General features: G+C 42.6%; 7 protein-coding genes and 1 long non-coding RNA gene across 21 annotated transcripts; 4 read left to right on the forward strand and 4 right to left on the reverse strand.

The window, feature by feature from the left end:
- Positions 1–7246: 7246 nt before the first annotated feature.
- On the reverse strand, positions 7247–64468 carry LOC142947779 (copine-8-like). 2 transcript variants are annotated; one of them, XM_076089598.1, is made up of 20 exons: positions 64257–64468; positions 50024–50064; positions 44231–44277; positions 42868–42971; positions 36810–36849; positions 32756–32832; positions 27213–27276; positions 24948–25051; positions 23985–24089; positions 22926–22967; positions 21949–22024; positions 19294–19350; positions 18867–18928; positions 18543–18589; positions 16548–16729; positions 12911–13038; positions 10232–10334; positions 9076–9133; positions 8330–8403; positions 7247–7459 (listed from the first exon to the last, which is right to left on the reverse strand). In XM_076089598.1, exons 1-20 carry the CDS (start codon positions 64337–64339, stop codon positions 7247–7249), a joined length of 1707 nt encoding a protein of 568 aa, XP_075945713.1. In that variant the 5' UTR covers positions 64340–64468. The 2 variants fall into 2 exon arrangements, with proteins under 2 accessions (XP_075945713.1, XP_075945712.1); XM_076089597.1 differs by lacking the exons at positions 7247–7459; positions 8330–8403 and having other exon boundaries at positions 8449–9133.
- An 8476-nt stretch (positions 64469–72944) lies between these two features.
- On the reverse strand, positions 72945–111005 carry kif21a (kinesin family member 21A). Of its 9 annotated transcripts, XM_076089609.1 has the most exons (37): positions 110676–110999; positions 96076–96298; positions 94289–94471; positions 93689–93829; positions 93186–93317; positions 92934–93104; positions 92165–92280; positions 91510–91705; positions 91232–91421; positions 91019–91085; positions 90598–90786; positions 90163–90234; positions 89203–89290; positions 89003–89111; positions 87859–88047; positions 87084–87283; positions 86576–86683; positions 86390–86458; positions 86127–86260; positions 85632–85776; positions 84987–85181; positions 84720–84821; positions 84066–84231; positions 83425–83445; positions 82616–82673; positions 82080–82134; positions 81789–81991; positions 81069–81188; positions 80152–80283; positions 78977–79051; positions 78005–78141; positions 77257–77431; positions 76724–76888; positions 76064–76181; positions 75648–75818; positions 75226–75425; positions 72945–74935 (listed from the first exon to the last, which is right to left on the reverse strand). In XM_076089609.1, exons 1-37 carry the CDS (start codon positions 110717–110719, stop codon positions 74845–74847), a joined length of 4950 nt encoding a protein of 1649 aa, XP_075945724.1. In that variant the 5' UTR covers positions 110720–110999; the 3' UTR covers positions 72945–74844. The 9 variants fall into 9 exon arrangements, 8 of the variants coding, with proteins under 8 accessions (XP_075945724.1, XP_075945718.1, XP_075945717.1 ...); XM_076089603.1 differs by lacking the exons at positions 78977–79051; positions 80152–80283 and having other exon boundaries at positions 81069–81176; positions 110676–110998; XM_076089602.1 differs by lacking the exons at positions 78977–79051; positions 80152–80283 and having other exon boundaries at positions 110676–110998.
- LOC142947786 (uncharacterized) lies at positions 110544–114650 on the forward strand. Its single transcript, XR_012953424.1, has 2 exons — positions 110544–110993; positions 112211–114650. It is a non-coding gene; the product is annotated as an uncharacterized LOC142947786 (long non-coding RNA).
- On the reverse strand, positions 114646–122628 carry LOC142947785 (proton myo-inositol cotransporter-like). Of its 5 annotated transcripts, XR_012953423.1 has the most exons (12): positions 122485–122628; positions 121183–121646; positions 120469–120628; positions 119541–119749; positions 119343–119451; positions 119069–119232; positions 118633–118747; positions 117960–118085; positions 117600–117718; positions 116675–116827; positions 115391–116385; positions 114646–115300 (listed from the first exon to the last, which is right to left on the reverse strand). XR_012953423.1 is itself a non-coding variant. In XM_076089613.1 (11 exons), exons 2-11 carry the CDS (start codon positions 121607–121609, stop codon positions 116162–116164), a joined length of 1806 nt encoding a protein of 601 aa, XP_075945728.1. In that variant the 5' UTR covers positions 121610–121643; positions 122485–122628; the 3' UTR covers positions 114646–116161. The 5 variants fall into 5 exon arrangements, 4 of the variants coding, with proteins under 4 accessions (XP_075945728.1, XP_075945726.1, XP_075945730.1 ...); XM_076089613.1 differs by having other exon boundaries at positions 114646–116385; positions 121183–121643; XM_076089611.1 differs by having other exon boundaries at positions 114646–116385.
- A 965-nt stretch (positions 122629–123593) lies between these two features.
- lrrk2 (leucine-rich repeat kinase 2) lies at positions 123594–150779 on the forward strand. Its single transcript, XM_076089601.1, has 51 exons — positions 123594–124252; positions 125307–125392; positions 126502–126611; positions 127379–127467; positions 127808–127942; positions 128197–128331; positions 129931–130062; positions 130481–130600; positions 131360–131520; positions 131612–131691; positions 131815–131921; positions 132143–132272; positions 132519–132643; positions 133375–133502; positions 134101–134245; positions 134533–134672; positions 134919–135047; positions 135358–135528; positions 135897–136161; positions 136276–136464; positions 136751–136866; positions 137307–137379; positions 137735–137931; positions 138016–138266; positions 139337–139485; positions 139987–140080; positions 140170–140356; positions 140445–140626; positions 140775–140998; positions 141232–141359; positions 141684–141902; positions 141992–142193; positions 142391–142479; positions 142959–143146; positions 143280–143434; positions 143547–143690; positions 143807–143998; positions 144475–144621; positions 144771–144883; positions 145010–145200; positions 145367–145527; positions 145756–145926; positions 146284–146384; positions 146540–146749; positions 147093–147286; positions 147469–147541; positions 147637–147827; positions 148062–148214; positions 148709–148911; positions 149568–149636; positions 149725–150779. Exons 1-51 carry the CDS (start codon positions 124039–124041, stop codon positions 149847–149849), a joined length of 7683 nt encoding a protein of 2560 aa, XP_075945716.1. The 5' UTR covers positions 123594–124038; the 3' UTR covers positions 149850–150779.
- Positions 150780–150928: 149 nt separating this feature from the next.
- slc6a15 (solute carrier family 6 member 15) lies at positions 150929–170768 on the reverse strand. Its single transcript, XM_076089610.1, has 12 exons — positions 170612–170768; positions 168416–168933; positions 163352–163509; positions 162502–162628; positions 162210–162391; positions 157922–158032; positions 156199–156440; positions 155259–155457; positions 154921–155113; positions 153961–154120; positions 153471–153633; positions 150929–151998 (listed from the first exon to the last, which is right to left on the reverse strand). Exons 2-12 carry the CDS (start codon positions 168717–168719, stop codon positions 151615–151617), a joined length of 2223 nt encoding a protein of 740 aa, XP_075945725.1. The 5' UTR covers positions 168720–168933; positions 170612–170768; the 3' UTR covers positions 150929–151614.
- A 22011-nt stretch (positions 170769–192779) lies between these two features.
- On the forward strand, positions 192780–224127 carry lrriq1 (leucine-rich repeats and IQ motif containing 1). Its single transcript, XM_076089999.1, has 20 exons — positions 192780–194115; positions 194510–194662; positions 194841–194991; positions 195440–195633; positions 197349–197476; positions 198727–198800; positions 199221–199314; positions 203213–203392; positions 206121–206531; positions 207506–207704; positions 209242–209367; positions 209991–210080; positions 210970–211103; positions 211755–211826; positions 211933–212021; positions 212960–213058; positions 218577–218691; positions 220229–220289; positions 220844–220964; positions 223994–224127. The coding sequence occupies exons 1-20, from the start codon at positions 192790–192792 to the stop codon at positions 224125–224127; spliced, it is 3951 nt and encodes a 1316-aa protein (XP_075946114.1). The 5' UTR covers positions 192780–192789.
- A 5524-nt stretch (positions 224128–229651) lies between these two features.
- Positions 229652–235676, forward strand: alx1 (ALX homeobox 1). Its single transcript, XM_076090000.1, has 4 exons — positions 229652–230888; positions 231244–231548; positions 231922–232050; positions 235335–235676. Exons 1-4 carry the CDS (start codon positions 230699–230701, stop codon positions 235674–235676), a joined length of 966 nt encoding a protein of 321 aa, XP_075946115.1. The 5' UTR covers positions 229652–230698.
- The last annotated feature ends 43215 nt before the right edge of the window (positions 235677–278891 follow it).

Consider the following 278891-nt stretch of genomic DNA (forward strand, 5'->3'; position numbering starts at 1 on the left):
CTCCACAAAGTAGTAAATAATGAAGCAGAGATCCCATGAAATGTGAGCGTACAAAGAATGTCATCGTCATATAATGTAAAAGGTGAAAGGCCTTCGAGGGATCGTTCAAGTGTGAACTCCAGACGGCTCGATGTGAGTGAGACACCTCCCGATATGCGACAGCACCTCCACCCACGTCTGACTGCTTCATGAACTCAAACCAAAAAATCCATGGGAGTTTAAATGCAGACCCGTTTTTATTAGTTGCTAAAACATTGAGATTTCGTACATACAAAGTTTTCACCAACAGTCAAGAAATACTTTTAAACTGAAGCCAGTTTACTCCCCTGCATGTTGTTGCTCTCTACAGCAGCCGGAGGTAATTAAATGCTTTACCTGGCAGAGTTTATTACGTGTGCCTTCCTGTTATTCAAATCAAATCAAAAGCACGCACTAGTGATGTGCACCAGTTTGTTCTTCAGAGAACCTGAAAGTAGTATTAAAAACACAGCTTTTACACACCTCCTCCATTACTGTGTATGTAGTGTGTTGCAATGGTGCGTGGAGAGGAACTTTGACCTGTGTTTGGTATTTATTATTTTGGTCTTTTTGTATAAAATAATAACCAGCCTTATCTACCGAGGCGGCAAAAGAAGACGCTAGATTTTTTCCTCGAAATTCAGGCAAAAGGGAGGCTGATTTCTCAGCCAGGTTTGGAGGAGTGTTTGGAATAGGACAGCCTGTCACCCCGTCATAATGCAGTAGATATTGAGATGCTCACTTTAAAAGGTGCAATGGTGTGAAGTACATCTATTCCAGTGCGCTGGCGCTGTTTGAACCGATTTTACTGGCATCGTCATCCAGGACAGGTGTCTATCAACACGGAGAGCATCTCTGAGAAGAGGATTTTTGTTGGTAAACGCACTAAAATGTTAAAGAGAGGCACCAAAAAAATCCTTATTGGCCAAAAATGGGTTTTAGTTGAGGGTCTTTTTTATAGTGTCTTGACATTCTGAGGATCCAGTGATCAACCAAAAACAACACAAAAAAGTTTGATATGAATATTTATTTAAAGACTTCAATTCTTACAGAAATAGTCATTTTAAATCAATCTTTCGTGGCTTTCATATTTCCTATTAGAACAGTAAAACCTGTGCTGTCTTACAATAACCCCAAGAACTGATATTTAGTACATATTATTCATCGATGGACAAATCGTTTTTGATTAGTGTAATCACAAGGATCATGCAGAAGCCGTGAATCACTTTTTTTGAGGGCTGATGAAAACTGGATTCATGAATTTGGGGGTTTCAGTTTATGATGAAATCCAGATCGGTAGTAACTTTAAAGACGGCTGTTTATAGCTGGGCAACATTATTCTCAGCTCAACGATTCTGTGTCTTTGTTGAGAGCGAGACAGCCCAGTTTTTGTGTTTTTCCCGTTCGGATCACTCTCCCTCTTATTCACATCACTTCAACCACTGGGTTTGAGAGAACAATGCTGTGACATGACGTCTGATGAGTGGCTGTGCATCAGCATACCAAAAAAAAAAAGTCTTCAAAAGAAACATCTGAAGGCATTGCACAATTTCAAAATTGACGAGTGAGACTTTTAAGGCAAAAAAAGTTGTCTAAAATAACACGTAACGATGTCATATTACAATTATTTTTGAAACCCACTGATGCATCTCTGTTAGAAAAGAAATCTACGCATGCAAACTTAATGCATGCTATTAAAAAATAATAAAAACATCAGAGTAAAACAGGATATTCATCACGAGCATTCAATTAAACCACTTTGTTAATATCGTACAGGTACAGTAAACCACTTTCATGTTGAACGCGTGAAGGTTACGTGGGCCCGTTCGTGTGGCCCGGCATGCTGACACGACGCCGCCTCGGCAGAGTGACACGGATGCAACGATGAGCGGTGGGAGGCAGCGAGGTGTAAGCCGACTTCATTAAAGCTTGTTTGTCCACCGATGGCACAGGGTTGTTGTTGTTTTTCCCCGCCTTGTAGTCTCCTACACAATAAATGCTTTTGATTGTCACTCCTACGCTGACGCAGAGGAACAGTGATTTCACACATCGCAGCCGCACGTGACAAAAAACAAACCCTCATGGGTTTATGTTAAGACTCCCAACTCCACCGGGCTTCTGTGCAAACTGTATGTTCTATTCCTCGTGCTGAGGGAAAGAGAAGCTGTACATGCTGTCACATATTCATACTGCACAGCAGAGAATAATATCGGTCCTCTGGTCGTATGATGTGGCTGAGCTTCTCAATCCCTTATGGGGCCGATCTTTTTGTAATTGTTTTTTCGAATCAAAAAATCAATTGACCGTTTGTTAAACCTCTACCCGGATCAGTGATTGTCCAAAACCAAAAAGTGTGTAAAATGTAGAAATGTGTAGATGGTTTGTCTATTGGTTCTGCTATCGTTAACTTGTCTAGTTCACCAGCTGACAGCTGACAGTAGCAATCGATCACTATCATCAACTAACTTCATTAGGTTTTGGGGTCACAAGTTACGATTACATTTGAGGAAGTTCACGCTCAAACAACTCCAACAATGTTCCTCGAGATAACGACACATCTCTAGGATGAGGACGGATTTTAAACGTTATTCTTGTTAAATTGATGAAATTATACTGTTTGAAGTACGTAAGCTTAGCAGCCAAACACGGGTGTGTTAGAACCAAATAACTGATTCTACACTTTTCCTTATCTTAGTATCTTATTAGCGTTAACTAGCTCTACACCGCAATACAAGAAAAATACTGTTTCTTTATTTTCATGTTGAGTAAATTTAACTTTTAACTGTTCGCTTTAGTCTTCTGACGGTATATCATGGCTGTCAGCCTGACATTGCATATTCAAGACCATATAACTTTAGCTTAATTCGCTACAGGTAAAGCTAATTAGCACCTACAGCTGATGATAGCTTCTAGAGACAGCTGTCAAAATCGATGGTTAGCAGGAAAAAATGAAAAGCTTGACAGCCTAAAGGAGGATGAAGATTAGCGGTCAACCGGTTTCAATATCATTAAACGTCGTTATCTCGGGTTAAGGATGTTGTGTTTTCGGTCACATTTGGCGACGTGACAAGTGTTTCAACTGTTTTTTCATGCTGCACTTTGTACAAACAATCTTAAACATCTGGATCCAGATCCAGATTTTAGAGTTCTGAACAGTTTCTATTATCAAAAGAAAAAACTTTTAGCTTGTAAGGGATTGCACAGTCTTGGCGAGAATTTTGGTTTCAAAATAATCCGTTTGGAGTTGCCTCCAAGAACTTGAAACAGAATACAACGTCACATCCTGGACCTAAAAATGTGGTCACAGGACATAAGAAGTTGAGAGACTCTGCTTTTAAAGCTGTTAATACTCACGCTGTAAATGTCACGTTTGTGAAACCACTGTTTCTCTGAGAAAACAAGCACGAAAAAAACCCTTAATCTTCACTCAACCCTGGCCTTGTTATGTAAGTGTCATGCATGTTTCATATACAAATACATGTACTGGATGTACAGCGTATACGAGAGTGTGGGTGTGAGATGAAGTTGACATCGTGTCGTGATATATAAATGAAAGGCCCTGCCTTGTGTTTCAGGAGGAGAGTCACAGAACGTTCCTGCCTGATCTGGTCTGATCCGGCTCAGTCTGATGCTGCTCCAGTCCAATACCAGACCTGAGACCAGTGCTACATTGTGCAATCCGCCATCAAACAACAACACTGAAGAGTACAAAATCTACCAGACCACCCGTCCCCACACTGAGGGACCCTATTCAGTCAAACTGAACAACCAGCTTTTTCAGAATGAGTTTCGGGCCAACGTTGAGACACTACACTTAAAGGGATAGTTCGTATTGTTTGAAGTAGGGTTGTATTAGGTGCTTATCCAAAGTCGGCGTATCAAATACAGTAGATGCCGGTCGTCACGGCCCCAGTTTGGAGAAACAGGCGGTAAAGCGATGCACTGCTGTGAATGGAGGGCAGCAGCAAAATGTATTTTAGACACCTTTAATAAAAACAATACAGTGTAAACCGCTCATGGAGAAAACAGTGATCAACCGCTTTATATGAATCGAAAAGCTTGGGACAGAATCAAACCTGTGCAAATGTTAAATAATTTGCTTTTAGTTATCAATTCATCCACTTACAACGTTCGTTTTGGGTCTTTTTTTCATACATGGGACATTTTTTTTAAAACTATGACGCCAATTGTGTTATTGTGTGACACAATGACTTAATAACACACAGAAGCCAGCAGCTAAAATGACTGATTTTGTCAATGGAGTCTTTGAAGAGAGCATATATAACGGCTTCAGTTCTCCGTCATAAAGGGCTGTCTTCGTGCATGGAAAGTAATCTAGTTATAATTTTAGATTTTTTAAGTGGCTAAACTACATTGTTGCTTCTTCCCCCGTCCACAGCGGTACATTTCTTTGCTCCTGTGCTGGTCCTCTCGTCTGTTTCTCTAAACTGCGGGCGCGTCGTTCGCCTCGTACAGCCCCACTTCAAAACATCTGAAACTTTCCCTTTAACAATGTGTCAGATTTGGCAGGTAAATGTTGCTACGTGGTGTACTTGATCACCGGGTCTACTGTTAAACATTATTATCCAACCATTAGCTTATAAAAAATACAGGCCTGTCGTTCATGATTTAAATATGAATAACTTATGTATAAACATGAATAAGGCCTGTTAGTCATGATTTAAATATGATTACAGGCCTCAGTATAAAATGTAATACTTATATCAGCAGTCAAGAAGCAGCATTACATATACAGTATATTGTCCAATACACAAAAAAGGCAAAAATTTGTACAGTGTATAAATATCTGAGAAATGTTTTACAAGCAGTTTATAAGTAGATATATTTATGAAGCATCATCAGCCAAGAAGAATAAGATGATTTTGAGGCGTAAGTTTAGAAAAATGATGTAAACCTTCTCTCACATTGATTCCTTAACTGAATAGGGCCCTAAAAAGTTTGCAGTAAAGAGAGTCAAATGTATGATCGCTGTTCTTCACACATTTAGTTAAAAAGGGGCCTCTGATTACGGTGGTTTTCTGGCAGGAAATGGTTTGTGCTTTTCTTAAAGTCACACTGTAAAGTTTTCATGTACACGTTAATGGGCAAAACAGCAGCAAGGTTGCGTTTGAGTTTCGCCCCAAAACTTGGCTAAAAGTGGCAGTGCAAGGACCTGTTTTGGATTTGAGTATTTCCCCCGTTTATAAAGGATAACTTCCCCCAAACAACTAGGTTTTGAATGTCAAACACTCAACACCTGTAGACTCTGGAACGTTTGCGGTCTGCTCTCTTGCAGAAGACATTTACAATGGATTCTAGTGGAGGTTAAAAAACGTCAAATATACTGTTTTGCAGCCAAACTACATAATGTAGCTCCACTTGACGGACGTAAACAGCTTCCATTTGTTGATAACATAGTTAGCTGTGTTGAACTTTTATCTTTTTTCCCCCGCCATGAACTGGGTCGATATTATCCTCATAATCAGACTACATGTGTTTTCACTTTATCATTAAATAAACGTTGCTGAACAGTGATTGGTACTGTAGATGGAAGTTTGTGGCATTAAGTCTTCCCGACTAAACCAGTGAGAAGAGCACCGACAAAACAAAAACAGAAATCTCAGAAAGCCGTTGTGGAAACAGGGACACAAGAATCCATTATAAGTGTTGTGAATCTAAGCTGAGAGCAGCTGATGTCATCCCAGAAGTATTCAGAGTCATCCTTCAAGCCTTCAGGAGGAGAGTTTGATACTGAAAACATTGTTTTGTTTTCTGGTGACTGTTCCTTTAAGGAGGTGATTAGCGACATGCTACTGAACTAAACCGTCGGGGATTATAACAGATTTTAGTTGCAACATTGTTGGACAACATGGAACTACAACAGAAACAACTCAGTCAAAGTTCCTACTTTGATCCATAAGGGTCGCTGCTAAAATAAAAGCATCTTTGCATTTTGGTTGGTCGGCTAACTGTTTCCTGTGCACATATTCACAGTGTGTTGCTAACACAAAGGTGTGAGTCACCTGATCTCACAGCTACCGAAGTGCTTTAATTCTCAACCTACAGTTTGGCAAATATTTCATGATGTGAGAAAAAAAACTGGGAACCCTACAGACTGACACGCCGACATGTTATTTAAAACACCTTCTTTTTTTTTGGCAATACTAAACAAAGTGAGAGGTAGAGAGACGTAAAAAAAAAACTTCTGAAGAACAATGTTGTTCCATGGAAATAAAAAGAAGACGTAACTTAACACACAGTCAGGTTCGGTAGTAAGAAGTGTGTTTTTGACTTCTGGGCTTGGAGATCCATTTCCAGAGCCCACGGTGGACACGGTGCCCGTGAATGCTATCTGACTAAAGAGTAAGGCTGCTTCAAGTACCTGCTGCATTTGATTTGACCCGACTTCCCAGGGAGCACAGCTTCCATCTGAGTCAAGACCGGTGGACGGAGCAGAAGTGTGGGAAGATATCAGGCGACGGGTTTGTTCTTAATGGAACATGGCAGTGGTGGTGATGGTGAGGGGGGGGGGGGGGGGGTGTTGTGTGTGAGGGACAAAGCCCTGAGTGCAGGACAACAGTGCATGCTTCTCTTAAAACTAGCACATGCTCCATTTATGAAAAAAAACTAAAACATACACACTCTGTAATGAAGAATGTGGCACCAGGGCCTAAAACGCTTTTGTACAAAGTCACAACTTCCAGTTTCTGCGGCCGAAAAATAGGAATCTGAAAGGTTTTCACATTGATTGGTATAAATTTCCTCCTGAAAAAAATGCGCCAGTCCAGTCCTCAATTTTGTAAACATTTGAATATTGAGAGACATGATTTTGTGAAAGATAGAGGAAGTGGAAATAGAAATAGCAGATGATCAATCAGTGTTTCAATCTGACAGCTTCATGTGGTCTGTTTCCTGTCCCGTCCATGCGTCCTGGTGGAGGTAGATCTCGGACCCTTCCCCACCACGACCCTTTAAAACCCCCAACCTTCATCCGCTACGGAAAAAAGGTCCCTTCCTCTAAAAAGTGGAAGCGTCCCACTCGGGGTTATCCGCATCATGGCCCTCGGCTCACGGTCAAACGTTCCCGACAGAGAGAGAGAGAGAGCGGGCGAGGTCCGCCGTGTGCTCAAAAGCTTCCAGTGAAGAGTAGGAAGAAGAAGAAGCAGATAGATGAGAGTAGAGACCAGCAGGGTCGGCCGGCCCGGCGTCGAAAGCGAGGCCTCCGCCTTTAGATTCGGCTTACCCGTCTGCAGAGGAGCGGGTGGAGAGCCGGTGGAGGACAGGGGGTGTAAGGAGGAGGCAAGGGGCCAGGTTTGATCCCTCGGGTCCTCATGTAGGACAGGAACTGGTCCGGGATTTCGGCGAGCACCTCCTTAGCCAGGCGAGCCATGCTGAGGATGTGGTTCCCCCGTCGGTCAATGTAATCTCTGAAAGGAACGAACTGTGGAGAGGAGAGGAAAGGAAACGAGGTGAGGAGAGGAAAACCATGAGAGGAGATAAGGGAAGGAGAGAAAACAGAGTGAGGAGAGGAGAGGAAAAAAGAGGAGGACAAAAGGAGACAAGAAGCATAAGGTGAGGCAGAGAGAGGAAAAAAGAAGAGCAAACAAGGAAAGGAGAGAAAACAGAGTGAGGAGAGGAAAAAAGATGAGGAGAGAACAGGAAACAAGGTGAGGAGAGGAAACAAGGAGAGGAGATAAGGAGACAATAGGACACAAGGTGAGGAGAGGAGAGGAAAAAAGATGAGGAGAGGAGGGGAGGAAACAAGGTGAGGAGAGGAAACAAGCAGAGGAGAGGAAACAGGAAGTGGAGAGGAGAGGAAACCAGAGCAGAGATAATTAAAGGAGGGGAAACAAGATAAGAAGAGGAGAAGAAACCAGGAGGAGACAAGGCGAGGAGAGGAGAGAAGAGGAAACAAGGAGTGGAGAGAAGATAAAACAAGGAAAGGTGAGGAGAGGAGAAGCAACAAGGATATGTGGGGACAGGATAGGAAATGAGGAAAAGAGGAGAGTAGAGGAAACAGAGAGAGGAGAGGAGACAAAGAGTCAGAGGAGGAGAGGATATAGTTGGATAGAATTTCAGAAAAGTGAGTGAAAAGGACACAGAGGAGAAGGTTGGATGTGGTTCAGCGGAGCGAGACAGCGGGAGGAATATAGAAACATGGCCGACTGAGAACAAGAGCACAGCAGAGGGTCAAGCACGTTGACCTTTTTCCCATTAATCATAAATCCCACATTTCTCTGAAGACTTTCTGCTGAGCTCACAGCCTCACAGCCTCTCGGCCGTGCGTCTTCTCTGTGAAAACACTCCGTACCTGAACGATGTCCCTCTCGGCGTATCGTCCTTGGGATGAGATCCTCTCCTCGTCCCCGTCCAGCTCGATCATTTCTGGGGAGGGAAAGCACATCGGGGGGGGGGGGGGGGGGGACTCGATCCACGCCGAGCAAACACGACACGCACTTTAGTGTGTTTTAATCCGCCGGAGCCATTACCGTGCCACTGGGTTACATTTCCTCGGAGTGTTGGTAATGCCAAACGTGGCATGAGTACACAGGGCTGTGCACCACCAACCATGTGCACCACGGGGAACGTCATGCACACTGACTTCATGAGCGTGACAGGAGTCAAAGTTTTTTGTTTTTTTTATACAGAGGAACTGCTCCGTGAATTGTAAACACGACAAAAACAGGAGCGAGGTGAGAGAAACATGGCCGTCGTCAGATGAGAAAAAGACTTCCACTTAACCTCAGGGTCAGAGAAGGAGGAGGAAGGAAGAAGAGGAGGAGGAGGAGGAGGAGGAGGAGGAGGAGGAAGGAAGAAGAAGAGGAGGAAGGAAATTAAGGGGAAGGAGAACGAGAGGAGAGAAGAAAAGAAGAGCCGCACAAGGAAGGGCTGAGCCATGTGGGAGGCGAGATAGGAAGTAGAATGAAGTCAAAGGATTACTGCATGCAAATAAACACACATGCATGTAGAGCACACACACACACGCACACACATGCGCACACACACACACACACACACACACACACACACACACACACACGTGATCACTCTGCTTACCGTCAAATTCCGCTGGTCCGACCCCGACTATTATAATTGACATGGGCAGAGACGCAGCCTGTTACGGGTGGAAGGAGACACAAAAAGGGCTCATCAAAGGCGGGAGGGAAGGAAGCCGCGTTCTTTGTTTTCACCACTCGCTATCTGAAACGCCGCAGGCTGTCGGTGAAATGCCCCTGCCAATTACTGACTGTAAGCTAACAGGCCCATAAATAAAGGAAGCTCAATGGCAGAATTCAACGCCATTGTTAACACAGTCCAAATCCATCTGGCCTCTGAAGCCGGTTTCATAAAGCCTCTCGTCCGGACGGAGTTTTTTTCTCATTTCATGCATCTACAACTTTGTCTAAATCTCCCAAAGCTTCACGGCTTCAGAAATGACTTCCATTTACATCTTCCTCTGCCCCTGAGCTGCAGCCGAACATCCGCCCGGCGCCGCAATAATGTTTATTAAATCCTAGCCGAGTGGGACGACAGAGTACAGTTCAAGTGATGAATGAATGTTTTAGTGTTTCATAACTTCCCCTGGTTATTAGATGAACGCCCCCCAAATTGCTTGAGATATGAATGGGGCATGGATCCTCTGTGGGCCAGTAAATAATTACTCCTGAATCTTACTTTACAATAACATTACATCACATGGAGGCGTGGGGGAGGGCTGTGTGATGAAGGGCCACGAGAGCACTGAGGCTCCAAATATATGAAAAAAATCGTTACACATCACGTCTGATCACTCTAATTAGAAAGCATAGTTATTAGAGCTGAACGTAGCGGGGGGGTGACCGGGTCGACCCCTCACTCCCCTTATTAGTGAAGATGAGCGAAAGGGAGAGAGGGAGGCACTAAAAAGTGAAGGACAGCTTTTCATTTCCTCCCTCTCATACGGTATGTGCGTTGGTGTTTTAGACTCCATTAGAGGCTTAATCACAGCTGGACCTCCGGGGCTCCTCACACGCTTTACAGTGAATTAACGGAGGAGATATGAGCACACGGTACACGGACTGCTGCTGCACGTGAAGCCGTGATATGCATTCGTTAAAACCATGTCAAAAAAATAAATAATAAAAAATGCTTTTGCAACTCGAAGTCTTACCAATAAGAGCTTGGACAATACAAACATACCGTACATAGATTGAGTCTAAATCTGGTACTGTACATTGACTATGGACTCCTTCGTCTGCGCCATGTCCGTGATCACGCCGTCAGAGATGATGAGCAGGATGAAGTACTGTGAGCCGTCCGTCACTGCTGACGCGTACCTGGCATGAAGAGAGAGAGAGAGGGGGGGGGGGGAGGGGGCTGGGTGTCAACGGTCAAATAGGCACAATTAGAGAGCAGAGGCTCTTCTTTTAGCATTATATTCAAATTAAAGGGGATATAGACTTCTCTTTTTTGCTAACATCGTCCTCTTTATTCATTTAGGAAAGGGCACTCTGTTGATTCAACACATCACGACCAATTAACTGTTGGCACCGAGTACAACTCAACCTTTGAAACTTAGTATAATGTCTTCTGTGTCTCTGGAGGAGCTTTTTTTTAAAGTCTGAGAAGACTCTGAAGATGTTGTCCCAGGAGGAACAGAAAGCCTGAGTTAATAACTGCAGGCACAGAGTTTACAGACACGCAAGGAGGGTATATGGGAAAAAAGGGTTGCATTATGGGAAGTGTAGGATCCGGTGTTTGACACAAACTCTGGAGTACAAGTGAGGACATCATTCTTTATTTCTGTCTGTGTCACTCAAGTCCGCCAACTTTATGGAGGTACGAAATGAACTCGCTGGAGTTTACGCCCGTCTCAAACCACCGTCATTGCTGCTGCAGTTTAGATATTAGAGAGTGTCCCATGTGAGGATATTACCCCTCAGAGATCACTAAAACATTGGGGACAAAATGGTCCAATTACTGCGGAAGAGTATTGGAAAAATGATTTTGAGATTAAAGTCTAAATGTCAAGTATACAGTCAAACTTTCAGTTTTAGTGCCAAACTTAAGAGAAAATAATTCAGAGGAGGAAGATTTATTTCATTTCTTGATTAAGTCGAGTTAAAAAACCTGTTCAGGTAGAAAGTAAAAATGTTGAGAAAGAAATCGAAATACTGTTTGAGAATGAAGTCGAATAACTGTCGAACTACTAGTATACTGAAATTTCGACTTCATTCTCAAAATTAAAAATACATTTCTATTTCATTTTTGTCCTCATGCCTGACCTTAATACTCTTTAATAAATCACAGTGTCGGTGCTGTGTCATGTAACATGTCAAATTTGTGATAATTAAGATTTTTGGTATTAAGTACATAGCCATGTGTGTGTGTGTGTCTTTTGATGTTAAATAATCAAGAGCTGTTTTTATAACCTTTATTTAAACAGGATGTATTAACGAGTGAATCATGATTCTTTGGTCTATTTTTCAGCTCTGAACTAACACTTACAGCAGTTTTATGTTACATATAAACCAGAGTTGAATGTTTGAAGGGACGTCACAGGACAATGTTTTGAGAGTGCATGTTAAATAACACAATCAGACAAATAGGAATCTGACGTGACTTGGTGTCACTTTTTTTCTTTTAGTGATGTCTTCCTGGCTTTTAGTCAAACGCTCCAGAGAAGTGAGCGCTGAACAATGCAGCTATTCTCAGGTCGAGTGGGCGGACGGAGAAGGAGAGCGAGAGAGATGGGATTTGAAAAAGCCAGAGATGAAAGGTAGGAAAAGCGCTTGTTACAGTCAGTCTCGAGGATCATGACACGAGATCCTGTGATAGTGAACGTCAGCTGGAGGCCGGAAAATTCTCAACACGTCACTCTTTATCAGGGCTTATCAGTGTAAACGGAGAAAGTGCTTCTAAAAGTTGAAGGTAGTATCTACCAGAAGTGTCTATTATTTGTTTTAAATATTTAAAACAGTGGAAGAGCGGCTTATTTTTATTCGTTGCTCCAATAAAAATGTAACTGCACTCTAAGGCCCACGTGTCTCTTGCTAATGGACTTTTTTAATAGTGAAGCTCTGGTTTCTACTTGTGCCTACGAGGATTCATTAATTGTTTATTTGTGAAGAGGTGGGAGGTGAGACATTTACTGTTACTCACAGCACCATCTCTTCTACTGGGTATTTTCTGGTTTCCTTGGTGCCTGGTCCTGCAACTTAAGGCAGCAGATCAATCATCCTGCAGACTGCTCACCCTCTAAAACACTGTCGTGTCCAAACCACCACTGAAAAACAGTGAACGTGTTGTGTGGTGATTGGATCGCTCAAATCCCCGTGGAGAGTTTAGTCAGAACTCTGGGCTCAGTTCCTTTATTTAAAACGCTGTATGGTGTATTTAACTTGAGATGATGGGATACACAGAATACAACAATATAGGAATATCTATAGAGATACGTACTATTCCTTTAATAAACATATTGCTTTACAGCTCTTATTAGTGTCTCATTGTTCTAACTCACATGCTGCCTCTATAAACATTAACATAGGAAAGAAAATGAAATGAACATAATAATAATGATAGTCACTATTTCTACTCTCTCTCCACGCTGTTAGCGAGCTGGTCTTATTGTGCTTTGTTGCTAGGCAGGATTCAGATGGCCTCTTTAAACCGCAGTGTGTAGTGATTCCTCTTGAAGAGACAGAGTTATTAGCACATTTATTTTAATCCCACTCCCTTTGTGTCACGGATGGCTGTCCAGCAGCCCCCACCACACACACCACACACACACACGACTGAGATTCCACCAAAGACGATTTGATCTTACATGGATTTCCTCGGTAGAACTGTAAATGAAGCGGTGGCATTGTACTCCCATGTTCCTGGTGGATGGCTGTGATTATAGTGGACCTACCTGGCCACGTGGTTAATAACGGGGGAGAAGTGGGTGGGTCCGTAGAGACGCACAGATTTCAGACTCTGGTAATAGGCCTCCATCACCCCCTCGATACCGCTGCAGTACGGGTTCTGTGGATTGCCATTCTGCACAAAACCAGAAAGACAAAACAAAAACCGTAAATGAGTGCAGTAGAGGATAACTGAACTGTAGATGAATGCAGGAGACCTTGGGCTGTCCCGATTTTTTGAGTTACTTTTGTGGTAAACTTGTTCCGACTTTGACAAGATAGCTGAGAGGAGCCATAACTCTTTATGACTTTGTCCTCATGGCGGCTCGTGCGTGACTAAACTAGCGGGACGACACCGTGCTGCTTTTGATGTGTGGAGTCACTTTCCTTCTACCAGTACTGTAATAAAACACATCAATTTAAGACAATGGAGACTACAAATGCCACTAATCATTCTGTTTTTCGTATAATTTAAAAATTAAGATATTTCATCTGCAAAGTGTCCTTGGACGTTCTTCGTACCCCATGATGTGACATAAATTCATGACGGCTATGTTAAGGTATGTATATTCATGGCGGATGTGTCAGCTTTGTCTATTAATCCCTGTGTCAGTAGAAGCTCTGTTGAATCAGGGATAATATTTCCATCAAATGTCTTTTTGCAGCTGCTGCAACACAATTGTGCCGAGTCAGGAGAGCTTTTGGTCTTTATTAATCTCACTTTGTACTTTTTTCTTATGTATCGAGGCATGAGGCATGAGGCATGAGGTTGTCTATGAGTTTGATTGCACTTTAATGTCATTTCTGGAACTCTAAAATAGCAAAAATGTACAAAGGTTACTCATTTGTTTTTCTTCTTCAGGATGATGCTGTTCTCCTGCTTTAGGTGTTCTCTACACGCCACCGGCTAACAGTTAGTTTACATACAGCGAGTCACCATCATTGATTTAATGTCAGCCAGCTAATGTGTTGAAAAATGTGTCAAATATATTCAAGGGCAATTAGAATAACTCGCTTACATCCCGTCTCTGTGGGACCGACTGTACGTGCATTTTAACGCTATGCATCAAAGTTAACATGAAATTGAATATAGTTTGTTTTGATATTCAGAGACAGTGTGGCTGAAAGGAATAATAACAACACCATCACGCTGAAGGAGGAGGAGGGGAACAAAAAGTATTTGTATATTTTATATCCCTTCATGGGGAAAAAGGCTGATATGGAATTACATTTTTTTTTCAAAACAGGCATGGCTTTGCTGCAAATTGCAGCATAACAGGATTACATGAATACTCAGAGACATCAAAATTGGCCACCCGAGGGCCAAAATATCAATAATATTCCAACACTATCAAAACATCTTACCTGGTATATGAGGCACTAGAGGGTCGCGGGCCTTAAGGACGTTAAATCCAATCTCACATCTAACACATTACTGTGGGGAAATGTCGGGAGTTTAATTCTCCTTTTACAGTGTTTTGGTAGAGAATATCCTGAGGCGAGACATTTCACAGTTTTAACGCTGATTGAGGAACGGATACCAGCAGAGGCCTTTTCGGTAACAGCCATCGTGGTGGGATACAATTAGTGTTTTAACAGAGGTTACAAGAGGACAAAACATGGGGCTGATTTGTCTTAGTTTGTCTCGCAGAAGCTCATCCACTGGCTTCAATCCTTGTTTTAAATGGTCACTTTGGTATTTTTCAACCTGGACCATATTATCCATGTTTAACATGTTTCATGGACCATAACTTTTAATATTGGTCCAGTATTTAGCGAGAGCACTGCAGAGTTCAGCCGCGAAACATATTGTGATGTAATCGCTCGGAGCAACTCCTCGTCATCAATGTACGTCCACGAAAAGTGTTTGTTTGTGCGACTGACAGGCTCAGATTGTTATTTCAAGTGTCTGACAACATTATGGAAAGGACCTTAAAGAGAAAGAAAAAGGTTTTCTTTCCCTTTTTCATTTGATCCGGTCTGCGTGTTTGCTCGGAGAAGTCTCTTTCCAAAATCTCTCTCTCGAACTCTCACTCCAGTTTCTACCGTCTCGGCAACACAATAAAAAAACGAGCGGAAAAGTTAAGAAAAATGATGTGTTCTTTCTCTGTAGGGTCCCTTCTGTCGGTGGCAAAGACAAGCACTTTTAGTGGACGTACATTGGCGATTACATTGCAGACCGTTTGGCTGCTGCCATCTGCACACCAGCGCTCTCCCTCAATACTGGACCAATTAAATAAAAATGATCCGCATTAGTCAATTAGACACAGAAACATGTTACCCTTGAAGATGTTGAACCAAAGTTGTTGCAGTTCTTGTCCCTCTGCAGCCTCAGTATTAAAATGGATGTCTGGCTGACTGGGTTTAAAATATCCAAAAGAAACTCTCAAAGAAGCAAACAATACATTATTTAAGCTACCCATATGTTTTGTGCTTTTTTTTTTTTAATGATCTCAGTATGAAACCATCTTGACTCTCATTCTGCTTGGTTGCCCATGAGCACGAACAGCGCACTTGAGAATCCTTTGCTTTGTAAATGGAGCTTGCATAATCCCGTCGCAGTCAGTGGTGGCTTTCTCCCACTGCGGCTGCACAGCTGCAGCCGTCCTCTTTAAGAGTTGACTGAGTTAAATCCTTAATGGTTAGATTAATGCATATGCGCCTGGTTTTCGACGTTTGGCGCCATCGGGGAGGCTGTTACCCAACGCTGAGCAGCTGTAATGGCTGTAAACGCCTCTGGAGCAAACATCTGGAAGTGACAGTAGACCAGAGAGAGGATTATGGGTGGCTGAGGAGTGGTCAGGACGTCTAGAGCCCCGAAGTGCTTGACATTGGCAGAGTGATGTAGACAGACGGATGGATGGATGGATGGATGGATGGACGGACGGATAAAACGATGCATGGTTTAATATTGAGAGTGGCTGAACAGAGAACACAGCTAATCCAGATCCCTAATGCATACTGTGCGCATGATTTCCATATGTTAGAATAATCAAAAGATTGTCATACCGTGCTATAATTTCCATAAAGAAATTAAACTGTCTCTGTCACTTCAGTAAGACTTAAACTGACATTTTTTACATAATAGATAGATTTGGTGTATTTACAGCCAAAACTAACCCGCTCATCTGGCTTCCATCACCGCAGTGTGCGCAGGCTGGTTGGCTGAATTTTGGCAATGTGTTGAACAGAAGCATTCACACCCGCCAATAAACTGTCGCCTGTAATCGGACATGTGTGTATAATAGTGCCTGGTTGCATGCTCTGTGTTTTCTGTGTACTTTTAGCGGGTTTTTTTCACATTGTTCTAGTTCTAGTACATGCGCAAGTTGCATGAGCTCTCACTGAGACGGACAAGCGTGTTTATATACTACAAGTCCTAATCTTAATGTTTGAAATTGGCACCACACATTTCACATGAGCCCTATGGCTTTATGTCACGAAGAAATACTATTGAATTGATTGCCATGAAATTTCGTACAGAAATTAATTTTTCTGACAAAATAAATCCAAATAACTTCGATAATCCTTTGACTTTTCTTTTAGTAAACACGGCAAGTCAAAGTTTTCAATTATCCATTCACAAGGTGTGAACCTACAGTATACTCGGATGATGGAAATGATGGGAGAAGGTTGTTTCCTCACCAGGGCAAACTCGTGCGAGACCCGCCCGTCTGGGGGAAGCTTGGCGCCGAAGCCGAGTGCAGGAAACATCTTGTCGCTGTCGTAGTCCTGGATGATCTCTCCGACGGCCCGCAGCGCCATGGCGTAGTCGTTGAGGTGGTATGGGCTCATGTAGTGGAGCGAGGTGGGCTGGGACGGGTTGCCTGGGACCCGAATGGTTCAACACAATAACACACACATCAGCATCAAACTGTAATTATGCCTGCTGCCCCCTGGGCCGTGACACATATTAAAATATAAATAAATAAAATATAAATAAGGGAGTGGGTGGAAGGGGGTTCAAATGCAGAGTTTAGTTATAGTTACACAAACATTTCTCCAAGGCACAGCTGCACTGGCGGCTGAAAATGATCTCGAATGGTTGCCTCAAACCACAGCGGGTAGTGTGAAGAAGAGGAACCACAATTTATTCTGCATAGCTGAGTTACATGAAACCGCTGCTGCAGTTTAGCGACTACACAAATAAGATGATGAGCAACAGTGACCTGCTGACCACCCAAGAACTTCTATCCCACCGTCAGAAGTGAATGAAATCAGTCAACGTGATATTACTGTGATACTGAAATGATGCAGGATCAAGAACTCTTTCTTCTCCATTAGCAAGAAGAAGAATCTTTAAATCCAAACTACAAACAAGGAATGGTAAAAATGGTCAAAACAAAAGTCTGTCTTGTCTCATTTTTTTGGGAAATAACAACAAATAAAGATAAATACATGAGAGTAAATCCAATAACTGTAACCACAATAATGACATTAAAGGATAAGGTGTCTGAACCCATTCTTCCATTCGGTCTTCAGTTCTTTCTGAAGACCGAATAAATGTTTTTATCTAACGAATTATTCTGCTTCAATCCATATTTGTTGGCGTTAAGCCTTTCAAAAACACCATAAACTACATTCATACGACCACAATAATCCTCGTTTTTATGGCGATGATGATGTCATATGATGACAGACATTCGAGGCTTCATTCGAAAAGTAAAACAATGACATTTGGTTCCACAAGAGCTCCCGTGTTCATCATAATGAAGGAACATGTGCAACGGTGTGGCTACTAAATGTGGTCTAAATAGTTTTCTGAACAACAATGGAGCTCAATAGCACAGAGGAATAAGATTTATCATGTTTAGGTTACAAAGATAATATTTGTTATAGGATATAAATTCATTGTGTTTTTTTTGTTTGATATTCTTATTCTATAATGATGAGGCCTTGTCTTTTAATACGAATATGAATGAATGTGTACGAGCTTGTTGGATGCAATATTATAAAAGAAAGAAAGAATCTGTTATATTCTGACACAACATATTAGTCGTTTTGAAAAAAATTCTGCATATTGCCAACAAAAAACAGAAATAATATAATTATATGCATAATATCAGTTATTTCAGCCATTCTCAAGGATGTGGAAAACTGATTTGATGGCAGTAAAGAAAGCCACCCATTCCTCCTGTGACATAATAATGTGTCCAAAATTGTATTACATATATTAACTTAGTACATTATGTCTCACGAAAATGAGAACATCACTCATCAGTGACAAAGTCTCCTGCGCTGGATTGCTCGTTGTGTTTGTTTGTCATTAAATTGTTGTCAATGACAAATGTACAGCAGTCTAACTGAGGGGCTTCATGAACACCCAATTGGAAATGTAATTTGAAAGATGTGGGAGTAATGAGTTTCCCTCTACACCGAGGAGCAAATTGTACGAGTTGTGTTTAAAGAAAACTTCAAAATGAGCTCTTCAGAAGTTGCAAGTAATAGATAATGTTCACATAACTTTCCAACTTTTCAGCTGTTTTGCCTTTTTTTCTTTTTGGTCATTAGAATAAGCCAATTAAAACTGACTGATAAGGAATCACTAAAGAGTTCACATCAAATAAAGATTGGAGTATTAACCACCAAAGTACACTTAAGGGACTTCATTGATAACGGCAAAAGCTTTCAAACACTTACCATTTGATGCCGTGAAATCAATTGCCACTGTGAAGTTAATCTGAGTCCTACAAGAGAAAACAAATCACATGAGGGGTAACGGGGAACCATCAATCATGCTAGATTATACCACAGCATGTTTCAAAGCACGCAGCAGCGAGCAATTAAGCAGCGGGTTATCGGCAGCTGTCACTCCTAATATTGGAGCTGTGATAAAAAAAAAAGAACGCGGTGCGGTAATCCTCTCGGTGTGCAGAGTGAAGTCTACTCAACATTGAAAGTGTCTGTGGGTTCAATGATGAGAGTGATGCTGGTGCCTCATCTCCTCATTTATTGTGAACTCACCCGCCTCGGATGTAGTCCAGGAAGGAGAGCTCAGTGTCCACGAGGCAGGACAGGAGGGTGACCTGCCAGTCAGGAAACAGACAATAATCATGTGTTCACTGTGAACAGTGTCTGTTCATGTAGCACCATGTAATGGGCATCATTTTTGACATTTTGTGCTGGTAAAGATAGGTTCAACATGCGGTCATGCGGACCAAACCTGATCTTGCTTAAAATTTAAATTTCTCAGTGGTGCGTTGTTAGGATGAAAGACAATGAGGCATAAATGTTTAAATAAAGCCAAATAGCTGCTGTGACAGGTATTTCAGTTAAAACCTGAACCCACATAGGTTAAAAATACATCTACAAATGAATCATCATGAACTATTAATGGTAATCTGGAGCGTGGGTATAAAGTGAAACACATCAATGAAAGCTGTCGACTCACCGATCCTGAGTTTTGGTACTTTTTCTTCTTCTTTCCTTTTTTCTTTGGATTGAGAACCTGTGGAGAAAACAGAAGCTTTTATACAACTTTGTTTAATTTCCGTGTTCACATTGTTTGAGTTCACTAGCCACTGCTTCCAAAAGAAGTCAGAATAAATGTATCAGAAGCTTTGAACATCTCTGTGAAAGAGAAGGGAACGTCCCTACTCGTCTCTATGGATCATTTTATTCTTTATACTGTGAGTCCTGGTCACAGGGATATTGTTTTTAGGGCGGCACGATTTGGGCCTGACTGACAAGTCTTTTCGTCCTACAACTTTAACCCTTTCACGGTTTGTTTACAGTTAATTTAAAAGGTAGTTGTAACCTTTTTGGTCGCCTAAAAATGTTTCCTTCGGTTGTACTTAGCTCCACCCTCTCGTCTCACTTCTGGTTGCAAAAGAAACAAGATGGCGACGGACAAAAAGCTGAACTCGAGGCTTCAAAACGGCAGTCCGCTTCTTACATAAAGTCCACGGTGGAACGACGTGATAACTCCCCAAAAGTAAAACCAAAACATCTCAATAGCGGTTGAAATGGTGGTTGAAAGTTACTTTTGGAAGCCAAAAATCGTGATCACAATTAAAATATGATTAATTGTGCAGCCCAAATTGTTTGTTCTATTTCAAGCTATTGCACTCTTTTCTCACTCGACATGAGTGCTCCACTGAGGCTTCTTGCACTTTGCCTAAATTTGAAGTTACCAGAGCAAAATTAGCTGGGCGATGTCTCAGGACTCTCCTTTCTCCTCCGACTGTCTGCACCTCAGACGTATGAAAAGGTCGACAGACGGAAAAAAAAACACTTCATGGAGATTAAAACGAAATGAACGTTTAAGAGTCAAGAAGAGGTGGAAGGAGTCTGGATAAAATCCAGCTGAATTGAAAGGTGACACGAGCGTGACGATGTTGATATCACATGTTGCGTCACACATGTGGAGGCAGAAGGCCCGGCTCCTCCTGCTCCTCTGCGCTAAGTGATTCAGGTTGTGCTTCATAAGCACCTCTCACTGAATCTTGACCTTCAGTGAGTAATGGTTTGCTCACATGCAGCTGGTGTGGAAGTTAATCGGACCGGGTCAGTGAACCGCACTGAGCTTTAGAAGAAGACACAGAAGACGGTCTTTTGAGGAACTGCTGCTGGCGTGTATTCAACTCAAGGGCACAGCATCCTGTGAATAATCACACGAGTCGATGTAGAACTGCTGATGTGTTACTCCATGTCAGTGTGTACCGACTGGAAATATAGACCGGAACGGCAGGTTGAACAAGCAAGCCTGCATTTCTGCATTTTACTACTGTATTTTATTTTTTTTATGTTTCAATGAATGTCCTTAATTGTTTTTAAATCTCCTTTTCTTTTGCCTCATGTTTTGATGCTTTTAATGGTTTTATGTGAAGCACTTTGAATTACCGTGTTGTTGAAATGTGCTTTACAAATAAACTTGCCTTGCCTTCAGAATCAATATAAAAACTGCAGATTAAGTATGAGGTAGGGGGGACAGAGCACTAGCTCATCTTGAGGAAGGATCTGGAATAAGTTGGCCGTGCTCAAGCACTAAATTAATGTTGAATCAGTCAATTTTGAATAACCAGGTCAAGGTAATGTGACATGGTTGATTTCAACAAGCAAAGTATGAGTCCATGCATGCATTTGTCCAGTTTTAGTCAAGATACATGCTGTTCACATCCGCCTCGAGAGACACAAGGCAAGAGGAGAATTTATGTTCACATTATAGTGGAAAACAAAATCAATTTCTTTCCTGTCGGCTCCTCCGTTACGTTGTATGTCTTTGGGGTATTTTTCTGACCTTGGTCCTGTGCTCATGTGCAGTATGTGTGGGCAGCACTACGACAAACGCTCAAAACTTTGAACACAAGCTGAGCTGACCTTTGTGAGCTCAGCCTGGTGCCGTATGGTAGCACTTGTGCTGGAGGGAACCCACGCTGAGGACATTTTCCCCACCGGGTTAACAAACCAGTGTTACAGATAACCTGTATACCCGACGATTTACAAGAGCGCCTGTCCACCGCCTGCAACTTGAGGTGAAGTCTGACTCCTGCTACTCTGCTGCTGCACGGAGCAACTTTCACTGTGTAATTGTGGCGTCTCTCCTCCGACTTAAGAGTTTTTTTGTATTTGATGGTCGCGGGCGCTGATACGCAAAAAATTAAAAAACTGGGTTTTGTTTCTATTAAAAATATAAAGCCCAAACACTGTGTAACACCGACTACAGCGGCAAGCCTCTTGTGCTGTAACTTAACATTGAGGAGAGTTTAATGTATGTTTTTTAATCTTCCAGACCAAGATGATAATAAATGATCATATATTAACATGGCTACGGCTGAGCTGGTGGCTAGCAGCTAACAGTGCTAACAATGGCAGATGTAATCGTTGTAATGAGTGCAGAGCAGAGTGCCGATCCCCCGAGTTAACTACTTTTCCTCACTGGCTAACTACTCCATGTCCCTGGTCCTCACTTAGTCAAAGGGCTGGCTGAGGGTTAAGACTTGGTTTTATGGTTATGCTTTGTATGAGGTAAGGGAAAGGACAAGAGGATAATAAATCCTCACTCGTATGGAAGTACAAGTGTGTGTGTATGTGTGAAGAGCATCACCTCATAGATGTGGAACTGTGACTGGCTTCTGGACATTTCTCTGTAGCTGGTGCTGAAGTCGCCAATAAAGTCATGGCTGTAAATAAGAAAAAGAAAAGAAACACACATACAGTCAAATTTCATCCCAACTGAAAAAAACAACATGTTCTGTATTATAATGAGAAGCACTGTAGAGAATAAAAATAAAAGCCCATAATAACAAGAATCAAAGAACCCATAATAACAGTAAAAATGTTTGCTGGAGATTCAGATTAGATTCAGTTCTCTGTGTATTGATTCATCTAATGTGTGTTCACAATATCAACGCACAGGAGGAATCCATATCACGAACAAGCTCCTTGGATACCGGAGGCGTGCAGCAACCAATTTCCTAATTTCATGGAGATAATCAGCACGGTTGGAATCAGGGGCCAGAAATATGTTTAAAAAACGCCCTTGAAGTGTCAGAAAAACTGTGAAATTAGCTCAAAGACGAGGCGAACTGTGCTCCTGAACACTGGGAATGCACTTGCTTCAAAAGATAAACAGTTAGTCTGTCAAGAGACCGTTCAAGCAGTATTAATAGTTAATGTGTATCTAAAGCAGTAGGGAGTGTTGTCACATGAAGAGCTCTGCAGGGACCTTGTTCTACAGTATCTGCTCTGAAGAGGCTGCATCAGGACAAACATATTGGAGAGAGACTTTAATCCAAAATGCCGCTCCGTACTTTGAATATATGCTTTTGTATTTTTGGCAGTTTTTTTTCTGTCATCAGGCGAAACATCGTTATGTCTTAGAATGGCAATGTAGGATTATAAAGAAATAATAAAGTAATTACTACATACTCTGCTCCAGGGCCTTGTTGCAAATATATGTTGTGTTTATTCCACAGCGGGAGGCAATAAAGTGATGCCACTGTTCAGATGGACGGAGCATCGTAACATACAGAGCAGTACGTTAAGTGTAACGGGACAAAAGAAAGAGATTGTTCCGCTCACCCTCCGTCTCTGTCCCAGTCGTACACCTCCACCTTAATGCTCCTGCAGGGAAAGAGAAGAGGGACGAGGGGAAGGGGAGGAGAATCCCATTAAAAAACGAATTAGCGCCACTGATTTACAGCCTTTCTGCTTAAAAAGATGGTAGCTGGTCCGTGGAAGGCTTGGGGGGCAGAAAGTGGACAAGCCTACATAACGCAGAGAGGGTATTTATCAGTATACCCTGGTGTAGCTCCGGCAAATAAAAAAAGAATTATGAAAAGATAGAAAATAAATAAGAAGTAGGAAGCGCTCCACCCCCGAGGCTGCCTAGTCCTCCGAATCTGTATTGGAATGAAATAACCAACGAGTCTTATGACGCTGTTAGTGAAGGTATCGATGGAAATATGACCTGCGAGTGTTTATGGCATCAGAGGAATGAAGCCGGGTGTTAGATCACAGAGATGCTTAGGTCAAAAATACTGTAACTCAAACTTCGGCTGACGTGAGGCATCCATGTTTGTCCCTGTTAATATGGGCTCTGTGCTCTTTCAGGGTAAAAATTAGGAACCGAGCGGAATCGGTTGAGCTGAAACAAGCTAAATTTCTATATCAACAGAAAAACAGATTTCTGTTGATGAAGCGTAATATTAGCTAAATTTAGCAACCTAAAACCTTGTTACAAACACAGGACGGTGCTACTCTCAGCGTGCTTTTTAATAGTAGTTAACTACTTTAACTTTTCACTGCTAGATTGAAGCACCACGTCACCTGAGCCAGTTTGTCCTACTTAAAGGTGTCAGCACTTGTTAGTGTAACATTTGGAAATGTTGAGTAGCTGAAGGAAGTAAACACCGTAGGTCTGATCTTTTCAGCAGTGTACTCTTTATCTAACAGGTGGAACGCTTGGTATGCAACATTACATTTCTACAGAAATAGTGAAACAAAGAAGTTCTGCTAGTTCTAGTTGTATGTCAAGTATAGGTCAAGTATTTATAAATCAAACCCTCTTTTTCTTGTATTTATTCTAGAGAAGTCTTTGAGTCTAGCTGTAAACATGGTCAGTGGGTTCATCTACTGTACCTGTCGTAGTCTCCGTTACACAGCGCCCTGACAGGAATTTTAAAAGCCTGCCACACGGGATCCAGAGTGTTCTTCACCACCTCTGTTTTGTGGCAGATGGTGTACCTGAGAGAGAAACACACAGAGCTGTTAACAGAGGACACATTTGCCTTAAAAGTCCAACTGAAATCACATTAAAGGATTCCTTTTTGTAGTCAAAAATTATGTATTGTTAAAGTTTCTTATCATTAAAAGGACAAAAAATGGTATTTGGGTAAATATCAGAAAAGCTCCTTTTCGTATCAGATGGCTGGTTTCCATCTCCATCTTAACAGTGCAGATATGTATGCTGCACCACACAAAAACTACTTTAAGGTTAAACAAAACAACCCTGTGTGCACCTCCTCTCTCTGTTACTTCACGAGGCCCGGTCTTTGGCTGAAATAACAGCTTCCTGTTCTTTTCTGTGCGACACCTCGTCCGGCTCTTTGTAACCGCAACATTTAGGCTGCATCAGTAAATACCCAGCTGCACAAAAAGAGAATGTGTGTCTCCACCAAGACTCTGAAGTCGACTTGAATAAAAAGCCTCTGCGGGGCAAAGAGAGTGCGACCTCCACACACGTTTTTCACTTAACTCCATCTTATCCGTCCTTTCCTCCCTTTACGTTCCTCTTTGTCAACACTGTCCTATTATCTCTGCTCATCCCTCTTTCTGCTGCTTTGTCCCGTTAACGTCTGGACGGGGAAAGTCTCGGCATACAGCACCGAGGATTATGTAACATCACATAGGCAGTTTAGACCCTATAATATCCTCTGTATGGGAGCTTTTTGGAGCATGATAAATCACTCTCAGAGTCTCTATGCATTTCAGGCATGTTTACTTGCTGTGCGTGTGTGTGTGTGTAAAACTGAGATAGCTGCTTTTGTTAATTCAGCAAATTGACATCCACAAATACCACGGGGGAGCTGCTTGTCAACTTACGATCCGTCTTCGTTGCTGCGGTAGAAGACGAGAAAGGGATCAGATTTTCCGAAGAAGTCCTTCTTATCCAGCTTGTTGCCACAGAACTGCAGCAGCACCGACTCCTGGAACGGAGGGAAGTCACCAAAATCGTGATGGTCCCAATGTGACCAATCGCTATCAAGACATGTAACATCAGACACTGTTGTTTACATTCAGTTAGAGACACATGTTGGGAATAATTCTGATTTAAAAAGTCAATTTGATCCTTCTGATTTTTGTATTATCACGTAAATGTAGGACTGGCCCAATATTTCAATATCACAGTACATATATCAATGAAAGTGATACATAAGGTATTTGTATACATTTTGAACCCACTTTCGTTCTGGGAGCTGATATTAAAATGTAATCTTCACCTGCCTTAAAACAGAGATTAGAAGATTAAATCAAGATTTTCAGGCTTAATTTTACCCTCGGACACTTGCAAATTATTACCATGATATCATCTTGAATATATCATTAATGATGTGCAGGGGTTGTAAGTTATTTATTACAATGAATTTCCCTGAGTTCTAGTTTTTAATTTTCCTTTGTTTCCCAGGATGACGGTGAGATGACCAAAAAAACGAGATGTGATCAACTTCTCTGATTGCTGCAATGCATTCTGGGATGTTGTGTGTTGCCAGGAGAGAAACGGGCGTCTCTACGGGGGTTTTCTCTCTCTTTCTCTCTCTTTCTCTCGTCATATTTTGTTGCACAATGGGGGCTCTTTGATTTGAAGGAAGTGCGCCAAAACGACACGACATTCACCGTTTGATGTTTTCATCAGAGAGAATAAATTATAAATCATCTATCACGCTTCACTAGCGATGTCTTGTAGTGAAGTGATGCATCTGCAGGTGGCAGAAACACCAACAAACTAGAGACCATCTTATGATGGGATGGAACTAGCTGCGACGCCAAATCGGGCCAAGGGGGTAAAGTGGGGGAGCCAATGGCCCCGTTCCAACTTCCCACCTCCCTAATTCCTGCGCCCTTGCTCGGACCACACCCATCTTCAAGTTCAACCTTCATTTTTCTAACAACTGCACATCTGTAAAGCGTCGCGAATGCATCTTGCACGGTTGCGGCGCTATCGCGGTCAGAATAATCTGTCCACAGACACACAGACTCACCAGCGTCACAGCTGGAAACGACAGAACACGACCAGAATGGAGGGGAAGGCTGAACAGTGTCCAAATGTTTAAGATTAGTTTTCTTTTCTTTTGAAATAGAGATTCAAATAGACACAGTCACAGTCTGGCTCATCACAAAGTTCAACTAAAGACGTGGCAACAGTCTGCTTTATCTTTCATTTAAATCCAGTCCTCTGAAACTGGTTTAAAACTAGCAGCAAGAACAAAAGTGTTGTTTGTTTCTTTTGTCTCCAGAGGGAACATAAATGAAAACCATACTTTCTCTTTGCAAACGTAACTACAAACCTGTTAAAGTGAACGTAACTTATTAAAATCCAGCACAGTGTCTGCTCTGTGATGATGCTTAATGTTTCCTCTGGCTGGTAGTAGTACAGTGGTACTGTTAGGAAATAATGCCTTTGGTGCATTCTTAAAGCAATGAGTGCTAAAAGGCATAGAAGGACAGTGTTAACATCTATAATAATATATATATATTTATTGTTTTACACTCAGCAGTCTAACATACAGCTCTGACATAGCCCTGGTTTCATCCTTTTTTTCTCCCTGTTGAAGGAGATATTTGGGGGAGTTCTTCCTGTTCCGATGTGCGGGTCCCGGGACAGAGGACGTCGTATGCTGTACAGACTGTAAAGCCCTCTGAGGAAAATTTGTGATTCGTGATTTCGGGCTTTACAAATACATTGAATTGGTATGAATTGAAAAATAAGATGTAGGTTATAATGTTCAGATTTAGTTGATTCCACTAGTTTGTGGTGTTTTTAAATTGTTACCGATATAAATGAGATAAAGGTGGAATTTATTGCAACAGTGTTATATAACCTTTAGCTCCGTGTCCCGAATTAATTCTGTACCTTTGTGTCTGTATTCATGTACGAGTTATGTTTGTATAAAGCAAATAATCGACCCAACGTGTGTCTCCTAGTAATTCAGAGTTTGTATTTGAAACTGTGTGGAGTAGCCGATGGGTCAGACGTGTCACTTTAAATGATGTAAAAACCAGACGCTTGGTCTAATTGGAGGAAAGTATCTGAAAAGTCTAAACGTTTGACTTCAAATGAATCGCCAGGGGAACCGAACAGACTCTTACCCTGCAGTTGCTCAGCTCTTCTGCTCTCACTACGATGGTGCCACATTTCTTCCCCGGGATCCCGCTAGAAGAAAAGAGATAAAAACAACATATTCCCTTTACGTCCAAGTAGCCAAAGGCCTCAAACAACGTCTGTGTGACAGGTAGGACAATGGCTTGAAACCACGGAGTTAATAATGTTCAAACAACGAATTAAATATAATATATAGAAACTACATTGTATTATAGTTCATTTTGAACTTTTGCATGTGATGTTTTATGTTTTTGTTTCTTCCATCTTCTTTTCATCTCAATCTAAAAACACAACTATGTGCACTATATAACCGCATCGTGCTTCATGAACACTGAAAGAGGGGAACTCTGACCCGTAGTGAGCTTTACTGCACATACTGAACGTAGTGGTTTGTTGATTCACAAGGTCCCACTTCAATACGATTTGATTCTGGATATTTCAGGTACAACACCAATATTACTTGGATATGAAAGAGATTCTCAGAGATCTAATGCTGCACATTTTACAAGGAACTCTCTAACCTGGTGCATTATTAATACAAATGAAAATACATATATATATTATCCTTATTAAGAATTGAGCCTAGAGCTGGCCCCTTTACTTTACGCCCCTGTGCCGAAATGCAAAGAGCAGACGAAAAAACCCAGCTTACGCTTTGATGTTTAGCAGTGCGACTGTGTGAAAAGGGACAAAGTCGGGTTTATGTTTACATATTACGTCGTTGGTATAAGAGCAGCGTAATGTGTGCACAGAGCAGCTGTCACACATCCACGGGAAGAGGCATAAACCTGAGATCAATCTTTCAATGACTCGATATCGGATCATTCAAAGGATCAATTTGAATCAACTGTATAAACCGTTAATGTAGAAGCACTTTGCTTGAGTTTGAACTGGATTTTGTTGTACCGATGGAGTTGAATATTCTCAATCCACCCTTATAAATAATGTCTTTCTCTACATGCAGCATTTCCACCAATCAAAAATAGTTTCAGGCAAACAGAAGCTCTATGAGAATGTCAGATTATTCTGCTGTTAAAATGTCAATTAAATGTTCAAACCGAACAAAACTCTATCAGCTGAGCCCCCTGCAGAGCTGGAATCAAATTCCTCTTCTTCTGAATGTCTCTCACATTTATTTGCCTGATTGTCTTTATAAATATTAATATATGCAGAATCAACACCTTCAAAAAAAGAACATCTACATAACGTAACCACAGCCGGTGACATTTCAGCTGCGATGTTTGTTTACGTCCTGAGCTGGCGAAGCGTAACATTGAGCCAATAAAGCCGAGGGAGACTGACCACTAAAAATAGACCCAATGAATGCCACAGACTGCGGGCCTGATGCAGAGCGAGAGGAAGTGGGAGAGATAATTTAATTTGGCTAAGGACTGTCCAGGACAATAACAGACGTGGAGAGAAACCGACGGCAAATTGAAGCGAGGCTTTGATACTCCCAGCCCCCCCCCCCCCCCCCCCCCCCTCCCCCTCCCCCTCCCCCGTCACCTGAGACGGACCGCCGTCCCTTTGATGCACGGGGGAAGTATTAAGTGAAATGAATTCACTGTACGAGCAGAGAGATTGCTCTGCGAGCGGGCGGATGGGGAAAATGGAGACGTGTAGAGAGAGAGGGAACAAGAAAGAGATGGACAGAGGAGAGGAAGAACTGGAGTCTCCAGAAAGATGGAGAGAACGAGAGGCTGTTGAGAGAGAGAGAGAGAGGCACATAAATGGGATTTTAGACTGCGATAACCTTGTGTGCTGATAATCCATACCTCACATATTAAAGCAGATATAGCTGTTCCCCTAGAATGAAAAGGCAGCATGTTATCATCCTCAAAATTGTATTTAATAACCAAAATGGTTATTTATTTTTGTTTATTGTCGGGTTTTCTTTGACTGATATTTTGGAAAGTGTACATACTAATTTTATGTTTGATATGTTAACCTGCCTGTCTTTATGTATATTACTACTATCCACAGTTTTTTCTGTGCCACTGTCCTGGATGAACATGAAAAGCAGCAGTTTTTTGCTGTATCGTGACTACTGCCTCAGTCCGTGTGTCCGGTGAGCGGTTGGTTATTCAGGCCTGTCGTGGTGGAATAGCTGTCAACACTGTGTACAATACTCTGAGTGCAGCCTCCCCGGTTCGATTCCCGTCCAGAAACCATTGTTGCACATCATTTACCGTCTTCCTCCCCCTTATTTCCTGTCACCTTTCTACTGTACACTTTCAAATCCAGGTAAGAAATGCCGCAAAAACTTAATTAAAATGTCAGCATTGAAATCCAAAGCAGGCAGTCGTGTGTTCTTCATGAAATGAGACAGAAAGTTAAGCTGATTACAGTCCAACTCTTGATTTCGCATAATTATTTAAATATTCTCAACTTTTCAGCGCCAGGCTGCGATATTAACACTCTGAATGTTAAATACAGCTTCTTTAATAATAAACTGTGTGGAAGAGATTATTTTATGTGTGAGGCAACACCATTCTTAACTTAAACATTGCTTTCCTAACTTTGTCAAACTAAATGTAACAAATAAATACATAGATACACATTTACTTAATTGTTATTGATTATTAAAATAATAAATCGCACACCAACGACTTGGTAAAATATCCTCAAAATGAACAGGAATTGCAATTCAAGTTTATATCTTAGTTAAAAATAGTATAACTCCATTGTCAACTATATCTGATCCAGCTACTTGAGTATATTTTATTAAGTAATTAATTGAATCTGAAACACTTATATCATATGAAACATATATCGGAATATCAGTATGGGTGCATCGCTAGCTGAAAGAAATAGGAAAAGGTTTAACAAATGCCCTCACCGTGGTAAGAGTGTATTTTAAATTCCTAAATTTACATCTGGATACGATCCACCAAAGAGCTGACAGGGTTCTCTGATACTTTGGTTACTGAGCGTGACACAAAAACAGAGTTAATGACAGACTTCTGTGACTCAGGATGTGAAATGCTCTCAGAGTCACTGAGGCTCATTTCGATGCTAAACGTGACATAATCTAACAATGACACGGCTGTGTGTGTTTGGAGCGTATTATCGTCATCTCAGTCCTCTTTGTTGCTCTTTATTGTCGTGATCCGCCTCCACTCGACCGAGCAGAAGTGTGATGCTTCTGACTTGAGATGTGTTTCTTTGTGTTTCACTCAGCGGCAGTTTGAGTACACACACACACACACACACACACACACACACACACACACACACACACACACACACACACACACACACACATACACACACACACACACACACACACACACACAACACAAAAAGTTGCACAAAGTTACAAACAAGCATCATAGAATAACAAAGAATATCTAAAAATATCTTCACATATCAGAAAAAAGAGGCTAAAACAGACTGGATGAATGCAGGCCGAGGTGATTACGTAACACGGCGACAGAAACACATTCTTACATCATGTTTGTTGTGTGTCATTCTTCAGAGCACCAATTCAGCTGCAGCCGCTCATTGATTCTGCCACACACACACACACGCGCACACGCACACGCACACGCACACACACACACACACGCACACGCACACACTGACAGACAGACAAACATGAATATAGACGCCAGTAGTCTCTCTCTCTCTCTCTGTCTTTCACACACGCACACACAAGAATTATCTGTTTATTTCTTTTTGAGAACTTGGTCCATGTCTTTGAGATTAAAATGTCTCCCCTCAGTATGTATGTTTGTTGTGAATGACCTGCAATAAGTTTAGAGATTAAGAGTGATGATTTCTTAAATCAGGTCGTATTCTTTACAAAAAGTAAAAGCATTATTATGCTTGACTGGTGTATGGTATAGTATTTGTGCACTTTTTTACTTGGTAACATGATATGCAATACATACTTGCAATCAATTAATATACACAGTTCATACGACTACCAACATTTATACTTGTGTTCAAGCCCTCAAGATTTAATCCTGTCTTTTGATTAAACATAATATAGTACAAAGCTATCAAAACGATTAAAAACAGGTTTTGTACCAACAAACGTCTCCCTGAGAGAATAAGTAAAGCCAACTGAGACTCTGATCCAGCCCTTGGTGCCAACTTTCAGTACTTTGTAGTTTTTGATTCTTTACTTCAGTGCTGAGAAATACTTGATATCTGATTCTCACCCAAGGGTTCGACAGTGAGGGTTGCCAGGTTGCAATTGGCAACCTATTTTAGTCTTTGGTTGGGAACAGTGGTAACCACTTTTTAACATATAATAACCAATAAGGAGTAGAGACGGTTGGAAAGCCTTGGAAGCTGAATGGTTACCGCTCATGCAACGTGAACGCAGCGTCCCTGGTTTGAGTCCAACTGTGGGACCTTTATTGTGAGTCCTCTCTCTCTCGGGACAGAAAAACTTGCACCCCAAATTGGATACATTTATAATACTTGTTGCATTAGAGCTATTTCAATAATGCTGTTCCAGTCAGGACCGGGACCAGACAACACTGTGCGTTTACTCGCGTTTGCACAAACATCTGTTTTAGAGACAATGGCGACCAAATTGAGCTGTTTGACTGTTTTTTGTTTTTTTTGTTCGGTTACTGTCATAAAGCTTTTATTCTTTTATGCCACATTTTCATTATTAAGCTAACAAAAAGCTGCATAGTATGTTAATTACTCAAAATACAAGGCAAACATATTTTCAGTTTCGGCAACCAAAAGCTGTTCCTGGATGCCGGCCCGGCAACCGCTATTAAAAGTTGGCGTTGAGCCGTGCGCCCTTACAAAGTAGAGAGTAAGTATGAATCCTGTATTTCTGTGATAACATGCTGACCTCTGTTTATGCCAAATAAACCGACACATGAAAAATATTTCTGGGATTTTGTTTTGTCAATAAAAGTTAGTTTGTATCAGAGAGTTATTGGAAACTCAAGAAGACTTCCTGAGCACTGGAGGAAGTTTTCAGGGAAACACCAAACCACACATCCGTGATATAGCTCATGAACTGGCTACAGGTTTTATTTTGTTTGACTGGAGAGCAGAAATCAGACGTGTACTCAGATAAAAAAATGCCCCTGATTATTTCTTTATGCTTCAGCTGTGGCTTCGGTTCAGTTTAGGCTTCTTGAGAAAGCGAGCCGGGAGCTCATGGCTGACATCTTCCCTTTGGGCGAACTGTCCCTTTTCACCACTCGCTGTTCACCATCTCGGCGTGTTTACGGCCTGTCATTAGGCCCGCTGCTGTTTAACTATTCATCTCATTTGGCTGATGGAGACAGCGTACGCTTTCATCAACATCTTGGCTCGTTTTCATGATGGCCCTGCTCCGCTTCACTTCAAAGACAAACCGTGGCAAGTGATCTTAAAATAACATGCTGATTTTCAATTCATGCCACTGAATGGACCAGAATGTAAAATCTGAACCTGAGCCAAAAAACAGCTTTTTACAGGCACCCAATGATAGCGGAGTAATGCAATTTCAATTATGAATAACGCGTCTGTTTGTTTGTTTGTTGGTGCATGTTGTGTGCATGATTCTACTTACATCAAAGGCTTTTCCAGGCGGCTCCCCAGGGAGCCGACTATCTCGCCCAGCGTACAGAACGCCTGGCCCAGGAAGTCCTGCACGTGTGAAAAACATACGAGTAAGCAGACGCTAAAGGAAACATGTTGTGGTGGAAAAGCAGAGAGAAATCTTCTTCATTCAGCATACGAGTTTGATCCAAACGCACCACGCTACACCATACTACACCATGCTACACCACGCTAACACACAAACCGCTTAAAGAAAGTTTATAGTGTTTCAGATTTAAGTCATTACTTATTTTCAGAATAAAGGTGTATTGGCTCTCATTTCTATTTCATTCCAGCAGTTTGATTTCAAATGCAGTTACTCGATTAATCAATTAGTTGATCAAAAGACACAAAATCAGCAACTATTTTGACATTTTATTAATCATTTCAGTCAACATTCTCTGGTTCGGATGTGATGATTTTAATCTTTTCTTTGTCATGTTTGACAGTAAACTCAGTATTCTTGTTTGTCATCTTAGGCTGTGAGAAATCATAATGGACTTATTTTACAATTTTTGGACATTTTATTCAATAAATGGTTTGTTGATTAGTTGAGAATTTAATCAGCGGATTAACCTGTATTAAAAATAATCGTTAGTTGCTCTCCTGCCAGCTTTCACCAAAATATCTTTGTTAATCAGGACAAACAAGAGTGAGCCAGTCACGGGATCCGACTGAACTGTTCAGTAAGAAAAGAAAGAAGCTAAACTATATTTTCTCAATGTCTGTACATGTACGCGCACCATAGAGGCAAACAGGACACAACAAAAGAAGGCTTTGATTTGCAGCTACTCAGCTTGTAAAGTATTTCAAGTTGTTCCTTGGCTGAATTTAATGTTTGTCTGGTAAAAAATTCATATTTTTAGCCTCATTTTAGTTTTTCCATTTATATTTTACACATTGACGGCTCAGCCTGGCATGCAGAGGATCCCGTGTCCTTGTTGATCACTGTAGGGTGACCACGAGGGAGGATTTGGGTTTTGGGGAGGAGGAGCCGCTGGCCAACAAGAAGAGCAAAGAGCAGAGAGACGGGAGGGGGGGCATACAAAGTCTGTTTACAGGCAAGGAGGGATTGTTCATTGAGGCCTCCGTATTGAGGCCTCCCCTATTAGATTGTGTGTGCGTGAGTTAGCGTGCATGTTCCTGTGTGTGTGTGTGTGCGTGTAAAAGTGCTTGACAGATGAGCCGCGTCGAGTCCGGCGGGCAGAAAGCTGCTCCAAAGATCTTTGCCGGTGCTGAGCATAATTCTCCCCCAGCCGAGGTCTTGAGACAAAAAGAGATGACAAAAAGCTCTGGCCTCTGCATACGAAATGTGCTGCTAGCTTGAGAAACCCCGCCGCAGATATCTGAGGCCAGAGGCTGAGGCGCCTCAGATTAACAGGCTCAGTGGTGGCAGGGGAGGAAAAAAAAAAAAGTTTCGGAGGGTTTCTCCCAGGAAAAGAGATCACAGCTGAATCACACAAGTCCTACAGTCCTTCTGGAAGTCTCCTCTGCTCGTTAGGCATCTAATAGTTATATCTTACATGTGTACATGTGGACATACTGTATACATATCATATCTATGTCCATGGAGAGAAACTACTCTATTTACAAACATTTACAATGTAATCAAGACCAACAGTCATAAAAGACACAACCATAAGAATAATACCGGTGTTGACAACATTCTGCTGGAATGTGTCCTAAAACTCAAGAAGTAGTATTTTTGCACTTCGGGCTCCCTCGTTTCAGAGTCAGTGGGCTTTCTGAATGGGTTTTTCACACCATTCATGAATTTTGAAGATTTAACGTGTCATTAAAAAGGTTGGTTACTAACAAGTTGCTAAATGAGACTACAAAACATCATCACTAGAACACGAGTCTGCCTTTAGCTTAGTGGAGGTGACGGGAAGTCGTGTGACCGTGGTGGAGTTTGTTTCAAGGCAAACGTTAGCTTTTTATTTCTTTAGATTACATTTACGCTCCAAAAATAAGAAAAGTAATGTCTTGGGTTCAAGTCTGGTGAAGTCATATTTGCCCCACTACTGTGAACAGTCTAATTAAGATGGAAATGTCACACAAAAGGTTATTTTAGTTGCTTTTCTAGCAACACTACATTCAATACGGGAGATAAAATTTTGCAGTAAAATCCTGGCAGTTTCCAAATAGTCGTGAGGGAGCAAGCAGGCAGTTAACTTAATTACTGCCTGCAAACAAAGAAGCTACTTCCCTGCCTGGATTCATTTGCTAATCATCAAGTTTAGAATAATGAATAAATACTTTGAAATGAGATTACTGTTTGTGAGAAGGATAATGCGGTATTCTACCGCCGAAACAAACAGGAGTCTAATAAAGGATTGTGCAGGGTGCTGTGACGAGCGTCTGTCAGAATGAAAAAGCAACATCCACTTCATCTGCTAGCACACAGGAGACACGGCCCTTAATTCGATTTTATTCGCTGTATGCTCCGTCTCTGCACAACTTCCCCTGCAGCCATATCTGCACAAGGTATGCAAACCATATGGCACGGGGAAAACATCTGCTGTGTTGGGAAGGAGTCATCCTCAGAAGTTGCCAAGAGAGATACTGTACTCGTGTGCAATTCTTTTTCTTCTTCTATTTTCCGTTATTTAAAGCGACTGGGGATGGACTGCGCACGGACAATGGAGCCGTCACTGCGTGCCAGATCTCCAATCCCACACATCCACAGCGACGACAGGAGGCATCCAAGCGTCCTCAGCCTTCATGCTGAGAGTGAGTCGCTACGCTCACATTGCTCAGCGCTCTCAGTGGAAGGCCCGCGGGCACGCTGGGGCTGGGGAAAGAAGCACTGCCTCCAGTTGGCAATGAGTATAAAGCCGGGTAATAGGAAGAGAGCTGGGGGGGGCGGAGATGGAGCCCAGGTTTTAGGCCAGAACTAGAGCAGTGTGCTGCAGCCGGAGCTTCTGTTTGAAATGAGAGCAGAGGATGGAGCTGAAAGGGCGGGGAAATCGGAGGTTGCAGGTTTTGAATCAAGAAGCAGGTCGAGCTTGAAGAAATGCTGATGAATGGTGTTTGGAGCTGGTCACGCCGAGTCGCGTCACTACAAAAAACTCCTCGGTAAAGCCAGTCGGCCGCAACAAAACGTGGTGCTGCTGAGCATGAGATACTAACTAGTCCTAAAACATCTACCTGCCTCAAAACAGGAACGAAGTGGTAAAGTAGTAAAGCCCGCCTCTTGCTCGATTCAATTGGCCGCATGGTCCAAGTGTGACGTTGATGTGGTGTGTGACTCTGTGCGTGAGGCTGAAAAAATGTAGAATATTTTGAATACCTGTCTAAAATGTCTAAATACCGCTGGAGGAGCGCATGTCCGATGCACTGTACCGCAGGACAACAATGGTTTTGCTGGCGACGCGTTTGTAGCGACGGGTCTCAGTGCGATCGGCCCCTTTGGGAGTAACTTGAACCTGCAATCCATCATCGGAGGCGGCTCGAGGGCGTGCAGGGTGTTTGCTAAACTGCACTCTCATGAGAAAGAGCATAAGCAGGAACCAAGCATCTGATATGATCTCATCGCTTTATTAAAGCCTATCAGCTGACACTTGTCGCTGATATTTATGTGTTTTTTATCTGATTTGTAATCACGTGCAGATCTGCAATGTCCGTAATTTGTGTGTATGTGCGAGTAGTTCTACTTCTGACAGCTTGTCTATAAATAAACCAATAAACCCTCCACTTATCTAGTTATGGTAACTAATTTGTATCTGTAATTGTGTTTCATTCTGAGCCTCGATCTTCATATATTATTGTTTTGCACTAAACATTGCGAACAAACAGAAAAAGCAAGCCGATCAGAAACATTGCACAGAGACAGACAGAAACCCTCTGAATGTCTTTGGATCAGAAATATCTCTTCTGTGGGAGAGATTAAATGGCTCTCTCACCTCTGAGACTCTGATTCATATGCGGCTGCCATTGTACTGGAAGGGTAAACAGTTGGCTGTATATTATCTCCATGAATGCGCAGCTGATTGTTGAACAGCTGAGGTGAAGGAGACACTCACGTGTTTAGAGAGGTTGTCGCTCTTGCAGTCTAAATCATACCTGCAGAGAGGAGAAGAGAAGGTTTGAGCAGCAGGTTGCGAAAAAACACAAATTAGCATTCAGTGACAAAAGCTTCTCGACGTCATCGTCAACATTAACGCGAGGCACTCGCCCCGCTAATCACTGCTCAGGTTTAAAGTAGGCTCGTGATCAAGGCACCAACAGCTTTAGTGATCCGATTTCATGCATAAGGGCACAACAATATGAGTGGCCTCAGTATCGTTAAAGGTGAACATCTGAAAAAGCTTTATGGAGCACATTTTAACATTATAAATATTAGTGTTTTAGGAGCAGTTGAATAAAAGATACAAAAAGATATAAGATCATCAATCATTGAAGAGATGTATCACAGTATAAACTCACCAGGCAAACACATTGTTTTTCATGCACTGACCATTTCTGAGATTTTAGATTATTTTGCTTCTAAATCTCTTTACAGACTAGCGGGAAGAAAACGTCCAAAATACACATTTAGGTGTTTGAATTAAAGAGTTAGCATTAGATAATGTCTCATTTGCATATATAAATACAAATTTTCAGAAAATGTGTAATACAAAAAAGACTGTGGAATGGCGATGACGATCTAGTTAAATATATTACACGATATATTAAATATATTACACTATCCACCTGTAGTGTCTCACCTGAAGCTTGAATTAAACACGGTCAGAAATGACTGTAAACGGTATGTATGTGTGTGTGTGTGTGGATGTGTGTGTGTGTATGGATGTGTGTGTGTATGTGTGTATGGATGTATGGATGGATGTAGTAGCTATGTAGCACTACTTGTCAGTCCTGTGGTGAGAAGACTGTGTTCCCTTTGAAGCATACAACGCTTTCTTTAGTTGTCTAACAAGCTTATAGTCGACAAGTTGAATAAATAGATATTTTTCTGAAAAGTAATGGCAGATATATGACTCCCACCTGACAACAAAGCAGCGCTTATAAACATACTTATGCATAAGGGTTCAACTATCACAGCGCCTCTCCGCCTGACATACTTCTGTCCATCTTTTACAGGAGCATTCATTCAAAACCAGAAGTCACATCATGCAAACCATGTCAACCACTCGCATCTCCCGAGAGCAATTTATCCAGCTCTATTCACTTCCTGTCAACCTCACCTTCACCGTATCAGGTGTGTGACCATATCTGTGTGTGTGTGGAGAGTGTGTGCAGCAGAGTGTGTATAAGGGAGAGCCAGAGCGCTTCTTTCTACAGACAGCATGTCATGTACGATAAGGTGCCCGCAGACAAAACTATGAGACGGTCTTTGGGGGGGGGGGGGGGCAGTGATGTTATACTAATGTAATTCCATAAGAGCAACAAAACACGCTGCCGTTACACAACACGCCGGAGGCAAAATGCACAGGTGCGCTTCATGTTATATTCGTTCTTTGCCTCTGTCGCTCCCAAATGTTCATAAATGATTCATGTAATGTTACTTAATTATGAGAAACCCAGAGAGAGAGAGAGAGAGAGAGAGAGAGAGAGAGAGAGACAGACAGACAGACAGAGAGACAGAGAGAGAGAGAGACAGAGACAGAGAGAGAGAGGACGTCAAGTTAATTTTATTTCTATAGCAGTTTCACATATCCCAAATTTGCCTCAAGGGGCTTTACGATCTGTATCCGACACCCTGTTTCATTTCAAACCCGTGATTCGGAGAAGAACCCCCCCCCCCCCCAAAAAAAAGTAAGAAACCTCAGGAGGAGCAACAGAGGAGGGATCCCTCTCTCTGGACGTCGTATAAAAACGACAGCACTGACTATCAATAGGACCAAGTAATGGACTGTAAACGTATTTGAAGAAGGTGATGATTTGGCTGCACATGTTCACCCCCCCACCAGACACACACACACACACACACACACACACACGCACACACACACACACACACACAAGAGAGAGAGTGTGCAGGAGTGCACGCCTCACGGCGCCTCGTGAGTGCACATTTGCTGTGTGTGACTGAGTTTGTGTTTATGTGGATGACATCACTCTGCATCGGCACTGGGCCAGACAGGATTTCTCTTGCGGGGGGGGGGGGGGTTGGGGCTGCTGCTCAGAGCTGAACTGAGCAATGATGACTAATGACGGCACACAAACAAATGGGGCCGCCGAGGCAGGCGAACAACAGAGGACAGCGCGCTGACACTTGAGCTCCGTCTCCTAACAGCTTTATAAAAAGCCCTGATAAAGCCCGTCATACCGACTGATACAAGGTGCAATATATTAGCACATATTCTGTGCTGTAAGTGGTCCTGACAGGTTATCCTGAAACTGGTATTTCACCAACAATACTGCTGTTAAAGGAAGGGAATAACACACTTCCACATTTTAGGCCATGTCGCTGTTTCTTTTAGAAAATCCACTTATTGTTGCCTCGGACAAAACCTGCTCACGCCAAATGATGGTCGTGCAAATAATAGTAAACAATGGTCAGATTTTCAACAATTCAAATGATAAATTAACCATTTGTTGCTTGAAATGCATTTATATCTACATTGGTGTCTGTATTGGGTTTAGATTTCACTGTTTATTGGTAATTAAATCCGGGTTCTATTTGTGGCGTTATTATCATTATTACGGAAAGAAACAAAAATGTGCTTTTCAGCAGAGTTTGACTGCGGTACAGAAATTTGTCATCAATTCCAAAGTATTCTGTGATTCCAACTGGCTTAAAGATTAAATGAATAAAATATATATACATAAAAACACAAGCTACTCTTATGCAATGAAGCCTTTCCTGCATCCTAGAATAAAATGCAACGTTACTGCAGTACAAGTAACTCTATAGTTCATACTATATATTCATATTTATAGCATGAACTGATTGTGAGGTACTTTTACTGCAGCCTAAAATAAAACGCATTTTATTCTTCACAGCATTAGAGTGGCTTCTTCTACTACATGAAATCCTTTCAGTGTAGTGAGTCTTCTGACCACATTCAGTGCTAGCTCCAGTCAACCGTATTGTAGACACTATATATGAATACATAACCATACATACATAACCTGCAACATTCATTTTGTTCCCAAAAAATTGACATAAGAATTTTTCTTGATCAATTCAAGGTTCTCGTGAAAATCAAATTGCTTCAAATACAGACAAGATTCTTGATTACCAATAATCAGGACGAAATATCATCAAGCAAGTGAAATAAACACATTTATTACAGCTAAATTCTTCTTTTTTTTACTTTTGGGAGTGTAATTCACGTCATATTTTTTTAGAAGTCTGACCACACTTGATTAGAGAACTGTCCACCCGCAGGGCTTCCTATGGCTTCAGTGAGCCTCTCGAGTCTCAATTCAAAAAAGAAAAAAAGGAAAGAGTCACTGAACATGGCCGGCAGTGAGACGGGGGGGGGGACGGGGGGGGTTAACAGGATTTCCAGGCACGGATAGCAGCAGAGGATGCAAAGTGTGTCGTGGCTTTGGGGTCTTCTGGCTAAAGAGAGCATGGGATGGTTCAGCGGCAGCTATGCTGGCGGTTTGCGGGGAGCTGTCTTGCTGTGTGGACGTCCTGGAGGGATGAGGAGCGCTGAGTGGGAGTGAGGGAGGTGGAGGTAATGAAGGGCTGCAGGGAGCTGCAGGAGCTGCAGTGAAAAAAGACTTCCAGACCTCATGACAGAGGCTGAGGAAAGCAGGGGTAACCACTGGTTCTGTAATGAGCGTACTGCATGTGTGTTGCAGCACAACATGAGTAGCAAACGGGAAATGTGTGTCTGTGTGTGTGTGTGTGCGCAAGTGTTTTGGAGATTTTTTCTTTTTCTGAAGGCAGACAAGAGGGGGGACAAGCAACGTCCTCACTGCGAGGGACTGTAGTGCCATCAGCCCAGCAGGAAGTACCGGGGCCTGATGCTCACCCACTCACAACGAGCCCTACAGGGAGTCGGCCAGGCCGCCCGCCCGCACACACACACACACACACACACACACACACACACACACACACACACACACACACACACACACACACACACACACACACACACACACACACACACACACATACACACACACACTCCTCCATCCCCTCTGCCCACTACTTGTCAGCTTTAAACATCTTGGACGATATGCTCTGGAAAGAGTCTGCATTACATTTGTCGAGCACAGGAATATACATTCAGATGATTAAACACACACAATGAAAACGGACACACACACACACACATAAGGAAGCCATACGCACACACACGCACACACACACACAAAACTAACATATTATACCAAACATCACACCAATAATTCATATTTGTCTTGCCAAGCACACAATAAATTTAACAGGCTTTACTTACATACGCTGAATTGGAAACACACACACACACACACACACAGGCCTTATGGTAAAAGTCAACACAAACATGTGCTCAGATTCATACACACACACACACACACACACACACACATCCACACAACCCACGTAAATAACCCTCCACATACTTGAACCCACATGTTTACATGCCTAAAGGTACACACAGACCTTATCTCACAGAGGCTGTATACACAACTTAAATACAATGCACTGCTCGTCTCTCACACACACACACACACACACACACACACACACACACACACACACACACACACACACACACACACACACACACACACACACACACACACACACGCAACAGCTAGCGTCTCTCCTTGACCTTCCCCGTGGCCTCCTACAGCTAAGCAGCATGTGGCCCTTCTGACAGGCCAACAAGTAAACAAACAAAAGAGACGTTCCATATTTCAGGAGCTATCACGGGGGAAAAACTGGGAAAAAGCGTGAGGCTGGAACACAATAGAGGAAAAATACATATTATCATAATTACTTGGACAGCTCAACTTTTAGGGTTACATGAGGAAATATATGACTGCTTTACATTTTAACAGCAGCGTGATTCAAAATGCAGGTGTATCTGATGTAGACGAAACAGCATGAAGATATTATATTAAAAGCTTAAATTAATAAGTTTCTGTCCGTCTCAACAAATGTTGACACCTAACGAACAAATCAGGACAATTTTCACCATTCAATCAAAAGCACGACTCACTCACTACCTTCCCAAAAAGTCTGATAACAGATCCCGACAATTTAGCAACCAGCTAGAAGTTAAAAGTACAAAATTCCTCTCTGGGATATAGTGGACTAGAAGTATAAAGTTATAAGTACAGTACTTGAGTAAATGTACTTGGATACATTCCACCACTGCTAGAAGCACAACATTGTCTAGCATCTTAATTTTTCACTCAAACTGCACCAGATTGATGGATTTAACTTTAAAACGTAGAACATTTTCTTGCAGGGGAGCGTTCCCCCGGATCCCCCCGATAGGGTCTGAGGTCCAAAAACCATAGTCTCACAGAATCCTGTGGGAAACACTGCCCAGTGCTTTAGGCAGTCAATTAAAATTGTATGATCGACTGTGTCAAAAGCCGCACTTAGGTCTAAAAGGATTAAGGCCGAGCAATCTCCTGCATCTGCTGCTGAAAGGAGGTCGTTTGTTCCTTTCATGTGGACCTTTTCCTGCACTGCATAGAATCGTGAACACGATTCAGACTCATAACAAAAACAATGTCGAGTATTAAAAACATATAAAAATACAATACAATTGACAGAATTCAGGGTCTTGATCACTTACAATAAATTGATTTCATGCAATTGTGTGCTTGAAGATTCCACTGAAACCTGTCTTTCCAAAGGATGCTGAGGTGAAATACTGAAGATGGATTATAATCGTCACACAATGCCGAGTGTATAATCCACTGTGGGCACATGGCCCTATTTTGTCTCAAAGCATTGTACGAATTCAAATGGAAATGCCAGTGGAAAAGAAAAAGAGTGAAAACTTAGTCTTTTATTTAAGAGGGAGAAGACTTCTACATCTCCCTCCGCGCAGACCATGAATATTTCAGTCTTAGCTCAACTTTGCTCCACACAGAGAAGCGCCCACGCTTGCACAACACACACAAATACACACACACACACACACACCAACACACATAAGTCAATTGTCAACTCACAGGTCAAAGCGTAGATTCTGCCTCTCCTCGAAGAAATAGTCCAGGATGAATTTGCGGACAAAGTCAGGGTTGAGGGTGTTATCTATGACTTCCGTCCTGCCGAACTGGAAGACAAAATGAGACAGGTGACGTCTGATTACTGAGACTCATTCATCAAACGACACACCAGCAAAACACCGGACCAGAAACATAAAAAGTACTAGTCCTGTAATTAATAATTAGAGTTGAAAATTCCATTGTTGTTGACAAAGAATTCTTCAAAAAAAACACTTAAGGAACGTGCCAATATGTAACATGTTAAATGCTAAATTTGCAATACAATGCTTGAGTTCACCTGAAGCTGATAATTCACGCTGGTGAAAGTTGAGTCAAGTCTTCAAAAATAAGTGCCGAGGTCAAGCTGGGTCAAAAATGTCCAAAACTTGCCGCTGTATACGGGATAAACCATTTTGATTCAGGCAACAACATGACCTTTCCCCCGGTGCCGCCCTCAGGACAGACTTTACAGTAAAGCCTCATTAGAATAACTTTCTCTCCATTTATCATCCAGCCAATGATTCTCTCTAGAACAAATGACAGCTTTACAGAGCTGATATGGTGAGAGATAGTCACGTGATCATCTGGTTTGTAAACTTCAGTGACTGGTGCTGGTTAAGCATGCCAATCGTAATAAACCAAAATGGACCCATGGAGAAATTAGCTTACGGTTGCATCGATTTTTCAAATAAAAAATGTTTTCACAGAATTCGCAACATGCGTGCTGCCATTTGCAATGCGAAAAACACTTTCTCTCGTTGATTTCGGCATATTTCGCTCGTTAAACCAAAGCTTGTGACCCTGTAGTACTCGCAACGTCTCATCTTCTGTGAAATGCGAAGCTGCCGCAATTTGCAATCTGCATGTAAGTAGTGCTTGAAAAGCACTTTGGTGAAAGGGGCCCCTGATCTGAAAGAGACCCAGACAGTAATTACACCTGCTCCAAAAAAGCAATCATCCCAAACTAAGAGAGAACGCCGACACAATAAATATGATTTGGACGACTCGGGTCCCGAGTTTCACTTACTAGTTCACAGGGCGTTCACTTAAATCTGGTTTTGTCACACAAACATTTTAACATGAATGACACAGCAACACTGGTGAAAACAACAAAAAGAGTGGGCTGTGATGAATTCAAACCAACACATTGGTCCAATAGGCTGAACCTGAGCATTTCTGAGGGCAAAAAGAAAAACCAGCATTACTTGCCGAGGTCTTATCACTTATCAGATACTGTAAACTGGCTCACAGGCCAGCCTTCAAAAGCTCCTTGGAAGCTTTCACTGGTTATAAATTATTCCCCCACCACCCCACCCCGTGTACTCACCTCTCTCCATTCCCTGTTGGCTATTCCTTGAGTGTACAGCACACAAACTGTTGAATTAGAAACAGAGGAGGGGAGAGAAACAAGAGAAGGTTAAGACCGATCGAAGAGTATTTAACAACGCTGAGGAGTCAGCTGAGATGCTGTTCTGTCCCCGGACCCCAACATGAGAGGAAAACTCCCTAATTAAATGTCAGTAGAACTTTGCCTTGCAGCATGATGATATTTCAGAGAGGAATAGAGGAGGGGGGGGGGGGGGGGTAGTGAGTGTCTGTGTGGGTGGAGGAAAGTTCTCCCTATTGACATTCGAGCGTCTCCGTCCGAGGGAGTCTTGGAGTGTTTTTTGATTCCGGACCGCTAGTGAAAACACGGCGAGGCAATCAGCTGGCACTAAAATAACATTTCATTTGCATTCTAGCAGCCTTCACTGTATTCACACACACACACACACACACACACACACACACACACACACACACACACACACACACACACACACACACACAGTCACATGGCAGCGACTCACAACTCTGAGAACCCCAAAGGACCAGACACTTGGAAATCTGTTTTTACTGGTAAAATGCATCGGGATGGTGCTGACGTTAGAAATGCACAAATATGATTATATTATATTTAAAATCCTTTTAAATTGCAATAAAACAAATTTCTTTGACTGCCCGCAACCCATCTTTAAACACAGGCCCCATCTTGACAACTTTGCCGTGTCATCACTATTCATATCAATACAACCAATGGTTTTAAACATACTTACAAGTCAAAGTCCTGTGTTCAAAATGTTACTTAAGTAAAGGTACAAAAGTACTGACATCAAAATATACAAAAGTAAAAGCATACTAAATAATATCTCTACGGCCTATAACACATGATTATAATTACTGATTCATTAATGTATTCATCACTTTATTGTTGAAGCTTGTAAAGGTGGAGCTACTTTATATAATGAATAATTAGGCTACGTACTACTTAATAATACATCAATCTGAATCTGCACAGTAGTAATAGTAACTAATACTGTCCAATAAATCTAGTGTGGGTAAAAGTAGAAGATCACCCTCTGAGATGTAGTGGACTAGAATGTTCTTCATACGTAGATCCAGCCTTTTTTAAATATCGCTCTCAAAGTGCACCAGATTGACGGATTTAACTTCAAATGTACAACATGTTCTTCCCGGGGAGCATATGCCCCCGTGCCCCCCCCTAGAAGGTCTGAGGACCACCCACCATAGCATCAATAAATGCTGTGAGAAACACTGAGTCATCGATTTACAAATAGTGGGAGCAATCCAAACCAGCTGGATACATTTGAATTGAAGCTGGTAGTAGAGACTTTTTAAAAACACTGATATCTGGACTCACAAACGGCTCTGTTATGTATGGTTAGTGTGTTAACTTCTGTAATCTGAGCCCCATCCTGTTTGGAATCATCTCTAAAAACACTCCTCATGAGGAGGACAGAGCAGCCCGTTTCCAACCCATTCCACTTGAGCAATAATGATCGCTAACTCTAAAAGGCCACAACAGCAACCTCTGTGTGTCCTTGTCCTATCTGGTCGCACGACAGCACTAAAAAAGAAAAAGGAAAAAACAACAACCGGCGTTAGTCTGCTGTGTTGAGAGCTAAGTAACCACTGAGATGCTCACACACCAGGCACTATGTACCATCATGCATTGCGTTGAAGAAAAAAACAAAAACAATGTGTGCAGAACATCACAACACAAACTGGCCACAAATTACTTATTCATTTCTGAACAAAGGCTTATTGCCCCCACATTGACTCCTTGCATTCCTACCTTTCACAATAAAAGCCCAAGACATATACAGGACGTTGCATTGGGGCAACTTAAACTCAAACACAGATAATGTAGCTTACAACAAGTAAGTCTGTATCTGTAACGGATGGTCCACCAGCGACGCTGATCTGGCAATGTTTAAATTGTAAGATAGCAGTGATGCAATTAACGGTGAAGAGAAAATGACCCAAGTGTGTCTGAAAATAGTTTTTTTTCTTCTTCTTCATGTTGGCGATGAGCTCGCTACATAATCCTCGACATAGAAGTCCCGAGATAGGGAGTAGGGGCTAGTGAATGAGTGAGTGATTTTGGACACAGCCCAAGTGTCATTTAACAAGACACTGATTTCATGCCTGTCACACATAACGGATAGGAGTCTGAACAAGGACTGCAGATGGAAAAGAAGTAGCTGTGCTACAAAGCATCGCCCACTTGAGACTGAATCCCAAACTGTCTTGTGCTATCACAAAGAAGTGAGAATTCTTCTCCTCCTCTTTGCTGTGGCCGTTGCTCATTCTTCTCCCTTCCTACTAGTGGTCGTGTCCCGGTGTGTTTACACGGTTGTCATTTTACTGGTATCAATAAAAGCCTTGTCAGAGGCAGACGCAGGGAGGAGGAAGGGAAGAAGAAAAGCTGCCTGGCAACCTCGCGGTGTGACAATAAGACGGCAGGAAGTTGCTGCGCCCGGCCGAAGAAATAGTCCGAAAGATAACACCTCAAAAAATACAACATGTTATTTTAAGACCTTTCATGCGAGGTTAGTTACTCGCTACTTTGAGGGTTGCGTCTCTAAAGAGACTTATTATATTACAGGATACTATAGCCAGTGAGAAGGGAATCAGCTTGGATTTCAAATAAACTGTCCACATAAGTGGGGTTGAGCAATAAATGGACCCTGTTGAAAACAAGACTGCATATCTAGATTATAGTTTCATGAACTTTACAATATTGCAAAGAGTGAAGTAAAAAAGCGTGTTTGTAAATTAACAGAATGTTACTTCTACACTTTGATGCTGTTCAAAACTTCAGTTTGTGTAAAAATGTTTAAAAAAGGATTAACTTAGACAAGCTTTAGGGAAGAAGATCATTAAAGCCAAAAGGTGAAACTATTTAAATGTAGCATAAAAACTCTAAAATCAGGGTCCTAGAAAAAACACGTGAGGCAATCAGACGCTCTAAAAAAAGAACTTGAGTTGATCTTGTGACATCTGATTATGAAGGAGACAACTTCCTCCGAGGCGACATGCATTATCATTAATTACAGCATTAATTAATTGTAAATTTATGCCTGAGTTAATGTATGAGCTACCACCTACTGATGAAATGACATGACTGATGTAATCATGGATTCATTAACAGTTGTGACTGTGAGTGAAAATCATCCTATCTGATGAATTACAGGGTTTATTTCCTCCCCGAAAAACTGACATTTCCATCTTTTAGAGTGAAGCTCCTGCTGAGCCCACATAAGTTATACTATTAATAACATTTTGGGGGTTTTTTCCGACTCACGGTCGTGTCGAGAAAAATAAATGTCACTGTTTTTGAGTGCAAACACAAAAAAAACCAAACAAAAAGGTCCTAATTACCCTGCGTCTGGTGCTCAAACTGTTGCCGTGTTTTGGCAGACCGTCAGTCTGGATGAATGTTGGATGATGTATATGTTGCATTGTGGGTGGTGTGCAGCGAGCCGGGGCTCAGCTGGATGAATATGCGGTCGTCCTTTAATCTCACAATGAAGCATCGGACGACACATGTGGTCTCTGCATTATTGTGCGATACATCAATCACATGCCCGACAAATAGTGATGCAACCACGCCATCTGTACCGGCGCACTTTCAAGTCTTCAATTCATCGGGGCTGATGATGATGATGTTGATGTTGATGTTGATGGGGGGGGCAGGGGGTGCTTGACAACAGCACCGCCATCACCGCTTCTGTTTCCAGTGTAGGAGATACAGACGGTGCAATGTTCCTGTCTTCTAAATGCCCTTTTCCAATCTGCTGAAGCACACTGATCAAAGCACATTCTTGCAGCGGCTAAAGTACACACACACACACACACACACACACAAAAAAAAACACACAAAACACTGGATTGTTGCCCAGCTTTATAAGCTAATATGAATATGGTGCGTGAGCCTGCCTGGGGCCCTGAATGTGTGCACTTTTTGTGTATGTGTGTGTGTGTGTGTGTGGGGGGCTCTGCTGAGGCGGTCTAATGCTGTGTGACTGGGGCCAGTGCTGTCAGCAGAGCAGAGACATGGACGCAGCACAAGTGCCTCCTTGCATAAATGTTGGGGGCGGGCAGGGATGCTCATCCTCCTCTCCCACCGTCTGACACTTAAAGGTCCAGTCCGCGATTCTAGCGGAGCTCATCAATTATGGGTTCACGCACAGCGGGCCAACACTAAACAAACTCCATTTGGGTTCACTGTACAGCGCCCAGGTGGCAAAGTGCTATGTGTTTTTGGGGGATGAAGCAAGGTGATGCTGAAAAAAACAAATGCATGGTTACCAAACCCCAGATGAAAAAATAAAGATACGTGTATTTAAACTTCATCTTTTCCTCATAACTCAGAGTATTTTCCTCCCTTGGTGTTTTTTATTTATAGAGGGCTTTTAACAGACGGGACTGTCACAGTCTGTTACAGAAAACAAAGCTGGCACGACAGATGAAAACAGCAAGGAACTACTTTAAGCTTGCGTGTGCACATGTGCCCGTGTACGAGAGAATCGATCTATTCTCAGCATTTAGTCAGGCTGGGTTCTTACCTTTCACAATAAAAGCACTGGGCATATACATTCACTCAGAGCATTTTTCTAGAAGGAAACTCAATAAAAGAGCTGACAGTAGTTTAATCTATACAACCATTGACCTCAGGATCACGGTCGTTGGTCCTCTGCCTGTTTTACAGGGCTGGGTATAAGGTATGGGGATATTGAAATATTAATATTGAAAAACAAGGTGTACGAAATTTTCATCCGAAAACAAAGCTGAAGATAGAGACGCTTGTTATAAACGTCTATCTAGCTGTGTGTGTGTCCCACTGGCTAGCTTTATGCCACTGCACTGCACAGCGTGACATGACTGTGTGCAGAGCCGTGTGCAGGTCGGCAATACCGGCTGTATTGGTTGTAGCTGCTGCTGCTGCTGGGGAAGTGGTCCAATGACACGTTTAAATAAGTCGAAATCGAACACTTGCGGAGAAACAGCAAACTGTCATTTTCTTTCCAAATCAGGGCGCTAAAAGTATCGATTGCAGGTAAAGTCTGGCTGGAGAAGTGTCTGTACTATTTAGTACTGGGTTATGTCTTTTGATACCTAAAAGGGCGAGTACCAAAACCTTGCCCTACTATTTTATGACCTCCCTTGGCGGTGAAGGTGGAGCCTGTCTTATTCCTTCCCTGTTGTTAGAAAAAGGTTTTGTGGAATTAAAACGGGATTTGACAGCTTTCCATACGAGGTGCCATGTCTGCTTTCCAAACTCTTGTGTTTACATATTGACTAAAGACAAAACTCCGTTTGCACGTTTACAAGGAAAAGACATCTTCAATCCAACACTTTATGTTTCTCTATCAAAGCAAATTACTGTTGGATTGCAGACTGAGCCTTTAAAAACCACTGGACCAGTTGCCAAATTGAACCCCTGCTGTCAGGGGAGTGAGGAGTGGGTATGTGTGTGTGTGTGTGTGTGTGTGTGTGTGTGTCCTTTAATCTGTAGGAGGAAAGTGGCTGGTTTGTGTGTGAGGATGATCTGGTTACCCTCACTCACACTGGGAGAGAGAACAGTGACGAATACAACCCCTGACATATGCAAATGTCCACTGATTCACACAGGCGAGGTAGAACGTGTGTGTGTGTGTGTCTTTCCATGTGTAGTGCATCATGCAAGCCACTGTCTACATGTGGTGGATGTTTGTCTGTAGTATTTAATATGTGTGTGTGTGTGTGTGTGTGTGTGTGTGTGTGACAAACTTACTTGGATCAGATTTGGAGAACGTGTCTCTGTCCAGCAGGTTTCTGAAAAACAAAAACAAAACAGAGAGACACATTGGCATCAAAAATAAATGCACACATCTCTCCCACTTCAACAAAGACTGGAACGTTATCACATTATTACATTCTCGCCTAATTAGCTGCGGCTACTGTCCCCGACAGCTTGTTTAACCATATCCTCTGACTTGATTAACAAAAGCCATTTCATCCCGTCACTGAGGCAGAAACATTAAACAGACTGCAACATTGAGCTTAAAGTGGGGCCCCATTTATATTTCAAAAATACCGAGAAAAAGCCGGACACGGGACATATTTTTCCCTATTTCGCGCTCCCTGGGTGCCAAAAACAACAGTGGAGGCCAGCATCAAATTTACATGACACTCCAGTCTTTGCTCTTTGCACGGGGAGGGATAAATGCACTGAAGAGTCCCATCGCAGAGCAGATGCTCGGCACCACTGAGGTACTCCGCGGTTAAACAGCTCTGAAAGAATGAAATATGCACACGAGGAAGACAAGTCACAGCTGCCAGGGAGCAGAGAAGAAACACCGAGGGGCAGCTCGGGCTCAGGGAGGGGAAACCCGGCCTGTTGCGTCAGTGGTGGGCCTTTGTGCTTTAACTCAGTTGCCTACAGTGTCCTGGTCTCAGGGGTAGGTGGCAAGGGGGACAGGGACGGGGCGGAGAAGTCCCAAAGAAGCCGATGTGAACCCTTCACTCGTCTCGCTCAGCTTGTACTGCTGCCAAATCTTACATTAAAACCCCATAAAGCTTTCATAGAGCTAACCCAGAAAGACTAAATAATACCAGCGCCATCTGCAAGTCCGGCGGGACGCGTTACCCCAAAATCTACTGTTGTGGAGCAGCGGAAAAGGATTTTAAACCACCATGAAAAGGTAGCACAGGCAAAATGTGTCTTAAATGGCATTTTAAATGAGACACAATAATGGGAAACACCTTAAAGTTAAATAGTACTTCACGAATTTAGGGATTCCCAAAGTCTTTGCAAAAGACGAAACAAAAGAAAAGAAGACATTTCCTTACTGATGAAACGGAACCGCACATGTCCTCCCTTTTACGTCCCTGTACGCTTCTTTCTACAAAAAACAAGGACACTACACTACCCATGATGCAAATGAATTATGTATTTTCCGCAGGACATTTCTGCGCACGACGCTCTGGCTAACAGAGACGTTGAAGTGATGATGATGTTTGTGCGAAGATTTCTTGCAAACACTTCCATTGCTTCACGCAGATGTCAGGTGATCAAAAAAGCAAAAAGCAAAGTGTGAAGATAAATGCAGAAACATCTCAAGTTTGCAGTTTCACAACAAGCCCAGTCATCCAAAAGAGTTAGAAATGAGTTACGAGAATCATTCATATGACCATTTTCAGATCTTCCAATCTGATCTGAAATCAGATCCTTTGTACACCCGGACTTCCTCCCCAAGGAGGTTGTGATGCGCTGTAATAATTTCATGCTACTTTCAGCAACACTCATAATTTACACGGCCACAAAAAGTCCTCGTCAAGTAAACATGAACACGTTTGAACAAAATGTTGTTGTCATGGCACGAGTGTAAGTTGACCTTACGTGATAGCCACAAACAAACTTTATTGCAGCCACTTTTCCACGGCTGCAGAGAGTTCCCAGGCTTTTGATTATTAATCGGGATGATCCTGAGCATCATTTTAAGTGGCAGCGATCGCAGCAGCGTGACTGCGTCCATATTGTGCTCTGCTGACAGAGAAAGACAGAGAGAGAGAGAGAGAGAGAGAGAGAGAGGCTCCCGCTATCATGCTTGCTGCGGGGCGAGCGTTCTGTCGCCCGTCCCGTCCTGTCTGACAGGCAGCGAGTGTCTTGGAGCCGTTGCTGGCTAGTGATGTATCTAGATCAGGCGCTCGTGTTGTGCTGATCCCAGTGTGGCCCAGATGGTAAAACGCCACGCTCGACTGCCTCGCTGTCAGGGCACGCCCACCGGCTTTTCCCCGGCTCTGAGACCTTAAATAAATGATAATAAGCGATGGAATCGTGGGCCTAGTCACATAGCGGCTGTGTTTGTGACTGGCGGAAAGTCTGAGGGATTGTGCGGGAGTGAGAAGTGGGCGACTTCACCTGCCAAGTGTGATGAATGTCCGATAAGAAATATCACGGTACTCTGTCGGCTCCCAGAGGGTTTACGAGTGGAGGCAGGCGACAAGAGATGAAGAAGAAAAAACAGTGCAAGGAGTGTATGGAAGACAGGACGCGTTTGTTTGTGAGCGAGTGTTAGCAGAAGTGCACACACGTGTATGGATATGGTAACCTCCCTCTGATTCATGTGCACCCTCGGGCTTCCACCTGGCCCCGATAGAGACGGACTCTTTAAAAAGCCCTTTCCACCGCGGGCAGCCCTGGAAACAACCCGGGCGGTCCGAGCAGAGTGCCTCGTCGTGCATCAAACATTTACGAGCGCGGTTCCTCCTCGACACCAGAATTACATTTGCACAGTTACATCACAGGCACCTAAGCATGGCAGCTGGCGCTTTAAATACCTGTATGTGAGGAAGAAGAGCGGGGGGGGGGGAGCCAGAGTAATTCAGATGTGTTCTTGTAAAAAAAAAAACATTGCTGCAACCAGACGTTAAAAAGGTTCATTTTTAATGGTGGTTTGTTAATTATTAATATATATATTTTATAGCAAATATCCTCGAAGAATGATAAAATAGTATTTTGGCTTGAAATACCCTGAGCTTCAAACCTGCACTCTTAATCATTCAAACTGCTTCTTCATCAGATAATGATGAGATAAAATATAATGTGAAATAAGTTTGACTAAACTGACAAAAAATGTAGTTTTGGCTGGACCTGATTGATTATTTAAAATAATCACATATGACACAGGACTAAGACTGAATTATAAACGTCTGAAAAAATTAATAGCGAAAACTCTTCGACAAGATAAAAATGACTAAAATGTGACTCAGATTAATAAGCATTTTCATCTCAAAACGAAAGTAGCTGCCCAAATCAACACTAACGCCCAACACGGATTCCTTAACTCATACCGAATAGAATGTTTTTCATTTCAAAAGCAGCCATGTGGTTCTCCCCCACCACCTAACCCGATCATAGACCTGTAGCGAGGATGAGCATAGCCTCAAACATGTGAAACAGCCATCAACACTTTCCAGCAACAATTTTTCCACCGTTCAGCTTCCTCCAACCAGCCCGACACATCCTATGAGGTGGATGTGAGTGCCTACATTTTTAGCCCAGGCGGCCCCGGTGGGATTGGAGGCATTAACCCTGGCAGTGTTAGTGCCAGCCCTCCGCTCAGCAGACTCCACGGGAGAGCAAGCAGCCAGGAAACCTTCTCAGGGAGGAAACCTCTCCGCCGTCTTGCTTCTTAAAGTCAGAGCGCTCCGGATGGCAGCGTGGGCGGTCACTTCCCATTGCGTAAGCTGAGTCCACTGATTTGACATTCAGCCCTGCGGCCGATGTGCAGGTTTGTTTACCGTTAGTGCAGTGACGGTTGTCTGTGGAGCTATAGACCAATAAAGAGCTCCTCTACTCCTCAGTAATGAACAGGGCAAGCTGGTCGTGCTGGGAGGATCGCACCAGATCAATCGGGTCAATTGAGTCTGAAGGAAACTCTGAGCTGTTCCGATCAATCCGCCTTTGTAGCACATGAGACACTCTCTTAAGTCCCAACGATTTTCTCAGCTTCTCAGTGTGTGTTTGTATGAGAGCTTCAGTGAACTAAAGGAATCCAACGTCAATGAGACAAAGTCACAACATCAGCGATGTAAATCTGAGAACTACCGTGGAATAATGGCCGTTTGGAGCCACTTTGGACGAACAGACTTCTACAACGCCACTGTGGGAGCAAAACTTCTTCAGTGCAACATTTAATTGCTGTTGTACGACAACACGTTTTCCTCCATCCCTACCAATGGGCATCAGCCTTCTCGCTCCATTGGGACCACCAGCATTTAAGATTCAGATATGAGCTTTCAGGCACCATAGTGCTATTTAGAAATAAAAATCCATTCAATTATTTTCCTGACAGTCATCAAAACAACCCCAGTACGCTCCTTCTTCTGTATTCCCATGGAATCAGGCAAAGCAGACGTATTGTAATTGACGAGAAGCAGGACAGTGCAAAGTTAACAATATGTAAACTCGTCGTAACGTTGCAACCTAACGTTGTTCACGTTTCCAGTAGAATATTAAGAGAAAGCTGCATTGTATAGCTACATGACCAGGTGCTGTGGACATGAATATATTCTATACTAGTGGAAGAAGTGCTCAGATATTTTACTAAAGCAATACTTCAGAGTAAAAATACTCTCATACGAGTAAAACTCCTGCATTCAAACTCTGACTTAACTAAAAGTGCAAAAGGTTAAAACATTCTTCCAGCAGTTGAAGCAGAAGTACTTATTATGTAGAATGAGTAATTTCAGAATTATATATTACTGCTGGATTATAATTAGTGATGCATTAATATGTATCATCTTTCATTCATGTAGCTAAAGGTGGAGCTAATTTAGTTTACTTTAATACTGCTGTTTAGCTTAACCTATATAATAAAACATCATGATTTATTATTTTCTATTACAAATCTAAATCTGCAAAATAACGAACCAAAGCTATCGAATAAATGCAGTGTGGTAAAAAGTACAATATTTACCTCCAAAATGTGGTGAGTAGTAGTATAAAGTAGTGTGAAATGGAAACAATCAAGTACAAGTACCTCAACATTTTACTTCAGTACAGTACCTGAGTACATGTACTTAGTTACGTTGCACCACTGATCAACATTTCTCATTATATAAGAATAGAGAGCAACTGCAACCACTGTGAATGCACATTTTCTAACCTCACTTCCTTGTACAGACCATACAACTGTAAAGTATGTAAATGAGTGTGTTATGCTTTGATGTACAACTTTCTCAGAAAGTCTCCAATTTGTGGATTCTGTTCAGTTTGAAGCACAATAACCACATCCCATATCGTGCAGAGTAGAAAGGCAAACGATGGCGGCAGAGGAACGGACGGAGCAGGAGGTAAGCTGCTGTGTGATGCCATGGAGCCACGTCAGCTCTCCGAGGTCACCAGGTGACACTACGGTGGCTGGCTGGGGTCTTAATTAGGCCAAATGACTCCTTCAATAAGTCATTAATGCAGCCACTCAGCAGGACCCCCCGCTGGGCCTCCTGCGGTTCGGTCTCTCCACATGAGACCGCCTTGATCTGCTGGTTTTATGCTCTTTGCTCCATTACATCTAAATGGTGGAGGATGTAAAAACCTAACACACTTTAGGTGGCAGAGCTACAAGGTGAAGCAACACAGGGAAGGAAAAGGTTTTTACTTTGATTCATTGAGGCCGTGTTTGAACTTGAAATTGGACTTAGTTTTAGTTGTCAACAGATCTACCGGGTAATTAATAACAACAAATGGAGCCGGGTGGAAATGTATGAAATAATAGCTGAAAATTAAAGACAAAGAGTAATAAATCAATAGGAAAAGTGATAAATTACATAAACAAACTGCTGCTGGAGGAATGTTTTGCTCCTAATTATAACAGTGTACACAGCCACAGAGCGCCTCGCTACTCTGAATTTACTCTCTCTAAGCACCAGACGAATCATTTTATTTGTATATGATAAAGCAGAGAATTGTTCCTGTAGATTACACTCGTGTCCGTTACATTAACCTTCCTTGTGCTCTGGGTTAAAGTCAGACTGTGTGTCTTATTCCACGTTGTAATAAGTTAGTTTTGATTGTGATAAGATGATAGTTTAATAATGAACTTTATCTCCTGATGCAGAACTCCTACGATCACTTCGCCATTATTACCTCCTAACACAGACTGCTACCTATCGACACCTACCACTCAGATAGGAGACACAGTTCCTATATTTTGGGGGCTTTGGGGGAATGTAAACAGGAAGTACGGTGCATATAGTTAGCTGTGGGCTACAACCCCAATTATTTGGCAAATAATTGGCAAATAAAATGCCACCATTAAAAGCATGCCGGAGCAGCTATTATAGATAGTAGATAGCTATCACTGGAATACTGTGATAGTGAAGAAAGCTTAAAAACCTCATAATTCTCAGGCGAGTTCTGGAGTTATAACGAGCTCCTTTTTAAAGAAGCATTAGCAACTGTGACATCTGAGATAATAATATCCAAGGGAAGTGCAAGTCACACGGAATCAAATCTAAAAATATCTACATTATGTCTGCATGTTCAGAATGTTGACGCAAATTGCAACAATCGGGCGCCAAGTGTTTTAAATGATTGCCTCAGTGAGCTACTGCTGGTCTGTTGAGTGCTGTTACTGTAAGTGGGCTAAATTACAATAACTCACTCTCTTTTAAACACCAGCATGCACCTTTCCATCACCTCAGCAGCATCTCTGCCAGAATGTAGCACCACACAGCAGCTATCAGAGAGACAGAATCCACAAAGTGAGCGCCGACAGCTGATGGCTGGTTTCAGAAGAATTAAAAGTGTAGAAGACCAAACAACGCATTCCTCAGTCTGGACAATCCATCAGATGCTCCGCAGACCTTTGGCTCTGTGGCAGGTTTGCGATCAAGTAACTTGCATTCACAACACAGCAAATCTTTACAACATCTGCTTTCCCTGCAGCAGCCACAAGATTAAAGCAAGTGTTGTTGTATTTTTGGGGGTGAAATAATGTTGCAGAGCACAATAACTAAGCACATACGCTCTCAATCAATGCTGAAAATAATCCTTAGTTGCAGCCCTACTTTAAGTATTTTCCTTTACCATTCAACATTATTTGACTATTTCCTCATCGTGTTCTAATGTCTGTTAAAGCTGCTTCACATTGCAGCGAACATCAGAAACATGCACGTCTGTGCTCCAACAAGTCTGTCTGTCTCTCTCTGTTTACCTTCCTCGTGGAGAGCACAACATCGGCTGTGACACATCGACCGGCCTCTCAGCGGGTCGCCGGCCGGCCTCAATGCGGCCACATCGCAGCACGTCAATTCTTCGACGTGACGCACTTTCTACCTTTTGTGCCCAAAAGGTCACGGCTATCTCGCCGCTGTGGACCGGTCAGATCAGGTGACGGCCACATCGGCGTGAACGCGGTCAACTTGCGTGCACAGACCTTCTCCGAAGGGAACGGCCCGTCTGCAGCTCCGGAGGCCCGTCTGCAGCTCTATGAGGCCCGTCTGCAGCTCTATGAGGCCTGTCTGCAGCTCTGGAGGCCCGTCTGCAGCTCTATGAGGCCCGTCTGCAGCTCCGGAGGCCCGTCTGCAGCTCTATGAGGCCTGTCTGCAGCACTGGAGGCCTGTCTGCAGCTCTATGAGGCCTGTCTGCAGCTCTGGAGGCCCGTCTGCAGCACTGGAGGCCTGTCTGCAGCTCTGGAGGCCCGTCTGCAGCACTGGAGGCCTGTCTGCAGCTCTAAAGTCTGCATTGAACAAATCAACAACTGGATGTGCCAGAATTTTCTTCAATTAAACAAAGACAAAACAGAAGTAATTGTTTTTGGTACCAAGGACGAACGATTGAAAATCACCGCTCAGCTTCAATCACTGATGTTAAAACCCACAAACCAAGCCAGAAATCTGGGTGTAGTTATGGATTCAGACCTCAACCTGAACAGCCATATCAAGACAATTACAAAATCAGCCTCCTATCACCTGAAGAATACATCAAGGACTAGAGGACTTATGTCTCAACAGGATTTGGAAAAACTTGTCCATGCATTTATCTTCAGCAGACTGGACTACTGTAACGGTGTTTTTACAGGTCTCTGTAAAAAGTCTGTCAGAAAGCTGCAGCTCGAGTCCTCACTAAGACCAGGAGGGTGGATCACATCACTCCAGTTCTGAGGTCTTTGCACTGGCTTCCTGTCAAACAAAGGATTGACTTTAAAATCCTGCTGTTGGTTTATAAAGCACTGAATGGTTTAGGGCCAAAATACATCTCTGATCTGCTGCTACCTTATGAACCATCCCGACACCTTAGGTCGTCTGGGACCGGTCTACTTCCTGTTCCCAGAGTCAGAACTAAACATGGAGAAGCAGCGTTCAGTTTCTCTGCTCCACACATCTGGAACAAAGTCCCAGAAAGCTGCAGGTCTGCTGAGACCCTCAGCTCCTTTAAATCAAGATTGAAGACTTTTCTGTTTGCTGCCTTTAATTGAACCAGCTTCAATTAATATATTGATCAATTTCCTGCATTTCTGCATTTTACTACTGTATTTTATTTCTTACACTGTTTTTTAATGTTTTAATGACTGTTTTTAATGTTTCAATGAATGTTCTTAATTGTTTTTACATCTCCTTTTCTTTTGCCTTATGTTTTGATGCTTTTAATGGTTTTATGTGAAGCACTTTGAATTACCTTGTTGTTGAAATGTGCTATACAAATAAACTTGCCTTGCCTTGCCTTAAAGGCCCGTCTGCAGCACTGGAGGCCCGTCTGCAGATCTAAAGGCCTCTCTGCAGCTCTGGAGGCCTGTCTGCAGCTTTAGAGGTCAGTCTGCAGCTCTAGAGGCCTGCCTGCAGCTCTGGAGGCCTGTCTGCAGCTTTAGAGGTCAGTCTGCAGCTCTGGAGACCCGTCTGCAGCTCTAGAGGCCCGTCTGGCTCGCTGCTTACTATCTGTGTACAAAAACTAAACGCCATCTGTGTGTGTGTGTGTGTGTCATCGAGGCCTTTGTGATCAGAAATGATAGGCGCTCATCAGTCAAACTGCTGTTGCAGCAGACTGGGGGGATTTGCTTCTCACACAATGTTGGACTTGAGTTAATCAATCTGTCAGTTGTTGTGCTCGACTACACGCATGACGAGTGCGGGCCACGGTTTGGATTTATTGAGCGAAGGGGGGCTTTTCACTGAAGGATGGGATCCATCTAGTCTGAATGCTTCAGCAGCTTCGCCGACATGCGGAGACACCGAAGTGGGAAAATCACACCACCCACCCGCTCAGCACTGGTGAATTTTTGTGTTGGTGAGGGTGCTTTGACATGGGCTTTGTATGAGGTACGTATTACATGTCCGTATTACATGTCCGTATTACAGTATTACAAGTATTACAATACTTATACTGTATTACCTACAGCAGATGGGGGCTTTGGAGATGCAGACAGGTAATATGACACGGGAGCAAAGCAACGTGCTGCTATGGACGGGGACGTCAGCAAAATGTATTCTAGCAACCAAAAAGAAAGGACCATCAAAAATACTAATAATATTGGTGAAGCCTGATCTTTATCTGCAACTGTGCAAAAACACCACTTAAAACAAGATGCATAGACATGCAAAAAACAGCTTTTAAATGTTGACTTATAATTTGAATGTCAACATTATGAATGTAGCTTTGAAGCTTCAAACTATTCAGTACAGCTGGAGAAGAAGAGCTTCATATTCTGTTCACTGATTAGGAGGGAACTCCGTTTACTGTTTGTCGCTGTCCACTGACGGGGGGGTGCTGAATCCAGCTGCATAGAGTGGTGCAAGGACGACATACTAACCCAGAAGTTAGCATCGCACTGGGTCCCTCGAGGAAAAGACAATGGGATATTCCCATTGTCAAAAATGACAACTGTAACTGTAACTAAAATAATCATTAGTCACAGCTCTGACGCAGATTGTTTGATTTGTTACTTCATGCCTGGCTCGAAAAGCATCGTTTCTCTGCCCTCTGACTGAAGGTTTCAACTCTGTTGCATCTCACACCACAACACTGATGTCACGATGTACTGACACACCCTGGAGTACACTCCTACATCACTGCTGGAGTGGAGCGGTGATGGAGTGGTTGCACTTCCATAAAGTTGAGCTACACGTTGGCCTGTCACAATAACTACTTCTGTTGGACGCTTTATTGTCACAGAAATGATTCCAATAAACGTTATTATTGTTATTTTAAGTTTCATGCTACTGACAGCATAATATAATAATAATGGAAGTACAAACTTTAATAGAGCAATGGAACGTTTTATTCAGAATATTCAGACTTGGGAATTGAAAGTATTGAAATATCCTGAATGAATGAAATAAAGCCACACAACCAAAACAATAGATACAATGGGTACTTGGGTAAATATTAAACATTTGGCTCAGGGATTCCTCAACAGGCAATACCCTGCCAATCCGTTTCTCAATGGTTAGAATCTTTATTAAAAATGCAAATCAACAACCTATTAGCTACAAGTTAGATATAAGTAACAACAACACTTCTATCTCATTCGGCTTCGGAAACCCCAGATGTTCCCACACTGGAGTTGTGGACAATAAGTCGATAACATAAAAAATGATTGAGATCGTCTCCATATATTGTCCAATAAGTCCATATCGTAATTATTCTGACAGGCCTATGTACGCACAGGGACAGATTACAAAGAGGAACGTACAACTCGTCTTTTAGACCCGAACTATGGCTCCAAACATTCTAAATACTACATTTCCTCCACACCTCCAGTGTGTAGCGTGGGGTTTCTGTTACACACAAGTAGCCTCGAAACATAGAAAACAATATTTTCTCAATATATTGTCTCAACCCCAGAGGTGTTGAGACATCTCTTCACTGACATTCCTGCCGCCAACTCAATACAATGCATGAGACTTGTCACTCAAGAAAGACTACTCTGCAGACCTGCCTGGGAAACACTTGGAGGTACTTTTGCTATAGAAATAGTACCTATCCAGAGTAATGAGGACATAGTGTTGGGTAAGTAGACACTGTATAAAAACTGTTGCTTGTAGACTGCAAATAACAAACCACGGCTGCTCGAACACTTATAGTGGAAACTAGTTTGCTCCTCTCTTTCGTGAGCGGTGACTTTAATATTGTTCTATCACAGGTCACTGTAAGCTGTGCTAAAACCTCTCTCCATACGGACACACACTCTCCTAAGAGCTGAGACACAAGTAATGGCCTGTGACTCACAACTCCTTTAATGCAACCATTAAAGAAATGTCGCTCCAGTTTGTCACTGCACGCCCCTTCCATCCATTTTCTATAATTCCTCCTATTCATGGCCACGTGCAGCAGACCTTATACATTGTGTTTGAATAAGAACAGCACTTGATGATTCATAACTCTTAACAGTAGAGCTTTTCTCTCATGGAGGGAGAATTCATACATGTCTCCTCTTCCTAGTATGTATTATCTGGATGTGCGTGCTTTTGTAAACTTGTTTTCATGGTGCCATCATTTCAAAAGAACAATTATTTTTTGTCCAGATGGTGGCTTCATCCTTTTGGAAGGAAACATCTTCCCGGGCTCTGATCTCAGAAATGGCTGAGGTCATTACGAGGCTGACTTCTTCTGTCGAGTCATTATCGGGCTTTTATCTTTGACCGACATGAAACAACAACAACAGCTCGGTCTCCCGCAGCAGCTGGCTGCTTTCAGGTCAGTCAAAGCACAATTCAGTCCAAAGTCTTTGTTCTTCAGCTCATTATTTGTCTCATGAAAGATTTACAGGAGTTAGTTTTACAGTAAAAGAATATCTTAAAAAAAGCACAACTTATTCCAAACCTACGGACGTTCATAGAATATATATTGATATCATACTGTGTTTTCAGTATTACTGTATATTAGTGATAGTTTGGGGGTGACTGGTGCTTTAAGAAATGAAACTAAGTCGATTCATCGATTTGTCAATAGACTGAAAATTAAGAAGCAACAATGTTGATTTTTGATTAATTGTTGGACTTATGTATTTGACAAACATTAGCTGGTTCCAACTTTTCATATATGAGAATTTGCAGCTTTTCTTTGTTTGATACAACTAAATCATTGTTGATCAGACAAAACAACAATTTAATTTTGAATCAAATAATCCAGAATATAATCGATAGAACAATCATTAGTTGCAACTTGAAATGCTTTTTTACACACAAGAAACTTGAAACTGATCACTAGTAGTGTGGATGGTTTGATGTATCCATCAGTCTGCTGATTCATTCACTGATGCTTTGGTTAAAACACCATTAAAAACCATTTTAAAAAGCTATTACAAATTCACAAAGTGAAAGTTGAGGTGCTCAAATAGATGATTTTGTCCAGCCAACAGTCAAAATCCCCAAAAGATATTCAGGTTTTATTTCCAAAAAACTCAATTTCAGTCTCAGCTTTTAAGCCAACGTTGACAAGAAGACTTAAAGTGCTCAAAATACTCAAACTCCATCTTCTGAAGATCAAGAGTGAGACTGAAAGCTTCAGAACAGCTATGATACAAAACTATGATACAAAACTATGATACAAAACTATGATACAAAACTATGATACAACACTATGATACAACACTATGATACAACACTATGATACAAAACTATGATACAACACTATGATACAACACTATGATACAACACTATGATACAAAACTATGATACAACACTATGATACAACACTATGATACAACACTATGATACAACACTATGATACAAAACTATGATACAACACTATGATACAACACTATGATACAACACTATGATACAACACTATGATACAACACTATGATACAACACTATGATACAACACTATGATACAACACTATGATACAAAACTATGATACAACACTATGATACAACACTATGATACAACACTATGATACAACACTATGATACAAAACTATGATACAAAACTATGATACAACACTATGATACAACACTATGATACAACACTATGATACAAAACTATGATACAACACTATGATACAACACTATGATACAAAACTATGATACAACACTATGATACAACACTATGATACAACACTATGATACAACACTATGATACAACACTATGATACAAAACTATGATACAACACTATGATACAACACTATGATACAACACTATGATACAACACTATGATACAACACTATGATACAACACTATGATACAACACTATGATACAACACTATGATACAACACTATGATACAAAACTATGATACAACACTATGATACAACACTATGATACAACACTATGATACAACACTATGATACAACACTATGATACAAAACTATGATACAACACTATGATACAACACTATGATACAACACTATGATACAACACTATGATACAAAACTATGATACAAAACTATGATACAACACTATGATACAACACTATGATACAACACTATGATACAACACTATGATACAACAGATATGATACAAAACTATGATAAAAACTATGATACAAAACTATGAAAAATCAAATATCTTTCCTTGGTTTGTCTCACCAAAAGTCAATTTATATATGTTACCTTCTGCTTTAGGAAAACTGTGGTGGGCATTCATTCCTACTTTCTGGCATTTTATTGATCACGAGTTAATCCTAAATCTGTACGCTTGTGGTGGATGAACCTTACCGAGACACTTTGTGTTGGTTTGTACCGTAATTTGTATCACAAATTGCAAATCCTCAAATTTGAGCAAGCTGCAACCTTTGGTGTTTCTGATTGAAAAGTGACAATTAATCAATTATCAAAACAGCTATTGATTCATTTTCTGTGGTTCAATTTGAAGTGTCTCAGCTCTCAGACAGACAGATAGATAGATAGATAGATAGAGAGATATTAGGATGAATAAAATAGCCTACATAAACTGGGATTAGGGGTGAATACAGTGGGTGAGTTGCAGCATCCAAAAAATACTCCCTTCCTCCCCCCAACCTCTTCAACAGTACAACCCTCTACTGTCAGAGCTACAGTAAGAGAGGAGAGGACGGTGCTTCAGTAGTAAAACTGCATCAATCCCAACCAAACACATGCTTCATCCAGTCTGCATGCACAAATAGAACACAATAAGTGTGTGTTTTGGAGGAATATTACATCATTACCAGGCACTAAAAGGAACATACATTCCCACAGTATGTTCATGTAGCGTTATATTAAAACAGCAGCAGAAAAGACATGTCAACTCTGAGCCCCATCTGGCGATCATCTGAAGGGAAACTGCTGCCAACAGACACTTCAAACTCTCCATTTAAGTGAATTATAATTCCACTTCCACTACTAAAGAGAGAACTGACCCTTAAAAGGATGCACGCGGCTCAAATCTAGTTATAACAGCAATAAAAGACGATCGCGAATGGAGTTGCTGGTTTACTCTCCACGACATTCACCCATCGTGGTGACCCGACAGTGAAGTGTGTGTCAAATATCCAAACTATTGAACGTTTCCACACATAAAAAACATGCTTTTAATATCTGTAACAGCAGCAGTTTTGTACTCACCTGCAAGACACCGTGAGCTCAACTTTGGTGGCTGGTATCGCGGCGGTGAAAGGGTCCGCGTCCCCGATACACGCCATATTCATCAAGCTGCTGCTTGGTCGATCACAAACCGCCCCGTATCCAGCGCCTTAACGGCGGCATGAGAGGAGCCGAGAGAAGAGGGGAAATGGGGGGGAAAAAGATAGCCTTGCAAGGAGAAGACAATAAGCCGTTTGTTTCAGGAAGAGAGAGAGAGAGTGCGAGAGAGAAAGAGATACGCGGATGCGGAGGAGCTGCAGCGCGCCGGTGTCGCGTCTCTGTGCGCCTCGATGCTCCGGAGGAGAGAGGACGGTGTGAAGGGGAGGACACACACACACACACACACACACACACACACACACACACACACACACACACACACACATATACACTTTAACACAAACACACGCACACACACACACAACATGCACACGTTAACACACTTACAAATTAACAAATACACGCACACACATACACACAAACATATATTAACATACACAAAGGCTACACACACACGCACACTTAAACATGGACACATTAACACACTTACAAATTAACAAACACACACGCACACACACATTAACATACACAGTGGCTACACTCTCACATTCGCACACACACAACCATACATACACACACACACCTACATTAACATACACAGTGGCTACGCACAAAGTGGGAGTGTACAGTATTTACCCAATTCTTTATAGCTTGACAAATATTCCTCCTTTATCTTCAGAAAGATAATTACAATTAGGGACAGTTTTAACGTTAGTTTAGACTATTTAACGCGGGTACGTATAGTTTAGTTTAATAGGGTTGGGCTGTGGAATTATGAGTTTAAATCCAATTTAAAACGCATAAATGTCAGCTAACGCTAAACACCGGACAGACAGGCTAACGTAACGTTGTTCTGCCGATATTTTTTAGACTCCTCTTCCAATTATCTGGATGATAAAAAAAAATGTGTCCGTTACGCACCAAAAATATTTTAAACCAGTTTCCTAAATCTTTTTGGCCATCTTTGTTTACCGTTAACTAGATTGGGAAACTAGGGATGGGTTGCACCAAAGTTGTTTTTAGCTCGATAGGATACCGATACTTTTCATTGCAATTTTAACAATACAGATAACTAACACTTTCTTTCAAAATAACTGTACGCTTAAACACGTTTTGCGTTTTACAAGATGGACTAAATTACATGACTCTACTTTGACAACACACTCATCAATGCTGGTGTTGATATTGACATTTCTTACCAAATTCTTTAAAAAAAAAGATATTTCATGGTTGAAAATGTCTCTAAACGCCATCTGGTTTAAATAAACCCAATCTTGCAAGGCTAATTCTGAGATAAGAGTTTTTGCATAACCGTAGTGTAGCATTACAATCACAGCACAGAACAAGCCGGTTCTCTACTTTCTGTGTACTGGAAATCAACCTATCAGCACATTACAAAACCTGCTGTATCAGCATTAATGGTTACCTGGCAGTAGCAATGTGCTTTCCTGCGCTGTGAGTGTGTCTTGACCATGAAATAAACAAACTGTTTCCATCTTATGTCTCAGCAATTTCATTATTTTTTTCTACATGCATGCTAGTCGTGCTCACGTGTATGTGCAAATAAGTAAATTAACGGCATTTAACATTATTATTAACATGATAATGTCCGTTACTTTGGTCACGTATTTTGAAAGTACTTACCGGAAGTGGTAGTGTGTTGTCCCGTCTTCATTGACGCTGTCTTTATGAATTGAGTGTGTTGCAGTTCCTCACTCTGACCACTAGAGGGCATAATGAACACTCTTGACCATGAAATAAACAAACTGTTTCCATCTTATGTCTCAGTAATTTCATTATTTTTTTGTTTTTCTCTACATGCCTGCTAGTCGTGCTCACGTGTATGTGCAAATAAGTAAATTAATTTAACATTATTATTAACATGATAATTTCCGTTACTTTGCTCACTGTATTTTGAAAGTACTTACCGGAACCGGAAGTGGTAGTGTGTTGTCCCGTCTTCATTGACGCTGTCTTTATGAATTTAGTGTGTTGCAGTTCCTCACTCTGACCACTAGAGGGCAACATGAACACTCTTGTGTAGACGAAGCATTAAGTTGTTTAGCCGGCTAGGTAGCTAGCTAACGTTAGCTTGCCATATTTTAATGCTAACATTATACTTGTTACAATAAAGAATGAACTGAAAGGTGTGCTGGTGGCCACCATCTAATTCAGTGCCCCATACCACATATTGCTATTTTCCAAGCTACCGTAGCCGTCATGTTTGTCGAAGCTGCATAATTTTCCAAAAATAATGCAGTGGATAGACTCATGCTGAGACATGGGGGGTGTAGTTACACTTAAATGTAAGTCAATGTATGCGTGTGCAGGTTTTCTCTGCCAATTAAGAAAAACAACTTACAGGAAGCGTTGCAGAAGAGACCTTCAGACCTTCAGACAGCTGAGAAGAGACTGTATTTAAAGTTCAATAAAGTAGACTTTAGCAAAACAACCGCAATAGATCTGCAAGTGGTTGATAAGGCTGTTGATCAATAAACTCATTAATTACTTGGCTGGGAGCTGAGATTCAAACATTGTAAAGTTCACATTCAGGACTGTTTTGGAGCAACAACTTCCTACTTTGCTTCTTCTTTTGATGTAAATCAGACTTTGTTATTTGTGTCTGGTGATTCAGTGGGATGTGAGGGGTTGTTGTTATTAAATGATCTTTCCCAGCAGCAGGTCGACAATTACTGCTCGAAAAAAATGAGCCGCTTTGTTATTTAATTACTTGTTTGCACTAATGTTATGAGCTCCTCTAATCATATGGATGAGGTTGAATTATCCAGAAGCTAATTTACCTCACAGCCGTTCTTTCAAATATTAAAGTAACTGAGATGCATAAAGGCAAATAAAACAGAAAGTTGGCTTTACTATCTAAATATTACACATTATCGTTTCCAGGGGAGCCAACTGAGTTATCTTTATGGGTGGGAGAAAACACAATTATCTGTGTATGGATTATAAATGCAATGTAATAAAACTAACAGTGGGACTTAAATATCGTAATATAAGTTCAGGAACAATGTTAATTTCGAAATAATTAAAGATGACAGCGAAAACATCTAGCTGACAGGTAATTAACTAAACATAAAGCAAAAGTTAAAATGGATAAATTGTGTCACACATGGATTATTACTATACCTGCAACATACTTTGTTCTCTGCCTCCTTCAAACGACAGGTAAGAAGGTGTGTCACTGGAGCTGAGGCCGGTGTCAGAGCCAGATGACAAAGACCACCTGTGGAGCAAAGCAAACTCAATTAACCAGCCCAGCATGAAAATGAGGGCTAAATATAGGACCGCGTGTGTCAGCTCCAATTAGTCTGAAGAAATAGACAGAGGGTTCACTCTGCAGGTCAGACACCTGTTGGATCTGCCAGATGAAGAGCCGTGTGTTTTTCTGTGGAGGTGATGTTGTTCTCACTGACGTGCCTAAATGTAGCTTCTCAGCATCCTGTTAGCGTCCTGCAGAGCAGTGGTTCCCTACTTTTTTTTGTCTCAATGAAGCAGTTGCATATGTCACTCAGTGACGTGCCCATCTCTGATTGTTTTATTTTAATATTCTTTTATATATCTCTGAGAGGTAAAACAATCAGGTATTACCCCAAAACCAAGAGGCTGCAGCCATGCGAGCATCTCTGTGGGGCTCCACTGGCAGAAGGGTGCTTTAAGCTAAATGCTATGTCATCATGCTAACATGCAGATGTTTAGCAGGTATAATGTTTTCCACTGTTTACCATCTTAGTTTAGTGTGTTAGCATGGTAATGTTTGCTAATCAGACTTAATCACAAAGTACAGCTGAGGACTTCCTGTCCTGGAAAGTGAAGTCAATGCTGAAGTGCCTTAAACCTGCATTCTCTCTAATGTCCACCAGGGGGCGACTCCTCTGGTTGTATAGAAGTCTATGAGAAAATGACTCTACTTCTCTCTTGATTTATTACATTACATTACATTACATTACAGTCATTTAGCAGACGCTTTTATCCAAAGCGACTTACAATTCAATCAGACTTCTACGCCGTAGGCACAGCTACGGGAGCAATTTTGGGGTTATGTGTCTTGCTCAAGGACACATCGACATGAGACTAGCAGAGCCGGAGCCAGGGATCGAATTTTACCTCAATAAACATGAGTTTATGGTCTCAATCTGTAGTTTCAAGTCTTCTAAACCAAAGTATAATATAAAAGCAAGAACATAAAAGTCATGATAAAAGTAATACATGTAATTCTTTACATGATTTTATGGCATGTCTTATTAATTGCTGTATGACTATTCATTTACCATCAGGATTTATTTTTGTTATTTGATAGTAATTTAGGAATGCATCATCTAATCTTCTTCACATTTTTGTGAATAAAATATAACGGCATGGTACTTTTTAACATTCTTGTATTTTGATTGATAGCGTAGTGGTAAAGGTGCTCAATGCCGAAAAGAGAACATATAATTTGCCTCCACACATCTTTCCACTTGGCTAAAATGATGCCATGTTACACCACAGCCCCCTAATCTCTACCTGAATTCAGCACCTGGCAATTTGTACAACATCAAGACGCCCACAAGATGATCTGACTCCCATCTTCCTCGAAGACATTATGGGGAAGAAATGAACAAGAAATTAAATTTTGTGTGTTCTCATGGTGTCTCTGTGGCTGCATCTTTTCCCTCTTTGAGACTTTTATTCAGGTAAAACAGACAAAATGAGCATAGAGACGGTTGCTTGCAAAAATTTAAATATCTGCTCATTCTGCTTCATGCCAGGAATACAGAAGACATTTGAAATCATAATCAAGTGCGAAAAAAAACAACCAACCTCTCAGCTTCACACATTTAATGACTTGTTTTTGCCGTCGTTGAAGACAAGTACACTGTGTTCTGGATTAGGTCTGTTGGGAATTTAAGAAAGTTAATACAACCACTTTTTATTTGTGATTGTAGAAAACAGCCACAGCTGTATTGGCTCTATGAAATATATATAAATAGTGGATATTGTATGATAAGATAATGTGAATGCAGTAGACTGAAATATCTCAACAACCTCGGTCACTAATCCTTTGAGATATCTCAACATCTTCTAGATGGATTGGCTGACATTTTTGGATGGATTGCCATGAATTTTGTCTCAGATGTCTTATGTTCATGTACATCTCAAGATCATTTCTTGTGACTTAAATTTTCCTGAATCGTTATTGACATTCCCGTCAGCCTCAGCTGTACTTTGTGTTTAAGGCTAATTAACAAATGTTAGCATGCTAACACGCTAAACTAGGGTAGTTAACAGTGGCGGCTGAATAAAGCTAAATATCAGCATGTTAGCATTGACATTATGAGCATGTTAGCATGCTGACATAACTAAATAACTTGGGGGTAATAACAGATCATTTTACCTCTTAGGCCTCTAAACAATATCCAAACATACTGACATACTGTATGCAATGTGTATGTGACATATATGTGATGAGAGGTCATAATAATAAAGAAAAAGGGGGAACCACTGCAACAGGATGCTGAGAAGCTACATTGCGATCGCCTCGGAGGACTGGAAAATGCTCATCAGTGAAACCCACAGCACCTCTCAGAAAACACATTGCTCTGTATTTGTCAAATCTAACAGGTGTTTGACCTTTATTTAACCAGCAAAGGGCCTCGCTGAGATTAAAAAAAACATGCCGACACCAGCATTTAGCTGGAGTACACCCTCACAGAGCAGCTTGCATGGCTGCAGAGAGCCTGAGGTTACACAATGGGTCTAAATCATCTCAGCCTTTATTCAATACAAGTAGAATACGAGCTTCCTGCAGCAGCTGAGGGAGCGATCCAGATGAAGTGGTGAGGTGAATTAGAGAGGGCTTTGTCCGACTCCTTGGTAGCTGCTTCACAAATGAGCTAATATTTCATCAGCTCTTTATTGGGCAACTGCTTGTACTCCAAGATAAATTTGAATTCTTTGGAGATCCATTTTGACTATAACAATCAAGATTACATTTTGATTGAGGCAGTATTTAAAAGAATCCTTGGAAACGTTATGAATTTCTTCCGGGATGGCAGGAATATCTTTTTCTCTAAAGATTCATTCTTTAATATCTGAATCTGAAGGTTGAGTTGAGCAAGTACTTTAATTAACATGCTTGCATGACTTGATTGTGGGTTTAATCCCTTAAATTGTAAAGTAGTTTTTGCTTTTAAGCTGCGAGTGTATCTGGACTGACAGATTTGTATTATATTCGTGCCTCAGTGACACAAATAGATTTCAAATGATCAGAGTGTGAAGCTGCTCTGACGGCTTCTAATGGCTCCCTCCTCAATCTCCCGTTCTCTTAATTTGCCAGAAAGATACACATTCTGCAGAGTTTCTCTAAAACACATTCAGGTCCTCAGCCCTGCTCGACCCGCCGGTGGATCCATTATTTCAGGCCCACGTGGTGCAGCTGCTCAAACTTTATTTTAAACTCTCATTAAGATCCCAAACTAAATATATCAAGCCACAGTGTGATGAACAGTGCGTTAAGTTTGATTTGATCAAATCATAACTGTCAAAATAAAGTATAGTATATTATTTACATCTGCCACTAACATTTATTTTCATTATCAATTAATCTGCTGATTATTTTCCTCAATAGATAAATTCATTGTTTGGTCCCCAAAACATCAGAAATCACGAGAGCACGAGGTGACCTCATCAAATGTCTTGTTTTGGCCAAAAGATATTCAGCTTATTGTAACGCCGGACAAGAAAAAGCATCAAATACTCACATTTGTAAAAACTCAAATGTTAAAATATTTGAAAGTTTTCTACACTGATGTTTCTATGATATGTTGATTTTAGTGCTGATTAAAGGGCACATCGACTTTAATGAAGCTTCCGTGTGAAAGGAACCCACCCTCAGTAGAAAGAAGAAGGAATCACCTGGTGTGATGTGACATAGATCCGTATGAAAGGGTCTTTCAAGTGTACTTCTTGCTGAGGCAGGTCAGAATCCGTCTCTGAGGGGGCGGAGATCTGCTCAGCGGAGAGCAGCAGGGCCCCGAGTGAAAAAGAAAAAAAGTGCACATCTCTGCATCTTGAGAAACAGCTGGTTGTGCTGTTTTTAAATGAGGATTAATGGACTTGCATCAAAGAGAGAGAGAGAGAGATGGAGGGAGAGAGAGAGAGAGAGAGAGAGAGAGAGAGAGAGAGAGAGAGAGAGAGAGAGAGAGAGAGAGAGAGAGAGAGAGAGAGAGAGATGGAGGGAGAGAGAGAGAGAGAGAGAGAGAGAGAGAGAGAGGCCACTGACCAGCATGAGCAGCATGTGATGGCTTTGTTTAACAAGTCTGTGTGCAGCGGGAGGTGATGCAAAGACTTCATTACAGCTGCTGTCTGTCGACTCCTGGAGCAAAGTGAAAGCTTCTGCCGGGTCTTCTGGGTCCATTCCAACCCCGACATTACCTCGTCATCATCCACACAACACACACACACACACACACACACACACACACACACTCCCATCAGGTGGCCGGTGATTGGTGCTGCCTGTCAGACAATCCTGCAGATTTATGACGGCAGACCCTGATGGCCGCCTCCGAGTCCCTCATTCGGCGTCTGAACTAAGTCTCGGTATGAGCGTTCCTTGCTGGATTGTCGCAGCATCACATCTGTGTGGTTAAGACGCGTAACATTGTTGTTCCATTCCGTCATTTTTTTGAACTGTTTGTCTTTAAGAACACTGCGATCATCTGTCTATAGATGTCAGGGAAGCCAGCTAACTGGATTACCAATGGGGCAAAGTCTCCAGGTACCAGACCCTCAGGGGCCCCAGACCCTCAGGGAACCTAACAGCTCGTTATTCTTGATGTCATTGGTTAAATATACAGCACTAACGACACGGTCATTGCACGGTCATCGCAGTGAATCAGTTGATCTAAGCTGCTTCTCTTGTGAGCCCGATGACTAAAGTGTCAGTGGAAGTATTTTTGGACATCGACAGCTCTGAGGATTACTGGTCAGTCCTGAAGGTGCTGCTGCTGCTGCCATCTTGTGGTCCTCGCTTCAAACACGTGAAAGCAAACACGGGTTTCCTCACATAAACCACAGCCAGCTGTGGGAGATTAAGAGCAGGAGATTCAGAGAGAAACAGGAATGAGGAGCTCCCTCTCAACAGCAGTGTTGGACGTTGGACGTGTGTGTGTGTGTGTGTGTGTGTGTGTGTGTGTGTGTGTGTGTGCACGCGCACATAAACGCTCATCAATGAAGTCAAAGAAAGCTGTAATAATATAGATTTATAACTAGTTATTACTGTTAACCCACTGTATATCAATAAGCACTTAAATGTGTCTATAGCGTGTTATAAACCATTTGTATACCGCTTATAAAGGCTTAATAGGGGGACTTGAAGTAACGTGTTACCACAATAAGAGACGTGTTACCACAATAAGAGCTTAAGATTGTCTAAAAATCAAGAAAATCCAACAGGCAGACAAGGAACTGAGGAACTACTTTTCTGAGATATATTTGTAAAATTAAAATAAAAGAAACTACATTTTACAGTAGACATTAGAATAAGTAACCTACAGATAAATTAATAATTATTTAAATGAGTGACAGAACCAAGAAGAAACACAGAGCTGGTTGTTTTTGCCAGATGGCGTTTATTGTCACCGAGGCATCTGACATTAGAATCGCTACAGAGTCCGCCATTAGGGAACGGCTACTAAAACTCCAGAGTGGGAACGTCCAGGATATGTGGAACGGGGACAGCATGACAAACAAAAGAAAGACAAAATAATAATTAAACTAGCCGTAGGCCACGAAACACAATCTGCCACCTCACTGGAGGAGAAGCTCCGTCCGAAGCTTTAAAGCTCGGCAGGCTTCCCGCCAAACTCTGGTCCTCTCTGGCTCTCGTGTGGTCCCACAAAACTAACATTCAGTCACACTTCCTTTCTTTAAATACATTGTTTACATACATTAGATTTGTACTCGAGTAATGCCAACGACTTGCTGGTTCACCGAACATTCAGAAGTGACGGTTAAATCGGCGGAGAGACCAGGAAGTCTCCAGGAAGGCCCCACGAGGATCACAACCCGGAGTCCATGACATGAAGCCCTCTTGTGGGGTTGACAGAGGAAGGCGAGCGCACGACTTTAAGACGACGACTCGGCAGTGAAGATTCAGGGAGCGAACGTACGCTTTTACATGCGGTGACACGTGAACGACAAGTGAAGCACATCCTCTAAACGCTGAACCGGCTCACATTCACGAAACATTAAGTGCATCTCAAAGACCAACTGTGTCGGGTTTTAACAAGTGCTCAATAGTAAAGGATTAGTTTGACACGTATTCGCTTTTCGCCAGCGTTACATGAGAAGATCAATACATCTGCAGCTAGTTAGCTTAGCATAAAGACTGGAAGAAAGAGAGGGGGGGGGGGGGGGGGGCCTAGTCTGGCTCCGACTGAAGATAACAAAATATACCAAATAAGTTTTGTTTGTTTCAGGGGAGACACTCGAGGCAAAAACTGTTTTTCATGCAATGATCAATTTTGAGATCTTCTTTAATTAGTTTCTTCCTTCAGACTAATGGAAAGAAAACATCCAAAATACACATTTAAGTTTATATTTTACTACATTGTCTATTTGCGGCTGTAGATTTATACTAAAGTCACCAAAAGTGAGAATTAGATAAGGCCTCATTTGCATATTTAAACATAACATTTCAGAATAGTAATAAATTGTATTTTTTTACCTTTTGGTTTTTTCGTACAGATTAAACGATCAAGATATAACGTGATTAATTAGTGAGCTCTGGAGGAGCTGGAAGTTGTGTTGTTGTCCCCCCCCCCTCCCCCTTTACAGTCTTTATGCTAAGCTAAGCTAACCAGCAAAAGAACCCTCCAAACAATTGTTTTTCCACAAAAAGTCGAACATTGCTTTACAGTGAAGCCGTTACTGTACAGTGCAGGAGAGCAAAGACGACGAGTTCACATCATTTTGGCCGCTGATCTTGAACAGCTGCAGAAATTGAGGCACGCAGAAGAGGAAGTTAAGGGGAACAATGATTTGTCTTTTTTCACATACAGTAAAGCCACTTTTGTTATTGGGGGGGGGGGGGGGGGGGCTTTGAGTTCAGAGAAACAATCCAAGCTGGAGACCTGGGTTGGGAAGACCAGCTACCAACCCGTTAGCTCGACGTCCTGTTTTTTCTTTCCCTAGCAGAGCTGCAGAGATATTATCAATTAGTGCGTTTGTCGTGTTCTACTCTTAATTAAACGTCTTCAGCGCGAAAGAGAAAAAGATGAGCTCAATCTGCAAAGAGCCATTAACGATGCAGTGAATTAAAACCGATTAGCACGACCCTCTGACGCACAGAGAGTCGGAGAAAAGCGTGATTGTGGTTCCTTCTGTTGAGATGAGACTACGTTCCTGTTGGCTCAGTCATAAAGGTTACATTGCAGGTGAAGGTATGTGTCTTTAGGAGCAGTGCAGGGCAGCAGCATCAAAAGAGGCCGTTAGTGTCCTTCCACAGCGTTCAGTTACTGGCCACCTCGTCCGCATTGTCAGCCGCCTCTAAAGTGCTGTCCAGTCCACCGCGAGCACGCCAGATCTTCACAGTCCGGTCACTGGAAGACAGGAACGTGGAACAAGTGAGAAAGAACAAAGAAATAAAAGGATATTATTAGGGGGTGTCCCCAACTAAGAATTTACAGAGTCTAATCTGATTGGTTAAGTCCTGCCTATCGTCTTTATGTTGTTTTTTCCTCTGTTCAAGCTTTATGTATCGATGGAAAAAATTGTAAAAACAACAGCGGCAGTCCCTTAAAGAAGCAGCACCAGAGTCTCTAAACGCGTTCTCAATCTAACTGAAGGCCATAGAAAGTGTGTGCGTTAGCGTGGCTGCGGAGAGACTCACTCGGAGGCGGTGAACAGGTGGCTGCTGTTGGTGGAGATGCCGTTGATGGGGCTCTCGTGGCCCTTCAGCTCCCCCAGAGTCCCCAGCGTGTCCGTGTGCCACAGCTTGAGCACCCCTCCTCTGCAGCCGCTCAGCAGGGCCGGGGACCCGGGGACGACACCCAGCGCACAAACCCAGTCCCGGTGGGCGTTGGGGACTTGCTGTTGGAGGGAAGGATCGAGGGTTTTTTAACAGTCATGAAGGATCTACTGTCATCTGTAAATGATGTTGAAAAGTAACTTTTGAATTGAAAAACATATCTGTAGTTAAAGCACTTTAAATTCCCTTGTTGATGAGACACAAATAAACCTACAAAGGAATCTATCAAATCAAACCAGATATTTTACTGCTTCCCCTCCTCATCGGTCTCCTCGCTCCAGTACCTGCAGCAGGTCTTTGCGGTCCAGGTCCCACTTCTTGATGCCGTTGTCTCGAGAGCCGCTGAATAAAATGTCGCCCTGGACCACCAGCGACTCGATGCCGTCGTAATGGGGAGGTTCAAAGTTGTGTGTGGGGCCGATGCTCCCCAGGGAGCCCTCAGTCACGTCGAACAGCTGCAACAGCCAGAAGAACGCTGAATGTTAACCGGTGTGTGTTTACAGCCACAGCAGCTGTGTGGTTTCTCTGCATCTTATTATACTCAAGGTAGTCACGCTAGGTTACTCTCATGATGGAGCTTTGTGTATTTTATTCCTTTATTCTTTGGCTTTCTTAGACGGGAGCTCAAGATAAACATTAGGATCAAGTGCCAGGTGTAAGTCCAGGACATGACGAGGAGATGGGAACACTGGGAACACACCTTGATGTAGTGGTCCTTGGACCCGGTGATCACCAGGTCTTGGTTGTTTACAGACTGATCCACCGTCAGACACATCACGGGGCCGAGGTGACCGGTAAGTTTCCCCGTGGATGCAAATCTGACACAGAGAAGAAAAAAAAAAATGAATTAATTTAAAATAGTCTTTACAGCACAAAGGCAAACAAAGATTGTCAATAAAGTTTGGAACATTCAATCTTGGTGCCTGTTGATTTAAAGTTATTTTCAATCATCCAGGCCGCTGATTTAATAACATGTTGTTCTTTCTCAGAGGAACAATTCATCAAAACCTGTGCGAGCTGGCTGCAAGTGATGGATGACAGCTTTGGATTGGACGCCTATCAGGTTTCACATTGAATCAGGGAGAAGGCCGTGAATTAACTCACGATGTGCGTTATTAAAAATGGTAATAATATTGATGAATCTTTCCTGGGCTGACAGGACTTTGATTATGATGTGTTAGAGGCAAATCTTAATGACGGTCCATCCAACAGTCGAGAAGATATTTCACTAATAGATCACAGCGTTAAAGCAGACTGCCATCCCCAAACACACAAAAACACTACATTCACTTGTCAAAAGCCCACATGATCGATATGCAGAACACTGTCTGAGGTATTTAAATTTAGCCGCTCTGTTTACCTTCTGAGATCCCAGACTCTCACCGAGTTCCCGGCGGCGGCGTACAGAACCATCCCGTTGGGGTTGAGAGCGATCTGGTTGATCTGGTTCTCTCCTGCTGGGATGGTGACCGTCCGGCTGGTGTTTGACGGACAGACGTCCCCAACATTGACCTGACCAGAGGACCTGGAGACGCATGGAAGACGCATGGATGACTCTGCAGAGGCATTCCCACACTCACCGAGGCATTATGTGTGGAAGGTTTGGTTTAGACGTGACATTAGTCAGGTTGTTGTTTACTTGTGATCTTGTCACAAGTTGCTGTGAATCTCAGTACAGATTCACAGAACAGATGTGAAGCTGAGGCAATACTGCAATGTTTAAATTTACATTCAGGAATCATCTTCCTCTAAGATAATTCAAGGCCTAATATAACTGACAGTAATGCATAATTCATGATGTCAAGTTCTACAAATGAATGAAGAGTAACACTTTGTTTTTTTATTTCAGTCTCAACATAAGAGGAAAAGGCATTTTCACACCGTCACACTCACGTCAGCATTCGGATGCACTTGGCCGAGTCGCGGATGTCCCAGACTTTGATGTAGGAGGTGGAGACGGTGAAGACCAAACTGGAGCTGTAGCGGACCGACACCACGTTGTTGGGGTGACCGGCCAGGGACATTATCTCCTGACCCGTCACCAGATTCCACACCTTACAGGTCCGGTCTGCAGGATGCAGATGGAGTCACAAGTGTTGAGAAGATAAAAGCAATAATCAACGCGTTTGAACATTATGCAGAAGAGGTTAGAGAACAAAGATGGCTTGTAAAATACGTCCGCTATTAGATATTGATAGTAGTACTTGAACAAAGGATAGAAAATTGCATAATTCGATACTGGAGCAAAAGAGTGCAGCTCTGACAAGACTGACAGGAAATGTAATTTGCAGCGAGGCCTAAAACACAACATCTCAATGACAACAAAACTAAATGGAAGTGAGAAAGAGCAGCTACTTTATCTGTGGATAAATGACAACTTCAATCTAGGTGATTGCCAATATATTCACCTCCATTTATCATCGTAAAAATCTCCTCCACCGTGAGAGTTACACTGTGTGTACAATGTCACTTCACTCCGTCACCTCATTTCTCCACACACTGTGCATAACAGCATGTCAGAAGCGTGAGAAATTAGCCGTAAGAAGCAGAGACACGTGAGGAATACTGATGAGACGGAGAGGAATTATGGGTGAAGAGGTGAAGGGAGGATGGAGGGAGAAAGGGATTGTGGGAGTTTAACCTTTGGATCCCGTGAAGAGGAGGTCATCGGTGCAGTCTACGCAGAGAACGGCTTTACTGTGTCCCTCGGCCACGTGGACGCACTGCAACGTCGCCGACCGGCTGCTTTTAGTGGGAGGCACCGGGTAGATCACGCCCCTGGAAAACACACACACACACACACACACACACACACACACCTCTATCAAACTCTGTCCAACAATCTGAGCGCAGCAGAAATCACACCCACACAACCAGAGTCATGCCCAGCGTGCAGCTCGTGAATGATTAGCACGATGCTGCGAATCAAAAACAGAAAAGAGAAGACAGGAACAGTCCACAGAAAAATGAGGAGACAGATGTGAACAGCTGTGCCGAAGAAAGGAGCTTCTTGTTTCCAGCCTATAATGGATTAAAACAAAAGACAGACGATGACTGGAAACCAGCGGTGTCAGATCGTCGGGGACCGCAAGTTCAATAGCGTCACAGACGCCCAGATCGATCTCTAACTGGCTGGCCGTGTTGACTGATTGCCGTCTGATAGGGTGACTGTACGATCTCCAACAGTGGTCGCCATCAGTGTCAGTGGAGCGGCATGATGAGCTGATGGTGTACCGCAAAGCCAGACGTCGATATTCAGGAGTTTTGAATAAATGAGGTTTAAAAATGCCTGCTGTGTGCAGAATAATGAAAATAAAAGGGCTCATGAAAAGAGAGGATTATTAAAGGGTTTAGTAGCAGTAATACGCTTAACAAGATGACACAGTTTGGGTTCATTGTAATTATCTATTGATCCAACAAAGGACTTACATTCATTAACTGCTCATGTCTGGTTAATCTAGTGTTTGGGGAGGTTCCGGTTAAACGTCGGTCTGATGAAAAGAAATCCACACCGTGTGAGTCTGTGGTTCAGTTTTCATCTTTTTGCCCCGTACACCCAGAAGTGACATTTTAGTGAGTTGTGTGGCAGATAAAACATAAGATGAGGTTGTACTTGGGTGGAGCAGAGAGAGGAGGGGAAACCGAGCGGAGGAAGTGGTTGGAGGACAGGTGGAGGTATCCGTTCGCCCTGGAGGGGAAGAGAGCATCCGATAGCCTGAGACCCGATTGGCTACTGAACTAAACACCTTTTACTTCCTGTTCTTATCTAAGTTACGTAATCATTCTGTATTGGATTAAGACCAGAGTGAACTTCTGTACTCATGAATGGGAAAGTATTTTAAACACAATAATACTTTAACGTTACCCTAATGGTAGACAACGACCATAAAGGACGATACTGGTGGTGCAGCATGTCGTAGCTGTAACATCCTCTACCTTCCATGTTTCCACTGCTTTCAGGTCGAACCAGGAAAGTTTGCTGAAAGTTGAACCTTCTGTTATTGTCACATCGAGTTGAATCCACAGTAATCTAATCTACCAGAAAAGAAGTCCCACAATGACAACTACAGTTCCCTGAAAGTCAAACGCAGCACTACTTATTGAGTCAACATTTAGTTAAGAGCTGAATCTGACTTCTTGACGGTATTTCTGCTGAAGAAATGTACAATTTCTGCAAAAAGCAACTCTTAAAATTTGCAGTAGCTACAAACCAAGTAGTAACGGTACTCTGGTTGTGTAGACATGGACGCCTTCTGGCAGCCGACTCTTAAACACTTCAATTTACCAATAAGGAAGACAATTCTTACATTACCATTCAACACGTTAACTCACCAAAACAAGATGTTTACTATGATGAGTAACCGTCACCAGCAAGTCTGTGAAATGATTTCCCATTACATTCAACACAACTGAGACCATAATGGCTACATGGAAGGTTGAAAACAAATCTCCCATCCTACAGAGTGCACTGCTAAATGATCCAAACACCATGCGATACCACCAGTATGTCTCCGATGGTTTTAGGACACTTTGTCTTTGACGTCAACATAACAATCATAACGAGAGCAACACAGCCTTGAGGAAGCTTGTTCTTGTATTACTTCACTGCAACATTTCACTCCCAAGTCTAAATGTGCGCCTCACGTTTACATTAGCAGGAGAAGTCTACAGTAAAGTGTGAAATAAGGCGGCAGTGTGGAGTGCAATGCTCTGGCTCGTCCCTAGCATCTTAAGCTACCTCTAACCTCCGGCTGGCTCGTGTTGATTTGACTCGTCTCTGGTTCTTACTTATCCTGCAGGGCGTTTGCAGAACGCCCCAGATACCCGGCCACGCGGCTAAACGCGGCGAGGTGGTTACTGGGACGAGCGGTGGGGGAGCGAGGAAGCGGCTGGCTCTTCATCAGGATCCGGATGCCCGAGCTGTGGAGGAGGAAGAAGACAGTAGGGCTGCCAATGAAGCTGCAGCATAATTAAAGTGTGTGGCGCTAAGCTGTTTACACACTACTGGCAGGAGTGTGGGAGGACGGCGCGGAGACAGAAGGGAGACGCATATGCTGCATTCACGTCGTATGGGAGCAACTGTCGGGACAGCTGGACAGGAAAGAGTTCCCGTGTTCAGACTCGTCTGAGGAAGACATTACTGAGGTTTATTATATCTCGATATATTAAGATATTGTCCAGTCATGACAGTTCCTGCCTCACCAGAGCTGCACAAATAACACTTATTTGTACATTTTACAGCAGAAGTTATCAAAAGTTATTTTATATTTTAAAGCAGTAGCCTCGTTTCAGGGAGAAGCATGAAGTCAAATTCAAGTCAACTTAATCTACAAACACTAAAACACACTATTTCAGTCTTCTCACTCAGAATAACCTCCTGATCAGACAAAGAGAGAAAAGACGGTGATTTCCTGAATAAATTAAAACGCGTATCACACGTAGATCGGCAGCAGAAGAGGTTGATTAGCAAGCTGAACAGTGAATTTGAGTCAAAGAGAAATCCAAGTTGCGTCGGAACGATGTGACTTTAAATTCAGCGTAGAACTTGGCAGGTCAAAGGTTATCACACCAGGCGAGGAGCATATTTGATACCGCATGCTTCTTCAAAGAAGGAAACCGAGCAGGAGGAGCATTAGTAGAGCTGAAGTGAAGTTATTTTGCTTTTCCCGGGCCTTGCAGCCACAACGCCGGCAACCAGCTCTTACTGTTTCATCTCCTTGAGCTTTGCCCTGTCGGCCGCTGCCTTGTCGTAGGTCTTCCTGCGAGAGAGCGGGGAAGGCTCCGGAGCTCGCTTCTCCAGCCCTGACGAGGTTCTGCAGCCAGAACTGATCGTTTCAGTACCATTAAGGTTATCCACAGACGACACAAAGACAGTATACAAAAAAAAAAAACAATGATAAAGGATGTGAAAACAACATATAAATGATGAAAACAATGACGAGATGAGCATGCAGCACACAGAAACACATGTTACCTGAGATTTAAAGTCCCACAACACAGGGGGGGTTTCTTCGCCAAGCTCATGTTTAACTGTGGTGATTTTGTGCTCCGCTAAAACATATTTCTATTACTTTACTTGCTGTCAGCCAAAGCTTTTTATTTTTTATATACAAGTCAATGTGCACTTATGTTTGAAACATGGCTTTTCACAAACCACTTAAAGCAATCCGTTAGTATTTTTGCTGAGAAAGGTAGTTTCCGCAGGGCACTGTAATAAATAAGCCATACGAATGTTATTATTGGCTCCTCTCGACATGCTTCTACCTCAGGTTGGGGGAGGTATGGCCATTTGATGTAAGGATGCTCATAAATAATGTGAAGGAAAAATGAACTGAAGCAGAGGATGTAGCGGCAACATCAAACATGCAGGAAGGAAGGAAGTAGTAATTATTGTGTTAGCGACAGAGTGCCGGGCCTGGACTTACATGCTGCCCATTTTAGAGGAAAAGCCGGGGGAGAGAGCTGTGTAGTCCCTGACTGATGAGCCTGACGAGTCCACGTCTCCGCCCCCGTCCGGCGTCTCAGCCAACGGCAGCAACGGGCCGGAGAAGTCCGCGGTGGACGCGTCGGGGGCGGAGTCACTGTTTGCGTACAGCAACTCCATCTGAGTGGTGGTCCTCCTACGAGCCTGCAGGTGAGAACACAATGAAGACGGGATGCAATTGGTGGGAAATACTGGTGCACGCAGAGAACGAGGCACGGACACATCGTTATACCTTATTTCTTGTTTTGGTCTCTCCGCAGAGTTTCATGAGATCTGACGTCAAGGAGCTGACGGGAGTACAAGAGTTTCATACGAGTCAATAAAGATTGGTAGAAACACACAATACATTACATAAAATATAAACTTCTCATATAAACATCATACTGCATAAAGAAAACACATACGGTCACATTTATATTTATTTATTTAGTTTATTGAGAAACAGCTTTATATGTTTACTGTTCATTTAATCAGTTATTCTTGTTTTGTTTTCTTATCTCTTAAATGTTTAAAAAAAATTCCATCTCATCTAAAATAGTGTAAAATGAATGCGTTCAAATAAACACGACGTAAATGCAAAATAAAAATGTAACATAACAAAGTAAAAGATAACATTAACAGTTAAACAAAATAAAATTACGCAACATAAACATTCAGAGGAACACAACACATATGTCATAACTCCACACAACACAAACTTAACATAATGTAACACAGCATAATACTAACAAGTCATGAGATACATAATTATGATGAACATGAACTTACTTCCCCTCTGCAGAAGGGCTCTGAGCAGACTCATCACTGCTGCTATCGTCTCCATTTTCTGTCAAATGAGATCAATGAATAATATTAAAGTTTGGAGGAAACCCTCCGGGCTGATGAGACCGAGATGTCCGCTTATGACTTTCTAAAACGGTCCTCAGCTGAAACACTTTTCCTACGCCTTAATAATTCATCATTTTGCTCTCTTTCACTAAAGGGTGAGGCCATTTTTGTTTTACTTTAAATATAAAAAGCTGCTCAAAATGGGTGTAGAGAGGATGAACAAGGGGAGCAGATGAGGGCGATGTCAGCGTGGCGCCATGCTGTTTTATCAATAAACAGACACTTGGTCCTCACTGAGCTGAATCGGGGTCAGATGGATGGAATGAGGGGTCAGAGGTCAGAGAGCGGCCGGAGGGGGGGGGGGGGGGGGTGTTATTGAGAGAGATGTGTGGGCGAGTTGGGGCGAAGACAACAAGGTGGAGGAGTGAGGGGAATCATTAGTCCGCTGCTCCCGGGGTCGGCTGACCTACAGAGCTACAACATCCACGCTGAGTGGCCTCCTGTGGAAGGGTCTCATGTCAGCAGGGCGCTAAAGCACGGAGGCTGTAGCACATGGTGAGCTAGGAAGAGGAAGAGTGGATCCAGACGAGGGGAAGGGAAGGGAAGAGGTCAGCAGACAAGATGGAGGGAAGCCTTGGTTGCATTGCACCTCATGCACCTGTTCCATTTCGTTAGTTTGTAAAAGTGCAAAAGGGGAAGGAACCATGCGTTCATAACACAGATTAGGAGTCCAATATGGTTTCACTTACCAGCCGGGACGTTACCTAGCTCTGCAAAAACATAAGACAACAAAAGGAAAATGTGGGGGAACAGGAAAAAAAGGCAATGCAGAAAATCAAAAACACTGTCCCCCGAAACTCTAAGAGAAAACAAACAAAAGAAAATAAAGTGCAGCTACTGTAAACAGAGCATCTGGCTGAACAGAGGCTGGAACAAATACTTAAAAAGACAACAAACAACTCTGTAACCTATCAAATGTGACCACTGTTAGGAATTTGTCTCATAGCAATATGATCTTCATAGCAGACGTTAAAAGTGGATTTACGTACCAGAGTTACAGTAACTAGACCAGCTTCTATTCAGCAGAAGGCAACAGGCAAGAGCGTGTCAATAAACCCCATCATGCAACTGAACAATAACCCAGTCGACCTCCTGAAAGGCCAAATGATTTGAAACAGACATGTTTAGTGACAAATCAACATATTTTAACAGAATTGATTCGTGGAAGAGAAACATCTTCTCAGAATAAAATCTGCATCGCTGTTGTACTTGAGATAATATTAAGGACACTTCCAGGAGGTGGGTCTGGGTTAAACCAATGGGGGGGGGGGGGGGGGGTGGTCTGGTCTGTTTTCAAACTCAACCCGAATAAAACAAACGGCGTCGTCACCTTGCAGCGCGTTCCCCAGCAGCGCGTCCAGCTCCGGGTTGAACTCGGCCTTCTCCTTCAGCATGTGAAAGAGCAGCTGGTTCTGTGTGGCGCTGGTGATCTCCGTCTGCTTCAGCCGGCCCTCCATCACCTTCACCTGGGACTCCTTCTGGGCTGCCTGGAGACCCTGAAGAGGTCAGAACGGAGACATGATCGTACACGTCGAATTTCAGCCACATCGAGCAAGACTGCAGTTAAGAGTTACGCTCGGATTGTTTCACAGTTTACGTCATGCGATGGCTGGGGAGTTCCCAGAATGCATCTGTGCCAATGTGGAACAGACTTTTAAAACTGCATGCAAACAAAGGCCTGCTCCAACGTGATTGGTCGATACTACTCCGACTACAAACCAGAACAATTCTGATTGAAATCTTGTCCTGTTTCCTTCATACGAATGCAGAATCTGTTCATAGAGATTAAATGGTGAATATCAATCTGAAGCTGATTCATTTCGCTGGAGTAAAAATGTTAGAAAAACGCACAAATAAAACCACTTCACCTTCTTCTTTATAATCGAAAATGTACTTTATTGGCATAAATTTAGCAAAATTTGAATATCTATCCGGGACCATGTGTAATAAATGACATCATTATGATGTAAGTCTATGCCGGTACCTTGTTGATGGCCATCGACATGAAGTGATCCAACAGAAAGCGAGCTTCCGTCAGCGTACAGGAACTAACCACAGCAGAAATATCCACCGTGTCGCCTTCCTCCTGGAAAAAAAGAAATAGCGTTTTTTTATACAACTTCTCTGAAACTCATGAGGACAAAGAACTCTTTATGTCCCACTTGAGCTGTTCAGATCTAGTCAGTACACGATGAGATAAAGCTCATTCCCGCTCTCCATCTATTTAACCAGCCAGCAGATCCTCTCTCACCTTGGCTTCCTCCATCTGCATGATGTTGGCCTGACAGTCTGCGATGCTGTCATTGATGTAGTCAATGTTGGCCGTCAAAGCGTCCACTTCCTCGTTAAGAGGAATCGCTGCCTTCTCTGCCTCGGGCCCCTCCCTGAACAGACGGTCCCTCTTCCTGATGACCTTCTCTTTACGCTTGGTCAGCTCCTCTCGTTGCTGGGAACACAAAACACACGCTGACCTCAGATTTCAGTCCATGGAGTTATTGAAATGTTGCAGAAGTGCAGGGAACAGGAAAAAGATACGGTCTTTGGTTCATGTAGTTAATTTGAAAAGATTTTAGCCCAGGTTTTTATTTTTGTTTGCCATCGTGCAACAACAAGATGATGTGGCAGTACTTCAAGCCTCCTCTGAGGTCAGAATCTGACATTTGAATTTTCCCCAAAACAAACAAAACCCTCAGTTTGGCTGAACAGCATTAATATGAAACAAACAAGCCTTTCACAGAGATCTGCCAGACAGTCTTAAGACACCTCTTAAGCACTCAGGGTGTTACCCCTTTTCTCCGCCTGCCTTTTCCTGCTGATCTCAGGTCTGAAGCTGATAACAGTGTAGTGGATAAATCAAGACACCTCCCAGTACAACAACGTACTGCCGTAGCTTTACCTTGAGGAGGCGGTTCATGTCGGCCTCCATGTTGGAGATGGTCATCCTCTGCATGATGACGTCCGTGATGCGGCGCTCCAGAGACTGCCATTTATTGCGCGCGATTCTGGTGGAGTAAATACCTACTGTGCGCCTGTAAGAAGACCTGCGCACACACACACACACACACACGCACACACACGCACACACACAGCATCGGTCAATAATGGATTAAACACATCGATGATGTAAATCAGCTCATAAACATGCTCCAGGTGCAGATTTTATGTATTCAAATCCAACATAATAAATGTCTAAACAGCCATGTGCAAAGAGGATTTGACATTCTAGGATGACTTATGATGGTGCAGGTGTTAAGTGCCTCACTTCCATGTGCGGTTATTTATTGCTGCGAGGATAACACCTGGCCTATTTTGGTTTATGAAAAAGCATCTATATTTAGTAGCCTTTCTCACTTGCCTCTCTGGAAACGTGTGCGCACACACACAGACTCACCGAGTGCCGTTGGGAGCAGCGTTGCCGGAGGAGTACAAGCGTCCAGATGGAGTTCTGTAGGTGGAGTCCTGCACCGGCTCCTTCCTGGCGACCTTACCTGAGGTGGGCCTGGCCTGCCTCCTCAGAGCCGTCACCTTACGCACGTGGCAAACAGAAACGTGAGTGAACACTAAGAAGCGTGCGTTCCTGCATCCGTGATGAATCACAAGGGTATCCGCATAGATTATGTAAAAAGGTGGCAATCCAATTGTGATGCTGCTCACCTCCTCGGTCTTCCTCCTCAGAATGAGCTCCTGCTGCCGTTTCTGAGCCTCCAGTAACTTTAGTTGGTGCTGTAATACAAGGAGAGCGTCAGCCACAGTTAGATGAGGAAAACTGGAACTGTTGGCTCAGATTAAGATGTAAGTTTAAAAAGAAAAAGGATGCAGAGGACTCCCCCCATCGCTGACCTCTTGCTTGCGCTGGTCTTTCTTTAACGACGCTATTTCTCGGTTTCTGCGAGACTCGTTCATCCTGTTCTTCTCCTGCTGCTCCTTCATCTGCTTCATGAGGCGGACCTGGAACAACCACATCCAAATATATGAAACGTTCATACTATACATACACAAATATTGTTAAAGTGAGTCAATATTGTGGAGATGCTGATTTCTTAAATCCTCCCTCTTTCTTCTCCAACGAGTCTGGCCTGCTGTACGTTTTCATTTCATTTAAGTCACAGGAAAGATATCCGAGAGTCACACAGCAGAAGAGACATTATTAATTGAGTAAATCATGTGTACATGTCTCTGATGCCACTCAAACTTGATTCATAAGTGCTACATAAACTGTTATTCTAATCATAATAGAAGTATTTCCTTCCAAACAAACTCAACTCTAGAATTAAATCACTATCAGAAAACAGACAGCAGGCAGAGAGACCTCACATTACAGTATTATCACCACTGTAACCAATCGCACCTTCGTCTTCTTCATTTCCCCCACGTCCACCTGGAGCTTCCTCATCTGTTTCTCGTACTGCGATTGGTTCTTCAGCAGGCGGGCGTGCTCCTTTTGCGCCGACTGGAGCTTCTGGAGCTCCTTGTTCATGACGCTCAGCTTCTTCTCGTATTCAGCTTTGATCTTGCGCGACTTGTCGTCCGTGCCGGTTTCGACCGTGTCTGAAAAGCGTGCAACACAAACATCGTGGAAAACCGATCTTCCTGAAACAGACGTTGACAGAACTTTTATTTGGAAGAGTTTCTTTCGCTGCGTATACAAACATATTTTCAGTAATGGTTTACAGTCAGAAACCTTGAACTTCAGCTGTCAAAGAGTCTCTTTTGTGTGCTTTTTTTTTCTTCTTTTTAATAAGATGAGCTGAAAAGTCCTCCATGCTTTTAAAACCTCCATGCAACAATGCTTTGATCCATTAGTGCTGATAAATATAAATGTAACTGTCATCGTCTGAGAGCTTTCACTTTAAAGGATTCTCTGAAGTACATCAGCGTTCTGCAGTGTTTGTTTTTTTTATTACTAAAGATAAAAACTGAGATAAAACAAGGCTGAGATATAAATTCTTCCAAATGGAAGTAGGACAGGCGAGAACTTAAATTGACTTTGCTTTAAGTCTGAAATAAACTCATCAAAAGGCAGCGACGTTAAAAGCCGATCCCACGTGGTGGCGGGTGTGGATAAAGGATGTACAGTGCATCGGTGCGGTTCTCTTCCCACTCAGCGATACGTGGCGTCTTACTCATGTTTTGAAGGACCCGGTCCCTCTCCAGCTGGGTGTCTCTGATCTTGCACTGCAGCATCATCAGCTTCTGTTCGTACTGCTGCTTGAGCGTGTGCAGACGCCGCTGGCTGTTCTCCAGCTCGTCGATCAGCTTCTGCTTGATGGCGATCTCGCAGGTGACGTTGGCCAGATCGGCCTGGAAGTTCTCTGTTTGGGGAGACACACCGTCGGATCACGTATTCACATCCTCAGCGATGTTACAGTCATGAATCCACAGTATCTATTGATTGACAGCACATTCCTCTTTTAACTCACTTAAAGGAAACGTTTCTCTTTTGTCTAAAAATAACTAAGTCAAAGTATGCTATCAACATAACAGTTAATTCAAAGTGTTTACAACTTTATATTAAGAGCCTTGACTCAAGAGTCAGTGTAGAGCTTTACCGAATAGTTCCAAGCTTCAATCATAACGTTGGAATTTGAATTAAACATTCGAATGCTCTGCAGCCTTTTTTTTGTTTTTTGCATATCTATTCATTTTGTTTAAACCTGATATTTCTGCACAGTTGCAGATTAAGATCAGGCTTCACTAATATAATTACTATTATACTATTTGTAGAAGTAGATACCAGTGGTGGCTGCGTAGGATTGTTTCCGACTGGTGTTTTTAAGTCCAAAAGTCAAAATTTGCTGAGAATAGACAGATGTAATCTTTTCCAGGTTTTTATCTAATGAAATATTCTGCTTCAACCCAAATTTGTTGGAGTTTAGCCTTTCAAAAACAAGATTATCAGTGCAGTAAAAATCACAACAGTTTAGTCTCCTGCTTGCCAAACACAAAGGGAGGCGTGCCCCTGTATTAAGGAGGCGGTCTAGCAGCAATCTAACAGCACCATAAATACATTTATATAACCAGTCTAACTCATCACAACATCATAAAATAAAATACGACGACAGACTTTCGAAGCTTCATTTGAAAACCATCGCTCTCTGGTTTTTACTCAGCAGTGTTCTTCAATCTTTAGTGCATCGAGGGTGAAATTATAAGTGTTCAGCTCTAAACTCCCAAACACACGATGTACAGAGAAACCGGTCCGTCAGTGATGGAACAGCTCCCCCTTGTGGACAATCAGAGGCCTCTCAACGCGAGACGTACTCGTACCTTTTTCATCTGTCTCCGAGTCTGAATCATCTGAACTCTCCTCCACGTCCATCTCCTCTTCATCCTCCTCCTCTTCCTCTTCCTCGTGGTCGCTGCCTTCCTGGACCTCCTGCAGGATGACATGCTGTCGTTTTAATATCTGAAGCCACTATTCAATGTATTTCAGTGTAAAGATGAAAACGACAGGCGGTCAATCGTACGATTTCTGCTTCCTCGTGGACTCGCTCCGTAGTTTCCTTCTCTGTGCCCTTCTCCTGCTCGTTGTCAGGAACTTCCTCCTTGTTGGCACTGAAAGGTTCAGACACGGTGGAGAGTCAGAGACGTTATCCTCTGAGACGGAGGTGCACATGGTCCACCTCAAATAAGAGGCATATTTCTAACCAAACATCTGCAGTTAATAAAGACCTTGTTTCATTGTATTTTTTAGTTGGCAGGGCAGATGTTTTGTTATTTAGATAACTGTCTTTTTGACAAACAAACTCTTTTATTAACTTCACAACTGTGCAGCAATAAAGCTGGTGACCTTACTGTGACTATGAACAGACAGGATGCTTCTCTGTTTTCATCACCTTGTTTGTGGAAAAGACTGTTTTTTTGCAACAAAAAAAAAGCAAATAATTGTGAGTTGAGTCCATGAAGCAGATCTGTTGAATAAATATTTAACTGGATAAGCTGACCAAAATGAAAATAAAGAAACACAAACACGGGAAAAGGATGAGAGGTATTTAAGGCTCATCAACAGTCTTTCATAAGCGACAAAAGATTGGCTACATATTCTGCCTGCATGCTCAACCTTTCAACTAATCTTTTGGAAGTTATAAACCTTCAATACTAATAATCTGATGAACTAAAGTGTTCTGAGTCTTAATCTTGTGTTGAAAATCTTGAAAACAGACACTTCCTCGGTATTTAAAACCTATGATAAAGTCAGTAACATAAAAAGATGAAAAAGGAAGCAGGGATGCAGCGTGACGGGTCAAAGAATGAGCTGAAGGGTTCACACAGAAGATCCAAAGAGCTCACTATATAGTAAAAATAATAATAATAATATTGAAGGGAAGTGCGCTGATGGTAGCGAGTCTCACTCCAGGTGCAAAATAATGAAAAAGTCAAATAAAACGCTGACTCGGGGGAAGCAGAGGGTGGAAGCTCTGACAAACCTGGCGTCATCAACCTCTTCCACCTCCTCCTCCCTTTCCTCCCTCTCTCGCTCCTCCAACAGGTGCTGGAGTCTTCGGGGGAGGGTGAAGGGTGAAGGGGTCAAAGGAGAGAATGAAGCGAGAGATGAACGAAGGAAGAGAGAATGGAGGGAAGAAGGATCAGAGGAAGCTTTTATCCCCGTTACAGCGCCCAACAACACAACGCTGATCAACCTGGAGCCTCTCATCAGTCTCTGAAGAGCTCCTGGATTTCTCACCAGGAGTTACTCCTTGCAGTGAAAACATTAAGTGTATCAATATTAATCTACATTACAAACATTAAATGTGTGTGTTATGAATTGCTTCATGTTATATCCGTTTGAGACTTATTCGTCAATCACATACCAGCCGATCCCGGACCTACTTGTGTCTATTTTGGTCTCCGGTATTTGTTACCTTTTCTTTTTCTTCCTCTCTCGTTTCTTCAGTTTCTCCAGGTCTTTCTTGGCGAGCTCGATGATGTCAGACGTCTCCTTCTCGGGGGCCAGCAGCGCCGGCGCTCCGTACAACGACTGACGGTTGGAGGCTCGAGACAGATTCTTCCTCAAGTTCTCGTTCACAGCTTCGCTCTCCAGGAGTTTGGCTCTGATGAAAGAACAATGCACACGTATGACCCAGAGTTTGAAAACGTTCCATGTTTTCTAATTTGTCTGTATTATGTGCAACAAATGTTAAAGGAAGAACCCCAAAGCAAATCCCAAACCTTCTTTCACTGTTAAACGTCTCTCCTTTCTGACTTTAAGAGTCCAAAAACACTGAAGAAGTGTGATGCATCTTGGGTTTACAGGGCTAAATATTTCTCCAGTCAGTTGTTTACCTGAGCTCTTCAATCTCTTTGATGTAACCCTGAATCATGTTTCCGATTTCTTCAGACGCACCTTCACCTGGAAGAGAATCGAGACACGACGAGTTAAATGGCTTTTCTCACTAAAGGTGCAGATCCGGTGTTCACTATGGCCTCACAGATGAGCAGAATGAAGCCAGAGAGACGAGGATAAAAGAAAGGAAACACAAAGAACAAAGGACCCACCTGCCCTGGCGAGGACCTGGTTGGCCTGGTCACTGAGCAGCTGGGTGAGCCGCGCCCTCTGAGCGTCGATGGTCTCCTGCATGGCCTTCACCCTCACCCTCAGGTTGCTGTTCTCCGTCTGCAGCATGGAGTTCTCGTGGAACATGTCGCTGAAGCTCTCCACGCCGTCCTCCCCCGACAGGCGTTTACCCTGCAGGAGGCGAATCAGAGGTTCAGCTCGTTTTTGACGTGAAATATTCCCCCTCTAGTTACAATTTCTGTTTTTAAACTCCTCTTACCGTCTTGTACTCCATCAGCTCGATCTGCAGGCGAGCGATCTCCGTCCTCAGAACGCTGATCTGCTGGCTGGCCTTGTCCTGGTTCACCATCACCTTGTTCTTGATGTTGCGAGCTCGGTTGGCGTACTTCAGCGAGTTCAGCGTCTCCATGAAGTCCCGGTCGGACGGGCTGATGCAGGCGATCATCACCGTTTGGCTGACACAAGAGTTATAAATGTTTGGAAGTACCAGCAATATTATTTTGACTTCAGTGCAACGCTAAAGAATTTAAACTATATTAAAAAGGTTAGAATATTCCTCCCCTTCCTCTCAGATGGATGTAAATAAATAGTTGGCATGCAATGCCGTCAAATATTGAAGATACCTTTTATGCTCCTTTATTCTGCAATTCATTTTTGCATGAACACGTGGCTGTGTTTTCTTCCCCTATAGCAGAATGATAATGTGTGGAGCCAGATCTTTCTTTAGCGCTGACACAGTGTCGTGTGCTGGATGAAAGAATATAACCATGACAAGTTGTGGAGTTTAATTCCTATTTGCTTTGATGAAAGAAAGAAGTTTGTTTTTTTTAAACCTTTGACCACCGAGACTTCTCAGGGTCCACATAGACACGGTTGGTACTTGAGGATAAAGGGGACGTCAGCTGACCACCCACCTGTTTCCTCCTAACGAGTCCTGCAGCAGTCGGGTGAGTTTGGAGTCTCTGTAAGGCACATGAGAGGAGCGCTTGCTGCGGTCACCCAGAGCACTGATTACATTCCCCAGAGCGAGCTGCAGCGACACAGAGGAGACACGAGTTTCAACGGGATGCAGCAGTTTATTCCATGACTGTTGGTTTCTGTCAATAACTAAAGGAGCTTGTTCGTTAAGTTAAGACTCAAAAGTTATCACTCTGCTTTTCAACTCATTTGGGCCTGAAGGGGATCAGTTGTACGATGTAAACGAGACAAAGATCCACCATCGAACTTCAAACTCTCTCCACCTAGAAAATGCATGTTAAAATACTCCAATAAAGCAAAAATAGAGGGAGTGACAGGTTCACAGCACATAATATCCTAAAAAATGAATTGAAATACTTAAAATGAGTCCAAAGAACATTCACACTGCAGCTGAAGTTTCATTTATTCTTTCATTGCTGCACTCAACGTATCTAAATGCATTGTTATTGATATTGTTGTGCATGTTAAATAGGAGAGATAATGTTAAAGATGTTGTATGTAGGAAATCATGCCACTAATGATAACATGATGGTCTGTGTGTTTGTCCTTCCTCTGTGCAGTATTTCTCTTGCTGCGTAGGTGATGAATGGTGAGATTCAGCCACTAGATGGCAGTCACACTCTAGTATCTCAGCAGTTTCTCTGCATCACTGAGTGACTTTACAAATCCTGCTGGAGTGATGCAGAGGAGGGAGAAGCGGCTCACCAGTCCACAGTTGATGGAGATGCCCTCTTTGGCTCGATCGCCCGTCGCTCCGGTTCTCTTCAGCCTCTCGGATCCGGCAAGATCCACAAAGTGAAACTTGGCTGTCAGCGTCTCGTACTCGTCTATCTCGGAGTTTCCGTTGGACACTCTGTTGTCACTCTCACCTTCTTGCTGAGTGACAAACAAACACAGTTAAATACGGCAGCAGCAAGTCCTGTCAAACGTTCGAATGATGCCGGAGACCGTACGAACATTGTCGGAGGCACAGATGCGAACTTGGCACAGGTGGATGGTGAAGATGGCGTGGGATCGAGAGCTCTGGACGTTCATCTGAGTGCTGGCTGTGGTGCGAGACAGAGCCCCGAGCTTCAGGCACTGCATCATCTGACCGGGCCGAGAGAAGAGCGTTAAATATTAGCAAGCAAACTCACTTTGATACAGCTGTGGGAAAAACAACAACAACAACAAACACTCTCTGGCAGTTATGAAAGTAAACACCAGAGAAGGAATGAATATTAAATGAGTAATAAGGCTGAGCTGCATTAATAAACCCTTGTTTTAGTCATTAATAATGGGGCTGTTACAATGAGCCAGATGTTTCACACACACACACACACACACACACACACACACACACACACACACACACACACACACACACACACACACACACACACACACACACACACACACACACACACACACACACACACACACACACACACACACACACACACACACACACACACACACACCTCGGCCTCGGAGGACACGGTCCGCGTGGTCACTCCCACTGTGTAGATTCCCCCGGTGGCGTCCTCGTGGATCTTGATGTGAGATTTCTGCTTCGTGTCTCGTGTGGAGTCAAACAGGTCCAGAACTTCCTCATTATAAAGCTACAGGAAACCGAAACACACACACACACAAAAAAAAACTTATTTTAACCTGGCAGATACATCACTTTAAATCAACATCAGAACATCCGAAGGTTTCAAATTCAGAATTTCTTGGACCTTCTTAATATCTTCTCCATCACCAGAGGAAAATCCGCCCCTGTTGACTAACATGTTTAGAGTAGTGCTACAAAAAAGTGTTTGTCCGAGAGCTTATATTTAATCAAGGCAAATAAATCTAGCTAGTTTAAGATAAACCCCCCACAACACCTCCTGACCCCCAGATGACAGCTGCTGCAGTTCAATCGTCAGTGTGTATCTCTTGAAACGACGGAGCGCTGGTGTCAAAGCCGGTTAGACGAGCAGTGTCAACAATAAGAGCCTGACCCCCGACATCTCTGTAAAGCTGCTAGTGAGAGAAACATTACTTCTTGTTGGTTTTATTTATTTACGGTCGTGTACCTCGAGGAACTGGGCGTTGATCTTGAACTCGGGGGCGGGGAGTCCCTGCTCCTGGGCGGCCTGTCGGCGCTGCTCGATGCCCCTGTAGAGGTGGTGCACGGCGCGCGGGATGATACCCAGCTCCTCTTCCACGAAGTTTACGTCGAAGCCCGTCCCCATGGTGTACGTCTTCCCTGAACCCGTCTGGAGCGGCAGGAGAAGAAAACGACGTCATACAAGAGAACAAAGAAATATTCAGATTATTTTACTTTCATCCCAAGAAGGGCGGTTCATCCGGCAGGAAGCATGTCAGAGGCAACAGATGCTGGTTAGTGAAGTGTATGACTGTGCCTTTGACTTAAAGACACTTCAGTCTTTTTACTGGTCTTACATCATGAACAGACTGGTCACTTTCTAGCAGTGGTTTTAATATTTAATCTATTTTGTTTGGCTTGTTTTTATTTTACAGTTTGTCGTAGAAATAAACAATGAAACTTAACAACCTACTACAATGATAACGAAAATACATTTTGTAGAGCTGTCCTAGACCGAATTCATTATGTTGACTAACACGATACGATTTAGTTAAATAATGAATTATTCGATTTAAACTACAGCTCATAAAATCACACAGAATCACCTCTTTACTGTAAATCTCGTGCTTACCAGAGATAAATGTCTTTAAAGTAAAGTAAGTCATTCAGCATTAAAAATCTAATCGGCTGAGAATTCTTAGTCGACCGAGACCTGTTTTATTGGTCTTGGTGATTAATCTAATCTAAAGGGGGGGGGGGCGCGCTGCACTATAATCTCGTCTTGATGTTTGATTGCGATTTCTATTTGATTTCAAGCTACTAAAACAAAAGTATGTGGACACCTGAACATCACACCCAATTGTTGACATGTGATTTGATAACCATTAATCTGCTGCTGTGACGTCCTCCACTCTTTCCACCAGATGTTGGAACCTGGATGCAGAGGTTTTGCTCCCATTAAGCCACAAGAGCATCGGTCCGGCTCACAGTCGGCCTTCCAGTTCATCCCAAATGTGTCGGGTGAGGTTGATGTTTAGGGCTCTGAGCATCTCTGACATCAGCTCATTGTGTGGAACTGGGGTTTATACATAAAGTGTTTCCAGTCAAGAAAAAAAGGTGACTTGACGTCCGTCTCTTTGTTCATGAAGGATGTCGTCTCAATCTGCTCATTTTAATCCATTGTTTGAAGAGCAAAGGAAAAGTGCAATGTTTTTAACGTATTCTTCATGTTTAAGAGCAGTGAATAGACATGCTAACATTTAGCATGCCATGTTTAGCATTACAAACACCACATACCAAAGCCCCTTTGAGAGGACAGATATTTAGCTTTCTACTCTCGCTGTCGTCCGTTTATATCTGAAACCCAAACCGGGGCGACCGAGTTGTGACGCGGCCGAGTGGGTCGCTCTAAATCTAGATGAGTCCCTCTAAAGCCACAGAGGCAAACGGGTCTGATCCAGGACAGAAGGTGCACACGGTACGCTTCAGAAGTAGGCCAGCAGTTACTGGGGAGATATGGGTTAATATGGACACACATTAAACATGCATGGCTCTCTAAAAGTGTGTGTGTGTGTGTGTGTGTGTGTGTGCTTCACTGGGTGAGGTGCTTTGAGGCCCTAACTTGCATATGTTAATAAGTGCATTTCCCTAAATGTCTAATTCCTTTATAACTATGGTTGGACAAACACAAGGCCTCCTTCCACCCGAACATCAACTCTCTCCACACACACACGATTCAGCCCTGCAGCTGTGACAGCGAGGACAGACACTCGCCTGTCCGTATGCAAAGACGGTGGCGTTGTAGCCCTCGAAGCAGCCCTCGATCAGCTTCTCCGTGCAGCTGGAGTAGATGGCCTCCTGCTGGGAGTCCATGTCGAACATGTAGTCGTAGGTGAAGGACTTGTCTTTCCCCAGGATCACCTGAGGCTCCCCGGGCATCACGTATGTACAGATGTGACATCCCTCTATCTTCTCCCTGGCCAGCTGAGGACGAATCCTACAGAAAATAAACAAAGTCAGAGAGATGAGAGCCTGGAAGGAGGCTGTGGGGATCAAACCTGTGAATAACAATCTTTCACAACGCGATCATGGAGCCGCTTCGCTTTAAACCGGAGACAGAGCTGGTTCACACATGGTAACTACTGCGCTGCATTGGTGTAATTGTTGACAACCACATGAAATAAACCCCCCGTTGAGATGGAAATACTGAAACTGGTATTTGGAAGTCCATGTTCTTTTTCTCCGTCCTAAATCACGGGAACATACTGAACTCATTTTTTGTAATTGCAAACATTTTCATCTGCTCCAGATGTGTGGTTTTTGTACAAGATGACAGCAGGGTCAACATCCTAATCTGACCCAATACTTTGTCCTATAAAACCTGCCAGCTGGGTCAATATGTACTAAAGCAGTGAGTCTGTCTGTCTGTCAAAGCTGAAATGCTGAGTGACTGAACTCTGGCAGGGATTAACTGGTTTAATGTGTGTGAGAGTGAGTGAGTGAGTGAGAGAGTGAGTGAGAGAGAAAGAGACGTGTGTGTGGCAGTGAAAGTGAGCATTTCATTATTTGGTGAAAGAAAGATGGTGTAACAAACATTAAAACAAACACACACACACACACAAAAGAATCACCACAAAATGATCCCGTCTTGACCGTGTAAGAAAAGGATTTTGAGACATACAGGTTGAAAATAACCTTCCAAAATTTGGTACAACTCAAAATAAGCCTGACAGCTTATAAAGTTGTGTTAATTTGAAATAGACTATTTCTTTTGCACATGGGGGAGACGCTCAGTGTTCTTACACTCAAAGACATTTATTGAATCAGTACATCGAATCATGTCTCGTCCCCTTCAGGCGTTCCTCGGAGTGAGAGCTGGTTGCAGATGATGAGAAGCTGAGAACTCATTTTCTAGAAAGGTCTGTCGGGACCGAAGCGTTAGTTTGATGTGCCGACTCAATAAAGAGCGGTGTGCAGGAATCTACTCCTGAGCAAAGACACAGAGCTGCTCTACTTTTAACCTCACGCTTCACTAAACATAAAACTGTAATGTCGTGGTTATCAATCCTGAACCTCAATCACTACAACTCAACAACCTTTAGGTTTTGGAAAAACATCGTAGTTAGGTTTAAAATGACTACGTACAGTTAGGTTCAGGTAACAAAACGAAGGTAAGCAACACAACCAGCTGAACCAACCAAAAGCTGCAACCCGTCCCCCATAAGTGCTCTTTTTGGATATTAAATACTACTGTACTTGCTCCGACTGTTGCTTCGTCATGTGGATGCATTTACTTTGTGTGACCGCCACGAAAAAAGATCAGACTTGACTTTCCATTGGCATCATTTTCATCCTGAGCGACACGGAAAAAAGAAGACGATTCGAACAAACTCTCGTCGCGGGTTCAGCTCACTGGAAGAGAAAGCACCTGACAGCGGGCCCAGTTCGGTCCTGTGTGGATAAGGGCCTCATTGTGCCTCTGAGTTCAGGGGGGGGGAACAATGCAGTGAGGGGAGCACAGAGCGGCCATTGTGTGTCCGTCTGTGGGACACTGGATCCCGACGCTGACACCGACGCCTCGGCAGCGGGATTACACGGCTGGACGGAGGCGAGGGAGGAGAGGTAACGTCCGCAAACTGATCTTTGTTCTTCCTCCGGCTGCTTTTGGTGAAGCACAGTCCTTCCTTCATTTTCAGGCTGACACTTGACCCAGGGATGAAGCAGGGATGTCCCAATCGTCTCCTTTCTTAATTATTCATGATGATAATCTGGTTATTGACACAACAGGGTTTCCCACTGAAACAAAGACCAACTCTGCGAACATGAAAATAAATACACTTTTAATAAGAGATAAAACATCAACTTTCAAGCGTCATTTAAGCAGCAACTTTCATATATTCAATTCTATGGCTCTTTACTCTGATCACTGATGTTTCATCTCTGCTAAATGTCATTCAGACCTTTCTGTGGCTCTTAAGTGTGCTCAGTACAACCAACCAGCCTTCAGCTGTTTGGATCATGTGATACTCAAACGTCACACATCCTCAGAAAACAAACAAAGACACAAACATGCTCTTTAATCCGTCTCGTGTTCTATTGTTGTAATTCACAATAAACGTGAAACGTGAGAAAATCAATTAGCTTTCGTGACAAATTCACCGTGCTCAGCTAATTACATGTTTCTGTGGATTGTCAGAGTGTTTTAGAAATCCAATCCTTTCCAGTAACCACTGGGGGGGGGGGCTTTGTTTCAGACAGTTTAGCTCACTAATTGGGTGTGTAATGCTGTTTCTCTGCCACAGTGCTTTCACACACGAGAATCTGATGGCATTTCCCAAATGTACTCTCTTTTCATGTGCATGTAAACAATGAGACTTCTTGTTGTACCTTCAGGATTCTGGTTCTCATCAATGCAAACATCAATATTAGTTACAAATTGTAGCAGTTTGCAGGATACAATGTATCACAATGTATTTACAATGACATCTGAGGCTCCGTTTGGGTTCTGGTCCGTCTATAAACACGATTTAAAACACAGAAGTTACAGATGCTTTGCTTTATTTCTGCTTTTCTAAAACTCACAGCTCGTCTCTGAGCCGCTGCCGTTCAGCTGTGAACACCGGAGCACGTCTAAACCTGTCAACAACACACCGCCGTCAAACATCTTCCTCACTGCACCAATAAATCATTAAGAGCATCGCACATCACTGAGAGGGAGTAAAGCGAGAGAGTGAGCGAGAGAGAAAGAGAGAGAGAGAGAGAGAGAGAGAAAGAGCGAGAGAGCGAGAGAGAGATTTCTGAGAAAATAAAGCAGTAGTTGTTCAGGTTGGACAGAGAGAGAAAGAGAACCTGGCTCCTGCTGAAGATGAAGATGAGGGAGGAACCTTTGCTCATGCACACTCAGCCAAAAAAAAAAAAGCCACGCACACAAGAGCTGAAGCTCCACTCCCAGCGGTGGAGGTTTGCTGAGAGCAGCAGAGCGGCTGTTTGGGGATGATGTCACCTGCCACGGTGACATCATCACCTGCCCGCTCAGCTTTAGGCATGACGTTTCACTGTCCTTCACAGGAGGTGAGACAGGCAGGCCTGTGTGAGGGGCAGCGAGACAGAACAAGAGAAGAAGAAGTTTATTTATTGGTTTATTTGAACGGGACAGTGCACATTAATAAAAACATTTCTGCAAATGTGCCAGAGTTAGCCAAAAGGCTATTTTTCATCTGTAGTCCCAAAGTGTGCGTCTCTTTGTCTCGCACTCGGCTCGCTGCCAGAGGCTGAAGGTCAGCTTCTACGAGCCTCCTTGTGAAGGTAAAGAGAGGCAGTGGGGGTGCGGTAGCTCTGTCACATGTTTACCTTTCACGCACTGCAGGACATTTGTTTTTAACAAGACATCGTGCGACAGAAGGGTGAGGTTTCCCTTTTCAGTTTACGACGTGAGGACAATTCACAACTGGAAAGGCAAGTTCTTAATTACAGAAGCATGTACTTAATTATCTTTGCAGTTATTTGTCTTAATCTCCCCGTCAATCACTGTCCTAGAGAAGGTCCTCAAGGACTAAGGTGAGACCAGTGAAGTATTTAAGTAAGAAAATACTACTAAACTCAGGTGTGTAAGGCTCACTGTGCTCACTGTATAAAACAGGTTAGTCACGTTTTGCTCAAAATTGCTTTCTGAAGCAAAGGTTTGCCAAATACTTCACCTTTAAAAAGTTATCTTTAAAAGCAAGCCCTGATTCCAGCATGTAGGTAATAATGATCCTTTTTAAATTCACAAAAGATCATTTCCCAGGTCTTATTTCCAAGAGTACGGTCTGAAGCTGCTTCTTTAAACACTTCTTCCTAATTTATAATTCATATAAGTATGGCAGACCCTTCCATACAGGTCTGGATATCACAATCTTTTATAAGGGAGCTGGAACTATATCTGGACTTCACAGAACCGTGACAGATTTACAGCATGTGAGGCGCCTCACTGTGCAGAAGCACGACATTATCATGGAAAGATGGATAATAATATGCAGTCACTTTGATCACCACTCTGCAGTTTAGGCTACAACCTCAAATACTCAGAATCTCTGTGGCTTTTGGTGGAGGCTGTTAAGCTGCCTTGCGGTACAATAAGAAGGTTACATTTTTAGTGTCAGAAACCCGGCTAGAGGAGGTCGGTTTCGGCCACACAGGACCACCTACAGCTCCAGACAGAGCTCAGAGCACCGGCGTCGTCTGTAAACTGAACACCGCAGACTAGCTGCAAAAAGGAACCACAAGCACATGCAATCTGTGCCGCAGTCCGAAAATAAAACCCATCAGTCACCGATAAAAGCTTTAACTTCATATCTGTGATTTAATATTTCCTTACAATGGACCAATATGTCTGTGCGGCACAGAGACGCTCTGCGTGACATATGGGGACCGGTAATGGAAGCGGAGAATTAAAGTCATAATCCGACCCCGGCGGGGTATAAAGCCGGCCCGGAGGAGGATGCCAGGAGGAGGCGGGGCCTCAGAGAGAGACGGACAGGCTCAGCATCCTGTCGCCCGTCAGAGACGTGAGGATAACTCACCGACGACCCAACGTCTCCTTCTCCGAGCCTCTCCGCCCTCGTCTCCTTCTCCAAGCCTCTCCGTCCTCGTGACTTGAAGCTCGAGCGCCAAAGAGGGTTCATCATATAATTATTCTTTACCCAGAGGGATCATTTCACCTCTTTTCAAGTGTAACCACTTAGCCAGGCTGGTTGTACACTCTGTTAATTGCAATAAGCTGGCCAAGTCAGTCTGGGTTAAAAAAATGTAACATTTAGAGGATTTGAAATATGTATTAGCCTTAAAGCGGAGTAAAGAGCCTTGGGTCAAGTGCAAAGATTGTCTGTGCTGTGTTAAATAAAGTATTTAAATAGTATAGAAAACAGCTATTTCTATGCTAGGAATAAGGCATTTCTTTATGGAAGCTGACAAATATGTAGATTTTTTGCCCAAAATGAGTTGTGAAAGTATTTGTACAACATACAAAACCCTCAATCACAACCCCGTCTCCTTTGAAACACGTGGTTAACTTTGTAGATGGAAACAGAATATCGGTCAAATAAATCCTTGAGTGCAAAACTGCAGTATTTCTCAATGTGTTTATCCTGCAAGTACAAACAGTATCAACTCAGCTTTGAGAGGAAAATGGAGCGTCATATGGAAGACATGAATGTTGACTTGTAAAGTGTTTATTTAAGATTTGACTTGCTGTCAAGGACCTGAGACACAAAACAAACTCCAACACGCACGACATATTTGGCTCTTATACAGTCTCTTACCCAACACTAAAACATGTTTTTATTCATCACTGTATGATTCAAACAAGGTATTGTTTTGCTTCTAATACCATATTAGTGCCAGGATCCAAAAAATGTCCATGAAGTGTTACGATGTTATTTAACAAGCAAAGCGGTGACCACAGCTCTCTTCAGCTCAGTCATATATATTTGTTTTAATCTCCATAGACAGTAACTACAGAGAACAAATTCATCACATATTTGCACACGAGGCCAGAGCTTGCATAAACACGACGCCCGCCCAGGCCTGTGTTTGATGATCTGCACAGCGCTGCCCTGCTGCTGCTGACGTGACGCTTATTGGTTCATCTTGCTCTGATAAAGCGCTGGATGTGCTTAAATATCCAACTGATCCTGGAGCTCGGGAGCCTTTTTGGAAAATGTGAAAACGAGGCCGCGCCAAGTCGCTGTGGCACACCGATAGCGGCTTTACTGCTTCCTGCGAGTCAAAGGTCAGGGAGCAGGCCGGCCCATTATTACTAGGGGCCGGGCAGAGGAGAGGAAGGTTAGGAAACAGGAGGCGAGGGATCATCTGTAGCTGTCCACATGGAGAGGGAAAACTGGAGGAGGAGGGGGGGGGGGGGGGCTTTTAGTGGCATTTTTTCAAAACATCTTTTGGTGGTCATGTCTAATTCTGGATTATAGATAATGCCAAAAAAACTACTTCTGTTTATTCCGGTTCACTGTGCTGAATCTTAAAATACTGAGGAGGAAATAGGAACGACAGCTGATTAAAATGTCAGCGCAACCATAATTTAATGTGTGATTATACCTGTTTTGGTCAGAAACATAATTAAAAGGTTTATTTCTTTTATTTACAAAATACTGGCTGTCAAACTACAAATGAGCCAAAATTTAAATTAAAGTTTGTCACTTGCAACTTCACACACAAATCACACTATTACTCTGCAGTTTGCTTATAAGAGACCCACAATCCCCTCAGTGCTTTTCTCCACCTGTTCACACCCGCCACAACAAATCTGACTGAAGCGTAAAATGTCCCAGAGTTCATTGCAAACCACACCTCAGAAAAGACTTTTTTGCACAGACGGTGCAGCATCGATGGTTTAAAGCCTCTTTTTGTAGCCCGGTTGATGCTCTTTATTTGTAGACACATCAGTGTGCTGTTAATGATGCATCCTTTTCAGGAGTGGAAACACACACGTTGAAACTAATATGAAAGGTGTTTAATTAAATTTGGCTCCTCTGCGCTATATGAATATGAAATATATATATATATATATATATATATATATATATATATATATATATATATATATATATATATATATAAATAAATATAAATGACACTGCAGTCTGGGTTGCATGTGTGGACTTTGCAGAGTCAGTTGTGGACTGCAGTGTCATTCAACCATGTGATGTTGACACAGGAGTCCCCTCTCTGTGTCAACCACAGGACACAAAAACTATAGCCCCGAGTGTGTGTGTGTGTGTGTGTGCAGGACACGTCAGCCAGCCGCCGTCTGCAGCTTTCAAGGCAGCCAGAGAGCAGATAACAGGTTATGTAAACACATCAGTGGAGGTCGAGCGGAAGTCGGTCGGCTCCACGCGGTTCACCGTTTACTTCTCCGTCAGATGAACAGCTGTTATTTCCTCTCAGTTATTTGCTGGTCGGTGGCCAATCGACACTAAAACGTTTAATAAAAGCACCACCCACGCCGAGCGCTCACACCTGCAGCTAAATTCAAATCCTGAACACCTCATGAATATGCAGTATGCAGATGCAGACAGCTGTTACATGCTGTCAGCAGGTGGTGAGGCGGGTTATTTGCATACAGCACTCTACAGCACGGTTTAATCCACGCCTGTATTGTAGGTGCGAGACAGGAAGCTGTCTCACAACCTCGCTGTGCATAAAGGTGTGAGCAGTGCGAGTAGCGTGTGAACATGCATCACATCTATTTTATTACATTTCAACAAAGTGCCAATGTAGCTAATTTCTCCAAGTTTCACCAAAAATTGAGCCATTGGTATGAATCAAAGATTAGCACTGAAATAATTTAATGAAAAAGTCATCCATAACAAATGTGTAAATTGAGGAATCATTTAAAATGAAATGCAAAGTATTTGTTGTTTCCAGTTTCTTTACTTTTCTTTGTTTCACATCGTGGTTAATTGAATATCTTTGGGGTTCGACTGTTAATTGGACTTCACATTGGACAGTGAGTAGAGCCGGTATATCTTCACATCCAACTGTGAATTAAGGGTTTTATTTTAACCAAACCAGAGTTGGTGAATGTTGGAAAGACTGGTGAGTTTTATTGTTTGTTTCTGTCGCATTTGAGTCAACGGTGTCTATCTCCCAACTGAAGCTAGGGTGGGAACACAATACCTGCCCGAATAGATCGGCCGGTTACTAAACATATCACTCAACTCTAATACAACCGCCATTAGGCCAATTGTTGATAAACTGGCTTAAGGATGCATCATCTCAATCAGGCCAGATATCACCTCTAATATCACATTTAATGCTCCGTCTCCGTTCGCTGCAGCCTCCTCACATAAATAACAAGGTGGCAGCTCACTATGCAAACAGAGCTATTCCTGACGTTCTGCTGGCAGTTTGATGATGGAAGTTAAGTTACATCCACATCCTATTTGTGACACCGGATCCACATTTAGACCCTCGGTCGTTTTCAGCCGAGCCCCTTAACTGGACAGATCTGTATGGGGAGGAGAACGCCGAGTTGTGTTGGAGTGAAAACCGGAGGAAGAATAATGACAACGAAAAAGTTGAGCATGAGGCAGACAAAAGGCAGCAGTGCAGAGAACAACATATTTGCATGGGTGTGGTGTACACGGAAGCTTCTCTATAATTACATCCAATTTATTCCTGCAATGACCAGCTCGTTTCCTAAGTAGTCCACTCTGACGGGGGAGGAGAGGGAATCCATTCCTTGTCATGAACGTGTCCACATGTGGTGCGTGCGGGTCTGCATCGCTGCAGATGCGTCTGGCAGAAATGCGCCGACTCCTTAAGAGGCTGCGATATAGATAACTGAGGTCTCGCTGCGGCCGGTCGACGGTCTATTTTTGGGCCAAGTTGAGTTTAAGTGTAGGCTATGCTTAGCGTCCGCTTGGAATGGAAAAGCCCGCTGTCTAGAAAAGAGGGTCATGGCGGCCAAACACTGGAAATGTATCTGGGTTTCACTCAAATTACCGCATCACAGTCTGACAAAAGTCAGTAACTGAAAATAATTTGAATATGTGATCATTGAGTCATGCAGCAGGGACTCTGTACTAAAAGTATGTAGTCTTACTTCCTTGTCGGGCTACAAGTATGATTCATTTCCTTATTAAAAGTTTCCCCACAAGATGTCTTCAAACTAGTTTGTTTGTCTAACAGTCTTAACGCCAAATGGTCTTCAATTTAAAAATATTTAAAACAGAAACAAGTAGCAAAGCATCACATTTGTGAAGCTGGAGCCAGAAAACACTCAAGAATCTTTAATTGCTAACTTATTCTGATGATTGACTAATCACCTCACTATATAATTAATCATTTACCTCATTGCATTAAGTAGAAATGATGATAGATATTCACTGGTAACAGCTTCTCAAATGGGAAAATGTGCTGTTTTTTTTTATCATTTTAAATTGGATATCTTTATGTTTGACAGTTGTAAAAGGACATTTGTCTCCATTTTATAATAAACAAGGACTATGTTTACTGCTGAAGTTCATAAGCATATCAGCTGATGGCTTGATTACAGGATGAAGAGAGCACCTGTAATATCAATACAATGACATTATAATGTCCGTCAGTCTGAGTGCACTCTTTATAGTGCCATAAAAACAAAGTGATGTACGGTCAGTTTATCTTTCTCTTTAATGAGCCGAGTCTATTCAGAGCTCCAGCTCCTTCAACTAGTGCTGCAGGCAAAGTAGGTGTTATTCATAGCTTCCGTCTGGGTAACTTGGCTAACACGTTAACACTTTGGCTAACACGGGAGATGTGGACCGCCTCTCTCCTGACTTGAAAGACAAGCAACATGTGGAGTAGTACGGCTCCATGCGAGCTCCACCTCGGGCTGTTTCTCCAACAAAAGAATGTGGATCGCAGCACGAGGATGCAGACAACACAAGTCACGGACAAAGAATAAGCCAGACTCCAGAGGAAAATCCATAATTATTGAATATAGTCACGTTACACCCGAAGCAGCATTTTCCATGATGAATCTCATTATGCAGTTTGGACTGGCGACATTTAACCATACAACAGTAAAATGTTTAGAAGAACTGTATCATTCTGTCTCCACGCTTTGAGGAATCTCTTTTTACCACCTGCAGTTTAGGGCTGCAAGTTTATGTTCATTATCAATTCATCCAGGGCTCCAGACTGCAACCATGTCAGGCTGCTCTCATCCACCATTCACAGCAATACCTATGAAAAAGAATGCAGCGTAATTCATAGAAATGCCACGAAACTGCCAAATCATAGGAAAACGAGCAAAGAATAAGGAGCAACTTCTCGTAGGATATCATACAAAAAGTTGCACGAGGATACGTTGACCATTTAGTCGCCGCTTGCAACCACTTTAGGAGACAGTGCTCCTAAATTTTAGAACTCGGAGAACCAGTGCGACTTGCAGACATGCCCCCCAGTTGTTTCTTTAAGTCATCATCGTATATCATGGGAAGGTGGGAGTCAGTGTGTGTGTGTGTGTGTCCTGTCACCTGGGTGTGGGTTTGCAGTGACGCTAATTGCATTAATTAGTACTTGCAAAGTAGTGAGAGTGCACAGGAACCACAATGAATATCCATTCATTAATAGGCTACCAATTGACAGTTTGATCAGTTATTATAGCAGCTTTATAGAAGAAGTCCATAAGACTTGAGCCCACTATGAATTATTTGGTGTCTATGTTTGAAGAAAGCACTATTTCTCTTTAAGCAGAACTTCACTTTATAACTGTTCCTTTAAAATAAAGCACATTGTTATTTCAATCGCTCTGTAAATTGTCAGAAAACTGCTTGCTTTGCCTCATCTACAGAGACTCCATTTAAATATCGCACAGGACAAAGAAAAGCAGCAAATCCTCACATTTGAGAAGCTGAAACTCAGTAATGTTCTGGATTTGTGTCTTGAAAAACAACTTCAGCTATTAAATTATCAAAAGCATTTCTGATTAATTTAGGTTCCATCTGGTTCCATCATCATTCCACTTCCAAAACCATCACACGGTTCAATACATATTCACCTGCAAATTTACAATTTACTGTAATGCAGAAAATGCGTTTTTTTTAAATATCATCATATTCAGCAATTCTGGGATGGACCCCTCTGAGTTCTATGCAGTAATATACTGTACGTATATCATTCAGCTCAGACTGAATGAGGCTTTATGAAACACTTACTGTGTGTATCGTGTTTCATATGAACCGGCAGAATACACATTGCCCTCTTTTTACCATCAGCAGGTGTTTAAAGCTTAAAGAAGTAGAACTGTAACACGACACAAGGGTGTGAATTCTACACTGGACTTATAGTTACAACAATGTGAGGAACAGCTAGAGACCATCACACACACACACACACACACACACACACACACACTCTCTCTCTAACTCCCCACAGACTGGCTTGGCTCAGTGGATGTGAACAAAGCTGGAGGTCTGGAGAGGCTTTGGACCCGTCGGGGTCTTTTGTGTTTGCATGGTGATGCCATGGGTAACGAAAACACGTATCCGAGCTCCCACTGGTCCTCCGCCAGTCCTGGTCCTGCCCCTTGTTGCTCGGAATCTCAGCTCACACAAGCATCCGACTCTTACGCTCCGTCAGGATTTAGCTGGTTATTTTCCCACAAAAACCACGTCTGTTTGCTTTAAATTTAAGACTCAACGCATGTAGTGTTTGAGGAGACCTGTTCCTTTCCCCGTGTTTTAACGATCATTCTGCACCCCACTTGTCTTCAGTCGAGAGGCCCCTCTCCTCTGTTTGCGCTGTAAACCCCCACAGCTATTGTCAGCTGTTGTCTCTTGTCACCCCCCCCCCCCCCCCCCCACCCATCCTCACTGCAGGTCATCAAGTAATAGCAGATATCGGCTCTAATCGTGCAGCTCATTTTAACAAGCTTTTCCTACCACAGTTAACCCCGTCTCCACGTCTCCATACTACAACCTGAGGATTAAGACTGAGCCACTTATACCAGTTGCCGCATGCCTCCGTGTCATTACATTAAAGTAGGCCTGTGACCTAAGCCTTAAGAGGTTTAGAGACCCATTTCATTTCATTATCATCATTGTGACGGCCTTCAGCTGAGCATCGAAATCAAGTCCTCACACGGGGGGAGAAGAATAAAAGGTAAGAGACCTGATGCGATGTGATTTTCCAATACACTTCATGTTATTGAGCAGCTAATGAGCTTGGCAGCGGCAGCCAACACTGAGTTGTTACAGCAGATATAAACAGGCTCCCTCTCGCTTTGATCCGCACGGCTCGTCCGTCACCACCTTGTCAACAAATGACGGCTGCTTTATGTTGGTGCTACTGCAGAAATACGCCCCAGCAGGCAGGTTCAACAAGTCCTCACTTTCCACCTGAGCCCTTCCCCTCAATGCACACCAACCCATTTAAGACCAACTGTGACGTCTCGCGCTGTGCAAACACGTCCACTACGGTACGATCTATAAGCAGCCGCGCTGTGTTCCAGCGCTCGCCCCTCTCCGTGCATGGCTAAACACATACTGTGGACGCAAATACGACACTGAAGAGCAAATGTTTTGAGCTTGGAGCTCCTTTGTGGGAGTCTGAAAGAACAGGACGGCCTCTGTTGAGATAAGCTTGGGTCTTAAACCGATTGACCGACCTCCAAGTGGACCCCCTCGCTCCATTAACGACCCTGCTTAGGGCGCTACGCAATCTGGGATCAAGACTTATGGTTTAAGGTTCACATTGAAAAATCGCCGGACTCCAAGATAAGCTCGACATTCTTCCCATTACATGAACGTTTTCAGGTATTTTGTTGACACACACACACTTACTCCTGCGTAGCGAGGAGTGAGCATACCCAAATATGTTGGGTTTATAAGCAGCGGAGCGGATTGAACCGTCACGCCCTGTGTGAACTGGTTGAGCACGTGTACGGTGAGACTTGTCAACAGTCATCGTGACAAACTATTTTGCCAGTTTGGTAGCAGTTTAAAAACATGTCCCTGCAAACTCACTACTAGAGCTGGGTGTCAAAGAGGAGAAAAAAGCTGTGCAAACACCATTAAACTGAGTTTTACAGGCATCATTACATCCTGAAAGCCTCAGAATTGTAGATTATTAGTGGAGTCATGAAGCCTTTTAATGAGAAAGAAGAAGTGTTTTTATGAGAAATGTAGTGCGCTAAAATCAGGTCTGTAATTTAAGATTTCTGGAACCAGAACACAAAAACATCCACCTCTTACTGGATGGATGCTGTCCACATGTTCACTGCAATGTGCACGCTCATAGGAAAGACTCTTTTTAGAAAGTGAAAGTCTTTTTGAACACATATACTTATGCACAGTATTTTTTTGTTAGTGGCCATAATTCATTTAGCAATTTACCTTCACAGAAAGCATCCCGTCTCAGATTTAGGGTGAGGAACCAGCTTTTGTGTCAGTTATGTTGCTTCACAGACATGAAATCTGAGACATTAGAATGTGATAAACCAGCTCTATAGTCAGTTTTGAGGCCATAGCCATGCTATGTTGCCGAAACTGAAAATATGGTTGGCAGTTATACCTCAGCTCAATGCAACATAAAAGAATAAAAGCTTCATTACAGTCACCAAACAAAACTCTTTGTGGTTACTTTACAGAATTTGAATCTCGAATGTTATCAGTTAACATGTTCACCATTAATTTCCTGAAATACGAAACAGCAGTAGTGCAGCTGTTGTAATGTTCTTCACAGATCCCTCAAAATGAAACCAGCAGGTTCACTCCCTTTCAAAATGTAAAATGTAACCACCACATCAGCTGGAGATTGAGACAGAGGACAATGACAAAAGCAGCACGTGTGCACCTTCAGTAGTTGCCGTAGCTCAGTGCTAATGCTAGTTAATGGTGTGCTAACGTATTCTGCTAATGATAGCTGCACAGGTTTTTAACGTAGGTGGGAAAATGGGAAATCAGGAAGCTCTGGACAAACATGCTCCACACACACGATGATGATGATGATGATGATGATGATGATGATGATGATGAAGCTCTTTTATGAACAAGTGCATGTGAGGGTGATCATTAAAGACACAAAAGGGGCAAATCCAGGCATGGACAGGCTGGGAAAAAAACAGATACAGATGAAAGAGACGAGGATGAATTTAAAAACACAGCCATTATTTATCATTTCATAATGGTCTCTGGATGGCCTTGAGTGAGGGAGACAGGGGGGGGAGAGAGAGACAGAGGGGGAGAATGGTTTCCCATCATACCACTGTCACTGTGCCACCTCACCAGCTGGGTTGGGAGCGGCCTACTTCATCACAATGGCACATTAAGTGGATGCACTTGAGAGGAAAAGAAGCCTCTTCAAGCAAACAGGTCTGAATAGATAGTCACAGGCGTGGATCAGTAGAGCTATAATCTAAACAAAGAGCAAAGACTCAGTGTCCTTTCCTTGAAAGCTGGCTGTCAGTTAAAGCTCTTCTTTCATCGATTAACTGTCTGTCTGCAGGAGGCTTTGAGGAGAGACACAGCCCGTCTCTCCCTCTGATAGCTCAGCCCTAATAGATGATATCATCCCTCCTCGTGCATGCACACAGTGTGCTAGAGATGGACCCGTGTGTGTGTGTAGCTGTGCAATGGGTGTGAAAGCACACTGTGGCCAATCCAAAAATCTGTCATAAGAAGCTAGTAGAAAGCAATCAAGAGGTGCCCGGCTGGACCTGGGTCACGAGATAGCGCGTGTATGTGTGTGCGCGCGCAGATGCTGCCGTCGACGTGCAGGTGTTTGCAAGGCCTGCGGCACCGACTGACAGGTGGCACCGGGCGCAATTAAAGCCCCCTGCTACGCATGTAGCCCTCCTGATGGAAACATGGAGAGAGAAATGGTTGGTGACTTACCTCAGCGCCACACGGACTGAGCTTTCATCCTGCCCTGAAGTCATGACTCCTTGTTACACGATAGTCGACGGGAAAAGAGAACAAAAACAAACTGTTCTGCTTTGGGCAGAAGAGCGAGAGAAGAGAAAACGAGTGCGCACTCTCGAGCAAACGGAGCGGCTCACTTCGACTTCAGCGCCGCCATTTCTTAAACAAACACCAACAATTATCTTAACGGCGTGTTTAACCGTGATATATCAGCGGTGTGGTCTACGTGCGCCGCATCGCGGATGCTCCAGCTGGAGCCCACATGCAGACTGACGCCGCTGTAGCTGCTAGGTGAGCCACTGCACGTGCACACGCACGCTGGCGTGCATATAGAACGCACACACACACAAACACATGCACGCGGTCACTCACGCGCCGCCGTGCTTCGCAACAAGTTTGACGCACCGGGGAGGGAGCCGCAATGCGTCGGCAAGCCACGCCCTCTCCGGGGCTGCGAGATCACGTCATGACAAGGGTGTGAAACACATGTAGAAAAGTCAGAAATAAAAGTTTAATTTTGTTAAGATTTCAAAAGAAAAAAATATGTGTATATATAATATATATGAACAGTTAATTGTTCACTTTATAAATTCCCTCAAAAGAAAAAAAAGAATTGATTAATAATTGTTTAAATTCAAATTAAAGTGTCTAAAACACCTGTAGACATACTGCCAAATGCAACATCAAGTTTTGTTTAATTTCTATTTATTTGTTTTACGTTTTTTATTTTAATTTAGTATGATTCTCATTTTTTGTATTTTCCTTTATTATGGTATTGACATGTGATCAAGCTGTGATGTCAGATTTAATTTTTCCTACTTTAAGGTATATTTAAAAATAAATGTGCCAACAAAATATTTCTAACAATTTGTTTTTTGTTAATCTAACATAATTAAAGGTTGTGGTGTTTTAAGTTTTGTTTTTATGAATTAACTAGTCTTATTTGTTTAAACATGGCATAAAGACACACAAACACATACTGACAAAAATTAAGAAAAACAATGAATTTATGAATTGGTTACTCGCACTGAGTAACCAAACGAGAATAAGAAAACATATCAAAATGTATGCAAAGTTACATTTATTAAGCCAGGTTATTATTATATATTTAGTATGTTTATACATTAAATACTAAGTGTGATCATCAGACATCTCAGGACTGATTAGTGATCAGTGAACATACTTTTCTTTCTTCCTTCTAAATCAGTAGACTACTCATGCCCTGTGGAATCTGTTTATTTATTATTCATTTATTATTATTTAAGTCATTATTAAAGTCATTATTTGTGATTATGCATTGAAAAAAAAGGGTATTTCTTCTCCATGAATCTTCATTATATTACAGTATGAAATAGGCAGATATAGAGAGATGTTTATAATGAGTCTGTGTATTAAACCCACATGAAACATGAAACAGTGCTTTGTAATCTACATGCTGGTGAAAGACTTACCTGCAGGTTAGTGCAGTCTGAAGTAACAGTCTGTATTCACTTCTGACTCACTTAAAGGAACTTTTAGTGCCACCCTGAGGACCTGAACCATCATGGTACCATGTGAGGCCCGAGCAGAGATCTGAAGACGATTAAGTGACGGGACAGTAACTACGTCAAGGACATAAAGGATTTCTTACGTGCTGACACAGAATGTCTTTGTGATCACAGACAGGAATTAAAGGGCGCATTAAAGGCAAGGCAAGTTTGTAGCACATTTCAACAACAAGGCAAACAAACTAGACTTATTTGTTTAATAAACATGACATAAAGACACACAAACACATACTGACAAAAATTAAGAAAGATAAATTAGGCCAACTAGCACTGAGTAGCCAAAGGAGAGTAAGAAAACATATTATCAAAATGTACTGTGCTGTGATATAGCTAAAATTATCTGTATTTTACACTCAATCTAACCTGAACATATTGTCACACCTACCAGGATGGAACTGTAAGCAACAATCTAAAATAGATGACTTTTCTTTTTTAAATATACTGGTCAAGGACTTAGAAATATAGTCAAATAAAAGCAATTTGACTTTTATATATAGATAGATACTGTGATATTTATACCTCCACAACATATTTATGTGAGCTCACAATTATCTCTTTGAGTACATCATGTGCTATTTACATCACATATCTTCATCATGTAGTTGTGTTTACATGTTTAAAACACGTAAAATATTGCTTACAAACAAGAAAAATAACTAAGCCACAGCACGCCAGGGTTACATATTAAACGTTTGGTTTGTGTGTGAAAGCCTCCGGCACTCCACCCGTCCACTTCTTGCTGGGCAGTAACACCATAAACACAAGGAGTCCCGTTACAAGCCTATCACGTTACCGTTACCGGGGGAAGACACGGAGAAACAGCAGGCTCACTGGTGACTGAACACGTGTCAGTGCATATTATAGTGAAGCCAAGCACTGCATGCTGACACTTGAAATCAGTTTGAAAACAAAATTTGTTTAACAGAGTTTAACCCAAATAATGACTGTTTACAAAGTCTCCATGTGGTCAGAAACACAACCCCAGTGTGAGCTATTTATCAGCTTGTTACTCGATAACGTGTTGAAGGTGTTGGCCCAGGTCAAGTCATACAAACACTCATATGGTTTGTCTAATTAGTGGGCCGAGTTCATTGTCTGGAACCTTAAAATAACATTTAAAGGGCCGGTTCACCCAAATTATTTACAAGAAAATGTAATTAAACTCTGTTGGTATCTTGCCATGCACATAGTTTTGCTTCCGAGATTCCTCCACGGTTCAATGGAGAAAATAGCCGACATAGTAGAAGTAGGCTCCACAAGATAAACAGCACTTCGTTACAAAAACGAGAGTAAATGTTATAACTTCCACCCCTGGGAACCTGGGACCTTGCAGGGATTCTGGGAACAACTGAAGGTGGAGTGCCGGACGCAGAGAAAGCAGTTGTGGAATATTTGAAGGAGATATGAATATATCAAAGAATATTGTGTTCGCTTGTTTTGTTCTTTCATTATTAATACCATCATTTAATATGTTATTCAGTGATATAAAGTGATCCAGGGACTAAATATCATACACTTACTCTGTAGTAGATACTGAACTACTTCACCCTTATTCACCCGCCCGCGCTCTCAGGTCTAACATGTTACCTAGCTAGCTAGCAAGCCAAGTTAACGGTAGTGTTGGTGATGTACATTGAGCGAGATGAGAGATTTAGTTCACTGAGCGGTTTCACACAAAACTAAACGATACCACTACAAATCTATGACAAACTGCGACTCTCTTGACATGTAAAATTATCTTTAAAATTGACAAATTGTACATTTACGATACATATTTTTTCCCCGAGTTAAGGTCCCATGGGAGACAGCGGAAAGGGGAGAACTTTGCCTTCCTATATGACAGAGCTGATGACAGCTAGCTACGGTAGCTTAGGAAATGGTGATATTGGGGCAATGAATTTGATTCATTTATAACGTTAGCTAGCAAACTATCCAGCTGCTGAATGAGCTGAGCTGTGTAATGCTACACAGCGGTTTCCGTTAAAGTAAAAACTATACACTATGGGGAGAAGCGAAGATGGGGGTTTGATTAGACGTCAACGTTCTTTTATTTCATGACTTAGATTAGTCCCAAACGGTCGATATCAATGACAATATTAGCATTAATGTGTTTCATCACAGTACAGGCCCATAACTTAGTTTATAGCTTAGAAAACAAGTTTAAGTGTGCTCTTTAAATTTAAATGTTGTGTTCAGGTGGTAGCAGAAATCTCAGAGATCGGTATCTCAAAACTAAGGCAAAAGAAAAAATTTTTTTATTTATTTACGGCTAAAACTTGATTACTCTGAAATGTCCTTTTGAGTCAATACACACACTCATATACAGCACATCTACCCACACCTTAATGTTAACAGTGTGTCAAATGGTGACGTTTTGCATAATAAATACTGTCACAATGTATGTATGTGTATTTATTTCCAAAGATCACATTGATGAACAAAACAAAATTACAGACGAGGAATGTAACTGTACAGTACATACAGCATGAACGTTTCTTATACACAAAATTTTAATCACCACACCTCGTTATTATTAAGTTAAACAGATTTATTGGTTTTCCTTCTCAACACAAACATCCCTGCCCTCCACCTGTTGTACAAAATACTTTTTCCCTTTTTAATTTCTCCCACATGCTGGTAATTAATAAGATTCACATGAATAGTAGTCAGGTGATCTCACTGCTATCATAACAAATATGACAAAGGATTATGGATCAGTAACCACAAAATGATGTACTTAGAAATATTGGACATTTTCTGTTCCCATATGAAGGTCTTTGTGCCATTTCCAAATGTTTCACTCATCAGAATCAGTTTAAACATCTCCAGATGTCTGTAGATTACTAGAAACATTACTAGTTCTTGAGTGCAACATTTTTAAAAACACAGATGCACTTTAACAAAATCAAGACTGTACCTAAAAACGTTTAATAAGGAATCTCATCCATTTTTATATTTTTTAAAATGCAAATTGGCATATATCAAAGTGTCTCTGTGCAAACAGGATGCTGTGAACAAAGCTGCTCTGTATAATGTGGTTCATTATCTGAGCTGTGAAAAAAAAAAGAGATTGAACATTAAAAAAAGGCATATTAAGCATAGCAGGGAAAGGTATTAGTAGCAGATGGATGCAGTACTTACAGTTATATAGGCTATGGCGCTGTCTGACTCCACCACTCCGTAGTTTGCCGGGCTGACGTCTGCACCTTGCTAGAATTTTTAATAGATTTGAGCAACCCGTTTTAGCAAGCGCACATAAAAAAATATTTTTAAAAAAGACAAAAAAGCCACATTTTTTGTTTAAAAAAAAAAGTGCAATCCCTTCCACTGTGCAAACAGCAATAACCCACGATCAACAGTTGAGTTTTACACCAGCACACATTAAAAGATTAAACCCATGTTAGCGGGAGTAATGTGTTTAGGAAGAGTTCTACTCAACGTACAGATAAGGCAGACATCAATGATAGTGTTTGTCTCTTATTCGCCACCTTGTGGATGCGATACCTTCACAAATTCAAAACCACAGATCATCGAGGCTACAATACAAACACATTCTCGCTGGTTAACACATTTTGAAGTCCGAAATCACTCACAAAAGACGGATGCTCGGACTTGAAGTCATGCAAAGAGCTCTTTACTGGAAATCTAAAATACTACCAGCTGGGAAAACAAAAGCCATTTCCCAAAGTTCATGTCCTTAAAATACAGATGATCAGTGTGTTAATCGAGGACTTTTCCATAAGAGTGCCATAGTCTGTAACCAACTCCCAGGTGAGACAAAGATGATGAGCAAGGGGAGAGTCATAGCCAATCACCGGAGAGCTCAGGCAGCCCCCTAAAGACACCACGGTTACCTTTTCCTCCCCGCATCAGGAAGCCGAGGCACCAAGAGGAAAGAGAGAAAAGAAATCTTTAATCTACATCTGAGGCGTCGTTGTCAGAGGGGAGGTAGTTGCTGCCGTTTACCCGGGTGTATTGGACCTGGTTGCGAGTAGATGAGGAGGCTCCACAGGAGCAGAGCGGACCGGTGAACAGGTTCTCCACGTCCTCCAGCTGCAGGCCCTGGGTCTCAGGGAGGCAGCCCAGGACGAAGAGGAGCCCCAACGCCACCAGGCCCGAGTACATGAAGAACGCTCCTGGAGGAGAGATTGAAGCTTTGTTTATGTTTGCCCGAGTTTTACCGGCAAAACGCCAAAAACAAACCCCTCACAATGCCCCGGAGGAATTGTGATCAACTTTAAACTCATGTTCATGGACTACTTTATTGCCTTCATACAAATCCTGTAAAGAAAGAAAATATCTCATTGCAGTCCAAGAAGAACCCTGTCAATTATAATGAGATTTAAAGCCAAATGGCAGACAATGATCTACCATTATATTCGTACAATCACGATCAATATCATGACGATATAACAGTGTATTTACCGTAATACGTCAGATACTGAGCGACGTGGAGGAAGGTCAGGGACACCAGGACGTTGAAGATCCAGTTGACCCCGGCTGAACAGGCATTGCCAGTGCTGCGGGCCCAAAGCGGGTAGATCTCAGAGTTCACCGTCCACGGCATGGTACCCATACCTAACACACAGAGACGTTCTCATCACCAGGACCGGATGCACCACATGGAGGGTTTACTACTTTAGCTTTTGGTCGCTGGAAACAAATTTTTCATCACTTTATATTCTGAGTAATAAAGAGACTATGCAGTTATATGTCAGCTTAATAATGAAAATGTGACATGTTGCTTTATAAATTTCCATTTTTGTTTTCAAGTTCATCTGGTTCTTTCACTTGAATAAATTTGCACATTTGTTTGTGATGTTGACGGGTTCCTCGAAGTTTTTACCCCAAAATCAAACAACCTTATTTGCTACGACATTGTCTCTAAAACAGACAGACTAACAGCAAAATTTAAAAACCACAACAAATGTATTTTTAAAATATGTATTTTGTGGTGCATGTTTTGCGGTTTGCTGTCGCTACTTCTAAATGTTAAAAAGCGGTTGCCGCTGTCAGCAACAAAAGGCCAAGAATTGGTTGCCAATCTCTCAAAAAGGTTGCCTTTTGCCATGTTTAGGGTGCAGTATTAAAAAGCATTGCCTCTATCTGGCAACTGTTTCCTGTATCAGCCAAAAGGGCTTGTGTCACGCTCGGTGAAAGTTGTGAGATATTTCTGTGGTTGTCTTGAGTTAAAAACATGGTGCATAAATTTAATTTCTTTCTTTCTTTCTTTTTTTTGGGGGGGGGGGGGAATATGTAAACTAGCTCAGAACAATCAGAGATGTTTCATATGTCATAGAAAGATTCAAAGGAGACAGCTGGATACGAGATGAGAGAAGTGGTTTCAGACCCGGAGCGAAGAAGGCGAGGTAGAGGATGAGGCCCATCAGGACGAGCCAGGAGTACGATGTCGGACAGTAGTTGTAGGCCCACATCGGGCTCTTAGTTTCCTCCGTCTGGTTGAAACACCTGGATGAAAGAAAACATTGCAAGAAACTGAAACCAGCATTTGCATGTCTTTGCTTCTAATAAATGCTACTTTTGCTACCATTTCATGTGTGAAGCAATCTAAGCGCAGATCACAGGTGCTTTTACTGTGGGTATATTTTAAAGACACATTTTAAACATATGATGACCACACGGGTGTCTCACATCCACACAGAAAAACAAAACAAAACAAAAAAAAAAAAAAAAAAATCGGCCTCCTGACCTTCCCCAGGCGGCGTGATCTGTGGACGCTTGACTGACGGGAACGCAGGAGGAGTCGAACACTCTGCTGCTGTTTTCACGATAACAGAATCCACAGTCTGGATCCAACATGCAGAACTCACAGGACCTGGAGGACAGAGCCGAATGTAAGGAACCTCTGAGACAACACGGAGCAACGGACGAGCACACAAAAACCACTCTGCCAGCAGCGATGACTTCACTAGTGATGAGATAGTGAAGCTTTAACAACGTCCACAGACGCAGGAAGAACAGAAGGATCTTTGGTCGAATCATCACAGAAATGAACACAAAGTTCACCTCCAGGAGTCAAATTTAGCTAAATATAAGTGCCGTATATGCGTATTAATCTTATCGATGGCTCCAAAGGATTTTTGGATATTTCAATATTTGTGAAACAGAAACAGGACTCATGAAGAGATGGAAATATACTTTTTTTTTTTTTTTTACACTCCCACTGGAGATTTTATAGTCCGTACAGGAACTCTTTAGAAAAAGTGTTTAAACCTACTTTTCTTCAAGAGATAAATATTTAACAATCAAATCAAAAGGATATTGGACTGGCAATATTTGCCTACACATCGCAGTTGTCAATAAGAAAAACTACAAACTAACGTCTCAGAATTAGAGGTAATGATTAAAACGTGTTTTCTTACCCGTATAGTCGGCAGGTTGAGTTTTGAGCGTCGAACGGGTGGAGGGTGGTGGGCGGAGAAAACTGGGCCGAGAGCAAGAACCCGACGGCCAAAACGGTCAGACTCAGACCGGTACCTGCATCAGAAAAAAACATTAAATAAAGCTCTGAGAAAGAATAAATCATGAATAAAGAAATAAATCCTGCAAGAGACTTCAGCACAAGACTACAACTAAAACCTAGAGAAAGATAACTAAATGCTAAATATCAGTAACTAAATGCTAAATATAACTAGCTAAATATCAAATTACTGCCAGCTAGAATTGTTCCGTTTCAAAATGATTCTATTCCGTTGTGATTGATACACTACTTGTGTTTTATTCGACGAATCACTGGGTAATAAACTATTCTGAAATTTAAATAAATCAACTAATTACTGTAGAACTGAAGACACAAACCTAAGAGACTGCCCAGGGTCAGCTTCCTGCGGCCCACGCGCTCCACCAGCCAGACTCCAACCAGGGTGAACACAAAGTTGGTGGCAGAAGTTGCAGCAGTCAACCAGATCGCCCGTTTAACATCCCGCACCCCAGCCATCTGCAGAATGGTTGCACTGTAGTACCTGGATATGAGTTAAAAAAGAAGCTGTTACATTGGTGGCTGATGTGATCAGGCAGAAGGGAGATCGTCATCATTATGCGTGAGCCGATACAAGACGAGGAGACGACCTACATGACGGTGTTTATCCCAGCCAGCTGCTGAAACATCTGGAGGCCGCAGCCAACGATGAGAGCCCTTCGAGTCGGACCGTGGTTAAAGATCCGCAAAATAACAAGGCCTCCTAAAGAGCAAACAGACAAAAAAAAAAAAATCTATAAAGGAATATTGAATCAATGTGCCTTTTATTTCTTTTTTACAGATCTCTTTCACCTCCACCCGGCTCTTTCTCCTCTTCCTCGATGCAGGTTCTGATGGAGTCGTACTCCTCGTCAACATTCCGGCCTCCTCTGATCCGGCTGAGAGCTTGGCGGGCCTCTTGGCTCCGGCCCTTTAAGAGAAGCCAACGGGGGCTCTCCGGCAGGAAGAGGAAGCCCACGAACTGCAGCACTGCCGGGACAACGGACAAACCCAGCATGTACCTACAGTATGGGGGAGAACGAGATGTTAGTGGTGCTAAACAAATAATCTCAAGTCTGGGTCTGAAGACTCAATGTCAAGCTGCTTCATCATTGTATAAACCTCAATCATGAATAGAGGCAGCAAAGACACACAGATGTGTTCAGAGCACAAATATTCATTGAAGTTTTTTAGGTTCACAGTTGCCTTTTTAAAGCCCAGTCCATGTATGATCCTCTGTTCGCTCCGCCTGGGTACTGTACTGGGTAAAACTTTGATAGCTATGAAGAGGTCATCAGCCAAAATTACTTTTTTGGGGGGATTTAAAGAAGTGTGACCAAGATATGTCATGATTGAAAATTAAACTAGTCAGTGCCCTCTGGTGGGCAAACTATGCAACTGAAGTCTTGATACCTGAAACGATTTATAGACATGTTTTATGTTATTCTATTCACTTGTTTTGTTGTATCTAAGTTTTTTTTATTTTATTCTGTTTCATTGCTTCTTTTAATCACTTATTTTATAGTATTTAGGTTGTATAACTGTATTCTATTTTACTGTTTCTTCATTAATCCAGTCTATACTTCACACTGTTTTACCACCATTACTGTTATAATAGCTTTAAATTATATTCTATTAATCAATCACAAAGACAGAGGTAGGGTAAACCAAACTAAAGCAGAGGTCTGACATGTAAAGCCACTAGCAGAGGAGACAGCGTGGCGGTAGAACCGATGCTCACCTCCAGCCGTCATGGCTCATGTAGCTGAAGGCTCCATCGATCACACTCGCAATGAACTGGCCGCCGGTGATGAAGAGGGAGTTGATGGTGACCAGCTGACCTCTCTTGTGAGGGGGGGAAACTTCAGCGATGTATACAGGAACTGTCATAGAGGCAATGCCTGATGGGAAAAAAACAAACAAGAAAAGGGTTTCGTTTTAACGAACGCAGCAACACTTTCCACACTTTATACTATCCTTTAAATGCAAATACAAGCAAACACTGGAAAAGCAGGTCAGGTGGGGTGAGGGGAGAAGTTGCTTGTGTACTTGTTGTTATTGAATATGCAGCATTTTAGCATCAAACATTCATACCAGTCGAAACGTTTGATTATTATGAGTGTGAAGGACTTCTCCATGGATTATTTGACTTATCTGTAAACCGCTGAAGAGAGACACTGTTGCTACATCAGTAGCAACAATTAAAGCACAAACATGGCTGTAGTGGGGACGGGCGGGTGGCAAACTTTGCAGAAGATTGTTCTCTGGTCTGTGTCTGACTTTTGCAGCCAAACCAAGAAGTAACAAGAGTATTTTTTTACAATGTACTACTGCTACTGGTCTGAATACTTCTTGTGAATGTGTGGAACTGTATCAATGTGAAACAAGGTGTTTCTAATCCCCTCACTTCACCTGGATAGATAAGACTTTATGGATCAAAATTACACAAACTCACCTATGCCCAAACCAACTGTGACTCTGCCCACGAGAAGAACCACCTTGTCCGGGGCTAAGCTCAAGATGACGCCCCCGACGGCGAAGATGAAGCTGGCCAACAGGATGCAGACCCTGCGCCCCAGCCACCCGTTCAAGGAGCCTCCGCTCAGGGCCGAGAGCGCCGCGGCCCCGACGGTGCTGGAGACCAGCAGCTCCTGCCACAGAGTGTTCAGGTTCATCTCCTCCTTCAGGAGCAGCATCGCCCCAGAGACCACCCCGGTGTCATACCCGAAGAGAAACCCCCCCAGGGCAGAGAAGAACGCCAACACATAGACGAACCCCGGCGTGGAGGCATCTTGGTCCGGGAGATCCCCACCAGCGGCAGATGGAGACCCAATGAGACTCTGCTCTCCATCATCCACTGCTTTCTGTCTCCGGCTGCCCATAGAGATCTTGTGCCTCAGACTGTCTTCATCGTGGCTGCTGGACGTAAGGAAGAGACCAGGAGTTCATTCAATAAAATAAAAAAACATCCTCAAAACGTAGCAGAGTTGAGGAAAAAGCGAGTTAATTATGCTGCATCATGTTCAATACCAGACGTCCCAATAATCACCAACTGACATTTGCTTCAGGTCCAGCTCGAGAGGAGAAACAGGGAAGAAGCTAGCACGTCGACATTTTAACGGCTAACAGTTAACGTTAAGTTACTTGCTAACGACATTTCCCCATAAGCTCCTGTGAGTCTCTGTTCTGTTATTACAGAAGATTTCAGTGTCGTGTCATGTTAAATGGCCTAAAACTGCCTTCAAACGACACTTTACCAGCGACAGTGCTACCGCTGTGATCCGTGGGCGGCCATGTTTAATGTTTACATCACGTGACTCACTCACGTGACTGCCCTCTCAGCATAAAAAGAACAAACTCCTCTAAAAACAACGACTTGTAATGTAAAAATTACCGCGATTATTCATAAATAACATTAATCATCTGCATTCCAAATCATTAATATGTATTTGGAAAGTATGTCTTTTGAATATCCAACTTATTACTTATTTAATTTAGGAATAAACTGACACTGTCTCAAGAACACAGCGCCAAACTAACAAACAAGCTCAAACCGCTGTCAGACATCCAATAAAAGCCCAAAATATTTGCACATAAACAGAATCGTTCGTCAAGGAACAGCTGACAGGTAGGCAAGAGCTACACTTAACTAGTCGGCAGATTAAATATAAAACGACAACATCACACATGTTAAAAAGTAAAATAAACAAATGTTATATGTGCAACATAAACTCAACAATACGTCTGAAGTGTGTACCTGTGAAAAGCTTATTCTGGAGCACCGCAGCAGGAGTTCTTGTTGTCCAATTCAACAACAGGGAAGTTGGCCCCGGATCACATGATGGGGTTGCAGGAAAGGAGGATCCTGAATGGGCGTGTTCGAACACGCCCATTTAATATAATATATATAAATACTGAATAGATAGCTCACCTGTTGCTCCTCACATCGATGACGACCTTCAGTATTGCTGGAAATAGATATTTAAAGCTAGTATGTACTGTCACAACTTATTTTCATAACAGCTGTTTCGCCTTTAAAGCCTGAACAATGACAATTTGGGTTTTATTTAGCAAGTTAAGGGCATAATTCACCTCTTATTTTTAATTATTAGATCAGGTCAGCTGTTTGTATTTTTGTTATTTTATTATAGGCAAATTATTAATTAATTTATGTTTGACTTTTATCCCCAAATAGAATTTTTTCAGTCAAGCCAATTCCAATTTTTGACAAATGCAAGAGGCCTTCATTACAGAGAAAATGTTAAGCAACAGCAAATAAATGTGAAGTGACGTAATAAAATACATAACATTTACAATATGAAAAATAAAAATATAATTCATTGTTTTTATTTAAATATAATCAATAAAAACAAAACGTTTTCATTCCCTATGTTTTATTGTTTTTATTATTATTATAATTTTTTAGACAATAGTTTAAAGCTGATTTAGGCACGTGGTAATATCACTTTAAAAAAACAATTAAAAAGAAGGACCCGTCACACTGACAGTGTAAATACCGTAAACACACTACTAGATGCGCAGTGGTGGCGACAGAACCGACAGAAACAAAAGTTTAGATTTTGTTAAATGAATCGCAATTTTGTGTGAAGTGCTTCACACCGAATTTAGATACATATTGCAATATGTTGTACGCAGTTTTCATATTAGCCATACGGGCTACGTACCGTTGCCCAATCGCAAACAAACATTACAATGCGGATTATTTTTAACTGAGTACTTTCGCGAATCTGCGCCAAATCTATATGTCACACTGCTCGGTAAAAATCCGCAAATCTGACATCAGACACCGGGTGGGAGGAAGCAGACTCGACTCGGGTCATCCCCTTAAAAGTGTGGCTGTCAATCACAGCCAACGTTATTTGATGCGGTGATTTAATCAACGTAGAAACTTTACCGGGAGTGAAACGTGATTCTCCGCCACCACCCTCCCGGTGCTGCGCGCGGTGTTTACTTCCAGTTTCTTCCTCAACAAACGGGAAGTTTGTGGTTTTCCCCCGTTGACCGTGAGTCATATGATGTGACTGTAAGGAAGGAGGAACACAGCAGAGGAAACCGCGGTTTTTTAGTTTGTTTTACTACAACAGAAAGCCCTCAAAGAGGAACACGTCGGGGAAAGTTAGCCGAGGACGGTGATGTCAACGTGTGAACCGAAACTCACACCGACAGCTTCTCTGATCGTGACAGCTACTTGGAGCCGAATTGTAGCTTATGTAATATGATGTAACTAATATTCAGTAACGTGATATCGTGATATGAGTGGCACTTCGCCCGTTTTTCGCCCCCTCGTGCCATGCTTGTTTCCGAGGGAGAGGGCACTGCTGAAAACCTGAATGCGCGTCAGCTGGTTAAACGGTATTTCACACAGACCATGGAGACTAAAGAGGAGCAGGAAGAGCGGCTGAAGAAGCTGCTGGTGAGGCTCAAAATCCTGCAGGAAGACCGGCAGCTGTGCACGCTGATTCAGATCATCCGGGATCTGCTTTTCCTGGCGCACAGCGACAATGGTAGGAAACCAACATGCGTTGTTTCTGCACGTGCGTCATGCTGCTGCACATAAAACACGATGTCCTTCGGTCATGTTGTTTTTAATTGGTGGGGACAAGTAAAGACTGACTGACTGACTGACATTTCAGGGTCCATAGAGGCAAATACATAAAAAGACAGACACAAACAATAAAATATATGATGTTGGAGAGTGTCTTTTACAGCACAGTGTCATATTTTATAAGTTGATCATGTGTGTTGTAGGTAAAATCATAATCTGTAAGGTAACTAGTAGTTGTGAAGGAGAGGAAGGTACAATAGTTTCTCCTTAAATGTGGTGGAGTGGGTTTAAAAAGATGGAGGAAATGGAAATACTCAAAGTGAAGCACAAGTACCTCAGAAATGTACTTCTACCACAGAGTGACTATGTTTGGTCCTAAGAGAGTTTTACTTGTCAGTTTGGCATTCTTATACATACACAGATCATGAGTTAAAGTATTTTTATTAGACTTGTACTATTTCCTTTTTCTGCAGATGTGTTCTCAGGGGCCTTACTTCACACTATACTACTACACATCATTGTATTGAATAGCTTCCAGATAAAGATGTGACACATACTGCAGGATGCATTGCTGTAGTTGGTGTCGGTGATTTAATCCAACAGAGCAACATCTGGTTCTTAATATTAAGATGGTACCACTTAATTTATCATAATGCATACTTTACTTGTTGCTGCTACGTACACTTTTTTTGGATACTATTGATGTATTTTATATATAAAAAGCCAAGTATTCTCCAATTTCAGCTTCTCATTCGTAGAGATCTTCTGTTTGGTGTGAGCAGTTTTAGCCAATAGTTTCATATTGTGTTAATGTTTTATTTGAATATTTCCTCTATCACTGTCTCTGTCTCTCCTGCACAGACTAATCAATTTAATTTTTGAACAAAAGACAACTAAACTCACACTTGTCATGTAATCCTTGTTGTTTTTATCGAGCCTTGCTCTATGGTTTTAAAGACAGAAATGAGTGCATTCAAAGCTAACTTGTCACTTTTCTTTAATATCTGTTGCAGCAGCCGAACTGTTTGAGCACAAAGATGTCCATACCGCCCTCGTGGTGGTGCTGTCGTCCTACATTGGCAGCGGAGAAGTCCAACAGGTACCGCGGGACACCAGAAAGTTCTCTCTCTCTCTCTCTGTGTGTGTGTGTGTGTGTGTGTGTGTGTGTGTGTGTGTGTGTGTGTGTGTGTGTGTGTGTGTGTGTGTGTGTGTGTGTGTGTGTGTGTGTGTGTGTGTGTGTGTGTGTGTGTGTGTGTGTGTGTGTGTGTGTGTGTGTGTGTGTGTGTGTGTGTGTGTGTGTGTGTGTGTGTGTGTGTGTGTGTGTGTGTGGTTTAAAGTCACCCACAGCTGACCCGATCTACCGTGTTTATGGCGTCTCGTGACTGCAGCTTATCAGAGGTCTGATAGCAGCGTAACACAAAGGGAAAGTCAGACTGTGAGTCGGTCAGTCGTAACAAACTCCTTTGATCAATAAAACATAATCTGGAAAACGATTTCCACATTCTCCCGTGTTCCTGAAGCTGAGCATGAACTACTAGTCCGTCTACCAGAGCACACTGCCAATTGAAAGGGCCAATCAATGGTCAGGATCATATCGGTGTTTATGGACCTGAGTATTTTAAACGCTGTCACGTCGCATGGTAGCACATGCAGGTCGGATGACATCACTTCACGTTGCATTCTACCCGACACGTTAACGGTTGAGCAACGTTAAACTGGTTAGTCCGTTGTTTCTTTGCCGACATCTGCAGGTGTGTTTACATTGTTCTGTGATCAATTTGTCATCATTTCTAAGCTCGTAAGAGATGGTTTCATGAAGAAGTTACAGCCATAGACTTCCACAGAGAAGAACATATTAGTGTATGGCTCGCTCTCCGTCTGTCATAACGGCTAGATGATCACTGGAAAAGTCCTGAAAAAGATCTCTAGAAGAGGAGATATAACACTGGAGATACGGACGAGGCCTTGTTGCTGCTGCAACGGAGTCAAACTAGTTTTGTTAGATTTCTTGAGGTCATCAGCTGGAAAATTGCTCGAGCATCTTGCACAATGTCAAACAGACAATGTGCAGGTAAAGGTGGACTTCCTCAAGCAGAAATGTCTTTTTTCCTTCATGTATCTTTTTCTTTATTCTTTATATTTTGATGGTTTGACTTGCTGAATCACCTCCATCTTCAGCGTGTGACGGTGTGATCTTCTCTGCTGCAGGTGGGCTGGTCACTGCTGTGTCGGCTGATTGAAATATGCCCTCGTACGCTGGACCAGCTGACCAGACCTCTGCAGGCAGCCAAGGACTGGGAGGTACTGGGAGTGCACCAGTGAGTAAAGACATCCGCCTGGAGCCGCACTTTGTGTTGAGCGCTGATCAACAAAAGTTAGCATGCTAACGCGTTACATTTTAGATGGTCAACATAGTAAACGTCACACCTGCTGAACATCAGCAGGTTAGCATGTTAGCATTTCTGATGTTAGCATTTAGCTCAAAGCAAAGCACCATTTAAGTTATAGTTTAAATGGTGCATGTTATCACAGAACTAGACTCACATCCTGATGTGCAAAGTAATTGTCCCATAAAGTTAATTACCTCACATTTCATATTTATGTTTACATTAAATAAATGTTCGTATTGTTGTAACAATTGTAGCCTTTAATCTGATATGAAAGGCTAATGTACATTCTGTTTGTTTTACATCCGTTTTTAATAGAGTTTTGCTTTCAGAAGTTCCAGGTTGAAATTATACTAAAGTCACTTTTTACTTTTCACTTCCTGTTTATTTTTCTGTGCTCATAGTTTCACACAATTTCTTTCCAAATGGCCTTTTCAGTTAATTTGTTTTGCCGTATAACATGTTGTTTGTTTTCCACCAAGCTGCATGGTTTCCTTCAGTTCTTAATGCTCAGACAAAAAGATGATCTGCAGACCCGTAAACCAGCATTTAGTTTAAAATGTGCAGAATATTAACGTACTTTCTTTAAAGCTTGCTGAAGTTAGGCCCTCGCATGCAGTCGGTAAAATGATTTAGCAGTCTTTGTCTTGGCTGCAGCCTCTGGTTCATTCTTTGTCTTGTCTCGATGTGTTTTCCAGGCAGATCCTGAAGGTGCTCTGTCAGTACGGCACAGACTGCAAAGTCACCATGGTCGGACTGCGAGCCCTGGCTCTCCTGCTCAGATCAGGTACGCCACGACACAGGAGATGAGCTAAAGCCCAGATCAAAGGATGTAGAGATTCTACGGCTGGCTGGAATATTGATTGATGTCATCAAATCAGTATAAAAGGAAACTACATGATTCACAAAGCCCTTTAGGAGGAAAGAAGAGGACACATGTAAATAAATAAACTAGTCAATTAATCGTCAAAAGAACTGCAGTCAACGTGTAATTATCTTTGCATCTTAGAGCAACATTTTCATCTCCCCTTTAAAATCGTGATCTGAAGATTCGCAGCTGCTTCTGTTCCCCATTAAGGCATCAGACTTGTTTTTTTTTAATGCTTCTTTAATTCCTGACTGTGTAGACCTGGTTCCTCTGCTGGTGCTGGAGGAGGAGGAGGATGTGTTTGGCCTGGTGGTGCAGGGGATGAAGAAGTTTCCTGCCAGTGAAGAGGTGCAGCTCCAGGGCTGTGCAGCCCTGCAGGTCCTGTTGGAGAGAGGTGAGCGCACACATGCAGTAGTGTGTGGAGCCTTGGTTTTTATACAGCGGGTCGTCCTTTAACCACACGGTTGGCGGTTCGATCCCCCGGTTCACTGACATGCTTGTTAAGGGAGGGGGTCAGCAGAGGGGGTGTTCAGTTGGATGCAATCTCCAACCTCCCTACTAGATGCCACTAAATCCTTCTCTCTACTCCTGTAACATAGTTGTACATGCTTGCAGTACAGTAGCTGAATGTATTTCGTGTGTTTCCAGTTAGTGACGACCACCTGGTGGAGTTTGTGGAGAACCAGGATCATGTTGTGGTTCTGGCGGCTGTGCAGAGGTTCCCGGACAACCCCGAGCTGCTCCTGCAGGCCATGAAGGTGATGCTCCCGCTGGCTTGTCCCGGTAAGACCTCAGGGCACCCCGATGATTATGATGATGGTGATCATCAGTGATGTCTGAGAGGGAAGAGAAGAACTGAAGCACTAACTTTATAGCTTTAAAGGGCTGAAGGGTCAGTGGATAGATTCAGTTTAGGAAGGTGAGCTGTAAATGTTCAGTTGATGTGAACATATCGATCATGAAGGAAGAACACAAAAACATTCACAATTCACACAGTCTATTTCTAAATTCGCCACAAGACCATGACGTCCCTGTAACGCTTCTTTAAAGAGCCTTGATGTTAATTAGACGCCAGTGTTGTGCTTTAGGGGAGAGTGGTGTTTGTTGAAAAGAGTCAAATCTTCATGGAACTTCCCTCATGGTGAAGAACACAACAAACTATGTATCTGCTATTCAAATACATCTTTTGAAAGAAGAAAATATTCCTCTGTCCCACACTGCAAACTCGTTTTTTTTTTTTAAGGAGGCACAAGTTAAAAGGTTCAGACAAATACTGCACATTTAGTTTTGTTTTTGTTGTAGCATTTTAACGTAAACGCATAACGTTATCAAGCATTTTTAATAAGGATACTTTCATTTGGTTGTCAAAGGCTAAAATACTGAGAAGAATATTTGATATTCTTCAAATAAAGTTGTTGTTAGTTCTCTCTCTCTCGAGGAGTTCTGTTCACGCTGTCTCTTAATATCTCAAACATACAGTACTGATGTCCTTTCTCTACTGCAATATCTTACCTGTCAGATATCATATTGTCTGATACAAATATATCGGTATAACCTAAAATATCTAAGAGATGTTCTGATCCCAGCATCAGAAATGCCTCTGATACAAACTAAAATGCTCGATCGGTTATCGGCCAGAACACGAGTCTTGTATCAGCAATATTTCACGCTGGAAAATCTGTCAAACTAGAAAATGAAAACAAGTTCAACAGCATTTATTTTGTATTCGTTCATGTTTTATAAAGGTTTAATCTGAACTAATCAGATTTTGAAGTGCGAAAGTTCTGTTTTATCTTGTGCAAAAATAAGCTTGATCACTTATCAGTATGTTTGATTGCAATGGATAATGTATTCAGAAACATTCTAAACGTGATGATGACTGTAGTGGGAGTCTTAAATGGTTTATATTATATAGTATGTTTTCCATTTGTATTAAAGTCTTTTCACACAACAGACTAAACATCCCAGACACACAGGCCACATATAGTCGATGACGTATTACTTTATTTTAGACGTTGCTCTTCACTGAAATGTAATTAGCTTGGAGGAGTTCTGCATGAAAAGTGGAGCTGGACATGAAAACAGATATGACAGAGTTTTAGTCATGAACCATTTTTTCCACTTTAATCTGTTTGTCACAGATGTTCTGTTTATCACGGTCATGGGGGATTCCAGGCTGTGTGGAGATGCAACTCTGTCATTAGGGAAAGAGATTTGTTTGCTTTTTTCTGTTTATTCAACTGTAGCCTGATTCTTATTTTACATGTTGTGACACGTGCATCCATTTTTATTCAAATGTTATAACATGAAGGTTGTAATCTTGATTGCCAGACAAACGAGAGACCGTGTAGCCGTTTGAGTTGATCATCTGTTCTCCTCCAGGCAGTAACGTGGAGGTGTTGATGTCGGGAGGCGCTCGCTGCTACAGCGTGATCATCGCCGCCACGGACGCCTTCCCCGAGGCGGAGGAGCTGCAGGAGACGGCCTGCTGCCTCTTCAGGAGGTTTACGTCAGGTCAGATCCAAGGATCCAGTCTTTATGAAACTTATTCATATTAATGTTTAACTCTCATTTTGATAACCCTCTCCCTCCTCCAACAACAGCATTTTCTATTTACACACACAATTAGCTGAGTACTTGTTCTTTAGGGGATGAAATATGTTTAGGCGTCCTAGTTCTCCAATGTAAAATGTATTGTAGTCATTAGTCTGTCAATGAATGACTTTGGAGTTTCTCCTCGCTTGTTGACAGTCCGATAACAGATAACACTGTTTGCGAAGTCGACGATTCTCCGCTTTCACTACACCAGCGTTTGGATTGATTCCTCCCGATAAAGTGATGTGTTTGCCAGTTGACAGATTGAGACTGAAGGGGTCAACGGAGGCGTCGGTGTAATCCAGGGTGCGCTTATTGTTTTGTGTCTTTCTTGCAGAGAGTTACTACAACATCCTGGTACTGAACGGCGTCCAGAGGGTCGCGGTGAGAGCCTGCCAGGCCTTCCCGCACAACGCCACGCTGCAAGCCGCCGCTCTCTCCTGTCTGGCTGACCTCAGTGAGGAAGCACGCTCGCACAATGCTGTGTTTAAAATCGTTTACTTATCTCCACACAGATGGATTAGCGACGGAGAGGAACTGAATTGGTACTCTTATCAATACTGCTTATCGGTTCATTTTGATTCATTTGTGAGGAAAAAGGAAGACACTTAATTAATAAAATAATCAACATTGCTTTATTATTCTTGTGTAAACAAATAGTCCTCCTTGTGCAAATTCCTCAGTTTTTTGGGATGGACACTCACCAAATTCTGCGATTACTTCCATTTGTTCTGCATTGGGTTAATCACAGGGCATTAGATTAGCTTTGGAAAGACACTATTGCCTATTATGTTCCTGATTGGACTCGGTTTACTCTGGACTCGGTCTTGACTGGACCTGGTCTTGGATTTAACTTGGAATCCAGTGAATTAGTCTTGACTACAGCCCTGTCTGTAGGTCTTGAAAACTTTAAAAAAACATTTAATTTGGTTGCCTCAACAAAGGCTTTAGTAGGTATTAATAATAGGCCGTTACATTAGCTATAACACTTTTGGGCTGTCTGGTGGTGATATCTATATATAGAAATATCTATATATAGAAATAACTACACGGGAGCCTGGATGGACTGGATTAGCCGTGCAGGAGGCTGTTTAATCCGTTTATGTGGAGTTTTAGTCCATCAGACCTGTAATAACACATGTAGCTGGCTTCATCCATTCATTGGTTGGATTAGATCTTGTACAGTAGTTACACCACGCTCTCTCCGTCTTTCCAGCTGCAACCATCGTGCAGAGCAAAGCGGTGGCCGAGCAGGGTCTGGAGGAGGGAGAGGAGGAGGAGAACAGGGGCCGGGAGGAGGTGGAGGACATGGGCCTGGGCTGGATGGAGGCCTGCTGCACGGCGCTGGAGCTCCACGCTGCCGAGCCAAACGTTCAGGTCAGTGTCCAGTTCTTTTGGCCCTTCGAGCTCCAGACAATACTTGCAGTGGGATAATTCTGACCTGTGTGAATCACTTCCGCCGCCTCAGGAAGCTGCAAGCTGGGCCATTCACAATCTGTTACTGCACGGAGCTGCTGTGGACCGTTCACAGGAGGAGCGGGATCAGAGGTACCCACTGAAAACAATGAGATATCACACATGCATCTCCTACAGATGTGGTGTTACCTCTGTCAGCACATATGCCAGGTTGTTAAAGATTAGAATATCTGGATGTTGTGTGGTTGTTTCCAGGACTCCTGTTCACAGACAGTTAATGGTGGCCATGCTGCTCCACTCCTCCTCTCCCAGAGTGTTTCAAGCTGCTACCAGTGCCATCGCCACTCTGCTCACACACAACGGTGAGCCTTCAACAGTACACACTGAAGCAGCTGTAATCGCTCTTTTTAACCTAACGATGTATCGAGTGACGGAGCTTTAGGGCGAGTTTCAAACATTGTTCAGCTGTCCGACCCTCGACTTTACTGTTTTAGTCCAGTCTGGCCGTCCTCATTGTCTGCGTTACTATTCACATAAAACCAGTTTTGTTGGCTCGTACCGATGTGCTCTGCTCCGTGTGCAGGTGAGATGCGGTCTCTGCTGCTGTCCAGCGGGCTCCACGTCAACCTGGTGGAGATGATGAAGAGACACTCGACCTCGGCTGAAGTCTCCATCAGCGCCTGTAAACTGCTCAGCCTGCTCTTTCAGGGAAGGTGGGCACAAACACATTTGTTTCCATTCTGTGACGTCCTTGTTGGTTTCAGAAAATCATGTAAATATAGAAAAAGGGGAAGTCTGCATGAGAAAGAAAGGAACCGATCATCAGCATTTGTGAATATGACTTCTGCTTTCTGATTCTCAAAATATTAATGAAAACATCACGCAACAACATTTTCTCAAACGCTCTAAAACAATGATGTTCATGCTTAATTCTGGAATCTGTCTCTCTGTGTCTGTAGGACAGCCAGTCTGGATGAGTTGAACATGGCCATGAGTCAGATCCTCAGCGCCATGAAGGTGCACAACTTCCAGCCAGAGGTTCAGCTGGAGGCTCTGCAGGCCAGCCTGGTCTTCCTCTGCCCAGGTAGCGTAGAAGTGCTTTCCGTCGTGTTTTTGCACGGCCCAGATCAAATGTCTGCACACTGATCTTTTCAGGAGTCGGTTATCTGTTGCTCCGAGGTGGCTATTTCTACTGATGCTAAAGTTCATCTCTCGAGTTTTACCACGTCAGTCTCAACTCGTTTCCAGAAACACAAGCTCTGACAAACTCACTTTACACTACGTGTCCAGCACCAAACATCAAACGCACAACGTTTCTCTGGATTAGTTGGAGACCAAAACGGAGAAAAAGTATTGGACTTGGAGTCAACAGGTGTACAGAAGCAAAAGTCCAAATTAAAGCTAAATGCTGCTCCTCAATAACATGGAAGTACAGTCAGTTTATGCTACACTCTAGTTCTAGTCTTTCAATCTGTTGTGGCACTCTGCAGCCCCTTACTTGGCCACAAATCTATTTTAACCGCTGTAATAATCGGCATTAAATTGCAATTGAGGCGATCCGTTGTGCAGATGTTCTGGGCTCTGAACGTTCCAGCTACATTGCTCAGTTATAATATTGTGTGAACAATAATGAAATTAATCTGTTTCAGTGTAGCAGCTTGTTTTATTTTTAATTCTCTTAATGAGGTCGTACTGTACTCTTCCTCTGCTCCCAGCGCTGCACTCGTTACACTGCTAATTAGATTATGTGAGTGATAACAGAGCGGCTGTGTCTGCATGTTTTCACTCGTTGCCTCGGTGTGTTTGAATCCCCAGACAGGAGTTTAAGGGAGCACGGCGTCTCGGTCGCAGACCCCGACATGGCCGACGTGTCGCTGAAGGTCCTGAAAAACCAGTGTGTGTTGGAAGGAGCTCACACCCTCTACCTGGAGGTTCTCAACAGGGTACGAATACGCAGACCGATCCCCAAAATGTCTCTCGAATTCTTAGTCTTTCCAGCATGGTATATCCGGGTTTTCCGTCCCATTCTCGTGATCGTGATATCTAAAGAAAAGCCTGGAGGGAACGTCTTCAAATCTGGCACAATTGTCCACCTGAACTCAAGGATGAAGTGGTTTTATTTTGGTGGTCATAGGTCACTTCCAAAACACATTTGTGGCCCTAACTCAGGAATTTGAGGCTTTCAGGGGGTCTCAAGGGTCAATCTTTTTAAACACTGTGCAAGGTGGTAAATGTAGTTTGTCCTTGAAGGCTTTTTAAAATAGATCTGGCCTGATATGATTTCATAAAAAGACCCAGATATAACAAACAAACAAACAGGGTAGAGCTTAAAGAAACCCCCGAGTGGGGTTTTGTTATGCAGTACAAGTTCATCCATTCATTGTAGAAATTACACGGAAGCTTTTCCTGCAACCAGAACATCGTAGAGGGTGTAATTACATTTTCCAAAAATAATTTGCCAGTTGACCGACTGAATGAATAAAGATGAGGTTTCTTTGGTATCCCAGCGTTCCACTGAGTGCTCTTTGTGTCTGTGTGCAGTTCATCAGCAGCTCCGTCATCCAGAGGTGCGGTCTGAAGGTGCTGTCCGCTCTGGCCGACTGCTCCGGTGCAGTGGACTTGCTCTGCCAGCAGGGCGCGATAGACACGGTGCTGCATACGCTACAGATGTTCCCACGGGAACGAGGTACAGTCAACAATTGTCTCATTCGATTTTTGCTAGTTTTGAGTGTTGAATTGGGGAGGAAAAGTCAGCAAACAGGACAGCGTAGTGTTGCCTCTATCGTGATATTTTGGGGACCTGTGGGTAATGACTTGTTTCACAGTAAAAGTGGCGTCTCCTTTATTTAAAAGTCTACACAAACTTGAACTTGGTTGGATAGAGGAAGTAGCCACATCCCCACATATGACCATATAAAACATTGTGATTTCATATTAAAGATGGCTAATCGTGCGTTCACTAACGTCCTCCAGAGATACACTACTGGGGGTTCACCCTGCTCACCTACCTCGTGTCCAAGAAGAAGCTGTCGAGGATGATCGTACCCGTTCTGGCCTCCGTTGTGGTCGCCTCGCTCATCCAGTACAGAGACGACTCCGAGATGCTCCTGAAGGTGATCTTTACACACAGTAGTGGTCAATATTTGTTCTCATTTGTGTTTTTACCGCTTTATCGTCAGACCGACGGGCAACTAACTTCTCAGAACACGGGAGTTGCTGGTCTTTGCTGGTTTGTTTGTGTTATTGTGTGACTTTGGTGTTTTTAAAGGGTTAGTTTGGATTCACCATAATGCTTTCTGGAATATACTGTTGATTAAAATGTATTTGGCTTGACTTCTCTCTGGTCGTTTGTCCCGCAGTGTTTTCAGGTGGCTTTGAGGATGCTGGACGCCTGTTCAGGAGCTGCTGCTGAACTGCAGAGAGAAGACTTTGACAGGCAGATCTTCCAGCAGCTCAGAGAGGAGACTCCGGACCAGAGCAACTATGCTGTGAGTTAGACGGTTAGACGCGACAGAACCACAATGTGCTCAAAATACAAATCTATAGATAAAGTACATTTATAGAAAATGTAGGGAGGCGTAGGTTTAAATATGAGGAGCTTCAGTCTCAGTCGCACACACTGTTGACACACTGGCTCTACTGTACTACACACAGGAACGTACAGTACAGAAGGGCCGTGCACGACATACCAGACATGCTTGAATGAGACTGGACACTGTAACCTTTAATTTGATAAACTGATTTGTGCGGGAGCTCGTTTAACTTTCTCTCCCCCCCTCCCCTCCCTCCCCTGTGAAGCTGCGTAAGTCGGTGTACCTGGCTCTGTCTAAGATGTGGTGCGACTCCCAGCTGCACTACGGCATGCTGGAGAAGGCCTGCGAGGACGGAGACGCCACGCTGGCCGAGTGTCTCATCGAGCTGGGCGCTGACATCAACGGGAAGACCAAAGCAGAGTCTCTCATCTACCAGGTCAGAGGTTACGAAACCTCACGAGTAAACCAAACTGGGTCATGTGGAAGTTGTTGAGGGAAGTTATTCCTTTCACTCCTGACCGCCTGTGTTCTTTTTAGCATATTATTAAAAAAAAAAATAGGTTTTTTTAATGATGTAGGCGGCTCTTTGGATGTAGGTGTTGGTTGGTCCACAACTTAGTCCCAGACTGAAATGTCTAAAACATTGAATGGATCGCCATGAAACTTGGTACACACATTTATGTTCCCATCATGACAAATAACACTTCGGTTTTGATACTCCGCCCTACGAATAGATAGATTAATTAACAATTCGTATAACCATCAGTCCACTCTCAACCCTCACCCCTCTGCCGTCTTCTCCAGGTGTGCGAGCGAGGCGGACCCCTCGAGCTGGTGGAGCTCCTCCTCAGCCGAGGCGCCCACGAGCAGCACCTGCGCAGGGCTCTGGCTGTGAGCGTGAAGCGCGGCGAGGGGCCCACGGTCATCCAGCTGCTGGGCCGCCTGGGCCTGGACCTCAACAACAGCGCCCTCTGCCTCGGGGGCTTCAGGCTGGGCCGCCTGGACGCTGCCTGGCTCAGCCCCCTGCTGGCGGAAAGAGGCCAAGCGTTCAGTCTCCGTTACACCAACAGTGAGGACGAGTTCACGCTTTTCTCTTTAGAGGAGGATTCTCTGGTGTTTCCTAGACTCGACGGTTGAGTTGCAGCCCTTTCTTGATTTCTGTGCCCTGTGCTCTGTCTTTAAGGTAAAGGCGTGAGTTTGGCGAGGTACATTCAGTCATGCCAGAGGTCCAAGAGCCTCGGTGCTCCTCCTAGATCTCTGGGCGACCCGTGTCTGACTTCTGACTACATTTCCGACGAGAGTGACGACTCCAGCTTCAGCTTGGTCTCCATGGACGACAGTTTAGTTTTCAACGACGACATGGAGAGTGACGGTAAAGTGCTTAGACGTCAGACATCTCCGCCACATTGTGGACAAACGGGGGGTTAAAGTAATAACTTCTACATGAATTATTACAATCCAACACAGGCAGTGAAAGTCTTCTTGAGGTGGAACTTTATTAGATTTAAACGTCTGACTCTCAGTTAAATGTTCAACATCTCTCCAGCTTTAGAAGTAGACATTGTTGTGCATGCTTTATCAATAGAGCAATAATAATAAATATTTTTTAGTTTATTTTTAAATATATGATGATGATCTCCTGCTTTTCCTCTCTGTAGGAAGCGACTCGCTGTTGGGCGTTCTGTCTCCAGAGCCGCACAATAAATCCACAGAGGAGTTGAGGGGGGGGTCCTTCAAAGGAAAGCAGGGGCGCCGCAGACATGCCAGTGGAGAGGTAACGAAACCCTCTTCATACACATCTTGTGTGAGAACATTGGATCTCATGCAGGAACTTTTTTGGTTTTCTTATCTTGACTTTCTCTGACGTCAGATTCCGCAAACTGCTAACTTTAGATAACTTTAAAGTGTAAATGACCAGCGTTAACGTGATGAATGCCACCTGTACGTTCATGAGATTTGTAGTTTAGCATATTTACCCGATAATACCGAGGCTACGCGTCTTGATAAATATGTCCTATATTGAAGTCCTGCTTGCTGAGATCCATAAAGGAAATTGATCATTTTCATTTGTTTCTTGCATGAGGCCAGATGTTTTCATTGTTATAATTAACATAAAACATCCTTTCCTTGCAGTCCTTAGTGTCTTAGTAATAGATCTGTAAATCTGACCCAGATGCACTTCTCTCCCCTCACTGTTGGTTTTTTCTTTTCCAGAGTGGTCAAACTGAGAGTGAACACAGTGAGCATGTGCAGAGGAGATATGGAAGGACTGGCTCAGGTCAAAAAGGTTTAGTTCAACTTCATTCTCCTTCTGTCAAACACAGCTGCAGGAATGATGACCTAGTGTTGATTTACTTTAAGTACAGTAGTTTAGTTAAGAAAATATAAAATAAACTCACAAGATGAACTATTCTTTATAGAAGAAAGAACAACAACAAATCTCTTCCTCACAGCATGTAAACAATGAATCTAGCTACAGTTTAACAGGATGCTTTGACCCTACTAACAGACAGAGTTGATGCCGGACGTTTGTTATTGTCTTTCAACACACCAAACCTCTTCCTCCACACGTCATTCTGCAGATGAGAAAAGCTCTCGTCTTGTTGAATCAGTTCGTAGCTAATGATTTGTCGCCTCCCCAGTGTTCGGCTCTGGTGAGAGCTCGGCCGCTCCGTCCAAGGAGAGAGAGCGGATCCTCCTGCTGGACCTGTCGGGTAACGAGCTGGACTCTCTGTCCTGTCTGATGGACGACGGCTTCGTCCAGCAGCAGCTGGGGCATCTCCTCCGCCTGGACCTGAGCCACAACAGTCTGCTGGAGTTCCCCTCAGCTCTTTGCCAGGTATCTGATCAATGCCGGATCATCAATGCATCACAAGATAAAAAAGGAAACAGACACTGAAGCGTGTTTTTCTTTTTCTCGCAGAGCCTGAGGAGTCTGACTCGACTGGACCTGCAGGGCAACCAGCTGTGCTCGCTGCCGGCGGAGCTGCTGTCGTTGCTCTCGCTGAGCACGCTCAACGTCTCTCGCAACTGTGTGGGACCCCTGCTGACCTTCGACCCCGCCGTCACCTGCCCATCGCTGCGGCAGCTCAATCTGTCTTTCAACAAAATCACCGCGTTCCCTCACGAGCTGGGCCGCGCCACGGACCGGCTGGAGGAGCTGGTCCTGGAAGGGTGAGCTGCTGGGGGAGAGGCCGGTTAACCATGACTGGACGATGTATTGTCCCGGAAATAGTTGTTTTATGCCGCTGATAAAAGGATAATATGATTACATAATAATGCAAGAACACCCTTTTAAAGAGCAGTGAACTTAAATCTTAAAGTCCCAGTCAAACGGATGTTTTAACGTATTAAGATTCTGTACTGTGTAATATTTGAGGGATTTAAATCACATCTTTGCTTCGGATTGGACCGCTCGAAAGTGGGCGTTGCAGATTGATTGATTGATAGATCGATGTTGCGATATGATTGGATGAGTTTGGTCGAAACTAGCTTACCTCGGCACACAATTAATACAATTAAAATAAAACCACACAATCAAAACAAAGATAAAAATCTACTCTCATGCTTTGTTAACAAAATTGCAGCTAAACTCTTGTATCAGGGGTAAAGAGAGTCACTCATTCCTCAACAGAGACTCATTCACTCCTTAACAAGCAATATCCTGCCAATCACGTTCTCAATGTTTGGACCTTTGTTAACGAACTTTAAGTTGCATATAAGTTACAACAACAACACTCGTTTGGCTGAAACCCAAAATGTTCCCGTACCGGAGCCGTGGACGATAAGTCAATAATGTAAACATTATTGAGGTCATGTCCACATAGTGTACGATGATCAGATACAGTAACTTATATATTGTATATATTAGGGAATTAAAGAGTTCTTTCATACTTTAACACGGCCGTGTGACACAATAGTACAGCGTTAATACGACAGCTGCTGTGCTGCACATTCATCTTTGTTGTAAATGTTTGATTTTATGTAAATCATGGGACACGTGTGCAGGATATTTGATGTCAAGTTAGTGCAGTCGTTCATAAGAAATGTCCGAGCTCAACACCAAAGTCTCCCCAAACTCATTTTTTGAAGACGGTAAACGTTTTTCACAAATGGGATTAAAATCATAATAATTAGCTTCTTATTCCTGCATACTTATAATTTTAATGTGCTGAATAACCTGTAATCCATATGTCTAATTGCAGAATATTGAAGACTGTTATTTCCCTTCTTTCTCTTTCCAGGAACAGTTTAACTGAGCTCTGCCTGCCTCTGTGTCTGCCGGAGATCAAGCTGCTCGACGTGAGCAAGAACAGTGTGGAGACTGTTTCTCCAGACTTCCTGACCGGCTGCCCCAAGCTGGAAACGTTCAGTGCCTCCATGAACAAAATCTGTGAGTACTATCAACTATTTAATAAATACAAAAAATTTAACAGCATTGGGTGTTATTTCTCTGCCTTCCGTGTAATCTATAATGCGCTCGAGCAACATGTGACCCCGAGTGAGATCACTGGTGTGTGGACAGACCAAGCAGACGCACAGGTTTAGAGAATATTTAAGCAACCGATGTCCCTCCAAAACACTTCAGAATCAGTCGGGAGGCATAGCTTTAAAGGCATTCTGGATTTTTGAAAATCTGCAGGTTCACCAGAAACTCCTTCAGGGGAAAAAAGAGCTTTTATCAAAATTGACAGTCAGCGATATCGGAGATTGGCTTCAGAGGCCACTTGATCGGTTTGAGAAATGAATCCATACAATCTGACTTATTCAGCGTTGAATTCTAGGTTTTGTTTTTTTTTCTCCAAAAATAAATATACGTTTTGTGACAAACGGTTGTTCCACATTCTTCTTTTGTGATGTGGAGACACAGAAACATCTTCACTGTCTTCTCCAGGTTCTCTGTCACATCTCTCGTCCAAGATCACAACGCTGAAACTAGCAAACAACAGCTTCACCGACGTTCCTGAGGCCATACTTAATCTCCCAAAGTAAGTCCGACAGTTTTCACATTTCCACATTTCACGCATCCCTCTCCTTGTAGTACTATCGCTTAATTCTCATCCTTCCATGTGTGCAGCTTGCGATCAGTGGACATGAGAACCAACTGCATTGCTGCTCTGCCCGGCCCGGGACTCTGGGAGTCCAGCAACCTCAGAGAGCTGATGTTCAGCCACAACGCCATCAAGGTTCTGGATCTGAGCGGGCCGATCCACAAGTGGACCAGACTGGAGAAACTCCACCTGAGTGACAACAAGCTCGCTCAGGTAAAGAAGTGTCTCAAATGAATGCTGTGAAAAGCACAGTGTATATGTGTATTTTGGTGTAAATGACGATTGTGTCGTCTGTGGTCAGATCCCCCAACAGATCGGCCAGTTGGAAGGACTCACCTCGCTGGACGTGAGCCGTAACGCTAACGTGCGGTCCTTCCCCGATGAGATGGGGAAACTGGGCAGACTGTGGGACCTCCCGCTGGACGGCCTTCGACTCCAGCTGGACCTCAAACTCATCGGCAGCAAGACCAAAGACATCGTCAGGTCAGCGGCTTCACGAACCTGAGCTGTCGTTTGTGACGACACCAAGAATGAAAACCACATTTCAAATCCCATATTTACAGTTTATGATGACTCAGTCTTGAATATATCGAGGAAGAAGTAAAGCTCACGATAACTACTTTTCTCCCAGGTTCCTGCAGCAGCGGCTGAAGAAGGCGGTGCCGTACTACCGCATGAAGCTCATCGTGGTGGGGAACGCCGGCAGCGGGAAGACCTCCCTGATCCAGCAGCTGATGAAGCTGAAGCGCTCCCAGTTGAACTCCAAGCTGGCCTCCGTCGGCATCGACGTCCGGGACTGGGCCATCAGGGAGCGGGACAAGAAGAGAATGGTGCTGAACGTCTGGGACTTCTCAGGTTAGTCAACATATATAGTTAGAAGGTTTTATTTTACATACACAGCAAGTTCCTGGAGAAACAGTCTCAGCATTAATTAGATTTGTATGAAACTTCGTGAATCAGTTGTTCACAAGGCCAGGAAAAACCTTTGGGGGAAATGTTGTAAGACACTGACAGTCACACATTTGATAGAGTATGTGGGGGTCCTATTCAGCTGATTTAGTTTCACTCCCTGCGTCTTTACCACACAGGAGGAGAGGAGTTCAGCGGCTCTCACCCGCACTTCCTGACCTCCAGAGCTCTCTACCTCGTGGTGTACAACCTCAGCAAAGGAGCCAGTCAGGTGGACGAGCTCAAGCCCTGGCTCTTCAACATCAAAGTGAGTCACAGAGATGTTCTCATGAGTAACTGTTGAGATCAATATCGAAATGAATATATTAATTCTGCTGAGAAGAATAAGAGACTAAAGGCTTCAACGATATCAAGCAAGGAATTCTCTTAACTTTACCACTTTAATCTTGGACATTCTTAGTCGTCCCCCCCTCTTTATCTACAGTGGGCCTACTATGGTTTTGTAGAAAACAGTTTCCCATCATTGGCAGACTTAATTCACTTGTTTTTAAGATAAACAGTGCTTTGGAGAAAGTAAATCCATGTGTCGATGTTTCTTCCCTCTGCTGTAAAACGCTCCTCTTCTCTCCAGGCCGTGGCTCCTCTGTCCCCGGTCATCCTGGTGGGAACCCACACGGATGTGAGCGATGAGCTGCAGCTTCAGGCCTGCCTGACCAAGATCAGGGAGGAGCTGCTGAACCACCAGGGCTTCCCCGCCATCAGGGACTACCACATGGTCTCAGTCTGCGAGGACTCGGACGCCATGGCCAAGCTGCGCAAGGCCATCGCCAGGGAAGCCACCAACTTTAAGGTAAAAGTACACACCGAACACATCAAACTTTTCTCCTTTTATCTAGCTCTGCTCTGTCCTCACCTCCCCGTCTCCTCCCGCTTCCACAGATCCAGGGCCAGCCCGTGATGGGCCAGCTGGTTCCAGACAGCTACGTGGAGCTGGAGCGCCGGGTTCTGCAGGAGAGAACCAGGGTTCCCCCGGAGTTCCCCGTTCTCCGGCACCGGGAGCTGCTGCAGCTCATCCAGGAGAGTCAGCTGCAGCTGGAGGAGGCGGAGCTGCCCCACGCCGTCCACTTCCTCAGTGAAGCCGGTGAGTCGGGGGATCAGGTCTGCTGCATTCAGCGTCACACAGGCCTTAATATTACCTTGATATACTTTTTAAATTAGTCCCAATTCAACATATCAATCAGCTCTCCATCTTAGCATCAGCACTTCAAGACAAAACCTCAAGTCAACAATCTATCTGACCAAGCCTGATTGTTTTCGTCTCCTCCTCTGTCACTGAAGGGGTTTTACTGCACTTTGATGATCCTGCTCTTCAGCTCCAAGAGCTCTACTTTATCGACCCACAGTGGCTGTGCAACATCATCTCCCAGGTAGCTTCACCCGAACACACAGAGACGATCAGACATGCTTCAGGCCGCCTGAGCTGATTCTGCTTCAACAACAACACAAAACAAAACAAACCTGTTCTCACTTTTACTTTGGTGGATTTTCTTTCTAGTTGTTGTCATGTCTACAAGAGATTGTTGAGATTAAGCTGCATTTAATCCATACTGTGCATGCTCAGACGATGTGCGTCAGGTCCAAGCAGACATCAGCTGTTCCTAAATCAAGTCAGAAGTAGAGTCATTTCTCATAGACTTCTATACAATCAGATAGTCTGAGGAGTCGCCCCCTGATGGCCATTAGAGAGAATGCAGGTTCACTTCACTTTTCAGAACCGGAGGTTGCCGCCTGGTCAGCGGCCACATAAAAGCCCGTCTATTGACACTCGTGTTCAGGTACATCACTTAAAGAATGTGTCGTATCTGTCGGGTGCACAAATGCAGCTGCTGTCTGTTCGTTTGTGTAGAAACTGACGTTGAAGAGCTGTGGCTTCTGGGAGCATCCTAAAGGAGTTGTTCAGCGCTCAGTGGTGGAAAAGTTTCTGTTTGAGACCAAATGTTTCCCCAAGAGCCACCTGACGCAGTTCTTCAAGCTGCTGGAGAAGTTTCAGATCGCTCTACCCTTCGGCGAGGACCAGCTGCTGGTGCCTAGCAGGTATGTTGTTTTTTAAATGAGCAGCTACAGATGTAGGAGTTTTACGGGATTGTGCCATCGTAGAGAGACCAAATCATTTGGCAGATCACCATATTTCTGCGCCTCGAACCTCTCGTCTCTTCCTTCTTTACAGTTTGTCCAAACACAGACCGGTGATCGAGCTGCCTCACTGCGAGAACTCCGAGGTGATTGTCCGTCTGTACGAGATGCCGTACTTCCCCATGGATTACTGGTCTCGCCAGATCAGCCGCCTGCTGGAGGTCTCTTCTTACCTGCTTTGTGGAAGAGGTAAACTGAACGCAGAGTAGACACAGTCCCTTTCTCATGAGAGGGTGCTGCTCTGCAGATGCAAATGCATAAAAAGAGTTTTACAAAAATGATCTCGCTGTGTGTTCTCCAGGAAAAGCGGTGCGACCAAACCGGATCTACTGGAGGAGAGGCGTGTACCTGAGCTGGTCCCCGGAGGCCTACTGTCTGGTGGAGGCTTCCTCAGAGGAGAACCCCTCCAGCTTCGTCAGGATAACAGTGCCCTCTTCACGCAAAGGTGAGGTTGTTTTTAAAGATGTGTGTGTGTGTGTGTGTAATATATATATATTGTGTTATCGGCTAGATATCTTTGAGAGGGCGGGACTTAACCGTTGTGGTTCTTCCCCCCCCCAGGCCGGGTGCTGCTGGGTCAGGTGGTGGACCACATCGACTCCCTGCTGGAGGAGTGGTTTCCCGGCCTGCTGAACACAGACATGCACGGCAGCGGCGAGGCTCTGCTGAAGAAGTGGGCTCTGTACAGCTTTGAGGACGGGCAGGAGTGGAGCAAGATTCTGCTCGAGGACCTCTTCACCTGCTTTGACAATGGTACGTAAACCGCACAAAAAAAACAACAACACTTTTCCTCTGTGGTGACCAATCAAGTCACCGGCAATCCAGAGCAGGTCAACCCGGCCCTTTGGGAACAAAATGTGTTTTTCGGCGTGCTGGCGCTTGGAGGTAATCGGCCATTAAGTGACACCGCCGCACAACCCTGCTCCTGAAATTGGGTGACCATATTTTCAAACCCCCAAACCGGGCGTGACGTGTGGTGCCTTGTTTATGTTTTTATATTGAGTTGGGGTAATAATGAGTGGGACAGAACATGATAAACGTCTCTGTAGGCACTTAAAATAAGACTCGGGACAACCAGCTTGAAACCGGGACGTCTGGTCACCGTAGTATGGAACACACTGTTTGGTTATAAGTGCTCAGAACAGAAGAACGTCGCTTTAATCGTCCCTCGTGAATGCTTCCAGTTATCTCAAATCTGTTATGTTGAATGATTTCATTATCAATCATAGATTTTCTGCTGGTGAACCCGGAGGACCCCCGCTGCACACTCCCCATCTCTCAGATCGCTCCTGACTTGGTGCTGAGTGACCAGCCTGCAGGAACAATACTGGACGGTGGAGAGCTGCACGTAGACATGTCCATAGAGAACCGCCTGGGTACGCCACACCAAACTGTTTCTGTTTCTTTCTTTTTTTTTTTTAAACCTACTTATTAAAATTGAAACTTTTGAGGATCGACGTATCTTTTTTTTCTTCAATGTCTTGTTAAATGAAACCCATAAATACGTTATTTTTCTCTTCTACAGGGGACGGAGGCTTTGGGACGGTCTATCGAAGTGTCTACAAAAACGAAGAAGTGGCCGTGAAAATATTCAACAAGCATGCATCTGAGCTTTATATCTACAGACTCCTCAGACAGGTACCACTGACTAGAAACGAGAAACCAAAAAACTCCCTGTGGTTTCTGTGTCCTGGACAACACGTACAGTAGACAGCAGCTCACTTCCTCTTGCCTCACTTCTTTTCCTCCTCCGTTTGTCTCCAGGAGCTGGTGGTGTTGGGTCGCCTCCGTCACCCCAGCCTGGTGGGTCTGCTGGCGGCCGGCTCGTCTCCTCCGGTCCTGGTGATGGAGCTGGCTCTGAGAGGCTCGCTGGACTCCCTGTTTGAACACGAGCACAGCAGCCTCAACAGGAAGCTCCAGCACAGAATCGCCCTGCAGGTGGCCGACGGACTCAGGTACTCGGTCTGACTTTAATTCACTAGAATTAATTTCATTGATTATAATATGTTATAAGTATGTTTATAATGCATTACAGTCATGGGCGTCACAGAAAAAGTTACCAATATTAAAAAAATAATTAAAATAAAAATCCTCGGGTCGCTGTTCAATCTGTGTGATCAGGTTCCTTCACTCGGCCATGATCATCTATCGGGACCTCAAGCCCCACAACGTCCTTCTGTTCAACCTGAAGACCGACTCCGAGATCATCGCCAAGATCACCGACTACGGCATCGCTCAGTACTGCTGCAGCATGGGAGTGAGGAGCTCCGAGGGCACGCCAGGTAGATGCCTCCTCAGACTTCAAACACTCCTATTGTATTGACCAGGGGTGGGGGGAAAACTGGAAACGGCATCGTATCGCCATATGTTGTGTGGCAATATCGTGGGTAAAGTCAGCGGGATTAGCAGGAAGTTGGTCAAAACAAAGATGACAAATACTCACCTGAGGAGCTGCAGGTCAGTGTCATCCTGTTGTTTATTTTGAAAATGTCTTCCTCTACATGTGGCAGGTTTCCGAGCACCGGAGGTGGCCCGAGGCAACGTGATCTACAACCAGCAGGCCGACGTGTTCTCCTTCGGCCTGCTGCTCTACGACCTCCTGACCTGCGGCGAGCGGATCTCTGACGGCATGAAGTTCCCCAGCGAGTTCGACGAGGTCGCGGTGCAGGGGAAACTGCCAGGTAACGATTGAAGAGTTTAATTTAGAGAGTCGTGCATTGTGTTGATGTTGTTTATTATTATTATTATTATTATTTTTAGCACAAAAGGAAGTGATAAAAGCAAAAGTACATAATAACAACAAACGCATAAATTGTGCAGTAGAGGTAACAAACCCTGAACGGTTTGAATGTTTGCTGCTCCCGTTTATTAAATACTTTCTTGTATTTTATACTTGTCTTGTTCTATTTTAGCTAGCTTTTATTCTCTGTTTTTAATTTTATTTAAATGTCCTTTTGTAATGTGTTTCTTTTGCACTTTGTGTTTTGATGTTTCATATAAAGCGCAGTATAAATAAACTTGCGTTGCCTTGAACACAGACCCAGTGAAACACTACGGCTGCTCACCGTGGCCGGGCTTCCAGGCTCTGATGAAGGACTGTTTGAGGGAAAGCCCTCAGGGTCGACCCACCTCTGCTCAGGTGAGGACCTGACCACCGTGTCAGCATCGTAGGGACGAGCTGTGGTGGTGCTATTAAAAGAAAAAGATTGTGGCCAACAAAGTGGCTTTAATTCGATGTCGGAGCCCATTCAACACACAGTGAACAGGTGTTTGTGTCTTCTGTAATGTGTGCAGGTGTTTGACAGGCTGAATTCAGGGGAGATGTACCTGATGAGGGAGCTGGTGGTTCCCCGGGTGTTCAACGCAGAGTGCCTCGCGGTGAGCGCCTGCAGCGCCGACGGCCCCCCGAACAGCCACCGAGCCTGGGTGGGTGGAGGCAGCAGCGCCCAGAGACTCGGCTCCATCACAGCTGTGGACCTGGAAGACGGCACCGTCACGACGCAGGTACCAACACAGCGCCGTTATCCTCGGGACTGAATGTTTCCTTGATCTCACACGTTCGGGTTGATTTTCGGTGAAACGGGGTGTATTGTACCAGCTTTTTTTAATATTCACCTTCTCTGGTGTTCATAGTTCATATCATGTCCTAAAGGGTAACTTCTGTATTGTTCAACCCTTTCTTCCCATGTTTTTGTGTCTTAAGTAATGGGGACAACAGTTTTTGACAGTTTATTTTGACAGTTTTTTCTTACTGACTGCGTTTTTTTATTGTCGCAGTCTTGCCTTTCCTATAAATCAAACCCACCTCATACTTCCTGTTTACGAGGTGTCCCTCTCGCTCCTGCAGAATATAGACACCAGTCCCGTCTTGTGTCTCGTGACCGTCCAAATCCCGAGCGAGGCGTGTGATTGGCTGGTGGCCGGCACCCAGTCTGGCTCCTTGGTGGTCGTCAGCACTCGCAACGCGTTTACGTGGCACCGCCTGCAGAGTGTCACGGACGCCGTCACCTCGCTGTATTTCCACGTGCACCCTCGTCGCACGTAAGATTTCAATATTAAATCGTGTGAATTAAAATATCATTTCTGTTTCAAAAGTTAACATTTTCTGTAAATCTTATAGAAGATCTGCAAATGACGATCTACAGTTTCCTCACATGCGATTCTGTGAAGATCATTCTGCTGAATCTACAACCTCTTTCAAAATGGCCCTTCTGTCTTTTCAGCCAAAGAAAGAATTACTTGCTGGTTGGGACGGCTGATGGAGTTCTCACTGTTTACGAGGACTCTGTTCTCGAGGTAAATATCATCAAAGATCAAAGTGTGTTCGAGTCCCACCTGGTCCTCCGTGTACGCTGCTGTCTCTGATGCTCTTCCTGTTCTCCTCCCTCCAGCAGGAGAACGGGCAGCCGGTCAAAACGCTCACGGTGGGAAATGTCAACACGCCCGTCGTGTGCCTGGGCCAGTCGTCGCATTCGCTGGACAGCAGGTCCGTGTGGGCCGGCTGCGGCACCAAGATCCTCTCCTTCACCGCTGACTACGACGTCTGCAAGAGCATCGACACGAGACCCAGCCTGGTCCTGCAGTGAGTTCACGGCACGAAGTCAGAAGTTTAGCAGGAGAGCTCAGACTGTTGATCTCGACGGGACTGAAGAATGAGCCTGAATGATAGTCACACGAAAAATACTTTTCTATCATAAATCTGTCCTTTCCTAACAATTGTGTTTGATAAGAAGTATCAAAGAAAAAAAGAGAATTAGGATTAGATTTGCGTGAAGTTAAAAGTCTAAATCAGTCATCATGTCTTCATGTTATTCAGGCAGCAGCGGTCGCTGGGAGGTGAAGCGTACGTGTCCCGACTGGTTGTGGATAAATACGTTTACCTGAGCAAAGCCGGGACGACAAGCGTGGAGGTTTGGGACAAGAGGGGCGAGAGGATGGTGGACTGCATCAACTGTGCTCAGATCATCAGGTACGAACGCACATGTATTCATTATGTATTTTTTATCATGGCTCGCTGCTCTATTTCATTTTACTTTGTTGTTTTTAGTGTTTCTTGAAAACCAGACGGGCATGAATGTCGTCACAGCACAAAGGAAGTGATGTAACAGCCTCTATGGCTCGTAGAAAACAAAGGAACATTTCCACTCATACAGTTCACCTCAGCATTTCCTTTTGATTGTTTCATCAAGACATTTCTCCTGCTACTGAGATGAATGAGGAGGAATCTTCCTTTGTTTTTATGGTAATGTGGATCCTTCAGATCAATTTGAGATGTGACTCTGGTCTGCATGTTTCTTGTTGTATCATAAGTGGGTCATGCGTTGTGGGCCTCTCACTGGTCTGGTCTTGACTCGGTCTGGGTTTAGGTCTTGACTACTACACTAGTGTCAGCAGAGGTCGATAAGCCGCAGGTTCATACGACAAACGTCCTCTCAACAGCTGTGTGCCCTCCTCTCCCTGCAGACAGGACAGCGAGGTGGAGCTGCCCGCCGAGGCGACTCCCTCCTGGGCCAGAGTGAAGGCCCTGCTGGTGCAGAGCGCTGCAGCCCTCTGGATCGGCACTAGAGGGGGCCACCTGCTGCTGCTGGAGCTCTCCAAACACCAGACGCTGCAGGTCATCAGGCCCTGCTGCGACTCCATCCGCTGCATGGCCTCGGCACTCATGGGTGAGTGTTTTATCCGTTTATTTAAAGGTCCCGTATTGTAAAAAGTTAGATTTTCATGTGCATCTAAGTGCTGTGTAAATACTGTGAAAGTATTAATTATTATAGTTACAATAGTTATTGTGTATAACTATTTTGTTAGGGATTCAACTAATACAATCCTTAACCTTATGATTGACTTAATTAGCATAAGTGTTCATGTTTTATGCCTCTAGAGAACTTCAGATTTTGGGGGGAAATGTGTTTCCTGCACACACACTCATTCACCATTTAATTTGCATTTAATTTGCATTTTGTTCTACTTTCTCCTGCGTTTGTAAAGAAGCAGCAGACGTGTTTCTTTTATTGAAGTCTTTGAGCCTCGAGTTAATTAAAGCGGTACATAATGCCGCAGTGGAAACGCTTCGAGAGAAGGAAAATGAATGAATGAGTGAGAATATAAAAGGAAGTTAAAGTAAAAATAATACCACAGCTGGGTTTTTCTATTGTCTTCTTTCATAATGAGTCATGGTCTGTCAGCACTGATGTGTGAAACAACACCGCATGCTGCTCACACTTTGCCTCCATATTGAATTCAATATGTCTTGCTCCCCCCCCCCCCCCCCGTTCGCTGAGTCTTGTCAATAGTGACGACAGATCTTTTTCTTTTTCACGACTAGAAACACTGAACTGTAAGAACGTGGTGCTGGTTCTGGGCAGAAGATTCCCACAAGATGCAAATCAGTTTGGTGAGTCTGTCGGTTCATTGCTCGTGCGCTCTGTGTGTTCTCTGCGTTGGGTCTAAAAGTGTGAGTTTTTTATATTTCCTGCTCTCAGACCAGGAGTCGGTGCTGATGGTGTGGAGCAGCACGCTGCCGATGGAGGTCAAAGACCTGAACAAACACTGCGAGAAAAGAGAGCAGATAGCGGCCAAGATGAGAGAGCAGCTCCATCATGACTGAGCCCCACACGTGTGTTAGTGTGTTTTATTCACCCTGCAACCTGCGTTTCAATCGGTGTCTGTTTTTTATTTAATTTAAAGTTACTGTGAGGAACTCTATTTGATTCTGACGCCTCTATATGACCTACTTAAGTAAACAAGACCATCAGCAAGAAGATTGGCTGTTTCTATGTCGTTTTTCTTAATGCTTGTCATCGATGCCACCGGGTCAGAGTAACATCTGATTCTCAGTAATGCTGGACCCGCTGGATGGAGGAGAGTCACGGAAGAACCAGAACCAGGACTGAGCGGGGCAGACTGTCAGACCCTGCTGCAGTAAAATGAGTTCCTAAAGGGACTCTGGTGCTCAGAGACACTACCGCTTTTGTACATTGCAATGAATCAATCAAAGGTCTCTTTTTAAAGATGCACACTTATGAAATGATTTGCCGTGTTTCACAAGACAACCTTTGTAATTTGTGCAGAGAGACATTTCTCTAAAAGGGACACAGATGGACTGATTCGCGTTGTTATCAGCGCAGATGTTCAGGAAGACCTCCTGATGAAAAGAGACGCTTGTTTACCCGCAGTATGCTTTAAAAAAAACAAAACAAGGAACGAAAGCCAAAGGAAAAAAAGCCTCTAAAAGTGTACATGTGATTATTTATTCTCATGTCTGTGTATCTGTGAGCTCGTTAGTCAACAGGACACGGGACGTCTCAAATGGATTTGTACAAAGTTTTTATGTCATGTTACTGAAAGTTGCTGTTTGTGATGAAGTCAAACACTATTGTGTGTACTGTGATGGCTCTCTGTTAATGTAAATGAACACGGAAGTAAAAAGACTTCAATTAAGTTTTTTGTTATTTGATTTATGCATTTTATAAATGCATATTACTGATTTTTTTTTTTTTCTTCTGCTTCTCTGTTCTTTTAAAAGTGAATTTCTTTACATTTTGTGTTAGCGGTTGGATATTTCATGTGTGATATTGCATCACTTGTGTCATTTACATTGAGATATATTTCTGAGGATATGTACTGAGGCTGAACTGTCATTCAAAGAGACAAAGGACAGACACAAATAATCACATTATTTCAGTGTATGGATCATATTTGATCTTTAATTTTTGACGGGGAAAAAAAAAAAAAGACATCGCAATTGAAGCCATTTCATGGAAAACATTATGTACAAGGAGGACTCTGTCCTCACAGACATCGACAGCAACATTAGTAAAAAACAAAGACACGAGAGTTAAGGATTTGAAGTGCTTCTGAACCTTGAAAAAACATGGTTATCCAAACTATCGAGATAAATATATTTATATTTTACAGAATACCTTAAATATACAACGTCCGTTATGTATTCTCAAAGCTGGCTTCATCTACACTGCCCACAGACACGGGTGCGGTCCCAAACATCACCCCCTGACCCCCCCCCCTTGCTCCTTTTGCAGACTCTTTGCTGTTTCAAGTAGGCCTGGTGGAGCGTCCACCTTATTGCTCACAACTATCCTGACGACTCTCTCCGGTAGCAGAGGAGGGAGCAAAAGGCCGTTAGGGAGCAGGAGATGGAGAGGAGTTTGAGACACAACCAACCAAGCAAGTAGGTGACAAGGATTTTCTTTTCTTTATTTTTAAAGGTGGACAGTCATGTAAGGTTCAGAGACGACAAATAAGAGCAGCTACGATATCTACAGAGAATATACAGTACAAGTGAAATATACATGTATGATACCAACTAAACGCACACAGAGGGGTGGAGGGGGAGGAGTGACCAGCCGGTCAGTCTATAAGTCCGACTCGGGCATGTCCGGCATGTCGGCCATCAAGTAACCGATACCGTAGCGGCCGTTGGGTGCGGTGTCCGCATCGGGGCCGCCGCCGCCGCCGCTCTGCTTGCGGTAGATGCTGTTGCCGGGCATCGGCGACGGCGCCTCGCTGGGCGACTTGCCCTGGATCAGGCTGGTGTCGTCGTCCTCCCCCGGCCGGGCGGCCTCCTTGATGATGCGGCCCTTCTTGTAGGAGACGGTGGAGATGCCGCTGGCGCCGTCGTCGATGATGTTGAAGTAGCGCAGGCAGAAGACCACGGGCACGGGCAGGATGGCCATCACTATCAGGGAGATGCAGACCGCGGTGCCCCACGGAGGGAAGTTCACCTTCTGCTCTTTGGCCTGGAGGGAAACAAAGAACGGCAAGTTGGTGGAATGTCATTTTTTGAGTTACATATTGATAGATATTTAGGTTTTAAATTACCGGAATAACGGTGTTTACTTCAAGAAAATTGAAATAAAGGTGGTCAAACTGTTTTGTTTTATTTGGTTGTGTATAAGAAGTGGACGTAGTCATCGTGACGTCACCCATTGGTTTGTGGACTGACGTTTTGATGTCCAGACGCCATACATGGCTCTGGTGGAGACATCCCCTGCTTTATGGTCTGTTTGACTCTAAATGGACCATCATTTACTAAATGAACATCATGCTTTATTGAAGAAGACTTGAAACTAGAGATTGAGACCATAAACTCATGTTTACAATGTTTACTGAGGTAATAAATCAAGAGAGAAGTAGAGTCATTTTCTCACAGACTTCTATACAATCAGGAGTCGCCCCCTGGTGGACACTACAGAGAATGCAGGTTTTTAGACACTTCCCCATCGGCTTCACTCTGCAGAACCGGAGGTTGCCGCCTAATTTGGACAAAATTCATCTTGTAATAATTTTATTGAGGAGACTTAAACAACAGCCACATTTATCAAACAGAGTGGTGCAGGAATTAGTCCTAAAATCATAAAAGTGGTGTTCATTTGTGAAGATTATCTTGCTGAACAAAACGCGTCGGTATCATAAACTTTTGCCACAGACATTATTTTCTGCAATAATCCAGAATGGAGTAGAAACATCCCATTGGCTTTTAGTGGAGGGAACCAGTGCGATGGTAACGTCCAGGTTCCCTGCAGCAGTTTAGCCTCTTGGTCGCCAAAAGATAATATTAGTTGTTTATTGAGGAAAAACACGAAAGCATTTACTAGATTCAGCTTCTCAAATGTGACGATGTAGCTTTCTCTGTATTCATATCACTGTAGATTGTATATCTTAATATTTTTATTCAAAAAAAAAATTGTATTAATCAAAAATAAAGAATGAAAATGAAAGATATTATGAGTTGCACCCCTGCTCTCACCAACTCTACTTCCGGTGTCTGGTTGATTGCATTAAGAGTCTGCACAAACAAACTGACGACCAATCGGTGTGTTCACTCGGGTCTCACAGTGAGGCTCAGTTCAGCTGCAGGTGAACCTTAATTAGCTGCTTTGGTGAGCTGAAGAGTTTTAGCCTCACTGGACAAATGTGAGTCCATTCAGGGGACACTTTGTCCCACTTGGCCTCCGCTCTCGTTTCCCCTTGATGTGATCAAACATGTCTCCGGAGCAGACGGCGCATCCTGTTAATTGTCCGACGGTTAAAGGACGCCTGAACATGTGAAAACTTTGCCCCCCATTTCTAGCCACTCCCTCACTTACTTTGAACCCTTTTTCTTTCTTCTTTTTACTCGTTCCAGGTTTTTGTTGAAAGCTTCCACCCTCATTGAACCCCCCCCCCCCCCCGTCCCAGGAGAGACGAGCCGGAGACGTCGACGACTCACCTCTTCCTGTATCCAGGCACTGTAGCTGGGCGGCGTCATGGACAGCTGGATGAAGCTGACGGCCAGGAGGACCAGCAGCAGGATGGGTGTGATGTACTTCCACATGTAGTAGTAGAACCGGTACGGCGTGAAGCCCAGCATGTCCTTCAGGTCTTCAAAGAACCTGAGGGGGGAAACGGAGGGACGCAGCAGGAGGTGAGATCACATGTCTGTGACAAAGAATTCACAATAGTTTCATATGTCTGCTTTATGAATCTGATGGCCTTCACATGCTGTTTCTATGGCTCCTTTTAAAAACATTCTGTGGATCACGGAATAAATAAACATTTAATCACATAAATACTTATTGCGACGCCCCTATTCCAAATAATTTATCTCCAACTATGACAGCTTTTAAAACAATAACTTTATTGATATTTATGTGCGACAAAAGATGAGTAATTCATAAACCGGTCGACAAAGATGCAGGCGGCGATGTCGGCGTTCTTACTTATCGATCCCGTAGACCCAGGCGACCGCCACGTTCTCCAGTACGACCACGATGAGCAGAGGCAGGGTGGCCGAGTAGTCGTCGAACATGGTCACGAAGTAGTTCCCTGAGCGCTGAACGAACAGGAGGCCGATGGAGAAGGCCAACACGCAGCATCCCACTGCGGGAGAGGAAAGCATCATGCGTTATAGTGAGTAGTAATACGTCTCACTAAACAACCACACGCAATGGAGGGAATGTCAGGGTTCCAACTCTGTATTATTGAGGAACACATGCATCCGCGTGAGGAATAAAAACAGAAGGTGTGAAGAGATAACGTGAGCTGAAATGGAGTGTGTTTAAGTAGAGCAGGACCCATTTAACGCGCTTTGAGTTAATAGAGCAGTGAGACGGCCCACATCTGTTCACTGAAGTGTGAAGCAGCCGCTGAGCCGTCACTGATCAAACCTGGTATGTTGTTGGCGAAACTAAAACAGGAAGAAGATAGTGCTTTTGTTTCCCTCCCGGTAGCTATCGATAGCTGTCTCTAGTCACCACAGAGCATCAATGTGAGGTCTTTGCAGTTACTATCCTTAGTAGTGTAACTGGCTGATGGTGGCAAAATAACGGGGTAACTGTGGAAAAATGTGTTGTTGGTATTTGCTCGACTCTGAGGAAACGGAAAGCGATCCGGTGGTTGAAAAGTTGTCTGTTTTCACTTAGTTAGAGAGAGTATTTCCTGTTTGAGTTGCTTCAGACTCCACAGACATCCAGGGATTAAACTAAGCTGACCTTAAACTTCAACATACTACAAGTCTGCATCCGCCGTGTTTTGGAAGATTTTCCTGCCATGACCACCGTTATATATCCTGCACCCACGACATTCAGTAGTCAAATGAACCTGACATCACAGAATGATTTAAAATGTGTTCGTCATCCCTGCACGAGTTAAAGGAGAGGTACTCGGGAGGTCTCTCTAACCTGTGAGGAATTCCTTGCGGACTTTGAAGGTGTCGATCAGCGGAGTGAGGATGCCCTCGATGGTGCCGAACATGCTGCCCAGGCCGAGGTTGACCAGCATGAGGAAGAACATGACGGACCAGAAGGGCGAGCCCGGGAAGTGGGTCATGGCCTCTGTGAAGGCAATGAAGGCCAAGCCTGTGCCTTGGACCGCCTGTTAAGAGAGGAGAGAAGAAGAAGAAGAGGTTGGACATATTTCTAATTCCCCTATTTTGTCAGTATAATGAAAACTCACATTAAAACCCTCTCAGCTGTTCAGCCGGCATAATCTATAAGTTAATATTTGGGCCTATTTGTACCTTATTGAGCTCCTCCTCGATGCTGCAGGACTCCAGGCCCAGCTTGACATACTGGCCTTCCTTCACCCCTTCGATGATCGAGATCATCTGATGGTAGTCCTCAGCACTGACTTGGCTAACGTTAGTGAGGTTGATGTGCTGAGGGATCAGGCTTCTATCAATGTCGCTCCCCAACAACCCCACAATCTTGTTAGTGTTTCTGGGAAAAACAAACAAAAAACAAACAGTTGTAAGTTATTGATAGTAAAGCAATAGTTGGTTACTGTTGCTCTGTCATTTTCCTTTTCAGTTACTACGCTATGATTGGGCAGTTAATGGTCGGGGGCGGGCTTTAGCGAATGCAACAGTCCACCTCTGCTGCTACACCGTCCTCAATGACCCGCCCTACTCTGCCTCTGATTGGCTAACCACCCACACTCCTCATGCCTAAAGCTAACCAATCCAGTCAATGAAGGCAACGAGTAGCAGCCAATCGGAGGCAGAGGAGGGCGGGTCATGCCTTTGTCAGAGCTACAATGGAGCCCACACTGTCACTAATCACTAATTGCACTTGAATGAATAGTATCACCTTTTTGGTAAAGAGAAGCGGACAGAAGGGTCTACAGCAAATGTATTTTTAAGGAATTAAGGATTATTAGGGAACAACACTGTTCCTGTAAAGCTGGGTAGGTCGTTGTTCACTGTTACAATCAAAAGCAGCATGTGTAGACATTCAGGTTACCTTCAGTAGCTAGCACAGCTAACGCTAGTTAATGATGTGCTAACGTACTGCTAATATTAGCTTCCCCCCCCAAACTGTTCCCTTCTCTGCTTCTTCAACGTCTGAAAAGTAAAGACTTCACCATTTAACTGTGAGTTACATTCACACCTGAACTTCTGCAGGAAATGCAGTTGCAGTCTATAAATACCTTAAATGTGAGAGGAGGCTCGTGCTACTCACAGTGCGACACACTTGCCGATCATTATGTTGGCTTTGAAGCCCAGCACCGCAAACACCACCAGGGTGGCCAGCACGGAGGTGAAGAAATTGATAAAAGACACCAAGACGGCGTCGAAGTGGCAGTTGTTGTCCCGCTTGTTGTAGCTGGAGAAGGCGATGACGCCGCCGAAGCCGAGGCCCAGGGCGAAGAAGACCTGCGTGGCCGCCTCTCGCCACACCTTGGCCTCCAACATGATCTCCAACTGAAAGAACAACACAGGCAGATTTGGCTTTAGTTTGGTAACATGGTCTATATTTAAGGTTCTCACTGAAGGACTTCACCTTAAGTCCTAAAGGAGGACTTTTTTTTAAAATGTTTGCAGATAATTACATCAAAAACAAAACAAACATTGTCAGGACTTTTTATCTATTTATAGCTGAGAGAAGCAAAGTAATAAAATGCTGATGCAGCGAACTTCCCCTGAAGTGTGAAGGTTTACTTCTTCATCGTTGACATGTGGATGAAAGTACAGAAAAAGCAAGTAAGTGGACCTTGAGTTGACATTAAATAAATATGTTTTATATCATTCTAAATGTAATATTTTTAGGTTTGAGACTATTGGTCGGATAAGTTGACTCAGTGATGCTATTTTATGACACTTTACAATTTAAATTAACGACGTAAACAATTCATAACTGCAGCCCTGCACATGAATATACAGTTGTAAAATCCATGCAGTAATTGTTTGTTACTGGTGGCTGGATGTTATGCCGTCACTAATGTTGTGTGTGTGGGTGGGTTAGCATACGTTTTACATATTTTTATTATATATATTTTTTATTATGCTTCATGCTCAAGTCCCGGAGTGTCATGTGCTTCACCTGACTGCTGGGGACGACAAAGCTGAAATTTGAAAAGTATTATTTTGGTCCAATAAGGGCAACAATAATTAACATATTAGCATTTATATCCGTTTGTGTTTTGCAGACACTCGATGCATCGTCTTGCCAAATGACAGCTGCCATCTTGACAGTTTCCACGTCGACGTTTTCTGCAATGACGCTCTCGAGCTGTTCTGAGAACTGAGCAGAAAACACACGGGACTCTGATGTTCAGTGACGGTGGCGTTTGAAGTGGCAAGATGTCAGCCGAGGAGACGGACAGACAGACACAGCAAGACTCTCCGGCTGGTGTCGTTACAGAAAGCCTCAGTAACTCCTGTTTCCATGACGACATGATTTCACAGCCTGGCGCTGCCATTGGCCGAGGAGCCGGCCAATCACGGTGCAGATTTAGGTTTTTGGGTTCAGACACTTTTTTTTTTTTTTTTTCTGTAAAGTAGTGAGTGGATTCAGTTCAGCAGTGGCTCAATAAGCTTTTCTGTATATTCCTGGTCAGTGTTAAGTATAAGATAACTGTAGTGTTTCTACATTTAGTAATGCTGAGAGGATCTATTGACATTTTGATAATTTCTAAAGCAAAAGTGACAAACTCAAATGTTTGTTTTGAAGCTTTTCTTTGTCATAAATGATCATAAACTTATTATCTTCAGGTTTGGACTGTTGGTCAAACAAAACAAGATATTTGGGCTTTAGCAACATATCATTTTTCACTTTTTCCTGATAATTTACAGACAAAACAGTTGGCAGCTTGATCGATAATGAAAATAATAGTTTTCCCTTGGTGGTTTCATTCCAAACTGCACCATTTGCTCTGAATTGACGCAGTTGAAACGGGCGTTACCTTGGGTGTGAACATGTGTCGAATCCCGTCCACGGAGCCCTTCAGCAGCAGAGCGCGGACCAGGAAGCAGATCAACACCACGTACGGGAACAGGGAGCTGAAGTACATCACCTGTAAGCAAACAAAACCTGTTCAAACGCCTGCAGTCGGACCTGTACTCCAATAAAACTCACTCTGCATATCTCTAAGACGTGGCACGCATTAGGAGCGATGCATAATTTAAACACTAAACTAGTGTTTAGGTAAGAAGGACAAAATGTTCAGAAATCCAACTTTTGTTGAAGCCAATGAACTAGTTTGAAGAGAAGTCCGATTATGTTTTACTCACTCAAGTATGTCTCGTTCAGTGCCAATTATTACTGCTTTCTAGAATACTGAGGAGCGTAAAAACAAATCTTGGCTCTGAGATGATAACTGCTGTTCAGTTCTTGTGAGAAAAGAACCCCACTTGACAGACGTTCAGAGTGTGTGTCGACAGAAGACTGTAATAATAAATGTAGTGTGATCTTATTGCCCGTGTTGATCCTGATAACGTGACAGGAACATTAAAATGTGCAGAAAAGAGAGAGAAAGTACTGTTTTTCTTTACTTTGTTTCTCATTAATCTTGAGTTCATTTTTTCTTTTGTGTATTTTTGACAGTGACGATGCATATTTAGGAAGTGGTGCCTTAATGTACCATCTACGTTGTTAAACCGCTAGATCGCTGCAGGAATGAGTCCTAAAAACCTGAAACGAGTCAGAATTCTTTGCTCTTCCGGTTCCCTCGTCTCAAAGTCGATGGCTTGTTTGAACAGGTTTTTCGTTAGATGCCTGAAATGAAGTCTGTGGTTAACTCAAGCTTAAGAGATTTTAACTTTTTACGATACAAAACGCTTCAGTAAATACCCCTCTTGTGAATTTTGAAGCTTTTAAGTGTCTTTAAGAAAAGTGGTTGCTAACAAGTTGCATCTCTGGAACACTATTCGGCCTTTAGCTCAGTGGTGGAGACATGAAGTCATGTGACCGCGGTGTAGTTTGTTCATAGCCTCATACGTTAGTGTCCTATTGCTGAGTGCACTCGCGCTTCAAAAATCATAAAAGTGGTGTTTATTTGTGTAGATTTTCTGAACAACAGAAGTATCAGAAGTATCTGCAATGTGATGCTAACTTCATGGTTAGTGAGAAACGTCCTCCCTGCAGCACTCTGTATACCAGCAGGGTCTGTGCCTGTGCAAGACCCTTTGTGCAATTATAGTGCCAATTAGACAGTGGGCCTCTTTTCTCTTTTCTCTCTCTCGCTGCACTGTGACACGTGGTTTTACAGGACTGAAGAGTGGGTGTGGGTGAATGAGATGGTTTGGGCTTGAGTCATGAGCACGGTTAGGGATTCAGAGACCTCGGGTCTCTTGCATGGTGGTCCATGTGTAGCCCCGAACGGAGACTGACTAACGTCTCGTCGGGATTCCTTTAGATATTTTAAAGTTCAGTCAAGGTTTGTGAAGTTTAACGATTTTCCTCCCAGTGCTTGGAGGCAAAGAGATTCTCCTAAAGTATTTTTGTGATACTTTGACTTTATGTCCTGTACATTTGATCTCTGGTAATGAACAGTTTCTACCTCAACAAGAATCCATACTGGAGACGTGTTTGATGAGTCAAAGCTTGCAAAGTAAGAAGTTACTTCACCGAACATTCTAACCAGTTTAACTTAATTCAACCGTTTAAAACAGGTTGGATGGAATGCAACGTTATGTTATTTCATCCAACCTTTTAAGAAAACACTATTTTCCAGGTATTCCAGGACGAGTGGGAACCCTGCTAAACCTATACAGTCAAATGTCATCATTGAAATACAATTCTTCTCTTCCTCAGCTGCAGCTCTCGTCGTCCGTTTACTGATCAAACCTCTCCGCGTTGTGCTATTGTTGAAGAACACGGTGGTGTCCTTGGTCACCACAAAGCCAAACAGGCTGCTACTCTGTGTGATAAGCAGATATCGGCTCCTTTTGTAACCTCAGTCTTAAGCTCTATCAAAAAGAAGAAGAAGAGACTTTTATTATGAAAGATTTAGTGATATGGCAGATAGCATGTGCACGTTCTGAGAACGGCCGTTATTGTCAGAAGCCGATACTAACATACGTTTTCCCATGACGGTTATTTTAGGTCTAAAAGATGACATCATTTATCACTTGGTATGTAAGTGGTTACTTTGAATCCTTCAAATACTTTTGGTGAATTTCACCACTACTTTACCAAATCCACGACAAGCCCCCTCTCGCCCCCCCCATCATAATCCATTAATACCTTCCCCCGCTTCTTCTTTTTTTTTTTTTTTTGGACACTCTTGACAATCAAGCCAAGCCAAAACAGCGCGTATAACCATGGTAACCAAAATGGCCTGATCCCTTTCTCTCTCTCACACACACACACACACACTCACACACACACACACACACACTCACACACACACACACACACACACACGAACGGGAGAGAAAATGCAGATCGCGGCGGGGATATTCCTTGGAAAAGGCTTTTGTGAACACGGGCCATTAATATTCTTTTGTGCCGCACAGCGCTGATTAAACTTCAGAGACACTTGGTGCTGGCCCCCTTCGAGGGAAAGTTCAGGACCATTTCTACTCTGGCCAACTCAGAAGGCCATCCAGACACACCAGGCTGCTGGAGGACGACCATCTGGCTCAAGCTGTACAATTAACCAGGAGCTTGGCTGGTTCTGTTTGGCTCTTTACCAAAAATGAGGTTATTTTTTACATCTTGGCAGCAGTTGATTTTATTCTCATGATGGCAGTGGAAGGACTTCATTTACGCTAACACAACCCCTCTGATAGAGCGGCAGTCGTGATAGTGATTGTGACAACGATTGTGGTTATCTGTGACGTTTCTTGGCAGACGGCAGGACGTTCCAGACGGGGGAAATTAAACTGTCAAAGAGCTGGAAAAAAAAAAAAAACCCGTCATGGCACAGGTCGAGATTAAAGCACCTAGCAGTATAGTCTGCGGCTGCTCCGGTGAATGCAGCGCAAAAAGACGTGGTGTCGGTGGAGCAAAGGCAAACAGCAGACAGCTGTTGGGATAAGATCTGAGCTCAGGACAATGTCTGGATCAAAGGAGGGGAAACTCGTCTAGTTGGTGTCGGCCGTGTGGACAACTGCATTACAAAAAAACTTGACTTTCAGTCTAATAATCGGGCTGTTACTTTCTGAAAAGCTGGCATACTTGTTACCTACATATCCTTAAATGTGTTAAAATCTAAATTCAGAGAATATAGCAGCAAACAACTATTTCCTTTTTTATTAAATAACTAATTAAAACCAAAGTTATCAGAAAAATGAACACTTGCATACATCAGTATAAGAGATTTGCACTCAGTGGGTTTGTCAGAGCCTTTGAGTCAGCAACAGTTGCGCACAGCAGTTGATGAATGCAGTTCAGACTTACCCACAATAAATGTGCTATAAAACCAAAATAATGAGCTAAAAGGGGCGTAAAAGCCCAATTGAGCTGCAGAGCTGGGTGTTAATTCTCCCTGATTTTGGCCCCATTACAAACACTCATTTCATTGAGTTAAGTTGATTCAAATTCTGTGAGGCTCCACTCTTCTGCAGACAAAAAAAACCTGTGATCCCTGAAATATACTGTATTAATTTTGACCCCACACAGCCCAGATCTGACGAAAGAAGAGGGGGATAAGACCGAAATCAAATGTCTTCCCCATCGAAGCTTATTCTGGGAAGATTAAAAAGTGCGACCATTCGTCCAATTAGCGCAAGCTCCACCATAACCTTAGAAGTGCCCCGGCTAATGCCTGTCATCTGATATGAGAAAGTGTGGAATGACGAAAGATCACCTGTAAAAAAAGTAGAGTTTGCGAGTAAACGCCAACCTTTAGCCGGTGGGCTAATCCTTCCGGATGCTAGTCACGCCACTGTCAGCTTTGCTACGCTAAGCTAAAGTAAGCTTGAGCCAGAAATCGCTCACAAGATCACATGAGCTCTCGTATCTGAGACTGTATCATTAGAAAAATGTGTCAAGTCACATTACAGTCGTCACTTAGTGTCTGTAGACCGGGCAGCTTTACACTTTGCACTGCATTAGCCTCTACCTTGAAGTGAGCTAATTATGTGTGAGAGGCTTTTCCAAAACACTTGGCGGGGAAATTACCTTTTGTTTCTATCACTGTTTCACATTTTCCAGGTTGCAAGAGTGATATTTGAGTGGTTATATAGGCCAAGCTGCCGGGAGTGCAGGGCAGGTGTAGCGTTTTATTCTTCCAAAACCTTGCTTACCTTCCCAGAAGACTGGATTCCCTTGATCATGGCGAGGCAAACCATGGACCAGGCAAACAGCAGACACAAGGTCATCTTCCAGTTGAGTCCTCCACCCTCAGAGATGCTGTCAGAGATGTTCAGGGCCTCGCGGTACCAGTAGTAGGTGGTGGCCGAGCTCTTGTCACACTCCGGCTCCACATCTACGGACAAAACGGTAAAAGTTCTTTCCTGGTTGACAGAACAAGCACCATTATTAAAAAAAAAAAAAAAAAAACTCGAGGCCTTCTGAAGATGCGTGCTCGTGTCTTACATGTGCTGTTCTTGTTCTTGACGAGCGGACACTCGTGCCACGGCAGAGGCTGCTGGAAGGACTGGGAGAAATAGAAGAGACTCCAGCCGATGATGACGTTGTAGTAGAGAGCCACGAAGAAGCACACCTTACGGGAGAGAGGCGGGTTCAACTTCACACAAAAGATACTTCTTATCTACCAAACATGATCTGCATACATTCAGTTCCTCAGTCTTTCTTATTTCAACAAAATGAGTATTTTCTGAGTAAGGTGTCACAAAAAAACCTTAAATACTGAACTGTTTCTTTTTGCCATATTTAGACATCCATGAGTGACCAGTGTGCAGCTTCATCATGTTTCGTATGTTTGCGTTCTTAAAGACTGAATTTAACTTTGCCAGATAGCTGGAAACATAAAATACATCACTTCCTGTATCCTAGATCAAGAAAGATTTACGAGACTCCATAAAGTGGTTTCAGGTTACAAGTTTAATTCAATTATTATTGTATTCTTTTTAATATGCAGCACATAATATCAAAATTGATTATATTTGAAGAAGAATAATTGTGATTATAGTCTCAAATGTTCTGCAAACATTATGTAATGAAACCTTTTATTTTACAATGCTGTTGTTACAGTAGCATAATGACAATCCTGCAGCACTCTAGGAGTCCTAAAACCAGGAAATGAGTTGAATTTTACTTTAGTTTGCCACCGATTGTATTTTCTGCAATAATCCCAGATCCAATGGAAAAATCCCATTTTCTGTTTTGTCGAGGGAACCAATAATACTACTACTGTCGTTTCAACGATGCTGTCGTCAAACCTTCGTACTTCTGCAACACGTTCGCTCCGCCGCGTGAGACTCACCATGCAGCTGGCGAAGCCGATGCCCCCCAGCCGAGGGCTGATGTAGTTCCACACCCCGATGCTGCCCCTGCGGATCAGCTGTCCCACGGCGAGCTCCAGGAAGAACAGCGGGATGCCGATCAGTATCAGCAGGATGAGGTAGGGCACCAGGTACGCTCCTGCCGGTCAAAAACAGAACGAGTTGAACGAAGCCGTGTGCAAAGAAGCGGAAACTGTGTCATCAGATAACCGTGACGCCATCTCAGTTCCTGAAAGCAGCACGTGGGCACACGCACTTTCACACATGTCCGTATCTGCCACATGCAAATGTATATAGGCTTTTATATTCAAACTCGCACACAAACAGCGTCCTCCTAAACGTTAATTACACTTCTACATAATGTCGTCCTGATGGTGACGCATTTGCCTCAAAGCACAAAAAGCAGCCTCTTTAACAGTAGGCCTATTGTCTGGTTATCTCCCGAACACACACACACACACACATCTGCTGAGCTGCATCTGTGTGTCTCCACCAAATGCATCCAACCATAGTGTGTGGCGCAATCAAATAATTCTGGAAACACACCGAAGTCTAAAATTACCTAAATTGCAGTGGGATTACTTGGAGGCGCATCGCGAAGCCAACATTCCTCTCTAGGATTCAGGTCTCAGGGTGAATGACTAACATGAATGCGGGCTGTAATAGTGTGGTGAGATAAAATACAGGGAGGCACGTCTCTTGTGACAGTCAAGAGTACTTGTGAGCGGTACACTGCCGGGCACATGATGCGCTGGGAGAGAACGAGAGAACCGTAAAGTCTTTGTTTAGAAGAAATGGCTGGTGGTTAGATGTGTTCATCGCCACCGGATTTTCAAAATAATGTGCCTTCTGTATTTTCTTGTTACTTAAATGCGCGACGACGGGAGTTTTGTCTTTTTTCCTTTCCCTCGTGTGTGTGTGTGTGTGTGTGTGCGTGTGTGTGTGTGTGCGTGTGTGCGTGTGTGGAAAGTTGTGAGACTCTCAACCCACGGAGATCTGTCGGCAACCATTGCATCATTTCACAACTGCATGGCCGCTGATGAAAAAAACCAAAAAAAAAAACCAGCCAATCTTTTCTTTAAATCACACTTGTTTGAAGTTGGTTCACACACCGATCTGAAAATCCCCCTTTTGTTAACTTTTCTTTCCCCCACCACCCCGCCCCACCATCAGCACCACCCGACCACCTCCCCTCTCACGGGTTAACCACAACATCAGATGTTAACGCTGGCGGGTCGGTGTACTGTAATGTTTAATGTGAGTCACTGATGACGTTGTCAAAACGTCCGTCATGGCTGTATTGTTTTTGAAGATTAGTTTCATCCCTGGTTCAACAGTGGTTATTAATCACATCCTTCCCTGAATCCTGCTGTCCCTCCCATGGTTTGGCTTGGATGGGAGTGGTTTTGTTAGCGTGCCGTGTTTGTGAACCAGAATTAGACGTTTTAATATTAGAAACCAGCTAGTATACTGTACATACACAGAGTACAAAGTCTCTCGGAAGAGACTTCATTCAGCATCAAAAAACCCCTCCGGCTTCCATTGTCTTTTTGAAAACCCTCGACAGTCTCTGTTGGACGTTTCGAACACTTTGATGGCTTTGAGGAAGCAAACAGCCTCATAACGGTGCACTTCATCTTTTCTCAAAATAGTTTCCCAGCTCTCTTCGCTCACGGATCACTTATAGCCGGTTTAACCTGTCTAGGTGTTGTACCGGTGAGTCACATTTCCGTGTTTTTTGAGGCAGTAACAGATGTGCAGGAACAAGGGGTGTGGTGGATTTGCATACCTGTAGTATGAGTAACGAGGAATGGTTCACCAGATCCATCAAAACCAATATGAGTTCATTCATGCATGAATGAATGGAGGTGAAGAGACACACACGATGATGCCCGGTGGGTTTCTGACCAGATGTGTTAACATCCATGAAATATCCATAACATTTGGAACAGCAGGTTGTAGCTTTAAACTAGTTGTTGCTGGGAAGTTCCAGATGCAAGCTCAGGTGTTGATAGAAGAGACATGTGCATTATGTGCGTTATTGATGTGCACAAATTCTCTTAAATGATCTCGAAACTACATTCAGACAACACATAGGGCTGAGTCCACCTGAGCACAGACTTGAGTCACTCTCCCTGTTGCAATTCTGACTTTCTCTGTGCTTTGCTTACATAGCCGAGCCGGTCGAGCAGCATGCCCACATTGGCTAGTTCAATGGCCGCCGCTCTCCTACTGTGGTTACAGCTGATAACGCCATAACGACTGACAGTGTTGTAGCGTAGCACCAACCCTCCGGTTTCCCCACACTGGTAGCTGTCAGCACTGTTGTCATTGTTTGCGCCATGCGGAGGCAATAGATGTGCTCTGAATTTCTTAGTTTAGCACCTTTTAAGGAGTTTGGGGTGAAAGAAGGGACAGTACTTTGTGACTTCAGGGTTCATTGTTGTCCTGAGATGACACCAGATCAATATGTGAAGTACCAGGGCGGCATTAAGGCCACTAAGAGGCACAGTTTTACTGCAGATACAAAAGTACTTTGCGAAATATTAATATTAGTTTTTGTTTGACAAAAGAGGCCAAACAGAGTTCTGGCGACAAGACTATAAATCTAAACAGATTTATTTCAGATTTGACGCCATAGATGGAAACATCCTGGACGATGGTAAGAAGGCTTTTCTTTGGGATTTCCAATTTTCACCAATGTCAATAATTTTATACACGAAGCGATTGATGGAGAAAATAATTGACAGACTAATCGATGATGACAGTAATCGTATTCTCCACAACGCCATATAAGGATACTGTACAGTAAGTAAGTAGATGAAAGTCAGTGATGTGTCCGTACACATTTCAGATCTCACACACACAGAGCTGCTACATTTTAATCTAATTACAGAGGAACACAGCAGGGTGACCAGAGCCGTTAGAAACAGACCCTAAACACACACACACACACACACACACACACACACACACACACACACACACACACACACACACACACACACGAGTATTAACCCTGCAATGAGTCCTCACTGTAACACTCTGTGAGGCGAGAGTCAAGTAGGGCATTGTGGGAAATGTGGTTCTGATTGCAGCGGGGGTTAAATGTTGTTATTATTACACTACAATCATGAGAGCAGAACAGTATACAATATTAGTATATTAGTGCTGGGCAAGTTAACGCGTTAATTTCGCGTTAACGCATTCATTAATTAACGCCGACAATTATTTTATCGCGAGTTAACGCATTTTTTCAAATTTATTATAATTTTTTTTTTTTTTTTGTGGGATAAAATCCAGCAAACATCCTATAGTCAGTAATTTTAGTGCACCTATATGCTGAAATTCACGGTAAACGCATTCAAACGGCACAGATCGGGAGAGAGCGAAGGACTTTGAAAGTTAGCGGAAAGATTAACGTGAGACAACATCCGGTTTCTTCAGATGAACATCCGGTTTTCAGAATAAGATGCCAACAAAGTATGAATTATATTAACATAAGTATAAAACATGCTGCCTGCATCTCGTGAACCAAATGTTATTGCCCTTTTGTTCATATAGCAGTACTTTAAAATACAAGTGCGCAATACACTACTTTTGAATTCATTATTGAACTTTGCCATAACAATGCGATTAATCGCAAAAAATCCATGCGATTAATGGCGATTCAATATTTTAATCGTTGCCCAGCACTAATATATATATATTGTTTGGCTGTTTGTTGGTGAAACGCTGCAGACTGCACACCGACAGAGACTCTCATGTCGACCTTGAAGTCACTGAGCCGTCTGGTTTTGACAGACGAGTGCAGGACAGTAGGAAGGTCTTTGTTTCTCCACCTTTCTTACTCTCGCTAAGAATCACACAGGCTGAACTGAACACATGGCTCTTTAGATGTGCATCTCAGGACTAATCAGGAGGAAGACCATACTTCTGGTGTCTGAGAGTATAGTAATATAAATTCCAGGCACATTCGTGTGATTTATCATGAACGCTGTGACGCAGACTGGCCACAGAAGTGGATCACATCCATAATTGATTTTGTCCTGGTTTGTCCTCTCTTGTAACACACAACTGTGCATCTCTCAGACATTAGAGAAGTACTGTAAAGTCAGCTTCTTTGCACTATTTATAGTGTTTCTGCTGCTTTAATCTTCATTTTGCATCTGGCCCTACAGTGTCATATTAATACATGTTGTGCTCAGTTTGACTGCAGTCTGTCTGCATATAAGCAGAAACGCTCTGCTGGTTCATTCTGATGTCGTTGTTGCTCTACTTGCTGAACTCCCTTTAAAGGATACTATTGCTAATAAGTTAATTGCTGAGATCTGACAACTTTGCTAAAAATAAATCAGACGTGGCAAAAAACTGTGAGTCAGAGTTTTACAGACAAACTTCCTGGTGCAATTTTGTCCTACTCTTCTTGCCTCAGCGCAGTTTTCAAGTCGTTATTACCGACGTTTTGGGTGCGCTAAAAAATGAGTGCCAACTTATCGTATTTACAACCTGCGTTATTGTCTTAAGGCTCATGTTTCTTCCACCGCTGGACTTTGCGGTAGCGATGTTGTCGCGTTCCCAGACGATTATTTTGGTGAGTAATTGATAGAAATGATAAGCCAAAACCATGGAAACAAGACCTACGTTGTAATAACCACAATCGTCCTTTAAGTCAAGAGGTTCTCAATATCTGTTTTTAGCCAAGAACCCCTTTAAAGATAGAGAATATATCGTAGAATAATTTGATGTAACCTATTTTTTTTACTCTTCTATTGTCTTTATGTGGAAGAACACAAGAGAAATGTATTGGAAAGATATGAGACGTGTATTAGAAAGTAATCTATAAACCCCAGTTGAACACCGTTGAATCATAGAAAATCATGAGAAATTAAGTTTTCAGTTCCATGAAATAAACAAGTTAGTTTTCTTTATGATTTAAGTTCAATATATTGAAGTGTTTCTCATGACTATAATCATGGTGATGTGTTTATTTCCCCATGTTTCCCACCACTGAAGTGAAGCGAGTGCTGCCGACAGTAACTCACCCCCTCCGTTCTTCTGACACAGGTAGGGGAACCTCCAGACGTTGCCCAGGCCTACAGAGAAGCCGACCTGGGCCAGGATGTACTGGAGTTTGCTGTTCCAGGCCGGGCGTTCCTCCTCCTCCTCTCCATCCGAGCCGCCTTCCTCCACGTCGCACTCTTTCCCTTCCCCGTCATGGTTGTCGACGATCAGCGAGCTCTTCTTGAAGGCATCGTCGCAGCCGTCCTCGTTGGAAAGCAGGTCCTTGACAGACTCCGTGACATCGTCGCCAAGCTCTCTCTTGACGGCCTTGCTGTTTTTGGGCATTTGATAAAGCGAAACAAGGGGCGAGGGGTGGAACGTCTTTTCTAGTTGGCTGGCTGGAAGGGCAGGGCTCGGCGTCTCGAGGCGGGGGCGTTGGGGTTGGGAGGGGGGGAAGTCACTTTTTGAACTTTGACGGGGCAAAGCTGCGGGTTTAGAGACGGTCTGCGGAGGGTTGAGTGAGCAGGAAGTGGTTTATTTCGTCATTATCACCAAATGTCTGCGGGGCGGAAGAGGAAACATTGCAGTTAGTAAACAGCCAATAAGAGTGATAGTTCTGGAGGAGGTTGTGTCGGTGCTTTGTCATTTGATGAGCTGCTGCAAAGAGTCCAGTCATCACTTTAGTCTTGTTTCAGCCTCTAATTTTCCTTCATAAATTGCTGTTTCACCCTGAATTACCTTTTTGTGTCACCAAAACCTGCTGATTTTGTCAAATGAAGACAAGAAAAGACTTTTTGGAAACCTTGTTTTAAAGATCTGAAATGTCAAATTAAAACCCCAAACTCTTATATTATCTTTACACAAAGCAGATGGACAAGGCAGTAATTCAACTGAAACACTTTTGTTTTATAGAAAACAAATCATTCATATTTTCACACCCTCACCATCTCAGTCCACAGAGAGAATTCTTGCTTTATCAGAGTTATTCTCACGTGGAAATCACATGACTGACTGGGGCAAACAAAAACAAAAAAATCAATGAATGGGGATCATTTTATTACAAGTCATTGTTGTTAAAGAAAGATCAAAAATGAAGCCAGGCAACACTGGCCCGGTTGTGGACCGGTGACTGGGACAGGGACGGGTGGAGGTATGTGGAGACGATCACATTCCCAGCCTCCTGAATAATTGAAGGGAGGAGGAATTAATTTGCATACGGACCCAAACACTTCTGTTCTCCTGCAGGATGGGGAAAGCCCTTGTATGTGGACCATGAAGGGTTCAAATGTCCCAAAATACACACGCGTGACACGCGCCGTTCCCCTCATCAAAAGGGTGTGAGGAAACAAAGGGTTGTCTCTGTTTGTTCTTTCTCATCTAACCGATATACCGAGCTGAGGGAGAGGACGGTTTCCATCCAAAGGGCGGGTTACGGTGCGCAACATCTCTGACTCTAAGTCTGCATCCTAGCGCGTTTTGGTTTACAATAATACACATTTTTAAATATCTTCATAATAAAAAACGCATCGTCGGCGCGAAATGTCCCGGATATAGGCTCTTCCGATGCGACCATGTTGCAGAAATAGGCTACAGCATGCCCGGATGGGGTGGGCACCTTTCACCAGGGTTAAATGATTAATAGATTTCCTTTACCGCTTCCAGATTAGCCTGGTTTGGATGATGTAAAGGCCGCCGTTTCATAATCCAAGTGAACGCAACACAGCGTGATGCTGAGTAACCTTCACTGCACCTTTTTTTGTTTTTGTTTTACGGAGGCGATTATTATTGCATAATAATGAGGATGTGATTTTAAGCTGATGATGAATAAACGCACCAAGATAAAAGATTGTTTCCCGTCTGCACATGAATCAGGGATGACGAGGCCGACGGTCGGCTCCAATGAATGACGCAAAACAATGCGGATGGAGAAAATAACAATAATAATAATAAAATAAAAAGCAATAGTCACACGGGTGCCATGTGGCATCTACATGCACAATCTGAGGAATGCGCACACATTAATGTCCTCCCCTCCCACCCAGTCTGCATGACATCCACATCAAGTGTTTCATCATTCGCTTGCCAGCCACATCCTGCGCACTGGTACCCCCCCCCCCCCCCCCCCCCCCCACACACACACACACACACACACACACACACGGCACAGCATTCGATGCCTTGTAATCATTCTCCTAATAAATCCCACTGAGGATGCCGGCTCGGGGTCCGGTACTCACCCGTGTGGAATAACGGTCGTCCTTCACTGGAATGATGGGTCTCAAGGAATGAAGTTGTGAGAGCACATGCACGGGGCCGTCATTATCACTTGCTTCGACGTTAGCTAGTCTTGCGGTTTGTGTCTGTCACGGTCTCCGATGCTCCGAGTTCTGTATGTCTCAGCCAGAGACATTGAAAGCTAAGAGGAGGAGGAGGAGGAGGAGGAGGAGGGAGGGAGGAAGGAAGGAAGGGGTCCGCCTTCGACGCGCCCATCGCGGATCATGCCCTCACTCTTTCTCCATGATATATATTACCGCATACATGTTATACATCTCTATTATACGACACCGCATATTATACGCGGTAGTTTTATTCGGTTTAAGGTAAAAATCGTGTTTTTCTTTTCTACAAGCCCCCTGTTCTGCTTGGTACGGCCCACTACTACACGGAAAAAGGGGGCTGGCTCGCGGAGGATTCGCAATGTGCCTCTGTTTATAAACGCTCGGTTCCCTCACTGGATGTGTATACACTTGTACATTCTGCCGATTTATTTCCAAACTGCGCTTTTTATATCGGAATGCTGTATTTGGAATTATGTATTTAGGATTTTGAAACCTAAAAAGCGAGGTGCTTGATCGAGGTCCGCGTTTGCTGCGCGTCATCACACACGCGCACCCTTTTGAGGCTATTGCGGAAAAAAAAGAAAAATTTGCATATTAACCAGACGAGACAGATTTTTTTTTCTTCTAAATCAGACGTATTCTATTATATGTATAACGGACTCTTTATTTCCTTTAAATAATGCAACATTATAGTCCATAAAGTCAAGGAAAATAAAATAGCAAAATTCAAAATATTCTGTTTTATTCAGGAAATGTATTGTGCGTTAAAGTGTCACCAGCGCATTTTCATACACAGACAAACTTGTGCTCTTTGGACAAATACAGGATACACCATATACAAACTAATATAAATAAAACGTGTTAAAAAGTACTGTTGATGAACTGATAACAGGCTTAATGGTTATGTATGATGAGTTAAAACAAAGAGGACAATATGGTAGACTTGCATTTGTAGAATAAGTGAAATCATGTTTCACCTCATGAGGTATATCTTTCTCTTAAGTGCAGCATATTGTTCATATGATCTCACTGGTATTATCAAACTATATAATAAATATACAAATATAGTATGAGGTTAAAAGTTACATATCACCATGCTGTAACAGAGACAAGACCACTTGTCTTTAATATGAGACGGTAATATTATTTATTTATTTTAGGTAGTTTGTTACTTTGTACTTATACTTTACAATTTTGAGGGACATTTTTTTAATTCCTTTGACAGCAAAGATTTATTTACTTTGCAATAATAGCAAAACGATTAATTTGATGAAGTACAGTCACAGATTAAGCTACTTTACAGTATATGGCCACGGCACAACTGTGTTTAAGTATTTGGTTGGTGTACTTAAGAAACCCTGAGCTAAACCCTCTCAGTAAAATGGTCTAACTCAAAACAAAACTGTAACTGGGCCGTGGGAGGGAACTGTGCGAGTGCACTCATCCACCTCCCCATCGCAGTTTCAGGGTCACACTTCTGTTGTGCCTGCTTCACGAAACCCTTCCTGGTTTCACTTTGTGTGCATATGTAGCCGGACTTGTGCTATCATTCTGTGTCCTATTTCATCAAGATTTAAGAAAAGGTTTTGTGCTGATCCTTTCTGACTGTGTTTACTTATTAAACAATTATAAAATGTGCTAAAACGTGGCTTTGAAATCCCTAAGGACAGCAACATATTGCATCTGGCTTTGATAACAGAGGAAGTAATAAAAAGAAGCAACCTATATCTCTGGAAAATTGTATTAGTTGCCAGCAAAAAGGCAATAACTAAAAACTAGTATTAAACCAAAGAATGCATCCATTGTAAAGGGATACATTTGAGATGGAAAAACTGATGTTTTGAGAAATAAGGGAGAGACCTTCCTGAGAACATGGGAGAATTGCATAACCTTTACTGCAAACAATGAGTAACTCCTCACGCTCTGAATCTAAGGACAATATGGACTTCTAGACAGAGGAGGGACTTCGTTCCCCTGCTTTGGATTGTTTCTTTCCCTTTGTCTTTTGTAAAATATCTTTAACTTGTCACAGATCAAAAGTGACAAAAGCTACTGAAACTTACGGGGCGTTGCATGTTACTACTACACTGTCTAAATGAACCTGATTGATCCATTATTATTATGTTGTGTGCAATGTCTCCAACACACAAGACCTGGCCTGACTCAGTTTAAGAGGAAGTTAAGGTGACATTACCTGGCAAAGAGGAGAAGTGAGATTTCAAGACAAACCGGTTTTACTTTTTCTTTAGAAAACTACACTGGTTTTCTCTGGCTAAATCATTCAGTTCAATGCAAGTGTACATCGATAACTATGGCGTCACGCCAGTCTCTATTAATGAATGCACACAGAATGATTTACTAATGTATCTCTGATGCACACATTCAAATATTTCTTGTTTTAAATAAATGTAATAAAAACCCACAAATACATGCATTTAAAATAATTTTCCATGAAAAAGATATTTGGATGCTGTTACATTTATATACAAACCGTTGAACCTGCAATCAACAGGGAATTATCTGTAGCCAATCAGATGAGCTTATGCTGTTTTGCACACTCGGGGAGGGAAGGAGGAAAGTAGGAGGAAACTAGTCAGACAGCTAACGTTGGCTTTGGTGGTCAAAGCATCTGACTTTAGCAACATTAGCTGAGTTAAGTTGGCAAGTAGCTAGCTTACTTACTTAATGTTATCATAAAGAATCTATATATATATATATACAGTTGTGTGAAAAAGTGTTTCCCCCCTTCCTGATTTCTTATTTTTTTGCATGTTTGTCACACTTAAATGTTTCAGATCATCAAACAAATTTAAATATTAGACAAAGATAACACAAGTAAACACAAAATGCAGTTTTTAAATGAAGGTTTTTATTATTAAGGGGGAAAAAAAATCCACACCTACATGGCCCTGTGTGAAAAAGTGATTGCCCCCTAAACCTAATAACTGGTTGGGCCACCCTTAGCAGCAACAACTGCAATCAAGCGTTTGCGATAACTGGCAATGAGTCTTTTACAGCGCTGTAGAGGAATTTTGGCCCACTCATCTTTGCAGAATTGTTGTAATTCAGCCACATTGGAGGGTTTTCGAGCATGAACCGCCTTTTTAAGGTAATGCCACAGCATCTCAATCGGATTCAGGTCGGGACTTTGACTAGGCCACTCCAAAGTCTTCATTTTGTTTTTCTTAAGCCATTCAGAGGTGGACTTGCTGGTGTGTTTTGGATCATTGTCCTGCTGCAGAACCCAAGTGCGCTTCAGCTTGAGGTCACGAACAGATGGCCGGACATTCTCCTTCAGGATTTTTTGGTAGACAGCAGAATTCATGGTTCCATTTACCACAGCAAGTCTTCCAGGTCCTGAAGCAGCAAAACAGCCCCAGACCATCACACTACCACCACCATATTTTACTGTTGGTATGATGTTCCTTTTCTGAAATGCCGTGTTACTTTTACGCCAGATGTAATGGGACATACACCTTCCAAAAAGTTCAACTTTTGTCTCGTCAGTCCACAGAGTATTTTCCAAAAAGTCTTGGGGATCATCAAGATGTTTTCTGGCAAAACTGAGATGAGCCTTTTATGTTCTTTTTGCTCAGCAGTGGTTTTCGTCTTGGAACTCTGCCATGCAGGCCATTTTTGCCCAGTCTCTTTCTTATGGTGGAGTCATGAACACTGACCTTAATTGAGGCAAGTGAGGCCTGCAGTTCTTTGGATGTTGTTCTGGGGTCTTTTGTGACCTCTTGGATGAGTCGTCGCTGCGCTCTTGGGGTAATTTTGATCGGCTGGCCACTCCTGGGAAGGTTCACCACTGTTCCATGTTTTCGCCATTTGTGGATAATAGCTCTCACTGTGGTTCGCTGGAGTCCCAAAGCTTTAGAAATGGCTTTGTAACCTTTTCCAGACTGATAGATCTCAATTACTTTGTTTCTCATTTGTTCCTGAATTTCTTTGGATCGCAGCATGATGTCTAGCTTTTGAGGATCTTTTGGTCTACCTCACTTTGTCAGGCAGGTCCTATTTAAGTGATTTCTTGATTGAGAACAGGTGTGGCAGTAATCAGGCCTGGGTGTGGCTAGAGAAATTGAACTCAGCTTTCCAAAGATGTGATAAACCACAGTTAATTTATGTTTTAACAGGAGGGGGCAATCACTTTTTCACACAGGGCCATGTAGGTTTGGATTTTTTCCCCCCCTTAATAATAAAAACCTTCATTTAAAAACTGCATTTTGTGTTTACTTGTGTTATCTTTGTCTAATATTTAAATTTGTTTGATGATCTGAAACATTTAAGTGTGACAAACATGCAAAAAAATAAGAAATCAGGAAGGGGGCAAACACTTTTTCACACAACTGTATATATATATATATATATATATTGCTTCTGTGTGCATTCATTAATACTGAGACTGATGTGACCCCATAGCTAAGGAGAGACCGACACCACCCGTGTGTTTGTCCTGAGTTGCCCCCGAGTCTGGTACGATATCCACCCACAGTGTTTCAGGTGCCTCCAGGACATCCTCACAGTAATCTCAGTCGACGTCAGGAGGTCTTTTCCAGGCCAAAATGTGTGTGTGTGTGAGAGTGTGTATCTGATGCTCACACAAATCCTATTACTTCCAGTTCATAGCCCTTATCGCCACTCTTTATGACTCCCCTCAAGGATGAAGAGTATTGTGTCGTATATCTGCACGCTCCTCCTGATGTGAACTCGTACAAAATGTCCAGGATATTGCCTGCTCGCTGCACTTTTTCCCTCTCTGCAGCTCAGCGAGAGCCGCCTAAGTAACACACTTATTGATTCCTGCTAATAGCCTCCATCTCATCAGAATGGCCGCACAGAAACCCTGAGAGCAGTGAAAGGAAACCGATGCTCATGTTAATTTCTATTAGTGCATATATGTGTATTTTGTTTGGCTGATGACACTGTAGTTCACTTATACATTATTTAGGTACAAGTCACCACCCCTTCAGAAACCAAGAGTAGTTTTATTGTTGCACAATCACCTGATCTCTTCAGAGAATAGCGCTGTGGATTATTGTTGAATAATAGCTGTAAAAATGTGGTTGCTTTTTTTTGTCTTTTTCCCTTTTCTGAGTTTGTTTGAGTAGATCACCTCCTGTGTGCGTGTGTGCGTGTGCGTGCAGTGGTGAACGATGTGTTCAGATAACCTGCATGAGGTAAATAAGAGGTGACAAGTGTCTAAAGCCATTCAACTCTGGCTGTTCTTAGACACAGCATGCTAACAATGACAATGCTAACATGATGTTCAGCAGGTATACTGTTTACTATTTCACCATCTTAATTAAGTGTGTTGTCATGCAAGCATGGGCTCATATATTGCTGCAGGAATGAGTCCTAAAACCTGAGTTAGCATGTTTTCTCTTCAGGTTCACTTGGCTCAAAGTCGTTTTTTTTTTTTTTTATTGGGTTTTTGATTAGATGCCTGAATCACGATCTGAGGTTAATGCAAGCTGAAGTCGAGATGAAATGAGAAATGCCTTCTTTAGTCTGGCTAGCTGCCAGGCTGATGTTGTTTTTTGTTTTGGTGCTAGGACTTCCGAAGAAGCTGGATTTTCGGTTTTGTTTGTAAAACTTTGGGTTAAAACCTTGTTGACAGTTAAGCTGACGCTGTCTCTGATCGCTTACTATCTAATCCTGTTATATATGATTGGTTTTAAAAAGTCATATGAGGCGAAACACAAATATTAAAAACTAGCGAGTTGTACTTTCTACTAATCAGTCTGCAATCTCCATGCCAATAAATGCCTCTGCATATTATTTTAGGATGATTTATTCTTTTATTAAGGGGTAAAACTATGTTTTTTTTCAGTGAGTTAGTTCTTGGGCTTGCACACAATATGCCCGTGTTGTGGTTACGTGTGTTTTTGCTGTAAACCATTTGGTCCAATAGAAATGTTGGCATCTTTAAGTGAACGTTGCAGCTAAACTACATGACCCTGATTGATGATTGGTTCAACGAAGAGCCTTGAGAGGCTGAAGTGTAACTTTTCAGATTCATCCTCTGGAGACCATGAATGACACATTTACAAGGTAGTCAAAGAGGTGGACCACCTGAGGAGCCATGCAGCTACGATGGCAAAAAAACGTCAATAGTAGCTTACTTCTTAATCACCGCAATTAGGATCAGGTGAGGCTTCCATTCACTAAATTACTCTTTTGTTACATCTAAGTGAAAGCAAGCCTTTGTAGTTTCACGAGGCGAGGAAATGGGACATGAAAGAGGATGTTGGTCTGGAGCTCCAAACCAAAACCTAGCTGGTATCTCTGCTGCTGGTTCAACACCCAGCAGGCCGTCCTCTCTGTACATCCACTGAAGATGCAGTGGACACACAGGACCAGCTGAGGCTGAGCAAAGCTGACAGGCTTGGGTTAACCCGCTGGGAATTGGATGCAGTGGATTTGTGTATGAAGGTGATTGTGAGTGATTCAGGTTTCTTGTGCTCAGGGATTTTGTAAAGTCATAAAGCAGCAGCTGAAAAGAGCCGCCGTCAGCTTTGGCTAATAAGTATGACAGAAAAAGATGAAGTATGTCCAGATTAAGTTGCGCATTTTGGCCATCTTGTTGTTGAAGAAGACTTGAAACTAGAGATTGAGACCATAAACTCATGTTTACAATGTTTACTGAGGTAATAAATCAAGAGAGAAGTAGAGTCATTTTCTCATAGACTTCTATACAACCAGAGGAGTCGCCCCCTGATGGACACTAGAGAGAATGCACGTTTATGGCATTTCCTCATTGGCTTCACTTTTCAGACCCCGAGGTTGCCACCTGGTCCAAAAACATAGTATGTTAAACATTCCAGGATGTCTTACTGCATCCAGCAGTTTGCAAGCCTGCATGCTTTCCTGGCTATTATGAACCACAATCCCCTGCAGCGAATATACTTGTCATGAAAAAGCAGTACAGTATATCCCAGTTTAATGCATACTGCATGCAACATTAAGTACTTTGTAAGGGCAGTATGTACGAAATGTAAAAAGAAAATGTATACTTTGAAAGCAGACTGCATATGAAAGATTATAGTCAGTAAATGTTACAATTACCGATGCTCATACTTATCTTATTTCCAAATGGATCGTACTCCAAAATCTCACTCAAACTAAACTCTTGCAGTCAAATCTGCAAGCAGTGGACGGTGTTAGCTGGGGCTCAATATGCTGCAGACAAAATAGCTGATAAGTGTCACGGATAACAAAGGTGATAATAGTGTTCAGTACTCCGATGGATGTTTCAGTGAACAAACTTCTCGTTGAGCCATTTTGAGTAGAGCCTGGTGCAGTGTCGCAGTTTGCAGAAGTACTTCTCGTAATCAGTCCCTGTGGTGAAAGTTACATTCACTGATGTTCTATTTTATCAGCGAGTCTCTTGTTTTAGTTTCATGAAGGTCACACATTCGACAAGCATGCATTGTGTCGGGGATGTTCCTGGTATGGAGCCTAATGACGTGTGTGTGTGTGTTTCTGCGTCTGTGTGTGTGTGACTGCTCTATACGTATCTTTGTGGAAGTAGAAGACGACTCAGGAATCAGCAGCTTTCAAAGAAATGGTTGATGTCACTGGCCGGCTGGAAGAATGCTCCTTTCTTTATGGAGTGTGATGATTAGATGACTCCGCTCATGAGACGGACTGTGTGGCGTGCTGCATGTCTGCCGTGTGTGAAGTCTGAAAAGATCCCTTTCATCCTCCAGAAGGGTGAAAAAAAAGCTTCCATGAGGTTGTCTGGGGTCAACTGATGAAACACTTAAGGGAGAGGATGACTGATCTGTGCTGCCTGCTATGTTCATGCAGCAACAGTTACATAAACAATACAATTTTCATAATGCAATGAAAAATATAATAATTAATACATGTGTTTTTTTCATCTTTACCTCACAAAAACAGGTCTTGAATATTTGCTTCGATGTTGTTGACAGATAACTGGTTATTGTTGGGACATTGAATAATTAAATTAAATTACATCGTAACCAAAAATGGTATGAATTTAGGATTAAATATAGAATGAAGGTCTGTTAACTGTGCTATTGTATAACTCTGCTCTAATGTCTGCATGGATTGATTGATTGACTGATTTATGTATTTATGTCGCAGTCCAAAACCTCTTTATACAGTAATCTAGACTCTTGAATCTTTATTAATATATTATCATGTGAAAAATTAAAGGAAAAAACCTGAGTGAGTGAGGGATGCTTCACAGATGCTTCATACAAGTGTACTGCCTGAATCAGAGTGTTGATATAGCAGCAAACAACAATGTGTTATGTAAAGATAAAGTAGTAATGTCGTATTATCGCTAGCCGGCGACTCAGCGGTCTCCATGTTGACAGCCTTGTGGAGGCAATATGCTACAACCATTTAGCAATAACATCCAGTAATCATATCAATTGTGTCATGTATAAAAAAGCTCAGACACAGACTGGTTTGTGTGAGAATGATGTGAATCATATGGATTTTATAGTCACCAGATCTCAACCCAGATGTCTTACTTCATATATTCATTTCAACTTTTTAATGACTTCTTTGTTGCCACTCGCCATGCTGTGACTCTTTCTCTGAATCATCTCCAGTATCGCCAGTATTATCCTCCGCAAGGTTTAAATCAAAATCTATGTTTGGTATGTTTTCCAGCTGGTTAAACCATCTACAAAGCAGCTGTCTCATATGGAGCCTGTGAATCACACAACCCAGTGGATGAGTGTGTACTTTGGCATTATAACCCAATATATAGTGAGAGAATTAGTGAGAGAAAGGCTGGAGATAAGAAGTATACTTCTTTTTCTCATTTGTGGAACATAAACTGAGGCTTTAATTTATTCCCCAAAGGTAATCCTTCAATTGTGAAATTTGGTGTTTTTTCTTCTTCTCATAACCAAAATGTAGTGTCTTGTTTTGAAATATGAATAAACACGTGATTAATTTACATGGACTGTTGACTACCTGGTGTTCTCCATTCTGTGCTGCTGTTTTGATTTTGCGATGGTAAACACGGAGCCGGTCACAGATGGCGGCTTACTTTGCCTACCTGTTGAATTCTTCATGACCTGACGCCGACTTTGGTAACATGATGCAATCCAGCTGTCACGAGTTTAGCCCTCTGATGGAAAGTTAAGGCATATTGGTTTTCACTGTGTCACAGAAACGCAAGTTGTCAGCCAATGGGAATCACCCAGAGCTTGGCGTGAATGGGCGAATCAAAGATTTGATGTTGCTCCTCAGTGGTGGACCCACGCTGTCTGAGGGGCAGGGGTGAAAAATAATAATAAAGGTGTGTAGAACATCCTATAGGGAAATGCATCACGTGTTTCCATTTAAGAGCACCCATTATTGTGTTGCATCTTGTTTTCCCCACTGGAAGAAGGCACTTCATCATGCTTTCTACACTTTTGCTGTGTTTCTTTCAAACATTGGAGCACCCGGGGGAGGCAGTTGCCCCCACTGAATCTTATTGTCAAACTAAGCTAACAATTATCTCAATACATAACAAGTGATGGAGAAGTATTTTTTTAAACTTTTGAGACAGCATTAAGGGACGAGTGATGTATGGAAGTAAAGAAAAGGCAGTAAAACACTGGAAACTTTGAACTCTCAGGTCTGGCAACCAAAAAAACCTTGTGAGATCACAGACATTCTAGAATCCCACATAAAGAGAGTGGATAACAGTTGCATCCTGCAACTGTTATCCACTCCTCTGATGTAAGTATATTTAGATTAACTATTTATAACATCATAAACTCCTTAACTTACAGACCTTGAATGTGTGCTATTGTCTTGAAAAGCTCCGTTTTCACCCAGGGGGATTTCATGTGCTGTCTTGTCTGGTGGCTGCTTGGAAAAACAAACAAAAAAAGACCTGTGTGATATGATAGGCAATGTTCAGCTCAAACCTGCTCTGATAAAACAAAAGAAAAACAGTCAGCGGTGAGGCAACAGTGACGTTCACCCTGACAGCCTTGATTCAGTTTTGTGTTTTACTTTCAAGAGAAGACAAGAGTCGAATGAGAGCGCGAGGCCATGAGAAGTGCTGATGGCTGGATTTTAGACGGGCGAAATAAGAATGGAAACACTAGACGGTGATTGATGCTATCTGCATCCCACCATGTTGTGTCTAGTCTGAGTCAAAGTATTCTAGTTTTTTTTGTTTTACTCTGGGTTGCTCAAGGATGGGTTTTCTCTCACCCATGGGATTTTTTGTGGCCTTTTTTTCCAATCTGTCCCTCTCTCTTTTGTAGAATAACCGACCACAGAGCTGTAGATACAACACCCTGCCACCCCGTGTACCAGAGCAGCTGTTGGCACAGGTCGTGTTCTGGCGCTCTCATCTACAGCTCTGCTGCTGCCGGGACTTGTGTCCCTGTGCGCTTATCACTCTGTGAGCGTTCGTTATCTTATTACAGGGCCAAGGACCAACAATGGGGCCAATCTTTCAAGCACTGAGGCCAGGAATGCGGTGGTGTTTTATTCTTCTCTGTTTATTCGTATTTCCTTCATTAAATTCCCAACAAAATAAGAAACACAGAAAATCAATTCAATAGTTTTCTGGACACAGGTTGACTCCATAGGCTGTAATAACGATGTGGACGTGATGTCAGCCTTCGGTTTGTGGGCTGCCTGTTTTACAGCCTCGAGTTTGTCATTTAACCCGTCGCCATGTTGGTTTTTGGCCGTCACCAACTTGTTTTTTGCAACCAGAAGTGACACGAGAAGGTGGAGTACAACTGAACGCCGAATAGTTATGCAACCGAAATGTTACGATAACTTTCATGAACTGAAAACACACTGTGAAAGGCTTAAAGTTCTAAGACGCAAACACGGACATCTCCCAGACCAGACAACGTCGTGGTGGCGACCTGTCAATCACAAGGTAGCCCCGCCCTAAAGCATCCCCTGTTTTATGGTCTATTTGACTCTAAAATTTAGAGTCAAATAGACCATCATTTACTAAATGAACATCATGCTGTACTGAAGAAGACTTGAAACTAGAGATTGAGACAATAAACTCATGTTTACAATGTTTACTGAGGTAATAAATCAAGAGAGAAGTAGAGTCATTTTCTCATAGACTTCTATACAACCAGAGGAATCGCCCCCTGATGGTCATTAGAGAGAATGCAGGTTCCTGATATTAAATGGTACTGAGCCAGTTTCTCTATAATGCTACACTGTCGTTATTGCTGTCATACGTTTGATCTCAATAATTACTCTTGTAGTAGCAGTACCAGCCACAACGCCAATCAGTGCCAGGGGCGTGATGGGGGGGGGGGCATTCCGCAATTCTATTTCCGGCACCCTTGCTCAAACCACACCCATCCTCGAGCTCGGCCTTCATTTTGATCACAGCAACCACAATTGTAGAGTTTCATGACTGCATCTTGCACGGTTGCAAAGCTATTGCGGTGACAAAATCTGTCCACAAACAGACATATGAGCAACTGGTGACTCACACAGAGACGCTCGAGACAAAACCAGCCTCGCTGTCGTGGCTGGTGTTGACCCAAATTCTATGATCCCATTGGTGGTACAGGAAGTACTACTGCACGGTAGTTTATTCACTACTATGATTGCATGAATACAATGGTACCTCCACATATTCAAACACTTAAAGTGGGCGTTGTCGGTAATATAAACATTTTTTTCATACCAGTGTGTTAACGAGGTGCATCCCAGTGGTGCAGTGATTAGTGGTGTGAATACAGAATGGGTTGGCTGAGGCCTTTCTGTATGAAGTTTGCTTTGCAACAGTTTCCTCACTCAGTCCAAAAGTATGCAGGTTCACTACATTTGGGACTCTATAGAGCTGCAGGGTTGACTCATTTTTGGAGGCCAACCCCGGAAGTTAATAAAACTTAAGACGGACTGGTAAAAACATAACAATGTCTTAAGCTTGTGTTAACTACAGACCTGTTTTCAGACATCTAGCCTAAACCCACGGACTGAGGGACGAGGCAACCGGAAGTGCAAAAGTTGACCAGTGTGGACATGTGTGGGCTCCCGTCCCCTACAACCCTGCAAAGGAAAAACAGGTAAAGATAATGGATGGATGCACTTGTTAATGATATATGTACTAAATGATTCAAAATCAAATGTTAAAAGATTAAACTCATAGTCAAGCTATTTTGTTTTTCAGGACAACATTCTATTATTTGCAAATTTGCTCCGACAGATTTAGACAGAAGTGTGAGCCACAATATCTTGATGAGAGAATTTTGTGAATGATTATACAGAGGAACAATAATTTATGATTTTGAATTGAACAGCCTTACAGTCACTCACACACAATGTTTTAGGTCGTGACATCCGAGTCCATACACACACACACACACACACACACACACACACACACACACACATGTGCACTGGGCTCATTTTCAACAACATAATGGCAGTAATGTGGCTCCGGCTCACCTCTGGCGTTCGCTGGCTGGAGGTGGGGATGCTTTTTTCAAAGAGGGGATTAACTGCGGCGAACCCTCCTCTCTCGCTAGGAACTGTCCTGTGACACGAGGCCAAGAACAAGTCATGGGACCCGACAGAGTACATCACGGCACTAACTCCAGACCTGGGCCAAGTGCTCTCTTTATAGTTAGTTTTATCCCTCTTAGGCACCGGGGTGGGTGAGTTGTGAGATGTCAGTATGTGACAGCAAAGTCAGAGATTTAAAGGTTTGGAGAATCCATCCATTTGCAAACAGGTGAAACCCACTCCAATGTTTGTTATAGTCATACTTTAATCTCAAGACTGTATTAAACCCACACATACTGTATTTACCTTTTCACAACCAACATGGTTAACTAATAAGTTGTTGGTAATCAAGCTACAATCAAGGCCCTTTGTTCCTGCAGAGTTGCTAACAACCACCTTACAATGCCATGTTACATGTCCTGTTAATGAAAAAAAGTGGAACAAAATCTCCCGCACACTGTCACGCTTATGACTTGTGTATTTATTCATGAGGTTGTGGTCGACACCGTGAAAATACAGAGTAAGCAGCCTCGGCGCTGAACTCTTGTGAATGGCTGCACTGTTCCAGAGTCAATAGTTCCTCTGCTTTTACAAAGATAGACATCTTACAGCATATTTCATATTACTACTACAAGCAGGGACCAGAGCTTCATCTCGATAGGAAAAAAAACCACCAAAATTGAATGTAGTTTTCCTCCATTCTGCACGTTTTTTTGAAATAGCTAATTTTGTATTGAATTTAGCTTGTGATATTCTGTACGCAGCAGGGTTCAACATTAAATATTTTTACAACAACATTAAGTTGGTCAGAAATCGACTTCCCTGAAGTAAATTACAAATCGTTTTTTATCTATAAGTGGTTAACAAATAACAACAAAGACTAAAGTTAATTGTCATGTTTTATCTGCCTTCCTCTCAAACTTGTGGCGAACTGCGCAACACGTAGTAAGAGTTTTGCCCACCTCCTCTTTCACACCAGCCAAATAAACTCCTGTTTCCAGGATAACTGAGAAGCTTGCATGCACTTCTGTTCATTAACTCTGACTTGGTATAACAACAATACAATATTTGTTGCCCGGCGGGCAAGTGCATTGCTAGATTTACTAGCCCGACCGGACATTTTACTTGCCCCCGCAAAGTGGCAAATCCTGTATACATGTATAGTCGTCCATCCCTCATTAGAGTACACAAAAGAGCTCACATTTCATCTTGTCCCTGGTTGTCAACGTTACCATTGATAGCCCTGTAGGCTAATTATGTTCTCAGCATGTGACTGTAAGACATTTGCAAAGATGACGCATGCAAATGTGCGGATAAGTCCTTGAAAGCGTTGCATAAACCTTGCATTGCCACACACATATTTTACAAAACAAATAAGAAGAAGTGTGTAAATGCTGAATAAAAAGTCATAGACCTTTTCACGGTAAGTCATTGAACCTGCAGCAGGCTACTCACAGCCCCCAGCCTGTGAGTCCAGTAATCCCACAGTCATTTGAAGCAGATTTAGACGTACTAAGGTCACACTGGCAGTGTAATGGTAACTTTGAAAGGCAATCCAAATCTGTGGTCAAGTCCAACTGATTCACAGCTGTTGTCATCACACTGAGGGAGAGATAATCTCGGTTAGGAGGGTGTTGAGGCTGAACCGGTTGAACTTCACAAATTTAAGACAATGTTGTGCAGGTATAGCATCTGTGAAGAATATTGGTTGTGCAGTAGAAATTGATTTGACAGAAGATAACTACAAGAATGCAACATAAAAGCGATTAGGCTTATAGAAGCATTCGTGCAGGATTAGCTGGCTTGAATATTTCCCCTCATAGCATCTGGCTAATATGTTTCAACTACCATCAGGTCAACATACAAATTGCCTTACTCTCAGAAGCCTATAATCTGGCTCAGTGCATTCAGAACAATCATCCATTTCCCGGCACTGGGGTCTGTAATGTCAGCTTGAGTTAATGCATGATATCTTATTTCTGGATGGTATTTTCATTTTAGGTTCCAGTGATGGATAATGACCATGTGATTTACAACCACATTTAACAGCACAAAAGCACAATTTAGTAATTATTATAATGCATTGTTAACATGGATGGATTATTTAACAGGTCTAGTGGGTTCAAGCCCAGGGGCCCCCTAACTTCTGTTTTCACTTATTGCTTACATTTCTTGTCGGGAAAACGAACAAAAAGTGATGCAAAACTACCACAGTGACAAAAAAAATCGAACACAAAATGACCACAAAAAGACACAAAACTTCTACAAAGAGATGAAAATGTACTTCAAAGAAATGCAAAATGAACGTAAAGAGACACAAAAATTCAACAAAGAGACACAAAACAACTACAAACTGACACAAAACAACTACAAAGAGACACAAAACAACTACAGAGAGATGCAAAACAACTACAGAGAGACACAAAACAACTACAAAGAGATGCAAAACAACTACAGAGAGATGCAAAACAACTACAGAGAGATGCAAAACAACTACAAAAATACACAAAATTACCAGAAAGAGACTTACAACAATTAGAAAGACATGTGAAGCTACCAAAATATGTCTCTTTGAATCTCTGGGTCTTGTTCCTATGTAGAAGGGGTGGGGGCCCTTTACATGTCGGTGTTCAGGGGCCCTTTGTCTCATAATCCACTTTTATGATTGTTAATATCTTGTAATTGATAAACCTGTTCATTGAAAACAAGCAGTGAGAGAAAGTTAAAGGGCAGCTCAGAGTGGTGGTGATTCTTTCGCCAAAGCCCCCAGATTGAAACGATAGGCTTGATGGTCCCAACGGCTGCCAAGATAATGGCTACAGACGAGTAACAGAAAACCCTTGACAGTGTAAACACACGGCCGCTATCCAAACCGCCGCTGCGTTTGGGCCGGAGCCGCCATTGACTGGCGTAATCTGCTGTATTAATCTGCAGCTTGGCCCTGTCTGGCTGCTGTCTGGGTTCCGTGCACTTGGACAAAAGCGACGGCCACCTTGCCCACTGACAAAGGGCCTGGCCCTAATCGGAGTGGACAAGGCTTGCTGATGGAGCCTTTTTGAGCAATTTAACTTGGTCAATGAATCTTAGAGGACCTAATGAAACATAAGGGACGGGCAGTTTGAGTCCAACAGCACCAACGTGTCCTGCTTGTGGCCGTCAGCCTCAGAACTGAAGTTGTGCTCTGACCCGCGATGACCTTTATGAAAGCATGTCTGTGTCGGACCTGATGGGGATTCTGATTCTGGTGTTGACCCCGCGGGCCACATAGGTGTTGTATGTGTGGTCGCTTTCATTGTCGTTGTGGAATTCAGTTTTGGCCTTTGAAGGAAAATGTAGTCTGATGTGGCGCCATTCTGTTGTTTTGTTTTTGTCCTGGAAAGTCACGACAGAGGAGAACAGACTTCAGTGTGTCTCCGGAGCAAACAGTTTGGGACGGAGGACCTGCTGTTCTTCTTTGATAGATTGAGGAAGGAGACTGGGTTCCTTTTAGAAAGCCCTCGGGAATGTGTATGGGAAAACCTGTGTGGGCCACTGGAATCTCCTCAAAGAGAAGGAGTACAGCACGAGTGCAGGGACTTCACCGCGGGAGAGAGGAACTGGTCTTTGTGATCAGAAATGCAGTAGAAAAAGTGTGCATTGTTCACAGCCTGACACATTTGTTGTTCTTCTGGTCCTGTGATTCACCTACAAGGTCTTAGGCTCACTGACCCCTTCTAGCTGAATGCCCAAAATGCCCACAAGTCCACGACACTGCATTTCATTTCCACCCGGCAGTGCTGCAACCAAACAGCTTTGCTGTCCTCAGATTGTTTATTGGGCCAAAGTGTAAATAGTTGGCAAGTGTGGAAAGTAGGAGCGTAAAGACATTCCATCTTTTCATTTGTAAAGATCGGACGGTTACTGTGTGTGTGTGTGTGTGTGTGTGATCAATTGGTCAATTAACGATGTTAACCTAAAAACGACAGAACTAAACAGCAATACAGAAAACAATTCAACAATACCGACTGTATAATATGAATGTAAAATATCAATATAGCAGAGGTCTTCATGGACGGAGCTGTATCTAATCTTCCTGAAGTTTATAATGAGAAACATTATTGTGGAAGGTGAACATTGTTCTTATCTTTCCCCAGAATCTTGAGACAGACTTCTGATGCAACACAAGTGGCTCCTCTGTCCTTTATTTATTCCTCTGAACTTTAGTTTAACGTCTAGACTTTAATTTCATTAAATTATACACAATCCCTCCAGTTAAACAAAAACTTAATTATTCAGTTTATTTCATTTATTTATTTCCTTCCTTTCATTTCCTTTTTTCTCACCATGTTTAAGTATCTTTGTTGGTATGTGAGTAATATGTGCTTCTCCCTTTTTCTATTTGTTAAAAGAAGCAATAAAAAATCAAGTAAAACCAAAAAGCAGAGGTCTATTTAAATTATGATTAAAATAAATACTAATAAAGCTCAAATAAATCATGTAAATAATAATAGTGATAAATATAAATAAAAATGTCACTTAAAGAAATAACAACCTTCTGCTAAGTGTTAGTTTCAAGAACAAGGGAAGAATCTTCCCTTTTGCCTTTTGCACAGTTTGTCCCTCGCGAGGCTCCATAGTTCATCGCAGCGTCGTTTCCATGGAGAACGAAGTATCTACATGACGCGAATGGACCTTTTGGACTTGTTCCGCGTTGTAGCGCATGTTACATTAAACTGCATGTTATACAGAAGAGCAGCAACTATCTGCGTTGCCCATAATAACAGCAACGTGAGGGGACTTTATGACGACGTCATGGTGGTAAATAAATGTAAAAGTGAAATGCCTCTGAACGAGTTGCCAACGTTTTAAAATGGAAGCTAATGAGATGTTTGACACAGTTGTTTATACTGATTCTGACTACGATGAAGAGGAGCACGCGAGGTTTGCATTTCACCAAGAGACGGTAAGCAACAAGTCTCCTGCTGAAGCCACTTTAAATGATGAGTGAAGATTATTCAATTAACACTTAATTAATTGGACAGGTAATAATAAATATCAAACAAAATGTAAATCATACCCTCTAAACCACACGTGTCAAACTCAAGGCCGAATTCGGCCCGCCACGTCATTTTATGTGGCCCGCGAATCCATCAGCAAATTAAAAAAAAAAACAATTAAGTTAGACTTGAAAATAAAAATATCCCCATTGTCGAAATTATGAGATAGAAAGTTGAAATTATGAGATAGCATGTTGTCTGTGTACCGACATTAAAACTATCACAACAGGAGAGGGAACAGCCCATAAAGAGGTTTTCCAACAAGTGATTGAGTTGAAAATGATCGACAAATAATCCCAAAATGTCCACGAAGAGAAAAATTGATGCAGAGGGAAGAAAATGTAATTTAAGATGGGAAAGTGAATACATGTCTGTGCTTCAGGGAGAAAAACGGGTCTGTCTTCTGTGTTATGATGCATGTCGGTGATGAAGGAATATAATTCACGTCGGCATTTTGACACCAAACACGGAGCTAAATTTAGCCTCCAAGAAAAACATCAAATTGTCCAAGAATTAAAAGGCAGAGTGCAATCACAGCAGAATATATTTACAGAAGCTACAGCCCAGTGCTGCTAAAGGTGTGTGAGCAGGTGAGCTCCGACCAGATACAGACTTTTACAAATGTCAGTTTGTGAAGAAACACCATCGCAGACCGAGTTCAGGAACTAGCAGCAATCTAACAACACAGCTAGCTAAGAGACGAGATACATCATCTATCAATGTTTGTAAGGCTCAAGGCAGACCTGACTCTCAGTGAGGAGCTCTTGGATGTAGCTGCCATGCACGGGACGACGGCAGGGCGGGACATTAGTGATGCAGAGAGGTGACAAAAATAGCTTTGAACAAAGTTAATGTAATAACTTGTGTTTGATGATATTTGTCTTTGTTATTTTCTTTAATAGTTTGATCTTTGATAGAGTAATGTGGGTTTCTTAACCCTAAATTAAAATGATTTAAGTTATAATAACAGAAATGTGCTTAAATATCATTTTCCATTTATATAACTGCATGTACAATATTTTTACACTTGAATAAACAATAATCAAAAGCAGAGACAGTTATTTAACAATATGTCAGGAGTAGTTACAGTTATACAGTCTTACAGTTACAACCGGCCCTTTGAGGGAAACATGATGCTGATGTTTGACACCCCTGCTCTAAACAGTGTGTTTTATGTGTTTTATGTTCAGTATTTGCATGTTCTGTGTTTCATCTGTAAGTCAAATGTGTCCAGTCAAAGGTGAAAGTGCACGGCAGCTATCGGGCTCTTCCCATACCTTCTTTACAATTTCAGTATTTATTTGTATAAATGCATTGCAAAATAATATAGGAATTTAATCTTGGAAGCCGTATTTTAAAACACACACAACTGAGGAGGCTAAACAGGATAAGAGACGTACACGATGGATGGATTATGGACAATATGGGAGTCCATCAACAGGCCTGCAAGTCTTATGACTGTAATGACCCTTTAGGCTATTACTCTATTGTGTAACCAGTCAGTCATTGCATCACATTGTCTCCACAAGCTAAGTAAAGAGAGGATGTTGTTACCATTACGACTAACACAAACCAACTTTCTGACAACAGGACTCGGAGGATATTCCCCAATCTCTGCTCAGCTACGTTGAAACCTCAAAAAGCAGAGCAGCAGTTTGTGAGCAGCTCATCCTGGAGGAACTCGAAGGTATGACAACTTGTTCGATACATAATGCAGCATCGGGCTTCTAGAGGCAAGAATGCTGAATTACTTTTCTAGCCTGGCACATTTTTTATCAGTCAACCGTTCTGTATCTCTAAATATTTACAATACAAGAGACCTTCAAATGATGCCATGGCTGAGCATGTTTCCCATGATGATGGATGTGTTTTCTGTGAACTGGATCCCAGACTTCCCTGCATCACATCACAATGAGGACCTGATGAACTTCCCGTGTGAGCTCGATGAGGACACGATGAAACCGAGTGAGCAGGTAAACGTCTCTCTTTATAATCTAGTCTCAAGCCTCCTACTGTATGTCGCATCAAGAGTAGTTGTGGCGAACTCTCCTCTAAAGTTCTGCTTTGCCTGATGCAGGTCATCTGTGAGTGCAACACTTCCACTGACACCCGCCTCCCTCCTGCACCCACAGAGACACAACCTGTCACTCACAATGTGTCAGTGTGTCCCAACAATGAAGGTACATGTTTAGAATCATGGAGTGAAAATGCTCGACGCGGTGCCGTGTAAACCCCACAGCTCCAAATTCAAAAGTACATCGACTGAAATGTTTAGTAACATTAAAAAATATGTACACATGGTGAAACCTGCTTTATTTAAGACACGCTGGTGATAAAATAAGTCATCTTTAAATGATCTTTTCCATGTGCATATTTCACAGGTAAAGCCAACAAATTCCTGGCAAATCTCGCAAATGTACTTGTGAATAAAAAGCACGATTCATTAAAAAAACATTATTGTTTTGATACGTACTGTATGAACTTATGTTTGAGTTCCAGCACAATCTACATTTTTGCGTTGGTGTATTATTTGGTGCATAACATAAAATATAAAACAGTGGTAAAATGCACAATAGTTCATAGTATGAAGTATAAAAAGAATATGCAATGTACAGAGATATAGACACAAATATATGTGTTAATGTAAAACATATAGACAAATGTGAAGACATTAATGTGACATATAGTGTATATATATATATATATATATATGAGAGGGGACAAGGCCTGTGTCTCAGTTACCAACATGAACAACCAAGTCATCACATGTTAAATGTTGTAGTAACTGTTTCTCTAAATGAGGTATTTTTCCTCTGTTTGTGTTTTCATTGCAATGTTGATCGTTGCTTCAGGTCTGATTGTAGTACAACAGCTGGCCACAAGAGGTCACTGATGGTTTATTTTGTTTCTCATTAATGACTTTAGTGAAGTAGAGTAATGATGACGATGTACATAATCCCACTTTATGAACAGAGAATAGAGTTACATGTTTTTAATTTGTCAGTGGTCAAAACTGTGATGGTAATGAGGCTTTTTGGCAACTTGTTTTATATATATATATATATATATTAGTGTTTGAGCTGGTGGAAATGCTCCAGTTAAAATTCTGAATTCATCATTTTGAAAGACTACAACAGCTGAAACCACCAGTCTAATTTTGACTTCTGTGAGATCACACAGTATTTATTTCTTAATGCATTATTTACGAGGCAATTTGTTTATAGAATCAGAATCAGGTTTGTTGCCAAGTAGATTATTCACTTACAAGGAATCTACATCGGTGTTTGCTGCATAAAATAAACAGGAAGAGGAAATAAAAATGCAGGCAAAGTTCTGCAAAAGTCTAGAACACAAAGAAGAGAAAAATGATATTAAAACAACGAAGAAACATTTTAACTATACAAATCTGAAAAAGAAACAATAAAAATATGACAGAAAAACAAAATACTATGACATATATGTACAATATAAGAATATACAGTACACATAATGTATTCACTGCGTTGTGCGTGGTCCTCACTAACAGAACTACTAATGAAGCTACATGTTGGTGTTTATCACAGATGAATATAAGGAGAGCGAGGAGCATTGTGTATCTGAATACGAGGCAGAGCGACAGAAACGACTCTGTGAAGAGATGAACAAGGAGGAGCAAAAGAGACGAATAGAAAGAGACTTCCAGACGGAGCTGAAGAAGATAATGGAGGCAGAGGAGGTGAGTCAGTCTGGACTTCCTTTACTCAACGGAATTACTTGTCATAGTCGTTCATTAATATAACAGATATCGGTCTCATATACGTCTCACTGAAAAAGGGAAAGTAGATCCTGTTACGTCAGATATGTCTGATACGATATGTATTATACTGATTAGTGAAGCAGCACCCTGAAGAACTGCTGCCTAACTACAGTGCTAGAGAGCATCCATCGAAACAAACGTGCCCTCTGGGACTTCAGGAAAGACAACAAGATAGAAAGTGTGAAATGTCACAATGGAAACCATCATTATGTTTCTTTCTTTCTCACTGTGTCCAGCTCCAACAGAAGGAACTTGAGTTGATGGGGAAGAGAGCTCAGGATAAACTAGAACAGGAGCTGCTGCTTCAGCAGGTATGCCTGAATCTTCTTGTTGCCGTTTTCTCCGGATGTTCAACCTGCAGAGACACACAGAGACAGACAACATGCACTCTTTTGGAGATATTTAAGGGTTACTGACCTCAAATACCAGATTATTATAATCTACACTTAGACGTCATAGTTCCATATTATTAGGTGTTTAGGCTTTGGGCTGTTTGCTTTATGTGTGTTAAATGTTTCTTATGGAATGGGATTACGTGCTCTGTTATAACTCTGGTGGCTATCTTTACCATTTAGGAACTGATCAGCAATTTACAGAGACAAGTGGAGGAAGAGAGGAGGATGAGGGAAGAGGAGCAGAAGAGGAGGAAGGATGAGGAGGACAAGAGGACGAGAGAAGAGGAGAAAATCAAGATAGAGGCAGAGAGGAAAAGAATGGAGGAAGAGATGAGTAGGAAGAAAGAGGAAGAGAGGAAAATAGAGGAGATGAAACTTAAAAAAGAGGAGGAGAGGAAATGCGAGGAGGAGGAAAAGAGGAGAGTGGAGAGGGAGGAAAAGAGGAAGAGAGAAGAGGAAGAAAAACACATAGAGATGGAAAAGAAGAAGCTGGAGGATAAGATGAGAATGATGAAGGAGGAAGAAGAGAGGAAAAAGAAGCAAGAGGAGAAGAGGAAAAGGGAGGAGGAAAGAAAAAAGATAGAAGAAGAGGCAAAGAAGAAGGTGGAGAAAGAAAAGAGAAAAATGGAGGAAGATATAAGCGAGAAGGAGGAGAAAAAAAAGAGGGAAGAGGAAAATATGAGAATAGAGGAAGAGGTGAGAATTACTAAAGTTATGGAGATGAGGAAGAAGAAAGAAGAGGAGGAGGCTCTGAAAAAGATGCATGAAGAGATGAGGAAGAGGGATGAAAAACAACATGGAAATATAGATGAAGAAGTAAAACTTAAGGAGAGCAGAAAAAAGGAAGAAAAGGATAGGAAAAGGAGGGAGGAGGAGGAAGCAAGAAAGAGGGAGAAGGAAACAAAAGCCAGGAAGGAGAAGAAGGAGTTGACAGAAGTGGTGATAAAAAAGGAAGGGGAAGATAGAACAACTAAAGAAGAACCAAGACCCATCGAGGAGGACGAGAAGAGCAAAAGGGAAGATGAAAGGAAAATAAAAGAGGAAGAACGGAGGAGGAGGCTGAAGGAAGATTTAAGACAGGAGGAGGAAGAGGGTTACCAAAAATTAGAGGAAGAAATAAAGCTCAAGGAAGATGAGAGAAAACATGTCGAGGCAGAGAAGGAGCTGAAGGAGGAAGAGGTGGGAGAAAACAAGAAAGAGGTTAACAGAAACACAGAAGAAGAAATCAGACTCAAAGAGAAGAAGGAGAGCAAACAGAGAGTGATGGAGGAGGGAAGAAGAGCAAATGAGCCGCAAGAGAAAATAGAAAATAACAGGACTTCCTCAAGAACTGGTCCTTTACACAGCGAGTCTACAATCAGTCGCACCAGTACTGAAGTCAAACCACAACAGCATGACCCGGAAGAGAACATCAGTCGGATCTCCGTGGCTAAAACCGTGGACTACGAGGATCAAGCAGCAAGGCCTGCATCTGTTCTCTCCTCCGTGTGCCTCTCAGAGCACACGGAGGAGAAGAGGCTGGCCTGGATGAAGGACTGCGTGCCCTGGTCCAAACTCTCCCTCCAGAACAGGAGCAAGCAGAGAGGATCTGCCCGCAGTCGGAGAGGGCCGAGGGGGGCTGCCGGGTCCAGCGGTCTGCCCCCTCTCTGCCCGGACTCCCTGCTTCAGTCCACAGGCTGGAAATCCCTGCAAGAGGTGAGATTTGTGCGAATGCTCAGACATGATGCAGACATTTATGAAGGGTGGAGTCGTTTGAACGCTGACAGGTAAGTCTGAGGGGTTCTCATGCTGAAAAAAGTAGTTTTTCTCAGAACTGTGGAAAACTCTCTGAAACAGCACGGAAGCATTTAAACTGTCCTTTGAAACTCCTGCTTTAGTTAGTAGACGTTCACCCACTGGAGCCATCTAATAGCATGCAAATGCAAGATTTCACTTCACTCTGTTGAAGAGGATGCTCCGTATTATCAGTAAACCTTTTCTGACTAATCCATATTTGATACTATAATGACATATCCCCCGTGTCATGTCACACATGGCAACGTAGCGTCATAGACCTCTGAGCCCTGAAGCATCTCCGCCTCTCTTCCAGGTGACCACAGTGACCCTGGAGGACTTGCCCGGCCGTGGCTTATCCACTCTCGCTCAGTGTACCCAACTCCGGTCCCTCACCCTCAGACGCTGTGGCCTCAAATCCCTGGAAGGTATCAACCAGTTACCACAGCTCTGCTACATCGATGTGCAGGTGGATATGAAGTCGATGTAAAATCTGTTTATTGTCTTACTGCCACATTAAGTCTATTTTGTGCTGTTGGATTTTGCAGATCTTGGTTATTATATTATAATATCTTTTTATTCTGAAAGTAAAGACCAATACAGCCATATTGTGTCGCGTCCTAACGTCTTAATTTGTTCTTCCACAGGAAAATGACATCTCATTTGTCGACTGTGAGAATATGAGCAGCTTACGGGTTCTTCATCTCGGCCACAACAAGCTGACGTCCATCCACGGTTTAACCGGCGCCGAAAATGTGGACGTTCTGGACCTCTCGCACAACTCCATCACCCGCATTGGTGAGAACTGGAAAAAGTCCTCAAACACCTTCGGAAACATTAACTTTGATGTTTAAAATATTTGTCTTCAAATATAAAATAACAGAAAACAGATTGTTGTCATGATAATGGGATTGTGTCACATCTGCAAGTTGTTAATACTCCACCAGAGGGCAGCATCTCTCTTCTTTTCAGCCTCGGTTCTCTTGACTACAATATCCAGTGAAAAGTGATTCATTGACTGAAGTCAAGCTGAAGCCATAAATAGATATTGGCTAGGCAAGAGGTTAATCGCATTGAATTGTATATTCAGCTACCGTAACATTTAGTTGTGGCTCACCTTTAAAACTCATTATTGTAGTTTTCTTTAGACATGCTTAAGCTTTGTTTACAGCTCATGTGCAGACTCTCCCTGTGTTGTTTCGCAGTCTGGATAAGTACCCTCTCATTTCTTTTAACTCATCCATAGCTGATCTGAAGTCCATGAGGAGACTGCAGAGGTTGTCAGTGGACCACAACCAGCTGATCAGCACCAAAGGACTGAGGGACGTCTACACTCTCCTGCACCTGAGCTGCTCGCACAACCACCTGGCGACCGTGGAGGGTCTGGAGAACAGCGCTCTGCTCAACACGCTGGATCTGAGAGCCAACAGCCTCACCGAGGTAAGAACACCGACGACAGCTGATCGCCGAAAAGCACCGGTTCTGATGTCAGTGCTCCGTATTCTCAGTGAGATTCGTATGGAAACTGTTGACGGAGAGCGAGAGGCTTGTAACTCAACAGGTTGCAGCCAATTCCAAAAAAAACAGTTTGTTCATATGCAGAAAACAAAAAAACAAAAAATTTTGTTTTCTACATACAACCTTTCTCACTCATCAAGATGCAGAAACAAAATTATAATGCAACATTCTATTTATTGGTTTTATAATCACAAAACCACAATGTCATTTCCAACAGGGAGAGGTGTGATTTAAAAAGAAAACATCTGTTGTGAGTCAAACCATGAAAATAAACACTTTTGAGCAGTTAAAAAAAAAATCATTTGTATCACACCTTTCACTGTCAGAAATGTTATTTATTATGTATATATATGTATATATATATATATATGTATATGTATATATATATATGTATATGTATATATGTATATGTATATGTATATATATATGTATATGTATATGTATATGTATATGTATATATATATATATATATATATATATATATATATATATGTATATGTATATATATATGTATATGTATATATATATATATATATATGTATATATGTATATGTATATATATATATATATATGTATATATGTATATGTATATATATATAGAGAACACAACATTCCCTTTTTTGCTTTATAATCACTAACCCAAAATTAAAATGCTGACAGGGATTGGTGAGATTAAAAAATAATAAGAAAAAATGTTCAGTGCGTCAAACCTTCAAAATAAAAGCTCAAAAGTGTTACTCGAACAACTGGAACCTTGAACAGCTGCTTTTTGAGAAAACACATTGCACCACGTTTCCCTGTGACTCTACAACTTAAAATCAGCCTTTTAATGAACAAAGTTTACTCCACCTGTGGAAAAATAACAAAAACACAATCTAAAATTCAAGAAGAAATAGAAAATCTGTCACATAACATGATTTGACAGGTTTTAAATGGAGGGATAAAATAAAGAAACATCTCCCCACTAGTGCCCCCATCAACCAAAAACAGGATGTGATGTAACAAACTCAATGTGATCTGAGAGTGATGAAGCTTCAGTGTAATATGGTACATTCCTTTTTCCAACATAAGATACTCTAACAGCAAATTTGCAAGTTGAATAAAGATGAACTTTGACCTGAAAGTCTCAGCAACATCAAACTGAAAACATAAAGTATTTGTTGGACAGGCTTCATTTCGCACCATACCAGGGCCCTGTCCCCGGCACACCTTCAATGAAAGGCACTAATTGATGTTATTAGTTACATTACAGCTACTTTAGTTAAAATGTCCTCCATGAGAATGCTCTGTAAGCGACAGTTGGAGAGAATGTCCAACTGCTGATGCCTCTCTTTCTCTTTCTTTGGGAGAGTAACTCGCTGCTAATTGATTGATGAGTCAAAGTCAAGAAAAAGAAAACATGCAAAATAGTTAGCATGATAATGTTTAAGTATTTCACGAGGCACCCCTTGATCGCAGCGGGGCTTAACACGCGGCCGACACTAATGGCCGTAAACACAGCAGGACTAAAACAGCTGACGTTGATGGATAGGGTCATTTTGCCGTCGCTGGACCAGCAGCAGCAGCAGAAAGTTAGTGTAACCCCACAGTGTGGCCAGTGTTAACTGACAACTTCACCCTGTTTCTTTACCCATCAGCCCCCCAGTCTGAACAACCAGGTCCTCCTCAGAGAGCTGCATCTAGACGACAACAGCATCTCCTCCCTGCAGGGCCTCGCTGCCTGCTGGCTCCCCCTCATGCAACATCTGTCTGTGGCCCAGAACAGGTTTATTCCTCCAGTCGTTTCTTTCATTTTATTGATTTCTTTTTATTTCATACCATATCATAAACAGTAGAATATCCATCTTCCTTTCCCTCCCTCCCTCCCCTACACATAGACGACACCCCCCCCCACCTCCTTACATTGAAAATAATATTAATTTTAACAATAAACCAAACAGGACATACATGAGGTCAAATAGGCAGTGTTAAAATTGACTAGTATTCATGTAACTATTACAAAATGGTCGATACCAACGGTGAAAGATTAAGAAATAAATCAAAGCACATACAGGCTGCTTATGATTAGCATACATGTAGGACACATCAACATTAGGCACACGTACATACAGTACACCATGGCAAAGTTTGAAAACTACATTACCTTTGCAAAGGTACGCCACATTTTTGTCTCACAAGCCAATCAGAGCAGACCCTTCGTGAGGGAGGCTTAAAGGCGCTGAAGTGGAGAAAAAGTATGTGTTTGTTAAACATTAAAAGTGCAAGATCTGAGATTGGAGGCATTTCCATTTTGTTTCTCAACGTCTCTCAACATGTCACCAGCTAAAAGCTAACGGTGCTAACAGCGCTAACAGTGCAAACGAGCTAACCGTGTTTACCTGAGGGCGAACCATGAGGGTGGGTGCTACGGGTCCAAGACGACTTTGTCAGTTTGGACGGGTTCATCTGCTGTCGCCGCCTTATGAGATGATATAACCAAGATGGGACACGCTAACACTAACATGCACTGAAAGCACGGGCGACCTGCCTGTGTATGGCAACAAAGCTATAAAGCTCAGATTACTACACACACAGAGGGAGAGAGACGCCTGTCTCTGCTCAGGTAGACATAAGTCCACTCTACCTTTACATGTAATAGTTGTTTGCTGCTATATTAATGTTCAGAATGCTAAATGCAGCTCCTTTAAAGCATGTAAACATGTTCTAGGAGAAACCCAAAATACAAGTATGAACCTGAAAATGAGCATATGTTCCCTTTAATAGATGCAAACACACATTATGGGGACTCAGTACTTGATATCTGTCTTTGCATAAGGCCTGTATATTACAGAAGCACAAAGAAGAAAATAACACATGCAGCAATTTTTGTTTTGTAAACTAAGAAGTTTAAGTGACTCATGCAACTGGTCACATAATATCAGAATGTTTCCTTGTTTAACAGTGACATGAATATTAGCTTCAGATGTAGCATATAGCTTTCAAAATTGGCAATACATTTCTTTCTCTGTGTCCTAGGATTACCCAGCTGCCCCCCATGTCTGATTCTGTGTCGCTTGCAAATCTGGATCTTCGATTCAACTGCATGTCAGGTAACAGATTGTCTCGATTAAACGGACCATATAAATCCCATCCGCACCTCTACTGTGCATATAATGCGGGCAAATGTAAAACCTGTGTTGTTTCAGCTTTTCCAGTCCCGTACTCCCACACAGCCCCAGATTCATTTCACTTACTTTCAGTTACAAGGGATATAAATTTACATGCGCCAAAACCTTTTAGGCACCCATCTATTTTATATGATGCATTCAGATTGGCTCTATGCTGGCTGTCCATGCTGGAGTATATGACTCCATGGAAATAAGATGCATTCGTTCACAGGTCTGTGGAACACATCTCCATTTAATTCACCCATTCTACGTAACTCTGCATAACTAGATGAGACACTGGTGAGAGTGAAGAATAGTCTGAAAAATTGACATTGACAAGTTGTTTTCCTGCTTCTCCCTCAGAGCTCCAGAATGTGTGTGAGAGTCTGGAGGGATGTGTGTTCCTGCGAGAGGTCCACGTCACAGGGAATCCTCTTCAGCAGGAGAGTGGCTGGAGGTAAGGCGATGGCTGGGTGGTGGGGAGGTAAGGCGATGGCTGGGTGGTGGGGAGGTAAGGCGATGGCTGGTTGGTGGAGAGGTAAGGCGATGGCTGGGTGGTGGGGAGGTAAGGCGATGGCTGGGTGGTGGAGAGGTAAGGCGATGGCTGGGTGGTGGGGAGGTAAGGCGATGGCTGGGTGGTGGAGAGGTAAGGCGATGGCTGGGTGGTGGAGAGGTAAGGCGATGGCTGGTTGGTGGAGAGGTAAGGCGATGGCTGGGTGGTGGAGAGGTAAGGCGATGGCTGGGTGGTGGAGAGGTAAGGCGATGGCTGGTTGGTGGAGAGGTAAGGCGATGGCTGGGTGGTGGGCTAAAGTCATTGTTTTTGGATGTGGACGCATCTGCTTGTAAAACGAATCAGCCGGTGCTGTTGGATTAAGCTCAAATCTCCAGATTTTCTGTTCACCTCTATAGCACCTTCTCCTCTGCAGTACCTGCAGCACAGTTTCAAATCAAGGTAGTGTTATTAGAAATTTCCGCAGTTCTTTCTAGAAATTCTTTGGCCACAAGTGTCAGTTTCTTCTTCCTTTTGCTCCGAAATGTCGCTCACCGTGACGGATGTTCAAAGGAACATACCAGCTAAAAAGCCAGCATTTCTTCATCACACATTCGGTCTCCTGGCTCAGGTAGTCTAAACATTCCAGCAGAACGCAGGCCTTCCTGTCCACTTCCCGGGATTAGCACTGTGATCCGCGTCCGCTATTAGATTACCGCGACGCGCCACCGACATCTGTGCTTACGTACGCCGCACTAAGTGCTCGTAATTCCCAAAATATTGATACAACAGAAAAATCAATTATCTTTTCAGTGTCAATTTGCTCATTCACTTATCGTGCCTAAATATTTCACCCAAGTTAGGACGGTTGCAGTGAGTTTATATGAAAAATATGCAATGACCACTCGTATTCTTCATGCGTCTGTTGGCCTGTCGGGAGCTATGATGTCAGCTGTTACAGCTTCGTAAAATTGTTTAGCTCCTCAGAGCTCCTCACACCCATTTAGTAACAGCAAAATATGAAAAACTATACTTTGCTTGCCCCGAATGTTTCAATTTAGACATTATTACGTGATATCATAACTGAGAATGTCAGTTGCACATGAAAAAAACATCCCTGCCTTTTGTACTACTGAGCAGTTGGTTTGTTTTTTATTGAGCAGGGACAATGCACGATACATATATGATGCCAGATATAACTAAAAAGCTCATTTTCATCTGTGGTCCCTGGGTGGAGTCCATAAGTGCTGCGCAGGTTCAATACTGTTGGCAGTTTGAACATAACATTTTAGTTTTTATTTTCATGCTTCTTGGGTTATTCTCTGTCCAAAAAACATCCTCAAAACACGGGTTACTTGTGGACATTTTTCATTTTCTTAAGCCTTAACTGAGCCTTAATATTTCATTGAACTTTACTTAACCTCCAATGCCAACAGTGGAATTAACCCTCTGTATTTCCACACGCATGCCCCCGGCCCTTTCATCCCGAGCCAGTGATAACACTAAATTAAAGCACCAAGAGGCAAGCGCTGAGAATTACGCTCCCTCTGTAGGCAGCCCCTGATCCCGGAGACGTGGAAGAAGAAAACACTGGGCCTGATTAATCAGGGCCACTTTGAGAGCATGTGGGTCGGAGGAAGTCTTCACTAAGTGAAATACGAACTTGTGCTCATACGAGGCTGGAGGACTAGGATGAAGGAATGTGAGCCAAGAACAGTGTTGCCCTCAGAAAGGAGGATGGAATTTATATTCATTTTTGGAAAGGATCAGGTTGAAGTATCGTCAATGTAGATATAGCTGCAAGGAGATTCATAGCATCTTAATTGTGAGGCTTCTCAATTTATTTGTTTGAATTCAACCTTTTTAAATACACAGTTTGCTCCAAAAGAAAAACGCTTTATGCATCAAAAAGACTTTTGAGTGTATACTGCAGAGGTCGTCATAGCACAGAGAGAAAACTCCCCAATTATTGAATCCATCGTAAACATCCACATCGATGGCATCCAATTATTTGTACATAGGTCTGCTCTGCGTCCTCCCAAGTGTGTCTTAAGTGGCGTGCATTCCCAAATTTAATTACATTCCCCACCTCAATGAGCTCATGTAACCGTCAACAGGTCCTATTTGGGTTCGGAGCTTCATTTGAAGACAGCCAGCCAGACGACATGCCCGAACGGTAGGAATCTAATCCCCGATCTGTGTCGGAGAGACCAAGTGGGCCACATCAAAATACGTATCCCTCTGACAGTGCACGGATACCGTCCTTGTGTTATGTTTGTCTCATGGTGGCAGCGGGGACGGGAAAGCTCTGCATGCTGTCAGAGTGCAGTATGAACCATTTATACGGGGTGAAATCCTCTGCAAGGGTCTGAAGAAAAGGGTTTATGATCCAAATCGGAATCAGAAGGTCACCACGTTTACTCCACCGTCAGCTTTTTCTCACTGGATATAATGCTTTGCCTTCTGCTTCGTCTTTATTGGTTGCACCTTCAGTTTGGTGTATAGACTGTTGTGAACTAATGATCACAGTCAAATGGAGCTGTGTTTTAATCCAGCAAGATCTACCCTTAAAATCTAATTTAGACATCTTGAATAAATAAGAAATGCTCAAATATTCACAAAATGAAGCTTTATGAGCTGGTGAAATGAAACGTTCACCCTCAGAACATGTTTCATAGACAAGACAAGAAATAATGGTGCTCTGGGAACTTTTGAAAAGCCCAAAATGTTTAAAAAAAGTTTGACTTTGTAGCCTGAAGGCTTGTATTTTTACGGGTTTTACTGTTGCTGTTCCCTGGTGTCCTGTAGAGTTTCCAGCTCCACATTTTCCCACTGAACACAGACCACATTTGGCCTCCACCAGTGGATGCTCTGAGTCTGTTTCTCTGGCAGATAGTTGGGATTCCTTCTGCTTGGACATCCTTCGCCTCAGGCGGCAGTTACCTCTCCCCCAGACTCACAGCCACTCGGGGCTCCCCTCCACATTCGAAGGCTGACGCTACCTAACGTGCGCCACGGGAAGAGTTCTTATCCAGAGCTGCTGTGTAACTACACTTTTAGAGAACAATATCTTAAAATATATTCTCTGTAAATAAATTAGTCCAGAGGTCAAAATGTGCAGTGTAGCCAGCATAGAGAACATCACTCACGATAAGTGACCCGAAACAGTCTCCTTAAACTCTTATGTGTCAAACTAAACAGAACGACTGCTTTAACCCGTCAGTGTTAGAGAAACGTTCTACCCATTGAGCTATACAGATATCAATATGGGTTTACAACGATACCGTTTGGTAAAAAGCTTATTGTCTTGTTCCTTCTCGTTGACTGAAACCCTCTCTAACTTGAATCTCATTTTGAAAAATCTCTCAGCAGAAATTTCAGCCTCTTTTTTGAGTTATGTTAATTCCGCAATCGAAAGCCTTCATTGTCTTTGCATAAACTTTTGTTTATTGAAAATCACCAAGCTGTTTGTATTCACTGCAGTGGCGAAGAGTGCGTTAATAAATGCTGTTCTATTATGTAGAACTACCAGCAACAGCATCTCAAGAGACTGAACGTGAGGTGAATGTGTCGGCTAAAACGGTCTTAGTAGATGGATTTAAATATATTAGAAAGCTTCATTATGTTTTTCAAATAAATTAACTGCCAATATCATATTATGGTTTCATTTTTTATTTGAATAAGATTTTTAAAACAAACGTGTTCATAATCACATAGTTTTCTGTTTTATTTAAATGCATAAAACAAAAAAGAAATATTCAAAATATATAATTCTAGGCTGAAAATTGTGTTTTTCCATTTAAGTAGACTGCTTGTACTAAAATACTTTTTATTGATATTATAGTAACAAAACTCTCCTCTTCAGGTCCACTCTGCAGAGAGCAGTGCCCGGCCTGAGGGCCGTCGATGACCAGCAGACCGACTCTTTTCTAACGCCCCCCGCTGTTCAGCAGCTCAGCCCGGCCTCGGGCAGCTTCCTAGAGTTCTGTCAGGCTCAGCTTCAGCAGACTCGGGATCTACAGCAGCAGCACAGCAGGGAGCTCAGGTGAGAGACGGACTGACTGCGTGGCTCGTGTGTGGACGAGCGCAGGACTTAGCAGCGGCCCACGAAAGTGGTCGGATACTGTCACTCCCAACATTTACAGTTCATATTTTCTGAACTGAAATGTCCACAGAGCTGATTTCTGAAGCATGGAAGGAGGGAAAGGCTCAACTAATTTGTGATTTGTTCATTCAAATTTGGCTTCAAGGTGTCCCAATAGAAAAAGGGTAATGAATGGTAATGTATTGTAGTTCCAATGTCACGGATAGCATATTAATTCCACACCAAATTACCTAAAAATCCACCAAATTACCAGAAAATCTAAAGTTTTCCTTAACAAAAAAATACGCCTGTTTATTTATCAGTACTGTACGTTTGATGGTACTTTTAAGAAAAAGAGAGAAAAATAAGTAATGAACAGGAAAGGGTGGAACCATAGAGGGAATTATAACACACTTGGAAAGAAAAATGAAATTAAATGACCAACCAGAGTAGAATTTTGGATGAGGAAACCGGATAAGATCATATAAATCACTGCCAACCTGTTTACAAGAGGTCGCATTACACGTTTCATCTTGTGCTGATCAGCCTGTCAGACAGACAGACAGACAGACACGAAGCAGTCAGGAATGTCAGCCATCTTCTTGTTATGTCTGATACACAGGGCGTAGTGAGCCTAAAGACAACGTCCATCTATTTTCACAAGTCCTTCGGTGTCACTGGCCTCTGCACACGTTGACGCTCCCGTGCGAGACGGACCACCAACACTTGAAACGGTGGTCGACTTTCTGCTTATCTTCGTGACCCCTTCCAAATTACACAGCACAAAAGATGAAACGTGGCCGCGGCTGCCCCACGCGGGTCACACCGAGGACTCCTATGGCTCGGGGGGGGGTAGCGTGGCGCTCCCTTGGCTTCACCCCTCACTGTGTACCCTCTACCCCCCCACACACCCCTGGCCTCTGGACAATGAGCCATTCTGCCGGCTTTGCAAGGACCAACACAGCCATTTAACCCCTTGGCCTGACCTTGTGTCTGACGGAGGTTTAGAGGAGGTGAGAGGAGTGCCACACGCCGGCCCGCTGGTGACTGTAAGGTGGGAAGCCATGGGGTTTACCAGGGGTATGGTTTCACAACATTTCACAACAGGGTGCTGAGTGGAGGCTGAATCCTCTGTTCCTTACAGAATGCCTCTATTTTATACCTACAATGGACTTTTTATAAATTTAGCTGGGCAATGAAAATCTCCTTTTCTTAACACAAACATAGAGGTTTGTAAAAAACGTAATAAAAAGTATGTCTGTGTCCGAGAAAACATGTATGATAGAGAAATCCATAAAAGAATATGCAAGGTTTTTTTTGGGGAAAATAAATGTCTTGCTGTTTCTCACTACTTCTAATGTTCTGTATTCCCATTCTGCCCCTAGCTGCTACCAAACTTAATGCAGTAGAACAGAATTCAGTTTTGGCAGCTATGACTCCACAGCTGACAGCCGTGGCAAATGCTCCCCAAATGTCCTGAAATATAATTGAGAAGACAAGTAACCAACGGGGATTGTGACGTTTTCTATTTGTCCCATTTCCCAGTCATAAATTACTTATATTAACACTTTTTAAAATGTTTTTTTGATCATTCCTGCTCTCTTATATCAGTGGTATACATGTCGACGGTGACCCTGCAGTGAACCAGCAGGTAGGGGGGGGGGGGGGGGGGGGGGGGGGGGGGGTCAGTGGGGTCACAATCCTCTCGGACCTCCCGACTGCCCTCTCTCTTGTCCCACTGAGAACGAAGAGCCGGGTCTTTGTGGAGAAGAAGCTGCACTACCTAAGGCTACTGGCCCTCCAGACCGGCTGGGCACTGAAGCGTCTCTGCCCCCTCAGGGAGCAGGAGAGCCAAGCTTTTGCTAATTGATGAATTAAGTTTCCATTGAGGTGGCTTTGTAGTCTGTTTATCCCCTCAATGAAAGAGACATTATATGGAATTAGGGCACACACAGAGCAGACGGGCTGCTCACACACACACGCACACACACACACACACACACACACACACACACACACACACACACACACACACACACACAGTTCATTCACCTTACCTCGGATGAACTGGTCAAGAATAAAGACTAAATATCACCAAAATCTGATATTCCATTAATTACATATTTCTGTGCAGCGGAAGGGACAGATGACAGTATGCCACAAACTAAACTACTCTGACAGTCATGTGTTTTGAATGGTTCAAATTCACAACGCCACAGATTCTTTTTTAAATAAATAAATAATCCGGCAGGAGAAAATACTGCTTGTGTAGTTTCTTTATCATAGCTATGATTTTCTTAATAACATCGAAAAATATATTGTCTTCAAAAAAGTATTCCTTGTACTGTATGTAGGGTGATTTAATCTGAACTGTGCAGAATCCACCTCATACAGGTTTTAACTAGTCCAATGACCCACAGCTCTGAGATAATTTGCTTATATCATTACTCGTCCCAATAAACCGAATCAAAGTAACCACAGAGCAACACAAATTAAGTCAAAATCGACTTAAAACTAACATGAACATCCTTTTGAACAGGAAGACTGCTGCTTCTAATATATATCTACTATGTGCAGTTTGTGCAGCCGTGGTGAAAAGGTTTAGTTCACTAATGTTTAATCAGTGCTGACATTGTAAAAAGAGTATTCTGACCTAAAACAGTGTGTTTTTATGTGCGTATGTTCACAGCAGTGCCTCGTCGTCCCTGGATGCTGTGAAGACCTCCTGCCGCCACCTCACTGAGGTCCTGCAGCTGGCTACGGACCAGAGATTTGCCCATGAATATGGTGACACCACTGTGGCTGACACACACAGGGCTGCAGGCCGAACGACACCTGAAGAAGTGGACAGTAACCGTGCTGAGAAGCGTACTGAGCGCACAGAAATGGAGTCCGCTGGAAAAGTTCCACCAGTTCTTCCAAACAGAAGAAGCTACTGGAGTCGACATGACACATTCGACCCCGTTGGTCCAAAGACGGGACCAACGGTTAGCAAAGCCATCTCTGGTAGTGTTCACTCCTCGGCAACAAAGATGAAAACAACTTCCTCCAGTCTTGAAGTGGCACCTGTGTCCAACAATCAAGACCTGGACCTTCACAAGTAAGTCACCAAGATGCTCTGAGTCAGTAAGCCTTTTTTCACGGTAGACATTTTTATTTTCCATTTCTTTTCGTTCGGCCAGACAGAGCTTTTTGGGTACGCTCGCATGGATGGCGGCCGATATACAATAGAGCGTTTTCAAAGAGAAAGCATTCGTTTATGGTCTTTTTATTTGAGATCTTTTCAATAAATGACAGAATTGTAATGCTCACCCTCTCTGCGGAGGCCTCGGTGAAACAAATCAATCATTCTAATTTTTGATGATCGTGCGCCAGTTATGGGTTGTACCCCAATGATGTGACGCAATATGAAGTCGCGTTATCTCCTTTTCCTCCTTTAGGCCTCCTCGGTACCCTGCATGCTGGCTCACTGCCACTCTCACGGGAATGTCACAGGGCAACCGTTGGTGTTGTCAGTATTACTTGTGTATTTCCTACAATGACAAGTCCAACGGTCTGCTGGGAAAGAGGCCTATAGTGTCAACGTCTGTGCATGTCGACAACAGATCTCATCAGTGAGATCGGCAGATGTACTGTTTGTAATGAAAGCCTCCAAATTCTTTCATGCTACACAAGTGGACACCGCTGACTTAAAGCAAACACCCACTTTTTTATTATATATAATTCTTTTTATAGCAGCATAGCGTTTTATTAGTTTCTGCTGCAGAGCATTCGTCTTCATTGGAGCCTCCTCTGTGTGATTTACAGCACAGAATGTCGAACATCTTATTCATTTTAACACGCAGCTTTATCATTAACGCCGCACTATCTGTGGGAGGACGATAGATCTTTGATATGAGGAGTGGCTCTGGACAGGCTGGAACTCTCCTGAGTCCTGCTCTCCAGATGTCTGCTCAGAAATAAATTCACGTCTTTTCAAAGACGAAGGTGCTATGACATCATGTATATCCCTCACTTTATGTGTGTGTGTGTGTGTGTGTGTGTGTGTGTGTGTCTCTCTCCTTTTTGGAGCAGCACAGCAGCAGTCGTGATTCAGCAGCTGTGGAAGAAATATAGACAGAAATGTGGGAACATCAGCAGCCTCTCCACGGCCGAGAAGGGGGGAGGAAGAGGAGGAGATGGAGGAGGAGGGGATGGAGGAAAGCCAGAGTCAGGACCTTCCTACGTTAACGGCAGCGTGGTTGGCCCGGATTATGCAGCGACTGTCATCCAGGTAAAACTGTTGGAGTTCTGTCCGACATTACTGACCTTTTTGTTTGACTTACTATACAGGAGGGAAGTCCAACTAGTTGAGTCAGGCTCAACACCCGTTTTTGCATCTTCCACCTAAACAGTTTCCCTCGAATACTATTTTAAAAAGAATCCGTCACTGTACGTATGAACAACTTCCTTATGTGTAGTATGGCAGCTATGTTAGAAAACAATAGTCCAGATGGAGCAGAGTATGTAACTTACGCATCCTACCAAACACCCCCACAGAGCGTGAGAGGACAGAGACTGACAACCCAGATTGGTTTCACAGATACAAATGTAGAGCATGTTCTCTCTCCCAACACTGCAGCAACAGGTTCTGGCAGACATTAGTCCTGAGCTTGTACAGAGCTGGAGACAATGGTCTGGCTAAGTCTGGCTGTGTAAAATCTCATCTGAATTGAATCAACCTATTTGATTTATTTTGCTAATAATTGTCGATTGGAGAGAGTTCAGTCAATCCTAATCTATTCGATTTTATTTCCATGGATGCATTGACAGTCTAAGGAAATCTGCATTAGAGCAACTAACAATTTAGAGATAAAAGAGAGAAGAAATTATCAAAAAACATATGGTCTACATACAAACAATGGGTTGATTCTATTTTTTGGTTTATTTATTAATCGTGAAGTCTGTGGGAAGAATGCCCATCACAATGTCCCCCTGCTTAAGGTGACGTCTTCAGGTTGCTTGTTTCGTCTGCCACAAAAGTCTTTAAAAATGAATAAACAGAGAAAAAGCAGAACATTTAAGAAGCTGGAATTGTCAAATGTGGTTGTCATTTTACTGAATTAAACAAATAAACAAACAAACGTTCAATACTTCGCAGCCTAGCTTAGCATAGAAGAGAAACTGCTTGCTAACGTCAGTGTGTAATTAAGGACCTCACTGCTGCAACTAGAATGTTCTAGTATTGTGGCTGAATATCTGAAAATGTCCATTTCCACCGTTGAGCATCCATCTTCAGGCCTCATACGTGCAATGGAGGCTTATTCGGCTAATCCTCTGTATATATAGGTGTAAGCTGCTGTTCTGAAAAACATGCTGCTCAACACTTCTCCCCGATCCCCTCTCAACACAAAGTGTTTGATGAGTCCTTTAGGGCTCTCTAAGGGAGAAGGTGGGGGCGGTGGTGGAGTACAACAGTGTGTGTGCGTTGGGGGGTTGGGGGGTTGGGGGGGGGGGGTACGGAGTGATTAATCAGATTCCAAAGAAGTGCGGTAGTAAGAGTTCTAGGATTCCTGGTCGGCCCAACTTGAAGTGAAGTGTGCCCCCCGCAGCCCGTTGGGAATTGGAGGATTTAGAGGCACACTGGAGCTCCATTTGTCTCTGAGCCCGGAGTCACGCAGAGTTCAGACAGCAGAACACTCGGCAATTAAAAGAGAGGTTAACATGTTTTATCTCTCTAATGGGATAACACACAATATTTACGTTTGCCTCGTGATTCATGGAGGGTTTTTTCTTCTTCTTCTTACCATTTGTTCTTCGGGTACCTCCAGGCGCTTTGGAGGGGCTTCGCTCTGAGGAGGAGGCTCGCATCTGCTCTGGCTGCTGTCACATGCCCCGACGCCGGAGACGACGACACCTTCGAGGAGGTGGACGTGGATGAATTCGTCTTCGATGAGGTATGCGCACGAGTTCACGCGTTCCTGACGTTCGGGGTTCAGTGATTCCTTAACTCAACGCCCCATCAGACGCACAAACCTGCACAGAGGACGATACAAAAATCTGTAAATGCACAAGTATACTTACCCAACATTGTTTCCATACACACCCACACAATCCTGCACATCTGCAAAAACACATACGGAGACACAGAGACATGCACACACACGCACAAAAACCTGCACATGTGCTGAAAAAAAGACATAAATCGACAGTCATGCAAGTTTGGGCACATACACAAAAAAAAGACAAACAATAATGCAACTTGCACGTACACCCATACAACACACAGCACACAAAACCCAAATCCACAAATTTGTATGAGCTATCATTTTAACTTGTTCTTGACACTTCATTATAATATAATATATACATTATTATGCTTTTGTATTATATGTTTGGATCTGAGAACACCTTGCTTTGTTCTTCCTCACCTGGTATCCAGGAGTATTCACAGTTAGTTGAACACTGACAGGAAGTATAAATGGACCCAAGCTGTTACCTAGCAATGCAATACTGTTGTTGCAGTCTATATATATATATATATATATATATATAAAAAGATTTTTTTTTTTTTTAAAAGGAAGCGCTGGAGAAACCCTGGACATTGTCGTTTTCTGAGGACTTACCTCCCAGACGTTACCCTGCATCAGAGCAGCCGCTGTCTCTGAAGGTAAGGAAACAGGACATTGGTTGATACTCTTAACATGGTGAATCTTGGGAAACACCAGCCCCCTGTGCGATGTCAGTGGAAGAGTTATTTTCTTGCCCTGTCCCTTTCTCATCTGGGTTATCGCCCCCTCCAGGATTTGTCTCACTCTCCCTGATTGATCTTTAAATTTACTCTCTCGAAAAACAAGATTATTTCCTGGAGGGGCTGAAGGTTGCTCTGCACCAGCAGATGTCATTTTTCACGCTGGCAGACTGTCGTCCTGTCCCCCCCCCCCCCCCCCCCTTCATTTACCTCTCGTTGGATCTTTTCTTTGGAGCGTGCTCAGCGCTGTACATCATGGTGGCCGGTCTCGGCCAGCTGACGGGGTGCAGCTGCCGTCATGGCCGGGCCTCAGCGTGTTGACACTGAGGTACACATCAAAGACGGGGATGAACAATTTAGCGCTTCCACAAAGAGAAAATGGGATCTGCAGAGATATTAAGCTGTTAGTTTGACTTGCATATGGATGTAAAAGCAGTGGGAGCCAAATACCTAAAAAGAAAACATGCACACATTTTAATGAATATTGTATCCACTATATTTAATTTTCCCATTTATTCAAAATATACTGAGTTGTCCAGACAGACAGACAGTTGTCCAGACAGAGATTAAACTTTTCCATTTAGAGCTCCAGCGTTACAGCCTTCTGAACACGTCTCAAATGAGGATTCAGTTTTTATTCTGGCAGATGTTAACATTTTAAATCTAAAAGTAAACAACCGCTCCAGTAAATGAAAAACTATTTGGCAGCTATATATATATATATATATATACCTCTGTCTAAAAAAAACAAGCTATTAAAAAAATACTCCTAAATTATTGCTGACACTGATTCATGTACGTGTTTCAGCCTCCTGGGCACTTTCCTGAACCCTCCCAGTACATCCTCCCATCAACGCCTGTATGGAGGCCAAAGCAGGCCTGGCTGCCTGGAGAACAGGTGGACTCTGCTGGACAGAGAGTTTCCCCAGAGAGCTCCAACAGGTAGACCAACCCACTTAATTATAAGCCTAATTAGTCTGTCATTTGATACAGAGAAAGAAAACAATCCAAGTAGTTACAGCAACAGTAAAAAGTGTTTTTTTGTTGATATCACAACAATGCAGTGCGAGTGTGTACACGGTAGAAAATCAAAGTCACAGTAAGTTGGTGAATACATTGAAGGTGTTAGCCAGAGATCTTATCTGGGCTCCTCATGTTCTCACTTTCAGTGTACTGACTCTACCTGGATCACTCTGAGAATGACGATTGTCATTCCTCAGTACACTTGTGCAAAAGACATGAAATAGTATTTGTTACAGTACCAAAGTACATGCAAGTTTGTATTAAAGTGCAATAAACAGAGTTGAACAACATGAGTAACACAATATTAAACAGATAATATTCAGCAAGCAATACACAAAATCAACCACAGTTATGTTGAAACTAGATATAAATTGATTTCCTGACAACTCAAGTCTACATTAGAGGTTTCTCAAAGTCAAGGAAGAATCCTTATTCATAAGTTGATATCGTCGACAGTTCTACTGTTTTCAACAGGTGCCATATCAATATGATGGTTGATAAATATCTGTGGTCATATTTCTGAATTTCTGCATATTATGATCTCCTTTTAAGGACTTTTAATGATTTCAGCAGCAAATCTCCTGCTTCGACGTCGGTGCTCAGCGGTCTCTCTGAACGATCAGAAAAGATTCTGGAAGAATGGTAAATCCTCGTCTCATCGTACACTGTCTCCTGTAAATGTGTGTGTGTGTGTGTGTGTGTGTGAGTGTTATTTCATTGAGTGACCTTGTGTCCTCGTTGTCTCCAGGGGCTTCACCGACAGCCACACGGCTCTTCTGATGCTCAAGAGAGCTCAGAATATGAAGTCGAAGACACAGTGGCAGATGAAACGTAAAGGTGAGTGTGTGCAGAACGGAATAGATATAAATATACACTCAGTTGCCAGTTCATAAGGTACACTTGGCTAAAGTTTAGTTTCTATTATTTTGTCCACCTCATTTATATCAATGAGGGTAGGCTGAATATCAGAACCACCTCTTCTTTTTCTGGTGTAATATTTCAGGTCTAACCGAATCATTTTCATACATTACATTACTATATGAAATATGAAAAATGTAAAGATTATGAGGGCTGATCAGAAGCCGAACATGCAAAGCTTCCTTTGTTCAGTTACCCTCCTACACCTGAACTAATGTGTCTTCCTGTCTCCTCATTCCTAACATTTTACACCAAATATCCCTCACACTATGGAAGGAACTGCTGTTAGGACATAAATCCATTTTCTAAAAGTCTCGATTTTGCCTCTTTTCATCTTCGTCTTTCAACCGTGCTTCAGCGGGCGAACCTTTCCGCCCCGCGTATGTTAACGAGCCATAACGGACAGCAGGAGCCAGGCCCTGTCGCCTCCTATTGAGCCTTATTTAAGAGGCTGCAAAGGAAATAAAGATTGCCAGGAAACCTCTTGACAAGTCATCCCGTGATGACTTTCATTCCGCTTCATTGTAGTGGTTGGGTGCGTCTGCGGTGAAAGGTGACCTCACCTCCGCTCTGCGCCGAGAAACAGTAGTCCTGCCGCGATTATCATGCCACCGTCATGTAGAGGCAGGCTGCTCTTTGATCGCACTTGCGAATGCATGAGTCCAATAGCGGGGGCTCTTATCATCTTGCTCCACCGACACACAGGTCTATGTCTGCACTAACTCCTAATGGCATCTTCCATTCCACAGTGGAACCAGAGCTCTGTTCTAAATGTTTCAGAATGTTTGGTCCTGGTTCTCTGCTTCTGGTTTTAGGCCTGCCTTGTCCTTCTTTGACCCTCTCTCTCTCTCTGCTAGATCCCTCCGTCCGTCTTGCCCTCAGAAACTGCAGTTACCCGCTGGGTCCAGTGGCGGCACGAAACAGGCCGGCACCACACAACAGGAGTGATATAAAAGGTAAGATTTGAGACCTGCTACACATTTGGTAACCCTGCAGAAACACCAGTGAAGAGTCTTTCTTAAGCCCCTTTCCCAAAGGACATAAAACACTAACACCCACTAACATCTGGCTTTTGTCTTCAGTGGGAAAGTTTACAATTGATATTCATTTATTGTATTTATCGGCTCCAGCTCCAATCGGCAGTGATGGAAACATGACACCCGGGTGGACACGCACGTTTTTGCCCATTCTTTCGTTGCGATGCTATGTGACGTGCGTTGCGGTGAATATATAATAAATAAAAATCAACAGGGATTTGAGCAATCATTATAATTCATTAACATACAAAACATACGATTAATATGTTCTCCTCAAAGCCACCAGACTCCAGTCAGACAGTCATCGATACCTACAAACCCGACAGAAACAAAGTAAAACTCATCAAAACGTTCCAACGATCACCAACTCTGGTTGGGTCGAAATTAACTCTTAATTCATCGAGTTAGATGTGAAAAGAAGCCGCCGTTAGATTCTCTCTTTAAAGCTACAAGACTCCAGTGACCAAAACAGTTATCTGACCTCGCTGGTCATTGTAAAAAAAACACTTAATTCAAACTCGACAGAAACAAAACTCATCAAAACCGTCTTAGTTTGTTGTCTTTCCAATATTCCAACAATCAGAAACTCTGGTTTGAGAGTTTAAAAAAAAGAGACGGAATTAGTAACGGATAGTAAGAAGTAACCACCGCAACTTATTTCACTGTCTACGAACCCTTTCTCTGGTGCATTCATGACGTTGAACTTGACACAACAGAAAAGAAAACCGAAACACACACATGTCTAACGTTACTGGCAAAGGCGAAAGAGTCTTTCGCTTATTTGTAGTAGGTTTTCGCGGTTTTAAAATAAAACCTTCATACACGCTAACTTTAGTGGAAAAGTTGTCTTAGTCTGACATGAACATCTGCACAGACCGGAGCTTCAGACCTGAGACTGGTGACTCAATTCGGACTGATTTATTACAAACTTATTATTATTTTCATAGTTCAGGCAATTGTTTCTATCAGTGAGAATAACATGGACTCACTAATGTTGTTGAGATCTGGCAACACAGCGACATCACTGCTGTGACGTATGAAAGTCTGTCACGTTTCTGGACAAGAAGCATCAGCAGTAAGCGATCACACATTTGTTTTTTATCATCAAGAGGATTATGGCCACAACAGCACATACAGAAATAAGACCCAGGTTGTATGAAACTGGAATTTCTCTTTTAATGTAAGTGTGGGTATAACCTACTTCACCTTTTTGAGTGGTTTCACACCCAAAAAGGTTTGAACTTATCAAAGATGATGTTTTTTCTTCCTCAAGGCGTAAACTTTTTTGTTATGGATATTAAAAACAACCGCAAAAGAGTCCGCAGGTTGGCTTTGGTGCAAAGTAGTCTGATAGTCCGAGACGAGGAAAACTTCTCCCTCCATCTGTCCTGCTGTGGCCTCCTGCCCTGCCCCGGGGTGGAGAGATGATCTGGCATTGTGACGTCCACAGCCAGACTTAAAAGGGAGGGAAGAGCTGGAGGGAGGGCAGGAGGGAGGATGGGGGTGGGGGGGGGGGGGGGTGCTTGGCTTTTATCATGCCTGTCTCCGTCTTTCCTCTGCACCCCGACCCCCGCGCCCCCACCCACTAGGGTCAAGGCCTTACATCCAGAGAGATCCACGGTCACTCGCGGTCATCCAGCAGTCAGAGTGACGCTGGAACCAACGGCGTTCTCCACCAGGCAGCGAAGTGACTGGTCCGAGTCCAGCGCTGCCATGAGCATGAAATACCCCTCAATTAGCTGCGGAGAAACACAGTGTGTTTGCTTGTCATTTCATGTTACGGTTTAAAAAAAAAAAAAGCTTCAACTTTGGGATGTTTTCCGTTCCACTTTATCTCTGTTGGGCGGATCGCTTTCGTACTTTGTTTGCAGAATAGTTGTGAAGGAGTCGCCTCGTTTCCCTCAAGACTGATTCACTGCTGTGCAGCCAAAGATCGAGCAACAACTCCAAACTTATAAGACACTTTCATCAGTCAATGATGGACAAACATCTTTAACATTACCAATAACTTTTTGTACTGAAGCTGAGTTTTGAGTATGACAGTATCATTTTGTTATCACGTGTTAATTGTGAACTTCAGGTGTAAAATGTCAAGTGTCTGACACTGTGATTACTGACACTGAAATCGTGTCTGAGCACAATATAGCCGTGGATAAGCTCTCAGCCAACTGGCAGTCGAGGGCCGGTTGCATCCAAATGACCGATTTCACTACAACAATATTTCCAGTTCTGTTTCTTTCCGATATCCTTATCTCTCCTCTCCACCCACGTCCCGATAATTCGTCAAACGGGTCTGTTGTTCTCGAGCAACGAGGTGAAGCAGCTACATCAGCTGATAAAGGAACGGGGGTCACTTGTTAGAACATCGCCCTCCCCTCTGCTTAATGCTCCTTGTGCCTCAGTCGTTTTTTAAATTTTTTTATATTCAACTGAGAGGGATCCTGTAAAACGTGTAACTCTAACCAGCTCGGTTCCAGAGGAGACCACTCCTGCTGCCTTTTTACAGGGTGACCATGAGGCGGAGACGGCGGCGGTGCGTCGCCGCTCTCTGTAAACGGGGCCCAAGCCAGCCTCCCCTCCTGCTCCCCTGGTGCTGACCTGTGGGAGGCACCCCCTCCTCCGGATCCATCCCCAGTGCCCGGGGACTAGCCAGCCCAGCCCGGCCCAGCCAGCGCTCCCCGACAGGGGCTAACGTTTCAGGCTTTGAGTCAAGCCCTCCTTCTGGAGGTGATTAGCCCCAAACCCATGACAGATTCTTTCCAAGATATCCGACGCGCCATGTTTATTTTATCCGGGCTCTTTGTGTGGATGTGCTGGACATGAGTAACCCACTTGAAATGGGTATCGGCTTACATACCCAGAGAGGGAGAGAGTGGAGCAGAGCCACAAAACATTTTCTTTTAGAGGCAAAAAAATGTAGAAATACACCACCCTATTTTTTTTTTTGTATCATCAAGTGTCTGGGTGCTGCAGATGTTGAAGATGTTGTGTGCCTCCAAGCGTTTTCTCCTCGTTTCGCCTCTTACTTTCCACCAACGCCTTGCACTCACCCCCCAGGCTAACACACACCCCCTTCCAACCTCCTCCTTCCATCCAAACTGCGATCCAACCCCACCAAACATCCGTCCTCAAGTCAGAGGGACAGGCGGGTATATATTTTTATTTCAGCCTGGAACCCCGACCTCCTGAGCACTTAACTCGATTTCACACTTCAAGTCATCTACAAAGTCCGGCTGAAACACAATCATCTTGTTTACCATCCATCATCCAAAATAACTTAATGTCAGGCTGTTTACCACCATTCATGTGCATTCAATTTCAGCCCCGTATTCTCAGGGCTTCTATTTATCTCAGGCAGCGGAGCTTCCTTCTCATGTGTTTGAGATGTACTGGAACATCCAGAGCCAAAGCACTGTTGGGCAGCAGTCTGAGTCACTCACAGAGACAGACAACAGACTAAGAACACTGCGATCCTTCTTCCACTCTGCAAATGCCGTGAAAACAAGGCTCACAAAACTATTTTCTTGATGCAATACAAAACCAGGTATGGGTAGCCGTAGTTTAACTGTTTTTAAGTCTTATGGGACAGGTTTGAAATATACCAGAGCCAAGTTTCACGCTCTTCAGGGCGGATTTAATACAAGACTTCATGAGCAAAACCTTTTCACAGACAATCCAACAATCCCACCTCATTCAAGATGGTTTTGCGGAGGTGAGAAGCAGCGTTTGAGCTTCTTCCTTTTTTCATTCTTTACACAACTACATCCGTCACTTTTTGTTTGCAACTGAGTGCACGTCACACACGTTTGTTTTTAAGCATACTGAGAGCTTAATACTCAAATATCTCTTGGAAAGTGACTTTGTGCTTCAGCTTACTTGCTGATTTACCATAATTGCTGTAGATGTGTGTGCACACAAGTCTTAATGTGCAATACAGAATCATTACTAACATTACAGGTGTTCTCAACCCTTGTCACGTACAATCTGAACCTTTGGCTTGTTTATAACCTGGTTGTTTCCAGTCTGACTGTCTGATGCTCATCAACTCATTCATGGCACCATTTCACACGTTTTTAAGGGTCGGCACTTTGCTGCGGGCCGAAGCCTCCTCCCCCTCCTCCTCCCCAAGTCTCTGATAGTATGTCAGAGCTCTCCCCTCAGCAGGGACGAGATCGCCTAATGTGCTTAAGAGCCTCTCTTAACAGGCGTGACTCCTACAGCCCCCCCCCCCGATGTCCTGGAGGAGCACTGGAGGGGGATTCAGGAGGTTGGAAGGGGTCAGGAGGGGGCTTTCGTGGCGAGTTCAGAGAGGGAAAGTGAGAGGAGAGTCTCCGTGCTACTGGAGTGCAACATAAATGTGACTTAAAAAATGTTGCTCATCTTGTATCACCGCGTACACATGCCATAGCTACATTCCCCCTCTCTGATGAGTTAATATTCATCATCAGTCTTCCTTTGTAACCTTTAAACTATCCGTACAGGATCCTATGATAATGAATGCAGACATGGCACACAACCCTTGTTTGGAGTGCTGTACTCAGTGCAGGAGATGACCAAGTTGCTGTTTAAAGTGTTTTTTTCTCGACTGCCCGTTCCCCGTCACTCTGTGTGTTTTTGAGCTTTGGGAAGTGCGAGTAGCCACTTTCTGGCCTTTGCTGCCCCGGGGGGGAAGAATCATCTATCACTTGACATTTTTAGTGGGGCTTCTCAATTAACCCATGAAAACTGTAAAACTTTTCTTCTCCTTTTTCTTTTTTTACAGCTCAGTAAAAGCAAGTACATGACTTAAATAAATGCATCATTAGTTCCAGCATTGGCCTGTCCAAAGTCATTATCAGTTCACACCCATCCACGGCAGCCTGACTGTCAGTGCAACATAAATGTTTACTTTGAATTACGATCTTATTATGGGATTTCAGCTTCGCTCGTAAATCAGCGGCCTCTCAGACGTCTTTCTTTAACAAACTGTTGGAACATTGCTTGGATTACATTTTTACCGAAGAACCACAAGCTCCAGCAATTGTCGGAAAAAGCAGATCATCTCCTGTTGCATCTTTCAGCAACTTTAAACTCATTATAATATAATAACACCCCAGAGTCCTCCAAACACATACACCACCTTAAGCCCAAACATATACACCGGGAGCTTTGACCACTGACTCTCCCAGTGCTGGGAACCCTGGCCGGCTGTAATTACAGTGAAACATGTCAGACGTTGCTGCAGATCAGAGCTGTTTATTTGTTAAGCATGTTAACACAAATCCTTTACTACGGTGTTGATGGAGCCTCTTGTCATTTCGAACCTTCACCGCAACATTCACTGATTAAGCAGCGCACTCATTCTTTACTACCCTTGTCATCAAGGATGTTATTTCACTGACCAAAAAGAAAAGACAGAAATGGCATGTGACGTTGATTTGTTTTCTGTGGAGTGCAGGTCGCGAGGCTGAGCCGGGCCTTCAGCACGCAGAGAAGGTGGAGCGAGTGAAGCGGGAACGAGCTCAGCAGTGGCTGCGGACCCGGGCTGCTCATCCTGACAGGGACTCAGAGGGGTGAGGCAAAAGGTTTTGCTGTTATCTGGTCAGGTGTTTAGATGTGCGTCTCTGTTATTTCACAGCGAGGTTTGTGGATTGTCCTGCGTAACTGGGCCATTGTTTCTGCTGATGAGCTTCATCAAAATCAAACATTTTAATGCTCTGAGCAACACAAATGTACCGTATTTTCCGCACTATAAGGCGCACTTAAAAGCCTTTCATTTTCTCAAAAAACGACAGTGCGCCTTGTAATCCGGAGCGCCTTATATATGGATCAATTGGTTAATTGGTTGATCCATACTGGTTGTACACGGCGCTCTGTCAAAATGTTTCAGTACGACTGGTAAACTACAAAGCCGCACCGCGGTAAACACCGGTACTGTGCTTACTCCTAGTCCAACACCACTTGTGTGTATAAAGACCCCAAAATGGCACCTTTCAAGAGACACGCTTACGACGCTATTCTATTCTATGCGCCTTATAATCCGGTGCGCCCTATATATAAAAACAGTTCTAAAATAGGCCATTCATTATGCGCCTTATAATCCGGTGCGCTTTATAGTGCGGAAAATACGGTACTTGTTTTATTGCAAAATCTTTAAATACACGGATAGTTTTCATCTCAAAAGTTGAACCGCTAGACACAAGATGTCTCCTTCTTCATGCACATCAACAGTCCAAGTAGCAACAGACCCTTTTACAGCTGACGTCATCAAAAATATTGTAAAATATGTTGGCAATGGAAGTGAGGTTATTCCCCAGCCATCCAGAAGAGTTGGCAAGCTTTAATAGCTGCAAGCTATTAAACGTGTTGACTACCACTTGACAGATAAAACTCAATAAACCTCTGAGTCCATGTCACGGTGCTGGACGTTCTGTACATGACCACAGATAACGTAGTTTAGTGACTTGTAGCTCGTAATGTCTCGCTGTAACTTTACACGCTAGGTTTCTCCACCAAATACGTGTATTTATCTGGTCACTAAATATTCTACACACTCATTAGGAGCACACGGATCTGGAAGGTCAATTTGTTGAGGTTGCATTCACCATCTTTGGTGGTTAATGCCCTTGCATAGCATGACAATCTATTGCACTCCGCCGTGCTTCCGTAGCCAAACTGCGTGCTTCACTTACAGACGTCATCATGGTTTACAAACTGTAAAATGGTCTTTAAGAAAAACACATTTTTGAGTCAAGAGAGACTTTTTTTTATTTCTAGTCATTACTTTTAAAAAGCAGTGGGTGTTATTATTATAGTATATTATTATAGTATGTGTTAAAATTTAATTATTTGTTCAGTGCTGAATCATTTTTTTTATGCCGAAGGGCAAAGTACCAGCAAAGCAGCAAAAGAGATAGAGCTGACACATCAAAGTGTCTGTAACGGGCAGTGAGCATGTAGGCCTGTGCTACCTTCTACCTCACAAATCATTAAGATTATCATGCACGTCATCTGTGTTTCTTTTATATGTCAGAGGTAATTGCATCAAACTGAAAAGGGGAAACTGCTGAATTGATCTGAAAATGTTTTTTAACGTTATCTTATCCACAGCGTGCATTTCTTACCGGAGATCAGCTCAGACGTCCTGAATGGAGGCAGAGTGCAGCTCGTGGTGAGTTCACCCCCCTCTTGTTTTCCCCTGCAGTTCATTTTGGAGGGGGGGGGGGCAGTTGCATGTATGTGACATTATGCAGTATTTACATTCACCAGTCAGTCATGTCCTGCGCTGTAGGTTCCCTCTCCTGGAGCCTGTCTCATCAGCTTCCATTTAAATGGGGGGGGGGGGGGGGGGTTAGTCTGAGGTTTAGCTCCACAACGACACTTTCAATTGGATCAACTAGCTGCAATTTCTTCATTTTGCTTGCAGAAACCCCAGTGTCACTTTGGAGCAGTTCTCCTGGACCCGTGAACGATACTGATGCTCGCGAGGTCTTTGAAGTCGGGGGAACTGCAGGTCTCCCTGCGCCGTTATAGAGCAGTTTGAGTTATGATCACTGGCAAGAGGAGCCCCCCCTCCTCCTGTTTCTTAGATATGTTCAGACTGCATAGCTGCCAGTTGTTGGATGTTTTTAATTTTTTTATTTTTCAAAATGCTGGACTGCTTGTGTGACACGCGTCACGTTGGGGGCTCATTCACGTGTGTTTTGTGTGTTTCTGTGTGTGCAGGCCGACCCGGGATACACAGCGCGTCCACGTCACACCAGTGGATCGCAAGCCGATGACAGTTCAGCTGCCCGGCCCTGCAAAGAGCACAGTTATCCTCGCACAAACTTCTTGGGTCCCGCAAGTGAGTCTTGTGAACTCCACAGCTGTTTTTCTACACAGAATGTAATCTGTTACTGGAAACTTTGTAGAACCCCCCCCCAAAAAAACATTCAGAAAATGTTCTGAAGACTCAGTTATCCTCTTAACGTAGATTTTTTTCTTTTTTTAACCTTCTCTCACAACAACTGGCAATCCAGATAAATGGTCACAGAGACATTTTTTGCAGATGCTTCATTTTTTAACGAGTTTTATTTTTTTACTTGTCAGGCATCCCTGCTCAGTATTCCCTCAAAACATTGGAAATTGAAAATATTACATTTACACTAATTTGTACACTATATATATGATTTATATGTAACAGTATTATATAATATATCCAGTACATATTGTACACATTTTATATCACTCATTAATCAGCTGAACTGACATTTGAGCCCAAGCCAAACCTAGTCAGCAGTTTCATGCTTAAACCCAAGAAATCATAGATTGTGACTAGAGCTGCAAAGATGAATCAATAAGACGTCAACTATTAAACTAATTGCCGACTATTTTGAAAATTGATTAATCGGCTTGAATAATTATTTAATGAAAAAAACGTCTTTGGGAAACAATGTTCATCATTTTTAACCATCATCTGACGTTTTATAGACCAAACAACTAATCAAGAAAATAATCAGCAGATTAATCGACAATGAAAATAATCGACAGTCGCATCCCAAATTGTGATTGTATGTCTATTTTTGTGTGCACGTGTGTGTGTGTATATACCTTTACATCCAGCATATGTGTGTACAGATGTTTCTATGTTTGCACACTTGCACCCATGGGTCTCGGGTCACACAGACCCAAGACCGAGCCGAGCCAGAGATAAAGGCTGCTGCTTATTCAGCCTAGACAGAGTCCACCGGTCGGCCGCTTTGTGAGGGGGGTGGGGGAGCCACAAGGTCAGGCCGGGGACAGAGTGCCGTGAATTTCTCCTCTGACAGGAAACGGGCAGGAGAGAAAAAAAAAAGTCCTTTCAGTGAAGAATGACTGGCCCTTCTGTCAGGAGAAGTGGAGCTCAGGAGTTTGAGTGACAAAGATGCTACTGACAGGCCGACGGCAGATGACCACATTAAACAAGCCCAGGAGTCCGAGTGAAGGAGAGCCCTGTCCCCGTTAACGAAGCCAAATTGGATTCCGGTGATGATTTCAAAATGATTTTCACGAGGTGCAGCAGCAGCAGCAGCAGGAGCAGCAGCGAGCGCCGTCATGCTAAGCAGGCAGACTGTTGTCCTCCTCAGGAGGAAGGCCGGGGAGAAAGAAAGCCTCTTTGTCCGCACCGACGAAAACACCACTTATCAGAGTTGTGCAGGGCAAATTGAAATATGAATGTATGTGTAAGGCAAGAGCTTTTTCTCAAAAAGCCAATTAGGTATTTGATAAACTTGGTGAGCGCATCTAATGGTCTCTGTGCTACATCATCAAAAACCCATCGTATCAGAGGAAATGGGTTAGTTGGGTGAAATCAGGGAATTGGGGAAAAAAAGCAAAACCTTTTCAAGTCAGCCCACATGAGCCTGTAAAAGAGCGAAACTAAAATCATTTATCCAACTGCTTCTGAAGTGGCACACATACATCAAAGTGAAGGTTTAAAGTGAAAAGGTTCACTTCGTTTGCCGTCGCAGTAAAGACGACATAAATACTCTATAACCCGTTGTAACGCGATACCCACCGCTTGCTGGGACGGTGCCATGAAATGCGTTTCCAGGCCCCAGAAAATATTTTCATTACGTGTGCAGAGGAAACCGCTTAAGTTGCATATCTGCCCCCTCAATTTTGTCCGCCGTTCAACTCTAATAGGAGTGAAATGGTTGAAAACTATTTATTTTGGTCACAGCGGTCGGGTCAAATGTGTGGCCATTTTTGTCATTGCCGTACATCTCATGGCATGACTGCACAAAGCGCGTTGAAATTGGCAACACATGCGGCAAGGTTTTCGCATTCTGTTTTTGATTTGGAACAGATAATTGGACAAAAAGCATTTTAATAAACTAAATTTAGCCACCACAAGCTGGCCTGACATATCTGGAAATAAACACAAAACCTCGAGGAGCGGAAAGGCATTACAGCACGACGAAGATGAAAAAATTAAAAAACTAGAGAGGTGGGAAGACTCGTGAGTGGATGGATATTCTATACAGTGTGCCAGCTGTGCAGATATTCGGAGCCGGGTCAGTACCTGCGATGCGTCCCCACCCCCCACCTCCTCCAGAGCCCTCCCCCGCCGCGTGGCTCCCTGTGTGGCGGCGGCCGCGTGGAGACCGCCATCCTGGGCCCGACACGTGGAATGCATCATGCCCGGTAGAAGCGCTGCCTTTGTACTGTGTGTTTGAAAAGCTTTGTACTGATCCCCAGGTGGAATGGAAGGGGCCTCTGATACGGCACACGGCGCTCCCGGGAGTCGGAGCACGCAAACACGAAACTCACCTGCTCGGACTTAAGTCTTTACAGTGAGATTAAACATCGTGTCGTCTCGAGTCTCCGGAGACGAGAGAACAAACTAAAGTCAAAATTTGATTCATTCAAGGTCAAAAGCTGCAAATTCCTTGTTGTTGGGTTTGAGCAACAATCTCTGTGTTTGCTTGAAATCAATAAAAAAGATTTAGTTACCCAACATGAAATATGTTGCACAAAATCAGACTTTCATGACTTCCATGATGGAGAGCACAACACCACCAACATTTGGACCCTCAGGGTGAAATCCTCATGTCAAGAACTAATACATTCCTTCAACGACAGCTGTTGCAATGGTTTATTTTGGAAGGCTCCTTCCTTTGGAAACCTTTTTATGATATTGACTATAACCCCAATTATGAAGGACCCTAAAAATGGCTGAGCAGAAATAAAGAGCCGACCTTGTCAGCAAAAATCGTGAGTGGATAGCATCAAATACGTCATTTTAAAATTGCACAAATTGTACGAATTACCGTTTGAAGTCTGTGACGGATTGAGTTCAAGCTGCTCGATTCACGTGTGAGATATTGACACATTTTCCATCCATGTCTCCAGGAAACGAGGTTCCATCTCCTCGACGGGTCGCCTCTGCTCCGTCTAAAAGGGAGCGCATCTCCTACCGAGACAACCCTGTCCAATGGAGCGGCGGCTGGGGAGGGGGCAAGAAGAGGGACAAAGTGAACAAGTAAAACACAAACTCTTCTACAACCACGAACACCTCCTCTGCTGTCCTCACCCGACAACATCCAGAGCAACTTCAGATACATGTGATATTCAACCCTCTTCTGATACGTATCCCTACAAAGAACGCAGCATTTCTTAAATATATGTGCATGTAGTTCAGGAGAGCATATGTATGCTTCCCAATCTGTGTAAAATGTAAATACCCGGGATTTATATTTCATCCTCACAAGATTATTTTTTCCCTCCATGAAGAAGACTTTCTTTTTTTGTATTTATAATGCTATTTTACTGCCTGCGCTAACCTGCAGCTGCTCTTTTTACACTGAAAACTCGAGCTCTCTGTCCTGAACATTAATTAAGAGCAATAGGACCTTGACCAGCCCAAATATCTTCAGGCAGTTCCATTGTGTTGATTCGGCTCAAGTAACGCTGCCTGGACGTGATCGCAGCCAACCAGCAACAAAACCCGTGGAACTAAACAATGCGCTTCTTATGCAAATGGCGGCAGGAAATGAGAACCAGCAGGGCTCAGCGCCAGCTTTCAAAAGTGGTTGCCAGGCTGGCGACCAAGCATCAACTTTTGGTCGCCGAAACTGAAAATATGGTCGCCGATTTTAGTCACCTTCTCTTTTGAGTGATTAAGATACTATGCAGTAAGATTAATAATGAAAATGTGTGTGTTGTACATGCTTTGCGGTATAACTTTCCATCCAGCTCGATGATGGCGGGTACTTTCCGTTTTTTTCTTCAAGTTCATCTGGCCCTTTTTCAGCTGAATACATTTGCAGATTAGTTTGTGATGTTGACGGTTGACTCCCACAATCAAACGACTTAATTTGCTTCGCCATCGTCTCTTAAACAGATGTCTTTGAGCGGGCGCGAGAACGCACCAACGCACGTGTCGCTTTGTCTGGTTCCGGTTCCGAATATTACTAATGCAACAAATATTTTAAAAGTATTTTTTTACATGTGGGCATGGGTTAAAAAGTGGTTTCCACTGCGACCAAAGGCCAAGAATGGGTTGCCAATTTCTCTAAATGGTTGCTCATGCAACCTGGCAACCTTTACTGCAGAGCCCTGACCAGGAGGACCTCTTAATACCTGTGGATTCATGTTTCTTTAGATGCTGAACTGTTGTTTCTCTGCTGATTTACTCTCTTGACTTAAAAAATAGTTTGTGGCAATGGGAAGAGACTCGCTCTTTCCACGTCTTCTGCTCTCTTAAGGGTAAAGTTTAATAAAGCCCAGAGATTTAAGTGCAACTTCCCCATTCTGCGGCTAAATTTAGCTCCTGCTCGCCAACTGAAAATTACTGCTATTACGGGCCGAGCACAAACATTGGTGTTAGAATTAGAAGGATGTTTTCCTTATTCTCAGTCGTGGATCACAATGGCCTTATCCGTGTATTTGAATTCGTAGAGCTAAGGCGTCCGTCCGCAAAACACTGGCCGACCGGAGGCGGTGAACCTCAGGCTTGGAGGTTCCTCGCTGGCCCAGCCGCCTGGAAATGATAACTTAATGAATGTCAAAACAAATAGTCGGAGCTGCAGAGTGGCTCCCTGGCAGGAAATGCATGCCTGTCTATTTACTTTCCCGCTATCATTCGCTTGCACATGTCTGGAGGGCGTGTTTTGACTGTACGCGAGCTGACGGTGGATCTTCGTCTTGGACAGTGCCGTATGCCAGAGATGCCGTGGTCCTTCCCACTCGGAGGGGGGGGGGGGGGGGGGGGGGGGGGGCTGTTGTGAAACTCAAGAGCACTGCCCTCCATCAGGGAGACCGGTTCTTGAGGCTCTCTGGGGGATATCGATGGGGTCTTTTCTCTGTCATCAAACTGTCATTACAAAACGGCGATACTGCATAATTCAGATTTTTTTATTTTGCATGTAACATGAAAAGACAGGTGAAATAAAGTTTGACACAAGTTCAGGTTTGCCCCGGCTTTCAGAGCTCTTCTCTACAACCACTGCTTCGGAAATGACATTGTTAAAAGCCATCGTCCACCAGTCTTCATTACATGTGTTTACTTTTGGGTTATGGGTAAAATTATATGTAACCCAAGACATCCACAATCCATTGCCTGGTGAAATGAGCGCTCCACCGCACTTTTAGATAAGATGAAGAATGCCCCTCTCAGCCCACACGGCCCTGCCAGCCTGACCTCAAGTCAGCTAATGTTGTCGGATGGAGTCTGGCGGTGAGAGGTTCGGTATCCAAATATCCCTCCAAGTGCTTTCTTCAAATGCATTAAGGCACCATGACAGTGTGCTTGCAAGTTTTAGCTACAACTTTTGCTGACCGTTTTTTGAACGGGGCAGCCATTGGTTTCCATTCATTTCTGATGTACACTGTGATCAATTACACAACTCAAGCAAGTCATTTTCAGTGTAATATAATGCATTTTACGAGGTATAAAAAGGACGAAACTTTGACAAAAATGAACGCAGACAAACAGCTTAAGCAAGTTTCACGAGTGACATCATATAATACAACAGTGCTGCTTTACAAAGTGACTAGCTGTGATGTAAAGTATATAATAAGTAAATATTGTGTAGTTTGTGTATACAGCATGTCATACAGTACTAACTGAAATTTAGAAAAAGTAAGGACAAGTAATGCTATATATTTATTATTCAAGGGAATAGTAAACCATAAAAAAGACAAACAGCGATTTGGATCGGAGGGAAATCATTTAAACAGAACATTTTCGTTGTATAATGTATCGGAGATGTATGGCTTATAAGTCAAATATGTCAGCATGTGAAATAACTTTAACTCCAAATCCCACAAATCTAGCGATAAAGAAGAACGACACAAGAGACACGAGGTCTTTCCTCGTTTACTTCTGCCTCGTGACACAATTAGCTCCTTCAGCCAAAGTAAAGACAAAATGGATATGAACTCAGAGGAATGTTCAAGCCCTCCTTGAAATGTGAAACCAACTTATAAAGAAATCGAGGAGTAAACTCACACAAGCAGAAAGTGTTCTGCGCTGGACTCTGGTAAAAGTCAAAGCTAATTTATTCCCTCCAACGACAACTGCTGGCTTATAAAACAAACGTGGATGAAAACAGGTCAGAGTCGCTCTTTACACTCAGCTGAGAGCAGGACTGATGTCACAGGAAGCAAGCCTTAGAAAGTCACCTCTAGAGGTTTGTAAAGTAACTAAAGAACAGAATCTCTTACATTTGTCAATTAACTACAGAATCACTTAAATGATCAGCTAATAAAGAGCTCGTCTCTGGTATTTAAGAAAGTAAATGTACATCTGCATTCATGTGTCTGCACCTCTTAACATACATATTTGATATACATGTTAGAAAATGTACAGAATTTGAATTTACATAAATGAACCATGAAATATATCTACACACAACTTTTTAAAATCTCCTTTTTTTTGTGACAATCCAAACTTTCAATCGTGTTTTTATACAACTTTCACTGATATGATAGAATTGAGTTTCTGTGTAGCAGTGTCAGTTGAGATGATTGTCTAGTTTCTGTTTAAATGTTAAACAACATTTTCTTTTTGCTACTGGATTCAAAGAATTAAATAAAAACAGTTGTTACTTTCACCCTTTATTGCGCCCGTACAGTAATAGGTACTTTATGTGTTTGTACTTCTGTTGATAAATGTTATTTTAAATAATTTCAAAGCTAAAACAAAGTGGTCATAGAGGCTTCAGTTCTAAATCTGTTGTGTATTTTAAAATGCAATCACACAAATAAACATTTTAATGTCAGTGGTCATTTAAAAATGTGATGATGTGTGCGCTCACCTCGCCTTTCCTGATTTTTGCAAAGCAGTTCTTTTAGTGGTTATATGAGAAAATTCTTCTTTTTATGATCATTTCATCGTTGTTAAAATTAGCTCTAGCCTTGTGTCACAGCATCTGGATTTAGTTCTGGTTTCGGTCACAGGTGACTTGTACAACAACTCGACATGAACCCCGATGACTTCAGTGGAGTGACGGAGAGCTTTTGTCAGCGACTCCTGAAAAACAAATAGAAAAGACAAACGACACAAAATGAAATCAAACTTTTTCAAGCACGGAATGTGCTGCTTTCACTTTTTTTAGTCACTCGGCTTTGTGACCCGAATGTCCCGCGGCACGACACCAAGCCCCAAAAATGTGGTGGAAAATAAACTCTGGCCTTTTTTTTTGTGTGTGTGTGTGTGTGTGTCGTGTCTACAGCCAACGTTTTGAAGACTTTGGGCTTTGGGCATCATGATGTCATGTCTCTGCCTTCTGAAGCGGCCTCTCTGGTCCTGGCTCGGGTTGTGTTGGACTGCGATCAGTCACATTGAGACTGAAAAATGAATGATAATTAGCTCGGCTCAGTCATATTTTTGACCAAGACGATTGCCGTACGTAATGTCACAACAAACTGGCAGCACATGCTTTTTCTGTTGAAAGTGAGGGTGAGGATCTTTCCAGGTGGCTCACATGACACATTGGCTGCAGAATTTAGAGGATTAGCGTAGACTGATGGGCCTAAAGGTGACCGAGCCCTCCAACGTCACAAAACCACGCAGCGACTATTGTGGCGGGAATTTCCAGCCGAAAAGACACACGCACCAGACCACAGTGAACTTTTCACATTTTCTCCTCAGCGTGAGCCAGCGTAGCGAGGTCATCTTAGAAGCCCAAATAAGACTCCCGCCCCCTGCTACTTAAGAGCACCTCTGTTTATTGTTAATTTTTTCTTTTTCTCCCGTGGCACCGTGAAGCTCCAGGTGACTGCCTCTGACCCCAGAGCGAACCAAAGCACACGCATGGTGTGCATTGCAGGTGGCGAGGCTCGTGGGTGGAGATGTGGATGGCGGGAGATGGGCCTTAGGTTCCCGGTAACACGATTCCTCCAATAAGAAGAAATAGAAGAACCTCGCTCTTTCTGTCCTTGTGTGTGTGTGTGTGTGTGTGTGTGTGTGTGTGTGTGTGTGTGTGTGTGTGTGTGTGTGTGTGTGTGTGTGTGTGTGTGTGTGTGTGTGTGTGTGTGTGTGTGTGTGTGTGTGTGTGTGTGTGTGTGTGCGCTCCTGAGGGCCGCTGGGTTCAATGAAACTCTGCTTTGCATATATATATATATATATTTATATATATATATATATTTATATATATATATTTATATATATATATATATATATATTTATATATATATATATATATATATATATATATGTTTATATATATATATTTATATGTTTATATATATATATTTATATGTTTATATATATATATTTATATATATATGTGTATGTTTGTATATATCTCAATGATAATAATAATAATATTTTGTTATACATCTTTTTCTTGGTCTTTGGGCTTCATGACTCCAGAGACTTGCTGAAATCCCTTTTGTATTTTGTTAGGAAGCATTTATGTTTTTTTTTAAATGTGTGTGTTTCTTTAATCTTTGTTTCATATCTCACTGCTTAATGTAATGTTGTGCAAAAAAACAAATCGATCACAAAGAGGATGAAAGGATTAATAGTTTTGCAAACATGTGAGCCAAAGCGCGAATTTCATCCAGAATACAAACTACAATTGGTGGATAAACATGCGCCAAACTATCGAAGATCGTTGGCATTAGATTCTCACAAAACGAGTTTAAATAAAGGATTGGACATCTTTAACATGTTCCTCTGTGCAACTCGGACAGTGGTTAATAGTTTAAGACACAATGGACACGAACGAAATCTACATTTGAAGCCTCTGAACATCTCATATTTATTTGCCCTGTTTGTCAAAATATCAGGACTCAAAAAAACATCCTTCATTAATATAATATCTTGACTGCGAAGGCTGAAGCATGGGTGCACGTGTTCATAACGACTGGATTGTGTAAACTAGGCTATACTATTTCGTAAAAACTAAAGAAAAACGATATGTATTAAGCTGCACACGTTTTTGTTAAACTACCAAAAAAAACCTCATAATGAAACGTTAAAAGGGGATTTTCTTTCTTACACAGATGTGTAAATGTTGAATTTGTGACATATTTGAAATATATGATTTATGGGAGGGCCGAATTATTAAAAATACAAATCATCAGTTTGCCTGTAACACAAAGGTTACAAAATAACAATCGGAACAGAATAAAGTAAACGTGTTGTTTTTTTAGAGCATTTTGTTCACTTCATTCCGGAATCAAACACGATAAACTCCCCAAAACCGAAACGATTGAACGGCAGAGATCAGATTAAATCCCATTTAAGGTCTGAACGTGCAGCTGTAGATACACCACTGCCTCGTTCTGGATGTCTAAACATGTTGTAAATTAAAGTCACTTTTGATTGTTGTGCGGCTGCAGAACCACTGTGAACTGCTGCCGGGTTCGGGTTCTGGACGTGGGAGGAGCTGGGTGCCGTTACGCAGAGAGGAGGGGAGCCCTTCAAGGAGCTCATTCTCTTCGGGGCTATAAAGACGTTGCGGCTTCAGGACGGAGCAAATTAACTCCATTGGCGAATTATTGCATTACAAAAGTCATCGGTGCGTGACGGCGATTAGTTTATTTTCTTTCTTTTTTCTTTCTCTTCTCATGGTGACTTTTGATTAAAGCGGATTTGGGGTTAAGATGATGGAGTATATGGATGATAAATTTGCGTTGAAGAGCCAAGCGATGAAGGCCAGCGATTACTACATGGACCAAGTCATGGAGAGCCTGGAAAGCACGCAGTACTTCAGCAAGTCTTCCCCAAAATGTGTGCAGGCCTTCGGGCTTCAGAGCGGCGAGCACCGCTCCTCGCCCTGCGGAGACCAGAACGGTGCGTAAAAGCTTCTTTAATTTCACCTTTTGTTCATCGATATTGCAATTTTACTGGAGTTGATGTGTTAAAGATAAAAACTGGAAGATTTAATATCCAGTAGTTTCTCTCTTTTTTTCCATCCTAAATATTTCTGATGTTTCATGGAGGTGTTTCGTTTGCAAATATTTTATGTTTTTGCCATTTTTCTTTTTTTTTTTATATGAAAGACAATTGAGCATGAAACACTTAAAGCATGAACTTATATTTCTATAGAATTAAATGGTATTTTCATATGTATTTTTAAGTTGCATTTACAATATAATGGCAGGCCATCAAGATGTATTATTATTAATTTATCACTCGTTCATTCCAGCTAATTACGGTGTACCAAAGACAGACGAGGACCCTTTGCACACGGACCTCGGGAGGCCGATGGACAGCTGCTGCACCTTGCGGGCGTCGCCGGTGACAACCGGACAGGAGAAGACGGATTTGGACGACATGGGGGACAAGTGCGACAGTAACGTGTCCAGCAGCAAGAAGAGGAGACACCGGACGACCTTCACCAGCGCGCAGCTGGAGGAGCTGGAGAAAGTCTTTCAGAAAACTCACTATCCAGATGTTTACGTGAGGGAGCAGCTGGCCATGAGGACGGAATTAACGGAGGCCAGAGTGCAGGTTATTAAGAGTCGTATTTTGTTAACGTTCACTGATGGAGAGAATAAATCATAAAATAACGAAACGAGGGCTGACGACAATACATGTGGAGCAGTGCGCTATGCGTAAAATGGTGCTCATATAAACACACCACAAACATATTTAGGAAATAAAACACATCTGTTGATGAAAAATACTCGGTTTTTTCCACAAAAGCAGTGCAGAAGGATTTATTGTAATTTCAGGCTGCTGCTGCTCTTCTTTTCCAAATAGATTATTTTGCCAGAACTTAGTTGGACTTCTTTTCAAAGCAGATGCCACTTGGTATTTTGTTAAAAAGTCACATTTATTTCCACTGATTTTATTTGTCTAATTTTATTTAATTTCCTACTAGGTGTGGTTTCAGAACAGAAGAGCAAAATGGAGGAAACGAGAGCGCTACGGGCAAATCCAACAAGCCAAAACTCACTTTGCAGCCACCTACGATTTATCAGTGTTACCGAGGACCGACAGCTACACACAGGCAAGTTTGGATCGACGTTTTTCTAACAGTTAAGGATTTTAGTGTTGATGTCAAAAGAGCCTCTGGTGGGAATTTAAATCTATTTGCTTAAGAGGAGAAACTGTTTTTCATGCACTGGTCAGTTTTGCGAATATTTAGCTTCGATGAAGTCTTCTTTCAAAGATGCAAAGAAAACATCTAAATAGTTCTTTTTGTCTATTTGCTTCCGTAGATTTATTCTCAATTCACCATAAATTAGCATTAGATAATGCCTCATTTGCATATTTACAAATACAATTTCAGAAAACTTGTTATACAAAAAACAACTAATGTCAGTAATCAAGGACGTTTCATGGTGATTTCTATGAGTTCATGTGTTCACCTGTAGAGTCTCTAAATGTCTGTAATGGAACTAAACGTCTCTTTAAAGGACGTTTCCTCTAAATGAGTTTGTTCTCAGACTCTGATGATAAATCTCCACTTCAGCAGCTCTTACATTCACCAAACTTCACTCTTTCATTCCTCTCTGTGTGCTGAAGGTTAACACAGAGGGGTTTGTTCACACATCACTCACAGACTCATTTATACTACATTTTATTCCTAATAACATGAACAAAATATATTTTTAAATGGCTTTCACGATATTATCTGAATTATGGATTAAAGAGATCTCCAAAACTCCTTCTGTAAAAAAACATTGACTGTTGTGTCAACAAAATGAAACAAGAATTTTAAACCTGGCTTTTCTGTTCTGTGAATCTATTTAATAAGATAATGCCTCATTTACATATTTAAACGTTTTAATGACAGTATCTTATAATTAAGATGTTAACCCTGACCTGCAGTGTCTCCCCTTAAAGCATGGAGGACGCCTGATAAGACCTCTCTCCTCTAATACTCAATTTCCTCGAGCCACAACAAATGAATGCTCGTGTCTGCATTAATCACTGCATGTCACTGCCGCTCTATTAATCACCTTTTATGAAGCCCGTCTTCAGATAAGAGGCTCGGACACTGATTAGAGCGCCTGTGAGGTGTCCCGGCTGAATGAACGGCCTTATATCACGTTTCATGTTCGCTGCACATTTGTCTTGCTGCTTCGGACAAAGGTCGGGTACGAGATGAGGTGAGAGGAGACGCAGCATGTCAGTTGTGTCTATCAGAAACATGAGATTGGGCCTCCCAGTGCTGTCGAGCCTTTTTGGGGGGTTTTTCAGATGGAAATATGCAGTTCCTCAGAGGGGCGTGTGTTAACGTATATGTTGAATTCAAAGAGGTAGAGGAGTTGCAGCTCTTCTACGCCCTGGCTCAAGACCAGGTCAGAAATGTGCTGGACTGCCTGGTATTTTCTCCGCACATGTTTCTGATAGAGTCCCCTACAGTCTTACACCCTCTCTCCCAGCTGATCCACATTACCCTCATTAAACGGACCGTCCTGCTGCCAGCGGGTGTTTTTGTGTCTCCCTGAACACAGTGGACATTGATTGCATTCTTCTGGGTTTTTAAGGTGCTTTGTATAATTTGGTTTGTTTGAGGTTTTGGCTGATATTGTTGTATTTTCTGGGGGGGGGGGGGGTAAAGACTGAAGTCCTGCTCGTGGATGGCACATGATGTCAGGATCATGCTGGCAAAGCTGATTCTCCAGCTGCAACCATATTTACGTGCAACAAAAGAAGTTGATTTAACTGTTAGAGTTGACTTTTCTCTTCACCGCAACACTGTAGGTTTGTGTTTGTTCACATCATCTGAAAGCTATACTTTGGCAGAAAGACGTTTTCCTGTGCTAAGCAGTAACCGCTTGGTTCAGTTTATAGTTTTCCAAATTTTTTTTGAAGATGCTGAAATTTAAGGAAGTTTTGGAGCATTTATTTTGGTTTATTTTATTTTTTTTCTTAAAATATAATGTTCTGTGGGGTAGAAAGCTACAGTGGCACATTATGTTGGCTTCGTTTTCACCAGATGCAACGAAGGAAGCTGTACTTTGGATGCTATTCACATGCTGCTTTCTTACGCCGGCTCGTCTTCTCAAGTCTGACTGAGATCCTGGCAAACGAAACCAAATGAGAAACGTCAGCATGAGTGAAGTCATTTGTATGTGATGGAGCTGCAGTTCAGTCTGCGGTGACAGCTTAAAGAAGGACATGCTGTTCTTTAGACTCCAGCTCTTACAAACCAGTCATGTGCTGTTTACTGTATGTTGACCAGATGGGACTTTATCTCCTCTCTGTCCCCTCTGGCCTGTTTGCTCTAAGATCATCGAAAAAAATGTCAACAGAGGCTGCATGACACTTTTATGACGGATTTTAAAAATGATGAATCATAAAATGACCTCCACCTTCGGAGTTGTTTGGATCCGTGTGCATTCATTCAGAGTTCGGGTCACTTTACCCCTCAAAGAAACTCACTTCCTGCTCCTGTTTTCTAGACATGTTGATAGTTTTGTTTTTATTTGTCCAGATTTTGAGATGTCTTTCTCTGATGTTTTTGCCTCCACCTTGACACAATGGAGGCGAATGACATTTCATAATTTAGGTGCCTAATTCTTGAACAAAAATCACATTTACGAAAATCAAGAGCGACATCTCGGTGTCTTTGTTAATCTCATCTACTCTCTAATCTCCAATCCACTGCGGTCAACAGTTTTTAAAGAGGCTATTTCCTCTGTAAACTTAGTTTACTAGTAAATACAGTGTCTGTCTGTGTGTGTATGTAGGACGGACAGATTTCTCAAAATATGGTCAATAAAACCAAAACCTACTGCATGTCCAGATACCACTAGATTTAAGTGAGAAAATACATTAGATAATATATTTTTTGTAACATGGTTGAAACTAGCCTTTGTATTTTCAGCCAATTATTTCAACATTTAAGCCAATATTACTTTAACACGTACAGCTCATCATTGACCAAACAAAAACTAAACCAGAGCAATATGACTTTAGATTTGTAGCTCCCGCTGTATTCCTGTTGAGATTTAGCTTCTAAATTTCATTTTTTATTTTTTAATGCTCCTATAAACTACATCTGTTCTGTGTGACAGAATAATCAAAATCAAAACACTTACTAGCTTTTCTGAACACATGTCACTGTCTTCATCAGCCAATGGAATGATTCAGGTGATATTAAGTGTTTAAACTGTACATTCTGTATATGTGTAAAGCTTTACTTATACTTAAAACAGCTACGTAGAACTCTTTGTGTGTGTTAAACTATCAATCTGTTATAACTGATATTTGTGCTCCAGTGGATTCTCATGAAATGAAAGTCATCCTCCCCAGTGTCTAAAGCCTCTTTTCACCCAACAGATTCCCAACAACCTGTGGCCGAGCCCGGCTCCCGGCGGCCCCGTGGTCTCCTCCTGCATGCTGCCCCGAGGCACCCCTCCCTGCGTCACCTCCTACTCCCACTCCCCCCGTTCGGCCGCCGGTGCCGCCGAGCACGGCTACGTGGGCTTCCCCAATCAGCAGAACCAGTTCGGCCACGTCTCCCTCAACAACTTCTTCAGCGCAGACTCCCTCCTCACGCCGGCCACCAGCGGTCACCATGCCTTCGAGACCAAGCCCGAGTTCGAGAGGCGCTCGTCCAGCATAGCCGTGCTGCGCATGAAGGCCAAGGAGCACACGGCCAACATCTCGTGGGCCATGTGAGCGTCTGCATGTCTGGAAAGTCTGGATCATGTATGGAAAAGAATATATATTTTTCACAAATTTTCCAGTTTGTACCAAGAGGGGGAAATGCCCAAAGAGTCTGAAATCCTATTCAAAGCAAGCTGTTTGTCGCTCACAGTGCAACATCTACAGATTAGATATCACCTGCGTTGTTGTGAAGCTTTGGAGTGACAGGGCCGATTTCACCATTCAGCTGCCCGGCATCACATGTAACTCTGACCAAAATGTTTTCTACTGAGTCAAGAAAATGCAGTCAGGATAACGTACCTTAAATGGAAAATGTGTCAGGATTTGTGGTTAAATAAAAGTCAATAAGCTCAAGGTTGTAACAAAAACATAATGTTGTGTGATAGGCAATCAGCTGTGTTTGTGGTCTGAGGCAGATCTACAGTAAGGTGGACTGGATGTTATCTTTAAAATACTAAGACAATCAAGTGGTCAAAGACACTTACAGCTACAGTTGGGTAACTTTAATGAAATTTACTTTTTTTGCTCAAACTGTCCTTATATACCGACAGTAGTCAGTAGTACAGGAGACAGACTATCTGGTTCCTCTGCCTCCTTTTAGTGCTCCTAATGGCATTCGCAAGATTCCACCACACCCGAAGAAAAAAACAAGCAATCAGAGTCTCTAACGCAGCCGTCGATCACTGCTGGTGGAGCTTGTGCACTCCGATCAAACTGTCAAATTAGGCCTGCTGATCAAATATGAAGAAGGATTTTGTTACTGCATTGCTTATTTCTCGCCCCAAATTTGTTGACAGAAACATATTTTAGTTGCAGTTCAGCTGTAAAATGAGAAAGTTTGCCCCAGTCGGTGGGCGGTGCTTCGTTTTGACGACAGACTGTTTTTTTTAACATGGCAGCCGGGTCACAAACTTTCTCATTCTACAGCGAAACTAAAATATGTTTCTGAAAACATTTGAGGCGAGTAATAGTCAATTCGGTAACAAATTTTTTGCAACCAGAAGTGACACGAGATGGTGGACCTCAGTACAACCGAACACCGAATAAGACATTTTTTAAGTGACCAAAACATTACAATTAACTTTCATGAACTAAAAACACACACCGTAAAAGGGTTAAAGTTCTTAGATGAAAACACGGACAACTCCCAGACCGGACAACGCCGTGGTAGAGACCTGTCAATCACCGTGTAGCCCCGCCCTAAAGCATCCCCTGCTTTATGGTCTGTGTGACTCTAAATGGACCATAATGTACTAAATGAACATCATGCTGTATTGAAGAAGACTTGAAACTAGAGATTGAGACCATAAACTCATGTTTACAATGTTTACTGAGGTAATAAATCAAGAGAGAAGTAGAGTCATTTTCTCATAGACTTCTATACAAACAGACTTCTTTTTGGCAACCAGCGGTGTCGTTCCCTGATGCAAGTTTACGGCACTTTTCACTTTTCAGAACCAGAGGTTGACACTTTTTAGGATATAGTGACATTTTGAGAAATTATAACAAAAAGTTATTTGTTACCAGCTGCAGCTTTACAGTGGAGATGGTCTAAACCTTCATGTAGCTCAACTAAAGCAATACATTCAAATCATCGTGACTTTCAGGGTAATGTCCAGGGCATTGTGTTACAGCCCACAGTCCTTTCTGGTCAGACCAGATGGTTGATTAACCCCTTGTAATCTGTGGAGGTGAGAGCTGTGCTTTCATTGTTGTTGTTTTTTTAAAGGAGGTCGGGGAGTCCTCAGTGTTTCCTCCCTATTGAGACAGAAAGAAGAGTGAAATGCAGGTGAAGCGAGAAAAACTCCAGGCTCCAGTGGGATTTGATCCCAGTGTGGGTACGTGTGGATCCAGAGGGAGGGGTCCCAAACCAGTACAGCCATTTCTTAGCACTGTGAATAAGCTTTCTTTACCCGCGCCTTTCATCTCCCTCCATCGTTCCAGCTCAGGACTGAAGATGCGCAGCGTGGTGACAAACTAACTTGACGTACTGACGTGTCCGTCTGCTTTGCAGCAAAGCTCTGTAATCTCTGCCGTCTGCCTCTGTTGTGTATCACAGGTACGCGGCGCAGGCAGAGGAGGCAGGTTTTAAAATTGTTTGTGTTGTAAATGTATATCTGTTGGAAGTATAATAAATGAATGTGACTTGATTCCAGCATGGCTGCACTTTTTGTTTTCTAGAGAAAAATATGTGTTAAAGGAGACGTATCATGCTGATATAGACTCATACATGTATTTTGGATTTCTGCTAGAACATGTTTACATACTTAAGAGGTATGTCGGGCTTAAGAGGTTAATGTTCAAGAAACACTTTATTTTTCTCATACTGTCCGTCTGAATATACCTGGAGTCCCCCTCTGTCTGAAACGCTCTGTTTTAGCGCCTGTCTCTTTAAGACCTCCTCCCGAAAAGGCCCAGTCTGCTCTGATTGGCTTATGAGAAAAATATGGTGTTCTCAAGCTGTGGGTGGAGGTAATCAGATAGGCGGCGGTATATTCTTGAACCTGCATGTGACATAGAACAACGTATCCTCATACAAGGGTTCATATGATATCTTACGAGCCGTTGTACGAGGATACATTGTTCTAAATTCATTGTTTGACCTGGGTCTTTGCATGAAAATATACAATATAATCGACTTTACCCCTGAAACGCCGTCTAAAATTAGGCCTCACCTATCTTTGTAGTTAGGAAACAGTCATGTCAGATCATTAAACACAGTTAATCTCTTCATTCATCAATAGTAGCCTTTTTCCACGAGGCCCCGACGCTACATGTTTCCTCTTAACCATGCAGTACTTGTTCTTTAATCTGTTGTGTAATTGGGAGCATACCTTCTCCTCTCTCTTCTTTTTTCCTTACTGACATCATCCTTTTGTTTTGCTCTGAGATCACAGTCAGCCGTGGATAGCATCTCAACCCTGTCTATAGGAACGGTAGGCTTGATTCAATTAGGGACTTTAACTTGTGTCAGATGCTTCGGTTTGAAAAACAAGTTTGTTTCCTTGGGGTACTTCCTGGTTACTGCCATCCAAAAGAATGAACCCAAGTACGTTATCTGCACGCATCATAACACGGAGTCCTTGATCCTGACGTGTCCATGGAAACAGTGTTGGATGTGTTCCCTGATGTTGCAGCAAGATTATTTTTTTTCTGATCTAGGCAGCCTTCAAAAAACTGACTGGCTTGTCTTGTTTTCAGTTTGTGCGTTGGTAGGAACTCCAGAGGGCGACTCGTCTGGTTGCCAAAAAAGAAGTCTGATTGTGTCTGTGAGAAAATGACTCTACTTCTCTCTTGATTTATTACCTCAGTAAACATTGTAAACATGAGTTTATGGTCTCAATCTCTAGTTTCAAGTCTTCTTCAATACAGCATGATGTTCATTTAGTACATTATGGTCCATTTAGAGTCAAACAGGCCATAAAGGAAGCTAGGCTTTAGGGCGGGGCTCTCTTGTGATTCAAATTTGAACCCTTTTACAGTTTGTTTTCAATTCATGAAAGTTAATTAAAACGTTTCGGTCACTTAAAAAGGTCTTATTCAGTGTTGGGTAGCTCTACCATCTCGTGTCACTTCTGGTTGCAAAAACCAAACTCCACTCGCTGCTTTAAAACGGCAGCCCACAAACCAATGGGTGACATCATGGTGACTATGTCCACTCCTTATATACAGTCTTTGCTTGAAACACTGGTTTTGTGGCTCCGCCCACTGAGGTTTACCTCATCCAGTGATATGACTTCTTCATCCTCCGCCTTTGAAAAACTTGCATGCAACTAAAACTCCAATATGTTCTTTTTTATATCGGTCATCCGCCTTCTCCTCCCCGTCCTCTCTGCTCGGCATCATCATCACATTGTGAATCCACGACCAGAGACTGATGGTCATGCAACCGGGCCTGCACACATGTGTGTACATGTGTGTGTGTGTGATACAGTGAAAGTGAGAGAGAGAGAAAGCTCCTACAGACCAGATCCATCAACAGTTCCAATGGGTTTGACCCTTGCAGGTTAACCGCAGCCATTAATATAAGAGCTTCCCTCCCATTCCTCCCTACTTCCCGCACTACCTCGCGTGGGGGAGGAAAGGCCTCTGTGTGTGTGTGTGTGTGTGTGTGTGTGTGTGAGAGAGAGAGAGAGAGAGAGACACACACGGCTGTTGACATGAAGAAATAGAGCTAGATCAAACATTCTGGCGGCTGAAAAATGGAGTCGGCGGTCACGTATGTTCCACAGCAGAGATCTACAGTTGTCTGCCCGCTGTTGTTATTCTTAGTTGTTTCCTGTGAAGATGGAAGTTTATTTTGAAAAGACAGTATGCATGTAACAAGCGAAAACAGACATGTTGCTGGACTTTTGCAGGAACAACGCACGAAAAGTGAGGAGTAATTTTTCGTAAGATATCAACAAAACGGGGATGAATTTATATCATTGTATAAAGAGAGTGACATGAGAAGATCAATCTCATGTCTGTAAGTTAAATCAGCTATAATCACTATTTTAAAGTGATTAGTGACTCGTCTAAAACATTTAAAAAAGGAATAACTTCAATAGAATCATTCTATACACTGTAGCTTCTTTATATTCTATTAGAATGTAAAGAAGTTACAGTGTTGCCTTTTCTTTTCTTTTCTTCCCACAAGAACGTAATTTTGTCAGGTTGATAAAAAAATGTCACTTTACTTCCTGACATTATTGTTACTTTAATCGCTCAACACTGATGTTCGACTTCTTCTTCTCCTCCTCTGGAATGGATGGACCGGCTCACCACCGGTTATTTCTCACAAGCCCTCTCCCGCTGGCTCAGTGTAATATTCCTCGACTGATTTGTGTTCCTTCACAGGGTAATTTAACATAAGACTTTCCTGTCAGACTGTGGCAAAGGCAGATTTGACAAATTAAGTATGAACATATGTTGTTCCCACCAATACTGCACAAATGTAGTTGGTCGGTCGAGGCTTATAAGTAAAGCGTTTTATCAATAAATCAATAAAACAGGCTGAAATAGAAAAAAGCCACACTCAAGTGTCAAAAATTAAAACATCATTTATCAGTTTTCACCTGCAGAAATCTTCTACCAGTGAAGTATAAATAACTCGGCAGCAGGCAGAAACCTTGTGTGTTCAGTTATGATTATGACTCTGAAGAAAATCAACGATTGCAAAGACCTTGCTGTTTTTCTTCTTTTTCTGCAAGTTTTGGAGAACATTAACACTTTTTTCTGTTTCAGTTACTGATGATAGTTCTGCTTTTTCTTTTTGCAATATTGAAGACAATTTTTCATGCCATCTGGACACCAAGAAGCGAGCTGCTCAACCTTTTATATTTCATGACAGTTCTATTAAAATGCATTTAATGGACTTGGTCTACATTGTGTAAAAAAAACAAAAAAACTCAAACTTAAATAGGAGTTTAGATATAAAGAATAAAAACAAGACACAAAGTAGTTCATCTGAACTTGCAGTTTGCTTATGAAGTTGTCAAACTTGACTTACCTCCAAACTATGCTCTCTATTTAAATATATAAACTTTCTCCTTCTGCTCATCCAAAGTGAAGGTCCAAACATTAGATAGTTTGCCCTTCACAGCCCTCTAGTGGTGTTGTTGTGGTGCAGGTACAATGTTGATGCATGAGACTTAAATTAAATTAAATCAAGTCATTTAATTAAAATCAATCAATATACAAAGCTCATTTAACTTTAGTCAGATAAAATCCACAGGCCTTATTTAGTCATTAATTACAATGTAGTGCTGATATAATACAGACGATACAGTAGAGTAGGTTTTTTTACACAATGGATCACACACACACACACACACACACACACACACACACACACACACACACACACACATTTGGGCTCATATCTTTTTACAGTAGAAATTTCCCTTGACTTGAGAATGAACATTTGTATAATTTAATGTTACTTCATCAACAATCACCCAACATCAGTGTGTTTAGTCAACGTAAAAATAAATATGTTAATCCGTCATTGTGGCATGTTACTCAGTTCTGTAATGCGCCCAAAATGATCATTTGGTTTTATTTATGTCATTTTGGCCATTGTTTTTATATGATGCTCACAGTCAAGCTACAATACCAGATCTGGGAACACGGCGACTTCGCTACAACACAGTGTGATGGGGCAGGAAACAGAAATCAGACAAGTTGTGAACGACCATGTTCGCCAAATTACCCAAACCAGCCACGACATTAGTATACAAATCCCGCTGTGGTCTTTAATGCCTAAAAACTCACCAGTGCAGCGTTGAAGTACGGCCTACGGCGAGCTGCCATGCATTGTCTACGGAAAGCTGCAACTGCTGCTCTGAGCTCAGCAAGCTGCAGATATTTTGATTCTGCGGTGAACCAAAGGTTAGGCATAGTTGCAAAGTGCGGCCAGAGAGTACCCGCAGCCAATCAGTAAGCGGAGTCCTGTGACACGTTGACCCATGTTACCGTGAAGTTCTTCCTGCCTGAAACACACGATCACGCCTCACCACGCAGAAAAATGTTGTCATTGAAGCGCGCTGCACTATGCCGCAAAAGGGCTTTTTTAAGGTGAATGCACAAAATGTTGATTTCCTGATGTGGGTTTGAAAGTTCAACACTGGCTTGTACAGGAAGTCAGCTGAAGAAACGTCCCTGGAGCGACTGAAGCACGAGTGTAAAATGTAAAACCACCATCACCAGCTGGCAGCAGCTCAACCATCCTAATGCTACAACCTTATCCTTCTTTTTCTGCCATATGTTCTGACAATGTTGTCAAAACCCCTCAGAATTTACAAGGGCCTAATAGCTCTTAGGGAGTCAGAGTGTGCAGCCAAAAGTGCCTTTCAGGAGGTCCCTTATTCTCAGCGCGGGGTCGGAAGTGGTCCACAACGGGCCCGAGGCGGCTTACAAGAGGCTATTAGAGGCCTACGGCAGGATGCCTCACAAATCCAATTAGGAAGAGCCGGGACTGGATCTGAACCCTCTGCTGCTGCCTGTCAGTCAGAGCAGGAGAGAGCAGGTGTCCGGTTACCACAGATGTAAGGAATAGAAGTGTGTGTGTGTGTGTGTGTTTGGAGCAGGTTCTGTGTGTCTGCAGTGTATTAATGTGCATCACGTGTTTCTATGTATGCATGTTTATTGTTTGAGTTGTGTTTGTCTGTGTGCTTTCTCACAGTAACACGTGTGTGTTAGCAGTGTAGCTGTGAGAAAGCTGCGGGGCGGCTCCCTTGGTAAATGTAGTCCAATCCACCGTAACCAATGGAGAAATCTAACTGGCTATTACCTAATCACTGATGTCATCTCCCTGCTGTACATGAGCTCTGACCGACATCGCTTGGAGGCTGCCACTCTTGAGTAGTGTCAATAGAGCTCTGAAGGGACATATTTCTGTTGGCCAACCCCGGAAGTAAGCATTGCTCATGGTTCATTTGACAAAAACAACCCTAATGGGATTATCTATTAGATTATTCCAGAACATAAGCTCTGTGGCAAACAAAAGTTTACGATACTTACACGTTTCGTTCGGCAAGATAATCGTCACAAAAGAATACAGCTGTTATGATTTTTGAAATCGACAGACGTAAAAAGCTAACGTTGGGCTATAAACAAACTACATCACGGTCGCATGAGTGCAAGTTTTCACAACATGGCTGTAACGGGGACTAGTGTCATTTAGCAACCGCCTTTTTTAAGACACGTAAAAGCTTTAAAATTAAAGAGAGGGGTATTCACTGATGTATTTTATATTGTAGAACAAAGCATCACAATATCCTAAACTTGTGTTAACCACAGGCCTCATGTCAGGCATCTATCCTAGAAAAAAACCTAAAAACGTTAGCTTTGATATGAGGGAACAGGAAGTGCAAATATGCTGACTGATTTCAGGTGTTTTAGGACTCATTCTTGCAGCTCTCTATAAGTCAGACTACCTGCTGCTTTAGTATAATTTATTAACTATGCAACAGCATTATTTTTTAAACTATCGCTGCACATGCTATACCAGTTTTCCTTTGTTTCATGCCATGTTGAAGTTTGCTATAAGCAAACTTTTTATTGTTATTTTTGGAGCTGCAGGAGTATTATGCACCGAGAACGAGCACGGAAACACAGATGTGAAATGTGGAAAATGTATTGTCAGACATTAATAATGGGTATGTTATGGAGGCTGGTATCAAGCCGATCACAATGGCTCCTCTAACTTCATTAAAAGCAGTGGTCTCCCCATTAACTACTGACAAGTTGATAAGAGTGGAGAATCTGTAAGAGCTTTTTCCTGCAGGAAACTCATCTGGGCGAGGGCAGATGGTAACTCTTTCTAATTCTCGTCAGAGCTCCCCATGTTTTCTTTGAGTCATCATTGGATGTTTTTTCCCAACTTTTCGTTGTAATCTGCGTGGGTGTGCCTTGGCTAATTAAAGATAGTGAACTATTGATTTGGTCTAGGCTGGCTGAAGACAGATGGCACAAAACATCAACATTTTAATGTGTGCTGGATTGCCAGTAACAGTAGCAGTCCATCATTCTTTAAGACTTTCTGTCATTTCCATTTTCCTAATTGATTTTAGCTGAACGTCACACTTCCCGTGAGTTGACTGAAGAGTTATTCAGATCACCTGTTGTGCAGGGGGTGAGGACCGGCTCCTAATTAAGAATTGAGAGCAGCTTGGTGCATTTCTCCCTTTTGGCCCAATCAGAGTGTGACGACGGCCTTTCTTTGGGGCTTAAGAGAGGTGGGGAACTGAACCCTCGGGGCGTTCTGGTCCTTCCTTGATTTAAAGCAAACATCATAGCTATGTTTAGCCAGACGCTCTGGTCTGTTTTTTGTTCTCTTGAATATTGGTTTATTTTCATTGAGACCTCCTTTTATACACATGTTATTATTATGGTTGGAGAGGCATTTATTTTATTAAATTGAACTTTATTTATATGGGTCCATATCAAATAGAAAATAACAAATGCAATACAAGGACAACAACACAGGGAAAAAATAAAGTCCACTGGGATTTAAAGACATTACATTTATGAGGCTTTTTTTCATTACGTAGGCACTTGTGAGATTTGTTTCTCCAAGTAAATATTTTTTTATATTTATTCTGTGGTTGGGAAATGGTTCTCAGCTTCTTCCCGATCAGCTGAACTCCGGTGAATCGGTACTATCGCACACCTTCCTCGCTGCTGCTCTCCTAACACAAGTTAATTAACAGACATTCTCATCATAATTCATCACGACATTCTTTGGCGACGTCACTTTGGGGCAAAGGTCTGCTGCTATTTCCCTTCGTCTGTTTCTCACATTGCAGCTGAAGTGGGTTCGTAATAAAGCTCCACTGATGGAAACAGCTCCTGCTGACGTGGAATGAAGTGACTCTGGGTCCTTGAAATGAGATTTCGTTGTCAGTTCAGTCTGATGGAGCAATTTATCTGAGTCAAACGTCCACTCTCTGCCTTTGCAATACTCTGTGCTCATCTCCCACTTACTCTCTCTGTGCTGCAGACAGAGCTGGATATTGAGAGAGGCTTTGCAGGTCGGTCAATATGGGACCTGAGATGCCATAAACGGCCTCTTGTGGACTAGATTTTAAGATCTAAGAAAGCATTTCAAATGTAGAGCCAGCTGGTCTCATTCAGTGACTAACTAGAATTATCACTTGCTACCATAGTTGCTATGCTAGACATTTACATGGTATGCCTGACTGTGATCACTACCAGGATTTAAATCATGAAGCAAATCAAATAATGTTTTTAGATAAATGTATTATTTCAGTGTTAACCACTTATCATGATCACGATTACAGAGACTATTATGGGAGAGTCATTCCTGTACAAATGCTGTTTAAATCATTTATGGTAATCAAGTCTGCTTGCAGTGTTCATTTTGGGTAATTTCATACATGACAACAAATGGATTTTTTATTATTTTAATTATGGTAATTCTATTTTTGTTGTTTTACTTTTGCTCAAATTAAACTTTGTGGTAACCCGCCCTGCCTCTGGCTACATGAGGCTGGTTCAGTGTGCACATTGAAACTATGACGGGGGGAAAAAGAGAGTAATTTTCTCTCAATAACAAATGTCTCCTCGAAGCTTATAAAACTGCCAAAAACGAGCCAACAAGAAGCAGCAGCGAAGCTTGGTGTTCCTCCGGCTGCCACCGTGTGCAGTAAACTGTCATGGCCGATAGACATGGAGACAGAAAACAGATGCACTCTGGGAAAGAACCTGTGGTTGAAACAGCTCAAGCCTTTGAGGAAATATCAGTATGAATTAATTTTTCTTGTGTCATGTACATAATTATGCCCAGCCTGCATGGGTTTACAAGACACCATTAAATCAAATAAATTCCTCCCGTCTGTCCTCTTGGGCACACGACTCTGTAGATGCTGCATGTTTACTTTATGTACTAAATGGTTGTGTGTCTCCTTTGAAACACACTATTGCTGCTGTCTTGGACAGGGCTTCCTTGGAAAAGAGATGTTCTAATCTCGGTGGGACTAACCTGGTTAAATACTGATATTATATATTATTAGACAGGGTGGTGGAAGTGGGCCACACCAGCATCTAAGGGACATTTGCAGTGTTGGAGTCCATCATTCTTTGGTACTTGCTGTCATTTCCCTTTTCACAATTAATTTTAGCTGACCGTGACACTTCCCCTGATTTGATTGGAGGGTTGTTGAGATCACCTGTTGTTCAGGGTGTGAGGACCGGCTCCTAATTAAGAATTGAGAGCAGCTTGGTGCATTTACCCGGTTGGCCAATCAAGGTGTGATGATGCCTTCGCTTAAGGGCTGAAGAGAGGCGGGAGATTGGATGCCAAAGTTAATTTTTTTACTGATCCGTCCATCAGCTAATGTGACTGATGGTTGGACTGACCTTTCCTGTGGACAGAGTTTAAGTATTTAGGCTTGGTTTCCAGTAACCATTTCAACTCAATACACATAATATGTCAAACTAAATTGTTTTGGAAATACACGCAGACATAAAGCAAAAGTCCTGCTCTGATACGACGGTTACAGCGACCAACGACGTCCCGACCAACAACGTAGCCACAGACGCATAGTGCACCTTCAGTCAACATCGTTGGCTATTCCAGCCGTGGTTTGCACTGTTAGCGCTGCTAGAACCGTTAGCTGCAAGCCTCCGGCTCAGCCGTCGCCATGTTGAGAGCCGTCGAGAGGCAATCTAAATGCTCCCAATCTTGTATTCAGCACCTTTTTATTACGTGAAACCTTTACTGGATGGAATACTGCGTATTGCACTTTCATGTCAGTGTCTATCTGAATTCCTTTTGGACAAATGAGGCAGAGTGATGAGGATTATTTGGATATTGCAGCTTGACTCACTTTTTCAGGAGACAGGCTCTAAACTGTCCTTTCCCTTTCTCCTTTGACATTATTTAAAGGTTTAAAGGACTCATGCTGTTCAGCGGTGATGAAGGACCCAGGATGGATGTGCCTGCCGTCAGGCTAGAGAGAGAGGGGGAGAGAGGGGGTGGGGAGTGTGGGATCTCTCGGATCCTGTTGTAATGAGTTTGCCTAGAAACAGATGAGTCATCTTTTGGCATGATTCCAGGTTTATCTGGCAATACTCACTGAAGTCTTGGTCTAAATACTGTAATTACGTGGTGTTTAGGCCAAAATAAGGTTGATCATAATAAAATCACTGGAATTGTATTGTGAAGAATCGTACGAGGACTTTTTGATATTTTAAGTTTCAAAAAGTTATTGTACTGGAAGACAATATTCAAAATATCAAATTCAATATAAAGATCAGTTTCAGAATCAGTGGTTAGAATTGATTCAAAACGAGTTGGTTATCTACTACTACTGTATTTATTTTTATGAAAGCAAAAACAATGAAAATGTGATTCAGTTTAAGATGAAGCCAAAAAAGACAATAGCACAGTAATATGCATTGAAAAGTGTCAGAAATCAGTTTTTGTCCGGGAGCGAATGAAACAGCTTTTCAAAAGGTGTCACATCCACTTCATGAAAGAAACTTCAAAGAAGAATCTCATAAAAGCAGCCCCGCATATATGAAAAGCTACATTTTTCAGCAGAGGAAACCGGCCCACGGAGAGAAAGCATTCTTCGTGATGTAACGTCTCCTCCACAGAGATAAACGTCTCCTCCACATGAGAGCTGACAGGGAGGGAGATGGCTCCTGCTGCGTGGTGGCCAAGGGCCAAACCAAACAGCAGCCCGGCTCCCAGGCGGCCCCGCAGCGGCCCATATATCTGACAAGACTGTGTTTGGCTTACACCCCCGGGTAGTTCATACATGCCATAAATATAAATGCACATAGGCCGAGGGAGGGCTGGATCCTCGGATGAAAGTATTATCTAGTGTCTGACTCGTGAAGAAAAAGTTTGTGTAAATCATATTTGCTTACTTTTTAAGATAAGATAATGGGGATATTGTTCACAGGTGGGCGTCAATTGGACGTGGCTAATAAAATATGAATACATGTAGGCAGTGGCGGCTGGTCAATAGAGGGCGCTAGGGCGCCGCCCCACCTTGAGCCACAACAAATAAAATAAAATAAATAATAATAAACTATACAAATTGTCAATATTTGTGTTTTTGAAATATGGAATCACCCAGTAATATGTGTATCTGTGATATCTGCGGTAAATATATGCTTTTCCTGCACGTCCTCTCCGCGTGTGCACGTCTCGGCAGCTCTGGGGCGCTGGAGAAACTGCCCAAAAGAGGCGGGTCTATGAAGCAGTTTAGCCAATTGCTGATTAAAGATATAAATATGTGACATAAAATTTAGCCAATCAGCGTCCTCAAATAGATTCAGCTTGGGGCAGAATCGATTATATTATTCGATTATGTATATATATATAAAGGGTTTAGTCTCTCCAGCTCTCTCTGACTTTAATTGTTTCTATAATAAAAATTATTGAGGGAAACATCAGATCATGAAAACACAAATCTTTCTAATAAATGAAGAAAGTTGTTTGTGGTCCTTTTTGTTGTTCAGTCTACAATGAACATTTATTTAAACCAGATGTTGAATCAGAAAACGAATCAAATATAAAGCTTGAGTTTAATCTGTGATCCGTCTTCACTGTTTACATGTTGAACACAATCTCATCAGTCCGATCGGCTGCAGCGTCCAATCACATGACTGATGAACAATGAGGGGGCGTGTCGGCCGTTAAAACACTTCCTGGAAGTCTGTTCTCGTGGGTCCTCGCTCATGGCTCCTCAGAGATCCCTCCTCCCTCCTCAGAGCAGAAATAAGAGCTTTGGGATGGCCGTCAATATGGCGGCGCAGAACTTCCGGTTCGAGCGAGGAGCGAGGAAATGATCCTCGCTTGAACCGGAAGTTGTTGAGGAGCGAGGAAATGAGGAAATGACAATTAAGAGTAGGGTACATCCCAAGTCTCTTATTTGTCATTTCCTCAATTCCAGTTGAACCGGTTTCAACCGGAAGCGATCGCTTGAACCGTAAGTTGGAAATTACGTCTTATGGAGGACGTCTTTAGCAGGACGTCTGATGTACCCCAAGACCCGTTTGAGAGGAGAACTTTGAGGAGAAACGTCAGGCCAAAGAGCTGATATCAGATCAGCTGAACACCAGACAGGTTTGGCTAGCTGGATGACGTCATGCTTATTTAGCTTTTTAAAACAACGGGGACAGATCCAGCACGGACAGTTAGGGAGTGAGAGACATGAAGCACCTGCTGAGACATGATATATATATATATATATATATATAGATATATATATATATATATCTATATATATATTATATTATACTGAATTCCCTGTGAGGGTGACGAAAATAAGATGTCCTGACGTGTTTGTCAAAGTGTTATTTACTGCTTTTTTTCATGTTGGAATAAAGGTTAAATATATAACTGTAAAGTAGTAATGCGTGTTTGATACCTTAATTGTTTTGCATTAAATCATACTGGGATGTTTGCTGAAATTGATTGGATGTGGCACAGCCCTACCTACAACATGTTCCACCAGCTCCACTGCATGTAGTTGACTTCAGTGTCATCTGGTAAAATGAGACCTGGGATTTAGAAATTCTGCTTGAGTCCACTAGATGGCAGCACAGGATCATCCCCCCTATGCGTAAGGGGTTCATATACAGACATACACTTTTCACACACTTAACTTATTTTTGACATATAAATAAACTATGAACATACAGATGGTGTTTTTTTTACATGCACATGAAAGACAATTTAGTCTTTAAATGTTCAGCCCTGTCTACGTTGAGGGAGCTCTAAATGCTACAGCACAAAATTATATTTTAGACAATGTGCCTAAACTTTGAAAAACTAAATGATTTCCCAGTTTGTATGAGAAGCACCTGACTGGTCTACACAGAGCCACATCCCAACGCCTGACCTGGAACACACACAGACTATGAGCAAGGCCTTAAACACACAGTTTTGGCAGTAAGGAAAGCTTTCAACAGTGGAGTATACATCAGGAATGAAGAAGTGCTGAATATTTAACGCCATCTGCTGGTTAATGTGCGACACAGTTTTAAGGAAAGTTAGACGACTCATCTCAGCTTCTCTCACATTCACATGCTTTCTATAAAACCTCCCACGCCTGCACATGTGGATCAAACACGTCGATCATAACTCACATGCTGCCTTTTTAACACCTGTGAATCAAAGGTGAAAATTGACAATTAACGCTTGCTTGCTTTTATTGAAACCACAGGGATGTCGGGTCAAGTCAATTTTATATATATATATATATATATATATATATACATATATATATATATATATACACACACACACACACACACACAAAACAACACTATTATTGGTCTTTACCAGTAGAACATCCAGTACAATGTTAAACATCTGCCTTATACAGGAATCAGCAATGTATTTATTCCCTTTATTACACAAAAACAGTCTCCATCTATAAGGCTTCCACATCCTTTAAACCTGTTTTTCATACATATCTACATATAGATACTTGTAAATGTGTAAAAAAATTGTAAAACTGTCTGAAAAAACATGTTTATTTTTATTAATGTGTGAAAAGTACTTACTGTATCTTCAAAACACTTGAGTTCCACTTCCACCTCAAGTACACCTCTCGATTGCCACAACAACGATGGTGAAAGGGAAACGTAGAAGAGAAGAGAACTGTCCTTTCCTGCTCTACCAACAAGCAGAAACGGGCGCTCCTTCATTTTCATGATTTACCGTCAGCATTGCTAACGGTGCAACCGGAGGCCTGTGCTGTTTTCAGGCTCGCTAGAAAGTGCTAACGCGACCGAGCAGCACTGCGGTGTGCGTTCCCTGAAACGATGCATATTCACAAATCGGTGCACAAATTTACAGTTTTGTTCACATTCAGAAATCTTGTTAGATTTGCAAATCTGCACATACATGGTGTCCGACTCCTGTACACATTCATTATGCATACACGGATTGAGATACAGTTCCACAACTCTCCACACATTTTCAAATAATATTGCGACATTAATGCCCTCATAAGGATGACATAGAACATACATTTTGTACGTAATAACTGCCATTTCTCTGAAAACTCAGAATTCAAGAGGTTAAAACTGCAGTGCTGTTATCTTCCTTGTTTTTCCAACATGGGCACAACAGACGTAGGCGTGGTCTTTGCGCCCAGTAACTCTCAAGTGATGTATGTGAGTTTAATTTTGAGGATGGACAGGACAGGGATGCTCGTCCTTTGTCTTCTGACAGAGTGATATTTCTCTTAAAGCGTCGCACAAGTGGCTCTAAAACCACTTAGAGGCATCAGTGCAGATGGAAGATGGCAGAGTGCGGGGGTTACAATGGAGCACTTAGTTGGTGGAGCCACAGCATGAAAGGGAAGATGGATGCACTTCATACACAACACTTGGAGGCAAGAATAAGTGGCAAGTGACGGCTTGGTGGTGGTATACAAAGTATAGGTGGTATTTAGCAGCAGTGTATGAGACCTGAATCAAAATCATCAACGCTTTCAGGAGAAGACTTTATTCATCCATGTTGGACAATTGTATTTTCTCTTGCCCCTCTCCATCGGTCACGTTTACAATAAACTTGATTATTTTGCTCAATCCACCTAAAAATTAAACACTGGATCACATTTTCAAATGGACTTTAGAGTTTTGGTGCAACAGCATTCAATTTACTCTGCTAATTATGTGTTGGTGCAACCCAGCCACCAAGAATTTACTCCAATCAAAGAAGCTGTGATACACCGAATGTACACTATCTGACCAGCACCAAACAGCAGACAGACACAGTTAGCGACGAGCTTGTGAAAAGAGAGTAGTGTATGTATGTAGCAGATAAAGAGCAAGACATTCCCCTCAGGAGTTTACGAGCGAGTATCGTAATCTGGTCATAAACACCATAAATAAATGCTAATATTCCACTATGTGTCTAGTGGCCAAAAAACAAAGTAAATTAAGGCAGCTTTAAATAAGAGCAAAACAAAGTTGATTATGTATTTACATTTAGATTAGAATCAGTTTTACTTACTTTACCCGTGGCTACTGGCTGTGCGCTACATGTAGCATACAGCACAGGCTTTGTAAGAGTCTGTTTACATCGGGTGAGAGAGAATACAATGGGTTTTCTGGTTTGTGGCTTCGTTGTTTCAAGTTACAGCTTTGAATGTCAACATTTTAATATGAGGAGCTGTTCAGGGGGTTTGAACCCCTGACTGTTTCAGTGTTATTCTCTTCCCACTGAGTTTAGCAAAACTGCAAAAATACTGTACCTGACGACAAAAAAGACGAGGTGCTCCAGTGAAATATTGATAGTTGAGTAAAACTGTGCTTGCTGAAAAAAATGAAATCAATAATCTAATGCAGAAGGAGCTTGCTGGAGTCATATTTTCACCAAATCTGAGCCAAAGTTGAGATTTATGACAAAGATATGATTCAACTACTCTCACAGCTTTCTATCGTGCATCACAGGTTGAATCAAGTAGAACTAATTCTGCCTTTAACCCTTTAACCCAAAGACAGTTTTTATCCTTTGAAATGTTTGCACCAGGAAATACACGAGTCAGAACAATCAAGTAGTTTCTGGTGGACTTACTGAGATGAGAATTTTGTCTTAGAAGGAACAACACTTCATCATTCTGAGAGAGAACCGGTTCTTCCATACAACCGTCATCCTGTTACCTTGTTAGACGTGTGAAAGTCTCGCCTGGCATGAAGTCGCCCGTCACAGTCTGACATTTTACACCCACTCTGGAGCTGTGCAGGTTGCAGTGGACATAGTTCACGTGTGCATTTCTAGTCTTGGCTATGACCTGGTTTGAGTTTTGGTTGGTGTAATGTAGCAATGTAACATCAATTAATCATAAACATTATTGTTTAAAGTACTAGATAAATGACCATAAATAAACAAACCTGATGATGAGACAAATCAGCAGCCTCGGTCGCTCTCTAACCGTAACCTGTTTACCACCATAATTGCTGTTTTTCTTCACAACCCGACGCAGCATCAACATCTTCCTGAGCTGTGTGGAAGGAGTTAAAGCCAAACAGAAAAGTGTTTACCAAGTCGAATGGAGAGATAAAGCTAGAAGTGATTGGTAACATGCTGGGGAAGTATTCAAAGAAAAGATTTCAAAGTGGGAGCAGGAAACATGCTTCAGGAAGCAGGACAAACTGGCAGAAAGTACAGAAGCACCACTTGTGTGAGATTGATTTGAAGGTGCCAATCGTCTCCAGCACAGTGTGATTTTAATTTCAATGTTTTAATACCTGCAGTAATATAGTAATGTATTCATAAATACTTGTAAAGACATTTACAGTTCTGTGGTTTAAAATGGTTCTTGGAAGGCTGGTTAATATCAATGTTTGGGCCCATTATTAGAAGAAGCACTTTCATGCATTTAAATGAAATAATCAACCCTTTCTCACTTCCAACACTTCAGATAACAGCTTGGTCAGTTCCCCCCTGATATTTGACACCAACAGCGTGTGTATGCAGCGCGAACACCTGTGGTGTTACGATCAGAGCAAACTGACGTAATACAAAGTGTGAGGTAGTCCTCCTGGGGTTGGTGGGAGGGTCAATATAAAATACAGGGTTTTCGTCCGGGATACCAGAGGTTGTGTTGCCTAAACCCTAAACGTCCCTGAAACGAGAGGGGAAGGTAGAGCGACATAGTGTGAGGCTCAGGAGCACCGACCAAACTGCAGTATTTGACGCAATGGGATTCAAATATGTTGCGGAAAAATACAACTGGTATTTCGTCATGTTATAGGCATGAGGACCAAATTACTGTCCAGGTAGTCAGCTGTGTTGAGCTCTTAAATGTAGCCGACCAGGTTTGCCATTGGTCCAAACCAGGGCCCTAAAGTTAGTGTTGTATTTGAGTCGATTCTGGTGTGCCAGTCATTGTGGATCTGCATGGATCATTCTACATTCAGGCTGGTCAGAGCCATCTGATGTCCCTGTTGAGAAAGACGAAAGATTCATTTCTTGTTCAATACAATGAGCGTCACTAAAAAAGTTACATTTCTTAGATTGCCATTATTCAAGCAGCCAACCGGAAGGAGTACAAGTTTCAAATAATGATAAAATATCTAGGAACATGACTAATATAGAGCCGGCGGATTATTTATGGTGTGATGTATTTGACTGAATGGCTTTGGCATCTTCTTCTTTCACCTCTGTTCTGTTTGTAGCTGGGATGTACAACTAAATAGTTTAAGATGAATCATCGATGTACAGTTCTCGGTTGAGCGGCTCCTTCATCACACATCTTCAGCCCCGATGAACAAAAGGTGGGAGGAAAAGAAACCGAGCGCCGAAGAGAAGGCGAATAAAAATAACTTGAAGCAGGAGGTGCAGATGACAAACACTCACTGAATACTGGAATGAAAAGTTAGAAGGTTAAACAAAAGGGAAACATTGTTGAAAATGCGCAAAACAACCGCAAAGAGACACAAAATGACTGCGGAGAAACAAAATGACAATAAAGAGACATAAAATATCATTAAAAAGAAACACAAAAGAGACTCGGCGACTATGAAAAAGGGGCGTAACAACCACAAAAAGGGACTACAAGATTACAACATAACTACAAAGAGACACAAAACAACAACTAAAGGAGACTAAACGCCTATAACGCCTATAAAGTCAGTGTGTCTTGTTGTTATGTGGGAGAGGTGGGTGGGGTCTTTTCAGATGTCTGTGCCCAGGGGCCCACTGTCTCATTATCCGCCCATGTGTGGAAGGCGATGAGAAATGATCTATTTTGATATTTGGACTAGTTCCATTGTTGGGGACGGACAGGAGCAGCACTTGGTACCTGTGTGTCGAGGACACCCCTTAAGTACATTGTGTGTATCTGTGTTGGTATTGTGGTCCACGACGGAGTGGTGTCGGCGTGTCGCATCATATTTCCCGATGGATGCTAATGACCGTAGCGCTTATGGACTCGGTGTTCTTGCAATAGGAAGGAAAGGATTCCTCCCCGGGGCTGTTTCTCATGTCACACAACAATAGTCTACATCCCTTATTACATTTAGCTGGGATGCTTATTTGCAACATGCAGCCTCCATCTGCTCCCTGTCGTGTTGCTTCACACAGCAGAATGAGGCTACTACTGACAGGCCTCTCTTTATATCAAGAAGCTCATAATAACAAAGCTTGTTTCTGTTGCGTGACCCGCAAACTGTTTCCTAAACCCGCCTGCTTCTTAAACTGACTCGCTTTATTTGACCAACACACAATTACACCAGAAACACAAGTGCATTTTTAAAAGCATTCCTCTGGAAGCTTATAGCAGAACCAGTGTCATTTATCTTGAGGCAATAAAGGCTGCAGTCCGTCCGGTGAGAAGGACGTTTGAGCTCTCACCGTATTCTGTTTCAATCTGGAGCAGAAGGATGGATCACTTTTCCTTGTTGGAGCTGTGCCCGGTGAGAGGCATTTACTGGTATTTCCCCTGAAAATGAATTACTTCATCACTGGAGTGGAGGTATATTGATCACAGTTATGTTTAGTGTCCACTATTAATCGAAGAGAAGTGACGCAGTTATTTAAAAGGCTTAATGTGAAGTTGTTCACCTCATACTCAGAGCCCAGCACACCTCCTCATTAGTTAATCTCTTGTTCCACACTTCACTCCAGTCGGTGACGTATGCAGCGCTCGACCAGCACTTCTACATTTTACTCTTTGGCCCTCGGGGAATTTTTCTTGCGCAACAGCACTTATTAATACTGGCAGGGATATTAGTATATGGCGCCGTGCCAGCGGTTTGTGCGCCAAGCCTCATAAGCCGTATCAACATAATGACAATGTGGAGCGCATCTGGACGAGACGACGCACGGCACCACGGTGCTGTAGTTTATCTACACATTTCTCACCTTCTTTTTGTAAAATAATTAGTAAACTGTTCGTCATAACTTTGTTTTTTATTTGTGAATAAAACTAATTACTGAAACATTTAAGATTTCTCTGCTCTTTTGATTTACAGAATATGATTTTTCAGAGCAAACATTTGCAGAAGAAGGCTGTGATATGTGCAAATAATTAAGTAAATATAGCAAGTTTTACCTTATTAGTAACAGTAATAATGATGGTTCAAAATGATGTGAAATTGCATAGTTTTAAGTCCAAACCTTCACATTTTCTTGGGCAGGAAGCCAAACCCAGTGTCCCAGTATCTTTTGTTCACTCTAGAAATTCAGAATGTAATAATAATTGCTGATTGGGGCCAATAAGATACACACACCAACATGTGAATGAGGGGAGGACTGCCATTACATATTTGTGTCTCACTTCAGGCACTGGGCACCTCTGGCTGGTTTGCCATGAAGGAGATGAGTTGGCGTAGGATTTGTGTAACAGGTTTGATCTTTGTTAGTTTGACTCTGACCTATAGAGCACTAATAAAACAACAATGTCGATGTGCTGCAGTCACGCTTGTGTTTCAAAGCAGGACTTGCCAGTTAATCCTGAATTCTGGTTTCCAGATACAAAGATCAGAGTGAGTCCAGTTCACGTTAACACAGCTTCATGTTAAAGCTCCAAGTGTGAAAGGAGATTATTTGAACAGGAAATCTGTTCACTGTGCAGGTAAAGACAAATGTAGGCTGTATGAGATTTTTGAAATCTTGATTTAGACACATTCTCTATTGTCAAGATCATCACAAACATGGAAGCAAAATTGAGTGATGCTTCGATTCTTAATTCATTAACACCATGAACATCAATGAATAAATACAAAATCATGTCTTAAACCCACCTACCTTTTTAAATGTTTTATGTCTCCGTATTACTTCTCTTCCTGGATATCTGCCGGTTCTCTTGCTCTGCCGTCAGGATTACTTCTTGCTTCTGTCGCTATGAAAAATGTTGCATGCATCTCTGTCATAATCCATCAGTTATCACATCTTCAGTGCGCGACTGATGATGGCTTTTAAAGGTTGCCATGAACCTGCACAACTCAGTCAATGCAATCTCCTGAATCTGAATCATCTGTTCTGTTCCGCTAACTAAAGTCAGAGTTTGAGTTGGACCTTAATCCCATCCAGTTTGACAGTTGCTGTTTTGATGTGCAAGACTGATCTGATGTTTTTTCAGCAATTTCATGCCGTCTTGTATTCTTTATTGATAGCTTGCCTTGTTGTAATCATTCATTGATGTACTTGTTCAATTACAAAGTAGAACCTGTGAGCTGAGTTATGTGGAGAGGATGAAGCTCATTCTAGGCTCATGAGCATGTTGGGTACTCCTATACCAGCACTCACACGCTCACTCAACAGTCACGCTGAGTCGGCTAACTGCCAAAATATCTGTACTAAATATTGACTTAAATTGGACAAACATATGCAATCAATACATTTGCACTCAATATTAGTACTAACCTTTAGATGACCTGTAGAGATTTGTTTTCACTTGGCCTTTTAAAAAGCCTAATAATAATAATAAAACATATTCATGTGAATACCTTTTTAAAGGCACTTTAAAGTGACATTTAATTTTTGTATCTACATTTAAAATGAAAATGTTCTGTTGGATTATCATTTTAAAAGACTGCTGTTACACAACATCATTTCTTTTAAAGACGTTAACGTGCAGCGACCCGTGCCAGGCCTGCTGGGCCTCAGCTGGGCCTCAGCTGGAGCGCTGCTCTCCAGAGGATGCTCAGCAGAAAGCAGCCCATTACGATTCAGCATGGGGTTCACAGACGACCAGTCAGCCCCTCCAATAATGTCAACAGATTATTGATCATTAGCGATGCGGTTAAAAGTGTGTCATGTCTATGATTATGGCAAAGACAGCCATCATCCCTCAGGGTTACTTGTCCTGGACTATACTCCTTTACACTAGAAGTCTTTCTAGTTGTTCATCGGCAGAGCTGCTATAGGTTTGTGCACGTAGGAAATGAGATCCCGTTTCAACTAAAAAGTAATCATGCACTTTCCAAATATAATTTAATATATTTGAACAAAATGAAAGGTTTCTTTCCCATGTTTCATGGTAGCGAGGCTCCCCTTTGGTTTAAGAAGAGGGATGCAAAACATGTGAACAATATTGCTGCAAAGGGCCCGATGACGAGCATAAACTCTTCAAGATGGCAAATGCAACCTAAACAAATTGACTTTCCAGATCCGTGTGCTCCTAGTGAGTGTGTAGAATACATAAGCGTCATAATATTAAGTGGCCAGACATCTACGAAAGAAATTACGAGCATACAAGTCACTAGATGCTTCCAACTGCGTTATCTGTGGTCATGTACGTCAAACAACCATGACATGGATTCAGAGGCTTGACTACAAACAGTCCAGTGGTAGTCAACACGTTTAATTGCTGGCAGTCACAGACGCCGCTGGTGTTTTGTTTTAACGAGTGACCGTGTTAACTGGTGACGCTCAGCCGAATCCTTCCGTGGTTGCTTGTAGTGACGGCAGCAGTTAAAAACACAAATAGAACACGTCGGTGTCCTCGTGAGAGCCTTCAATCAATTTTTAAACACATACTCATCTGTCTATTACCTATTATTTGTGGTATTAACATGGTAAAATGGTTTTGTAGCCCCGAGGCAATCTAAATTGGCCCAAACTAGTCCTGGGATTTTACATTCTATTATAACACAATTAAAGATAAACACGTAATTTGCACAAGTGGTACTTTCTAATGTTACAGAGAGGATAACATTACACAAGGAGCAGCCAAGGAACTGTCAGAAGAGAAGATAGATGAGAAAACACTGAGCATATACAGCTCAGCCTTTTGCTGAATAATGTTTTTAGGCAACCAAGAAGGTTACAATGAACTTTCATGAACTGAAAACACACAAACTGTCAATCACGTCGTAGCCCCGCCCTAAAGCATACCCTGCTTTATGGTGTATTTGACTCTATGGTCTATTGACCATCATTTACTAAATGAACATCATGCTGTATTGAAGAAGACTTGAAACTAGAGACTGAGACCATAAACTCATGTTAACAAAGTTTACTGAGGTAATAAATCAAGAGAGAAGTAGAGTCATTTTCTCATAGACTTCTATACAACCAGAGGAGTCGCCCCCTGGTGGTCATTAGTGAGAATGCAAGTTTAAGGAACTTCAGCATTGGCTTCACTTTTTACTTTAGCTTAAGAACTTGTACTAACCATCGCTGTGTTCATTGTTTATCTTACATATGAATGGGACATATTTTTTTGGAAGGAGGGCTGGTGGGAGGGGCTGGGATTCTTTGGGTTGCCTACGTACGCCAGCTTTAACTGATGAAGGTTTTGTACTTTCCCTAAACGTTTACCAGAGTCTAGATCGATTTTTGAAGTGCATGACGTCATCCTAAAGGTAAAGTTGATGGGCCACACAGATGAAATGGGTCGGGCCAGAAAGAGGAATGTGCTTGTGCAGTGGGCCCATCTTGGAGTCCGGTATCCAGTTCTTGTAATATATCATGCAAGACCAACTAAGGTTGAACATGCAAAACCACTGAGTGTAATGAATTGGGTGTGTTCTACTTCTTATAAATGAAATACCAGAAATCTTAAATGAAGCACATTTACAAAACGTGGCTCATTTTAGCCCATTCTCACTCACCATGAATGCAGAAACGTGGTAGCACCGGTGTCCCCAGTAAGAAATGAACCTCCTAATCCCAGTGGCGCAATGCCACTCTGTACCAAAAAAAAGTCCTCCCAAAGAAAAAGACATCAGCAGCCATTGAACTTGAAGCCACCAGATAGATCCGGGCAGCAGTCAATAGGCTGTTATGTGACTCTGAGATAAGGTTAATGCCCTGGAGAGCTCAGGAGGCAGGCTCTCACCGTGCGCCACACAAAAGGTCAAACATATTCACTGTCTCCTCTCTGAAATTGTTATTCGGGCACCCCCTCGGGTTTGATGGGACTTGGCACTGTGGCCCAGGCTTGGTTTGCGTAAGCTTTTTGAAATAGATTTAGCTGTAAGAACTGTGAGATGGCCCAAGGGGGTTGTGGTGTGGGTATAAACACTTGAGCATTCTCCCACCACATCCAGTGCTTCTTTTCAGTTTGTAAGGAATGAGCTTAGTCGCCACAGGAAGGGATGAATGAGCTCTTCAAAACCCACTAAATGCTCTCACGCTAGAGCGAAGAAGAAAAACAACCGACACAGATGTACTGAGTTGGACTGAGTCTGCAGGGACGAGCTGTCCTTAATGCCATCTCTAAAACAGTAAATATTCTCCCCATGCAGTCAAAAACGGTTCCATTACAGAGGAGGCCCTTCTGTAAATGTAAACTCTGTCACTCAAAGCACAGTTAAGTTAACCAAAATGAGATAATATTTGACCAGGAAAATGGTCGGGGGGTAAATACTTCTGAGGCTTTTGAGGTCTGTGGAATCTGAGGTATGCAGGGGACCGGTACTCGACGTGTTGGCCGAAACCTCAAGTGAGAGGTGAGAGATTAGATGTCCTTCTTTGGAGTTCACTGTTCCCGTGTGTCGAGTAATTGACTTTTGAATGGCATGCACAGAATGTGTTACTCAAACAGTGCTACTGATAGCAGCAGAGATAAAGCACAGTGTTTTGATTGTGTTGAGATAATCGTAATTCTCTGGAAGCGTTTCTCTCAAAGTGAAATGTGGGAATACCCCAAAACCTTAATAGGATTCAAAGAAAAGTGAAGATTTCATGAGATAAAGTCTTTCGCCAATTCGTGGTGCAAATGAGGTGAAGACATGAAAATTTGTGTCATTCTTGGCACAAATTTGTGGCAAGAATTGGCACATGTCTTGCGCGTTGACATGTGTGAGATAAAGTGAACAGAGTACCTCCAGATGATGCTATGAAACAGTGTTGGAAAGCCCTCCCTTATCATTGACGCAAATGAACATCGACGATCCCGCAGTCAAACTTGCACGGGCAACACAACGCAAAAAATTGGCTTCGCGTTCGGTGTAAGAGAAATCTTTGAATGGGAAAACAACAATGGACTCCTTGAAATTCTGGGGAGTCTACAGCAAGTTGAGATTGAATCTAAAGATGATACCTAGAAAGACTGGATTTATAACTGAAGAGACAGTTGGGATGTTGCATGCCAAACAGGGAAGACCCAAACATGATGTGCATCAACATGTCAGGAAGCAGAGCGCTAAATCTTAATGAATCTGAACTTTTATACACATACATCAAAAGCCCATTATAAGAAACCTTCGTGGCTACTTGAGGCAACAGTATTTGACACACTCAGATCAAGAAAGGCAACACAGCCACAGTGATTGTTGAATGCTGAGTGGCTCTGCAGTGATCCTTGAAAAGCTCCATTCTTGTCTGAGGCCGACCCCTCAGGTAACGAGTTGCTGCTTGTGGTCTTGCGTACGTAGAAAGAGGACCGGTATTATTTAACTGCACAAAGATACTTACTGCATGAAGCTATTCCCACTGCGGCTTGATGACTCTGGTGTCACACTTTGTTAATCAGTAACAGCTAAGAGCATTGAATCCCATTGATTTTCATTATATGACCTCGGCCAATGGATGTTCTGCTCTAAATAAGATGCCTGCATGTTACCTGCAGTCCAAAATTGGCAAAATCATTTTACTGGCTGAAATTATTTGCACAAAATTCAGTCTCTTATGCCATCTGTTGCATTTTGGCTCATTTCACAACATAAAGGTACTAAATGAGGAATTCCTCCACACGGCTCTAAATATGGCGACGGCTGAGCAGAATGCTAGAAGTTAACGATGCTAACAGTGCAAACAATGGCAACAGTGCCAGCAGAGCCAACGGTGCTTACCTTAGGGGGAACCGGAGGGTGGGAGCTAGAATAGACTGAAGCATGTCAATGTGGAGGTAGGTATTATAAACAGTAATATACAATTTTAAAAATATCTAAAACAATGCATCACATTTATAATCTGCTCTTTTTTTTAAATCTCAAAGCTGTACAGCTTTCTAATGATAATGACTATGATGAGGTGTTGTAGAACACTGATGTGTGTTTTCTGTTGTAGATGAGGTTACATTTTGCGTCCATAATCGGGGAGTTTTGGACCTTTTTAACCTCGTAGAGATGTACCTGTTGTCACCGGTGGACGTCACCATTGGTGATGATTCACAGACCCACTTTGTTCAGATGAAGAACACAGGGAGCATGAGTCACAGTTGCAGTCATGTGGTGAGTACAGCAGAGTAGAGAAGTCACCCAGACATTTGTCTGGATGACAAATTCAAGGTCCTTGCAGCAATATTTTCCTGTGAAAGTGTTGCTTTGTTCCAGAGGAAAATCAAAGACACTGTACTAAAGTTCTTTTTATCAAACACTTAAAAGTGTACCCTCTTTGCAGGGACAGGGACCACTTGTAGGCAAACCCACAGCAGATTAAAATAACTGCAGAGAGCGGTGATGGTTCATTCACTGCACACAACTTCACCGTCACCGCTCGTAATTTCCGGCAGCAGCGAAAAAGCTCTGATAAACAGTGTGCATTACCTGCTCAGCATCAAACGACTGACAGACTAGCGATCAGCTGTTGAACTTGGTGAAGCATTTAGAAGCTGCAGTAAATAGCCCAATATCTTCTTCAGGAGCTGGTGGAGGTCAAAACAGAGCTAAAAATGGAGAGTGACTTCAAATGACTTCAAATAAATGTTATTGTTGCTTTTTTGTAGATAGGCAACTTTCGCTTTCTCGTTTTATCAGCTGGGAAGATGTCAAATGTTGTGTTTACAGATTGTTTCACTGCTCCCAAGTGGCAAAAGAGGTTTAGTAGTTAGACATACTCTGACATCACCCATTGGTTTGTGGATCGCCGTTTTAAAGCCTCCAGTTCATCATTTTGTTTTTTGGCCTTCACCGATTTTGTTAGGGGGTGGAGCTAAGTACAACCAAAAAACAAGACATTTCTAGGCGACTAAAATGATACTATTAACTTGGATGAAGGTAGCCCCGCCCTAATGCGTCCCCTGCTTTATGGTCTGTCTGACTCTAAATGGACCATCATTTACTAAATGAACATCATGCTGTCTTGAAGAAGACTTGAAACTAGAGATTGAGACCATAAACTCATGTTTACAATGTTTACTGAGGTAATAAATCAAGAGAGAAGTAGAGTCATTTTCTCATAGACTTCTATACAACCAGAGGAGTCGCCCCCTGCTGGTCATTAGAGAGAATACAAGTTCAAGGCACTTCTGCATTAAAGCATGGATCAACAGCCAGTACAACTTTATTCATAACACAGCCACAGACATTAACGCTATGTTCCTTTTTAAAAGGCTGCAGTGCTGATGCGCTACAACATACTGTATATTTAAAGGGATTTTGAGACAAAAAAGCAAAGTCTAGGAGTTGAAAAAAAACCAGTGGGACTATTTCCAGTATTAAAGTCAGAGTATATTATCACACAGCAATTGCTGCCTGCCCATCAACACAACTGAATGTTTGTCACTGTGTGACAGTTATGACAACATCTTTGGTCGTCCATGCTGATTTTTTACTGTGTGGATATTTGCCTTTCTATTGATGATCCACTATTACTGTGTCAAGCAACACAATTATTCTGTTTATTTGCGGTCCACAACGGTCCCGTCGTGGGCTCCTTATGACAACCGTTGGTGGTCATCTTTACTGAGAGCTCACTGACTCAGTGGAATTATTTCTTAATGGATACTGGCTGTTCCGGAGGAACCTTTGCTTTAGATGTGGCCAAGAGATGATGAATACAGTCCGTCTTCACCACCTCCTCCACAGCCACAGATGCATCCTAACATCGTTTGAGCCCTGAGAGGCAGAAAGCGGCAGCCTTTCCCCCTGAAGTTGAATATCTGAATATGTTTACATCTCAAATAGCTGATTTATGATGCCACCTCAGAAGCAACAAAAATATAAAACCATTAAAAACACCTCACACTGATGCACTAGATTACATGTTTCATCATTATAATGTACACACACTAGTTTATTTTGCTTCAATCCTACAGACATAGCATATACATGACTACTAAAATAGAGCATGTGTAATAGTCCGCCGCTGAAAATAGTTCCAAAGAAATGCACCGATTTCTCCTGTTTGAATAATGTTTACTAATAACTACAGTGCCCAGCCGTATAAGGAAATCACTGGGCCTGTTGTTAAAATGATTTATTCAAAATGAAGTTTATTTCTGTGAGATTTGTGGCTATAGGCAGGCAAGGGGAAATCACAGACTGACTTTTTTTTGGGGGTCTTTCATGGAATTAGTTGACACTGAGATTAAATAGTCCTTAAATTCAAATGACGTCGATCAGTAAAAATGTTCTCGTTATTTAATTGTATTACCTCTTGTGTATATTGTTGAAATGGCTCTCCCTCATTATGCTGGAGCTTTTCTCCAGATAGATACTAGTGCTTTAAAAAGAAGAGAGATTTAGTGGTAACCTCCCCACTGGTGCAGGCTATGCCGGCATGCAAAGTCAAATATGAATGTGGCCATTGTTGCACAGCTGCTTTGGCGGCGCTTTCACTGCGTGACAGATTTATGGAGCTGCTTAATAAACCTCTTGGAAATCATTCAGGAGCAGCTTTTGAAACCTGATGGCAGAGAGAGCAAGAGAGAGAGAGGTTTATATGGTTTATATCTCATCTCGGGATCCTCTGGCTGACCTCACTGTTTTCACAACACCACAATTGCATCTTAAAGACTGGATGCTGGAGCCAAACGAAGCCTAAATCACACTGCAGTGGAATTTGTGCTTCACTGAGATTGTAAAACTGACACATTTACTCTTTAACACAATAAGCTAGAAACAAACTGCGATACTGTTGAAAAGACGGCTGTTAGATTAAGTTTGAAAGGGAAATCCTTTTACACTGAGAGATCTTTAAACTTATATAATTGGTGCATTTAAACTACTGTTCCAAACTGGTTTTCAAATCATTTCATGTTGAAACTTGCTCATGCTGTGTAATAAATCACAGTGAAGCAGATTAAGTGCCGATTTATTATAAAAGTCTTGTTACCTAATCACAACAGAGGAGGTAAAAGGCTGATACATTGTACATATTTGTTCTTATTTTATACACTTAAACACCACGGCAAATTCTTTGTATGCGAAGTTACTTAGCAATTGGCAATAAACCTGATTCTGACGCATTGCTAGCGTGGCTAAAAATAAATACATTTGAATGGTCGACTGTCAGGAACACGTGTTCATCAGCTTTAGTTTGTGCTGGACTGTTGGTGAACACGTCTCCCTTCTTTAGGTGTGACTTTACTACATGCAGACTGTCTCCAAACGGACATGTTCAGACTCAACATGTATGACACACAGGCTGCTGCAGAGGAGGTGAAACGATGATGGCAACCGAACCTTGGAATTAACACCCTTTCAGTCTTGACACACACTGGAAATTACAACGTAATCACGTAAAGTGTTTCCTCCCCTGCCTTTACTACTCAGCAAACAATTAAATGAATTAGCGCAAAGCGCTTTGCATAATGCACTGTGTGCTTTAATTAACCTAATATCCGTCTACACACACTGACTCTTTGTTCTTTGTTGAAAACCCCCAATTAGATTTGAGTTGTCCTGTTAAATCTATCTGAATAATATTCAGGCTTTGATTAGAGACGTGTCCGAGTCAATCTCAGCTGTTATATCTCAAAACGACAGGAAAGAGTTGCCTTATCTTACTCTGATTGTGATGAATGGACAGTTTCCTTTTCGTTGGTAAACACAGATTCCTCCAGTGGCTAAAACATGATTATTTCCCCCACAAATATAGTTAAATACTATACTAAATAACTACCAATTGACTCTGGTTTTGGCTGTAAAATGCTGCTGATGATTACGTCATCACATGAAATTTTCTTTGATTGTTGTTCATATTTTCCCCAGCCTGCAGTTGAGAGGCATTTAGCCTGACTCACAGGGATTCATCAGCTTATCTCATGTCATTTGGTGAAAAGAGCACATTTCCTGTTTTTGTTTGAGAAAGGAAGGATTTCGAATAAAATACGATTTAAATACAGAATCAAAGTAACAGACGAGTGCCGTTTGTCATCCAGTATTGTATAAAAGGACACACATGTATCCAGAGTGAGAGCTCTCGAGTCCTTTCACTGGAACACCTGATTAGAAATGTTGCTTTGTTAAACAATAATAGTGTTTATTGCAGGTCTTTATTTATTCATCCGCTTATTCAGACAGAAACAGGAAACAGCCTCTCCTTCCTGTTTGCCTTGCCTCAAAGTCAAAGGCCTTGTGATGAAGAGGGGCATTAGTAACAATCACCATCACGAGAAGTTGAATTGGGAAATGAAAATGAACATTTTACTGCTGAAGTGACAAAGTATCCACACAAAAATATTAGAATGTGACCAGACTTGTAAACATTTAATCTATTGGATTATTCCATTTGAACACTTTGAGTTTCCATAAATAAGGGCATGAAGGAAACACCATCAGTCAAGTTGACTGCATCTTGTCACAAATGAACCCCTTAAGAGAAGTAGAGCCAACATCTCTTTATTCGATCCCAGAGCAGGTCTAAACACTTCTATAAAGATATGACAAACTATTTACACATTTAAACATCAGATCAAACCATCTGCCGCGTAAGGGTTAAGACTTCACAGCAGTGGAAGTGAAACTGCTCAAAAATTACAGCAACCTGTCATGTGTACTACTGAAGTGAAACCACAGCCAGTGCTGCTGCAAATATGAAATGTGACCTCTACATCAATGACCGACAGCACTATAAAAGGTTTTTTTTTGTATGATAAACAAGGATTTGACAAACCCAGGCGAAGAACTCACAACACCAGAGAGGTACATTTCACTTTTAAATTCCAGCTGCGCTTCTAAAAATGCTCGATAAACCTGCAAGTCAGGACTCGGGTGATTTAAAGCGTGGAATGCTCCAAGTTACCACTGAAAGAAATGTGCAGTTATGCATATAACTGCAGCTTAAACAAACGGCTGCAATAATTGTTTGCTCTGCGTGCGTCAGGTTAATTGCTTCCAGGTGACGGGAGTCTTTATAGATTTAATTTGGAGGTTGTTGTTGTTGTCAGTCCCATTTCAGCGAAACTCGACTTGATGTACTTGACTCTGGTTTACTGTCCAAAAAGAGCAGAGCTTCTGATATTTACATGTCCTGATTGCTTCTCAGTGCTCTGAAATTCCCCCAGAATGAGCTGGAACATGTTGCCGGTGAGAGGGAGGTCTGGGTCGGCCTGCTTGACCTGCTGCCACCGCGACCCGACCCCGGATAAGCGGTGGAAAATGGATGGATGGATGGATGCTCTGAAATTTGCGGAGCTCAAAACTGAAACCGATGAGAAATGATTGTAATTTGTCGAGAGGAAAAAGAGTTTTGTCAGTGGGGCCGTTCTTCATGGTCAGACCTTGAGCCTTTGTTCAGAAAACAAGTTTCGCTAACAGCCCCGGACAATGCAAAGGCCAGGAAGGCGTATACTATTACAGTGCTATTTCTTTGCTGAGTGCTGACAGTGTTGCTTCTTGAGTCACAGCAACAAATTACAGGCTTTCAGTCTCCGAAACCAACACCCCACCGACCGCAAATGTGTGCGCAAAGCATCGATCAAACGACATATCCACAATGATGCAAACCGCGGACAGTCTGAGTTGAGGTTTGAGGAGTTTTTTGACACTCGTCTGCGAGCAGCCTGAATGTCAATCAGTGATTTATAGGCTCCCTGAAAACCTTTTGATGTGATGGAACATTTGGTACATGGCAAAAGTTAACAAACCACATGCCAGTCAGGTAAATCTTTCAGAGACATGAAAGCTGAGGAAGAGTGGGGTGAAGAAATTCTCTCTTGGCTGGCATCGGTGATAAACGACTTGTTCAACTCCCCAAAGGCAAATCAGAATCCTTGAATATGTCTGGACCTGTGCACCAGTTGTGTGGTCTGCTTGGGCCGATTCCCCAGCTGATACACAACGCATGTTCATATGGTAAAGCACACAATGTGCTTCATCGGCGATGCCCGATTCACACCTTCACGAAGTTCCGACATTTTCTGCTTCTCAGACTTTATCATTCGGGGGGGATGGAGTTGAGTAAAGACAAAGCCGAAAACTAATTTGTCACCGTACCACCGAGTTAATCCCACCACTTAGTATCAATTTTCTCCTACAAGAACTGCATGCGCTTTCCTCCGGTTACTAATGAGGTGGAAATAATAAGCTCCCGGGTACGGTTTTTAGCGTGCCAGTCGTGCGTTATGAGGACACACTGCATCAAGCTTTCATATCCCCATGAAGCACAAACAGAGTCGCTGCAGGCAATTTTGAAAATTATATTACATACAGTCGACTAATTAGAAAGACGCACTGTTCTGAGCGTGAACAGATATATCGGAGAAAGACAGTTGAGATGCTCAGCAATAGAGGGGTGATGATCATTGTGTTCAAATCTCAGTGAAAAGACTGGAAAATAAAGACGGTAAGGCTGTCCGGACTCCAAACTTCTGTTTACCATGAACGTTGAAGGTTTGGGAAGATTCATGTAGAAGTACAGCAATAATATACTTAGTTCTCATGTACTAATACCATACTATTCCTGACATACTGTTGCCACAAGGTCCATTTAGCAGCTGTTCTGGAGCATCGCCAGCAAATTGAGTTTGCCCAATCGTCATGGAATTGTATATTTTTTCAGCATTTTATGAACGTGTTGGCTGAAAGACGATAAAGCAGGGTATGCTTTAGGGCGGGGCTACTGTGATTGACAGGTCGCTAACACAGTGCACTGTATAACAATGCCTCTATGCAAAAAGAGTTTTGACCTAAGATGTCTTTTAACAGGCCAGTCTCCAAAAAATGACGTTCTCATACAACAAGGTTGTTTTTGACATATTACAAATACTTCACAGAGGAACACAAATAACCATCAGCAGCACACGCAATCAAGCAACATCAAGCAAATGTATACTTAACTGTGTCACTTGACCACGCATTATACTCAAAACCACATTTGAATTAGTATGTAGCAATGAACTGGGGCACTGCAGCTCTACACGGAACATTGTCGCTGTGAGTCAAACCTAGCAAACTGTATCAAACAGCGTAATAAAAGTAGGTGTTGAACTAATCCTTTGCTCAGTGCAGCCAAGGGAGATTGGGTATAAAGTCGTGCTCTCCGTCTCTCTGACTAAAGGCTCTAATGCAAATCTCAGGATGTTTTGGCCAAACACTGCTGCACAAAGCTACAAACCCATTAATTCCTGCTGTAGACGGGCTGTGGGAAGCTGTGATCTCGGTGCAGAGTGTGTGTGTTAAATGAGGCCCTCTATTTATGTGCGATAGAGTTTCTCACCTCTTACCGCCTTTCAATAGGATTAGAAGGTGAACCGGTCGGTGGTTACTTGTTTGGCCGTCCCCCCCTGCGGAGCCAATTCTCGCTCTCCCAAGACGTATGACCGCTCCAAAGCCTCGGGCTGAAATACAATCTTGAGCTCTTCACAGCAAATCACATAGGCTCTCCGGGAAACAATGCACCCAGGTACTGCGTGGTAGTCAGGGGGTGGAGGGGGTGAGTGCTCATAAGATAAAGTGGATGGTATGAACTGTAATAGATACATTCAAGGTTTTGACAATTTCAGGATTAAAACAATACATCAGTTCCGTCATATTGGCCTTGAAATGGGAAGAAGGATCGTAAACTCATTATCAAACAGGGTAATAGCTTTCTGCACATGCTACTGAAAGCAGCTCCTTGTGTGTCTAGTTTCAGCCGAGTATGATTATGTAAATAATGTCTGAAATGATAAACGCGTAAACACAATATCTGCAAAAAATAGGCAAAGAACTCCAACCAATTACCTTTTAATAATTTCGAGTTTTCAAGGCAATACCGTCACAGAAGATGGCAGCCTGCTAGCAAACATGGGAGTTAGCAAAAAGCTGGTTAGAGACAGTTTTTTTCTTACAAACAGTGACATTGTCTGTACAAACACTAGCATTGGGATGTTGTTTTATTTGCACAGTAATGCACATTCAAAAGAGTCACAATATCTTGGTGTCTTTGGACATGTTCCTCCTTTTCCTCCTCCTCCCGTTGGATCTTGTCTTTTTTTTCCTGTATTGGTGACACTTTAATCACTAACCCCCAAGAGGCTTAGAGGTGATGAACAAGTACAAACACTAAATAGCATATTTTTACAAGGCACTACCCAAGGGAAGGCCCTCAGATGAGCATGGTGTGTGTTTTAAAGTCTGCTATCTTACACCCAGACATCACAGGGAAACACTATGTAGGGGGTTAGTTGCAGAAGGGAGAGATAAGTAAGAACAAAGCGAGCTGTCCCACGGTGTCAAAACAAGACCTCCCTTGTCACCCCTATAGACACGGCAGCCTTGAACCAGATACCAGATAGTCTCCAGCCTCGCTGAGATTATAGGAACAGAGACGTCTGTAGACAAAACTATCACACAACCTGCTCTGGCACCAGGAAGGGTCTTCAGCCATGTTGGGGATGTGCTTGCTAATATTTGGGAAAACATCTCTGCATTCCAGAGATGTTGGAAAGTTTGGAAGTCCTCTCGAGGAACAAAAGAAAATTAAATGGCCTCAAGGCTTAGTTATATTTCAGTTAACCTGTAACCATGGGACTATGACCCAGGGGTCAGGAGTAGTTATATCTAATCACGCCTGTGGGTGCGATGTCACCTGTTGAACACTATAGGCCTTTTCAAACTTGACAACAAAAACATTCTAAGGCCCCAATCAGAGAGTCTTTAAGTAGCCTGGAGCAGCTTTTTGAATTGGTTTTCAATGAGAGTTGAGGGCTTTGCATGCTGCAAAAGCAAAACACAGTGCGGTGCGCATCACGCTTTCCCCCGGCAAAACGTGCTTTGTCTGATCAGATCCGAAATGGAACCCCTTTGTATTTCCTCTTGCAGTGTTTTGTTAATACAGTGTCAGACCGGAAGTAAAGTTGGAATAAATGTGTATATAAAAGATGTTGGCACTGTGACCTCACCCATTTGTTTGTGGACTGCCATTTTGAAGCCTCCAGTTTGGTATATTGGCTGACGCCATCTTGGTTTCTTGCGACCATAAGTGACACAAGAGGGAGGAGCTAAGTACAACTGAACGCTGAAAAAGACCTTTTTATGCGACAAAATCGGTTATACTTTACCTTGATGAACTGTAAACCCACTGTGAAAGGGTTAAAGTTCAAGGACTGCCCCCTCTTGGTCGGTTCCAAGAAATGTATGAACGCATCTCTGGTAAACACAAGATTTAATGTTGTGCTTTTGTGTGTTGTTCGTAGAGAAACTTAGTTTTACAGATTTTTTAATTAATTGATTAGTCGAAAAATGGTATGAGTCGAATTTCTTTGGTCGAGGACGGCCCTATAAAGTTCCTATAAACTCCCAGTTTATTTCTCTTTTATGCATCAGAAAAACAAACACTTCGTTCTAACATACAAACAGAAGGATTTACATTTTTGACAGTTCCACCCAAAGTTTGTTTTGAAGTGAGTCATTTCGTTATGTCTTTTATGATTATTGCCATCTTACAACCCGCAGCGATCATGTCCACCAGAACCAAACATGCAGCTCTTTAATCTCTTTCAAGAAATGTCTGCACACACAAAAAACAGACAAGCGACAATTTTAAGGCATTAACCGCATGCTGTTTGATGAATCATGGTTTAGCTGTGGGGAATGTAGAATGAAGGTTTAACAGTTTTAAAAGACAAAAGCATGTTGTATGTTTTTCTGTCTGTGCCTCCACTGGTTTTCCCTCTTTTCTCTTTGCTCCACCTCCTCATTTTCTGCTGATTCAGTCAACCTGCAGCTTTAATTAACCGAGTGTGGAGGTAACTTAACTCCAATGGGCACTCCAGGTGTGGCTGATGAGCCGATCAGTGATAAGGGTACAAAAGAGACCCATGACCACTGCTCATGTTTGATTGCACTTGCAGAAGTCAAAGGATTGAAGATTGAGGACTGAAGAGTCTGTGACTTTGTGATGTACCCATTATTTTCATGTAACCAAGTCAGCTAAGGGGCAACTGCAACCTCAACACTAACACTGAAAGCTCTTCTTTAGTTGGATTTGGGTTTGAAGTGTTGATCGAGTTAGTGAGGGAGAGGAGAGCATTTTGAGATTAACGTCCCTTAGTCAAATTCATCCCACTTCTCCAGAATTTTAACCCTTTGTATACTTCATTTTTATATTTCACTGCAAGTGATTAAAAAAAAGAATCACTGACGCCATCACAAACTCATGCCAAAAAGATCCCAAAACTTCCAATGATGCCAAACTTTTCTGATTGAAATATGGGGAAGTGCAATAAAATGATGCAAAAGCACATACAATATTTCCATATGTTTGATTGGTGCTACCAAAAAAACAAGTCTTTGTTCTGAATATTCCATACTCGATAAAAAGCTGGAGCAAGATACAGAATATTTACAATACTGTAAAATGATTTTTTTTAAGCTTGACAACTTTAAATCATTGAGAGAAAACTGCAACATTTACGTCATGTCTACGTCTTTAAATCTACTGCTGCCTACAGTCGATTTAAGATGTTACACAAGCTGAATTTACATTAAGCACACTCACCCACTTACTGTAAACGTGTACTGTAGAGGATCTTTGTAGTGTGGAAAAAGATGCCTAGCGTGGGCACTCTGTCTCTCGCAATCTCAATGTGTTGAAACAAACGGCTTGATTGGCCAAACCCCTGGAGAATGTGTTCAATATGTAGATTACTGTTTTCTTTTTTTAGCCTAAAGATGAGGAAAGCAAATGAGATTACTGTGACATTGTGACACACAACTATATTTCTATTTAGTAAATTCAATTCAGTTTAAGTTTTTACATAAGGGGGACCTAGTTTATGTCAATTAATTTATAAAGGGGAGACTTGGAGTGATGTTGGTTTGTTTTATGATAAAAATTATGTATTTTACATATCCCGTAATGCTACGTTCACTATATGGACTGCCGTTTTGAAATCAAGTTCAGCATTTTTGGCCATCGCCATCTTGGATTTTGACTGTCGCCATATGGTTTTTGGCGACCATTGAAAAGAAGCGATCATATTTAGACTACGAAGGAGTGACGTAGAGATGGCGTATATACGGCTCTGGTAGCCAATCACAAGGTAGCCCCGCCCTAATTTACTAAATGAACATCATGCTGTATTGAAGAAGACTTGAAGCTACAGATTGAGACCATAAACTCATGTTTACAATGTTTACTGAGGTAATACATCAGGTGAGAAGTAGAGTCATTTTCTCATAGACTTCTATACAATCGGACTTCTTTTTGCAACCAGAGGAAAGCAGGTCTGTGTTTTATACTGTCAGCTAAATGCCTGAACTGGAATGTAACAAGGGCTATATTGAAACACAAGCCTGTCCCAGCAATGAAAGCTGGTGTAAAAATGACATTTTAACGTGAGGGCAGACTGTGGGTGTGGGTTGGCTACCAGGGAAGAACAATGGAGGGTGTTTCCTGTTGGAATCATAGCACCTCTGCTACCAGCTTCCTCTGATTGCTGAGGGAGTGTCTGCAGTGTTTGAGTGTGCAAAATGGACTGAAGGAGGACTGCAGATACCTCACTTTAATATGGCTTACGCTGCAGAGAGGTGCTCCACGCTGCCACAGCGGTCACATACAGTGTGTGTGGGGCAGCAGCAGCATCCAGATGCATCCACATAAGGGCTGGTAGGGGTCAGCTCGCTCCCTGCCTTTGTGCGTAAATCGACAGGTGCTGCCTACGTCTGTCCTGACATCACATCCCAAAGCGCAGCACTCCGGCCAAATAAAGCAGAGCAAAGACAATGTGAGAGGGAGAGGTGAAAACACACATGTGGTGGACAATCTCATTAGAAATTTGGTTTCACAGGCAAAGTGCAAATGTGAGTTAGTTGAACTGGAAAGCATGTAGAACTCTCTCATATTTTTGGAATTTGGCTAAAGTCTCAAGGCATTTTAGAAAAGCAGCACCAGGTCTGATTTTTAGGATTACTGGTAAGAAATCATGTTCCTCTACGGACTCAGAGCAGCAGAAAGTGGATTGTTTAATCACATTAATATTAAACAGTTTTGATCAAGTTAAGGTTTGTCACTGTACAGATTTGTCAGATCTTAACTTATTTTGGGTTGTGGTTAAATAAAGATACAATAAAATTATTTCTCTACAATTGCTTTTAATGCTATTTATCGTATTAGTTAGCAAGATATCTCAAGTGTTGTATATTATGTTTTTGACCACAAGTAGTGCTATAGAGTAATATTTCTGAGAGAGTGGGTTACCGTCTTATCTCAAACACAGAAGGATGCACATGCGGATACATAAGGCGTTGGACGTTTTCACCTCATTCCACTTATTGACAGTCGGTGGCGATATCACACCAAGAAAAGTAGCAATGTGCCAGGGAGGGTAGTTTGCAAATATGGACGTAGCAATGATGGTTCTAAATACCCCAAAATTCCACTCTGCACATTATTTTCATGAGGAAGGAAATGCATCAATTGCATTCGTTTGACTCTATCATAGGTTGCCAAGTTTCAGTAGGTGTGGCCTCTTTGAAATCAACAAATTAATCTATAAACTCTATAACGCAGGTATTTGATCAAAATAGTGAACATGTGACTACACTTCAAGTCACAAAATCACCTCTGTATGATATATTGAAGGTAACAGACATATTTCCAAGGCATCACATGATGCTTATGGCCAAACGCACAGAGGTAAAAATAACACAAACTTCTCTGTACGAAAGGCTTTCTCTGCTAGAAAGTTCCTTAGTATTAATCTGTTTACTTGTCACCTTATCAGAGAGGGCGACCACGTTCCACCTTTAAATCTTCTCTCGCTCATTGTGACAAACAGGTTTCAGAGGGCTTTAAGGAGACAGCAAAGGCAACAGCAAAGGGTTATGCTTTCAACCTATTGTTCAGCAGCAGGCAGCTGGCTCCTATTGTTCTACCGTCGAGGGGGTTTGGCATCGTCAGTCCAATGTCTACGTTCCTCCTTTGTGTTCTGGACAGAACGGCTGAGGAAGTGTTTACATCTCCTTGACAGTTGGCTTTGTAAACCATAGATGGTTTTTCTCACTTTTCCGGATCTGTTTATCCAACTTCTCTAATCTCTGACACTTTTGTGGCTTGATGATTCTAAAATGATATCAAATCAATGATAAAGTACTCAAAGCACACTGAGACTGATATTTATAGGCACATTAATAGAAATAAAGCTTTTGTGGTGAAATAGCTTGAATTATATATATCAAAGAGATTAAAAAAAAAAGTTTTGGGTGCAATAATTGCTGTTTACTGTTGGCAGCAACCCATTTGTGAAGCAATCAACTTTTGTGATGATGCATCATGAAAGTAGCCACTTGTTTGTTTACTGTCTGCAGGGGGGCGTTCATCTGCTCTGTGAAATGGTTTCGGCAAAGTAGTAATTAAGACCTGAGGCTTTGACTGAAGTCCAAGGGAGGGGACGCACAGATAAGACAGTGATGTCATCGGTCCTGCAGGGGGTGATGTTTACGACATACCGCCTCTCCCCAGAGAGAGAGAGATAATGTGACGGTCAGAGCTAATGGAAACACCGAGGACATCACTGCATTTTGAAAAAAGAAAAAGCTACATTCCTGCAGAGAGTTTACAGGAAGACAAAAATGATTTTTGCCATGTGTCATGGTCAAAAGTTTTAAAACTTTTTTCACGATCATGACATTTAGACCTTAAATTGTCCCTTTGCAAATGTAAAGTATTTTTGACTTGAATGGTCCTGCTAACCTTTTATTCACCATGGCCTTCTGACTCGTCTTTTTCCCCCTCTATGACATCCATTCCATAATCTTTGATCGCTTTGGTGTCTTTATTTTCTTTGACATCACCTCTCCTGTAAACAGTGTGAGTGGTACTGTGATATCACTGCAATGATGTTTTTAAAGACGGAGGACAGAGGATGTTGTTGGCTGTACAGATTGTAAAACCCTCTTAGGCAAATTTGTGTTTTCTGATATTGGGCTATAAAAATGAAATTCATCATCCCACGTTTGATGGACAGATAGCGGATCTCATATCTAGAAATCTCACCGAGTTAATTAGTGGACCTAAACCTTGACAACTCAGAGTTGAGACCAGGAAGCTGAAGTTGCAGTCTTACACGCTTCTTTGCACTTCCATTAGAGCAGTTACCCACCCAAATCCTTATGGAGACCGTGTCTGCCCCAAAGCCACTTAAATTAGTTAAATACAAAATAAACAAAAGAGGAGTTATACAAAATAACCTAATACAAATGAACACCACTGCAACAATGCAACAAAATAGGAGAATTAAATGTGAACTCTTAGATACCAGATCATCTAAAGCTCTATTAGCAAGTTATTTACTATCCAGCCATCTAGGTCCGTATTCTGAATTTCTATATAATTCGTTACGTGTTACGTCACATAAAGCGTTACGCTTGTTTTTTTCTAACCTTAACCAAGTAGTTTTGTTGTCTTAACCAAACTAAAAGTTTCACGTTATTGTTAAGTACTGCCATTGCCCATACAAAGTACTTTCTAAAGCCACAAAATATATTCGTAAAACAGGACACCAGACGCAAAACGATCATTAGATCTCCACCTTGTTCTGCTACTTTTAGCTTGAATTCCACCCAAAGCCGCTTATCTCTCATTGTCCACCTTTTTAAAGTTGAACTTCTTGTCCTTCTGAGGTGCTCTGATTCCCTGTTGTACTAATGCAATGTGCAGTTCAGCCCATTGTGTCAAACAGAAAGGTCAGCGGCCTGTTGCAGGAAATGCCTGACTGAAATAGGTGAACATCACGTAAGGGGAATTTTACAGCCTCATTTCCTCCATAACCAAATGCAGTACATGGCCACTCTGAATCCCCCTGGTACAAATCACCTGCAACTATGAGAGGCAACACAGCTGAGAGCATGGCAGCCAGAGGGACAGTAATGTAAAAGGCAAAGATCGTCAGCCAATCATCATAACTGCATTACAAACACAATGGACATTTTGTTCAATGCGCTGTAATTGGCATTTGTGCTGATGTGAGTCCAGAGCAATCCCACCAGATGGTTAAAATCAGCATTCACTCTTTTTTTATTCAATTTTCATTGTGAATACATTTAAGTGAAAATTAAGTTTTAACCCATGTAGATGATTTACAATGCTTCCCTTCTAGACAACGTTGGAGCCAGGCTCCATTGTGAGCACTGACCTCTTTCTCTGCACAAACACACCACTTCCCTCACTTCCTGTGCTACCGGCCTCAAGTCAGTTTAATCAGTGTATACAGAAGGCTATCCACACAAAGTTTTCAGTTTGTTTTTATTTTTCTATTTCCCAGTTCGTTTCAGACTCTCGAGTCTTCTTAACCAGGGATTCGGGGGAGATCCCTGAACACTAAGTTTATCCTTCCATGGGAGGATGCAATTACATTCTGTATTGTTTGGCCAGCTGGAGGGAAGGGAGGAACAGGGGAACCAGAACCAGGACTGCGTGGTCAGACTGTCAGAACCTGCTGCAGTGAGATGGGAGGTTTTGTAAAGGGAATTTGGTCTTTGGAAACACTACCGCTTTTGTCCACAAGGACCGCCAAAATCAGCACAAAATTAAAGTAGTAGCTTTAAATTATAATGCCTTAAATATGAGACTATTTATATTTGGTAAAAAATGACAGACTCACAATCGTTCCTGATGAGACACGATAACCATCATTAAGTGGTGTGTTTCCCAGAAAGTCGTACTGTATTTCTAAATGCACAATGCTACATTAATAGTACTACCTAATAAATACAGTAATAGTACTACCTAATAAATAACTATTTGTTTGCACAGATACACCTTTACTACTTTTCTGACATTCACTACATTTTCCCACAGGTTGTGCACATCTCTAGTGAAAAACAACCCATAAAAATGACACTGTGTAAATACTTGTTAGCCCGGGTCTGTAGCCAACTTACTTGGCATCTTTCACATTCCTCCCACAGGGCTGTAACCGCTGCCCTGAACGCCCTTTTTGACAGGAAACATGGCAGGAAGCCACTACCCATGAGTGCACAGGAGCGACTGGAAAGAGACCCCAGCCCACCGGGCAAGGGCCCGGGCCCTGCTCACTCATACAGTACGTCCAGGGCCACAGGAATGTGTCAGAGTCAACAAAACCTCAATCTCTGCTGTAAATCCAATGCAGCCTCCCTGCCTGTCAAGATAAAGAGACAGAGAAGCAAAGAGTCTGCAAAACAAAACAGATTATCTCCACTGGAATGTCATTTGAAATTTAGATGAATTCGAGCACATTGAATCTCTGAGAAATTAACCTTAGAAAATATTGCATCTTTATGATAAACAGGACGATATTAAAAATAAATTCCAACTTACGATTGACAGTGGGGAGCGTGGAGAAACTTTGGCTGCAGTCAGTGTAACAGGAAACAAGGTTGCTGAGCTTTTTCTGTGGGGACTTTTACACCTTTTTAACATACAGAGAAGGTGACAACTGCCAAGGAGCTGAGTGTGCTTTCAGTTAACATGGCAACGCGCAATGAAAGACACAGCGGCTGCGGGTTGCAAAAAGGTGCAAGTGTGTGTATATTTCCACTTGTGCATGCACTGGACTGCCTGTGTGTGCCGTCTAAGAACGTGTGTGTGTGTGTGTGTGTGTGTGTGTGTGTACACTACTATACAGTAGGGGCAGGATCGTTGGGTGCGACAATGACGGGACCCCTCCCAGGAAATTAGCCCAGAATCATATTAATCTCACAAACAGACCGGGGTCTTCAAAGTGC

This window comes from Anarhichas minor, unplaced genomic scaffold (genome assembly GCF_050575085.1).
Source record: "Anarhichas minor isolate MPS153535 unplaced genomic scaffold, ASM5057508v1 ptg000011l, whole genome shotgun sequence".
NCBI lineage: Eukaryota > Metazoa > Chordata > Actinopteri > Perciformes > Anarhichadidae > Anarhichas > Anarhichas minor.

Excerpts from the sequence above, each read along its gene's own strand:
- lrrk2 (XM_076089601.1), top strand. The coding sequence starts at position 124,039 with ATGCTTGTTTCCGAGGGAGAGGGCACTGCTGAAAACCTGAATGCGCGT. Across the intron at positions 135,529-135,896 it reads CAGAGTCTCTCATCTACCAG|GTGTGCGAGCGAGGCGGACC; the intron begins GTCAGAGGTTAC and ends CGTCTTCTCCAG. Across the intron at positions 143,691-143,806 it reads AGTGCCCTCTTCACGCAAAG|GCCGGGTGCTGCTGGGTCAG; the intron begins GTGAGGTTGTTT and ends TCCCCCCCCCAG.
- LOC142947785 (XM_076089613.1), bottom strand. The coding sequence starts at position 121,609 with ATGGGCAGCCGGAGACAGAAAGCAGTGGATGATGGAGAGCAGAGTCTC. Across the intron at positions 119,750-120,468 it reads ATGAGCCATGACGGCTGGAG|GTACATGCTGGGTTTGTCCG; the intron begins GTGAGCATCGGT and ends CCCATACTGTAG. Across the intron at positions 119,233-119,342 it reads GCTGGGATAAACACCGTCAT|GTACTACAGTGCAACCATTC; the intron begins GTAGGTCGTCTC and ends ACTCATATCCAG.
- LOC142947779 (XM_076089597.1), bottom strand. The coding sequence starts at position 64,339 with ATGAATATGGCGTGTATCGGGGACGCGGACCCTTTCACCGCCGCGATA. Across the intron at positions 22,025-22,925 it reads GACTGGGACAGAGACGGAGG|CCATGACTTTATTGGCGACT; the intron begins GTGAGCGGAACA and ends TCTTATTTACAG. Across the intron at positions 18,590-18,866 it reads CTGGACTACATCCGAGGCGG|GACTCAGATTAACTTCACAG; the intron begins GTGAGTTCACAA and ends TTTCTCTTGTAG.
- alx1 (XM_076090000.1), top strand. The coding sequence starts at position 230,699 with ATGATGGAGTATATGGATGATAAATTTGCGTTGAAGAGCCAAGCGATG. Across the intron at positions 230,889-231,243 it reads GCCCTGCGGAGACCAGAACG|CTAATTACGGTGTACCAAAG; the intron begins GTGCGTAAAAGC and ends CGTTCATTCCAG. Across the intron at positions 231,549-231,921 it reads TAACGGAGGCCAGAGTGCAG|GTGTGGTTTCAGAACAGAAG; the intron begins GTTATTAAGAGT and ends ATTTCCTACTAG.
- lrriq1 (XM_076089999.1), top strand. The coding sequence starts at position 192,790 with ATGAAACTTAAAAAAGAGGAGGAGAGGAAATGCGAGGAGGAGGAAAAG. Across the intron at positions 210,081-210,969 it reads AGCAGCCGCTGTCTCTGAAG|CCTCCTGGGCACTTTCCTGA; the intron begins GTAAGGAAACAG and ends TACGTGTTTCAG. Across the intron at positions 220,965-223,993 it reads AAACTTCTTGGGTCCCGCAA|GAAACGAGGTTCCATCTCCT; the intron begins GTGAGTCTTGTG and ends CCATGTCTCCAG.
- slc6a15 (XM_076089610.1), bottom strand. The coding sequence starts at position 168,719 with ATGCCCAAAAACAGCAAGGCCGTCAAGAGAGAGCTTGGCGACGATGTC. Across the intron at positions 162,629-163,351 it reads TCGGCTTCGCCAGCTGCATG|GTGTGCTTCTTCGTGGCTCT; the intron begins GTGAGTCTCACG and ends CTCTCCCGTAAG. Across the intron at positions 155,114-155,258 it reads TCGAGGAGGAGCTCAATAAG|GCGGTCCAAGGCACAGGCTT; the intron begins GTACAAATAGGC and ends CTCTCTTAACAG.
- kif21a (XM_076089609.1), bottom strand. The coding sequence starts at position 110,719 with ATGACTTCAGGGCAGGATGAAAGCTCAGTCCGTGTGGCGCTGAG. Across the intron at positions 93,830-94,288 it reads TCAACGCCCAGTTCCTCGAG|CTTTATAATGAGGAAGTTCT; the intron begins GTACACGACCGT and ends GGTTTCCTGTAG. Across the intron at positions 93,105-93,185 it reads GCATCTGTGCCTCCGACAAT|CAAGAAGGTGAGAGTGACAA; the intron begins GTTCGTACGGTC and ends TTTGTCACTCAG.